The 248,651-nt window shown below is 35.5% G+C and overlaps 12 protein-coding genes across 15 annotated transcripts; 5 read left to right on the forward strand and 7 right to left on the reverse strand.

The window, feature by feature from the left end:
- The first annotated feature begins 6,776 nt into the window (after positions 1-6,776).
- LOC121412598 lies at positions 6,777-61,090 on the forward strand. Its single transcript, XM_041605382.1, has 7 exons — positions 6,777-7,008; positions 32,554-32,752; positions 42,056-42,215; positions 44,680-44,833; positions 47,730-47,881; positions 50,491-50,556; positions 57,297-61,090. Exons 1-7 carry the CDS (start codon positions 6,936-6,938, stop codon positions 57,468-57,470), a joined length of 978 nt encoding a protein of 325 aa, XP_041461316.1. The 5' UTR covers positions 6,777-6,935; the 3' UTR covers positions 57,471-61,090.
- On the reverse strand, positions 7,018-10,571 carry LOC121412586 (toll-like receptor 3). The gene has a single exon (XM_041605373.1). It carries the CDS (start codon positions 10,383-10,385, stop codon positions 7,752-7,754), a length of 2,634 nt encoding a protein of 877 aa, XP_041461307.1. The 5' UTR covers positions 10,386-10,571; the 3' UTR covers positions 7,018-7,751.
- Positions 61,091-70,953: 9,863 nt separating the features above from the next.
- On the reverse strand, positions 70,954-117,094 carry LOC121412610 (oral-facial-digital syndrome 1 protein homolog). Of its 3 annotated transcripts, none has more exons than XM_041605392.1 (24): positions 116,989-117,094; positions 114,887-115,006; positions 113,942-114,166; positions 113,113-113,181; positions 112,059-112,089; positions 111,687-111,791; positions 110,587-110,729; positions 109,781-109,870; positions 109,312-109,395; positions 108,078-108,184; positions 107,320-107,439; positions 106,915-106,988; positions 106,325-106,416; positions 105,824-105,969; positions 96,852-96,895; positions 86,558-86,721; positions 85,425-85,567; positions 84,102-84,345; positions 81,109-81,208; positions 79,931-80,296; positions 78,601-78,968; positions 77,829-78,059; positions 72,062-72,147; positions 70,954-71,638 (listed from the first exon to the last, which is right to left on the reverse strand). In XM_041605392.1, exons 2-24 carry the CDS (start codon positions 114,977-114,979, stop codon positions 71,590-71,592), a joined length of 3,174 nt encoding a protein of 1,057 aa, XP_041461326.1. In that variant the 5' UTR covers positions 114,980-115,006; positions 116,989-117,094; the 3' UTR covers positions 70,954-71,589. The 3 variants fall into 3 exon arrangements, with proteins under 3 accessions (XP_041461326.1, XP_041461339.1, XP_041461332.1); XM_041605405.1 differs by having other exon boundaries at positions 114,887-115,002; positions 116,989-117,089; XM_041605398.1 differs by having other exon boundaries at positions 114,887-115,007; positions 116,995-117,087.
- LOC121412634 (toll-like receptor 3) lies at positions 73,825-76,662 on the forward strand. The gene has a single exon (XM_041605415.1). It carries the CDS (start codon positions 73,845-73,847, stop codon positions 76,515-76,517), a length of 2,673 nt encoding a protein of 890 aa, XP_041461349.1. The 5' UTR covers positions 73,825-73,844; the 3' UTR covers positions 76,518-76,662.
- A 9,997-nt stretch (positions 117,095-127,091) lies between the features above and the next one.
- On the forward strand, positions 127,092-154,344 carry LOC121412645 (minichromosome maintenance domain-containing protein 2-like). The gene is made up of 22 exons (XM_041605425.1): positions 127,092-127,238; positions 135,364-135,530; positions 136,030-136,093; positions 136,648-136,706; positions 136,970-137,073; positions 139,430-139,531; positions 140,398-140,502; positions 141,247-141,314; positions 142,527-142,616; positions 143,556-143,653; positions 144,006-144,023; positions 144,251-144,317; positions 145,216-145,352; positions 146,441-146,600; positions 147,798-147,887; positions 148,464-148,612; positions 149,443-149,474; positions 150,121-150,271; positions 151,043-151,185; positions 151,793-151,902; positions 152,238-152,311; positions 152,791-154,344. The coding sequence occupies exons 2-22, from the start codon at positions 135,402-135,404 to the stop codon at positions 152,881-152,883; spliced, it is 2,043 nt and encodes a 680-aa protein (XP_041461359.1). The 5' UTR covers positions 127,092-127,238; positions 135,364-135,401; the 3' UTR covers positions 152,884-154,344.
- A 4,405-nt stretch (positions 154,345-158,749) lies between these two features.
- On the reverse strand, positions 158,750-166,602 carry LOC121412667 (ER membrane protein complex subunit 7-like). The gene is made up of 4 exons (XM_041605445.1): positions 166,312-166,602; positions 161,313-161,571; positions 160,312-160,392; positions 158,750-159,596 (listed from the first exon to the last, which is right to left on the reverse strand). Exons 1-4 carry the CDS (start codon positions 166,503-166,505, stop codon positions 159,459-159,461), a joined length of 672 nt encoding a protein of 223 aa, XP_041461379.1. The 5' UTR covers positions 166,506-166,602; the 3' UTR covers positions 158,750-159,458.
- Positions 166,603-166,845: 243 nt separating this feature from the next.
- On the forward strand, positions 166,846-170,744 carry LOC121412656 (major facilitator superfamily domain-containing protein 6-like). Its single transcript, XM_041605436.1, has 4 exons — positions 166,846-166,928; positions 167,340-167,423; positions 167,929-169,437; positions 169,848-170,744. Exons 1-4 carry the CDS (start codon positions 166,862-166,864, stop codon positions 170,030-170,032), a joined length of 1,845 nt encoding a protein of 614 aa, XP_041461370.1. The 5' UTR covers positions 166,846-166,861; the 3' UTR covers positions 170,033-170,744.
- An 11,145-nt stretch (positions 170,745-181,889) lies between these two features.
- Positions 181,890-184,654, reverse strand: LOC121406420 (5-hydroxytryptamine receptor-like). Its single transcript, XM_041597446.1, has 2 exons — positions 184,510-184,654; positions 181,890-183,783 (listed from the first exon to the last, which is right to left on the reverse strand). The coding sequence occupies exon 2, from the start codon at positions 183,768-183,770 to the stop codon at positions 182,442-182,444; it is 1,329 nt and encodes a 442-aa protein (XP_041453380.1). The 5' UTR covers positions 183,771-183,783; positions 184,510-184,654; the 3' UTR covers positions 181,890-182,441.
- Positions 184,655-190,073: 5,419 nt separating this feature from the next.
- Positions 190,074-195,313, reverse strand: LOC121430449 (monocarboxylate transporter 1-like). The gene is made up of 4 exons (XM_041627719.1): positions 195,222-195,313; positions 192,304-192,515; positions 191,604-191,744; positions 190,074-190,885 (listed from the first exon to the last, which is right to left on the reverse strand). Exons 2-4 carry the CDS (start codon positions 192,497-192,499, stop codon positions 190,074-190,076), a joined length of 1,149 nt encoding a protein of 382 aa, XP_041483653.1. The 5' UTR covers positions 192,500-192,515; positions 195,222-195,313.
- A 2,162-nt stretch (positions 195,314-197,475) lies between these two features.
- Positions 197,476-200,451, reverse strand: LOC121406421 (5-hydroxytryptamine receptor-like). Its single transcript, XM_041597447.1, has 2 exons — positions 199,884-200,451; positions 197,476-199,388 (listed from the first exon to the last, which is right to left on the reverse strand). Exons 1-2 carry the CDS (start codon positions 200,093-200,095, stop codon positions 198,047-198,049), a joined length of 1,554 nt encoding a protein of 517 aa, XP_041453381.1. The 5' UTR covers positions 200,096-200,451; the 3' UTR covers positions 197,476-198,046.
- A 9,420-nt stretch (positions 200,452-209,871) lies between these two features.
- On the reverse strand, positions 209,872-222,218 carry LOC121412687 (monocarboxylate transporter 1-like). Of its 2 annotated transcripts, none has more exons than XM_041605474.1 (4): positions 221,820-222,218; positions 220,264-220,404; positions 211,857-211,994; positions 209,872-210,659 (listed from the first exon to the last, which is right to left on the reverse strand). In XM_041605474.1, the coding sequence occupies exons 1-4, from the start codon at positions 222,013-222,015 to the stop codon at positions 210,517-210,519; spliced, it is 618 nt and encodes a 205-aa protein (XP_041461408.1). In that variant the 5' UTR covers positions 222,016-222,218; the 3' UTR covers positions 209,872-210,516. The 2 variants fall into 2 exon arrangements, with proteins under 2 accessions (XP_041461408.1, XP_041461402.1); XM_041605468.1 differs by having other exon boundaries at positions 211,857-212,795; positions 221,820-222,210.
- An 8,347-nt stretch (positions 222,219-230,565) lies between these two features.
- On the forward strand, positions 230,566-238,656 carry LOC121412678 (major facilitator superfamily domain-containing protein 6-like). The gene is made up of 4 exons (XM_041605458.1): positions 230,566-231,027; positions 232,595-232,669; positions 234,216-235,718; positions 236,461-238,656. The coding sequence occupies exons 1-4, from the start codon at positions 230,961-230,963 to the stop codon at positions 236,640-236,642; spliced, it is 1,827 nt and encodes a 608-aa protein (XP_041461392.1). The 5' UTR covers positions 230,566-230,960; the 3' UTR covers positions 236,643-238,656.
- The last annotated feature ends 9,995 nt before the right edge of the window (positions 238,657-248,651 follow it).

Below are 248,651 nucleotides of genomic sequence, written 5' to 3' on the forward strand. Positions count from 1 at the left end.
TTCGTTCCTCTCATCTTCATCGCCATGATGGATGAAACAGATGGGGGTGAATGAGTGGATCGCATCAGTGGTGGATGAAGAGATGAGGCCGGATTTAACCTCTTCGATAGAGGGTCATGCTAAGATGACTCTGTGAGAAACTTCAAAACATGAAATTTATTAAGAGAGAAGAAGTCAAAGTCAAACTAAAATGAACATGCATGTATTACATACGAAGAAATGTGTGGGAATTCGAGGAGGGGGTGAATTCTGAAAAAGGGGATCGCGGAGTTCAGATGACTACATGTATGTACTGTCAGTTATATACAAAGTTTTACTGCAAGGGAATCCCTTATGATCGTGATGATCGCGGTGAATGACTTACGAAGGCTGCATTACACTGTCACAATCGCAGCACATTCCGTGTTTGGACACCGTGAGAAAGTTCGAAAATCGTTGAAATGGCAGACAAACTTAACATTCCTTTGTCTTTAGTCAACATAAGAGTTCTACCAGACATTTCCTGGTCCAGCGAAGTCATATGAGTGGGATATATCCTTGTAGAGCCAGGCCTATATGTTTTTTTTAGTTATACCACGGACATCCATGTTCTTGTATAATGTCAGTTAATGTACAAGGACATCCATGTTCTTGTATAATGTCAGTTAATGTACATGTCACTGTGATCACTGTTCTTTTTACTTTCAGTTTCAGATTGACTAGATCAGGGGCTGCGTCAGGGTATTTTGATGAGGGGGGGGGGGGGACCTAAAGATGACTTCATTGTTTCTCTGCAGAATAATAGGTGTATACACTCTCCTTTTCATGCTCCTCTTCTTTTGTGTTCCTTTTCCCAATTATCTTTTTTTCTCTTTCTTTTTACTTCTTGAGAAACAAGTTGAATAGAGAGAGGGGGAGGGGGATGGATCAAGGCTTTATTTGGTCTACTCAAAATGCATATGAGGTCCCCCTTTTTACTATTCCAAAAATCATAGGGGTGGCGCCCCCCCATATGGTGTCGCTCTTTGACTAGTCTCTTATATCAAGGCCCTGTTGGCTGCTTTCCGAGCGAACATGGCGAAGCAAGGGACGACAGACTTAACTGATATTAATACCTCAGTCACATTTGCCTTACGGTGGCCGTTAAAACAGCCGTTTTAACATTCTTTTGTATTAGCTACCTATTTGGTTTGAATAAAAATAAATAAAACGTCTGCTTTCGACTCGCCCTACGTCCGCCGTAGGGGAAATGTGATTGAGTAAGGAATAATTCACAACCACCGTGTAGAAAAAAAGTTCCATGACAAAAAAAAGAGAAAGGGAAAAGAAACGGTGAAATATAATATTTTTAATTTCGTCGAAATCTATCACAACTTTTTTTTAAATACCAACATTTGAGCTTACTCTCGACTTTTTAGAAATATTATTACGTCATGTTGCACCCTTTCAAAATTGTTTGCTCATTACCCCCAATGATAGCTGTATGTGAAGTACCACCTTAAATCAGAAGTATATCAAGGCGAATACAAAATTGATGCACTCTTGACATTGACATTGTAATTTTGAGTTCTCAATTCATCTCGTGAATTAAATGATGTTCACAATCTCTCTGAGAATGATACCTAAAATAAGTTAATAATTATATGAAACCACATTGTGCAGTAAGAAAGAACAACAAGATAACGTTTAGTCAGAAGTCACATTTTTGTTATGATACAAATCTTTATACTGCTTTTGTGAGTAATATATTAAAGAAAAGTCACCGTTTACAGACAATGTCCTCGACATTTATTTGTGTTATCAACCTGTTATCATGAAACTCATGCAGACGGGTATAATGTCTATGTTACATCGATTAATGAGCATCCGTATTGATTAGATTGTAGGTCAGACATTAGCATGAGAAACATGGGGGAAAATAAACCATAATTACCGAATAAAAAACAAGGGAAAGTAAAAATGTCTTTCTGGATTCAACAATTTAGTTTAAGTAAAAAATAAAGATAAATACCAGTTGTGGTAACGACCTCAAAATAAGTTCGAACAGAATCCAATGAAATTACGGTTACACTTCGAGATTCCGAAAGTTCGTAATTCCGAAGGTTCTTTATTCCGAAGGTTCGTAATTTTTAAACACGTAAATTGCCTATACCTCGATGTTCGTTAAACCGAAAAAGTAAAAGGGTTCGTTAATCCGATCATTTGTGGCGTTATTCCGAAGGTTCGATAATCCGAAAACGAAATAAGGTTCGATAATCCGAAGGTTTGTTAGTCCGAAAACGAAATAAGATTCGTTGTTCCGAAGGTTCGTTAATCCGAAAGCGAAATAAGATTTGTTGTTCCGAAGGTTCGTTAGTCCGAAAACGAAATAAGGTTCATTAATCATTACGTTTTCGGACTAACGAACCTTCGGAATTATGAACCTCATTTCGTTTTCGGATTAACGAACCTTAGGAATTACGAACCTCACTTTGTTTTCGGACTAACGAACCTTCGGAATTACGAACCTCATTTCGTTTTCGGACTAACGAATGTATGCGGAAATTACCACCAAAGTTTTTGTATGTTTGAATAAAAAAATATGTTCCAAATAGCTCTGGAAGAAAATACGTATTTGGCCGAGTCGTTCATTTATCTCTTACCAAAGTAGCGTGCAATCACCATGTATAATTACGACAAACCTCATAACTTTGTCATAGTATTTCCGTGTCATTCGTATAACATAAGTCGCATTTGATCACAGAGAGGTTGGTGGGTAAACGACAGAAGACATGTCAAACATCAAATAAGATGATAAATGACTACCTGGGATGCTTCCAAACTTATGAAGAAATGGGAAGGAGGGGCTCAAGGAGTCTAGGGAAGGGTGGTGGTGGTGGTGTGTGTGTGGGGGGGGGGGGTAGTAATTTGGATCGGAAGGGGTAATGGATTTGGAGTATATAGGAGAGGTAGAGTCAATCAGATATTTAATAAAATTTAAATATGATTTCTACAATACAATGATAAAAAACCCACTTGTATTACCTTTTGGGGGGCAACAAATGCTGTAAGGGGGCACTGGTTCGTTCTCAAGTTTCGTTAAACCATTTCCAATTTCAAAGCAAATTTATTACAGATTTGATATACATATTCTAGTTCATTTGAATACGTGGACGTGTATGGTTTAATCATTCGTTTTTGCTTGAATTTAATCAACCATGTATAGTGTATGTACTTGACTCTGACCTTTCGCTATATGCTTCTATCCTGACAATCAGCAATGTGTTTTCGAACATCACCTCAGCTGTGTTAACCACAAGTAAGACAACACAAGGTTTGTTCTTTCGCTGATTAATCAGTTAGTTAGTTTATCTAATAATATGAACAGATTTAGGGCATGTTTTTCAACGGATCTTCACTGGCCTCTTTTAGTCCTATTGTCATGTTGTGGTCTGGATGTCTGTATCAATTACCTGGGAGACAGGAAAATCCTCCCAGCATGCCTTTCCGTCATGGTCAGGTCACGTGACTTGTGTATTTTATTTGTCATCAAATCAGAAGGAATCACGTATTTTCAAGAAAATTCCGCAAAACTCTTTATTGTTTACGTCTTTATTCTATCTATATTAATCAAAGTGATAATCATGATAAATCGTTTACCTTTTAAATAAGTAATGCTTCCATAATGATGCGCTTGAGATAGTGCTTGAAATATCTCTATGATGAAATATAAACTATTTATAAGCGATTTTGTCTTATTATCAGATTCAATCGATTTATTTGCAGGGGATTGTTTACAGACAAGAGAACAATACAATCGTATATCGCACTATCACAACGCTGTACGATTACTGTCAAAGAGTAAAGCGCCTATATGCCTGATATTATATTTCCTTTGAGAAGTTATCTCATCCTATACTGTCATCTTCTGAGTTAAGATGGCTGGGACCTACCACGGTTCTTCAAATCATCTTCACCAGGGAGTCCCATCCGGAGAAGGAATCAAGTGCATTGCTGGAATCGTTGACCCGGCCAGGGGATCGCATCTCAACGAGATGCTTCCTACATCAGAACTCTTTCTCCTCCCCCGCTTTGCTCCAACTCTTCCTCGTCGAATATACACCTCATCCTTCTCTATGTCTTCCCTTTTCTCGCCCGTCTTTCATGACTTATGGGGTGTTGCAAGAAAAAATGCAATCAATTTCAAGTTTATGATGCTAATTTATAATTATTGTAACTATACCAAATTGTTTTTTACCTCTTGATGCAAGAAGAATACCAGCAATCAAGTGCAAATTTGTAATGACTAGACTTATGATTGATTTAGAGACCTAACATTGACTTGACAATTGATTGTAATTTTCTTTTAACACCCCATAAGATGACTTTCTTTCATTACTCGTTCTCCACTCCTCCTCTCGCCCTCCCCATCACCATCCCTTCTTTACCTTCCACCCCTCTCCTCTATATTTCCTTCCCATTCATGTTGAGTGATAATATCAGATAGATTATTATAAACATGTGTGTGAAATTGTCAAAGGAATTTAAAAGAAAAACCTTTTAAAAGAACTCGGAAAACTCAAATGGTAAATGCAGATTCTATATATACAGAGAGGCTCATCGGTTGACCCTGTATTCTGTCAGATTCTCGTATTGTCACAATGAAGGGTACAATAATCATCAATTTTTCAGATCATAAGTCTTTGAAAATTTTTAAGACATTTGTGTTACTAAAAGAAGATGAATAAAAGGTTCTTTAATATTGTAATTCAAGAGCCTTTCTATAAAAGTGAGGTGAAATCTACGCATAGGCCTACTTTGCCGCTCTCAAATAAAAAGTTAATCTAACTTATTCATTGAAGTCAGTCATCATCTTCTTTCCTCGATTGCCCTTTAAATAATAACCAATTACCTTCCTATCGAGCCATCTACTCTTTATTTCATTCTTTCTGTTCAATTTTGTTTGGTAACATCAGAATTAAATGAAGACTATTAGTAGGTTACCTTTCATTTTACGGCAATGAATTAAATATAACTAAGCACAAAGAAGATTACCCTCTTACTGGTTTTGTTTGATTTTTTTCTATTCAATTTGGGTATCTTATCAGAGTTTAGGAGTAAGACACGAAGAAGATTGAAGGGGGCAACACACCCCATCCTCCTGGCGACGCTCTTTCATCAAAATTCATTATGCATGAAGAATGTGAGTGCTTGGCATTAAACTCATGGCAATGACCTAACCCATGCTGTGATCACAGTACCACGTCTTACCTTCTTCATGTTTCAAAATAAATAATATCACTAGGATAAACGAATCAACTTGACGTGTGCATTGAGTATCAGTTGCACAACATGCCGTGTGTCATGATTATGTGATGGAAAAGTCACGGAAATAATTTTATTTTACATCTCCATTGAAGACATGAAATTTATGTTCAAGATGTTTAAGTCAATGCCTTAAGCTGGCATTTATCTTTATTTTTTATATATTCACATGAATCAAACACATAACAAGCACAAACAGACCAAAACAGTATAAAAATGGATTAATTCTGCAAGAAGCTATATCCCTGGAACAAAATATATCCTGCATTTAAGTTACGAGTGGTGGCATGTGAGCGTTAATGGCAAATCTTTCTTGTCAACCCCAGAAAGCTAAAAGACTGTATAAAATGTATATTCATAATATGAAATAATGTAATGTGGTTTTCCTCACTCTTCGTTTTTGGACATTTTCTCGCTGGGTCGCTTAGCTCCCTCGCAATTCCGGAAAAGGTTTCAATCGTGAGGAGCATGAGAAGCAAATTCCTCCCAGTGACAATCTTTGCCCTGACTTTGCTCCCAACTGGAATGATGAGTTACACATACTAAACGTGTGAAGAATACTTCGATAACATTATATATTGTAGTGCTATGCAACTACTAATGTATCAACTGAAGTGCACATCAACTGCGATATTATGTTTCTTAAAATGTGTATTTACATTTAGGTAATCGATTTTTTTTTATGCTCTCCTTGATATGTACAAATACCAGACCCATTAAAAAAAAAATTCCATTAAAATTCATAAAAATCTGAATCCTAAAGTGAGAACCAAATGAACATTTCATAATTCACTTGTTCATGTATATATGGCACTTTGTTTTAAAACGTTGAACAAGAACCACCAGCATTGTTCACGATGTGATCTTCTGATCGTCTTTCTTTCGAAATAGCACGAATAAAAAATTACTACTATACCATAAAGGTATCGTGATGTTATCGCCCTTTTCTTTTGACATTATGAATGTGTTTCATATGACTTTACACAGGCAGTGGGGGGGGGGTCATAAAAAATAATAATTAGCGCCATAAGTACTTGATAATCATGATAATGTAAAGAGAATACTGGTTGTTGATGTCATATTTTCACATATTGTCTCATATTTTGAATCCAACGGTGAACTCATTAAATAAGAATTGCCAATGTTACGCCTGTACACTGCTGGCATTATGCTCCAAAAACTGGGTTAGTTCATGATCACATAATCCTGGTTATAATCCTTGCCAGTTTATGTCCAATTATGACCTTGACGTGTTGTACAATTTCACAAGAGGAGGGAGGATGGTACCCTGATTGTGCACACTTAACATCTATGATTCATGACAGTTTCGTGAACATGCACAAATAAAAGTTTTTAAACAATACCACAACAATAACGTTAGTCATACATGAGCAAGAATGGTAAAAAGTGCACAGCCCCTTGCCCCCCCCCATTTCGCAGCACCTTTATCATGTTTATACCTGCATCCTGTTAACTTTGAAAACAAACGAACAAGAATCAGCGGAACTGACAAGCTACCATCATAAGCAGAAGCAAGATCCTTTAATCATTAGTTGATTGCGAGAGAGCACCCGGTGACGTTGTGTTACACCAACTGGACTAATTGGAATTACACATTGTCTCTATACTTTGGTGGATCGTCTTGCTTAGCCATGTACAGTGCCGTGAATAAAGAAAGAACAGTGACCATTGTGGATAGCCCACCAGAACAACACACAGAATCAGGTAAACAAAAATAACAGAACAGAGTGAGAATGTCCACTCTTTGAGGTGTGAATTTTTAAAGTGAATTTTAAAGCGGAATTTTATCTCTCACTAGACATTTTCTTGAGACCATATCAGTGCGCATTGAGTGAATATTTCACTCCAAGTGCAATCATAAAGCACCAAACACGAATCATATCGACAATTTCGAATTTATATTAAGATCAATCTCAATTGCTATGGAAAACAATTATTCATATCGTTAGGGAGCTATACATGCGACACAGATCTCCTATGAGTTTTTGTTCGTTTTGGAAAAAATAATAATTTTAAACTATCAAAACGGATAACTTTTTGAGAATGATAACCATTACTGACCACATATGCTCTAGTCATAAGACCTGACGTATATAGAAATGAATAATTGCTGCTATGAACTGTAATTGTATGATACCAAAGAAAATAATTTGAACAACTCTCTCTCTCTGTTCCTTTTGTTGTGCAATTTGTACCGTACGCCACAATCGTTAGGACAATAATACTTTTGAATTTACTATAGTTTATATTACTTTATATTCAAATCTGATGTTAACTGACTAACGATTAAGCAATTTTAGAAATAAAAATCCACGATAAATTATGTGATTACAATGAAATTGGCTCAGCTACTGCCAGGGGTAATAACTCTGATCAATAGTGATGCCAAGTATCGAGCAAACTTTAGTATGCACGTACTATCTGCGCTATAATAATTACCAACTGTGCTACTCGTTGGGGATATTATCATTTGTCCTAAGATTAATGGTCAGCCTTTTGGACAGTTCATTCCAGAAATATTCATGTCCTCTTACATCATCTGTCCAGTTGATATACGGTCTGCCATCACTTAGATACAACCTCACCAAGAAAGGCATTTCATCATCTTGGATGTCTTCAAGGAATATCACCAGTACGAATTCAGTCAGAGTATCACTCACGTGATCCATGGCCGTACGAAACTTAAGAATGAACCAGTGGTCTCTCACAGCTGCTCTACTGAGTACGATGATGGTCTTGTAACTATGGGTCACCGCATGATCCACAGCATCTAAGTAATGCATACCAAGGACAAGGCCTTCGTCACCAAAGACGTTCCTCTGGAACTGTGGAAGGTGTTCTTCGAGAGCAGGTCGTAGATGATCACGAATCCACCCTTCGTCATCATCATAGAACATGATGTTCATGTCAAACTCGTAATCGTTATGGTCACGGGCATCTTGCATCTCTTTGTATCCGAAGATAGCTAGTTTCAGGAGAAAGATCTTGTATTTTAAATGCCATCGGTTATGAAAAACAACCACAACCAAAACAAGCACACCAACAACAGCAAGTGGAATCACGGAAACAAGGCCAGTCCTGATACTGCATAGTTCATCTGGATGAAAATGGAACAGGGTTTTTAAACGAACGGGCTTAAGAGATGCTGGCGAACAAACTGTATTATTTATATGATTAAGTTCGATGGACCCCTTTAACCAGTCAATCAGCCACTTAAGATCGCAGTTACAAACGATTGGATTCATTGATATATCAATTGTTGAAATAGAGGAAAAGATCGGCTTAAAAGTGCTTTGATTAAGGCGCGTTAATTTGTTGTTGGCCAAAGAGAGATTTGTAAGCTTCTTGTTGTTGATGAACATAACGTCATCCAAGAAGTTTATCAGGTTCCCTTCTAAGTTAATATCTGTTATTTGACCCAATACAGAAAGGAGATCACCACGGAGATGCTTGATGTTATTCCCTTTCAAGTTCACTTTCTGAAGCGATTCCAAGCCCACGAATAGTAGAGGGTGTATGCCAGTCATAGAGCACTCCTCTAGATTGAGCTCTATTAATCCAAAGAGTTCTCGAAATATCCCAGGTGTTAAATCATACCTAAAATCATTTCTACTCAGGTCCAAATAAGTCAGATTTAATAATCCATCGAAAAGAGACTCATCTACACCACCCCACAAGTTAGAATCGTAAATGCGAGAATCTCTCATGTTTAACTCAACAAGTGACTGTAAATGTTTAAAGGAGTCTCCTGGTGCCAGATGGGGATGGTCTAAAACACTATTAAGAAACAGGAATCTTAGAGTTGGGGTGTTAAATTCTAGAAAAGTTATACTACTTCCCCTCAAATCGAGATACTGAATGTTGTCAAGTCCCGATGTTGCCATAAATACAAAAAGGTATTTGTTCCATGCCATGTCCAGTGAGATTAAACTTTCTAAGCCACTAAATGCAGGTGCGAATATTGCTCTTAATTTATTATCTTGTAAGCTCAGGTGTGTTAAGTTCACTGTCCAGTTTTGGTTGAAAGGATTTAATTTCGTTACTTCGTTTCCGTCGATTGTCAACACTTTTAGTGCCCTCATACCGTCGAAAAACACCGGTTGGATTTCATCTATGAAGGGAATGTTATAACTGAAATCAAATTGTTCAATTTTTGTCAAATTAGAAAAGACTGAAAGATCGTGGCTGATTATGCTATTCCCGTTGAATTTCAGTACAGAGAGGGAAGAGTTGCGCAGTGGTTCGAATAAACCCTCTGGAAACTCACCTACAAAGCCATTCGAAATTGATAGCTCTTGGATGTTTGATTTTGAGATTCCTAGTATGATGTTAAGTAATGTTTCATTACGCAAATTGTATTGACCTAGCTTTAATGAACGAACTTGGAGTGATGCGATGTCGTCGGAGTCTACAAATTGTATTGGGTTGTTTGTTAGATCTAGGTGATCGGTGCGGCACGGGAATATGAAATATTCCATTGTAAGCCGTTGTATAAGATTACGACTCAAATTTACTTCTTTGACCGTGCCACAGGAACTTAAATTGATGAAGGAAAGTTTGTTACTTGACAGATTCACAAGACGTAGACGTGGGCTCCACTTCAGTGTGTCATTTGGGATAGATCTCAGGTTTAACCGCGACAAGTTTAGACTGAAAAGCTTTGGAGACTTCATAAAGACTCCTTTCACTGGAAGCACAACCAGACGCGTGTTATAGGAGAGATCCAGATATCTTAGATCCCTGATAGGGTGAAAGGCAGCGGGTTCTATCGATCGTAGATCGTTAAAATAGATGTACAAGTCTTTGATTAGAGGGTATTCTTCGAACGATGCATTTAAGAGCATGGTGATATTGTTGTAAGCCAGGTTAAGCACATAGATATCTTCTGGAAGATTTCGGGGAACCCTTTTAAGGCCTTTACCAATGCAAGCGACAGTCTTCGTCTGCAAGTTCTCATTGCATCCCTGAAGTGATCCTTTCATAGGAAAGGAAGATATCTTGACAGGATCTCTGTCATATCCAAATGAACATTGGACGGTGATTAATACAACCATCAAGGAGTATATCAAGCACCTTTCCATGATTTCAAAATTGCTTTGATAATATTGACTCTGAATATATAATTAGCTTACAAAATGAAGAAGCACGGAGTTCATCCTTTGATCAATCAGCCAGTGTCACAATGAGCCAAATCACTAAAAACTCTCGGATTCTCAACTGAAAAAAAAACAGAATGACATTATTGTTATTACACTTATTAAACTTACTCTTAAATGACAATAAGTACTTTGTTATGATGAAACTAAAGGTCGGTTGCATCCTGTGTAAGGATAATTACCCAGTTTTCATATTCACCCTCAAGAATCTGGAAACAAAAAGGGGAATATGATCTCTGTATCAAAGTCAATTATCAAAAATCTAATATGGCTCCTGATAACAATTAGGGTATAATCAGATTGATTTTAGTAGCTCTAGTCGATAATTGCTAATATTTCTTACTCCTTGAGAGTCATATCCCATAATAGTCAATTATAATATCCGGACTGGTATGAAAGTTTTTTATGTGATACGTTTTATTCGTCTTCTGTTTAGTTTCGGTAAGTGACATGAATTCTGAAATGCAACAGATATCCTCTGTACACTCTGGTCATATCAATGTTAAAAGGGACAATCTCTGTGCATTTTATGTTATGTTCATGTTATTAAGATAATTCATCATATACATATCATGAACCATAATATAATTGTTTGAACTAAAATCTAATTGAATGTAACATAGTTAACATAATTGCTATGATGTCAACATAAGCGCAAATGTATCAGGATCCTTCTCAATTTTTAAACAAAACAATATTATCTTCCTGCATGTAAAGGATAATATTGTGATAAATTTTACTCAAAATTGTAACGTCCACGGTACTAACAGATAAATAGTAAAGGATTGTATGACAGCGGCATTCAAATCATATCGAAAATGATAGATTGTGCCATCAATTTAACCAACAATGGAACCAAAAATTATTTGCTATTATCTCCAGACTTTCTTAATTATATTGTTCATTGGTCTTGTATGAAAGCAGATTTACGCAATCGATCAACATATTCTGAATGCAGTGCAAAATAATTCGATATACTGAATTAAGACTATCGTGAATGTTGCTCGGTGTTTAAACTCGCTTTGTAAACACTCCGGTCACTCCTAACAGCCCAGAGTATCACCGGGAAACACTTCTTCTTCCAGATTCACCATATCAGGTGTCCATCGAAGCTTACTAGCATCTAACCTATACCTGTTGTATTCACACTTATACGTTCGTGACAAGTTGGCGTCTCGTATTGGAAGATCCGAGATTCGAGCATCTTCTCTCTCAGCATCATCATACTCAGATGACCTTCTTATGTTGCTCCATGACTGTGTAACCATCTGAATCAGATCACCTTGACGGCTTAGTGGTATAACATTAATGCGAATCTCCGAGAGATTCTGGGTTCGATACCCCCTCCGTCGTCTTTTCCATCAGGAGCTACTGATTTTCGCTTTCTCTATGCCCGCAGACGTCGTTCAGGATATGTACGGTCTAGTGTTAGCCTATTGATCTCGATGTAAGGTTCAAGGTTCAATATCCGAGAACCCTCTCCATTCCAAATGTGTATTCTGGGTCCCGTAACACAATGGTTAGCGATTAATCGTATGCTTGATTTTCACGGTTGATTGTACATTGTAGTCAATGCAATTAATCGTAGAAAAATGTTCACGATCATTGCTAAGCTTTGTGTTATGAGCCCTAGGTTGTTTTTCGCACCGACTGATTATGTTCACATGCTGGTTTTCTCGGTAAAAGGTGATTGGAGTTGTAACTGGAAGTTTTGTGGCTCGACTTCTTTGGCTTCTCATTCTGTTTAAAAGAATCGGTGATACAGCAGTCCCATTATGACAAAATTATGTTCTTCTTTATATAGCTTTTCGATTTCATGCAGTTTTTGTGAATAAACTTCGCCAACATGGTTAAATTGCAAATGAAGGGTTGGTGGTGGAATTGTACCTTTTCTTCCACCATGGCAAATCCGTGTTAACCAATAGAATATCTGGCGAAGAATTTATTAGAATATTTGCGCTGGGAATCGAGCAAAGAAGACCTTCTTTGACCTTGTTTGTTTTTTTCTCTCTCATTATGTAAAGATAGTTCACAGTTAGAAAGCGGGCATTGTCAAATAGACAGAAGTCCGCGTCGCATGTTAGAACAAAATAGTGGATATCGTACAAGATGGTTTTAAAAGATGTAATCACGATGAAGTTTTAAACTGTGACTATCTTATTCAACATTGTTTCTTTTGAAATTTTAAGATTTGCGATTTCACCAGTATACAATGCTTGCATGAAGCATAGGAGATTTTCTGCGTTCATATCGATTTATAAATCGTACATAAATCTTGCTGCATAACGCGTCCGCAGATGGAAGGGGCACTTCAAAAGGGATGGATGCCTCTCACATCACGGGCGTGCACAGAAAAGGAGGAAAGGTTTGACTATAGTTTCGCGCCTTAAGAGAGAAAGCTCGGACAGAGTTCTCTCATGCATATACACATTGACAAATTCTATTTCTATTGGATGTCGCTGTTACGAGGTAGGGGCAACGGGCTGTAACGAGTAAATGCATGAGGCACCCATCTTTTGAAAAGGGGGTGATATCAAGCCGAAGCTAAAAAGTGTGTTCTTGAGCCATGTATATGCGCTGTATAGAACAAACAGGTAGCATCAGTGGCATTTTTTCCTTGACAGCTAGTATAAAGTAATCAGTGTCGCGTTTCATGCAACGTTCGTTAATTTTTAGTTTCTTCATTGACTAAATTTCACATTTCTACCCGAAAACTTACCTGCGTACAACCCCATTTATCTCTACAAGTCAATTTATTCAAATCAAGGTTTGGTATGTAGTTTAATAAGTCGTTTTAAAACATAAAAAGGAAATATACAAGGAAGTCGCATCCTAGTAGGGTTTCCTTGTCGTTTAAAAAAGAAAACATGGTAAAACATGATGAAATCCAATCCAAAGCGATATTCATACCAGAATAGCCGATTGCTTAAATGAAAATTCATAAATTCTGTAACATATCCCGAAAATAAATGATATAATATCTTTTCGATTGCATAATAACAATAATGATAAGGATAATAATACTAATAAAGTCATTATTTAGATAATACTTCTTTCATAGCAAATTATGTATTCCATCCATTTATAGAGCTCATTTCTTTCTGAGTTTTGGGAATCTGCATACACCTATTGCTTGCTTGCTGACATGAAGACAGCAATAAATCACATTGCCCTTTAAACCGTCCTGGATATTTGGTTGTACTTTTTGGCCGGTTCATGGATATTTTCCACATCGTTGCTCAAAATGTTACATCCCATGGGAAATACAAATATCATGTATCATCCATGCACGCCAGTCTTGTACATTGAAAATATACAACATGCATTACGTATAATGATATATAAAAGAGGACCTTTTAATTGTTGCAAATGAGATAATCATGAATGATCACAATTGGTAACGGATCATTTTGAGTTTACCCAGTCAATATGAACAGAGTTCCCTAAATTCAATATTCACGAAACACCAAATGAATGCAGGTAAGACCTCGTCATGCATATAGACCGTGTGTTCTGAGATAGAAAACCATGTTTTCAGGTATTGCCTGGGGTATAATGGTTGGGGCTATAGATGTTAGGTGGGAATAAAACAAATGCATGTGTTAGGTCTGTTATTCGGACTGGTAAAGTATGTGTCGAGGCCATATGGTGGATGATTTGGTCATCGTTCTGTTCTTCGCGAGGATAGTTAACTTGTTTTGTTACAAGAGTGGTGGTGGTTTGTTGGAGAAGTGATATCCCAAAATGCCTGATGCAATTTCTGTTCTGAACTTTTCGTCAACCATGCATTTCTCCGTAAAACCAGTGCATAGTGTATTTCGATGAGCCAATTAACACTCTGATAATCCTTTACAATGTAGCACCCGCAAGCTTATTATGCCGATCTCTCCTTGTGATTTGAAACTTCACCCCTCTTTAGTCATGTTAGTGGAACTTTTTGATGTTCAACAAGTGCAAACAAATTCCTTGAATAAGCCAATGCTGTAATGATATTATGTTAGCAACCGCGTGCTTATTTGCCTATTCGTTATCTTACTCTGATGTGAAACTACTGCTAACCGACAGACCTCTCTTGTCTAAATGATGTGGGTATGTAGGGTATGTACCCCATTGTTTATTCAGGTTTTGTGGCTTTTTTAGGTCCTTTTGTCTTGGCCGCAATGCTCCTGCCTCAATCAGCACCCTCGCTCCTTTCTCCTTTGACCCTCCACCTCTTTCTCTCAGCCCTCTCCCTCTCTTTTTATTTCTCACTTTCCCACTCTTTTTTTTATTAGAGTAAGTCGTTATTTACAATCTTACATAGAAAATACACCTCTCTTTTCTTTCTCTCTCTCTCAGTTCCATCATTCCCAAGCACATTCTCTTCACTCTCCTTGCTAGTATATGCATGTATAATGTACCTCCTTTTTCTTCTTATCCATTTATTAACTGGCGTTGTCAACCCAACACAGGCAAGAATTATTCCCTGCGGCGTGCCAACCGACGAGTGACAACTTATTTCCAATGGAAGATCTAATAATAAGATGATATTAAATACTACTACCTTCAAGGTCACTGGCATGGAAGGTCATAGATGTAACGGTCCACAGGGTCACGTGATTACCACATACAAGGTACTCTGTTTCAGGGAGCATCGTACTTTCAGAACGCCATGAATAGTCTTGTCATGGTGTATGTATAATGAAGGGCTATACCATAAAATCATAAATATTTTTTTACCCGGAAATAGCAAAGTGATACAAAATTTTGAATGTTAAAATTTCTCTGTCTCGTAAATCCACTCTGTCTGATACACATACCCACCCAACCCACACCCTCCCTTACACAATTATACACCAAACCCAACCCATCAACCACTTTAATAATAATAATAATAATAATTGTAAATTTATATTGCGCAATTTCTATTTGGATATACTCAACTGCGCATTACAATACATAACAGATAAGCAGAAAAACAATTATTAACAGGATACGCAAAAATTTAGTTCACTAAATTAATTGAAGAAAAATAAGTAAAGTTTAATTATTTCTACAAAATACATAATCAAAAACATGAAAAAGTGACTTCTTATTAAAAACTATCTTGAAAGAGGTGGGATTTCAGTTTGGTTTTAAATAAGTTGACAGAGGATGCATTTCTTATTGAGGAAGGGAGACTATTCCAGAGTTTGGGTGCAGCACTGATAAAGGCACGGTCACCTAGTGTGATCTTTGTTTTACATGTTGGGAGACTGAGGAGCATTGTGTCATGGGAACTACGAAGCCTGTAAGACTGGGTGGGTGATTTTAATTTAAGGAGTTCACTGAGATAGGTGGGGGCCATGTCATGTAGTATCTTATATGTTAGGAGCATTATTTTGAATTTGATTCGCTGACGTACTGGAAGCCAATGTAGATGGATGAGTAGGGGCCTTACATGGGAAAATTTGGGCGAATTACAAATGAGTCTGGCACATGCATTTTGAACACGCTGTAATTTGTTTATCTGAGAATCTGGTAAGCCAAAAAGTAGTCCATTACAATAATCCAACTTGCTTGTTACAAATGCATGGACCAGTGTATCAATACATGTGCTGCTTAAATATTTTCGGATATGACGTAAGTTGTAGAGATGATAAAAGGCAGTTTTGCATGTTTTGGATATGTGGGTTTCCATGTTTAGCTGCGAGTCAAACCAGACACCAAGGTTTTTTGCAACCATGGTCTGCTTTACTACAGTATTTCCAACTGTTATGCAATCTATATTTAGTTTAGACACTTGTCTAGGTGTTCCAATAATAAGAAACTCAGTTTTGCTATCATTGAGTTTCAACTTACTGCTCAACATCCATCTACGAAGTTCCTGTAGACAGTGTTCAAGAGACAAAACACAGGACTGTTCTTGTTCCCTGACTGGGCTGAAGGAAATGTATAATTGAGTGTCATCTGCATAACAGTGACAAGATATTTTTTCAGAGTATGCTTTGATAACCGAAAAAAGCCTACTAGAATAAAGGGAAAAAAGGAGAGGTCCGAGCCTGGACCCTTGGGGAATGCCCCATCTAACATCAAATTTCTTTGAGGTAATGTCACCAATTGATATTTGTTGCTGCCTATCGGAAAGGTAAGACTGCAACCAAGACAAAGCAGAGTCTGTTATCCCAAAATCAGTTTCCAATATTTCAGCAAGTATACTATGGTCAATAGTGTCGAATGCAGCACTAAGGTCTAATAGTACTAAAAAGGTAACTTTCTGTTGGTTCATAGCCATTAGTAAATCATTCTTGACTTTTAGTAGGGCTGTTTCTGTACTGTGACACTTCCTGTAAGCTGACTGTGTTAAGGGGAAGAGGTTGTTACGATCGAGATGTTCCTGAATTTGAGCGGTGACTGCCCCTTCAACCAACTTTGACACATATTGAAGGTTACTTATTGGCCTGAAGTTATTGAAGTTTACTTCTGAATTAGGTTTCTTTGGCACAGGCCTAACTAACGCTAGCTTCCAACCCGAATAACACTTGGCATCATGTAATGAGAGATTTATGATTTTCGTAAGCACAGGTAGTAAGGTATCTAGACACTCAACAACCAATCTTGTTGGCATTGGATCGAGGGAACATGATTTTTTGCTGAGGTTCATAACAATTTTCCTAACATCACTTAGTGATAGTAACTTAAAGCTCGAGAGTACGTGCTGGTTAGAAGCAGAAAAGCATCTCTGCAGCCCATCAACACCAATCTGCTCTTCATGTAACAATGATTCAATATCACAGTGAATTTTTACTACTTTTTGTTCAAAAAAGTCTCCTAGTCCATTAACAAAATCATAGTTGTCAACACTAGGAGGTATGACAAGATCACTCTTTGTCATGTTCAGTAAGGACTTTGTTATGCCAAAGAGTTTCTTTTGGTTTGAGCTATTATCAGTGATACAATCAGTGTAATACTTAGAACGGGCCTTATTCATTACGTATAATGTCCTATTTCTAGCTGTCTTAAAAGCATTAAGGTCAGAGACAGATTTGGATTTTCTCCATTTCCTTTCAGCCTTTCTTTTCTTCTTCTTTTCCATCCTTATATCATCAGTAAACCATGGAACTCTAGGACGACTATTAACACTCTTTAAGCACATAGGGGCATGTTTATCTAGGATAGACCGTAAGGTAGAATCATATGATGAGGCTAGGTCATCAAGAGAATCGGGTGGATTTAAACAAAGTTCAGATGAGGCAAGGTCATTATTAAGTGCATCTAATCTAACATTGGATAGCTTCCTATATGACACCTTATTCACTGGCAAAGGAGTTCTACAAACATTAAGGGTACAGAAAATGGACATATGATCAGACACCAAGGAGTCCGACCAAGGTGGCTCTAAAACAATGTCATCAGACTGTCGAGTAATGATCAAATCTAAGGTATGACCTGATACATGAGTAGCTACTTTAACATGTTGAACACATCCAAGAGATTCTAACAAATCTCGAAACAATCTTGAGTCATAATTATCAATAACATCAACATGAATGTTATAGTCCCCAGTCAAAATTATAGGAATGTTAGACATCAGGTGTGGTTGAATAAACTCGCTGAATTCAGATAAGAACGTAGAAATTGGGATGCGGTGATTCTCAGAGTATGGTGGTCTGTAGAGATTAACAATTCTGAGTTGGCATGAACCAAAGGTGATGTTATTTACAGCAAATTCAAATGACTTTGTTTCACCAGCCTTTACCTCATGAACATCGATGGTATCTTTGTAAAGGAGACCTGTTCCTCCCCCTCGACGACAAGCCCGTGGATGATGCAGGAAAGAAAGACTCCCCATGATACGCACTCATTCTAGACTCTCTTTATCTTTCTGTATCGTCTTTAAAAAAAAAACGTTGACGTAGTTGGCCAGTTTTGGTATTTTTTAAATCTATAATCGTTTATTGGGGGGAACATTGGGATGTGGGTCTACCTATTCATCTCCTACCCTTCATACCCCGGATCACTCCCCCCATCGTCCCCTCTTGTTTTCCAGAACCCAATGTTAACACTTGAGATGGGTCCCAGTAGCATGAAAAGTAGAATTGTCAAGAGACTATAAGAAGGGAGGGAGTACGTGTCTTATCACACACTGTGTCTTGTTTTCAGGCCGAGTATACACGCCATAACATCGTATTAAACACGATTTATGGCAAGAGTGCGTTCAACTGTCGGCTTGATGGGCTTTGGCAGGCTGGCAAGTGCCTGATACCTTTCGAAATCTAGGGCATGGATGGACCACCATTGTAAGCGATGCAGAAGCACTGATTTACCTCTAGCCTCTTAGTTTCATAAGCGTCTGTAATTTGGTTACAGAAATAGAATAGAATACATTTTACATGTACATGAATAAGAAAGTAAGACTTTCAAAATTTTAAAATGAATGAAACAAACCTTGTCAAACATATCAAAATAACTTTCTTATCTCACTCGTTTTTTTCTACCAATCGTTTCAGACAATCTTCTTTTTATGAATTTGTAGCCTTTCTATTACGATGTTAATTCATACTTTTTACGTATAAAGTTGCCCAATTTGCGGGTTTGTTGCTTTTTGAATTGAGTTGCTGCAGTTTATTTTCTATACTCATTCCCTCTTTTCTGTCTTTACTCACGTTTAATACGCAGACAGTTTAACGGCACTTATGATGCTTTAGTATGGTTGTCATGGTGATAATGCATTTTTTTTTTTTACTTCGGTCGTATATTCTTACGACCTAAAGTGGCAATAGTTTTTTTCTCCAACGAATAGTCACGGATGCGATATTGTCTGTATGTTAATCTTACAGCTCAATATACCGAAAGTTCATTTCTACGACAGTTTCGATATATTCCGAAAACATATATTCCTTATTCTGAATGTTAGTCTGAAAATGAATTAAGATTCGTATCGTCCATTAGTTTTCATACTGACAAACATTTTCTCGTTTTTGGAATAACAAGCCTTGTTTATAATGAACCTTCGGAATAGAAAATGTTCAGAAAAGCAAACCCTATTTCGTCTCCGGACCAACGAACATCTTGTTTTATGAAAAAATGAAAATGAAAATCCATAATTTATTCGAAAATAGACATGAAATGAAATTTGTTTTGCCCAATTGATCGTGAGCCCGGCAGCCGCTGTGCAGCGCCAGATCGACGAGGCTCTATCCCTTTAATCGTTGAACGCCAAACAGGGTAGCAACTCCCATCTTTTAACGTCGCGACCGGGGTTTGAACCCCCGACCTCCCGGTTGTGAGACGGACGGTCTACCAACTGAGCCAACACACCGGTCGCACTCAACGTGTTCCGGAATAACGAATCTTTTTGTTCAGTTCAGTTTGACATGTTTGATATCATGGCCTAGCGCTCATATATGGTTTAAATATAATAGTTTCTTGTTAATTATATATTATATAAATTATATAAAATCACACTCACAGGAACGCCCATGAATCGTTTTCTATATCTAGAGGCAACTTGGATCATTATGTTTGCACATTTTGTAGCCATGAGATTGTGGTCGTCTCAACACAAATTCGAATATACGTCAACTCACTGCACTTACACTGGTCTTGGTGCAGTGCACTTATTGATATAAAACGAGAGAGAGAAGCTATTAAAAGGCCTCTTCGTAAAAAGCATGAAATCGGCAATGGATCAAATTTTTACCCATTCCCGGGGCCCCCTCTTGAATTATTTATCCCTTCTCGACGTGCTTCGATTGGCTTTAGTGTGGGGGAAATTGTTGAATATTTCATGTCGATGTTTCCCATCGTCGAGAGAATGTCATTACCAATGTGTAGGAACATTAGTGGCAAGGGGAAGGAGAAGAGATGTATTGAAAGATGAATTGATATATGGCTTAGAAGGGTTTGAGTGCCGTGGCGCCGTGATAGCAAAACTGTATTATGGTCATCAGGAATCACACGGATTTTGCAAATAAAATTCTTCATATATTCTGACATAATATATTCTTATATGTCATGTATGTGTAGAATTTATCATGTTTAATATGCTGTGTCGCCGCATTTTTACACTTTTTCCACCCGCCTTCTGTCTGTCCTTCTCTCTCCCTCTCTCTCTGATCTTACCCTCGCATGAATTCATGTTGATAATCTAGCATCTTCTGACCCCCTTTCTCAACCTCACCAGCCAATGGCATTAGAGGCCATGTTTACCTTTTACTTCTCTCCTTGGGATTTCGCAGAAACTTGTATATTTTAAGAATCATCCAGCATGCCTCCTTGGCATTTCAAATTAAAAAATGTAGATGTAAAGGATTTATAGACCACTTTTAAAGAATACTTCAGGATAGGTTAAGCCTTTTATGACGGGAGGCCTTATAAGCCTTAAAAAGTGTTATAAAAAGCAACATCTTAATACTATGAACATCATTGCGTCATTTTCCTGAAATAAGAGACTAAATACATTTTCGTATATTACAGTTCGAAAGTCCAGACAGGCAAAAAGTAGAGAAAATGGAATCTCCGACGTTAATGAATATATTCGGAAATTTCAATCTTCTCTGAACACTCTCCAATGATTTAAAGTGGTAGAATGAACCAAATTTAAGGTAATCCCTTCACCTCCGATACAAAACAAGACCGATCATATCGGAGGAAAACTGAAATACGCCAAGGACGAAAATCTCGTCGGCTTTTACAGCCATTGCTGTATATACCGAGTCCTTTGTGAAATGATTTACGACTTATTATTCTTCATTAGGGTAAATATTGGAGACCATGGACGCAATATTCAATCAATCACAGGAATCTTACGTGAGATATAGATGAGAATTTATCTTCTTCTTTCGCTGACTCACAGTAGATAAAATCAGCACCTCTATGACGCAAAACGATATAAAAGTGGGTAACCGCGAAAAACTTTATCACGTTGCTAATTATTTTTTTGCAACATTTTCCTGCTAATTAATGAAGAGTGTTATGATATTCCAACAAAAGTAAAAAGGTTAATGTACAGGTATATATTCTCCACGATTATGACGTCATATCACATCTCTTATTTCTAATGTTGGTCATACTCCTCAACCGCGGATCGAATGAAAACCACGCCTTAGCTATATCCAGGCACGGCTATCGTCATACGTGGCTAGATTGATGATACATTCGTCTATTTGAATCGCAATAGATCTGTCCACCAAGGGTAGCTATCACTAATGATTTATATTTTCTCTTTACAGTCAACCGATAGCACGACGTTTTATCTGTTTAATATCAGTGATCTGTATTTATCCAATCTGCTCATATCTTTTCATTTTTCTTTGACTGCACATAATCATTCTTTCTATTTTAGTATGAATATGAATAGAAGCAGAAACATTAATTTCTATAAGGACAGTACAATTACAACAAAATTAATGACTAAAACAAAAACACAAATTTCTTACTGTCCCTACAAATTATTATTATTATTTTGTTAACAGTCTGACTTGAAATCTCCTCATTCTATACCCCTCTTCATCGACACCATCATCATCATTAACAAATACATGTACTTTCCTTAGTAGAAAATGGAATATGCTCGGATTCGACCACTAAAACCCCCGCACCATGTGCCCGGACGAGGTTTAAACCGCTTTTCTCAAAACCCTAATCCTGACCCGTTTCTCCTCCCACCTCCATCAATCGCTATAGGTGTGTGAGACGACAGACGAGGAAGACGTTACCATGGCAACGCGGAAGGGGAATTGGTCGGAATATTTGAGACTGTGTTCTCATCTTCAGATTTAGTATCGATCGAGATGCTATCGATCTAAAGAGATAGCTGAAAGCCAGAGGCCAACATGGGCATGCATGTCACGGTCTGGAATCTACTCTTCGCGGGATATTTTGTTACCACTCTCCGCCCGCCCGCTGCCCCGAAAATTTAATTAATCATATTTCAGATTGCATTTCATACTTCTGTTCATGTCAAATATGACAGTGGTCATCTTTTATCTGAGTGCATGGCATACACTTTAAATGAACATTCTTATGAAAGTTACCTGACTTTTAGTTTAATCATCCTTAAAACTTCTAGCTCAAATAACACAACGGTTTCTGATCAGTTGCGATTTATGACATCAACTTTGATTTGTTACTGAATGAAATGCGCCTTCAAGACTGATCTTGATGCCTTAACCTTTTTTCTATGATTAATCGAAAACATTTGTAACATAGCCCTGGTAATATTTTCTTCTTCTTCAATACTCATATGTTGCTGATAGAGTAAGATTATTATTAATATTATTATTTTATTGTTATGGTAATTTTCGCTATGGCATTATGGCGATTTTCATAAACTGCTCCCTAGTCATTATTTTGCGAGTAAACTTAGTCTATCTGATAAATCTCTGCAAAAAATTCATTAGAATATTGGATGCTGATAAATTCTAACCATGAATTTTAGTAAGAGAGCGAGTGTTTTTTTAACCACACTCAAGACCGTCTTATTCATACCATCCTGTATGTGTTTGGGTATCTTTATCAGTTCTGTATGCAAGGCCATTATTATCATAATGATACAGTATACATGCTAGTCAATGAGATAGATATGGAATGTCGGTATACATCCAAGAAACCCATCTACTTCCACCTCATCAATGCACAAGGTAATGACTGAATGTAAATAGAGCATGGAGTGTGCAGAGTCGGTTAATTACCGATGGGATCATGATCTTGTATATGTGTATATTGCCCCCTTGTTACACCGCGCCTTGGTGATATGAAACGATTGAAAAGGGTTCGATACTCGTCGTTAGCATACTATTGTATGCACTCAGATTCAGTCTCATTGGTGTGATTGAGGTACAATCATAAATTTGATCGATATAGGTTATGCATGATTGTGTGTCCGGACAATTTGTGTTTCCAGACAAATAAATCAATTATTTTAAGCAGCCATTGTGGAAAAAATAAAAATCTTATCTAAGTTTCATCAATTTTGAGGACAAGGTGTTTGGCAATATTATAGAGAACAAAACAGAAGTTGGTTACAACTATTCAATTCATATTTTTTGTCTAATCCAAAGACCCCCCAAAAAAGAAGGCTTCAAATTTTTGAAGTGTCCAGACACCCCACCCCCATCCTACTGTATGTCACTGCCCCCGTTGTATTCTCCAAAACGATATACCTCACACTTGTTTCTTTAAGAAGACTTTTGTAATATCGCGCGTAAGTATTAAGACGTGCTCATTTTGTCTTCTTACATTGTGATATTTCTCGGAAATAACCGCACCATGTGGGCGCCCTTTCAATTATTAATTGTCTGTTCAGAGCCAGGTTTTACCATAACCACTTTCCAGCTCAAAAAACATTAAAGTACACATACATGTTTATATACATATTTACCTCAATTCATAAAAATAGGGCATGGCCTATATTTAAGTAGCAAGTCAAACCATCACCAATACCATTGTTATTTTATGCATGATTGAAACTATGCTTGAATAGTAAGCTGGAAGAATTTTAGTTATTCTCTTATCTTTTGGAACGATAATGGGTCCAGCCCAAATGCTTTTCCCAGGAATATGATCGGTGAATGATTATAGCGGTTTATAGGCCCTGCATCGATACCGCCAGGTATATTTATACTGTATATCATGATAGCCCTGCCCAATAACTTAAGCAGTATCAGTAGCTGTTGATGTAGTTAATCTCTATGTATCAGTGCCTGCAAAGATTCTCCTTGGTGACCGAAATGAGAGCACGCTCAGCCGCCATTTTGAAATCTAGCCACTGTTCAGCAGATATGTTTTTTTTTCAGACGCGACGTCAACGTCTAAATATTTGATATTTGCAAGTCTACGATTTTTTCTTCTGCATATTGCATGACATTGTACAGAATACCCACGGTTTATCAAAAATGAATAATTCATCTTGGAAAAAAATAAAAAGTGGCAGAGCTACGGAAAATGGAATTCGCACGGCCGTGTGTCTTAACTCCCAAGACAGCTGCAATTACTTGAGTACACTTAACTCGGTATGCCACATAAGATTCACACTCCGATTTCTCACTTAGCATGATCTAGGGCAAATATTTGACTTTTCTTTGACACCATCTTTTAGGTGACTTGAGTGAGAGCAAGAGCAAGACTGGGTCCCTTTCTCGATTTCTCCTCTGATGAACCGTTTTTATCGTACTAGAAACGTAGCAGAGTGAAAATGAGAAGGAGCCACACTTATTTCTGCCGTTTTTTTTTCTCAAGAGAATGGGCTACATAACTCAATTGAAAATATAAAAGTGTTTCTTTAAACCGTGAAATATGGATTCTTAAGGTTATGTCTGGAAAATGTAAAATACCAGGGCGTTCTTGTTTTCTTTTGTTGCGTTGGCCTATGTTCCGATCTACCATAGATAGCTACTTTAAGTAAATTGTGTAAAATCGCAGAATGATTTTGTTTTTCTTTCAAACACTATATAATATAATATGAATACAATACAATTATACTGTGCATGGGCAATTACTATAAAATAATACCATAACAAAATCCAAGTTCTATTTAAATTTGAATTATGCAAACCTATCTTTATAGAAGTTTGTGTAAAATTTATTTGAAATTTTGACGTAGATGAGTTAATTCAATTTACACCGTTTATAATTCCTTTATCATTATGTGTTCAGATGTGAAGGGAGAGAGAGGGGGGGGGGTGAAGAGAGAAAATCATTTTTCGTCATATACTTGCATATTCGACGACGGGTAACTGATATCAAAATAACTGCGAGACCATCAGTGCATGATTATGTCAAAACATGACACTCCAGACATCAGCCGTGACTAGATCAGATTACATGCAGAAAATGGACACAAACGGCTGTGAAAATAACGTTTTAAATCAAATAATTTTCCTTCAATCTACTGAAAGGGTACAGTAAGGGATACCCTTAAAAAGATGCACATGTACATTTTTCAAAGAAAATAGTCCAAAATAGTAGGCATTTAATGCAAACTTATAGATATCATTATGAGAATATTTTGTGTGTTATATGCAATGAAGTGTATAGCTCTAAGAAACGACGATTAAGAATAATGACAGTGATCTTCTTTAAAGCAATTAATTATACAAGGGAAAATAGGAAAGTGTGTCTATAGGCCTATATATACATATCTATTTCACATGCTAAAATAGTTTTAGAGAAACTTCATTAATGGGCCCCTGACTATATGCTTCGGTTACCATTCCAATGTTGTTTTTTTTTTTCAAATAAGTTATCAGTGTTTTTGTTTATAATGCATTATATACTTTAATGAGAAAATATAAAACAATTTTCCCCTCTTCTGCACCTCATTCTCACGGGGCCTCATTTTTGCCTCGAGTAACACGTGACTCATGTTATCGCGTTATGACCACGTGAATAAACATGGCCCTCATTAGGGCGTATTATCATTATCAGAGTAGGACAGTGTACGTCCCTTGTGTGGACAATATTCTAATCATCTTAAAGGGGTGTTTTTCATTTTGTTTAATCATATTTTTTTATCAAGGTGGAGTGAAACTTTTTGTAGGTGGAAAATTTTTAAACGTAGGCCCATAAAGATATCCATATTCAATTAGCTCTATATCTAAATCAAGAATGTAATGTTGAAATTATGCGTCAATTTATTAACACTTGACCCGGCTACTGTTACTTAAGAAAAAAATACACGTCCAGTGCACACATTGTTTTTGTTTTAGATTGCAATTTCCCGTTATAGATTGTAGGCCTACTAAAATATTCCTATATGTTTAAAATGGGGTCACATTAATTCCAATGGAGATTTATCAATGAAACTTGAGCGGCAAGTGATGAAGCTTGACAGATTGTTCGGAACTAAATCCTTATTTCACAAATATCATAGAGTGATGAAGGAGATCACAGCCGGAAGAAACTAAATAATCTCAAGTTACCTTTTTACTCCATATAAAAAACAAAGAAAAAATATATTTAGCGAGTTGTTAATGCAATATTGAGATACATGGTCATCAATCACAGTGTGCTTTGTTCTCGAACACGTTCATTAATAAATAAACCCTTCCGAAACAGAATCCTATTTAAGTCTGCCAAACCCCATGCAGCTCCCTCTTCTTTCAGTGAGAGGCGCATTAATATTCACACTGCACGTTATATCCCAGTATTTGAACGCTTTAACGCGCATTTTTTTTATTGTCCCCCATTTCACATCTTCTGCCGAGGGCCAGCGGTCACAAATTGTGCTTTTTGCATGAAAGCGCGCGAGGAAAGGAAGTGGTATAAAACTCGGTGACACTCGGCGATGAATGTTAGCACGTCAAATAACGGGGGATATAATAGATGGCCCTAAGGTATGAAAAGATTGTGTTTCATTTTTGCAGACTGACGTTTTTTCGTGTTTGACAATGAAACGAGTGCCTTACCGAAAACGGCAGATGAGAAATTTACCGCTCTAAGACTCAGGATAAAGAGAAAGTATATCTTTCTCGTTTGAGAGGAGAAATCTCACTTCTCGCTGCATTTAGCATAATGTGAACGCCATCGCCATGCATTCTTTAGTATGAAGAGCGATTGGTAGAATGTGTTTCCCTTATTTACTCATTACCCAAATCGATGATTTATGAATAATTGTTGTACCCAATTGGATACATTTTTCAAAATATCACTTTGTATCTAAGATCATGCAATAGAATAAACGCTATCCTATGCAGATGTAGACCTACTATATAATAATAAAAAAAATCATGCAACAGTAATACAAAAAATATATTTAGGTGGTCGCTTTCTGTTCAATAAAATGAGTCTCAGTCGTCTTCGAATGTGCATTGTAGGAATTTTAACTTTCATAATTAAAATAAAATATTTTTGAAAATCCACTATGAAATGTATAATCGTTTTTTTATCTACTTAGCCAGCTACCTGAACTTTGTATGTTAAACTTAAATCAAAAGGAAGTATAGGCATAATCATTTTCAAATACCATTATTATTCTGTCGGTGATTGTCCATGCATGCCTTGAAATATTGTCTAGCCACGCGTCCGGCATTCGTTCGAATGGTCACTTCGTATTAATACTTAATCATGCCATTAGAAAATACGGCGTGGAAATCTGATAAGCTGGATATTTCAGCTATGGATCTTTCGTATTTGAGTTAATTACACATGAATCTCGAAAAATCAAATAAAATATTTGTTTCTTACGATCAGTGATGAAGCTGACAAATTTTGTTGGGAGACATATCTTTCATAATTAGCAAGTCGGCATGTGTTTATAACCTTTGTAAACTATTATGGTTGGCCCGTGGCGTCTTATATCATGTTTATGTTATGGTTTTTGAAAGGGTTTATCGTACATAGGATTTGTTGTGTGTGTGCCACACAACAAAAAATAATATGCAGTGATTATGTAATACCAGGGTGGATAACATGGATGAGAGATTCATGCCTAACTGTTTGGTGAATGGTTTTATTAGGTTACATATTCCCTTATAAATGCCATTTAAAGGGAGCTGGTCGAATAGAAAAAAGATTGAAAGATAGGAACTAACTATGAATAAATTATATTAGAGGAAGAGAGAGAGGTGAGAGAGGAGGGGGAGGGGGAGAGAAAATAGGAGCAACAGAAGAAAAAAAACGTTAATGGAATTTTTGTTAAGCTTTTACGTCTTGCTCTGAATACCATCAAATTTGGATACAAAATATTGTAAAAAGAAGTGTGCATTTTGATCCGAACAGGACGCCATCTCTGTGTGTAAAGATGAGAATAACGTCAGTTCTTATCTTATAAGAAACGCCGGGACAAAACAAACTGATCTTAACTCGTATTCTAAATTATGTTTAAGCTCTTCCCTTTTTCTCAAGAGCGGCAATGTCATGTTTTGGAACACGTTCGCGTTTTTGAAGCTGCACTCTCGAGACAGAAACTGTAAAGTCCCTGAAGCAATGTCTTATTCGTGTACATTCATTTCTTAGAGAGGCTTGATAGTCAAGGCCCCCGTCTTGCCCGGGGGACTTCATCTTATTCGAGACTACTTGGAGAGGTTACTAGCTAAAATTTCTCAGTAAGGCAAAAAAAAATGGGAATAGAAGGGATGAATATAAGACCTGAGAATTTCTAGCGCGAATGAAGTTGCTTTCAATGAACGCTCTGACTTAGATTTATGTTACCTCCTTAATTCAAGATTTTGCTAATGTTCTTCATTTATCAAATTGAAATGATTATTCATAATATCATCTTTATTCGGGGTTGGGGGGAAGGTGTGCTGGGTCGGGTAATACTCTTACACCAATAGGTCTTTTGATCAAGACATTCAATCAGTGATCATCGTTTAAGATCAGCGAACAAAAATGTTCCATAAAGCTCTCATACCATAAATAAGTGTTTTGAGCAAAGTGAATTAATCTTGTCACACTGATGTTCAGCATTGTGATGCATTATGACCAGCAAAATTCAACCCCCTTTTTAGCCTCGTCCATGCAGAATGGCAGCACATTACCAAATATTCTTGCCTTTTCGGCGTTTGAATTATGAATCATCGGGTTGAAACCAGGGTTGATTCACGGCTCGCGGAACATCAATTGACTTCCGGGTCACTGAATCGAACGCCTGATCGATTAGCAGAAGGTGATGATATTGACGAACGCACTTGTCTTTCAGAATGCGTATATGGTATAATTGCCATGCATTTGTGCAACCTAATGATGTGCTGGTATCCGACACCGCTGAAATGACTCACGTTAAAGGGAATTTTAGTTTGTATTACTTGATATATTTTTCGTTGACTGCAACAAAATTTGCATTAGTTTGATGATTATCAAGTTTAGATGTAAACCTGTAAATGTAAACATGTAAATGAGAGATTATATTTGCTCTCTTAAATGATTTTCACGTGTATGTTTGAATTTCTCAATCAGACAGTTAACCTTTCAGACATCTTGCATAATACACAATACACCTGTCACATAGAGAATTTGGTATTGATACCTCCATGTGGTAGTATAGTTCATTGTGGTTTATGTTTAATACGAAACACCGAGATCACAAAAGACGAAACGGGAGTACCATAATTCATATCACCAAAGATGGTCGTCTGTTTAAAAGATATCCAGCGCATTCAGAAAACGGGCGTATTGCTTAATCTCGTGAAATACGAGACTATCCACCATTAAGCGTGAATAATTACTGCAATAAACAGGACAAAGAGACTTATATTACCCGTGATAATCTGGAAGTGTATAATACAATAAAGTTCAATGACTCATTACTGAACATTGTGTATGGCAGATCATGGAATAGCTAGTAAAAGGGTTAATTGTTTTTTTTAATGGAATGCATGGGGCACCTCCGATTTTATTTGGTCTAGATCGAGAAATGTTAGGGGCAAAGCTGTGCGTAAGTTACGTACAACTTTACGCGCGACATTGATTGGCGACCATAGAGTTATATAAACCTACGTATTTAACTCTATGCTGGCGACCTATTCTTATGCTAAATTATCATTTTATACACCGAGTTTATATCTTGTTTTAAAATAGTGCGAGTGAGTTTATGAAGCACCCCCATACCCCGTTTTGAGATGCCGTACCCTCTTTGCAAAGAGGGTTCTATTTAGTAGTGCAACTTGTACTACTATAGGAGAGCAGACACTAAACGTTAAGGCGTGTTATTTCGACAAGATTGTATTCCACAAACTACTTTTTTGGGGTATTATTTTCTTTTATTTATTTGTTGATTCATTTTATTTTCATAATTCTATTTTTTCTATTTTTCTATTGTTAATTTATTCATATTTTATTTGTATTTTTTAAAATTTATATTACTATCTTTTTTTTGGGGGGGGGGTACGTATTTGGTCCGTTAACTTACGCCCAGTCCCCACACGAGACGCGGAATCGCTTTTGTAACCCTGAACATTAATGAAGTGTAATGTGATCCAGGTGCCGCTAGTATCAGTTCAAAATGCGAGACGAATCCATGTTTCATTGACGACAAAGAGGCAGACATGTCAGATTACGAAAACGTGACAATGTTATACCTCATTTCCCATCTTATAATAATTTGAAAACCATGTTAATAGTTACCTGTGTAGGCAGCTGCGTCTGCGGGATTAATATTTTTAGTGGGCTGTTTTGGATAAGGCGATCTATTTTTGAAATTGTAAGAATCAAACGAGCAGATCTACCCAAAAAATTAACAAGATAATCAAGTTACCGCTATACTGACAAAATATATCCACATCTTCATTAGATATCGATTTACATTATGTAGAATAATCACCACTCTCTCTCTCGCCCCCCCCCCCTTCTATCTTTTCCCCTCTCTCTTTTCTAAACCCCTTTCCTTTTCTCGATCTATGTATTTCCGCCTCTGATCTCCTCCCGCTTATTTTGCCTATAAGCATCTCTCTATCTATCCCTCACCCTCGATGGTAATACTTTAACTTCTTCACCTTCGTTTCCCCCCTCTTGTTCACCCCCACTTGTTATGATGCCTTTACTAGATAATTCTGAATCATATCTAATACCCCATCCCTTCTCATTTCTGTCTTCACTCATCATTCAAAATCTCTCTCCCTCCATGTAATGATAATCATATCTCATCTCTCATCTCATAAATGCTCTTACCCCCAACAAAATGACAAGTATTCCAAGGAATCATTAGGGGGATTCCTCGGGGGTATTATCCAACATCAACCTCAAACTCCGTCATGCTCATGAGAGAATGTTCTATCATCTTCGAGGTAGTCAGGCCGTTTGAAATGGGGAGAGAGAGTTGAGATGGTTGAGACGCTTTCTCCGAGCAACACGCTGACATAAACGCACACGCACTCACTACCAAACAACTACACCCATATCGCCGCACCACATCCCACAAACATAATTTGCTCACATTACTTTGACTTTGCAAATTTAAACACATTTGCCACTAGTTATGACGCTCGCCAAAAAAGTGTTTTGGGTGTGTATACCCCACACACACTCCTTCTCGCCTATGCTTAACATGGTTGAACCCACAGGGCATCATACATGGTTTGATCACCAAGGAAATTTCTCCTTCAGGATACCGTAGTTTAATGACCATAGTATTCTTCTTGGGTCCCAGAAATGATCTCAAACACATTAGGGACATTCCATGTTCAGTTTGTTACCTTAATAGGTTCATTTTGATGAAATCGAGGCTGAAATGTCAGCGTTATTAGCACTTGGAAAGGACGCCGAGATCAGTGAACTCCTGTTTGTTTGTGAAGGCTAGATGTAAAAAGAGATGGCCATTGCACCAGACATAAAGGAAAACAATAAAAATGATTCTGTCAGTCACATTAATGTATAATGATAACAATAATAACGCAGTCCTATAGCGCATATCATATGCGCTTCCAAAGGACTTGGATATTATTACTCTGGCTGTAGCTCAGCAGCCTTCTACAGCGCTCGGCATTTCAAGGAATAAAATTCCTGCCAAGTACCCATTCACCTCACCTGGGTTGAGTGCAGCACAATGTGGATGAATTTCTTGCTGAAGGAAATTACGCCATGGCTGGGATTCGAACCCACGACCCTCTGTTTCAAAGTCAGAAGACTAATCCAATGGGCCACAACGCTCCACGTATAGGTCGTGTATTGTGATGGCGATTTAAATGTTGCAGGGAAAATTAAAGACAAGAGCTATTGTGGCGATAGTTAGTGGTTAGTGATGGTAGTGAAGTTACTGACGGTGATGATGATGGTGATGCTAATGATGATGATGATGGGTTCGCTGAAAATTCTGTAAATGTCTTTAGTTGTTATTAGTGTCGTTGATGGTCATGATGATTGTTACAGTGATAGTTGTGTTCGGTGGTGGTAGTTGTGGTGGTGATGGTAGCAATGGTGATTATAATTTTCTTGGTATATGAAGAGAATTGAAGATGTAATCAATGTAAAGGGGGTTAGAGGATACAGGACCAACCTTGGCATGCTTTGATAAATCTGTTATGATTAAAATCGAAAATGATATATCTAAATACAATCATCCCCCAATCAGTTATAGTGATTCAGTTCGCTTTTCGCTTCCCAGGCACAGGTGACGCCAAACAAATAATAATATTCTGATATTGAGAACATATCGAATTATAAATTCACTTTTTCCTTCTTTTTTTAAATTCTCCAGTGAATTGCTGTGATTACGCGCTATGTCGATGTCTTCGGCGGGTCCCCTATGCGACCATCTTCGCTCTGATGGTCCTAGCCGGTGGGCTGGCGTTGATGACCTATGAGATACTACTTATCGATAGTACTGTAGAGGAAATGTTCGAAGGGACCCATCTCGACCCTAAGGTCTCCAAGCAACCAAGCAAGTTCTATCAAGGGTAAGATAAAATAGAGACTATATCATTTGTGAGTAATGTGTATAGGAGATCGATGGAAAACTTGTTCAATATCCCTTCCGTGATCTTTATATGTATAATGTGACAAGCTCCCCCCCAAAAACCTTCTCCATGTTTGAGTAGACCTTGTAAGGTGTCATCACCTGGGCTGGGCATGGCAAACAATTATAAAGACCATGACAATAAGGTTTTGAACTTGGTTAGAGTCCTAATTATAGTTCAGTCAAACTCTCAACGAAGCCTAGCTACAAACCCGAGAGGCTACTACTGGGTTTTAAAGGTGGCTGGTTCGGGGGCTGGTTAACGAATACATTTTCATATATCTTAACTACTTGATCCACCTTATATTGATCTCGTTTTGCGGATGTATATTTGAAGTAATAGCCAACTTGAAATGAAATTATAATACCAAATCTATTACATTTTTTGTCAAAAATAGGTTTTGGAGTCCTGCTTGCTTCGCTCACTCGTTAAATCAGAAATAATTGCTCCGTATCCAACACTTCAGCCCCTTATTCGCTAATAACATCTATCCTTTATATTTCTAGCTCAAAATTGGTTTGTCCCGGTCATTTATTGATCTTGTGGTATGGCCATAGACCTACTGCACCAAATTATTATTCCGTTTACTATGATGTAGACTGCATCGTCATCATAGATCTTTGATAACGTGTGTGGTTACTATGGCAGTGTGAACGCCTGCGTGTGGGATTTGGATGGGGAGAAATTATAGTGACACATGTTACATAGGTCATAATGAACAACTCAGAATTTTGTGGGCATGCAACTAATCTTTGATCTAAATTGGCAATGTGTTTCTCACGTGTTACCCGAGTTCACTGGATGATGACGAAAGTAGTTTATATAGTTCATTGTATGAATAATGGTAGGCTAATGTTGTAGAATAAGATTCCGTCATGTCTCCTATCCAATGAATAGTAATAGATGAGTTTTTAAGAGATAGGTAAGTTAAAAAAAACCTGTAGATTATTTGCACCCATTAAAGGCAAACCGACAGTAACATTTAGAATACTTTATTGGTGGGTTACATTTCAAAAGAAAGGTTAGCGATAACTTAAGAGCAAATCTTTGTTTATATTTTCTTTTCTATCATTTTAACCGATCTTGAAAGTGATTCCATGGACAGTGGGCACAAAGATAATTTATTTAAAAAGAGGGAGGACTATTTTTCTCTCAGATAACTCTTAAACAATTTTAAAATCACTCTACAACGACTGATTCTTAATGGCACATTTTAAGATACTCTACTAGACGTGGACAATGGATTCGAAATTCACTTTGTAATTTTTCTTCATTTCTTTTTTTAATAAGAGTAGTGTGTTATCATTGCCTTTGATACTCGAGCGCATCGTTGAAATCCCAAGTGCATTATGACGTCTGACTCTGAGTGATGGCGTTGTTTAGTATTGGGTAATTACCTTAAACAAAGACCAACCATAAATTGATTGATCAATCCATCAGCATAATTACTTAGTAGATGGGAAAGACAGTTCGACCTGCTCTTAAGCCATTTGGGGAATCTCTGTGTATATGTAAGGTCTTCCCGAGTTGACTGGGATAAATATCAATTATTGAAAAGCAGCTATAAGGGGTATGTAGAGGATTTGTTTCACCTTAAAATTAAAATGGTATAAATAGATTATGTGTGCGTGTAGAAGAGACATGAGAAATATGGTAATTGGAGGAGAGAGAGGGAGATGATTTCATGAACAAGTTTGAGGGGGACATGCACAATAATGTAAATGGACATCAAAACGACCAATGTGTGCAAATAGTAATAGATAAGGATAGACCAAGGGCGCTTCATAAAGCTGTTCGTAAGTTAAGAGCGACTTAATGAACGACTGATGAACCCTTTTTACGGGCTAATCATCACCAATGAACATTTGGTGTATTCCCAAGAAAGGGTGACAAGTCGTTCTGAAAAGTCGCTCGTAACTTATGGACAACTTTATGAAACACCCACTAGAAAGGTACACAACAAAAACTGTGGTGTTAACCGGTGTACATAGAGGACCACACCAGTTATTTTACACCGGTATTAAATTGGTGGTGTTATAGTTTTACACCTATAGGTGTTATTACAACACCATTGGTTGTTACATTTACACTCTTTGGTGTTATGTTCATTCTCTAGGGTGTTATTTTAACACCTAAGGGTGTGGTCCTCTATTAACACCAATTGGTGTCAGTTTTAACACCACAGTTTTTACAGTGTAAAATGGATAATATAAGTAAATGTAAATCGGTAGTTAAATAAATTGATAGATTGATTGATTAGAGATAGATATCGACATGATGGGGGTGGATGGGAAGGGCAGAGAGGGGGATCTATTGGAGAATGAGGGTAATGGATTGATGCAAGTGCTTAAAACAGACAGAGATATCGAGCCAGTGGTAAGCTATATTCTTTTAATCTTCAGTGGGGGGGTTGGTAATCATTCACTATCTAAAAATGTTGTCGCATGCTGATGCAGTTGAAAATGCATTACTATGGTGTTAGAACGAGTTCATGGAGAATTGATACTCCAAACTTTTAGAATTCCCATTCAGAGGTGATTTGAAATCACCCACTCTACCCTCATGCTGATATCAGCCAAACTTATAAACTGACAGTACGAATTCAAATGATTCTATTCGACCTGATTGTAAGACTACAGCATGAAACCTCAACAGTTTCAGTGTTGGTGATAGAGAGAGGGAGGTCCCCGTTCGTCTTCTATTACTGTTGATATTTTGATTCGTTACATCCACCCGTGGGGCTATTTTGAGTCAATCCCTTACCCCCAATTCCGACAGAAGGCTCTCATCAGGCTTGTTGGAGGGTGAAGACAACACCCCCTCTTTTCCCATGCCATCATGAAGTAGGATACATTAACCCCCTAACGTATAGGAATTGTAATTATGCCAGTTCATAGAACGTTATACTTTGTATGTCAACGATGGACCATTTTTTTCAGTCCATCAACTAAAAATTCTCTCTGTCAGTAATGTTTAATTTCTCTTCATTCGGCTGATGCCACCTTTCTTCTTTTCTTCCCATTCCGATAGATGAGTCTCCTGCTCAGTTTACATGCTTTTGATTGTTTCAGGACCTCGTTGTAGCTTTTTTTTTTAAATATAATTTTGTTCCTTTTTCTTCCGCTATCGATGCTTCTTCCATGCAGTACTCTCTTCAACATATAATGGTTTCACAATCTTCTATAGATAGTTGTGATTAATTCTATTCATCTTCCTTCCCCTATTAAAGCTGTAACCAGTTCCCTCTTCTCTTTATATGAATTCAGGATCTTTTATAGATAATTGTTCGGTCCTCCTTCTTCCCCTATCAATGCGTCGGCCAGTTCCGTCTTCACCTTATGATTTTACGATCTTAAAGTAAGGATTTTCTCAACTTTTTTTCTTTTCCTCCCCTTTCTTTGGCCAGTCTTCTCTTCAATTTAGATGTTTAAAGATCAAAAAGAGATTGATTTTGCTCCTCTGTTCTTCCTATATCGATGCTTCAGCCATGCAGCCCCCTCTTTATCTTATATGATTTAAGATCTTCAATAGGTTATGATTATTTTGATCTCTTTCTTCCCCTGTTGAAACTTCGGCCAATCCCCTCTTCTCCCTTAGATCTAGATATACGATTTGCTAGTCTTCTTCCCTATCCTCTTTACCTATAGACATGTTAGATGATTTAAGATTTTCTGTACACTTTGAATTCCAAGGATTTAAAATAAATCCAGATCGGCTGTGAATAGTGACTAGACGAATTTTGAATTTATTCTAAATCTAAAGGATTAACTTTTAAATCTCAAAGGATTAAAATTCACATCTTTTAGTTTTTGAATTTATTTTAAATCTTAAGGATTAAGTTTTAAATCTCAAAAGATTTAAATTCAAATCTTTAAGACTTATATCTAAATCAACAAGGTTTAAATCTAAATCTAAAATTCGACTGGTCACTATTCACAACCGATTTGGATTTATGTTGAATCCTTGGAATTTATAGTGTGTAGATAGCCAAGATTTTCTTCTATTTTCTATACTTCGGCCAGTACTTTACCTTAGTTTCAGGATCTTAGATAGTAATAACTTTTAGTCTATCGATTCTTCGGGCTAGTCCTCTCTTCACCTTCGATTTTCTTTTGTAGATAATGATTATGCTCCTCTTTTCTCCCATATCCATGCTATCGATGCTCCAGCCAGTCCCCTCTTCAGCATTAGATATCCTGTAGTTATGATTTGCTCGTCTTCCTATACCCCTATCAAATCTTCGACCAGTCCCTTCTTCAGCCTTAGATCTTCTGTAGATATGCTTCTTTTTCTTCTGTAATGTCTATGCTACTGATGCTTCGGCCAGTCCCCTTTTCACCCTATATAAATCTTGCTCGTCTACTTCTCCACCTACAGCAGTACTTTGGCCAGTTTATTCTTCACCCTGTAATCTTCTGTAGATAGTTATGATTTGCTCGTCTTCTTCTCCTCAAGAGATGGGAAGAGCGTTGACTGACAGCTCTCTCAGTATGGGTTTGGATTTGAGAAGGCAATCAAATTAACACGACCCACGTGGCAAATCGTATCAACGTATGCTGCTTTAAAGGTCCCTCGCCGTACGGTATCTCACGACTGATACGATTGGCATCCCCAACTTTATATTTTTTCACGCTTCTCTGTGTCCACACCTTTCAATATTGGCTTCCTTGTCTATTTTCGAAAAAGAAAATCGACATTAGGTGATTCGGGAGTTCTGCTGTCGTTCGAGTGTTTAACAGACCTGCTGTTATATATTCATCCGTATCGGTCGGATTGAGTTTCAGATAAAATGCTTCCTAACTCACTGATTAATCAAAATTAATTTTTAACGAAAATATAGATGTTTACAAAAACTACTAGTAACATGACTAAGGGGCTTCTGACGAAACCTCGCGATGTAAAGACCTGTAAATTTTAATGCGTGTTTCGACTGTTATAGCTTTAAGGTCCTCACTTATGAAACGAAAAGATGTTTATTCTCATTTGATTCTCTAAATGGGGCACAAGAGAGATCATGTATACTCATAGCTGGGTAATTTTGCATTGGCCAAAAGGGGAAAATGCCCCTATTGCCCAATTCGCATTGAACTACGGCAGATATAATGCTACTTCGTTTGTCCAGAATGTAGGACACAATAGTAGGCTAAGGTAAACGCTCGAATCTTAATATCCTAACCACGTGCTTGAACTCCCCTTAAACTGTAAACCGTCATCTTTGTTTTAGGGCATGAATGTTTGCCAATAATAACCTTCGTGCATGTCGCTATGCAAGGGATGAGAGGTGTGTTAATGAATACTCAACTTCGATTGTCTTGGCGGAAAAAAGGTGTTTGCTATTGGACACCCAACTTTGTGGAGAGTGTTATAAAATCGGGGTTTGGAAAGGAGGTATTCGATTTATGTAAAAAAAAAAAGGACCCGGATTTCGGAGAAGCGCTGCAGAATTCCCTAGGTACGATAAGTAATGAGATTTCCTTACGATAAAGCTGAATGAAATCAATCCTTTTGTACTCGTCTTTCTTATTTTTTTTCACTTGGTTCTCTAAAACACATCGCTCAAAAAGGAAAACGTAACCCGGTATCCCCTGATAGTTGTATTCGAAAGAAAAACGAAGTGAGAAATAAACACAGGATATAGCCTAATCTACATAATGTGCATGAAACTCAGCCTTCGAAGTCATTTACTTCACCACCAAAGAGATAAAAGATCTGGATTTGGGGGTAGAAGTCGGTAAATTCCCATGACACTGGATCCAATAGGCTCACCATTACCACGAACATGAACATCCATTAGTGTATATAAGAACCGTGAGGTCCAATACTCGCCTATATACTCGCGTGAGAACATTCATTCCATTTGCTGCCCTTTCCACATATTCCAGGCTGAAATTAACATACGGTCGATACGATGAAAGAAGGGAAAATATGGAGAACGCAGAGTTGAGTCACATAGCTGTTGGTTTTCCCTCATATTATTTCCCGCTCTTTTTTCCCGCGCTTTTTCCTCTTCAGCTGCAGCGGGCATTTAAATTGGAGCCATCGGAATTGCTTTAGGTGGGGCCCCCTTCGAGGGGTGCGGAATTGAAAACTACATTTTTAGTGGATGTTTGTGTGTTCAGTTTCACTCAAGAGATCGGAATGGCATTCTCTATTTTTTTTTAGAATCTCCATTCTTTCTTGAATTGCAGGCATGCAATGGGATGTCTCAACTTAAGCGAGAGAAAACGGAGAAAAATTCCATATGGGCAAGCTCGCTTCACGAATGAATCAATTTCAATCCTTGCATTTTTAACATGAACAAATCACCATGGATGATCTATACTGCAATATAACAATGATTACTTCTTAAAAGATTCCGAACACTATCTAAACATGATGGTCTAATATATATTGAGTTCTTTATCATTTTAACACTTTTGAATTGTGATTTGGTTATATGGTATGTGCTTGTTTTTATATATATATATATATATATATATATTGAGAGTATGTTTGTATCATGGGAATCGGGAATGAATCGTAAAATATAACAGTTTAATATCTTCATCTGATAGCGGACTACCTCAAATACGCATGGTGATATCATTCAAATTCCATGGGCCCATTGCTTGACATTTTAGTTTTAACTATGCTTCGAAGAAAAATAAAATTTTCCTCAAAATAAAAAATCAAATAAATCTAATTATGTGCTTACTTTGAATGCATTGACAAAAAGTAAGATATTCATCGGTGCATATAGGGGCGCCAGTACATGCATCTGAATAAACACCGATTTTTCCTTTGCTCCATATACTATAGTACCACATTGATAATGAAAACATGAGCAAAGTCGTCGTTAGCTTATAGTATACGTGTTGTAGCAATATCATTGTTTTGAAAAACTATGCAAAACTTGAAAATGAAAGAAAACTTGTTTCATTGTACGTCTAATTTTGATTGCCTTTTTGAATCTGTAAGTATATATAATAAGGTGATTTTGGCCTCTACCTAACTTCAACTTCGTAGTTACGTGAGTGAATCGTGTGAATTTATACCCGAGGCAGCGATGTTAATTTATCACCAAATCGGTTTGCAACATTGATTAGATATTCTCTTCGTCCGGTTTCTTTTTCTGATGCTTTTTGATACGTGCGTTTGAATGCAATTAAGGTGTTTTTGACATTTTGATATTAGCAACACAAATTATGAACATTATAGGGATGTATTTTCCACTGATTTACTGAAGCATGTGAATGCGACTGAATAGCTGAAAAAGTCCGCCATCTTGTCTTTATTGAGGTACCTGACAACCCGTTAATTATGCAAAGTGACAAAAGTGCCTGGGGAGACAGGATTTCCTGTCCGAATGCTGCTCTCTAATATCATGAGCCTAAATGTTCTAGAAACTGTCTTTGCGGTGCGATTTGAGATCCGGGGAAAGCTTTTGTGGGATTTATAGGAGTACAGAGTCTTTGAGAGGAGTGCTGGTGGGATGATGGTAACATTGTAGTAGCGAGGAAAGTAAAGGCAAAACAATCGAGACAAGCTGGGAAGGACAAAGGGACGACAATGCACCTACATGTACATGGGACTTTTTTTGTATGATTGGATATATTTATATTTCGTAATATACATGAAAATGTAAGAGAGGTATATGAGAATGGAGGGTGTGATTGGTGGATGCAAAGTTAAGAAGAGTTTGATAGTGAGAAAGAAGAACAGAGAAAAAATATAGAGAACGGCAGGATGCAAAAAACAAGAGGGAGAGGGAAAAAGAGAAAGGGGGGAGGGAGAGGAGATGATGTAACTTATCTTCGTGATGTCAAGAATTTAGCATGGCAACATAAACATCGCAAACGCAATCTACCCTTTTTAAAAGAGATATATTAGATGACATGAAAATGATGAAATAAAATCAAGATGGTCGTATTTGGCTTTTAGGAAAAGAGAAAAGAAAATGGATGAACTTTATGAATGAGAGGAAGTGTGAAATAGCTAAGGGTGCAGAGGTTAGGTGTTGGCGTAGAGATAAATGTGAAATTAATACCACCAGCATCAACTTCCAATGACACTTAAGTTTAGAGTGTAAAGTCCCTAGATCTTCCTGTAACGCATGACACCGAGCATTCTGCACAAGTCATTAAGCATATTGAATATTTCATCATCTGACATGAGTAAAATGCCGAACAATTTTTTATATTCAATATTGACGTCACATACGGTTAACTTTAATTTTCTGTATAGATACTTCTACAAATTTGTGTTTCATTATACATCATGATAATTATTTTTTTTGTAGAAAATCATGTCGTTTCTTCGTTGTTTCCTCACTGTAATATCACGTACAACATTTGCCTCTGCTCTTTTTCTGGACAGTTTAAGTCATTTTATATTTATAATTTCCTTAATTTTAGCATGTAAGGATGTAAAACATATTTTTTTTTCCTTTTTTCTGTATAGCCTATTTCTAACAAAACTCTTTGTGAAAATAAAGCAGTACATAAATAGAAACCATACAAGTATTTATCTCCAATACTTTGTGCACATCTTTCACATTTGATATTGTACAATATAAAGCTATACATTGCAGTAACACAAGGTGGATAAGATATATAAATATTTACCCTATTAGAATAAAACAATTGATTATAATTGAAGTTACGATTTTTTCATGACGCGTTGAAGCCATAATACTGATAAACTGGTGAACTCTACATGCTTGCATAAACTAACATCAAGGTTTCTCTCGTATATAGGCCTCGCCACTATTCTGCCGGGTTGACCGTAATGAATCGGTGTGGTATGAAATTAAGCGTGAGCTCATAAAATGTCATTCATATTTGTTCAGATCTCCCTGGTCAGACGAGCTGGTCTCATTGATGAGTTGATCCCTGACCTGTATATTTACTTTCCTGTCTAATGACCATTAGCATAGGGAGGCAAAATGTCAGATTGTGCGTCTGGGAATAAATTCGGCCAAAATACCGTGTCGCGGTCCATTCACTCGACCTTTATATTTTGTCGCACACGACTGTACCATGTGCGTGTCTCGTCCCAAAGTCAAATTTCGTCCCTTTTTACTATTTATCCATTGAAATGTCTTATTTGTATTTTTTGTTTATCTATCAATTTCAATTTTGTCATAAAACACAAATGCAACTAAAGTTGTACTCCTATTGATATTTATACAATGGGGGCGGGTGATGTTATTCAAAGCTTATATATTTTTTCTTTCAATTTATCATTCTATCCTCTTACTTTCAGAGTTGCAGTTCTATTCTGGGTCTTGATTGCGCTGGTGTCCCTCATAGGATGTTTCGGCCTGTTACTCCTAATCATGGCATGCATGACTGCGGGACCATCGAAAAAGAACGCGTGTGGCAAGCGAGCCATGAAGTGCGTTGGTCGTATCTCAACATCAGTGGTAAGCTCAAGTTGATTATGGTTTCAAAACAGAGGGACAGTGATAGGGTAATGGGAAAAATTATCCTTCTTGTTATTTTTCCTTTATGTAGATGACTTTAAAATTCTTCTACGTTTCAAAATTCATGATTTTGGTTTAGTTTGGTTTTATTCACAATAAAAAAATTGCATAAAAATAGGCTTATATACATTGCACTATCAAATGTATTATGTAATAACAATGAATGAAATACACAATAAGGAACTCATATCGTATGGATAACCCGTATTAGATTTGCTATGGAATTTAGAAATTGGTACTTTAAAAAGTTTGATATTTTGATATAGAATTTACTGCTAGACCTTTTTTTAAAAAAGAATTTACTATTTATACAATAAAATTCAGTTTGTGTGTGTAGGTTTGTACGAAGGTGTATTATTAAGATGTCATATACCGACTTTTTAACGTCCTCATCCGAAAGAGGTCACCCAAGGCGCGGATTAATTTGTAACTTTTACCTGCAGCTGGATGAAGGGTACGCGAAACAACGGCTATAGTTCATATCCACTTTATAAATTGATGTTCCACCGTGGCTTATACCGCAATTAAGATTCATGACTCTGATTCTCTATATTTTGTACGGTCGGGCAGTTTAAATAGTCATTATTCTTTGTTCTTGAACAAATTGAAAATAACAACTAAGGTCATGTGTGCATTAGTATATGAAACATGCAGCATCATGCACAAAGTCAATTTGATCCCGCCTTTTCCACAATGTTATTAGGTGGCCTTGGAGCCCTGCTCGCGCTGAGCTCCCCGTTTCATTCAAAATAATATCATCTCTATTTTTCAGACTCTCTATTGTTCGCCCATCACCTGGCAACCGTTAAAAACCAAGATCAATGCCAGACATGCTTTTAGTCGTGTTGTCATTCAGAGCAAGAAGGTTGTTGCTTTTGAGTAGTAAATGTATTTTCAGATCCCTTCTAGCTCTAATCAGACTCAATTCAACTCAATTAGCTAAGTGCAACTCGTAACAGTAAAGTTATAGGTCACACTCTGAATGATGTCATTCAATCGTTGTATTTGAAAGGCGTTGGGGGGGGGGCGCTTGTGTGTATCTTCCTTTTAAATCTTATGTTTGTGAATGCAATTAATGATATATTGTAAATCATTAATCCATGTCTTTTTTGCTTTTATCTTTAAAATGTTTAACATAACTCTCATAGAAAACAATTAGAATCCGTAAATACCCAATTCTCATGTAAATGCACCCAACCAGCCCCTCCATAAAATAATACAAAATTTACGATCTGTTGCACATAGTAAATGAAGTAATACACGAACTGCAATAAAAATGAAATCATGTCGAAAATATCTATCTCTCTCCTCTCCTCCTCACACTCCTTCTCCATCCCTTATTCTCTCTCTCTCTTTATCTTATAGCTTAGATCAGTATTATTTATTTACAAATTCATTAATCAGTGTGTGAAACACATTTTATATCATTTTGTTCTGTCTTGTTCGTTATTACTTCGTTTTTATTCTTTCTGAGCTCACTGTTTGAATCAAACAATCATGTTTGTATATATTACTATTCCATCTCTGCATGCATGCTTTGTAATATTATGCCACATGAAGTACTGCAAAGACTCACTTCAAACTACTTTCTCATACGAGTGTTCCTCCTTCGCATTTCCATGGCAACCTATATTGACATTAATAAAGAAAAATAAAACGTGACCGGTTCGTGTACCTTGTCTAAACATTCCTAGCATGTATGTTATGTGACATTATTACATATGGCCCGCCTGCATGATTTAGAATCATTAATTCTGACGAGTAAGGGTCGTGTATTCCAGTGAATCTAGGAACAGATCAAATATTTTCAGCAATATTTATATAGTCCAATTTTCATTCATTCCATCGGTTTTCTAACTCTTAATTTGTTAACTTTATAATATCTTCATAAGATATGAAAACATTTTAGCCCTCTCTCTTATTTACTAGATAAACATAAATTTGTATGGTTTCTTTTTATCACTTATGAATACGTTCGTTTAAAAAAATCTAAATTAAAGAGAAAAACCACTGTCCATCCACTTTCTTTCCAATCTCTACTTCCATGTGTACCCTCTCCCTCCTAATCTCTTTCTCTATACGATTTTATTTCTTGTATTCCTCTTTTGAAGGTCTGTTGAATTGCTTTCTATTCTCACTCTCACTTCTTGCCTCCCTCGTTTTCTCTGTCTTCCACCGTTTCCTCCTCATTTTTTCCCTCTTCTATCTTTTCCTTTCTGTTTCTCACTCCCTTTGCCTCTATTCCTCTTATTTTCCTTTTCTTCTCCGCGTCTCCCTGATTCATAATTATTTTATAGATTTGCTCCATTTTTCTTTATTTTACCTCACCCTTCTTTTTGTCTCTTTTTAAACTAAAACTCAGCGCCTAGCCTCCGATTCTTAATTCTCATATTTCCCCATCCAGATGATCATGATTTGTTATTTCCTGTGTGTTTGCTGGATGTTGGGATGTATCATCCTAGCCATGCCTCTCACCTTCATGTTGATGGTCCAATCCTACTGCAAGGTCCAGAACAATGTCTTCTTAGATACCACATGCATGGACCTTACTCAGTACGGTAAGATGATGATGATGATGACGATAGTGATGATAGCGTGATGATGGTGATGATGATGAAGATAATGGTGATGATGATGGTGATGATGATGGTGATGATAGTGATGATGATGGTGGTGATAGCGATGATGATGTTGATGATAGTGACGATGATGCTGATGGTAGTGATGATTAGGATGATGATAATGGTGATGATGATGGTGATGACAGTAATGATGATGGTGACGATAAAGATGATGGTGATGATAGTGATGATAGTGATGATGAGGATGATGATGATGAGGATTATAGTAATGATGATGGTGATGATGATGAAGATGATGGTGATGATAGTGCTGATGATGGTGATGATAGTGATGATAGTGATGATGATGGTGATGATGATGAAGATGATTGTGAAGATGATGGTGATGATAGTAATGATGATGGTCATAATAGTGATGGTGATAGTGATGATAGTGATGATGAGGATGATGATGATGGTGATGATGATGGTGATGGTGATGATAGTAATGATGATGGTAATGATGCTGAAGATGATGGTGATGATAGTAATGATGATGGTGATGATGATGATGATGGTGATGATAGTAATGATGGTGGTGGTGTTGATGATGATGATGATTATTGTGTGGGTGATGTTTATGATGACTTTTTTTTTGGGGGGGGGGAGTGGGTGAGCGCTAAGCAGTATCTCATAAATCCTGTTTTGTCAATTATCGCATAAGCAAACAAATGCAAAATCATTCGTGTCATTATTCTAGTAACACAAATGGAATCCTTGCACATGACATACAAAATAAAAAAGCGAAACATTATATCGTTGAACGAATACCATATGCAATATACTTAGAAACACCAAGTTCGATCGTCTGATTAGGCGCTCTACCGCTCACGCGTATCAAACACAATACCCAGTCGCTATAGCAACTCCCGCTTCTTTTCAAGGGATGACGTTCGTCCGCTTTTCATCCTGGAGTAGACTAGAAGTTTTCCGTAACGGTGTATAATGAAATTTCTTCCAAAAATCTGGTTCTGATATAGGAGAGTGTGTCAAGAACCTATTGATTGTATGTCTTTATTGAAATGTTTAAAGCGTTTCATTGGCAATAGAGCTGTGCGAACGCGGACATTATCATGATCACATAGTCGATTCATGTTCGATGTGGTTCAGGATGCTATAACCAGTTTTAGAACATGCACAAGGTAACTGGGTGTTACTGGTCATTTTTAAACTTTTAGCAAGTTTCAACTGATATGAATGCAATACATGCATACACTGTCCCCTCCTTAAAAACGACATCATTATTTTCTTGCATCAGTTGTGATCGTTGACACAATAATACAAAGGTGATACGTTAGGAAAAAATAATCCCTATTTCTACGCCTTTGTTTAAATCAATCAATGATTTGAAACTGAAGAGAAATATGTAAGAAAGTGTGATATTGCATTATGATCATTCTCTCTACATATACTCTTTTTTTTATGCGAAACAAGGAATAATTATAAAAAAAATTAAAGTATAAGTAGATGATTGAATTAATATCGTCCACAACGATTTCACTTGAATCATAGTTTCAACACAACCGTTTACATGGTTCTTCGGCACAGAACAGTAATGCCGATATAAAAGTATGATTATTAAAACTAATAAATGCCTGTTGGGAAAGACTATACGGGTAATATCAACTTCTTTCAAACAGAAATGTTCATAGCACCTGATTACACACTTTAGAATGGTTTGGATTCTAACACCATTAGTGAACCGTGTTTGACATAATGCCTCACCTGTTAAGCAATTTATCAGGTGACTAACACGTCACACATTTTGACATGCATTTACCTCACTTTGTCGGCTTTGATGGTATCAGGGGTGGATGTCAGAAAAGTTGGGGTTTATTGGCATAGCATTCTAATAAGAGAAAATCAGATTCCCATTTTCCTTCTCCATTTAAATTGTCCACCATTTTGGTTGCTATCTCCCAAACATTAATCTCCACTCTATAGCCGAGGCTATTCTAGATAATGAAAGTTCACCACAAAATAATCTTGGTCAGCCTGGTGAAATTCGTGATGAATTTAAAGCTGCCGAACTAATGTAAAACTAAATCTTAACACAAACTGACCTCTACAATTAATAATACACATAGTGTTTACAAGATAGACGTATAAATGCGTCACAATTTTGTTTGCTTATTATGAAATAGCTGTTTACTCGTTCTTTGATTTACCCCTTCATGTTCGGACAAGTCCACCCCAACAAAAAATAATTTGAATGAAAAGAGAAAAAAAAACAATCATAATACTGGAAATTTCATCAAAATCGGATGTAAAATAAGAAAGTTATGACATTTTAAAGTTTCGCTTAATTTTACAAAACAGTTATACGCACATCCTGATCGGTATGCAAATGAGGAGACTGATGATGTCATCCACTCACTATTTCTTTTGTATTTTATTATGTAAAATATATAATATTCGAATATACTCCTCATCAAGTGAAACAACGATTAATTCCTCCCTGAGTGTAAGGAATTAGCATTGTTTTATACTTTAAGGGTTCAGTCAAGTTGGTCTGTATATTTAAATCTGTAAAAAATGAAATATTGTCTAATTCAAACAATAAAAAAACGAAAGAAATGGTGAGTGGGGGACATCAACAGATTTGCATGCCACTGAAATGTGCATATCACTGTTTTGTGGAAAAATAAGCGAAACATTAAAATGTCATAACTTTCTTATTTTACATCCGATTTTGATGAAACTTTCGGTGTTATGCTAGTTTGATTTTTTCTCTATTTATTTAAATCAACATTTTTCTTGGGTGGACTTGAGCTTTTAATTGATCTTTTCAATTTACCTTTACTGCTTTTATTTTACTTGATTTTTTTTTTAGGTTTTGTTGAGGCCCCAAACAACACTGCGGTGGTGGTGACGACACCAGCTAACCCCATCAATCCAGTGATGCCTATAATGGCTGCCACAGAACCTCCTAAGGTCGTTCCAACAAGCATCTGCGGATCAGAATTGGAGAAGTTCTGTGATCATGTAAGTAACCCATTCCATTCTATACACTTTCCATCCTCTAAAGAAATATCTGGTTGTCTCTCATTGATCCCGTTGCATATAATATGCGTCCAATCAGAAATAATTTTAGATATTAAAAAATTGGTTGACTCTCACCAATAATTCGGTTGATTTTGGTCGTTCTTTCTGTCGGAGATAGCTTTCCAACATACTGATTATTTCAACAATTCCTTTGTAAGAATGGCTCTTATATATATCTCAGTTCATCTCACATAGAATTTCCTTCAGTTATCAAATGGAAGTTTAAATGTAAACCAACGGGATTTTTTTGTGTAATTCCTCTAATTTCAAAACAAAATGTATAAATATATTTATATTTTTTGACACATTTTTTGCTCTCAATCAATCCACTTGCATATATAATCTATGTATCTAAATTGACACCAGCATGTAACACGTCATCATGAAGAATTGTAAAGTAATATCTTCTCAACATACATTACTGATGAAATTGCAATGCCACAGCGCATGACTTTCTGTGAATTAGATACTGTTTGTGTTAAAGGAACCTATGGAAGCTTAAAAGTGCCACCGAGATGTTGAGATAATTATCTCATCATGTTGACATCTTGTAGAAGAGATGATGAGATGACAAGATCCCGGATCTCATCATGTTGACATCTTGTAGAAGAGATGATGAGATGACAAGATCCCGGATCTCATCATGTTGACATCTTGTAGAAGAGATGATGAGATGACAAGATCCCGGATCTCATCATGTCAACATCTTGTAGAAGAGATGATGAGATGACAAGATCCCGGATCTCATCATGTCAACATCTTTTAGAAGAGATGATGAGATGACAAGATCCCGGATCTCATCATGTCAACATCTTTTAGAAGAGATGATGAGATGACAAGATCTTGGATCTCGTCATGTCTACATCTTTAAGAAGAGATGTTGAGATGACAAGATCCCGGGATCTCGTCATGTCGTCATCTTTTAGTAGAGATGATGAGATGACAAGATCTCGGATCTCGTCATGTCGACATCTTGTAGAAGAGATGATTAGATGACATGATCATGGATCGAAGATCTTGTCATCTGACCATTTCTTCTAAAAGATGTCGACATGACGAGATCCGAGATCTTGTCATCTCATCATCTCTACTAAAAGATGACGACATGACGAGATCCCGGGATCTTGTCATCTCAACATCTCTTCTAAAAGATGTCAACATGATGAGATCCGAGATCTTGTCATCTTATCATCTCTTCTAAAAGATGTCAACATGATGAGATCCGAGATCTTGTCATCTTATCATCTCTTCTAAAAGATGTTGACATGATGAGATCCGGGATCTTGTCATCTCATCATCTCTTCTACAAGATGTCAACATGATGAGATCCGGGATCTTGTCATCTCATCATCTCTTCTTAAAGATGTTGACATGATGAGATCCAGGATCTTGTCATCTCATCATCTCTTCTTAATGATGTCGACATGATGAGATCTGGGATCTCGTCATCTTATCCTTTGCTATCAAGATGTCGACTTCCCGAGATAATTATCTCAACATCTCGGTGGCACTTTTAAGCTTCCATAGGAACCACGAATGGATTGGTGTATAGGATGGAATGGGATGAGAAAGGTGTTTTGAGCACGTTCCACCAGGGATGGAGTCTGGTATAGACTCTGCATCATGATGAGGGTGGTTAGAATAAAAAAACATTATCTCAGAGTATAAAGATTTAGGGCGAGGTAAAGGATGATGAGTTGGTAAATAGAAGAGATTGACTGTGTGTAATGATCGAGTGGTTCGCCACTTTCCGGGAAAAGTGAAAGTGCACCAAAAAGGAGTGGAAAATCACCCTCTCTTTCCAGAAAATACTCTAAATTAAATATCGATAATGTGCTGAGTCCAAAACAAGTGATCCATGACGTCACTCAGCATCGCACCTGACAAGCCTTACCAGGAGGAAAAAATTCTGACCAATAACCAAAGGGTCATCAAAACATTGTCGAGGGGGGGGGGTTGACGTACTTAGCCCCTCTTAAATACTTGAGTGACGTAGACTATAAAAAGTTTAGGAGAAAATTAATGATAATAATCTATATTTCATTTTTGGAATTATATTAGAGATAGTGATGGAGAGAAAAGACAAAACGAGGCGAAATTGAAAATGATAGAAGGCACTGACGTACAGATGGGGGGGGGGGCTTAAGGGCATGGACCCCACATATATTGACGACCAAGAAAAAGAAAAGGAAAAGGAATAGGGTGAAGTAAATTATGATCGTCAAAATCTATTACCAAATTGTATTTTTTAATTAAAAAAACATTTTGGGGCTCGCTCGCATCGTTTGATCTAGCTTTTTAAGAATTGCCCAGGGCTATGACATGTTTCGCCCCTTCAAAAATGTTGGGGTCATTTCGCTACTGATAGAAAGAGATAACATTTCAATTTCCCAAACAAAATGATGGGCATGTTTGTCTTCCGTAGCCTGAACTCGGCACGCTTTGCATGCATTATTTACTTCTTGACCTTAATGTCTTATTTGGCTGTTTTCTTGTTGAAAATGTATCCTGCTAATAAGCCTTCTATTGTATTTGTTTCTATTTTGTAGAACGAGGATATATCGTTAGCTGTGTACCTGACCGTCACCGCTGCTGTCATAGTGGTTCTAGCTCTGGTAAGTGAACTCTGACCTAGACTTTAACAAAGTGTTTAATTTGAACCATGGTTTCAATCGAAGATTCAATCTTCACGGCACCCAGATCTAACTAAGTTATTTTTGTGTGCTATTTATCAGAATTAATCATACTTAAATCAGAAAAAAAATATTGTAAGAAAATAATAAGACTAGATTTTATAATTTTCAAATTTAATGATGTTAATGGTAAATTATCCCAGAGGGTGAGCTGCAGCTGAGAAAGACCATTCAACATAGTCATAGGTTAATCGTGTTATGTTGATCTTTAGAAGATGCTCTTGTGATGACCTCAGACTACAAGCTGGTGTTGTATGACAAGATCTTGTAAATATTTTGGCGCCAATCCATTTACAGCTTTTCTATTAGGAGAAGGATTTCAAATTTCAGATCCGCTTGCGAATCGGCTACAATTGTTTTATTTTAGAAGAGGAGAAACATGGTGATGTTCAGAGGAGTATCTTGAACTTTGTCAATAGTGAAAGATAATATTGAAAAGAAAAATATTATTTATTAAGGGATATTAAAAAATAATAGCGGCAATATTAGTGAAGATTTTTTTAAACGTTGTTAAAATTACAACTTAATCTGATTGGCATATATTCTTCACATTTGGTTCAAAACATGCAAATTCTGAGAATCTCCATTGATAAATATGTACAGAATACCAAATACCATGAATACCTAAGTGCTATTTACCCCGTGTTTAAATCAAATTTTGTTGATTCATTTGGATGGCCGTTTCATCATCCATCCTTCCGAATAACATGCTGCCAACATGATGTTAATTGCCGAGGATGGATAAGGAAAACATTACAACAGTGCTCAGGAGAGCGCGCTGCGCTAAACCAATTTATTCATTTACTAATGAAAAATATGAGATACCTGCAGACGTATATGCATAGTGATATACTAGAAGGCTGATTTAGGAGTGACCTTTTCCCGACCCGTCTGGCCTTCGCATGAAGATAAACAAAAGACAGATGGAGAGATGGAGGATGAACGAAAACAATGGGAGAATGCATTATTAGGCGCAGTGGAGATTGGGATTATGTTCTCTGGATCAACATGTTAGAGTTTGAAAGATGTTGAGCTGTCCAATCTTTCACGCGGACAGCACAGGTGTGTAATGGGAGAGAGGAATTAGAGGGAGGAATTAATTTTAAGCAATTTAAATGTTAATAAAATAGAAATATATATGATATGACAAGAGAAAGAAAGAGGGAGTGGGCAAAGAGGAAGGGTATAGGGAGAGAGAGACAAAGATAGAGGGCAAAGAGAGAAGTGAAGACAGCATTACACAACAAGCGGATGTTCGGGAGGGAGACAGACAAAGAAAGTCAAATTCATCTACAAAATAAGAGAGAGAGAGAGGTGAGAATGCCGAGGAGTTTGGTAGAGAAGTAAAGTAAGACAGATGCGATCCCATGGTGCAATCAGAGGGAATTAGAAAGCAGACGACAGGGTGAATTTAAAAGAACTCAGTTGATATCTACTGATGATAGAGACGGACTGGGTCACCAATTAAGGCGCGAAATGAAGACAAGTGAAAAACACACATAACTCTCCGCGGTAAGACCCAACGTTCGCATGCAGATCTTTCGGACGCGGTTTCTTACATAGGTGAATAACGTAAGAAACGCATTCTAAATCAACATGACAAAATAATTATTGACGACAAAGTAATGATGTAAGACTTAAAAATGCATCGACTTTTGGTTCTCACATACTACTCCTATACGCTCATGACTTTAGGGTTCAGAATATAATTTACCATTGATGATGAATATAATTTGCAATAATGGTGGCGGTTACCATGGTAACATAATTCAACATCCACTGAAATAAATCCAATAGTGCGATGATTTCAAACAAAACTACCAGCTGATCGAATATTGATGTATGAATAATTTGTAATTATCTTAGGTCAAGTGACCAATGAATCTAGGACACACGAACACTAGATCTACCGCCTACTGTACTGAGCAATGTGGTTCGCTTTTATAAGTGCAAAGGTGCACTTACGTTGACCTTGAACTGCTAATCAATGGTAATAAGGTACATCTATGGCTTGAACGAACCGAATATAATAAGCGGGTCATTGAATAAGAGTCTTCCTTCTGCTGCCTTTCCTGACATAGAAAGTGGTCTTTGACCAACACCGCTAAGAGATTTAGATAACCTTTTCGGGTGTTCAGAACTCCTATCAATATTGGGCTGATGTAGAGATTCATTATTATTTAACAATTTTTAACCATAAATTTCCTTTAACCAATGATATTGCACTCTGTGGAAGATCTTCTAGGTGAACTTATTATTGGGTGACACCAACTGCACACAATCATTGAAAATTTCATTTTGAATTCTCATCATGCATGCCCATGAAATCGCATGCAATATCAAGTTGGTGGTTTCAATATTCTCAGTTTTAAGAAATTGCCTAAATTTACCATTGTCAAATAAAAAATGATTGGCGTTATGGAAGATCACTTTTGACAAGATATACGATGCTGTGAATGAATAGCATCGTGGTAAATACACAGGAAAATTGTTTACTATAATGCAATTCTCGATTCTCAGAAAGTGAGTTACTTACAGATTTTCTAAAATGGTATGGATTTGAGGCCGTTTAAAAAAATCTTTGATAGTGGGAATCATCCTGGACTTCGGGGGCCTTGGATGTTCTTAGGTCCATGGTTCTTTACATTGACAAAACAATGGCCAAAGGGTAAAATCACAAATAAAATGATGCACAAAATCATGTTTGTATTCTGCAGAAGGGGCATACAATCTGGTGTATCTCCGATACAATCCTCACGTAATGGAACAAGAGTTATGGCCATGGGAACGAGCCCGTTCTTCATTCTCGTTGGACAGCCACACGGACAGGTGCATGTGTGATGCGCGGGAAACTGTCGCCTGTTCATTGACATGTTTCTATTGTAGTATTGCATCGGTGCATATTGCATATCACCGATATGTCTTCATTCATGCATGCGTGGAGCTTTCATTGGGTCATATTTTGATCAAAATCATTGAAAATCGCGATACACGAAATTCATCCTATGTAGAAAAATGATGATGAACTTACGTGACCTAGACACTTAAATATATGTACTTATAATTTTAAACTGAGAAATTGAGATTAAATAATAAGAACCTTAAATTGGTTGTAAAAAGCAGTTTATCTAAAATTCGTATAAGTTCTTCAGATGCACTGTACACACATTATCTGTTCATAAATCATATTTAGGTGAAGTCTTTGACATCGTCTCCCTTCTCTTTATTTCTCTTTGTTTTGGTATTTTTGTCATAATAGAGAAGAAACTCTTCAACAATTAAGTTTTCCCCCTTTTTGGAATAGAAGTATGTCATTTTATATCGCTTTATCCTCCTAACCTGGGAAATCTCATGAAAAGGCATTACAAACAATGATGGAAGGACAAACTCAAAAGATCAGTCCATGTAATCCATTCCCTATTACATAGCTAATAAAATATTGACAATTTCTCCCTTTTCGAGACGAGGTCCCCACGATAGCCCCTGTGCATGGATGAAGATTAAGAAATGATAAGTTGTGTATCTAGTCTTTTTTCTCCAGCTTGTCCTTGCACAAGCAATCAGTCAGAATTGACTTCAGCTTGGCTTCGATGTTCGTTCAAAGGGGCCCAGGACAGGTCGACAGCAAAGAGAGCTGTTTAAGAAAGAACGAAAATCGATGTTTTCTAGGGATGGGCTGGAAAAATCTAAGGAATCAATCTGCAAAAGATTGCAAGTGTTATTGTGTAGAGGGCGTGTATTTTAATGACCTGTGATATAAAATATGTAATCAATTGTCAACTAAGCATTACTATATACTGTATGCAGTAAGTTACAATTATTTGTAAATAGTAACCGTATCTGTTTTTTATGTTATACTCAGATGTCACGAAGCAGGGCTTTGACAGATTGGTTTTACTCAAGGCATATTAATACAGATCTTAACTTTCACAAACTTAGTCACCTTTTTGATAAATCACCTTTTAAAAATGAAATTAAAAAGCAAAAGAATCATAACAATAAGCACAGGTTACCTGTTCTAAACGAAGATGATACAGGGAAAGAAAAATATATATATACAGCGCATCGCCCCTAAAAAAATATGCCTCTTGCAAAATAAAGATGCCTATAGGCCTAGATTTCACAAGAAAAGTATTCATTGGCCCGTATTCTGAAGTCGGGCTTAACTTAAACTCAGGTTTAAAGTTGTGGTTTAAGTATGGGAAGCCAAAAGTATCATTTTTTATTAAGTTGTATGTTTCTTATGTTTACTTTGCTCTTTCCTGATTCATCGATGGTGAAGACAATCATCTATTTATACTTCTTACACAATTATGAATGATTTGAGATCCGAATGGGCTGAAGTCTGATATCTCTACTGTTAGTGATTATGTAACAATTGGCTGTCCATACTTAAACCACAACTTTAAACCTGAATTTAAGTTAAACCCGACTTCAGAATACGGGCCATTTTGTCGAAAGCCCATGTAATCATTTTGTCTGTTACATCCAAGGAGATTCTAAGAAAGGTGTTGATCTCATTGGTCCATGATAATATTTTAGTGAACATTTAAACAGGATTCACTTCGTGCTGTGGACGAACTATATGATCTCCATATATAATCTCCCATATACCAACCATTTCAACGAAAATAAAATCTCCATGAATGCCCTCAAGCACGTCAGATGCAGAGGAGAAAACTTGTAATATTTCCCATTAGTTTTGCCTTGCTGTATACCCTGGTCGATCCCCATGAGAAAAACATTAGCTTATGGCTCTACCAGACGTCTGGCGTCATGCAAGAAGCAAGATATATCATTCCAAGTCTCTTTAAAAACATAACTCCTTGCAAGCTTTATAAATTTACAATGACCTTAATTAGGGATTCTGTATCTTTCTCGACATAGCGATGTTGGGAGGAGGATTAATCGGAGCGTTGAGATGGGGTGGAATTGATGAATTGCAAGATAGAAGAAAACAAAAAGGAGATGCAGAAAATGCACAAAAATGAAAATGAATGTATAAATGGAAGAAATAGTAAGTGATTAGGAAAGGAATTTAAATCCAGAGTATGTAATGAGAGAAGGGTTGTTGAGAAATGAAGAAAAAAAAAGAACAGAAAGAAGATTAAGAGATAAATACGAAACAAGTGAAAATGGAAGAAGATAGATTGCCCATAATGATTGATAATTAAACAGAAAAACTATTTATTGCTTTGGGTTTTCATGTATATAGACCTATAGTAAAAATGGGTAGAAAATACTTAGATCTCTCTCTCCATATCGTATTGAATGCACAAAAGAGAAGTCTATGTAAAACGCAAATTTTCTGATACACAGCATATCTGTCGAGTGAGACATGGACACGAGTCTATTGGACGCAGGTGACTCTACCATACAAATTAATAGAAATTGACAAGCTGAAGAAAAGGTCGTTTGGCTTCATTATATTTTTATTCCGGAATATTTCCTGTCGTTAGGTTTTAATTGCGGTAATGTATTCTGAAAAACTATATATATACGAAATATATACTGTATATAAAAAACAATGTCGATGGTCAAAGGACCCTTAGCGTTTATTATTCGTCATCCTTATCATATTTTCTTGGTTGTTAGCTTTTTATCATAACCATTAATCACTATACTGTTTTATATGATAAAAGCCATGACCTTCGCTCATTTTAGATTTATCTTTTTCACCGTAAGAGAGTAAAAGAACAAAAAAAAATCTTTCATAAAATTATTTCGTATGCTACACTGTACACCGAATAACAAACTGATTCATCTAGTAGTTGCAAACTTCATATAACTCCACATAGGATTTTTTTTCTTAATGAAAATAAACATTGTTATATACGAATTACGATATATAAATCTTCATAATATGACGATTGATATATCGTAATTCTATGGCTTCAAGGAGTACCCGAGCAGTTTGCTTTAACAAGGTGGATATTCGTAATAAGAGCAGAAATATTCCCAATCACCACGCCTTGGTTGGCTATTCATCGTTGCAGAGCACGTCTGGGTATTTAATGTGGCCGAGTTGATAGGATGGACAATATCCGTGACTATGCATACAATATTAGTAGACCGATCGACATACCTATGGGCTAAAAGAGCAAAAGACTGGTTTATCTCTTCCAGCCGTTGTATTGAATGATGGAGATGGAGATTTTATTAAATTGGATTTGAGAGATTTTTTTTTAAAAAAACGAGGCTATAAGAAACATCGAGTCACATAATGACTAACTAAACTTGCTCTATATTTATAGTATACAGGTATGAAATGTATTTAAAAAAAAGAAAGTATAGCCCCTCAGTAGCAGTGATGACACTTGCCTCTGCAACACTTCTCTGCATGCATTATTCTAGTAGATCCCGCCAAAATAAAATACTCTTGATCTTCAACAAGTTTGATTAGATGATATTAAGTTCTTTGAGGCAGTCATGGCAATGCTATCTGTTTTTTTTCTCCCATCCAGCACCCTCTCAATTCTTGAAAACAAAAACAAAACCCACCCCTGAGGATCGACTGGTATTTAGTGTTCAACCATATTTTTAGAATGTCTTCTTTTAATTGCGGGCATCGTAGGACGGAATAATAATATACTTCGTAATTCTTTATATCATCTAGATTACCTAAACTTTATATTTCTTTTAAATTTATTTTTCTTTTCTAGATCCATTTCTTGATGGCACTGGCGGCTAACCACACCTACATACGAATATTCCATAAGGACCTGCCTGGTAGAACCAAATACGGCGGCAACGACTACATCGGACATCGCTACAGCGACGCAGGCATGCCGCTTCAAGAACCGCTGAATATCCAGGACGAAAATACTCACTTCTGAGTCCAGCAACGCCGCTAGAGGGCCTTCTCCTTTTACTTTGAAATCTATTTTGTTGCTGATTTGATGACGAAAGACGCCTTGCTGCTTTGAGGTCTTGACTCCACGTTCAGTGATCTTGTGTCTTGGAAAGATCCCGTGAGGTTGTGGTGGTGACTTTTTTCTAAGTTTTTACGAAGACTGCCTTCAACGGCCTTTCTCTTAAAATATGATGAGTTCTGAAGAAGGCCGAGTTGCCGTTTTTAGAGAAAACAGGGGTGCTTTTTACTTCTAAAGAAGAAATTAATACGACATACAGGGTTTTGATGTGACATACGGGCAAGCTTTTATGATACAATTATGGTTAAGTTTGGAGCTGCTGTTGGTGTGATGTTGGGAAGAAGGTTCTTCGCTCGATTGCCTTTAGTTCTGGAAAAGGAAATGCATGGGTTAGCAAAGAAGAAACAAAGACGACAAGGGGAGAAAGAAAGGTCATGATGAAAAAACTGAGCGAGAAATTTTGATAGAAAGCTGCCGATAACCAGGAAAATCATGTACATTAAAAGGACTTTAATATTGCACGATGGATTATCCAATTTAGAAATTTTGCATACAATCTGAAAAATATCGACTCTTTCAATAAAGTGATAACATGACAAATTTATTAGTACAGATGAAGGCACAGGGTTGCGCCGCAAGGGGTTGGCAGGGGGCGACCCGCCTCTGGGATTTTCAATTGATTAAAAAGAAAAGAAAACAGATAAGCTAGATCATCGAGTATGAAGAAAGGATAGAAAAAGAAGGAAGAGTATTGAAAAGTGGGGATTGGGTATTATATACCCAAGTCTTCATTGAGAAAAAAAATGACGTTATATGCCTTCCTGTTCTCCCCCCCCTCCCCCCTCCCCCGGAGGCCCCTCCCCAAACAATGTGTGATGAAGTTTCTCTCAGCCCCTTCTGGATATGTGGGCATGGGGTAACATTTTTTACTGCCTATAAACTGACGGATCGCATCAGGTGCGCTGGCTGTACTCTGATGAAAAGTAAAATATTCCCAAATTGCCCAAGATTAATATAGACTGTATAGACCTACACTCTTAAAGGAAAACACGTAAAATGGTCATAGATTGAGCAGCTTAGTGGGACTGATAGATCTAGCCATGTCTGAAATGACTGCATCGAGTCAAAAAGTTTCAATTACGACGAGAGAAGAACCACTACTGCATGCATTTACCCAAACTAAACACGTTTTGTCGAGTCGTTTAAATAGTTTGCTTGAAGGGAGTTTTAGGTGGGACCATAGAGCAAGGGACCATTAAATAGAATGTTTTTATTTTCTAGCATGTGTGCTGTCCATATATAGTGGATTATGACAGATCTTCATAAAAATGCCGGTAGACAGATAGGACGGAAAATCCAGATAAAAATCGATCTCCGTGCTTGCTTAATCTTTAAACTCAGCATCTTGGCTGATCCAGTATGTTTTAATCGGAAATTTCCTCCCATTCACCTAGGCCTATTATTTGTCAAAAGCTATTACTATAATACGGACAGCATAATTTCACTCCTAATGTAAAGGGGGTTGTAATCTTATGGCCTTAATCATGATAATGTCTATTTCAAATTTAATATCCCGTCTTGCACAGTATTTTGTCCCGCATTATTCCATTGACATTAATATAGTTCAATCAATTTTTCTTCTTCTTTTTTTTTTTTTGGGGGGGGTCGGCTTAGACAAAATGCTGTCTTGAAGAGCATCATGTTTCAGCATTCGTACAACCTGTTTGAACCTGAGCTCCGTTGCATAAAATTCTGTATAGTTAAGCCACGGTGTATGTATAATTTCAAAGATACCATTATCGTTAGCTTAGATGCAATGAAACCCTGGTAATGATATTTGAACCCATATTGAGACAATCCATTGGTATTTAGAAAAAAAATAAGACGTGTATTTTAACATGTTGAAAAGATTATGGTGGGTAAGTCACATTAGTATAACGACGGGTACAGAAAAAATTCTTTGTATTTATGACTTTTTATGCGAGATTTCAGAGCATTAAAAGCTGGACTGTAGCAATGAAAATAATGATAAGAATACGACTTTGGACTTGATGATAGATAACTGGCCCAAAATGTGTATTGCCTGACAAAAGAGTACACTGAAACGAAAGTGACTTATCTATTATCATGATTATACAAGAAGAAGCGTATTTGAACGTTAAATTTGAATTGTATATCTTGGTTTGAAGTAAACTCATTATACCAGTAACATGGTATGAAAAATTATATTGATGTGAAAAATTTGTGAAGAGTTTAGCTTGATGTACATAATTTTATCCAAATTTTATTCAAGTTTGATAGTAGTTAGTAACTAGCTAAATCATGTGGAAAATACTATTGTAGTAACTTGTCGTTTTCTTAGAAAACAATGTTAGTTATTGATGAAAATTTATATTAAAGTTCAGTGTTGGAGACTTCTCATGTGATCATGTGTAGTTAGGGATTAGAATTCATCTAATGATGAGTAGTGATATTGTAAATAGCTTCTATACATGGACATTACGCATTACATAACATGTTATTTATTGTAGCTATTGCAGAAAAAAATGTATTGTACTGTATACTGGCTGACAAGTGCACATATTTGTATGAAAAGCGATTTAATGTTGTATTTCAATCAATGTTGTTTATGCAGCTCATATTGTCGATAATCTTGTTGAAATTGGCAATTTTACTTCTGTCACTGTCAGATTTTTTTTTATATATCTTTCTTTGTCTCGATTTCCCTTTTTTAGGAATCCAATAGAGATGGATTTGTTTTTATCGTGATGGAGATAATCATTACGAAATGATGCTTGCACAATCCAGGATTTTCAACATTCATAATAATTATGATAGTTTAACTTTTCATTGAATTGAAATAATCAGATTCGACCCTGTATTATCAACTGGCCTTGAGTGCCAATCAGCAAATTATGAGTGCTAATCATTCATTTTGATAGTGTATTAATACGATGGAAAACTTTGATGATACAGACAATATTATGGCTTACGTTTGGGGTGGGGAGATCAACAAGCAAACTAATTGCTGATTATACAGCATTACCTTAGAGAAGAGAATGGAGATAATGCCTTATCTGGATATTTTTTTGTGAATAGCTATATAAAAGATTCAAACCATTTCAGCACGTCTAAAGATCATGATGTATCATGTTAAATTATTGTGGTAATTATAATACTTGGTAAAAGATTTAATTAAGTTTTGATTCTAGCTCCTAATCTTAAACCGAAAATTAAAAGACCGATGGTCGTGGCGTTACTCCTATGTCATTTGTTCTATGCATTGTCAATGTAAACTATTCCAAGCTAACATCTTGTTTTTATGCCTTGTCAATGTAAGTGAATGTGACCTGGGCATTTTGAAATGTTGTAAACTTTTGTAAGTAGTAGTGTAAGTTTGGGTGTCATTTTAACAAGCTGTGAATAAAGCGATCCGCCATTCATTGCCATTATTTTCTTAACCACTTGGGGTTTTTAGCATTTGGAAATGTCACTTTTGCAGGAATTATCGACATTTAAAATTTACCTTTCATTTATAAATGGGAAGTGCACCCGAACGAAAATTTTGTTTGAATAAAAAGAGAAAGAATAAACAAGCATAACGTTGGAAATTTTATCAATAATCATTTGATGTAAAAGAAAGTTATGACGTTTAAAATTTCGCATGATTTGACAAAACAGTTATATTCACATCCCTTTCATAAGGGAAACCGATGACATTATCCACTCACTATTTCTTTTGTATTTTATGTGGAATATGAAATATATTTTTTCCTATCATTAAGATGTGGAACAAAGTTTGATTTGTAAAGGGACAAGTTTAATTACCTTTTTATGAATTGTGATTCAATGAAGAGTTTCCTTTATCGTCAAGTCTGTAAAAATGAGAACATTGTGTAATTCATCCATTAAATACAAGAAACAGTGAGTGTGTGACATCATGACTCTAATTTGCATAACTCTGCAGAAAACTGTTTTGAGGAAAATAAGTAAAGCTTTAAAATGTCATAACTTATTATTTCAGAAATATAGATCGAGGTCTTACAAAATTTCCCATTTATGATCAGTCATTGAAAGCTGAAAATGATCAGGTTTGTTCAACATTGGAAAGTTTAATTAAAAAGATGAATGTTGATCTTTTAGAAAATTGTTCATTTCACATTCTTCCCTGGGAAAATACAAGATAATTTACCCCCAAATAAATAACCAATAAGTTGAACGTTGAGAGGTTTCCTACTTTGAAATGATGAAATTAAAGTTTGTTGAATTTTCTAAGTAACATTTCTCCAGGTGACCTTCCAATTTCAATGGAGTTATTTAATTAGTTCTTCACAAAATTACTTAAGAAAGTGATATTCCCATATTATTAAATAAAGATTTGCCAAATGGCAACAATTTAGTATCCTTTCTGCTCAGATATATATCTATCAAACTAAGAAATATTGATAAGTGCAAAGTAATTCTGTGGTACACTGTGTTTTAGTCTTTTCTCAGTTCTAGAATTTTGATAGTCTCAGTGTAGCCTATATAAGTTTGTGGACCATGGGGTATAGGCAAATACTATTAGCTTTTAATGTAAAGGAACATAATTTGGTGAACAAAGTCACTCGTCTTTCGAAAGTTTAATATAACTGCAGGGAAACTATATTATATATGATAGGAAATATAGCGTTTTGAAGAATTAAAACTAAATAACATGAGGCTTTAACAAAAATTGCTTTTCTACTCTTTCAAATGCGTTTCACCCCTTTTTTCCAGTCAAGGTGCTTTTTTACATAACTATATCTTCATGAATATTATTTGTAAAAAAAATGTAAATACTTGGAATGTGCGCATATTATACTTGCCTATTCTGTTCTATTGAATTGTATTTATCTATATAGTTTATGAATACATTATTGATTCTTTAACAGTTTATTTGCTTTTTGAATTTCTTTTATTGTTATAAACTATGAAAATCAATAAATTTCAAAATATACAATTAGAGGATGTAAATTCCCCAAAAGAGTGTCTTGCGATCTATCCACTGCGATAGGTTTTCAGAGAAGAGCAGTGGTTTAACATTTAATGAAGTCGAGACGACAGTCACTGAGTCACTGTGTTACTGAAAACACCCCCCCAAAAAAAATTTTCTTTCATACAGATTGTAATTACGGTCAATATGCATGTTGATAATTAAAAAATATTTATCTTCTGCCATTGATAATCAACATGATCGGTCTTAAGCAGGACAAGGTAGTAAGAATACATTGGCCTGATATGTTTGATTTAAAAAGATAAAATCCTTTCAAAGTAAAAAAAAAGAAGCACATTGTGTAAGCCTGATGTCACTGTAACATAAAATTGTTTAAATTTTTCACTTATTTAACACTAAACAATAGTTGTTAGAGTGGCAGGCCCAAACAACGTGCTTAAAATTTTAAACATCTTTTTTACAGTGTATGGCATGGGCTCCTACGGAGACATTTCATTGATTTTCTCTATCTGAAATGGACACTGTAAAAGAAAAAAAAAGTTTGTATTAAGCTCGAGTTAATTCTTTTAGAACACTATAAACAAGGAGTTCTAATTTGGGTTAGGTTGTTTGGGAGTTATGTCAAATTATATTTGTTTAACAATCCAATGCAATATATATTTTGTTCACACAAAGGTTTAATGCTTGTTTGATATGTTTTGTCTATGATTTGTATTTAATATTGACTTTTTATTACATATTTTTCATTTCTATGCAATTTAGCTATGTTTAAAAGACAATTTTGTTTTACTCACATTTACAAATCATTTGTATCATGTATAATCATGTTATTCCCTTTTATTAAAGAAGATTAAAAATATAAAAATTTAGGTGATGAAAAGTGAAACCAAGTAGTTGATTTATATCCTCCAGTTGGGCATAACACTGGGAATATAATTATTGATGGTGTAAATAACATCATCTATCAACCTCCTTTGGTGATTATTGAAAATAGGCCTTTATGTTTAAGTCTTTCAGGGTATCAATATCAACTTGAAAACATTTTTAAAATATTGTTTTTAAAAAATGAAAAGAAGCAATGTGGTTTTCATAAGTAATTGTATTGTAGAGATGAACAATGTTAGGGTTTTAAGTGTGTTAACTATAAACCATTAAGGGGAAGGGGTAATGGGGAATTACTAATGCAAATATTACTCTAAGTCGTATTGAAATAAACATTGTCATAGCACTGGGAACCACTTAACAAAATATTGAAAATGTTTACATTTCATTTTGTTTCCCTTTTCACTTGAATGATGTACATTGCATTGACTTGTTTGACATTGATATCGTGTAATATTTGTTTGTGGACTGTGTCAAAATCTCTATGGTTGTAAATAAATCGTGATGTACGTACTTTGAAAAACAAGAAAACTATGACGTTCTGACTCATCATTCTGTTGTAAATATATCAATTCCTTGATCATAAACTTTCAAGAAAGGAAATATGCCTTGAAAAAATTCACTCTTCTATGATTGAAATGAAAGTAAAAACATTGTATACCTATTTTAGAGCAACCTATGTATCACCAGAGGCGGTGCAAGAGTATTTTGATGGGGGGGGGGGGCCATGGGATATAACAGTACCACCACAAAACCCAGAATTCTGCTTTCTTCCGTTTCCCTTTTGAATGAGCTGATTTATTTTCGTCTCTACTACTCGAAAAATCAAAGGGGGGGGGGGTCGCCCCCTCGCATTATAGTGTCACCTAAGCTCTGGTGTTTATATAGGAACTCCAAATGATCTAAGTGGTCACATTTTTACTACATATCCATAAATTCTTTTATAAACAGTGTCACATAATTTATTCAACACTGCTTGAATTTCATCTAAAGCTTCCTTAAGGGCACAATCTATTTCCATCATTTTCCCACTGAAACATACTCTCTTACCCCCCCCCTCCAAATTTATCAATTGCTACACTTTGTATCTTGGAAGGGTTCCATGGCATTTGCTGCGATGAAAAATCTGCATGTTACACCAAACATTGAACCTAACCTCAAAACTAAATAAGTCCTAATCCTTAGGCCTATCTTTACATTATTCTAAACCAAGACTCTAACGTTATGACCAAAGCAAATATTGCCAGAGCATGTCATATCATCCTTTGAAGAACATGAATCTTCACATGATTGAAGTAAGTTTGAAGACCTTAAAAACATATGCTAACATAAACAATTGGTGCAATATTTATTTTAAGTCCTTTTTTGTAGTAGGGTGGCTAAATCAGTAAATGGCATAGGGGAAGGCGGGGTAAGTTGAGCATAGGGGCAAGTTGAGCCACCAGCCCCAGGCCAATATTGAATGAGTCAGACATTGTGGTGATGTCATTTATTGATGACCCATAACATAACCCCTAACCCCACCACATTGTTTTCAACTTTGAAACAAAAAGTAGTTTTTAGAGGGAAAAATATGAATTTCAGCCAAAAAAGTAAAAAAGAGTGTCAAATAGATAAGTGCTTTATAAATACACACATCTTTAAATATAATAAAGACATGATAACAACATTATCAGTCCAGGTATGGATTCTCATTCTTCTCATAGTCTTTTATATGATGGATGCATAATAAATGTGCGGATACAAAATTATCGCACTAAGTTCGGACTGGGGTAAGTTGAGCCAAACAGCATGGGGCAAGTTGAGCCATGGTAATTCCAATGGTAATGTATCTTAAAAAAAAAAACCATACAAATCGATTGAAATGCTTGCTGAAAGGAGCAAATTTACATGACTGCTCTTTTCCTTTTAAAGGATGTTAGTATTTAAAGAGAATTAGCAAGTGAAAAAACTTTAAACAAAAAATTGACATGCTGGTTCTCCCCTCATACATTTTGTACATAGTTTTTGTGGCTCAACTTACCCCAGAAGGTGGCTCAAACTTACCCCATATATGGGGCAAGTTGAGCCATTTGACATCGTTTTTTTCAAAGGTCACGATGACTTTCAGTGTGGGGATAGAAAGTTATATAGAGGTGGAAAATATTTCAGAAAAATTAAATTTCAAGGCAAGGTACTTATTTCGACAAGATTATTAATCATATCAATTCTAACATGCAAAAAGCAAAAACTGTCACAACTTACCCCGCCTTCCCCTATTGTTGTCCTTGGATCCCCTATATACATGTACATAATCAAAGGAAGGTCATTTGTACTAAAGTGACTGGGTGGTTTAATATTTAATGAGATAAGCACCATCTTTGATGTCTTGACTCTTTTGAAATGTGTTTTTTCACTAGATCCACAAAAAACAACAATGCATCCACTAACAATGGGTATTTAACAGTTGGCCAAGTACATTGCATTCAAAGAAGAAATGCAACAAAAACATTCATAGGGTGTACCTTGGTGTGCTATTCTGGTCTATGCAATTTTTGCATCCTGCTATGTGAGGCATGTTTACATAATATCTTTCTTCGAAATCTGCCTATCATTATGAAAGAAATGGAAGGTCAATTGCCCATGAGGTAACTGCGAGCTGGTCTTTCATTAAATCCTTGATCACATCCTAAACTCTCATAAGGAGAGTGAAGTAAAGATCAGAGAGGACGAGAAGAGATGATGTTTGATGAGCCCTTGAACTTCTCTTATGTTGAAGCACCTGTTCTAGAGCCAAAGACTGTTCTATTAACTACCTGGGATCCTTCCGGACCACTGCCTATTTAACCCTCACCTGTCATCAGCTCCTCCAAAACAGGGACTTCCCCCATAATGGCTAGTCTCAATGTCAGACACTGTGTGGATGTTCAGTTTTGGGCTTGTTCTTTGTTGTCTTATACTCTTATTTTTCAATCATATTCTTCTATTCTCTTCTTGTTTTGCCTTCTCCCTTCTTTTCTTTCTCCTTTTTTCTTTAGTCATTTTGCATTTAATATTCTTTATTTTCATCTCAAGTCCTCTTATTTCACTTATATTATTATTTTTTCAATGCCATTGTAATTGTGTCCATCATTGTTTTTTCCATCATGAGATGCAGTAGTACTTAATTACTCATATCAAACGTCAGATTTATCACTTATTCCACCTGTAGAAATGATTGTTAAAGGTTATGCTTTCTTCTGTAAAAGGATGAGGAAACAGTCATTCATTCACATATTAAGTATTTTCTATGATCCACTATAGTGTGACAATTCTAAAACTTCACAATCACTTCATGAAGAGGCAGAAAAAATTCATCCTAACTTCGCAGGTTCACTGTCTAAAGCCCTACCAAGTGAAAGTCTTGTCATTAGACTAAGCATAGTTTGATCAGGTTGTTTGGTGTTGTGACGGTTGCCCTGCTTCTATTTCCGTCCCTCTCTCTAGTCTTATTTTCATTTGGACAGTCACTGTCATCACCTCTGATCATCAACAAGATGGAGCATGTTTTTTGCACTCTCCAAACTTCATTAAGTTACACTTCAAAAAAAACCCCTGTAATTGTAGCCTATGTTTGGATAAAAATGTTATTACAAGATAACATCATTTGGCAAGGATTTGATCCACAATGTCATACTCGTCCCAGGGGACCGTTTCATCAATATTTTTGTCCGACAAGTTGTCAGATCTGACATCTTTCCTTGATTCTGATTGGCTGAGAGGCACTGTTACTATATGGTAACTGTCGGATAAAATGGGACTTGTCGGATAAAACGTCCTGACAAGTCCTTTCATGAAACGCTCCCCAGGTAAGATATAAATTGGTACATTGTACAAAAAGTAAATATTAATGACTTTTTGACAAATGTTGCAATTGTGTGTTCAGTATGGATCAGCACTGATCTCTGAATATACTGGATAGCTCATTGGCCAACCATGTAGAGGGGGAGTGATAGGTCATTTCATTACTTGAAGACATATTTGCATTGTATTCATTTTATATTATTTTACTGATTGATTGCATTTATTCTTTTTCATTCAAAAATTAAATAAAGTTACAATGTAAGGCAAAACATAAAAATACAATATACAGACATGAAAAAAGGGAACCCAGTGGAAAGCAAAGCTTGTTAGTATAGGTGCCCTGCAATAAATAGTTAACTATAGTATAGCTTTGATCAATGAAATTCAAATCGTAAATTAAAAAGAATACTAATGGGGTCAAGCTTTTTATGCCTACTCACTATGTGACAATCAACCAAAAATAATATATCATACCTCTGGTGTATAAAACAAACCTGAGTGTAGAACAGACAAGCATTTGGACAAGACAAGATGAAAACTAAAAAAAGGGGGGGGGGGGAAGATACACACACACACAAACAAAACAGAACAAGACAGCAAAGAAACAAGAAACAGAACACACCAGAAAGACAAACAGGAAGATCAGAAAAGCAAAGAAGTAAACATGTAGGTGATAGGAAGAAAAAAAAGGAAATGTGAGAGCAGGAAAGAGAAGGGAGAAAGTAAGAAGAAAGAGGTGGAAGCTGCTTAGAAAGAAACATTGGAGATCTGAGGTTTATATCCAAGGATAAGAATTTTCTTTAACCCTCTACTGAAACTTAAATGTGTTGGTTTGTTACATAATGATTCTATAAGGGAGTTCCAAAGTTTGATACCTGTAAAAATAAATGTTTTATTCAGGATGGTTCTAGCTCTTGGGAGGATGAAAGACATTGATAAATTATGTTATGAAAAGGTTTTCATCACCTTCAATCTGTGCAGTTTATACCTGCAATTTTTCAATAAAATCTTTTCAATACAATTTGGAGAAAAAAGAGGAATAAAATAAACTTAAAAAAAGAATCTCAGAATGAAGTTGTAACTTAGCAGCCAGTGATTACAGGTCAATGCCATTAGCCAGTGAGATATTTACTATCCTGATCATTCTGAGATCAACAATGATAAAATCTAGCCATTCACTAAAAATATTTTATATGTCTTGAAAAGCAGTTTTTATGTACTGAAGAGACCATCCTGTCTAAAGAAAACAGAAATGAATAAATGAATGAATGAATGAATAAATAAACTAATCAGTGCATTCCAGAAAATTGTGAGACTCCAAAATTAATTGTTGTAAGGGCAATCAATTGCTTTTCACAAAGTATTGGATTTAATCTGTTGTAAGGATTATTTTGGTGATTTTATTCTGAGATGTACTCTCTCGTTTTTGGACGTCCAAGATTGTTTTTACCCGACTCTAAAAAGGCTTCAACCTAACTGACATATAGTATTTAAACATTTTTATTTTTTGCTATTTTAAAAACAAAATCTTCAGGGTAATAATATAATTGATGTGTGACATGAAATTAGGGCTTGGCCAGAGAAAAATTGTTCGCATGAAATAATAATTGAACAGCAAATGGTTTTAATAGTTTTGATTACATTACAGACCCAAGTGCATTAATTTCACAATAGCCATGGCAAGAATAGCCAGTTTAACAATAACAATATAAATGAATGAAGATTGGTTTTGGGGTCAATAAAGTATCTCATCTTAGACTTTACAGAACTTCATAAACTACATTTATTTGCAAACCCTTTTAGAGAACTCCCAAAAGGTCCTCAAAATAAATTACAGATGATTGTGAAGATTGTCTTTGTTCACAATTTGATTTATTCAATAAATACTGATTATTTACATTTCAAATACACAATATTGATATAAATATTTACAATTCAGTTGAGGTTCGCATTCTGCTCTATTATTGAATAAAAGGCAACATCCAGACATATTTAAAGAGGAAGCATATGGAACACTAACACACACAAATGTATATATGGGACTGTGATATACTTCTGGAAAGTAGGTCTATGACTTGTTGAATGCCAAGATACTTCAGTTGTCAACTTGTGCTGTTACATGTAGCTATATGTATTCATTGGTCTTGATTTCCTCAATAGAATCTCTCATGTTAATTTAGGTAGATTGGCTACAACCACTGGCAATAAACCGAGTATAACTACTTCACAGAAGCCATTCACAGTCTTTTATATAATTGTTTGCTTGCTCACATAATTCTTTTATATTGTCTAAATTTAGCGTTTTGTTTAATTGCATATTTTACTCTGCTGGTTGAAAATTTTTAATTGTTCATCTCTTCATTGCAATACTTATATTTTGTAGTTATAATCTGAAAAAATATTCAATAGATCACAAAAATATTCACTCTAATTAAATAATCATAGCCTGTATAAGCATGTTGAATGCAGGGGGGACAAGGGGCTGGAAAATTTGACAAGCCAAAAAAAAAAAGGTTATCATTCCAAAAGTAAGGTCATAACTCGTCCTTAAATACATGTTTATTTTCGATTTTGAATGATGTATTTCTTACCATCATAAAAGACCACAAATAGCAGGGGGGACATTTGATATTGTGTCCCCCTACTATTTTGAGTAGGGGGGACACGTCCCCCCTGTGATTTCCGCCCACGGTTGAATGCATAAGAAATGGTGCCCCCAGTAAAAATATTGAATACTAATATGTGACTAAAGGCGATTGCACACCTTATGCGACTCAATTTTGGAATAAAACGTAGTAGAATTTGATGCTTATATTCAGACTTGGAATATCTTACTGTGTAATGTTCGAAATCCTTGTATGAATACCAATGTTCAAATCTGTGACTATGCTATCATCCTTCTTAGAATAAAAGCAAATCTAATATCTAGTCGTAATGACATCATAGCACTCGTACGATTGGCTATGATTGGAAACTAATTTGGCCTTTACTCCAAAATAAAGGCTTGCAATCTTCCAAAATGGTTATATTAGTATTTTTCAATCAATACTAACCTCAAATAAAATGATATGTTCCATTCACATTTTCAGAAAAAGAGCAAAATGCGATTTGTTCCAAAATCAAATCGCAACAGTCGTAAGGTGAGCGGTAGCCTTTAGTTGACTCTATTTTAATCCTTAGTGGATTGAATGGCATTCTGATGAATATCTGGACTGCTTATCTAGGTAATTTTTTGTACCAGTTCTGAAACTGTCTTTCTTGCGTACATCACATTTTTCCTCACGATGTTTTAGTCCATTTAAAAAGACAAAATTAATTGCTTTTAGAAGTTTAGAAGATACAATAGTATTGATTGTACAACTGGTTCTATTGATTTATTCAACAGGATCTCTATACATAGCAATAATCAGTGTTCAGTTACATAAATAAAAGATAGAAAATTGGCCCTGTCTTACAAAAATTTTCAATTGATCCGATCAATCACAACTATGGACGGGTGTTTCATAAAGCTGTTTATAAGTTATGCACAACTTTTCGCATGACTGGTAGATCCCTTTGTAGCTGATTTAGCCCTAAAGGGCATGTTCCGTCATTCGTAAATCTGCAAGCAACTTTACAAAAGATTTTATGAACACCAACCAGGATTAATATAATGCATAAAAATTGCAATCATAAAGGAAATTTACCTATTATGCAGTTGGTCATTACACAAAATCACAATTTAGAATATGTCAGTCAGATAAAATGTTGTTTTCTTTTTTCACAAAAGACTGGGCAGAACCAGTTACATACAGGAGCATGTTTCACTGGCAAGAAATACAATCATAAACGTTGAGTAATAAAATATACCTTCATATATTTTGATAAGAAAATACCTCTTCCTAATTGGAGCTCGTTTATATAATTTTTCTGCTTCTCTTAAAACCTGACATAAGGATGGATTTCACTTTAAATATAAATCCATAGACACAAAGAGGGATTCAATCATTGTTTCATGTGTACAATTTCTCAATGCAAGAAATCTATCTACTCAAGTGTATTGATTAAATTCATAAGACTCACTTTGCTCGAGATTGAGCTGAATGACTGTTTAAAGACAGTTTCTTAATACTTTGTATGCCAAAAATTAATTAATGGGTGCCTCTGGAAATTATTTCTTGAATTTCTTGGAACGAAGATAACAAACATAATGGTTAAGGTACATGGCCAAAAACACCAAAATTCACAAGCAATTTGTGTCAAATTTGGCTATCCATACAACACCAATTCAAGCTACCGCTTATCTCAATACAAGTACTGGTCCAGTTAATTAAAAAGAAAGTTCTAAAATACATAACAAAACATAAAACAACTCTACAGGTTGTTTCTCTAGATGTCACATTGGATGAAGTGAAGAGGTGACAGTTACCAGTCTCCAAAAGGATCATCATCATTATCAGAAGCTTTGCCAACACTGTGCAAGAAGGAAACAAAGATATAATCACAACTGAACTTTTGCATTTAAAAAAGACATTTTAGAGAGCAAAAGTAATGGAAAGTAGCACTTTCCTCCCAACAAACAAGAACTTTAGCAGCAGAGACAAATGATATGAATTTGGCCCAAAACTTATAAAATAGTGCTATACATCATTAATGCAGTTCATTATTTCACTGCTATTGATGAAAGATGTATAATATGACAGATAATGACTAAGTAATTAAGCAAAGATGTCCTTCAAATCCATGCCTTCATAATTTGGGCGTATTAATTGTGGAATACATTCATCATATTCAAAAAGTTGAAATATACTGTACATGCACATTTTGAATTTTATTCGTTTTTTATGCACCAAGGATTTATGATAAACCAAGGTTATTTTGATGATTATTTTCTTACCTTGCTGGGTCTTCTACCTCTCCTTCCATCTCTTCTCCTGATATACTTCCTTCTGATTTATGACTGATTGATGGAGAATCTGATATCTGTAATGAGACCCCCCCAAAAAAGAAAAGCATGAATGAAAGAAATATATAAAGGAGAAAAAAACAAAGATATCAAAGAGATTTTATTTTAACATGAGAGAATGAAGGAAGTGTTATGGACAAGAGGAATGAATACCCCTGGCATTTTTTTCCTGCATTATGCAACAGTGATGTTGATTTTATGACGTTGAAATATCGAGTTTCTTAATTTATCGTCTGAATACACCATGTAATAATCCAAGGACTACTACCAGTTTCAAAGCTCTCATTTTTATATCACAAATTCAATATATCAAACATAAGAGTTTAAACCCAATAAAATAATTAGAAAATTTCTTTTTTTTCTCAAATAGTACAACAGGAGTAAAAATAATTGATATTTTCAATCAGCTCATCATATCCTCATCTTAAAGATATCTTAAGTTTTTATTCACACAAATTGGAAAGTAGGAAAATCCTAGAGAAATAAAAGTCCATTCAACCTTTACTGAGTCATTTACTCAAGATATTGCTGTATTAAGGAAGTGAAACAATAGAGCCTGGCAATTACAAGTTTATGATCAGGCTAGATATCATGGAAGGTTGACTGAAAAGAAGGAAAAATATTGTTTTTCTTAACACCAGCAAATCATTATGGGTTTAGAATCATTCCTCCAGTTCTTTAATGACTAATCAAAAGAATCTGAATTCATAAGAAGAAAAGTTTTAAAAAGTCATTAAAAATTATTTGATGTTATATATGGCATGATTGGGTTGCATCTTTGAATAAATATGAGAGCAATTAATCCTTACTTCAGGCACTATTCTTATTTTGGACACTCTGGTATCTAAACATGCTATAGTGAAGTTTGCATGCATACAAGCTCCACAAACTTGGACTTTTTGTTCCTTAGCCCGGACTTTTTCATTCAGTCTGCTATCATTATATTGAAATCAATAACTTCATTTGCAGAATACTACATGTACATGTATGACTTTCGCCAATTTACTGCTAATATGCTTGGATGCATAGGACTAGAAGCTGCTTGAAATAAAGATTTAAGTTGCATCTACACAAAATGACAATGTATCAGTTCTGTAGATGCATTCTCTGACAACTACAATGATGATTCAGATTATTCAGTGTTCAACAAAGCATCAATTTTGACAATCTTCAACCTGAGAAATTGATGGATGAGCCAAGATTTATGGTAATCTTGCAGCCATTTTAGAGTGAAAAGGACATACTGCTTCTGCAGTAAAGTAATGGCACAAATTTGTTTAAACTACAGTACTGACATGTCATTGCATTCATCTTTAACCACTGGAAAGCAATGTGGTGAACCCTTGTAAGTTGTTCTTACAGATAACCCTTAATGGAACAACTGCATACACTTGAGATCATTCTTAAAAGAACAGAACTTTTTGCTTGTGCAGTAATCACTAAATTTTGAAAGACAATTCTCAACAAACTAACTGCAGGTGGTCATTGCAGAAACAGATTTGGCAATTCTGAAACAAAAAGGAAATCCTGATATTTTACTTGTGACAACCTTCCTACTCAACTATCTGAAGGCCAGCATTCCTTACCAAGAGATTTGTTCATCCTTTAAAATTAGGCAGTTTTGTTTAATTGTGACATCTTCAAGATCATAATTATGAGCACTGTTGATACTACCAAAAGGGTTTCCACCTGTCTGTGGATACTGCTCTTTGCCATGTACATGCTTCTGGCTGTGTGGCCTGCAAAGAATGCATTAGGAAGTTCCAGCATTGAGTCAACCAGAGGATGCACCCTCAAGAATACAAGCCTTGGAACAAAAGCAATCTGCACTCACCTACATCTCAAATCTGTTCCTCAGAATCTTCCAAGCAACACAGTAATATTCGATATCTCCTTCAATATGATATCAACCTTGTTCAACAGTTCTTTTTTATATCTTCCTAGCATAGCTTCCTTGGGACTTGAACACAACGTTCTCTCAAAGATAGAGCATGGTGCCTTTGAGCCTCTGAGCCACCTCAGGAACTTAAGTCTAAATGGCAATAGATTGGTTTCTCTTCCATCAGGGTTGTTCAAAGCAAACCATTTCCTCTCTAGACTCATTCTTACAAGAAACAGATTGATTTATTTTCCTAATAATGCTCTACCTGAGTCTAAAAGCATATCAAAACTTGATGTAAGTGGGAATAAAATCTCGTTCATTGATTCATGTGACTTTGAACCACTGCAGAACTGCTCACTGGAAATCCTAAATCTAAAATCTAATGCCTTACATAGTCTTCAATTCAACATTTTCTCCTATTTGCATTCAGTGAGGTTGTTGCAGTTGACAGCAAACACTTTTAAAAACTTTACCCCCTCCATGGTGTTAGGGAGAACTAATATCACACATCTAGATGTAAGTGGTTGCAATATACAGCATATTATTCCATGGAATAAATCAAATGTCTCTCTGGAAAATTATGGTAAAATATCAGAACTAATTTTAAATAGTAACAAAATAAGATACATACCAGACTTTGCATTTTGGGGTTTCAGTCAGACAGAAATTGTTTTGCTCCACAATAGCCAAGTTTCTAAATTATCAAATAAATCATTCTGTGGATTAGATAAGTTAATTATTCTGGATTTGTCTTACAATCACCTGACAACTCTAAGCTGGAATACATTCTCTTGCATGGAAATATTATCAAAACTTAAGCTCAATAATAATCATATCACAAATGTATCCATCGATTTGGTATCAGGCCTATCCTCACTGTCTCACCTCAATTTGGCACATAATAGTATAAACGATATTGAAAGGAGCAATGTGACATTTCCTTCAGTAGAATATATAGACCTGTCTTTTAACAAATTCAAAGGGATAAGGAGGTTCTTAATGTGGAGTTTCCCAAATCTTAAGATTCTGAACATGTCTAACAATGGCATCACTAACCAGTACTCGCCACATTCCTTTCTCAACTTGAGACACCTCCAAGAACTCTATCTCGTCAATGAGAATCACCAAGATATCAATTATGCTTTTCGCTACCTGGTACATCTACTAGTTTTAGACTTATCATCTGCTCCATTAAGATTGTTTAACCTAGGTCAATTTACAAATACTTTATTGCTCAAAAGGTTAACCATGCATGACAATAGCCTGAGAAGTGCAGATATATACCATGCTGAAACTAACAGAACCCTCTTTTGGGGACTATCCTCTCTGGAGACCCTGGATCTTAGAAAAAATAAGCTTGATATGTTAGCACCCGGTACATTCAACCCTTTGACAAATCTCAAGATTCTTTACCTGTCAAAGTGTACTATAACGGTTCTGAGCTGTGGTGTCTTTGATAACCTCACTGCCCTTAGAACATTGGACCTCCGTGACAATGATATCATGAAGGTACCTGAGTCCCTGCTTCAAAGACAACATCATCTTGCTGTTCTGTTCTTAGGTAATAATAGACTTGAGTCAATTCCAAGAATACTGTTCAAGGAAACCACCTCTTTGCACAGTCTGTTCATTCAACAAAACAGAATTGCCATAATAGAGCCAATGACATCGTTTCCAACGAATACAACACTAAGAATACATGCTGCCGGGAACCCATTCTCCTGTACATGCCGCCTGAGTTGGTTTGTAAAATGGCTACGTTCGGACAATGCTGAACTCTGGCGTCCAAAGCAAACTCTCTGCTCACTAACATCCCTAGAAGCAGAGGTGAATTCCCCAATACTAACGTTTAACCCAGACAAATATTGTGGAATTGACATAGTGATGATCACATGTGTAACTCTTTCTGGTCTTCTGGTATTGGTGATTGGCTGGGTGGCTTACAAGCAACGATGGTGGCTAAACTACAAGTTATTCCTCCTAAAGCTGGCTATCTTTGGCTACGAGGAAATCAAACAAGAATTTGATGAACAGGAATATGAATACCAGCTAAACATTATGTATAACGAAGAAGACCAGGAATGGGTTGACCGCATCATGAAGCCAGTTCTGCAGGAAAGGTTTCCACATCTTCAGAAAGTGGCCTTCGGTGACAATGACCTTAACATTGGTATGTTCTACCTCAACGCACTTCACTATGTTGTTGATAACAGCTTCAAGACAGTCCTTTTGATTAGTTATAATTGTATAAATGATGCTTGGTTCTTGACCAAGGTGCGTATCGCCCTGGAGCAAATCAATGATACCAAACTGGATATGGTCATTCTGATTTTCCTTGAGGATATCCAAGATGAAGACCTTCCATACCTAGTCAGGTTGTTCCTTAGTAAGAACAAACCTTACATGCTCTGGACGGATGATGAGGATGGTCAGGAACTCTTCTGGGCTCAATTTGAGAAGAGCATAAGATCCAACAAGGCTATCAATAGTGTTATACCTGTTTAATCCAGTCGAAAGTTTGTAGGTGAGGAACAGACTGCTCCTACAGCAGGTGAAATAATTTACCCATTAATCTTAAAACATGTACGCTATTCAATTATTTCGAAATGAATCTTAAATATTGCTTGCTGATGCTGAAAATCTGCATTTCTTAACGCTACATAGCTATATTCTGTCCCCCCCCCCCCTCCTGATCTTAGTTGACATCAACATTTATCTCTGTATATATCTTATTCTAAATATGTTATTTTTTTCTTTGTATTGCTTTTCAATGAAAATCATTACTAATAATTCAAGAACAAAACTTTACCCTAAATACCTTAGTCAGTCCCATTAGAATACACTTGATCGCCGTTTTAGGAATCTAATTTTCATTTGACCCCATACAAAATGAGCCATGTTTGGCACTGTACCGTCTCTTGAAATGCTCGCTGTGATGCTTGCTATACACATATGTGGTGAATAAGGTCTCAAAATTAGCGAAAGACAAAACATCACAAAATTAGCTTTTCATATCACAGATTGTACCCCCAAGACTATACCAGATCATTTGACATAATTGTTATTAATACTGTGAACATACTGCTATTATTAGTAGATTGTAATTATATTGTTCTGGATTTACATGTTATTGATTCTATTCATTATACAACCTTTTGATTGTAGCCAGGCGTATAAAGCTCTTTTGCTTTGCTTGTTGTCTCCTTTATCTAATCATTACTTTACTTTGAATGTATCTTTCTTACTGAAAGTTGACTGAAATGCACAAATAAATGGAGAGGAAATAAAATAAATGAATTATCCAAGTTTCAAATAGAGAATTATAATCATCTTTAAAACAATCAATAGACTAAATATTTGGTTATTTGTTATCATTTTACCACCTTAACATGGTTTAAGTTCAAGATATTTGTAAAGAATTCACTATTGTGCCCTTTTCGTTCAACTGATTCACAAACTTTGATACTTTTACTTTTGTTGATACCACATGTATGTTAAAAATTTTGGTTGGATGTCAATACTCTGTCAAATTTCACAATACAAGGTGCCACAAATCATCAAATATTGAAATTTGTTGAAAGTGTTGAAAATTCTATTGCATTAAGAAAGGGCAAGAAGAAAGTTGTATAAGAAATAGAGACACTAATCTGAAATAAAATGAGTCTTGCTTTTTAGTTTCTGTTGAGGTATGTTTAGAATTATAGAATCTTCATTATGTAGAATTTTAATTGATCTTGATGTATATGATGAAAATTGTACAAATAAGTTTGTTTTGTTGAAGCAATAAAAATTATGAAACAGGCAGAATTTTCCTACCACTGTTGGCTCCTTTGTTGCTGGAGTAGCATCCTGCTGTTGCTTGCGTTGTTGCACCATCATCATGTAGCGTTGCATAACTGGGTCAATCTTTACACCATCCTCCTCCTCTTTCTCTTTCTTTTCTTCTTGTTCTTCCTTCTTTCCACTGTCTCCCAACTCATAAGTGTCATTCAGACCAGCTGAATTATCTTGCTTTGGCTCTTGAACACCATTGCTTGCACCTGCTGACTGCAAAGTCAAGAAGCAAGACAAAGAACCATTTTCCAAGTTTGCGTATGACACAATACATTAGAAGAAATTGCCTTTGCTTTACAACTGTGCTACAACCAGTCAATGAAGCTTGCCTTCAAAGCGGTTTATCACATTCTCGAGTAAAGTACAGCAAGATTTGAGGTAAAAGTTCACGAGATCATCATTAAAAACCTATGCAGGGCAATGTATGAGGTACCTAAGGAAACAATAAATGGAAGGTCAATATCAGGCAAAAACTTAATTTTTCATTATCAGGTGCTGCATTTCGCAACCTCCTGCCTAAATCTGCAACAATGGATAAGCTTTAACATGTTAGTGAATGGAGATTATCCAGGGCTCTTTTGAGCTTTTCAGGGGCTAAATTGCCCCGAGCCACAAATTTTTTTTATTCCCTGGTTAAAATAAGATACACTGACATCGACCACTAAAACCATGCAGTTGAGTTCCAAACGGATGGTTTGGCTAGATATGATTTTGAATTCACCCCTAATCAAAGTCCACGAGATGAATAAATTACCTCTTGTTTTTGAAGCTCCATGAGCATCTTCTGCTCCCTCTCCCTTGCTTCTTGCTCCTTTCGTCTCCTCTCCTCCTCCTTCTTTCTTCTCTTCTCTTCCCATGCTCTCTGCTCCTCTTCTTCTTCCTCAATCCTTCTCCTCCTCTCATCCTCATCAACCTCAGCTTTCCTGGTCTCCTCTCTCATCTTTTCTTCCTCATGTTGTCTCTTCATCTCCTCTTCCTTTCTAATTCTCTCCATTTCAACCCTCTTTTCTTCTTCCTCTTTTCTACGTCTTTTTTCTTCTTCTCTCTTCTGTTCATCATCACTTAAGGCCTGGGGCATGGAATGGTCACTGAGGTGGGGCAGGTTTCCTTCGTTTATTGCACCTACATAAGAAATTATAAAATAATCAATTTTTAATAATAATTCATAATCTATTTAGGTAAGTAGATTACAATTTGCAGATAGATTTAAGTTGTATTTTTCAAATTACCCATGAAAGGAGATGAAACAAAAATAAACATGATACATCTGCGTGAAACAGTATTTTTTTAAATTATAATTTTTTTTTTATGATTTAGAGGTGCTATTCAAAGCCAGACAGAAATTCCTGATTTTTCTTTAAAGTGAAAAATGGCTGACGTTTATAGCCAAAAGAAAGAAAGGATAAATAAAGTTTTATTTCTGTATTACAAGTTACTTTTCAAATTCATGTCTTTACTATCTTTTTTAAGGCAATGTATGATGGTCAATAATTATAAATATACAATCTTATTTTGACTATATGACTTACACACTGTACAGTATTTAATCTCAGAGGCACTAAAATTTCTACAAGCTCAGCTTATTTTTTAATGTCGCATTTCTCATATTTTCTACATCATGTGTAATTAAAGTATTGATTCTGCACATGTATCTAAGATTTACTGCCAATTTACTTCAAATTTTTAGGCACTAATATTTTGTCATGTTTTTATATTGTATTTTGTAATTGTTCATTTGACACGAGAGAAATAAAAACACTTGAACTGAAGTACATCATTATGGGTTTAGAATTACATTTCAATGACTAATCAAAAGGATCGTATGAATGTTTGCAAAAGTCATTAAAAACATTTGTTTTTTTTTAACTAGGGCATGAATAGGTTGCAATGCCCTAACTAGGGTCAGAAGATATAGTCTTTGAAGATTACATAATGAAAAAACAGTTAAAAAGAATTTAAATGCATTTTTTGCTTCCCTAAAAATACATTACATGAAAAATTCCTTAATTTCTGAAATTTAGGGCAAGTCGCATCTCTGACAATTACAACTTATAAAAAAAAGCCCCATAAAGCAATGAACTAACCTGTGGTAGCCCCAGGTGACATCCACATGGAATCATCTTTCAGATCAGGACCTCCAAGATCTGAAGTCTTCAACTTCAATGACATCGATGATGATGAGGATGAGGATGACGACCGAGTCCGCTTCTCAGACATCCTTCTATCAGTCCGATCAAGAGCTTGACCCATCTCCGTACTTCCAGTGCTAGATGGAAGTCTTGTTCTATCGTCGCTCGATCTATCCTTTTTAGATTTAGACTTGTGTGGACCAGAGTGTTTTCTGGGATGGTTGGAATGATGAGAGCTGTGAGCGGATTCTCCATAATCTTGTCTGCTGCCATCTGGTGGTAGATGTGAAGTTTGATCAGGAATTCTTGACATTTGCATATCTGGAAATTCAAAAATTTAAAACAAATTGATAATTACAATGATCATGTATATATCAAAATTTATATTTACATCTTAAGCAGAAAATCATTCCAGATGCAATTGTGTGAATTAGTCAGTGACCTGGATGAATGTTATCATAATGTAATAATAATGTTTTGCTTGCTATATTTGTTTATTTGTTATCTATTTATCTATTACTCCAAAATATTTTTCTGCTCTTCTTTTGCTCTTGTAATTTAATTATATCAACTTAATCTAATTTGTATTGCTTCTTTTCAGTGTTGCATTTATTGAAAGGGGCTCTGTATAAATGATGTTCTAACACTACACAATTCAAGAACTCTATTCTGTATTTCTGTGATCTCTGTCTTTGAAGAACCATTTGAGGGATCAATTTTAAATTTGATTCATGTAGGCACTTAGGAGTGACAATGATTACATTCAATTTGGGGATCATAAGGTCAAACATGATGGAGGTTTTTACAAATAAAACAACTGTTATTGTGATTACTTTACGTTCTAAACTGAATGCTGTGAGCATTGTGCAACAACAAAATAATTAATTTTCACTACTTTTTAATACCCAAATAGATTTTTAGGATTTTGCAGGTTTTCCAAACCCTAATTGCAAAATAAAACAAGAAAACTAAAACTTTTAACTGAAATATAGGGATGTTTCACTCATATATATATATATATAGCAAAGAAACAATATTTACCTGAGGATTTTTAAGAAAATTAGAGCATAGAGTGGTCAAAATTGTAATTGTTTCCTAAGAATTAAGAAAGAGTATTGAGATTTTGTTCCTACCTGTAGGTCTGGAAAACAATGGTTTAGCTCCTGGACTCTGGTAAGATCCTCCTATACCACTCATCCTATGCTGGAGATCCTGGTAGTTGTGTTCCAGATGCTGACAGAGAGACAGAGGAACAATGACAAATGAGATGGGAGAGGATTCATCAATACACACTAATGAACCCAAGGAAATGTTTGGGGATTAATTAGCATACCAGCCAACCTTGAGCAAAATGATTACTGGTAGTTGTCTTTACAGTACAATGTGGTTTGCATGCTTTATAAATGTACAGACAGTTATTAAAGCTACAATTCACATTCAAATTTTCAGTGTCTCATTGAAGGGTAGTCTGATAAATGAATAGCTTGTCTGATATTGATTAATTAGCATAAAAGCAGTTAGCGGCTTCTGTAGAATAGTTGAATCTTCATATTTTTGTTTCATAATATTACCAAGGACAAATACACAGCAAAGAATATATATATATTTTTTTAATTATTATGATGTCATCATCAAGTGATCTATGATCAAAATACTCCCATTCATGCAAGGTTCTTGAAGTACTAATTGATATCTCTGCACTCCCTTCCCCCTACCACTTCCCATCATCATCATCATCATCATCATCATCACTGTCACCACCACCACCACCATCATCCTCCTCCACATCATCATCATAAAAGAATACATTCTATGTTTTTCTGTTACCTCTGACTTGGGTCATGTAAGCATATTGAAAGGACAATGATCTGATTACATTTGGGGGCCATGAAATTAAAGATCACTGAGGTCATTATACAATTGTCCTTGTCATTATCATCGTCATTGTCATCTTCGTCATCATCCCAACAATCATTATCATCATCATCACCAGCAGCATCATCATCATATCATCATCAACAACATTACCAACCTCACTTTCATTACTGTTATAGTTATTCTCACCATCATGCCACCGCCATCAACATCATCATCATTTACAATCACCATCATCATCATCAACAACAACATTACCAACATCACTTTCAATACTGTTATAGTTATTCCCACCATCATGCCACCGCCATCAACATCATCATCATCATCATCATCATCATCATCGTCATCATCATCAAAGAATACATTCTTATGTCTTTCTATTTTCTCTAACTTTAAATAACCATCTGAAGGATCAATTAAAACTTGAGCCATGTAAGCATATTGAGAGGACAATGATCTGATAACATGTGGGGGTCATGGGATTAAAGATCACTGAGGTCCAGGGTTGGCGGATTTAAATCACATTGATTTAAATCGTGATTTAAATCGCGATTTCAATCACCATGATTTTTTTTAAAAATCATTGATTTAAATCACTTCCATTGAAAAATGTAAAAATCATGGACAAAGTATTTGTTCAATGCAGTTTTAATTTTTCAAGTCAACTGAAAAACTTTGAATTAACTTTATATCAACAAAAGATCAACAAAGTCTTCATATCTACTTAAAACAAATTAAAATCAAATCAATAAAATCAGGTAATTCCTTAAAAACTACAGATGTATGTTGTCAATAGGTACTCATTTTTTGTAAATTATGTCGAGTTTTTCTTCTGAAATTTTACATTCTTTGTCAGTTATTATTAGTCAATTTCTTTCTCAACAAAGTTTTCACATAATCCAAAGACTTTTCAGAGAGCAGTTTGTAAAAAAAAAATGTAATTTATAAAAGTCAATGAGAAAAGGTTTGTTGGCAGTTTTCCAGTTTTGATCCCTCGCCTACAGATGACTAGTCATGTAAAATAAAAAATGATACCTGCATGTAATCAACATATTTAACATGCCTCTTATTTCGTATTGTTACATTTATCATACATTTGATGTTTTAAATAACATAATTATAAAAATCACATTAACGTAATGTAGTACAGTCATAATTTGACTGTTGAGAAAAGCTTTCTCTTGTAAACCTTTTAAGTCACTGCAGCCCATTTTATGTTCAATTTCTGGAAATGAATCCAAATTTGATCACTTTTCCTGCCCGACATGGTACCTTCTTTGCCACCAAGCTTTTGTGTGCACATGTGAGACAATTTCCGCTGAGGAGTGCCTGGGGATTTTTCCTCTTGGATTTTTTAAATATTTGAATGAAAAATCCCAGAGGGGAATTTTCTCTACTCACTGGGAATTCCCTTTGGAATATTCCTTCATAGGCCTCTGTATGATAGAATTAAGTTCAGATACATGATTCCTCAAATTTATTTTTAATTGTCCATTTTAACTGGATTTTAATTACAAAATATGTGGTTAAGAACAATATTAGGGGTGAAATGTATAACATCAATATTGATGTCATTGTAAGAGTAAGGGGGGGGGGGATAATTACCCTTTTTTTTCGAAGGAACTTTTAAAAAATAAAAAAAATTAAAAAAAATCTGATTTAAATAAAAAAAAATCCGATTTTTTTTTATTTTTTAAAAAAAATAAAAAAATCGCCAACCCTGCTGAGGTCATTATACATTCGTCCTTGTCATTATCATTGTCATTGTCATCTTTGTCATCATCCCCACAACCATTTTCATCATCATTACCAGCATCATAATCATCATCATCAACAACATCATTACCAACATCACTTTCATTACTGTTATAGTTATTCTCACCATCATGCCACCGCCAATAACATCATCATTATACTCACCATCATCATCATCATCATCATTGTCATCATCGTCATCATCATCATCATTATCATCATCATCATCAACAACATCATCTTTACCAACATCACTTTATTTACTGTTATAGTTATTCTCACCATCATCATCATCATCATCACTGTCACCATCACCATCACGATTATCACTGCCATCATCATCATAATTAATGTCGTCGCATCACCATCATCATCACCATCATTGCAATCATCATTATCATCATCACCATCACCATCATTGTCATAACCATTGTCATCATCATCACCATCGTCATTATCACTATCACCATCATCATCACTATAAAGTACTCACCTCTGCTTCTCTCTCCAACTGTCTAAACCTTGCCTTGGTCTGCTCAATAAAAGCAATAGAGTCTCCACCCTGTGACTCGCTATCTTCCCCGCTGTTTGAATCGTCCAGTGGCAGTTGGTATCTGTTTGATTCAGCCAACAGAAGCTCAGGACCTAGTGTGTTACGATGAAGGGAGGTATCCATGTAGATGTCCTCGCCTAGAATCGTGTTGTGATTGGTGTTGTCTACAGCAAGCCCACGACTTCTGAATGAGCAAAAAGCACAATGAAAACATTTGTTATTGCTGGAAACCTGCAGTAAATTTCAAGCAAATTTGAGGTCCCAAATCAATCACACAATCATATATTTTATGATCATTTCAAAATTCCCGATTGATTGCTGGTTGCTTCTTGACACATTTAAAGTCTTGATATGCTATACTTCAAATTGGGGCTGTTATCGATAGCATCTTTATCGATAGTTTTGTCGATAATCGCTTGTTTTTTGCCACTAACGAGATCGATAATGTTTCTCTCATTGTCGATATTACCCACTATTATGTATTGACACAGTGATTTTCCACGATTTCATAGAATTCAAGGAAACAGCCTTTTGAAAGTGGCTATCCAAACGGAAAATCATGTAAAACATATAAAACAGAAATTACTCCAAAATCTCAATATAAAAATACAAATACTTATTAGTCACAAAACACGATCTCACCCCGCTTCGCTATAATCATGACAATGCAAACATCGTGACTGCACTCCACTCCATTTCGATCGAAACGAAAACATCACAAGCGCAAAGCTCAATTTTAGCAAAGTACCAACTAATGTACGCGTAGAAGGCAGCACACGGCCATGTGTTGCTGCCATCTACGTTCAAAGATGATATGATATCAAATGGCGGATAGGCGAAAGACGTTGACTGCTCAAAATGTCCAAAAAGCCCCAAAATTATCAATAAAACTTCATCAAACCGTAAAATAATACTAATAACGTGAAAGGTGAGGATGTATTTATGATATATATGTTTCTTAAAAGATGTTATGTACCGTAATCATTTACATCCGAAGAACGCGGATTTTAAAACATTCTTGGTACAGTGGCAGATAAAAAATGAGTATTGATTATGTTCTTATGTCGATAGTTATCGATATCGGTAGGATATTTTTAGCGCAATATTGACAGAGAATTTTCCTTAATATATTAATCAATTGCAAATTGGCAATCAATTTTGATGATATTTTTGGCAATACTACTCAGGCCTTTGTGAAACATCTACCACCCCCTCCTAAGCCCACACAAATATTTAAATGCTTCAATGGAGGCCCATCCGTACCTGTCTGCATGGAAAATATTGTTGTTAAGAGCCGTCTGAGTCTGACGAAGTGCCAATTTGAGATCAGCTAGCTGCCGCATGAGAGAAGACATCTCATTGGTCTGTTCTGATAGCCTATGACGTAGGTCCTTGTTTGCGTCCATCTGAAAAAAGCATGTTCTATCATTAAATAATAGTAATTCATGACATTCATAAGTAGATCATAACAATATATGAAGTGATTTAAAGAGAAATTCCAGTAGTTGCAGTAAACACTGATTTCATGAGAAAGTCTGTAAAACAAGGCTTAATTGTCAGTATATCATCGAGGATCTAGATCTGGTACAGTTACATTAACTGAACTTTGTGAAATCTTGAAATCTACGCTGAAAAATGTTCACACCGAAGAACTCCAACACAGATAAGCGCACGTGGGACAATGTATAATTATTGCTTAGGGCGTCGGGCCCGACGCCCTACCCGAATCCTGTGCTTATTTGCTGATTTCTCAGCAATTACACAATTTCTTCCAGAATCCTTTGGCACATGCGTTTTATTTATACAAACAGACACTTTGGTGGTCATTTCATTGGATTCTGTACGAACTCATTTTGATATCATTACCAAAACCAGCATTTACCTTTAAGGTAATTGTAATAAAGCTTCAGATTTATATGTTATTTTATTAAGAAAGGTTACAATGAATTAGTTGTAATGCCAAAGTGGATGTAGCAATATTACACACAATCGTTTAAACATCCCGACTAATTTCCAAAAACAATAATAAGGCCAATGGAATAATATTCTAATCCTTAAATCCGGCTAGATCCGCAACTGATTATCTAGAGATGCCATATGAAAGACGTTACAACTACTTGGACTATATATTTCTTTCCTCAAAGAAAATTTTGAATTTTCCTCTAAAAATCATCAGTATATTAAGACAAGGCATTAGCCATATTGTGTCTTACCAACTTTAAAAACTGACCTGAAATGATCTTTGGTCTCAGTCTGTGACCACTAACAGCAACATAGCATGAAGGTTCTGCCATTGCATCAACTGACTACAGACAGACCATTTCTAATACTATACCATTGGTCCATTTGGAACCAGTTTCCCTAGGGGTTGCTGTGGCATAAAACATGCTACTTACCTCTTCTTGTAATCTTGCATTCCACTGTGCCTCCATGTGTTGTATCGTTGCCTTTTCATGACTGAGCTGTTCTCTCGTCTGCTGCAGTTCATTCCTCAAGGCCTGTAGTTCTGGGCTCGGTCTAGACATCCTCTCACTCAGCTGCTTGATCAATTCTTCATGCCCTAGAAAAAAAAGAAAAATGTAGAGGTGTCATGGTGAATCATGAATTTTTTTCAGGAACTTACATATGCTCATAAAAGAAAAAATGGTGGACAATAAAGGTGAAATAAGATGTCCAGAAACTAAACTTTATTACCAAAGGCGCTTTACCATCATATAATCACATCCATTTGAATCAGAATAATGTGAGTCAGAACATTGTGAAGATTTGAATTCTATGATTTGTATTTTGTGATAAAACCATTGAATGCCAATGTAACTCATGATATATCTTTAATCAGGATTGCTTCAGGACTCAAAAAGCAATATCGGGTATAAAAGATAGAGAAAGCATCAAGTAAACCTTGGATTACCAGGGCTATCATCAAATCTAGAAAGGATCTAGCCCTATTTGAAAATGAAAATGATCTCCATTAAAAAAAAGGTTACCCGTTTATAGGCCTAAATAAGATGTAGTCACATCTTCCAAGTTCCAACTCTTCATTAAGAATCATTTTGGTGAAAAACTAAAATGAAATCATCATGATTTGAAGAACACTAACAAACTTTTCAATAACCTGCTTTAGGTATGTAAGTGTCATTGCATTGACAGTAGGTGCGCTCTACCCATATAATATATTTACTACTGCTACTATTCTTTGTTCACTTTTAAAGGTTAAGTCCACCTCAGAAAACATTGATTTAAATCAATAGAGGAAAATCAGACAAGAATAATGCTAAAAATTTCATCGAAATCAGATGTAAAATAAGAAAGTTTATGACATTTTAAAGTTTCGCTTATTATTCACAAAATAGTTATATTCACTATTTAGTCACATGCACTCTATGTCCCTCACTCACTATTTCTTTTGTTTTTTATTGATTGAATTATAAAATATTTCAAATTTTACAGATTTCACAATAAGGACCAACTTGACTAAACCATTAAACAATGGTAATTCCACATGTTCAGGGAGAAATAAAACTTTGTGATGATGATAAAATTAGAATATTTTGTATTTCATATAATAAAATATTAAAGAAATAGTGAGTGAGTGAGTGATGTCATCAGTTCCCTCATTTGCATACCGATCTGGATATGCTTATGGGTCAATCCATGTCAAATCAACCAATGCTTGTCACCCGACCCCCTTCGATTTTCTTTAAACTCGCACCAAATGTTCCCCCAAGTGTCTGACAGAAAAATCTGAAATATTTTGCCCCAAGGTCAAATGGTTGCTAAGATACGGCCTCCCTTAGCAACCAATGCGTGGACAAACAACCAAGTTTTAAAAAAATTGCTATTTTTGATTGACTGCTGCAACCAAGTTTGATGAGGTAGAGTGCTAATTTTCTGGAAATTGGAAGAACTTTTTAGTCTTAACATGCACAGTATATTACGGCACAGATCTGACCAGCCGTTATTGCGCACGAGGTCGCCGAAAAATGGTGTTAAGCTTCCAAGTCAGTGATTTCGGGTGCAATTTTGGAAGCTCATAATTTTCAAATTCAATTAGCTTAGAGCCCAATATTATGCATATTTGAAGACTATCACTTGCTCAACAGACCTACAAAAAATTGGCCCAAACGTGCGCGTCGTTTTCTTGTAGGGCGCCCTCAAAGTTGGATTTTTTCTAAAAGTTGCCAAGTTCAAGGTCACGGATCACCCCTCGTCCCATAGAGGAGCAGCACCAATTTCTGTTTTCTGATAGACAATTACCTATATTTTCATGGGATACTTACAATTTTTTGTGACCGAAATGTTAAATAGCTGGTTTACGCATTCGAAAATGGTCGTAAACACCCCCAAACCAATGTAAAATGATACATACAGTTTATCAGCACATTTCAAATTGCAATAAATCAGAAATGAAAAGCCAACAAATACTGGTATTGTCTGTAATGGTCTGTAATCTGTAACGGGTGTTGTGAATATGCTAATTTTAAGCATTTTCAGCTACTTTTAGATCAATTTCAAGGTCAAAAGATAAAGATGTGACTTTACGTATTATTTGGACATTAAAATACAACCTGGAAGAAACCTGATTTGTAATTATCAGCTTAAAATCATCATTTGTCTTAAAATGACACATAAGTGAAAGTCGGTGTAAACAACCTTAACGATAGGATATTGGTGGATTAAAGATTTTGGGTGAATTTCAGCCATCTCTTCAAGGTCATTGTGTTGTACAAAAAATGAATTAATAATAGATCATCCAAGTACTCATTATGGACTATCAATAGTGCAAATATCAACATGATCAGGCTTTTAGTCTGTGAGAAAATCAATTCTGAAATGTGTTGTAAAGCTCACGGGTGTTGTGAATATGCTAATTTAAGGCATTTTCAGCTATTTTTAGATCAATGTCAAGGTCAAAAGGTAGAGATTTTGCTTTGTTTGTTATTTGGATATTGAAATAGAACCTAAAAGGAACAAGATTGGCAATTATCAGCTTAAAATAATCATTTGTGTTGAAATGACACACAAGTGAAAGTGCGTGTAAATACAGTTTAGCGCCCTATAATCACGGAAAATCGACCTGATTTATTGTTTTTGATGATTTTCAGCTGTATTTTTAAAGGTCTTTGCCAAATAGTCAAACTATTTGTGATGCATATCCTTTTAGTACTAATTACAGACTACCATTACAGACAATACCAGTATTTGTTGGCTTTTCATTTCTGATTTATTGCAATTTGAAATGTGCTGATAAACTGTATGTATCAGTTTTACATTGGTTTGGGGGTGTTTACGACCATTTTCGAATGCGTAAACCAGCTATTTAACATTTCGGTCACAAAAAATTTTAAGTATCCCATGAAAATATAGGTAATTGTCTATCAGTATACAGAAATTGGTGTTGCTCCTCGATGGGACGAGGGGTGATCCGTGACCTTGAACTTGGCAACTTTTAGAAATAATCCAACTTTGAGGGCGCCCTACAAGAAAACGACGCGCACGTTTGGGCCAATTTTTTGTAGGTCTGTTGAGCAAGTGATAGTCTTCAAGTATGCATAATATTGGGCTCTAAGCTAATTGAATTTGGAAGTTATGAGCTTCCAAAAGTGCACCCAAACTCACTGACTTGGACGCTTAACACCATTTTCGGCGGCCTCGTGCGCAATAACGGCTGGTCAGATCTGTGCCGTAATATACTGTGCATGTTGGGACAAAAAAGTTCTTCCAATTTCCAGAAAATAAGCACTCTACCTTATCAAACTTGTTTGCAGCAGTCAATCAAAAATAGCAAATTTTTTTAAAACTTGGTTGTTTGTCCACGCATTGGTTGCTAAGGGAGGCCGTATCTTAGTAACCATTTGACCTTGGGGCAAAATATTTCAGATTTTTCCGTCAGACACTTGGGGGAATATTTGGTGCAAGTTTAAAGAAAATCGAAGAGGGTTGGGTGACAAATTGTCTGAAAATTGGTTGATTTGACGTGGATTGACCCTTATAGCTGTTTTGTGAAAATAAGCGAAACTTAAAACTGTCATAACTTTCTTACAATATTATACATCCGATTTTGATGAAATTGTCAGTGTTTTACTTCGATTTTTCTTTCTTTATTAGAATCAACTTTTTGCTGGAGTGGACTTGTCCTTTAAGCAAAAAAAAAAAAAAAAAAATCATGCTTGGTAATCTCATTTCCATTGTTCCACTTGCTGAATTTAAGTTTTGAAATTATTTCCAATCATAGAAAAGTTTGATATACTTAAGGAAATTAAGTTCTAATAAACTGTTAATTTAGAAAGTCATAAGTGACACTTAATTTCTTATCTATTTCTTTAATGCGCTGGTATCTGTAAAAAAAATATAAGAATCACCTGTGACCACCAGTAAAAAACAACAAAACACAAACTGTCATCATTCAGGCCTATATAACATCACTTTTTGTCAAAATCACAATTTTTTTTAACAATTTTTTTTTTTATATTGAGATACGTAAAATTGCAAAATAGGTTTTAAAAGTGTCCTTGACTATAACTAACCTCAAATCATGACAACATATGAATACTGTAAAGGAAACTCAATATGCATGTACATGTATGTATCCACTTGTTGAGCATCAAGATTAGACTTCTTCAAAATGCAAGGTAGTGTCAACACAAAGACGTCAGTAGGCTGCGTAACAATATATTAAGTTTCTATGGCAACACAAGGCTTTTCCACTGAGAAAAACGACCTCAAAATTTTCAAAGCAAAACAGCAAGTCTGTTATCTTTGTGGGAACAGTATATGGCCTAATGTATTTTAAGATATTACTATTGGAATCAGATAGAATTTAATAGTGTTATCTCACATTTAAGTATTCAAATTGTTTTTCTTTACAATGTATATTTCTTTATCTTTCTCATTTTCCCGAATTTAGCAATCACTGTAAATATATCATATAGCATTTTCACATCTGTAAAGCTATACATGTATTGATAATCTGATTACTTAATAAACTACTATACATCATATTTATTTATTAGTTAGATTAATGATCTTTTATTGTTATTATTCATCCTTCATTTACTTTTAAAACTTCATTTAACTATTTTTCATGATCTGGGTTGGGACTTGGGACTATAAACCTTTGGTTTTTATAACATTTTTTAAACATTAATCATTATAAAACAACAAAGAAAATATATTGTATGGTTGATAACATGAAAATATTGATGACAATTTGTAGTACAGATTTACAAAGTCTTAAAATTTCTATTTAAGTTTGTCATTTCACATCTACTTTAGATTAATGATAAATATACATCTCACTGTTAATAATAATAATAATAGTAAAAATAATAATAGGCATTTATATAGCGTCATCTACCTAGAAATATTCTATTCTGAGAAGCGTTGTTATTATTATTACCCGGGCTTTAGCTTGAGCTGCCTTTCAGCGCTCATGCATTCAAGGAATTAATTCTGCCGGGTACCCATTCATCTCACCTAGGTTGAGTGAAGGAAGGAAATTACACCATGGCTGGGATCCGAACCCACGACCCTCTGTTTCAAAGTCAGAAGACTAATCCACTGGGCCACAATGCTCCACTAAGCTACTTGACTGTTAAGCTACTTGACAAAATGTTGTTGGACAGAATGACAATTATACTAAAGAGTCGTGAAAGTAGACCATGTGGTGAGTGGACGAGTTGGCAGTAGACGAATTGGCAATCTAACTCTCTTACTTGGTCACTCATTGTATCCCAGTCTCTTTCAGTCTGCTCTTCTCCTCCCCTCTCTTTTTCCATCTCCCCCTTACCTCCCCTTTTGTCTCTTCAAGATCATATAAATACCACTATTGATCTATTGACACTGGGCTCTAAGCTGTGAGCCCTTGTACAAGCAACGCTGATCTGACATTTGACTTTCATAGATGCATCTATTTCAATCAACTCTTGAAGTCACTGAATAAAAGCATCACTTGTGGAAACAAACACACGAGTATTGGAAGTGAATCCAGCAAAATCTATACCCAGTGGTTTAAATGTAATTATCTTTGCAAAATGGTTCTTGTTGAAACTCAGCAATTAAGTACTCAAAGCATGGCCATCTGTCAAAAGACATTTTTTTCCAGCTACAGTGTACATGTATAATGAATAAACAAGTGTATGTGCATTATATTGGTGATTTTTGAGAGTACATGTACATCATTTTTACAGAGTTTCCAATATTTCATGATTACATACTTCAAATATGTAAGAACTTGCTAGATCTGGGGTCTGTAACATTAAGGTTTGTGATTATCAAGAGCGATGGCCAATCAAAAGGATTGTTGCATGCACATTTTGTTGAAAATTATACTAATGAACCAATCAGTGCTGTTCCTTCATATTTTCTATCCAGTGGAAACCTTTGCATGGCCGTATGCAGATTTTTTTTTAGTAGGGGGCCAAGATGTGTAAAATCTTTTTGAAGAAACTCAAAAGCAAGGGAGCGAAATAACTGAGCTTGTCAGTGAGGCACTTTTGCATTTTCTTAAGTGAAAATGAAGGATCTGTGCACACTCTTGTTGAATTTTGGGACTTTTTTATTTTCAGTTTGGTGTGAAAGTATTTACTACCGATACTTACCCAGGGATATTGTGATTTCTCAAGTTCAGCCAAAATAACATTACTACGCTGACATTTCTTGATCATTGACAGTTATCAATAGTGAATCGTTAAAGAGATGTTATGAAGGATTATTCTATATCAGAGAGCTAAAGCAGATTTAATTTTTTTTTACAGAAATATATGACACATGTATGTCATGTTGATAAAATTTAACTTACGGTATGCAGTCGAGAATGTAGGCAGCTTTAAGATGGATGTTTCTTTCTCATATGTGTGTGGTGTGAGATGATTCATTAAATGTTATTTCCTATTGTTCAGTTGCCAAGAAGGTAACTAATTCACATGAATCACTACGAATTAAGTTTTGAATAATTCATCAAGCATAGTATTTCTGCATTTTAAATGAAATTACGGTACCAACACATCTCAGTTAAATTGAACTTATTGCTCTCATCTATTTTTTGTATGTATTCAAAGACAAAATAAGGTTTTACTTTCCCTGCACCAAAAACGGGTTGGGTTTATTATCAAATTGAAAAGTATTGTCAACTGTGTTGACATCTCAATGCTTGATGGATGATCAACTTTATCTTCAGGTAATACATGTACATGCACTAACATAAATTAGCTTCTTGCAAAACTTTAGGTAATTCATCAGGTAAGATGATTAATATTTTTATAAGTACTTTCAATAATATTTAGTGCAAGACAGAAACCATTCAACATCTTTAAATAATCTCCTTTATTTTGTCTGAATTATCCTTCCTGTTCAAAAAGAAGAAGAGAAGTCAATGTCAATTGCTCTGTGTTCACATCAACTAATCAGCATATCAATCCAAGTATCGACTAGAACCAAATGATCCTAATCCTCATCCTAAAATTACAAATATCATTGTCAACAGAAAAAATAGTGCTGAGGGTGTTTCATAAAACTGTTTTGTAATTTTTGCTTGACTTTCCAGACTAGTGACCTTTTCTTATGCTAAATGATTTTTTTTTCTCTTGCTGTTGTTAACAAATTTTGACTGGATTAAAGATATTCCTTATTAAATTTTGACAAGTAATAAACTTTGCATTCAAATGCTTAACACAAATTTCAATCTGACCCCCCCCCCCCCACACACACACATTTCAACCTTGGTTGATGGTAATAAAACAATTTAGCTGAAAATCTGATTTAGCATCCAAGAACAAATTTACAAGACACATGCACCCTGAGCAATTGTTGCCAGAGTACGTCAAACAACTGGTTCTTTAATAGAATAAATCATACCTGACCGAGTAGGAATTTTAGTGTCTGTTATTTGATAAGGTCAAAGTGAACAAGTTATGCAAGCTAAAATCGTTGGAGTTTTGTTACCATGGTTACTAAATTCATAACAAATTACCCTTCCATCTTCATCATTGTGTCATATGAAAGAGGAGCTTGAGAAATCTAATAAATTGTGTTTGGATATATACATGCCGTACTCAATTATAACAACCTCTGTACACTGTACAGATGTATTTATTGCTTCTACAACCAGCAAATGCATAATTAAAGGACAAGTCCACCCCAACAAAAAGTTGATTTGAATAGAAAGAGAACAATCCAACAAGCATAACACTGAAAATTTCATCAAACTGAATGTAAAATAAGAAAGTTATGACATTTTAAAGTTTCGCTTAATTTCACAAAACAGTTATATGCACATCCTGGTTGGTATGCAAGTGAGGAGACTGATGACGCCATCCACTATTTCTTTTGCATTTTATTATATGAAATATTCTACTTTTTTCGTCATTGCCAAGTGCATTACATGTAACTATTACTTCCTCTCGAAACATGTGAAATTAGCATTTTTTTAGTCAAGTTGGTTCTTACTGTCAAATCTGTAAAAAATGAAATATTGTATAATCCAAACAATAAAAAACAAACGAAATAGTGAGGGACATCATTGACTGTCTAATTTGCATGTTACTGAGTAGTGCTTATCACTGTTTTGTGAAAAATAAGCGAAAATTTAAAATGTAATAGCTTTCTTATTTTATATCCGAATCCGATTTTTGATGAAATTTTCAGTGTTATGCTAGTTGATTTTCCTCTATTCAAATCAACAGTTTTCTGGGGTGAACTTGACCTTTAAAATTGGTCCAATGGTCAAACTATTCATTTGGACATGGCATGGCTATCTGACCTAGGTATTGTAAAAGTTGAAGTGATGTGCAGTGTGTCTACTCTTTGAAATGTCTAATAAGACAGTTTGGAATCCAAACTGAGCATCGTCTAGTACATTGTAAAGGTATTTATTTGTTTGTGTTTTTTAAACTAATTTTGATATCTTCCAAATTTACAGAAATGAATATAGTTGTGCTGCTGATAATTATGTAACAGGATGATGGTTATACTAGCATAACCAAGGGGGCACAAAATTAGCGTTCATGATGAAGAACTTTAACCACTTTAATAATCATTATTTATACACTATTTACTAATCATTTGCTTCTATGGGGTTCATTAAAAAAAAATCCAAGTGAGGCTAAATTATGAAATAGGTCCTTATCAGAATTTAGCAACTTGAACTACTTTGGAATCACAGATTTTCTTAGTTAAAAACAGTTTTTTCCAAGAGAATATTGTGCAGCACTTCCTCATGTATGTCACAATATCAGATCGTATCGCAGTAATTATGTAAAACTAAAACTCACTGTCTAATGTATATATTTTCCTATAATTCTGTGTACAAATATGACAATGTCAAATGACATTGAAGTTGTTGAATTCTTCAACAATCATTTGTCTGTCCATTAATACCACAACAATGTCAAATCTGATTTGGCTAAAAGCCCCTAATTCATTTAACCATGAAATAGGGTCCTTCAAATAGGCCATTAGTAACCCAGCATGTTCCAATGTAAAATGCTTTAACGTTCAGGTTAACAGTACTTTCAGCAGATTAGACATTAGCAATGAAAAATGCATCTACATATATGCACAAAAGGGATGGAAGTGATGTATTTTGTGTGATCCATGCTGATAAATTACCATGGTAACCACATCCACTGGAGTAGCTCCTTGACATTTGGACAGTGCATTCTAATTATGGATATTTACCAATAGATTGGGATTGAGGGTGGTGGTGTTGGTGGTGATGATGATGATGGTGATGATGATGATAATGATGATGATGACGATGGAGAAGAATAAAGTAAAAACTACATAAAATAGGATTCATACCTTTCTGTCATTACACACTCTATAAAAGTCTTAATGCTCTATAATTCACATTTACTTTGATGAAAATCAATGGATTCATCATTTGTTTGCATTGCATATCGTGACAAGCTACGTCTGACTGAAAATTATCTTTCTATCAGTGCTTTATTTACATTTTTCCACTAGTATAAACTACCATGACAACAATACTCAATTTAGCTAATCACCATCATCAACATCATCACCATCACCACCACCACCATCACCATTATCATAATCATTATCATCATAATCAACATCATTATCATCACCATCATCAACATAATCATTATCACCATAATCAAAATCAATATCATTATCATCACCTTCACCATCATTATCATCATTATCATCACCATCACCATCATATAACCATCATCGTCATCGTCGTCATCATCATCAACATCATCATATAACCATCATCATCACCACCATCACCATAATCATCATAATCAACATCATTATCATCAACATCATCATCATTATCATCACCACCACCACCATCATCATCTTTATCATACCAATTAAATACTTATTATAGCTCTACCTTCATCAACAATATCATTTTAAAAACCCCATAATTTACCACTGCAAAAAATCAGCAAAACCACTCCACTTACACCAAATTTGCAACAGCACAATCACTTCAATTGTTACCATATTTGTCAATACTTTCAACAAAATGGATTAAGAAACAACAGATATTTATTAACATGAAAATTAAATCATGAAGATGTAGGAAATATAACCAAAGTTAAATATATTTTTTCCATCATAACAGATCATTTTAAAGCAATAACATTGATAGACGAATTAAACAAAGCTTTATACTACAATCCCAATGATAAAGAGACAAAATCACATAAGACTTACTCTTCTGCTCTCCCTTGTACTCGCTTCCAAGCTCTGCGATACGCCTGCAACACCAACAAGAAAAGTAATGAGCAGAAAATTAGAAAATGAGACAGAATGGACACAGCATCAATTATGTACTAACCTATGTCAAGCGAAATGTATGAGTTTGTGGGAGAAGTGTGTGACGTACATACACAAGATTGTAAAACTGTGTGAATAGAAAGCATGCGAAGGTTTAATTTGACTGGAAGACAACAGACCAATTAGCACTGCACAAGGCTTATGAATATTCTGTCTAATTAAAGTATAATGAAAGTATTGATTTTCGATTGAGTCAGTAAATGAAAGAGTTATGTAATATAGTGTACAATGTCAAAACCATTCTCTTAAGATGTTTCCTCTCTCTTCCTGCCTCCCCTTTCACTCTACCTCATTTGTTATGTGCAATATTATCATAACATTTTTCATTGTTTGTATTTCTTGTTCTCTCTTCTGTACACTTTAGAGATAGGCCCTATATCACACTAGTCATTTAGTCATACATGTGTGCATCTAATTAATTTGAAATGAAAGAAGCTTACAAGATCAATACATACACAGGCACTATATTCCATTTAAAACATTTAAACTTTATTGTTTCTCATCTTTATAATCTATGTCACATTTTACCTACATACAATCTCTTTATACCAAATACAAGAATTGGATATTCCAGTTCATATCTGACATTTTACAGTATCCCCTTGCTGCCACCCCCCCACCCCCCCTTGCCATCCTTTCTACCTTTCTCATCTCTCTCTCTCTTATCTACCTTTATATATCTTTGTTTCTCCACTTGATTCTCTTTCTTTCAATCACCATCTCTACCCCTTTCTCTCTTTGCTGTCTTGCTTGCTCCCATCTCTCTTCCTCTCATCTGCATCCCTGTTCCTCCACTTCTTTTTTTCTCTCACTCAATCACTTTCTCTCCCCTTTTCCATGAATTCACACTCCATTCCCGTCAGTTCCTATCATCACTTCCCGCGTTTCAGCACACATGCACCAGAACAATTATTGATGTTTGATTCAATCTGTTCATACCCGTTTCCTATGTCAATTTTAATTTAAAATGTACATATTAGACGTTTGCTTGACTGTGTGCGATAAGAGAGAATGTCTGATTTTGAAGCTCAGCAGTACCTCATTCTTCCCCAATATTTGCATATTCTAACTCACTGAAGGCTTGTTCAGATATGGAGTGACGATTTGTAAACAAGGTCAATTATGGAATGAGAGGTGTAAAAAAAAGTTGCAGAAATAGGGGATATTTTCTCTTTTTGTGTCACAAGGCAGCAATCTTTGGACTAGTCAAATCGTTTCAATTTTTTTTACAATCTGTACAAAGTTGTAACTTGTACTCATTTTATGACATCATAATGAAATTATTACCGTAAGTCCAGAGTTGTTGTTTTAAAGAACTTAAAAAGTGAGGTAAATTGCCTCATCCTATAAATCTAAAACTGTACGAAAATTATATGGAGCTAGAACAATATCTCAAAATGAATTATATTTCATCTCTTATATTTCTGTCATTTTCTTTTTCAGTCCATTTTCATGTTTTTTTAAATTTGTTTTGAGGTTAATACACCCCCTTGTTTTCTTAGTTGTTGTACATGCATGTCTCCTATTTACAATAAAATTGTTACTGAAATGAATACTGATAACAGTTAATAACCATTAAATGTGCTGTTTCCTATAAACATAAATGAGTGCAAGACTAGGAGAAGATATATTTTAAACTTGTACAAAGCAAAAACATATACAGTAAAGCTGTCCTGTGATGGATTAGATCTCAAATGAGAGCAAGAGAACGTGAGCATTCTGAAATAAACCTCTTTCAAGCTTTCTCTTTCTCAATCAATATGAAAATTGTCAAAGAAGACAGGTGTTATATACCCGAAAAACAAACTCTCCTTAAAAGACACTTTCAATTCCAAATTTTTAAGGGTATAATTCAAGAGTTTTATTCCAAAAGAATCCATCCAGAGCATTTTTCTATAAATCAAAGTTTATTATTCACCACTTTCCCTCATCTGCTGCTATTTATTGTGATATCGGTGCTATCATCTTAGATTTCATTAACTAAAATTCTAGCAATTAATATCAATTTTTAAGATTTATCATAATATTAAATTCCATGGATTTAGCTCCCTTTGGAGCACATTTAAACATGTAAAACAAAGGAAATTCAAAATGAAACAGGTACAGTGTGGAATACATTTAATGTTTTCTGATGTTAATCTATTGAGAATTGAAAAAGGAAAAAATATCAAAATTTTTCTAATATTTTCTATTATGAAGAGTTGAATTTTCAACTTTTTATTCCAAAAGGAGCTAAATGAAAAAAAATCATAAAAATAATAAAACTCTATTATTTATATCAAACTTGCACTGATGATGTAGACACATCTGGCACAAAATTAACAAATCCTAAATGACTGCAGTGGATTTAGCTCTGTATGGAATATAACCTAATATTTTTAATTTGATATGGCACATTTCATTCCCTAAGTGTCAAGTACGGTACCTAATTAATCATCAAATAAATCACATATATATTTTTCTTTGCTTGCATTTTTTTAAAAACTGAATTAAATCATTAATTACATATTTACTGAAAGAAGGTTAATCTTCCTTTATTGTTATTAATTATAATAATAATAATACACAGAACATATATTGCGCAAATCACAATTATGAATAACGTCTCTATGCACTTCCAAAGGACTTCAAGGATATTATTACCCCAGCTGTAGCTTGGCAGCCGTAATTTCCAAGATTACAGCGCACCCACATTTCAAGGAATAAATTCCTACCAGGTAGGGGAAGGCGGGGTAAGTTGTGACAGTTTTTGCTTTTTGCATGTTAGAATTGATATGATTAATAATCTTGTCAAAATAAGTACCTTGCTTTGAAATTTCATTCTTCTGAAATATTTTCCACCTATATATAACTTTCTACCCCAACACTGAAAGTCATCGTGACCTTTGAAAAAACCGATGTCAAATGGCTCAACTTGCCCCATATATGGGGTAAGTTTGAGCCACCTTCTGGGGTAAGTTGAGCCACAAAAACTATGTACAAAATGTATGGGGGGAGAACCAGCATGTCAATGTTTTGTTTAAAGTCTTTTCACTTGCTAATTCTCTATAAATACTTAAACATCCTGTAAAAGGAAATGAGCAGTCATGTTAATTTGCTCCTTTCAGCCTGTATTTCAATCGATTTTTATGGTTTGTTTTTTTAAGATACATTACCACAGGAATTACCATGGCTCAACTTGCCCCATGCTGTTTGGCTCAACTTACCCCAGTCCGAACTTAGTGCAATAATTTTGTATCCACACATTTATTATGCATCCATCATATAAAAGACTATGACAAGAATGAAGATCCATACCTGGACTAATAATTTTGTTATCATGTCTTTATTATATTTAAAGACGTGGGTGTTTATGAAGCACTTATCTATTTCACACTCTTTTTTACTTTTTTGGCTGAAATTCACATTTTTCCCTCTAAAAAACTACTTTTTGTTTCAAAGTTGGAAACAATGTGGTGGGGTTAGGGGTTATGCTATGGGTCATCAATACATGACACCACCACAATGTCTGACTCATTCATTATTGGCCTGCAGCTGGTGGCTCAACTTGCCCCTATGCTCAACTTACATGTACCCCGCCTTCCCCTACCCATTGGCTGGGATTCGAACCCATGACACTCTGTTTCAAATCCAGAGACTAATCCACTTGGCCACAACACTCCGTTGTAGAATAAGGCTCAAAATGTACATTTATATACATTCAATTCAGCCATTCTCCATTACTTGAATTGGTGCAAACAAATAACTCTATAATGGCTTTACTATTTAATAAACATTGTTTGATAAAGAGCTAAAATTCAGTGTTTGATCAAGATTACAGACTGCTTGACATCATGTGATATTTGATAGACAGCAATCAATTACTGCAATTGTGATCTGCGCAAATGCTCATTGCTATTATTAAGTTGCATTAAATAGATTAAAATACCAAAGTGCCCTCCTGTTATAAATGAAACAAATTACCTATTCAGACAACACTAACAAATACAAGTACCCAAATGTACATTCTTTTAAAAAATATCTCATAAAATTACACATTAACATGATAACATCAATATTCAACAAGGCATAAGTGATGTTGTGTCTCGCCCACTTGTGAAAGTAACCAGAAATATTGTGATTTGCTAGGGCATGCAACAGAATTGTATCAAAAGTTCATTGTAAAATAACTGGGATGGGATAATATTTGTCAAGAGTCTTGCACATATACTTTAATCTTGATGTCAAAATGACCTTTGACAGTACCATGTGACCTCTGAACATAATAACATAGTACAGCTACAACGCGAGTATGGTGAAAAAGTGACTTACGGTTGCAGAGTTATATCATAACAATGACCTCAAAATGACCTTTGACCTTACCATGAGACCTCTGACTGTGCCATGATATACATCTACAACCAAAGTAAACTTTAACATAGACCTGAAAATGACCTTTGAACTTACCAAGTGACCTCTGACTGCAGCCTAACATGCAGGTCCCCCAAGTCCATCTATCATCCAAGTTTGGTTGAAAAGTGACTTACAGTTGCAGAGTTAGGTGTCATAAGAGAGTCTTGCATGTAAACTTTTACGTTGACCTGAAAATGACCTTTGACCTTACCATGTGACCTCCGACTGCACCTAACATGCAGGTCCCCTAACTACATCTACCATCCAAGTTTGGTTGAAAAGTGACTTACGTTTGTGGAGTTATGTGTCATAAGAGAGTCTTGCACATAAACTTTATCGTTGACCTGAAAATAACCTTTGACCTTACCATATGACCTCTAACTGCAGCACTCCATTCAGGCCTACACTCCATGCAGGTCTCCCAAGTCCATCTACCACCCAAGTTTTCATGAAAAGTGACTTATGGTTGCGGAGTTATATGTCATAAGAGAGTCTTGCACGTAAACTTTAACATTGACCTGAAAATGACCTTTGAACTTACCATGTTACCTCCTACTGCAGCATAACATGCAGATCCCCAAAGTACATCTATACAATCCAAGTTTGGTTGAAAAGTGACTTACGGTTACTGAGTTATTTGTCATAATGTTTGTGACGGACGGACGGATGACATTCGCAAATATTCTATTGCAAGTTTACAGTTGATTGATCACTTTAAACTTTAGCAAATAAGCTTGCACTCCTTGTTTCATGGAGCAGATTAGCAATCAATTGCAGATTTGCAATTAATTACACGGCATGCTTGATTTGGGGAATGAAAAAAGACTTGTAATTGATTGCAAGTTTCTTGCAACGCCCCATTAGTCTTGCCTTCCCCTCTGGTGGGCGAGACAAAAAAGTGCTTATAGAAATCAACACACACACATACAAAGAAAATAGGCAATCACTTTATTTTTCAATACCTAAACACAGGATATGAAATAATCTGGGGAAACATCAATCTATCAAGTTAGACTGTCAACCATTTATTCTAACTATGTATAAATTAATTCATTCATAAGTCCATCCACCTATGCCATCAATTCCTCCATCAATGTATAAACACATCACTTTATCCGACTTTTCCATTATTTCATCCATCAGTTAACCCAACACTCTCCACCTTTTCCACATGTCTAGCCTAGGCAAGCAGTACACAGCAGAGTAATACCTATTAAAGGCATGAAACATCAAAGGTCATGACCCAGTGACCTCTGATCTGACCCAGAGTGTACACCTATTCCATCAATTAATTCATCACACTATCCACTAATCATTATTACCCTCTATACATCAACTCAATCAATCCACCACTCTCTGCACCTATTCCATCAACTCATCCATCATTTTATTGAACCTCTCTATTCTACCATTAACCCTGTCTAGGCCGGGGTATTTTGGGAGTTCATATGGTTGGGGCGTCCAGGCCCCCTTGAGATCTCGGCTTTTGATCGCGCGGAAAATTTGCATGCAGGTTGTCTGGGACATAATTTACGAAATTGTATAGTAATTTATTTCATGCAAATCACTATTATGCTAGTATGCGGTATGCTCTTTGCGGTGTTGGAAATGTACATGAAAAAAAAATTGCGATATAAAATCAATTTCTTATGTAGTATATATAGTTTTTGCAATTTTTTTATGCATTTCTATGTTTTTTGGACCTCTTGATTTTCACTGTTTTTTCAATGAACTTTGTATAGGACTCTTGAGATTATACACGGCATAAAACAAATCCATTTAGACCAGCAAAACTAGAAATAATCATACATTCATGATTTTTGGTTGAAAACACAAATTGCATTGACTTTGCACACGAATCACATTTTTTAGCAATTTTTAGTCTGACATGCACTTACAAAATGTTGTGTAATTTCGAAACTGCGTACCCGGGCGTCGCAGAATTGATCTAAAAAAATGCGCAAAACTTGGAAGTAAAAAGTCAGCAGGTGGCACAGTAAACTAAAAAAATTGTGCAACGAAAATATCGTGCGAATTGTTGAGGGGGGCTTCTGAACCCCCATCCCCCCCTCCCGGCCTGGATAGGGTTAATGCATTGCCTAACTAACAAATTCCCTAGATTCAGGTTTCCGAGCTATCAAGCATCTTTTCCAATAAAATGACCATTCCATGTCCATGACCTATACAGTGCGTATAAAAAAAAAGTTTACACTTTGAAAAAGCCCTGGGAATTAAAAAATATACAACATATGGGTAATTTTTTCCACATATAATCTTGGGTTTGGGTCTCATCTATCTAATGCAAGTAAAAGTTTTGACAGAATGTTACACTTGAGTGAGCACTGTCCATTTTCGTAAAGCTTGCAGAAATCTGTTTGCGCAGAAATGCTCGTTTTCACGCTGTGTAAATGGGAAAGGGCGAAATCAAACTTACCCTGCGAAACATTTCTCATCCATTTCCCTTGCACTTTTAGTCAATTGAAATTAAACGGATACATTCAAGCATTTTGTAATGATTTTGCCACCCAAATTGAAATTTCAACACTAATTAAGCACAACCTTTACCCTTTTTGTACCAGCTGGATCTGAGGACATAACTGAATCTGAACAAAAGTTTATATCAGACCTCTTTAGCATTTTTTCACTAAGTTTTTACTAAGTCTATATCATCTAAAGTGGATTTACATTTCATTTTTTATTTAATACTTGTTTCTCCACACTTTTCCCAAGCTTGACAATGATTAACAAATGAAAATCAAGCCTATACCGTTTCAAGTAAATCACAGCTCAGTGTAAAGCAAATATCGTCACGATGGCCGCGGTGTGTGGGGGAGTGGGGTGGGGCACAATGCACTCTTCAAAGTGTTTTTGGCAAGGAAACAAGTTAAAAAGGTAAAACATATCATCAAATCAATTTTACTAGCTAAATTCAACGTGTTCTTCATGATTAAGGTCTACTTTTATTCGCATAACTATTTCAGAGTTCTGCGCAAATCATTTTTCACTAACTTTTTAAAAGTAAGTGGGGCTCACTCAGGCGAAAATATTTTTCAACAGTTATATCGTCATTTGCTTGAGTGGATCTGTACCAATCTTAAAATGTGGAAGAATCTTCAGGATATTACAAATATATAATTTTACAGGATTTTTACTAAGTGTAAACTTTTTTTTATCAATACAAGTGGAATGCCTCTGGCCGTCTCACCTGCATCACGCGGTTCAATATAGCAGCAGTGCTGACTTTGAATACTACTCTAACTCGCACAAGATGTTCAGTGATCCATGGTTACTCTTATGTCCACTTTTTATGAACTAGACCAATAAACTTACAGAGATATGATGGTTATTCAACAAAAAACCCCAACATGGCCAAAGTTCATTGACCTTACATGACCTTTGACCTTGATCATGTGACCTGAAACTCGAACAGGATGTTCAGTGATACTTGATTACTCTTATGTACAAGTTTCATGAATCAGATCCATAAACTTTCAAAGTTATGATGGTAATTCAACAGATACACCCAATTCGGCCAAAGTTCATTGACCTTTGACCTTGGTCATGTGACCTGAAACGCGCACAGGATGTTCAGTGATACTTGATTACTCTAATGTCCAAGTTTAATGAACTAGACCAATAAACTTTCAAAGTTATGACGGTAATTCAACAGATACCCCCGATTCGGCCAAAGTTCATTGACCCTAAATGACCTTTGACCTTAATCATGAGACCTGAAACTTGCACAAAATTTTCAGTGATGCTTGATTACTATTATGTCCAAGTGTCATGAATCAGATCCACAAACTTAAAGTTATGATGGGAATTCAACAGATATCCCCAATTCGGCCAAAGTTCATTGACCCTAAATGACCTTTGACCTTGGTCATGTGACGTGAAACTCATGCAGGATGTTCAGTGATACTTGATTAACCTTATGTCCAAGTTTCATGAACTAGGTCCATATATTTTCTAAGTTATGATGACATTTCAAAAACTTAACCTCAGGTTAAGATTTCGATGTTGAATCCTCCAACATGGTCTAAGTTCATTGACCCTAAATGACCTTTGACCTTGATCATGTGACATGAAACTCTAATAGGATGTTCAGTAATACTTGATTAACTTTATGGCCAAGTTTTATTAACTAAGTCTATATACTTTCTAAGTTATGACGTCATTTCAAAAACTTAACCTCAGGTTAAGATTTGATGTTGACGCCGCCGCCGTCGGAAAAGCGGCGCCTATAGTCTCACTTTGCTTCGCAGGTGAGACAAAAAACTCCACCACATCATCCTTCCATCTACCAACACTTTATTATTTATTAATTTTCTCATTCAATGTTACACCTCCCTATTATGCATTATATTCTATCTACATTACATGCTGATTAATCCATTCAGTCATCCACCCATCATACAAAAAAGAAACAAAGGATTATGGTAAATTGTTAAACTCACATTTTTGCATGTTCCAGATCTCGTTTGAGAATAGTGTTGTTCTCCTTCAGCGTAGGATAATCAATCATTGTTCTCATTCTCTCATGTAAAGCATCACTTCTATTTGCAGCTGATGCAGCTTCACCCTTTGCTTCCTTCAGAAGATTCTGTCAAGATAGAAGGAAAGGTTCCAAGGAATAAAATGAGAAATTTTCTAACAATCACATCTTTATAGAAAAATTCTTATTCTTAGTATTATACAAGAACATTTTTAATGTTCCATATTCAGTTCCAGTTGAAACAAAAAGAGATCGATCTCTCAGTTTTTATCTCTCTTGCTGTTATCAAATTACAACAAAATGTGCCGAGGAAACAAGGAGAGTAGACAAATATTTCATGCATGTGAAATACAAATTTCTAGCAAACGATTGGGCAGATTAAAAAAAGACAGACTTTTTTTTCAAATGCTGAAATGAAATCTCTAATGTTTTTAAACAGTAAACAAATAATTCATGAACTCACCTCTAATTCTAGAATATGATTTGTCTTTCCAAGTAGTTGCTCTTTAACTGATTTTAGGGTTTCCTTTTCATCAACCATACTTCTCTGTTCAGCTGAAAAAAACAAACAATTGAATTTAAACAGACACATTTACTTTTTGATTTATTTCAAGCAAAATTGTTTTCTATATAGAGTTTATTATACTTTTCCACCGACAGGATAAGTATTATAACATTTTACTTTGGATTGTGGAATAAAAAAATACAATAAAAAGCAATCATATTTTTATATCTAGACAATATGATATTACTTTTGGCCCTTTGTTCCATAACATGTCCAGAAAAAAGAAAATAGCTACACCACATAATTCTACTTTCCCATATAAATTGTATAGTTAAAAGCATCCATAAGAACAAACGAGGAATTTCATATCATAGCTTTATTATATACCAAAATGAATATTTATGTATTAATAATTTTGTTTAAATTCAAAATCAACAAAATATATTGAAGTCTACAAGTATATGATGTATATCCATTTTGGTCTGTTGCCATATGATGCTGTACAAATTATTTGTACATCTAAATTAGTATACATTCAAGAATTTTACCTCTGATTTTGGCTTCTCTCTGTTCAAGCTCATTCAATCTCTTGGCAAGTCTAGCCTCATAATCCAATTCAAACCTGCATACAACCATTGAAATATTATGGAACAATGTATTAATGGATTCAAATGAAAGGGTTCTTCGGGTTATTATTTCACAAAATAACAATTATAACATTCAATATTGAATTAAATTATGGTTTACTTAAAACTGTAATCTCTTTTTTTGCGTAAATTGATTACAATTAACATCACGCAGCATTGCTAGGAGTCCATACTTGAGCTAAGTCATGATTCACTGCATACAGATCAAAGGGTTCTCTTTCATGCAAATTTGTAAGACATATATGTATATTATTAATATCATAATAACATCTATGAAAGACTGGAATACTAAGCTTTCATACAAACCTTCTTGTCTCTTCCTTGAGTTTATTTTCATATGTTGTTTCTATGTTTGACACAGATGCTTCTCTTATTTTCAAGTTTTCCTCCAAGGCTTTCCTCTTGTCTTCTTCCATCTTTGCAGCCCTGCATAAAAATAAGGAAAGTAGTTTTACTCATTTTCTTGAAATACAGAATGAGCTCCTATATACAATGAATAAAGTTAGAGTAAAGAATATGATGACATCTCCAATGCCAAGTGTGTCAAAAATTACGAGAAAAAAAATATTCACAAAGCCACAATATATGGACAATTTTGTATCTTTTCAAGTAAAAAAAATGAAAAGAAAAGGTTTGATGAAAAAAGAAAAGAAAATCAGATGCCCTTCTTTATAAAAATCCAAGACTTTAAACCTATCAAAAAAACAGAGTCGGTGCCCCTCCATGGAAATCCACTCTTTTTATCAACATTGAAAATATATAAAAATAACAGCTAATGATTATACAGGGTTTTTCACAAGTGCTTGAAGGTGAATTAGAACTTTTACTCTGACCAAAATATACAATTACAAAATCACACTTTGCAGTGGACATCTTCCACTTCCTGGGGAATATTCCTTACCAAGCTGCTTCTCAGATAGCAATAGAAAATTCAAAACAAAAATCCTTTCCCTTTTCATTTAACACCCAAGTAGTTCATGACAGATTCAAACTAATGCTTAGTATGCATTTGGTTGCCACAGGAACAAAATAAAAAGGGTCTCATTTAAATTAGTTGTCCTTACCTTCTGTTAATCTCTGCTTCTCTTCTGAGATCCGCCTCTCGTTGTTTAATAGCCCTAAGCTCTTCAAGAAGGCTCTGTCTCTGGGCATATGTTTCCTTCTCAACTAACTGTACATGAAATCAAATCATTTGACATAAAGTAAATAAACATGATATCTGTGCATCACATCTGAACATATTTTAATCTAAACTAAATTTTAACAAGGTGGTTCAACCACGAGTCTTGCCTGATTTTGCAAACGATAAAATATGCAATATGATCTTCTGACCCTTAGATGACCTTTAACCTTGTCATCCTCAAGAACACATGTGTGGTAATACCCAAAGATCATTTGTACCAATTGATGCAGATATAAAGAAATGAGAGCAAACTGAACAAAAACTTGAAAAAAGCATGGACATGACCTCATCTCATTTGACATTTTGACCCCTAGATCCTCATTAACACACACTAGACATTACCCAAGTATCATTTGTACTAAGTGTAAACATGTAAACTGTAGAAATACAGAAATGAGATCAATTTGAGTAAAAACTTGACCTTTTGATCCTAAAATGGCATTTGACCCCATCATTCTCATAAGGGCACATGTCGTATTACCAAAGTATGAACATAATTGATGCAAAAAAAAAGGAAATGAGAGCAAGTTGAACAAGACCTTTAACACTTTCAAACAGACCAAGAAACTACTAGCACATGCACTAACAGACCAACAGGAAAAGTGATTACTAGGTCTCTGCGGAACTTCGTTCAGGCTATACAAAAAAATGGAAAAGGACATTTCAATCAAACATAAATCTTGTCCATAAAAGAAAAAATTAAAAGGGGATTAGGGGAAATATGATTCAAATTTCAATCCTATTCATGACCAGCCCCCCCCCCCAAAAAAAAAAATTGTAAGAAAATAGTATATTGCAAATAAAGAACAGCTGATAACTACAGACAGAGGTGCACGTCAGAGGTACATAGGATTATTTCTATCTGATCCTGGATATGCTCTATACAGGGGCAAATTTGTACACCTCTCTTGGAGGTTAAAAATTTACAATTTTTTTCTCTCTTCAAACCCAATGACAAGTGCAATCTCAACATATTTCTATAATATCAAATGGCCAAAGTTTTCTTTGCAATTAGTGCATGCAGAAAACAGCAATGTTTGAAAAAAAATATATATTTTGTTGTCAGGAATGTATTTGGGCTTAATAAAAAGAATAAGATAATAACTATCACATACCTCTTGATGTTTTTGTATCCTTTCCATCGTAGATTGTTCTCTTTCCCTAAGTGCATCTGACTTTGCTTGGTAGGTATTCTCAATCTATACGGAAAATGAAATAACCGATTTAAAGTTTTTTTTGAATTATTCTTTCATATATGATGCTGTCATGAAGAAAGAATAAATAAAAACTTTGGTTGAATACTTGTTTCAAAACTTAAGGTCAAGTAGTTTCAACCTGCACCGACAGACTTGTGGTAATAGAACAATGAATCATATTTTGAAACTACAATTCCGTCAAAACCTGTAGGCTAAAACTACATGTTATTAACTTACAAAACTTCAAGCGAAACTGTAAATTTTACTCAAGTTGTGTAACCTAAATTTCTGCGCTAACAAAAAGGAAGTATAGTAAGATGAAAAGAAAAGGCATTACTGAATCAATGATGAAACAAGCATTAACAAGAAGATTTATGAAGTTGCTCACCTCTCTTCTAGCACTTGCTATTTCTTTACGAGCTTTCTCTCTTTCCTCCAATTCAACACGTTTCAATGCACTTTCTTTGAACCTTGAGATCTGAAAGATGATAAGAAGCAGAGTAACCTTGAAAAATTCTCCTCTTCAAACAAATGTATCTTCAAGAATTCTTGTGGTAACCATAAAGTAAATAAAGGCATATGATATCAAACATTGTATTAAAAAGAGATTCTGTGAACTTTTCAAGAACATTTTTCAGTAATACTCCATAATTTGAGACTCTAAAAATAACACATTCACATTTTTGTTTTATTTTATTGATCGACTTCTCCACAATTAGGATAATCAATACCTTCATGTAACTGAAAATGATCTATAACCCATTACTAATCTACACATGAACCCCCCCCCCCCAAAAAAAAAAAAGAGAACTTTGCCATATACATGCACATATATATAATTGAGCAAAGAAGTTTTGTTTAAAAAAGAGGCAAAGATAAAATAATGAACAATATCAACAAGAGAAATTGAATCATCAAACTATTGAGACTAGAATGTGACAATACATTTAAAGAGTTTCAGATCAATATTTATTTTTCTGCTAATATTGGATATGAGTTTTAATAAAAAAGAAAGAATTAATGCTCCTTTCATAAAACATTATTACTGTTTTGAAAACAATAACTTTCTCTAACTTATTTTAAGATCAAACATTAAATCTTATTTACTGGATGCAAGCCAGAAATGTGTCAACATCGTATTGAAGAGAAAAGGTTGATTCATAAACTGCATAAGGTAGTAACAGTGATCTGTACCTCACGATTAATTTCTTCCCTAGATCTGATCTCCATCTCACGTTTGAGTTTGAGTAGCTTCTCTTGGATGGCATGTCTGTTTATAATTTCATCCTCTTCTGATCTCTGATTGTAAACATCATCAACGCTCTGCAATTTTCTCTCTGATGGTAAGCAAACAGAGGAATTTTATTAAAGGGGAAGTTCACCCTGAAGAAAACTTTGTTGTGAAAATAAAAATAGTAAAAAATAATGGTGAAGGTTTGAGGAAAATCCGTTGAAGAGTAAGAAAGTTATTAGAGTTCAAAGTTTTGGATTTTGTGATGTCATAAACGAGCAGCTGCCCCATGTGTTATGTAATATAAAATGTATGAATTTCAAATTTTGTATGGTTCCTGATGACTTAATTTTGTTTTCTTTTCATAATCGGGTATGAAATGATTTGTCTATTGATATACAAAAGTTACAGTGAAAACCATTTTCAATTTTCTGAGAAAATGACATTTCATTGATTTTTTACCATTCGCTATGTAGGAATGCTGCTCGCATATGACGTCACAAATCAAATAATTGAAATTCTAATAACTTTTTAATTATTTGATGAATTTTTATCAAACCTTCGGCAATATTTTTTATTATCTTTTCTGATATTTTTACAATAAACTTTTTGTAGGGGTGAACTTCCCCTTTAAGCGCACAATCACAAGATGGATTAATATGTTTCTTTATTTGAATGTAAACAAATTTTCATTCAAGTTTGAGAAAAAATATATGGGGAAAATTATGTTTTTCCTTTTTTTATCCAATTAAACAATAATAAAACTTTGAATGTAGGAAACAAAAACTTCTAGCCAGATATTTCAGTTTGAAGATTAATTCAGTAAAAATAATAAAATAATCGATCAGTTGATTTCTCTCTGGACTGTCTTGTCTTCGCAAATACCATACAGCATCCATCCTTTGTCTTATATTTTCATCTGCAAAGCATCTACCAATCAAAACAGAGATTTCAGCTTTTTGATCACAAAAATTTCTTCACTATAGAAACCTCTCAGGACATTTAACAGGTCTGTATTTGTCACTCTCTTAAAAAATACTCTTCTGTACAATAAAAGACTTGCCTAGGGAAGACTGGTGTATTGGGTGTGTATCAACCTGTATGCCTACATGCTCCTGTTTTCTTGCTTGACTAGCACTGAGCTCTGTCAATAATTGCCAAAGAAATCCTGTAAATTGAAAAACATACACAAAATACAATTAATTAATAATATATCACACCGAAGTACATATTTTAACATGAAAATATTGGTCCTTTATATTGGAATGTTGAAAGAAAACAAAAATCACAACAAACATACACCCCCTAGACATATAAATGAATGAAACAGAATGAAAAACAATAAAAGGAGCTGAAACACACTACAAATATTCTTTAACAGGATTGTTATTCAAGTTTTATATCCTACCTAATTCTTATCATAATAAAATCTTACCTTTTGAATCATAACTTGGTAGTTCAGCTGCCTACAAAAAGAAAGAAACAAAAGAGGTAATTTATTGTATTGAAAAAAATAATAATGAAGGAAATTTAAAAAATAGGGTAAAGTAAATCATTTCAAATGGAGAAGGTTATTCTCTTACACTGTTGGTTTCAGCAATTCTTACACTTCTGGTCTGCCCATGTTCTGTGATAAACTGGTCTTCATCAAGCAGTAAGACTTGCTTTCAGAAATTCAAAGCGATCAGCCCTGCTATCACAAATTCTCCAAAGGGAGCGAAGTGTCAAGATATCTAAACATAACCACATCAGACAATTGTACACATATAATTATAATTTTTCAAGAGCTCAGACCCTTCACCAAAGCACGCTAACAACAGAGTGCAGGTAGACTTTGTGTATTTAATGCTGATGAATTTCAGTGATTCTGTGGTCAGAGTCCAGTGTTTCTTAAACTCTAGGGCAGCACTAAACAAGTGAAGACTATTTTGGCCTGAACATTTCAGTAATTCAAAATTGTATGACTAAAAGCGAACCAATGATTTACTAAAAGGTGTACTAGATTCTCATTCCACCCACTCTATCTTATGAAATTTGTTCTTCAAAAACTCAAAATAATAATTCATTGCCTCATCAAACACGCTTTTAATACAGGTATTTCATTGTAGGGTATGTAGTTTTTCATGCTTAATGCCCACAATTAAACCTACTATCAGATTTTAAATGCTCACCAGAGTGTTAATCACTGACACAAAATACATTCAACTTTCAATTAAACTAACAAACAGATATCATCAAAACTATTACAAATAATGAGAGCTATGTACATGATTTAGCATGAAATGATCTAAATGAGTAGTGTCCAGTTTTGACTGACGCACATTCAAGATTATGCCGCACAATCAAAATGTAAATTATGAAAAGGTAATTATTTTCTTTTCAGAGGAAATGTTATGAAATTTTGAAACATTATATTGCAGCCACAAAAAAGACATATGCATGTTTAAAAAAACATTGAGAATAAAAAAGAATAGTCAAGCCATTCTTACCAACTTCTTATATAATCGAGAGCTTGGGGCAATCCTCAGAAGATCTAATAAATCTGGTAATGTGAACATCTTTATGGAAAGCATGAGAAAGGAGATAAAAAACAAATTGTAAAAATCTAATTAAGATTTGGAAGAGTATTCTAGACAGATCTCAATTAAAGAAAATATACTGTGTAAAGAAGATTCTGAAAAATATTCCAGACAAATTCAAATGAAAGAAAATTAAAGCCAACCTTCGCTGAATCGTGACAGGGCCGATACAAACTTCCTAGAGTTTATGACACAATTCTTCGCCACTAAGTCACTTCCGGCGAAGATCAGATGAGTCATTTCCTTGAAGAAAACTGAAGTGTGCAGTTGAGAATTTGGAAGTAGATAAAATTTGCCAAATTTCATTTGTATATTAAGACATAAGTTGAAATTTGTGGTATATTTCACCACTGCAGTTTAACTTTCATTCAATTGAAAATTACAGCTTTCTGCTATACAATGAAGCCTATCTAAAAGAAATGCCTCAAGAAGCATCACAATCAGGGTCAAGGACTGCAACTTAGATTTAAATTGTCAAACTACTGGAAATTAAATACTTATAATTGCCTTGAAATATAACTTGTATTGAAACAGTTCACACCTGAAATTTACATTATTCACACTTCAGCAAGTATTAATCAAATATCAATTGATGAGATATGTTTTGGGCAAATTTGCATTTGAAAGCAGAAAGCAACTGAAAATGAATACAAATTTTAGTCGTGGATAAATTTGGAAAGAACTAATAAGAATAAAATGGGAAAATCCTAAAAGCTTTATATACAGTCATAAAACACACCTTGTCATCTGTAGCACCACTTTCTGGCATAAAGACAGCGACAGAGTAATCATAGCCACATCGTCTCAGGTGGTCGACGACCAGGGAGTTGGCAGCTCTAAGCATGAGTGATGAGGAACCATCCAGGGAAGCCGTTACCACTGATGATGGGCTTGATGCAAACTTGACATGCTGTAAACCAGCACTCTGGCGAAGTTCTGTCACTAACTTGGTTCGTAGCTGGGACTATTTTTATTGAAGAATACAAAATGGAATAAATACACAAGTTAGTTACATGCTCAAGAATGAGAAAAGTGGTCCTCAGAGATCAAAAAAGGGTCAATGGATGATCTATTATCATCCACATATTTCTCTCATTAAATGCTCAATGAAAAAAAATGATAATGGTATTCAAGGAATTTAAGAAAGCATGTCATTGCATAGGGACAGTGATATCCTGTTTCAAAAAATCTTCTTTTTTTTCATTACTGAAAACTTATTCCAAAATGGAAATTCCGTTTTGTCATAGAAAATGCACACAGCAAAAACATAGGTTCAGATTAGCAAAGGTAAATTCATTGAATTTTCTCTTGAAAAAAAAAAAAAACATATCAGATTTTTTGTTTTGATTAAACCATTAAATGGAAAAGCACTGTCGTACCTACTTGTACATATACATATAATCCCTGAAGCATGTTTTTATACATGATTGCATTTCAACTTTGTTAACTTCCATTATTAACTCACATCTAGGATTTGGGCAGGGTGCTTTCAGCAGTCAACGTGTTAACATGTCTGTATATTCCATAATTCAACACATTAACATCATCACGAAACTGTATTTGTGACTTGTGATATTAATGTTTAGTTTATTTTCAAACTTTACTAGTTGTTGACCTAGTAAAAAATTCAACGAGGTTTAAAACATTGAAGCTGGAGGGATAGCCATAAAATGAAAGAAAATACCTTAAGTGATTCAACAAGACCCCTTTCTCTGAATGTATGGTAGAGCCTTGTTTTCAATTCCCCTGCTGACATTGGTTGTGTATCAGAATCCATGACTCAAATTCTTCAGCAATATTCTGTCTGTGTATCAGGACAATTATGAATAAAAACATAAAGTATCAATCAGTAGTGCTGTTTGGAACACTGCACTTTGTAAGCAGCTGATTCACAAAATTCTCAAACTAAGATGAAACATAACAGTCATATATACGAGTGCTTGCATTTGTCCACAAAAACGGTGAAATAGTACAGAGTTTCAGGCATATCAATCATATTAACAGTTTCAAAATCCAACCTTTCTCATACAAATGTCTGAATCATATGTAAAGTCAATTGGTGCAAAGACATGTCATAAGATATAGCCATAGGGGTTAAATTGCCAATTCAGAATCTCCTCCACTCACCACATGGTCTACCTTCATTTAGTCTGCCATTCCATCCATCAAAATTTTGTCTTACAACCATTTTGGTCCAATAATCACTTTATCTAATCACCAGTTTTTCTTTGACTATTACGTCTCATAATCAGTTGGTCCAATATTAATTCATTTTGCCCAAATAACACTTAGTTCAAATAGACCAAATGGTAAATGGACTAATGGCTATTGGACCAACTGGTTATTAGACGAAACGGTGAGTGGACGAAATGGCATTTAGAACATGTGGATAGTGGACAAACTGATGGTAGACCAAATGAGAGTAGATGAGTTGGAAATAGGATGAATTAGCAATAGACCAATTGAAATCCCCATAGGGCACCATTATTTTTTTTCAATCTCAAAATGAGTGGCCAATTTTTTCAAGAGAATAAGTTCAATTTTTTTTTCTGGCAACCTTGAAATACTAGTAGAATGCCCTTAATACAAACTGCCCGTTGTCTGCGCACATTCTTTTCTAATAAAAGAAGATACAAAATGACTACAAACTTTACACCTGAAATACATACAGATAATTCATTTAATAATCTGACTCAAAATGGTGGAAAAATAATGAATTTCAGGCGTTTCATGTGATGGCATCAAAATGCAGCTTTTCTCATCAAAACTCTGAATTGTGTGTTGGTGCGCAGACATGGGGCACAATTTTCTTGTTCAATCTGAAAATGATTGGCACTTCTTGGCAGAGGTTTTCAAAGAAAATTTCCTTCAAATTCTTATGAGATTTTTGGCACACTTACTCATATTATTGCAACAATATCAACTGAAAATTTTTGTAAAATATAAAAACAAATTCATGTTAAATCTTAACTTAAATAGAAAATTTTTTCAGGCGTTTCATGTGACGGCATCAAAATGCAGCTTTTCTCATCAAAACCCAGAATCGTGTGTTGGTGTGCAGTCATGGGGCCCTCCTTCATGATTACCGGTAGATGCCCAAAATAAAGTCTGTGTAGTACCCCTTGTCTTTGCATAAGCAATTCTGTGCAATAATTAAAGACCTGCAATGACCATAAACTTCACACTGAATGCACCTGGCTGCATTACGTAGACAGATATTAAAAAATCTGGGTCAAGACAAAATGATGGAGAAAAAAAATCGCAGCCTTTCTTTCTGATCTCATCAAATTCCCTGTGTGTATTAATATGGGAGCCAAAAGTAATAAAATAACTTGGAAGGGATGATTCGGGCTAAAAATATTTATATCTAAATAAATAAAGTAAAATTCACAGGGAAAAATGCTGAAAATTTCATCAAAATCGGATAACAAATTATTGAATTTTAATTTATACCCAGTGGCAGTGTGTTCGGACGATAAATTTTATAATTTGATAAAGTCATTTGGAAAAATTCACAAGCGAAGTTTCATCAAATTTTAGTACAAAATGTTAGGAAATATTATAGATAACAAAATAGAAGATTATTGCAACTATTGAATTCATATTGCAGTGTAAAATTCAAAGACAAAAAAGAAGACTTCAGACATTTAAGAAGTGTCCGGACGTCGACACCCGACCCCATCCATTCCAAGTTTTCCAACATTACACCGGCACCTGAGCTGAAATTGAAAATGTGTGAACAGTCGAGTCCACACTCCGGGCACACATTGACATTCGCCAACTTACAATAGAATTGCACAAATTTTGATCTGTCTCGGCTAGCTAACTTTGGGGTCAAAAAGTTGAACAGATTTAAATGTTCCAGCCTTTTCCACTGTCTTCTCCGATCCTTTCAAGCCTGCTAGTATGGTGGCCCTGAAGGGACATCGCATAAAGACCAAATCGCGGATATTCACGACGAAATTGGCGACGAAATTCACGACATCGTGAATTTCGTCGCCAATTTCGTCGCGAATTTCGTCGTGAATTTGAAATTCACGACGAAATTGGCGACGAAATTCGCGACATCGTGAATTTCGTCGCCAATTTCGTCGCGAATTATTCACGACGAAATTCACGACGTCGTGAATTTCGTCGCCAATTTCGTCGTGAATTTGTTTTGCTTGCCTGGGCGGTATGCGCGTTTCCGTTTTACACCCTGGCGAAGGCATTTTCCGGAAAAGTAGCCAAAAAGCGACTAGTGAAGAGTCTACGTCTACGTTTGTTTACATTATCAGCTGGGCGCGCGATCCAAAGTCCGCACCGAAGTTATCCGCAGAAATGCAGCTGAGCTTATACTTTCCAGGTTCAATACGAATGTTTGCCTTGATCATTTGCCTTGCCGATTTGCTGATGTCTGTCTTTCTCTCTATCTGTCTATATATCTATCTCTCAAATTCTATCTCTATCTATCTATGTAACTGCAGTATCTATCTATCTATCTAATAATCTTCTCTGTCTCTCTCATTCTTTATCTAACATCTATCTATCTCAAATTCTCTATCTCTATCTATCCATCCATCTGTCTGTCTTTCTCTATTTCTCTCTCTCTACCTACCTATGTAACTACAGTATCTATCTGTTAATTTGTCGCTCTTCTCTCTCATTCTTGATCTATCTGACATCTATCTATCTCTCAAATTCTCTATCTATCTCTGTATCCTTCTATCTATCCTATTTATCCATCTGTCTGTCTTTCTCTATTTCTCTCTATTTATCTATTTTTTAACTAGAGTATCTATCTATCTGTTAATTTGTTAATAATCTTCTCTGTTTCTCTCATTCTTTAATTATCTATTTAATATCTCTCTCTCTCTCTCTCTCTCTATCTATCTATCCATCTGTCTGTCTTTCTCTTATTCTCTCTATCTATATATATATATATCTATTTTTTAAACTTATCTATCTGTTAATTTGTTAATATTCTTTGTCTCTCTCCCTCTTTATCTATCTAACATCTATCTATCTCTCATCTATCTATCTATCTCTATCTATCCATCTGTGTCTTTCTCTATTTCTCTCTATCTATATATCTATGTATCTATCTGTTAATTTGTCCATCTTCTCTGTCTCTCTCATTCTTTATCTATCTAACATCTATCTATCTCTCATCTATCTATCTCTATCTATCCATCTGTCTGTCTTTCTCTATTTCTCTCTATCTATCTATATATCTATCTATCTATCTGTTAATTTGTCTATCTTCTCTGTCTCTCTCATTCTTTATCTATCTAACCTCTATCTATCTGTCTCTCAAATTCTCTATCTCTCTCCTTCTCTAGGCATCTGTCTGTCTTTTTACTCTCTTTCTCTTTGTCCGTCCATATTTCTATCTACAACATCTCTCTCTATCTATCTATCTATCTATCCTTCTCTCTCTCTCTTTCTCTCTCTCTCCCCCTCTCCCTCTATATATCGACCTCTCTGTCTCTCCCCCTCTCTCTATTTATCTATCTATCCATCCTTCTCTCTCTTTCTATCTATCTATCCACCTCTCTCTCTCTCTCTCTATTTCTATCTATCTATCTATCTGTCTATTTTGTCTCTATCTGTTTATCAGTCTTCTATATCTATCTTTCGGCAGCTTCTAAGTGTATCAATCCATCAAACTTCAATTTGTCTTTCCATTATTATCTGTTTATTTTTATTTTGTCTGTCTTTCTATTCATTTAGTTAATAATTTATTTTTAGAAAAAAAATATAAACAACGCGACTGCAAAAGCATGTTCGGATTTCACTCCTGTGCCGCTCTCTCTGTACATGAAGTGCCGAGGAACTCTGCGGTGGTGGACTCGCCTGTGTCGCACGCTGCATGCAACCAGCGACGTGTGTAGACTCTTCACTAGTCGCTTTTTGGCTACTTTTCCGGAAAATGCCTTCGCCAGGGTGTAAAACGGAAACGCGCGGGCGGTATGCGGCCGGGTTGAAACCAACTCGCCTGCTGCTAATTCGTCCACTCACAACAGGGTCTACATTCATTTAGTATAATCATGGACGTCCATGGTATAATGCAATTAAGTCTGTCACTTTTCGCCATTAAGTATAAAAAAATTATATCTCTATGCTTTTCGCCTAACCATGGTCCAATAACCATATGGTCCAGTCATCACTTCGTCTCATCACCAGTTCGTCTTTGACCATTTCGTCTCATAACTAGTTGGTCTAATATAGTTTTATTTTCCTTAATTTCGCCCAATTATCACTTGGCATTACTGGCTTGGCATTAGACCACTTGAAAATTAACCATTTAAAAGACAGAACGATGTCCACTGCTATCCATATGCATAGGCGGATCCAGGGGGACGAGGGGCCCGCCCCCCCCCCATTGGCGGAGCAAAAAAAGGAAAAAAAACGAAAAAAAGAGGGAAAAGAGAAAAGGAAAAGATCGAGACGAGTGAATAAAATAAGATGAGGGAAGACATGGAAATAAAAAGAATCTTTCATGTCACTATATGATTGTTTAGTTATATAGCTATCCTGCTTACGATTACAAAAATTGATTAAAAATTTCCATTCTTTATGTAGAAATGTCAAAAGTTTTTAGCTCGCCCTTCGCGTTCACATCAATTGTTTATTATATACCTATTCTGTTTAAGTTACAAAAAGTCCTTAGAATTCTCCTTTTTTTAGGTAAAAATGTAAAAAAAATCCAGATCGCGCATCGCGCTCACATTATTTGATTTTTAAAATATATAACGTCTTCGTGCTAACTGCATGCAGTCTTTAACATTTACCTTCAATTTCCACCAGTTCATTTCTGCTCGCGCTTCGCGTTCGTAATAATTATTTATATGCATGCACATATCTTTTTTAGGAAAACAAACATTGCAAAGAATGTTAAAATTTTAGGAAAATATACATAAGATTTCAAAAAAAAATAGCTCGCGTATCGCGCTCACATTATATAAATAAGGATATATTTTTATGTTGATTTGTAAGAATAAAGCTAAGAAGACCCCCTCTTCACAGAAACCAAAGATCATCTTCGAGCGGCCGATCGGGGAAAATATGACTGAAAAATGATACCCCCCCTATATGGCGAAGGCTATACACACGTACATGACTGCTCTCGCTGCTGGTCAAGGAACATATGAAACCACGCAGGGTCCAGGGTATTATATAACTCTCTACACGGTGGTGAGGGGTAGCCATGGGAACAGATTATAGGGATTAGGAACAGATTATAGGGTAGGGGATGCAATGTGCTAACCCAGGGAAAAGTGAAATGATGACAATATGCGAATGCATGGAGGCCTATACAAACACAATAGGCTGTGGATCCGCCCCTGGAACATAGGCAATGCGAGCGCGAGCAAAAATTTGATAGTGAGTGACATGAAAGATTCTTTTTATTTCCATGTCTTCCCCTCATCTTATTTTTTTCACTCGTCGTCCTCTTCTAGCTCTTTTCTCCTCTCTTTTAATTCCCTCTTTTTTTCTTTATTTCTTAATTCCTTCCCTTTTTCATGTTTTATTGCTCCGGCCCCCCCCCCCCCCCCCCCGGGGGGGGGGGGGAGGCGGGCCCCTCGGCCCCCCAGGATCCGCCTATATGGATAGCAGTGGACATCGTTCTGTCGTTTCAATGGTATACTTTCAATTGTCTAATGCCAACTCGTCTGCCATCATTTGGTCTACCATCAGTTCGTCCACGTCCACATGGTCTAACTGCCATTTCGTCTAATAACCAAGTTGGTCCAATTGCCATTTATTCCACGTGCCATTTGGTCTAATTGAAGTAAGTGTTAATTGGGCGAAATTAAGGAAAATAAAATTGATATTAGACCAACTATAGTTATGAGACGAAATGGTCAAAGACGAACTGGTGATAAGACGAAGTGATGACTGGACCAAATGGTTATTGGACCATGGTTGTTAGGCGAAAAGTTAATGGACAGAATTGCATTATACTAAATGAATGTAGACCCTGTTGTGAGTGGACGAATTAGCAGCAGGCGAGTTGGTTTCAACCCGGCCGCATGCGTATTTTTTTTTACACCACTGCTCCGCCAAAATCCCCAGAAATACGAATGAAACGACTCGCGGGCAAGTCTAATGTGTGCGCTCTATGAAAGCAAAGCTCTCGGAATTCCCGCGTGAGATGCCGGGGTGAGATGTGTATAAATTATCCAAAACCACCTGAAATCATCCCGTTACCACATTAAGGTTATGTTGATATTACGGAAAAAAGGTTCTAAAAACCATTTTAGTTTGTAACTGAACGATTTTGTATTGAAAATGAAGATGATGAAAAAGATATTGTCTATTTAAAGTTGTGGCGAATTGAATTTGCTGAAAGAAAGTGTGAGGGCACTTTATAGTATTTTTCCTACTAGTATATAGGCCTCACTAGCGTCCCTACGGGGGGGGGGGGTCAGGGGGCAGTCTGCCCCCCCCCTGACGCCGCCCATGCAAGGGACGTATCCCTGCCCCCCCCCCTCCCCTGACGAGCTCAGTGAAGCCCAGTTTTTTTGCTTGTCAATTTTTTTCTGGTGATACGAGATCCTATATTTGTGGTTGAAGACCTTTTTATTTTTTTTTATTTATGCTTGTCAAATTTTGTGGCGGACGAATTTGCACCCGGCCCCCAACCCCCAACCTTAAATACTATTCAGCGAATCACGTACAGAGTATACATTTGCAGCAATTTGTACGTAGTGCAGCTGTTGGACAAAGTTCAATCATGGAGCTAACTCTATATGGTTCAATAGTAGCTGTGATCTGAGAAAGATGAAAAGAGCCCGAAAAGAGAGAAGAATAGGGGTGGGGAGTGCGAAGGAATAGAAATAAAGGGTGAGAGCTAAGAGATACAAGGAGATTGATTTGGAAAAAAAATGATATTGTCAAAAAAATTAAGCAAGAGGGGTGGGGGATAAAAGAAGAGTCTACCCAAGCAGACTCATATCAGATGAACAAAACTAAAACGTTCATTGGACAACTAAATTTATGAAATTTTAATCACATGAAAATATGGGGAAATCACATGACAAATTGCCGATTTCATGAAGTAATGGATTCACCACGTTTCTTGTTTACAAATGTATTTATACTGCAAAAAATCATTATTTGACCAATCGCATTATTTTTTCAGAACTCGAATCATGTCTTACATAAATTTATTGTTATGCAGGCCTTCTTAAAATATAATGAACTCAAAATATATTTTTATACCTTTAATCACTCAATTATTATAAATATTGAATCATAAATTCATATACAAGGTTGTTAAATAGAACTATAAAGTCTGTAATAATGGAAACATGAAAAGCATATCTATCATATAGATATCCTGGAAAAAGTTTTGAGGAAATCAAAATTTCGGATTGTAGTAATGATTAATGAACTATGGTTAGTCGTGCACCTATGATGTCAGCAAGTTGGTAATCGCCTAGTGATATTCATTTCATTAAAATTCATAACATTCTTATTAGTTGTCAGATTCCAAACTTTTTGTCTTTTCTGTCAACCTGATTTTGCTTGTCACCGTTGAAAAAAAAAAGTTATTTTGGCGTAGACTTTCCTTTAAAAAAATTGAGAAAGAAAGAATTAACAGAGAGGTAGAGAGAAGATCTTATCTGCCAAATAAAAATAATAATGATAATGATTATAATAAGTAATGATCAAAATATGACTAATAGAGCGCATATCACTGCAGAAGCAGTCCCTATGTGCTTTGTAATTAACTAGAGAAAAGTATCAAGGTGTACTTATCAATAAATGCAGACCAAATTCATCGACAAAGTGATTGTGCCTAATTTAATGACAACAAAATAAAATGGGCAAAAAGCAAGAGGGCAATGCAGAGACCACTGTCGTCCAAATACAGAACGGAGAATGCTGGAGAGAGAGAGGTTGAGTGCTGAAGATCAGAGAGGTGAAAATTTTAGTCGACGAAAAAGAACCCTAGTTCTTTGTTTCATGCATCTGAATGTCTGGAGGTGCCATAACTGCGATAAGGTCCCTAAAAACTAAACGCTTTTAAAAAGCTTGAAATCATAAGGTTTGTTTTGTATGACTATTGAACGAAATCAAGGTGTGCACGACGAAACGTGTGTGGTCAACGTGTTAGACTCTCGCGCGAGCCGTTTCTGTGGGGTTTTTCAATATTTTGGCGGAGCAGTGGTGTAAAAAAAAAATACGCCGGCCGCATACCGCCCAGGCAAGCAAAACAAATTCACGACGAAATTGGCGACGAAATTCACGACGTCGTGAATTTTGTCGTGAATAATTCGCGACGAAATTGGCGACGAAATTCACGATGTCGCGAATTTCGTCGCCAATTTCGTCGTGAATTTCAAATTCACGACGAAATTCGCGACGAAATTGGCGACAAAATTCACGATGTCGTGAATTTCGTCGCCAATTTTGTCGTGAATATTCGCGATTTGGTCTATATGCGATGTCCCTTCAGGGCCACCATATGCTAGTGCTTATATTTCATCGCCACCTCGTCAGTCTTTGAAATTGAATACCCCGCGCTGATAATATAGCCAACGGTACCGTATGTCGCTGGCCGGCGCGGCTCGCTAGCTGCAGCCTAAACCACTGGCCTGGCCTATTGGAAAAATTGCCCTCTCTTCGGATCGGCAGCTCGGATATCAGCGCCGCAGTACGCCTGCGCCTGTGGAGCAGAAATGGTGGTAGAAATTGTCGACCAAATATATGGGCACAAACATTCCCTGACAATCTATTGCTAGTTACTAGCACGGGTGTTAGTGATTGGTGGGATTATTTAATTCTTGCAAAATAGATGATAGTAGAGGTTTACTAAACTTCACGGGAGGGGGGGGGGGGGGCACGGGCACACGCATAAAATTTTTCCCAAAAAAAATTGAAAGCGAGGGAGCGAAGCGACCAAGAATTGTCATTGTCTTTGTCATTTTGCAAGTTTATTTTTAATCCACTATTGCCAACTCGTCTACTATCATTGGTCTACCATCAGTTCGTCCACCTACCACATATGGTCTACTTTCATTTAGTCTAATGCCATTCCGTCTAACCAGATGGTCTAATAGCCATTTAGTCCATTATTTGGTCTAATTAAAGTGTGCAAAATGAAATGGATATTAATTAGCCCAACTGGGATGAGACGAAATGGTCATAGACGAAACGATGATCGAGCTAGACAAAGTGGACCACTGCCGGATCCAGGGGGTGGGGAACAGCCGGCCCGCGTGCCCCAAACAAAATTAAAATTTGTAATGTAAATTGTAAAAATGCAGTAAAAACATAGGTGTACGTGCCCCCCCCCCCTGAAACCCGCCGATGGATCATTTTCTTTTCTTTTTTTGTCAATTTTTTCAGGGACAAAATATGGTAAAGCCTTAATTTTTGGTTGGAAACCTTTTTTCTTTTCTTTTTTTTTTGCTTGTCAAATATTTCCTCGGAAAAATGTGCCCCCCCCCCTTTTTGGAAAATCCTGGATCTGGTTAATGGACCAATTTGTTAGATGAAATGTCGATGGACGGAATCAGTGGCAAGTTAGACTGAATGGAAGTAGACCAGAGACAAGTTGGCATTGGAACAAATATTAGACAAATTGGAAATAAAATCGAGTTAGCAGTATATGGCAATTTACCATTTTGCTAGGCCATTTTGCTTTTTGTAGCATTTTGTGCATATTTAAATGGTTAAATCAATTTGTGAAAATTGCGGACGTAATATGGCCATGATCTAGATAAATCTCCTGGTATTCAGGTTTTATTAGGTCCTCAATTTATTGGGGCTCCCTGACCCTCAAAAATATGTTCCTTTAAAAGTTAGACATTTACATGGTATACTGAGCTCCAGTGTTTCGAGCCTGTGCATGGCAGAAGAGCGAGGGGAAGAGGCACGCTCCGCCTACAAAAGAAAACAAAATCAGTGCATACCCGTCCCATGCAGGGTCATATATCCCCATTTATTTTGAATTTATCATGTAAAATTATATTCATCCAGATTTTGTCCACCAAGACTTGAAAAAAAAAAACCATTGACAATTGATTAAATGTGTAATCATTTCTGCAACTCATTCATTTTGTTTTCAAGCCAGAGATACACGCTGTGTACTAGAAAAAGGAAAGTGATCGAGAACTATATATATAGGCCAAAATATATTCTCTTTTCCGCTGAACGTTGGTTACACTCAATTGAGATGATAGCTAATAAAATATCGAAACTATGAATGATGATCCCGGATCTTTCCCACATTGTATCATGAACAAAAATTGATAAAATGTCATTTTCTCATTTAAAAAAAGGACATTCATTGTACCTTAAATCATTAGACAAATCATTTCACACCTGCCTCGAAACAAAAATCACCATGATTCTTTTTCAATCAAAATTTATGCATTTTATACTATATGTAACATTTGGGGAAGCCTGATCAGATTTGTGACGTCATATCTCTATGCGTCATATTCACAAATCATAGACTTTTAAAAAAAATTCTGATAACTTTCATAGTCTTTGTTGGATTTCCCCCGACCAACAGACCAATATTTTATTATTATAGGTTTTCCCGTCCAATTTCATCAGGGTTGCATTTAAATTAATGAAAGGACTTTCAAATTCGAAATATTTTGTCAATTTTTTCGTTCAAATTAATGGCCCAAAGTCGTCATTTAATTTCGCAACGACGAACTGATCGTTTAATTTCACCCAAAATACCATTTTCAATTTCATTAATCGGCACACATATTTGCACGTCCAAATTCAGATAACATGTTTCTGTGTTCATTTTTCTTCTATAACGTTAGACAATTTTTTTTCTCCAAACTTTACCCTACCTTTTTTCTAATCTTTCAGTTAGAATAATTTTATTCCATTATGTTTGATAAAGACGTAATTCATGTAACACTTATAGGATATAGGATATGGTTGTGAACGGTTATTCTTTTAGTGATTAATGAGTGGGTGCAGGGGCGGATCAAGGATTTCCAAAAAAGGGGGCATTTTCCCTAGGAATTTGACGAGCAAAACCGAAGGTTTTTAACCAAAGAATAAGGGACGGTCCACGATTTTTTTTAAATTGTGGCTCTCAAGGGGGGGGGACACGAGCCGGGTGTGCCACTCCCCCCCCTGGATCCGCCAGTGAGTGGGTGGATGACCTATGTCAATGGTAGGTATTTTTTTCATCATCTTGTTCTTTTTTTATTTCACATAATTGTAAATTATATCGTTGTGGGGAAGGGATGGTATTGACCACGATCTATAGTTATGAAAGTGGAAAAACGAGTTGTTGTTCCGATGATGGTTTTTCAGATGGATGATACATTTCAGTATAATGGTAAACATCAAATAAAGAAGTAAAACCCATTTCCATAATCATTCAAATGAAGTAAAAAAAAATAAAATAAAAACGAAAACACTGTCCATATCCTATAAGTGATCGCATATTAATGATTTTGAATTCCTAAACCTTCGCAAGGAGGGTACCGTTGCGAATTTGAAAACATCTCTTCGGCTATTTGAATTTGCTTGATCTTTATACTTGTTTAAATGAAATAACCATGAAATCGCGTGCCAATATGATTAAATCAAATAAAGTATTTGGGTATTTAAATGTTTATCTCATAGGTCATTCGAATTAGTTGCAAATTGAACTATTACATCATTAAATCGGTTCAAATTTTGACGAAATTGGACGGGAAAACCTATATTATTCTAGTCTTTTTGCAATAAACTTTTTGTCGGGGAGAACTTCTTTTTTAATCAAGTATTTTAAATGTATTTGTGCATGTAATTTTACCCCTTGCTAAATTATCGTTGTAAATTGTCCTCTTGTCAAATTGACAATCTTGAAAATACCCTCCGTACTATATAGTCTTCTATATTTTTTATTCAGTATATATACCGTATACCGGTATCGTATTCGTTACCGATAACACGACGCGACGAAAGAGGGGAGGCCGTCTGCTCGACTACTGCTAGTAAAAAAGACATCATATTTTTCGACTTTAGACTTGGCCTATACCGAATTTCGACACCGACATCATCTTAGCTAGCAACATTTTAAGGTATCTATGATAATGTTAAGTGTGTAATCTGAGTGTACCGTAGATGTTCAACTCAGACATGGGGACATGCTAGCCTTGGGCCGGGCCGGGCTCGGGAGAGATTTGCCCCGGGGACCCCGACACGTCTTCAGTATGGTAGTGGATCGTATTATTACCGAACACTTTTCATGAATTTGATCATATCAAACACATTATTCCAATAAAATTCACCAAACTTTCACCATAAATACACAAATACCTACAAAATATAAACATGCAGAAATTTTGCCGAAATTGTTTTTTATTTTTACGACATCAGCTTCCAATCGGACCCCTCTTCGCAAGTGAAATATTTTGGTCACTTGAAAAGGTATCGTATTATTACCGAACGTGTGTTTTCTATGGGAAAAGTTGGGAAAACAACAAAGTCACTGATGAGCAGTACGTGTTCGGGCTGCCGCAGTAAGGGAGAGATGTGCCATTGGCATTGCCAGAGTGAGAGTCTGAGGAGTACCGGTACCGTGCCGTACGAGTGAGGAGTAGGTCTAGTCACTTCACGGGCCGCAGCCCAGAAGGTATGATGGGGGGACCTAAAGCTACGCACTTTGTTTTCAAACAATAAAAACTGTCCCAATTTTAATATTTCAACAAATTATATTTCACTAATTTGTGGCAAACATTCTAAAGATCATTAACCAAGTAGAAAATATCACAAAACTCACTAGGCCTATACGAAAATCCCGTCGTGTTTATCGAACACCTCTTGATTTCGCCGCCCGATGTAGAAGGGGTCCTAAAGCTACGCACTCGATTTATCATGCAAAAAAATAGTATTTCCTGTGCCTCAATTTCTAAAATATATTCAAATTATTATAGGATAAAATGAAATTAAAGCGAATATAACTCCAAACTTCCTAACAGTTGTTGGTTTTCTCTGCATTTAGAATTAGAGATTTACTGCAGCCTCTGACTGTAGAAAAATTTAATAGGAATTGTTCATCACTCTGCAGTCACAGTTCCACACACAGAGTGCGCATTTGCCATTGAAAACTGCATGCGCGCGCGATGAGTGGTGCGCAGCTTTAGGACCCCCTACCATACATGTAGCTCAGCTCACAGCAGCACAGCCGGCCCGGTACGACTTTAACATTATACAAATAATGCATGCAGCCGAGTGCGTTAGTGGAAATGCAGAGCACACAAGGTTTCTTAAGACAAGTTTAGATACATGTAGGTGCCGCACTGCCACTGTGGCTGCACAAGCCGCTTCCGGCGAGTGCCCAGTGAGCACCATCTGAAGAAACTGAGAGCTCTTTCTTTCTCTGCATTTACTTTTATGAACAACAGAGCAAGTTCATTAACGTTATCTGTTTTATAAAATAGCAACACAGAAACAAATTAAAAAGTTACAGTACCGGGTAACAGACTACACTCTACAGTATTTCTTCCAGGATTTCTACCGCACTGGTTTCCTTGAGCGTGCAATGTCAATTTTCGTCACGCACCTTTTGCACTGCCGTGCATGTGCACAAAAAAAGTTGAATCTCATGTGACGCGTATTGGCCAATTTCGATGCTTGAAATAATACACCTATTTTATAAATTCTCCTATCTGTTGCCGTGTTAAATTGGCGGTATCAAAAACATAATTTGTACAAACACTCAAACTTCTTAAGAATAAAAATGACCTGCACAGGAAAGAATATTATGCTCTACAAAATTAAAACTTAAAAAGCCAGTACAGGCAGTAGAGTAGAGGCGCACGGTGACGGTGCCAAGAAAGAGGCAAAGATCAACTCAGGAGACTGTCTCCCATGAGAGAGATTATCTTCATCAGTCAGAGACTTTCATAAAGAATTAGGGTAACCAATTTCAGAGACAGTCTCCAGTTCGGGAGACCAATTTTCTTTGTTTACATTTGCTGCAAAAGGATTATCTTGGCGGAAAATAAATATGTGATAAGCAGATTCCTCATGAAAAATTACCCCTTTTCACCGTCTATGTTAAAAATTCACCGTCTTTTGTTTTGTTTTTATAAGGATTTTTGTTGTCATCCACACACAAAACAAATGGGCTTCTGACCTCAGGCTCAATGGGACAAAATTTTGGGTATAAAAAAATCATGCTTTTGTTGGTATTGTTTCTTTTGTTCTTTTGAGATTGTCTCCCATATTGGCCGTGCACCTCTACTGTACATCGTGTAAGTTAGACTGATACTTTTGTTATCATCCACACACAAAACAAATGGGCTTCTGACCTCAGGCTCAATGGGACAAAATTTTGGGTATAAAAAAAATCATGCTTTTGTTGGTATTGTTTCTTTTGTTCTTTTGAGATTGTCTCCCATATTGGCCGTGCACCTCTACTGTACATCGTGTAAGTTAGACTGATACTTTGTTTGACAATTCTTTGAGTTCCATATAATCGTCTCTGTAAAATGGATTATCATATTGATAATCCATTTTACAGAGATGATATTGTCACTCGGATATCCCTCAAAAAGTCGCCATCTTGAAAATATCGAGTTTTGCGAGATTTGACTTCCGGGTGTTATTAGATGAAACAGCAATTTTCTTTCTTTTTGAGCATGATTTAAAGTTCGAAAAGTTCTTTTGATGCTGAAAATACGAAACGGGTGAGCAATATTGTGTTTTTTAAAGTGATATTTTGTTTGCATAATTCATGAATATTATCAAACATGAAAAAAAATTGATAGAGAAATAAGAAGTGAACAAACCAGAAGTCTCAAAATTCTTTTGTCATTTTGGGTGGGGGTGCATATGTAACTCTTTTTGAAATTCCATATAACTTCTTAAAAAGTAGCAAAATGCAATAATTACAATACAATAATTAATACATGTATGTGATTATAAATAAAGAGGCTTTTGATAGGAGGAAATTATAATTTGAAAACCAATTTTTGGCATTACTCCTAGGTGTTTAAGATCGCATGCTCGATCTTTAATGAGAATCATAAGTCAGAAATTTGAATTCCAGTTCATCGTGATTTTGCCGTGAACCAGAATAGCCTGGTGGCTAAGTCGCTGCCCGGAAAGCAGTAGATAAGCAGGTTTGAATCCCACTGGTTTCAATTTTTTCTGACTTATGATTTTCATTAAAGATCGAGTATGCGATCTTAAACACGTAGGAGTAATGACGAAAATCTGTTTTCAAATAATATGTGATTAATTAATAAACAGTAATAACAATAACATGATTGACAAGCTGTTCTTACAGTAATTCAGTATCATTGTTTTTGATCAACACAAAGTAACAACTGTGATGTTTATATTGAGATTAATTAAAATAATTAATCATTAATTAATTGATAATAATACAAAAACAATAATATTAATAGCATGATTGACATAATTTCTATCAGTAATTCAGTATCATTGTTTCGATCAACACAGAGTAACAACTGTGATTCATGTTTATATTGATATTAATATTGATAACCATAATAACAACATGATTGACGTATAATTTTTATCAGTAGACATAGTTAAGTATTTTTTTTTACACAAAGTAACAACTGTGATATTGATGTTAATTACAATAATTGATTAATAAATAATAATTTATAACCACAATATTTTTCTAGCATGATTGATATAATTTCTATCAGTATTTCAGTATCATTATTTTTTATCAATACAAAGTAACAACTGTGATTCATGTTGGTATTGATGTTTATGTTAATTACAATAATTATCAATGAATGATAATAATAATAATGGCACCATTGATGTAATAATTTCTATCATGACTGTTTCTTGATCAACTGATATCATGGAAGGGACAAATTGCTTGACTTATAAATTTGAATTCAGTAATAATTGCTAGAATAATTATAGTTATATATTGAAATAGGAATAAAAGAAATTTTGTAATGTGTAATCACAGTAATCTTCACAATGCTTTCTATTTATGATTTGTTAAAATTATAATAATATTCAATAATCAATCAGTCTACTTTGTCTACTTTAATAGTCATCAACATAATAATAATAATTCATATATTATTATCATCATTATTATCATTATTATTATGATCACCACCATCATTCATTTCAATTTGCAGCACGACACCATGCATGCATCCATCATTCATACTTATTCCATATTAAGCAACATGAATAATTTCAAGAGCAAAATTATAGTGTCATAATAATTGTTATTATTGCTTGTGTTTTATCTTGCACTAGCTTTGAATCATTGATCACATTTGAATTAAATGCTCAATTCGCAGACCATTACAGCAATAGATCTAAATGTTCCAAAAGTACCAGTGAGCTTAAAAAAATAATTCCAATGATAAAACTTGTTTATGGTACATGTACATACTGTAATATTTCAATGTGAATCCAAGTTTCTGTGCCATTTAAAAATATGGCTTCCATGAACAAAACTGTATTCTATAGATATTTAGACACATTTAAACAAAACATCTCTTATGAAACAAAATTCTTGAATTTTACTTGTAGTTACTTTAGTTCTTTATACTTATTTCGCACAAATTCGACAAAATTATTTTCGAAAAAACAATTAAACTTTCATAATTAACAGAGCTAAAATCATAATAAAAAGTAAACAACGAATGAATCCCAATGTGTCTGAATACCCAGAATAAAAGGAAGACACTGATTCGATTTTCTTGCGCTATTCCGAATACCACTCAAGCACTCGACCGAAGTGTTGATCGGAATGAAGCCATAATCGATTTGCGTGTTAACGATATGCACTCGCCATTCACTGCAATGCAATTACCTACCCCCACCTGATTCGTTCGCACTGTCGCTCGTGCAACTGCAGCACCTAATGTTAGGTGGGTGGGCAGGAAATACATAAGGGCGACTGGTGACTTGCCCTCATGACTCCCAAATCGACCATCTTTTCAAAATTTCCCAATTATCTGCCTCAAACAATATTCAATAGAGTTTAGAAGTTCAATTTTCTACATACTGCAGAATAATGAGAAATGCATTTACAACATAATTGCACAAAAAGTAGTCTTTGAATTGAGAGATCAGATGGTCCTTAAGTTTCAGCAATTGTGGGGGCGTTGTCGTTTAGTGGTTACGACTCTCGTCTTTCAATCAGAGGGACTTGGGTTTGAATTCCAGCTATTGCATGTTTCCTTCAGCAAGAAATTTATCCACATTGTGCTGCACTCAACCCAGGTGAGGTGAATGGCTACATGTACCTGGCAAAATTAATGAATGCACTTGGCGCTGGAAGGCAGCTCAAGCTAATGCGGGGATAATAATAATAATAATGACAATGTGCCTCAGGATTGATTACTTCTAGATAGATGGCACGATATAAATGCCTATCATTATTAATTGTCTCAATGTGGAAAAAAACAGCCCCTAACATGAGGCGATTCCATTGTTGGATAAGGCAAATCCCTGAAAACCTAAATCACCCCAGGCCAGTTATTTAAGTATCTTAACATTTGTTTCTTGACCTCAATGGTTCCGAAAAAACAACAAATTATTTTATTTGATATTTAATTAAGTTTTCAAAGGCATATTGTATTTTGAAATCCAATTTTTTCCGTTATCAGTTTTGGCCCCAAAATAAGGAAACTATCAAAGAGAAATAAAAATGACTGCATGCGATGGCGAGCGAGTTTGCTTGAACTGGCATGCTGCGTATTTAATGATTTTCATTAAAGATCGAGCATGCGATCTTAAATGAGTAATGCCAAAAAATTTGTTTACAAATTATTACCTCCTATTAAAGCCTTTTTATTTATTTACTATCTATTGTCCACAGCAAATGAGTCAGAAAGAAGAGGATAGAGGGTATTCGTATTCCAGTTCATCGTGACTTTAATAGCCGTGAACCAGAATAGCCTGGTGGTTGAGTCGCTGCCTGGCAAGCAGTAGATGACAGGTTCAAATCCCACTGGTTCCAATTTTTTCTGACTTATGATTTTCATTAAAGATCGAGCATGCGATCTTAAACACGCAGGAGTAATGCTGAAAATTTGTTCACAAATTATTATTACCTCCTAGTAAAGCCTCTTTATTTATTTACCATTAAGGATTTTGTTATCGGGTACCGTAGCAAAGCCATGAGCTGGTGCGGCGAATCCGCAACGAGGGTTTGATGTAATGAAAGTAAAATTGATTTCCTAACCTGGATAGATACATGTACTGGATGTAGAAATAAGTCACTGTCACAATATTTACATGTAGCCTACATTTTAGGTATCGGTGCATCACTTTGGAGGGGTTGTCCATATTAGAACAAAACCTGCATAATGAAAATGAGCATGAATGAATGATCAGTCATATTTGCATGATGATTTAAAATGAGAGTATCTGCATGACTCAGAATCAGCATACAGTCAGGGAAGTGACCTTAATATGACCTTTATGTAACCTTGGCCATATTAAGACATTTCAACCCAAAGCAACAGTATGAATCACTTTCATTGCTTGTCTGCAGAGTCTGTCTAGTGACAGGATGCTATTATTAGTGTTATTGATCAAGGAGGTTGAACATGTATTACCCCCTTGATCAGACATGCCTTTCTCATAGTTTACAGATAGCAATTCTTATCAGTCTCTTCTGAATATTTATTATACATGTAGATCTCAAGTTCTTTAGATTTTCTGGTTTAAACTACAATAAGCCTACATGTCACTAGCATTTTGATGACAATTATTACTGCAATTTTACCAATTGGAAATAAAAGGAGGAACGGAATTGATTGTAATGTAAGTGTCATTATGAACAGTACAAATATATGAAACTACATGTAATTAGACAAATGAACAACTAGGAAGTAGGAAAATGTGAACTACATGTATAAACACTTTAAACACTTTTTTGTATTATTGGATATAGGCCTATGTAGAGTGGATACTCGGTTAAGCGATCTCTCATGCAAATTCTAATGTGAAAGACAAATGTGTATCATTTTATATAGATCCATAAGTTCTTTCCTACCCTGAAATTTGAAATTTTATAAAAGAGAGCAAGGTTTGCCAGCCCATTTTGAAATGAAGCATATCATATGAGAAGCAGATAATCTTTACTCCTTTTCAGGATAACAGTACCTTGAACAATTCTTTTTCAGGATACCGGTACCTTGAACAAATCAGAGTTTTCTGGTTTGTCCTTGAGTCCTAGCTAAATCCAACAGCAAGATAGCCAGAAACTGGTCATATAAAATAAAAACTTTAGTGGGTATTAACAATTTTTAATGAACTTAATGTCCATACAGGCATACATGTAATTCATTGTCCATTTGAATTATGTTTCACTTTTGATAGCAAAACCATGGACCTATTACAAACTGAGTCTGTGATGTGCAGACTATCTCTCTTACAGTGTAAGTGACTCATACATAACATGTTTACATGGATGTAAACTTCAGCACATGATGATGACAGTTCATCCTTTACATAAAGACCTTTGACCTACATACTGGCAAGAATGAGCTTTGAGTTCATGATAACACTCAGAGTATTTGGATATAGTGGTGGTGTGAGAGTGGATGACTGTATCTGAGAGAGATTTGGTAAAGTATTGTTCCTCTGCACATACAAGTACATGTTGTTTTGTTTATCTTTTAGTCAATGTGACTTCTAAAGAGATCGTGTATTCTTCTCAAATGTCTTTGATGTATACTATTTGTATTCCTTGCATAGATAACTTCTATGGGATTTGATAGGGTTTAACTGCATTTTTCAGAAATGTGCAATTTCATTATTTTGATTTGTTTGATCTGCTTGATACTGTATGATATACATGAACCCCCCATCACAATTCCCAACAGCATTGTTCTCAAGTTGATTTTTTTTGTTTTGGTGCTATGGAGGTTTATACAAGTCAACTTATCTCTTCATGATATCTTCCAGCTTACGTTACAAGGCCCTGATTCCTGAAGACTTATGATCATGGTAACTACCATGGAAACCTTTGATGATTATTAGATGCTAAGCCTGGTTACCATGGAAATTACCATCATTAATTTGAAGCCTTTTCAATGAAGCTGCTTTCATGCGTAACACATGGTTTTTCAGCATTTTCTTAATGATAGACATACATATGTACAATGTTCCAATTTTATATCTCTGATGCATACTATAATTTAATCGATTCTGTCTTGCATTAAATTGGAAATGCAGGTTGTTGATCGGCAGAGGCTGGAAAGAACTTTGTCTTGATGTTAGCTGCAGCAAGAATCCAGCAAGATAAACTAAACCTGAAGGAGAGTGCATTGTATTACCTTGATAAAACTGGTCAGCTAGCTTCAATTAAGAAGAAGTGTATTGAAATACAGCAGAGCAATGAAGTAAGGAAACTATTTCGTTCAAAATCTACCTGTGTAAAATCTAACCAAGGACCCCATTTCATAAAGACATACGATTATGATAAATGTGCAATGGTAACATTGATTTTGATTGGCTGCTAAGCCCTGTTCCCATGGTATTTATCATAATGGCAAAGTTACTGTCATTTTAGGTGCTTTATGAAATGGGGCCCCTAATGGGGATTGTTTAATACACTGTATTTCCACATAAGCTACTTGCTGATCTAAAAAGTATTTAAGATATATACATGTATATCAATGGTAATGCCATGTTCATGCACATTCGTTAACATATCCATGTAAAGAGAAAATGCTGCATTACCTTGCTCCTGTCAGTACTGTGTAAGGAACAAACCTCAAGAATTTTATTCATATTTCATAATTAAATTTAGATGAACAAAAAAGTATATTAAACAGTAAACAGTGCAATTAATTCAGATTAATTCTGTTGTCATTCAGTTTTTTTTTCTTATTTCAACAGAAACAAGTCCAGATTTACAGCTTCCTTATCAACATTGATATCCAAGAATTATGCCAGATTGATGGTAAGCATTGATTTAAATGTGAGGTTTCAAATTTTGTTGATGTAATGGACATTGCCGATTAATTATTAAATTTTCAAAATGATACTTCGATTGATTCTGACCAGTATAGTACGGTATTGATATCGTTTCCATTACTTTTAAATGAGATATCAGCACCTTATGTCTTCTCCCATAGTCTATATGAAGTAAACACCTTCATCTGCATCTTCAACTCTTAGAGTCCGAAGCTTAATTTTAGGTACAGTGTTTATGAAGCATTTGAAAAAAAAAAACCTTTGGTTTTATTTTCCATAGTGATACATGTAATATGATTTCACATCATTTCCAATCATTGGTAAAGTTGAAATGGGAGAGTTAAAGAAAAATCCATTCAAATCCATTGAGTATTTGCTAAAGTGCCTTTTCTTTGCAGCTACGAACTTCTTCACATTTGCTCCAATAATTATACATTCATTAACACATTTGAAAAAAAAAAGTAAAAATATTCTAAATATGTTTTTATTTTTCTCTGTTCATTAAAAGCATATCATGTTTTTTCCTCTTTCGTTTAATAGCGGAACTCGCAAACATGGTTACTTGCAAGCCATCAGATGCATACACATTATTTCAGGAAGTGAGTACATTATCAAAAGAGTGTTATAGAACTGTATTGTTTGTAAACTGAACCCAGTCACTGCAAAATACTGGTACATTGATTTTGTTTTCTGAATCTTCATTAGATATTAAAAGACTTAAATGTAGAAAAGAATGTTTGCACCCTACCTAGAACAGGCTGAAGTTCCCTTTAAATCTGTAGTAAGATTATGCTGAGTTATCAGTTGAACGTATCAATGGTATGTTCATGTTTATACATGTCCCCCCCCCCCCATATATCAGGTATGTTTTACCACATCACACACACTTGGAGTCATTCCAAAGAGCATCAAACCAACTCAAATCCACTGTAATCTCATGCTCAAAGGCCTACCTACACTCCCTAGGTAAGTTGCATTCACATGAGGGGGTGTTTGATAAAGAATTAAAGGTCAAGTCCACCCCAGAAAAATGCTGACTTGAATAAATAGAGAAAATCAAACTAGCATAGTGCTGAAAATTTCATCAAAATCGGATGTAAAATAAGAAAGTTATGACATTTTAAAGTTTTGCTTATTTTTCACAAAACAGTGATATGGACAACTAGGTGACTCGGTTGATGATGCCCATCACTCACTATTTCTTTTGTTTTTTATTGTTTGAATTATACAATATTTCATTTTTTATAGATATGACAATAAGGACCAACTTGACTGAACCATGTAGTATTAAACAATGCTAATTCCACATGTTCAGGAAGGAATTAATCGTTATATCAGTTGACAATGAGGAGAAATTAGAATATTTTATATTTCGTATAATAAAATACAAAAGAAATAGTGAGTGGATGATGTCAGTCTCCTCATTTGCATACCAGCCAGGATGTGCATATAACTGTTTTGTGAAATTAAGTGAAACTTTAAAATGTCATAACTTTCTTATTTTACATCCGATTTTTGTCTCACCTGCGAAGCAAAGTGAGACTATAGGCGCCGCTTTTCCGACGGCGGCGGCGGCGGCGGCGTCAACATCAAATCTTAACCTGAGGTTAAGTTTTTGAAATGACATCATAACTTAGAAAGTATATGGACCTAGTTCATGAAACTTGGCCATAAGGTTAATCAAGTATTACTGAACATCCTATTAGAGTTTCATGTCACATGACCAAGGTCAAAGGTCATTTAGGGTCAATGAACTTAGACCATGTTGGAGGAATCAACATCGAAATCTTAACCTGTGGTTAAGTTTTTGAAATGTCATCATAACTTAGAAAATATATGGACCTAGTTCATGAAACTTAGACATAAGGTTAATCAAGTATCACTGAACATCCTGCATGAGTTTCACGTCACATGACCAAGGTCAAAGGTCATTTAGGGTCAATGAACTTTGGCCGAATTGGGGATATCTGTTGAATTCCCATCATAACTTTGAAAGTTTATGGATCTGATTCATGAAACTTGGACATAATAGTAATCAAGCATCACTGAACATCCTGTGCACGTTTCAGGTCACATGACCAAGGTCAAAGGTCAATGAACTTTGGCCGAATTGGGTGTATCTGTTGAATTACCATCATAACTTTGAAAGTTTATGGATCTGATTCATGAAACTTGTACATAAGAGTAATCAAGTATCACTGAATATCCTGTTTGAGTTTCAGGTCACATGATCATGGTCAAAGGTCATGTAAGGTCAATGAACTTTGGCCATGTTGGGGTTTTTTGGTGAATAACCATCATATCTCTGTAAGTTTATTGGTCTAGTTCATAAAAAGTGGACATAAGAGTAACCATGTATCACTGAACATCTTGTGCGAGTTAGAGTAGTATTCAAAGTCAGCACTGCTGCTATATTGAACCGCGTGATGCAGGTGAGACGGCCAGAGGCATTCCACTTGTTATGAAATTTTCAGTGTTATGCTTGTTGAATTTTTCTCTTTTTATTCAAATCAACTTTTTGTTGGAGCGGATTTGTCCTTTAAGTATAACTCTAAATCACTAGTTATCAAATTCCCAGATGCATAACTGCACTGATCAGATCAGGCTAATGGGATGTATTGATTAATCCATGAGAATATACATTGAGTATTATGTACACATTGGTACTTTATAAGCATTACTTTTAGACTTGAAACAAATAAAACTCTATGCCCGCTTTGTTCGACTAGAGTCGCATACAGCAGACTGCCAAGTTCCAACTCAAGTCACATTTTATTCACACTACACACAGAGTGCATTAAGTCTCTTGTTCATACACACATACAAAAATAGGGATGTGTGCATCGCATTGTACTGTGTAATCAATTAAAAGCTATCATGAGCTGAATTAGCACAGTCCATGCAAAACCCCTTTGAAAATTATGTGGCACAGGAGTGATTCTGTCCATGGCGGGCAAAGAGTTAATAAGGCTTTTTTTTCTTGGTAACTCATGACACGTGTGATTAATGAATGAATTCAAAGGGATTTGATGTCATTTATTTCTGAATGTAGCTTGCAATTCCATGTATTGATAGGAACATTTTTTTTTATTTGTTTAAGCCTTGATCACTCTTTTCATTCATTCTTATTTAATACTCATCTTCAGTGTTTCCAGTACCTCTGCCCTTGAAATTAAAATCAACTATGGATATTTTTAGAAAGCTGTTATGGTTCTAGTAATGATATGATTGATATTTATCGGAAGGTGAAAAAATATTGTGTATCATTTTATGCTCAGCAAATTTTATAAGTGGTATTGAACTTTCCTATTAAAAAATGTAGCTTCATATTGCGACCAAGAGATTACTTTGCATCCAAGTTTGCATCCCGCTTTTACCAGTTTGTAGGCGTGGTGTGTAGTATGACTTCTCCTTTCAAATATACGTAAGTGTTTGCTTATTGTATATTACTTTCACATAAAGTATACATTTGTATGATACATGTTAAGTGTATAACTCACGTCAAAGATATTTTCTTATTCAAATGAAGAAGATAAATGCCAATGTGTAGATCTGGGCTCCATCTTACAACAAAGAGTTACAATTGATCCAATACCATCTTAACTCTATGGAAATCCATTAGTGTCATAATTTTTTCTACAGGAAATTTGCACAATAACCTTTGTAAACAAAGAGAAGCACAGTGAATTTTTAAGAAAACAATCATTGCATGAATATACAATCATAACTGGAAAATATTTTGAACAAACATGCAGAATAGATGTTGACGTTGCTGGCTATCCATAGTTGCGATTGATCAGATTAATTGCAACCCTTTGTAAGATGGGCCCCAGAAGAAATTTAGGGAATTGAAAATTTAAAAAATAGAAATTTTCCCTCAATAAAGACAATTAGCAGTGGCATTCTGATTTTTTTCTGTTTTTAACTTGATGATAAAATCTACTAGTAACGCTTCCTGCTGTATTTGGAAGTTCAAAATAGAAAAGAATGTTTGAAAAATCGTCTCCATGCAAGAATTGTGACTTATCTTAACACAAAAAAATTAGCCTTATCTGATAGGATGGCAGCCAACTAAACAAAATATCTTTGCATGCTGCTATTTATGTAAAATCCTTTCCTTTTAGATGACAGAAATGCAGTCTAGATGTATTTATATTATCAGAATGCGTATAATGAGATACTTTATTTAAATAAGCATGTCATATAGGGTTCTTACGGTATCTACTTGTTTTTTTTTCCTTCATTGCAAAAACATGCAAGTTAACTTGATATTTGTTTTGTTTTTGACAGTCGATGTGCCAAATATAGATGTCCAATTTCTGAATGCTATGGATCAGATGAAAACACATATGTTAGGTTGCACACTGCAGGAGCCAAAGAGACACAGACTGTTAGGTAATGCTATCAACCCTTTCATATCATTACATCTTCATACATTTAGAGTGAAAAGTCATCATGAGTTTTCTTCCACCTTTTGTACCTGTGAAATCAAAATATTTTTGTTCCAATGATGTATTGTTCCAATGATGTATTGAATATTTCTTCATTTTAATCAGTAGTGCATAATAATGAAAGGGAGAATTAAAGGAGTTCAGAGAGTTTCATAAGGATATTGATTGTTATTTCCCCTTGAATGAATTAATTACAATTTCAGACATGCATATTGATTGTTTTTTCCCCTTAAATTAATTAATTACAATTTCAGACATGCATATTGATTGTTATTTCCCCTTAGATTAAGTAATTACAATTTCAGACATGCATATTCAACCATTATGATGTTGCAACGTAATTGCTCCTGGATATCAGCTATTCACTGCAATATTAGTGGAATGAAAAAAAACGTTAATGAAAGCCCTTGAACTGATCAAAATTACATTTTCAGGATGAATTTATATCAGATTAAAAAATATTCAACGGTAGAATGTGAAGAATAAGGCTAGATACTTTGATTGTTATACCAGGAACATAATTATGCATTTCTGTGAAGTTGATGAGAGAATTTTACATTTTCTTTGTGCATGTGTTTTCTTGTGTTCCTTACCATTATTTACAATAAATTAAAAACGAGATATGCATAGTGCATAGTTATATAAGGATATTTAATTAAAGTTATCAAACTGTGTCATTTTATTGCAGGAATGATTTCCATTGCTTCTATTGTGGTACTCTCCTTGTTGAAGATGTGAATGGTAGAATCATTGGAGGTATGGCTCGCTAAGGAATTATCATATCTACATGTATCTTAAATTAGATCTGGGGAAAGCTAATGCTGTAATTCATTTATAATAAGGAATGATGGACAATTAATGCTGATTTTGTTCGAATAACAATATAGAAGCTAAAACTTAGCTACATAAATACCAGCAGTTTTTATTGGAGTTTGGTTGACCTCATTCTATTGAGAGCTCATTTACATAATTGGCAAGTATCCGGAAAAAAAAACACATCAAGGTCCTGTTTGACAAAGGGTTATGATTGATCCAATTGACTTCAACTATATGGGAATCAATCATGTTCATTTTTTTCCTACAGGAAAGTTTGCATAATTTTGTAAAAAAAAAAGAAAAGAGGAGCACAGCTGAATAGTAAGACAATGATGAATGTATATGCATCGTATCTAGAAAACATTTAAACATACATATGCATTTTAGATGTTGGTGTTGCTGGCCTTCCATAGTTATGATTGATCAGATCAATCACAAATCTTTTGAAGACGGGGCTCAGGTTAACAACTGTAGCCTCTTGAAATCATAAACCTCAAACTATCATGTGGATGGGATTGATAAAAGAGAGCTTCATCACCCACTGATTTAGATAGAAAGCTTTGTCAAGGGATGGTTCAAGCTGTGTTTATATCCATACAGGAAATAATCAATTGAATGCATGGTTGCTATAATGACTATGTTAGCTTAGAAATGCTGTGCATACATTGTGTGTTATTAGCTTTCCAAGACCTCAACCTTATGCCTTCCTGACTTCCTGTATGTTATTGTAATAATGATCTCATCGCAGGAAGCCAATGATTTCTGCTTTTAATATTTATTCATGCATTGCCATTGTTGCAATTTCTCATGAATTCACTGTAAGAGAGTACTGAAGTGTAACATCATAAAAACAACAGCTTTCGCATTTCACCCATATATCATATCTAATTGTTTAGATTCAGGCTAATCATACGTTGAAGTCACTGGGGCTAATTATGTACCCATGTGGTCTTATGAGCCTCATTGAACAGAGTTCTACCAAATCGGGTTTGTTGATATTTTATCATGCTTCTCTGATAAATGAGATAAAATGCAATGAAATGTTAAAAGAAATATATAAATATGACATCATCGCTTTGGTACTCCTGAAAGGTGGTTGGGCTGGATTTCCCTTTAGTAGTATCTTTTATTATTATTTATGTTTTACTTTAGAACGGCTCATTGTTAAGATGGTGTGCAAAGATGCATTTTATGAAGCTTCATGTCCACAGTATCATCAGTCTATAACAGTGTACATCAGAGGTGAGATATGATATTTTATAGTTAAAGTTACCCATAAACCCCATTTCACAAAAGATGTTTAAACTATGAGGGGAACAAAACCATGGACTATAAGATAGAGATTTCATGTATGATCGCAATTCATCCAGGCATGGATTTAGCACCCTTTGGCAAAAGCATGCATTCATTATTGGACCTTTCCCAGTTCATGCTGAAGTATGCACAATAATATACACAGAATCTGCATAGTCCATGGTTTTGTACCCCCAACTAATTTATTCTTTGTGAATTCCAGCTATTTACCATGGGATCCCAGTGGTACATGTGTTAAGTCTATGGGATTGACTAATACACATAACAGGTTCAGTAACTAATTTTAGAGATATTTATTATGCACATGAAGCACCTCCTTCCTTTGCTCAAACCTTTAAGATCAGTGCATTCTATTGAGGAGGTTTTGAAATTTGCCTTGTCATAGCCAAAAAGTCTAATGGACCTGTGTAGATGTCAGAGACTAAAAAAAAGATTTTCATTTTTCAGTGAGATGGAATATTTAAATTCACGTGTTTGCTTTCTGCCTGTTTGTGAAATTTGGTCTGATACTCACAAGAAAATAACACTTGGAAAAGTATTTGTAAAATGACATTGGAAAGATAATTTCACTAGCTTCTACTTTATCCCAAATAGAACTCTAAGCTTCGTATTTGATTCATTTTACTGTCAGAAGAATTAAGTAGAATACTATTTACTCACACAAAGAAATAACAACTATGAAAATAAAGAAAATGCGTGAACAGCATAGACTGAGTGTGAACAATATATAGATCCAACTTTATTTGTCACAAAGTTGTTGGCATTTTCTCATTAAGGTGTGGGCTAATTGATTTTTGTCCTATTCTATGATTGTGCCATGAATTTTTCATTGTTAGTCTTATCTTTTTGTGACCTTTGACCTTTTAGATGACCTGATTCCCTCAGTCTTCCTTGGTGGGTGTTTCAATGTGGTTGGAATACCTACAATAGAAAACTCTGGTTCAAAGATGTCACTTGCATTTGAGGTGGGTGTAACTCGCACAAATATATATTTGAGGACCACCTCTCCCCCCTCCCCCCACAAAAAAATAATGAATAAAAAATGAAATAAATGATTGAAATAAAACATATATTACAAATTAAAAATGGAAAAATATGCATGAATTGTAGTGTGTAAAAAAAAAGTATGAATTATTATGCAAAGCTGAAGACGAAGATAAGCCTGCTGATAGCCATTTTGTGCATGGTAAATCAAATGATAAAGTCATTGTTGATAACAATTTCTGTTGTGAAATGACTTGTTTAGCTGTTTGTTAATACATTGTGAAAGTCATATTTTTCCTTTGTCTCTTTCTTCACTCTGTGTTTCATTGACAGGCAAACAACATATTGCTGGTAAGTGAGCTTTGTCTTCTAAATTTCTGATGTTGGTTATAGAACAAAGTTGATTTCATTATATCAAATTTAAGCACCAAGTTATTATGAAAAGGGTGTATGATAAGATAGGATGGGTCTATATCAACAATTTTAATTTAGTTCTACAGTATCATTGATTAAATTATGATTAGCGTAATATTGAACCCTGTATGCAAACAATGATATCGTCATATATTTGTTGATAGATTGAAGAGCCAGCCAACGCACTGATGCCAAAGAATATCCCAGAGATTATCAATCAACTCTATACAGGTGTGTATGTGCTTCTATTCTATTGAAACTCGGCTCTATGAATATTCATTTGATAAATTTTCTCATTGACCATGCAATATGAAGTAATGATTTTAACAATTCTCATTATTTTACCTTCATATAATGTGAATGTATTATGATTGGGCATGCATTAATTGGTTATATTTTCATTTGTATCGCATTTTTCTGAATTTCTGACATGTCTGTCTAGATGTTATGAAAACTTTTGAATGATAGATAGTATACAAATAATGCACGTAAGTGCATGCATGCAGAGCCAAATAATGAACGATGTGTGAGAAGAGCCAATGGATATACCGCACCGAGGTCAGCAGGACCGAGTGCAGTATATCTATTTGGCAAGTCGAGCACAGAGTTCATTATTTAGGTCCTCTATGCATAAGAATGCGTGTATTGTTTGTTTTATACAACCCCCCCTCACCCATGTTTAATACTGAGTTGCCCCAAATGTTATATTTGATCTAAATTCTAGATAATTCCAGAACTCGCACTATATCCTGCACTCTGACATGAGAGTGCAGGATAGTGCCATTTGGATGCAATAGTGCACTTCGCTGCATATCATGTGATCCGATTTGAACCAATCACATTACAGAAAATTCTTGGGAGTTGTATAATAAATAACAATCCTTCCCGGTTCGCCTTCCTGTGTTGAAATAAATTACTCCTTGTCATGTGTGGGGGTATACTTTATGCCCAGTTTCTTCCAGTTTATGAATGGAACGTGTGTATAACTCAAATACATACAGAGAAATTTTATTGTCGACACGGACCATCATTCACAATTAGTTTATGCAAAATTTTTTCAGAAAGGATGGATGAACCTGATTGTTGATTTATGAGCAATTTGATATTTTACCCACATTTACCTTTACAGATCGTGTATCATCTCCATGGAGTTTCAGTTCAAGCATGGCATACTTGTTTGCTCCTGACATAGCACCACATGGAACCTTTCACAAACTCAAACTCCACCTTCTGCTAAGCCTCATGCAGACAACACAATGTGAAAAGGTGAGATATTTTTATTCATATTTGCTTGTTACTAAGTCATTCTACTATCAGTGAAGGTTTTTACCTAAGAAGAGTGATATTTTTGTGTATGTTGTAGTGTTGGAAGGGGGGGTGGAGTTTACTAGCTATTCTTTTTTTTTATTATTCAAGAATGAATTTCATAGCCATTATCATTGGGGATTTATGAGTGCCTTGAGAAGTAACAAATTATCATGCTGATATTAAGAATTTGCATGATTATTTAAGCTTCAATCATATTATACCCCTTTCATAAACCCATCCTCCAATTATCCGCCTGAGAGTAATGCGGACAATTCAATAAAAATTGCATTCACAAACTCTGAAAATAATCCGCACTATTTTTTTACGAGTGCCCGACCTGAAAAAGGCAGATAATTGTCACGGCAACTTCACATGCCCCCTCCGATGGGGTTGCGTTGCAAAAGGGTGACCTTGTGACCGCACCATGGCAATTATCCGCATTACTTTTGAAATGCGTTCATAAAGTCAAAATCTGGTCCCGATGCTGCTATTACCGGTATGCGGATAATAGCAGCATTGACATAATGCGGATAACTCTGGTCCTCCAATTTTACGACCAAATTATGCTGCTATTATCCGCATAATTTGGTTTATGAAAGGGGTATTAGAGACATCAAGATGATCTCTCAGTTATACCCCATACGGTTTTTAACTATATATTTATATTTTATTATTTAGTCATTTCAGTATTCTTATACAGTAAATAATATTTTGGTTTGTTTTAAATGATGTATTTATGTGTGTTATACCTGTTGGTTTATTCATATATGTATGTTTTATATCTATACTGTATTTGAATAAATAAACAAACAGAAACTGATTCATATCATCAACTTGAAACATTAAATAACTTTGGCAGGCTGTAGCATTCAGCATCAGTTTTAGCACAGTAGAATGAATGAATGAATTGATTGATTAATCAACAAATTAATGTACAACAAGCATCAAATTCATTGATTAATCAGTAAAATGAACAACATTGTAAACTTGAAAAATAAACACCATTTTTTGTAAATAATTGTCCATTACCTGTCATTCTCTATCAGATCCTAGATGTACTAGCTGTCGGCAAGGATACCCATATACTACATAGACTAATGATGCATGCAGCATCGTTAGTTAATCAGCAGGTAACACATGCTTCATCCACGCCCATATTTGGTCATATTCAAAAGGATCCACAGACTGGTACATGCATCATTGAAGGTAGGACTGGAAGATGATTCTTGTAACTGTTCATGAATTAAACATAACTTGAAAAACAACTGGACTATCTAATCATTCAGATATTGATTCCTATCTATACTTCATGTAACACTTTATTTTCATTAGTTTTCTTAAGTGCTTTTTACATATTTACTCATTGTAAAACACCATATATGCTAATATGTTTGCTATACTTTTAGAAAAATTTCAATTGGAAAGTATTTATGATTTTCTACATTACAGATTAATTATTAGAAATATAATTGTAGATTTTTAGATATTTGCTCTAACATAATAAACTTTGGTTCATATTTTTGTATTCAAGACCAGGTAAACACATGAGAGAGACATTCAGATATTCATTCAGATAATCATTCAGATATTGATTCCTATCTATACTTCATGTAACACTTTATTGTCATTAGTTTTCTTAAGTGCTTTTTTACATATTCACTCATTGTAAAACACCATATATGCTAATATGTTTGCTATACTTTTAGAAAAATTTCAATTGGAAAGTACTAATAATTTTCTTCATTACAGATTAATTATTAGAAATATAGTTGTAGAATTTTAGATCTTTGCTCTAACATAATAAACTTTGGTTCATATTTTTGTATTCAAGAGCAGGTAAACACATGAGAGAGACAGATATTAAGTGTTTTTTTTTTCATTTATGAACATATAATGCAATATTATCACTAGCGTATCCAGCACCAACTATGATAATGAAATGTATGGGCTTATGCACGAGCATGATAGAGTCACTGTTGTCCCCAGACAATTGGGACCCATGAAATGCTATGTAGGATCTGATGCTGGATACGTGCCTGATTATATTCCTGAAATATTTGAGATATAATGAATCATATAACTGAGACATTTTGTAATATATATACTGTTTCCAAAATGATTTTTTTTTCTAATTTGTAACCTCTGCACTGGTGTGTTCTAACACAATCGGAACAAATTGATTATGATTTATTGAAAGAAATAGATCAAAATAAAAAGTAACTTTAAAATGAAAGTTACATGTAAGTGAAACCAGTATGATACAATTTTGTGATTTGTGAATTATACTGGTCATATACATGTAACACATACATGTAACTGTATGCTAGGTGAATTATACTGAACACATACATGTAACAAACTAGAATTTTGATACAAATTTATTATATTTTTGTGCATGTCTAGCTGGCTCTGTAGTACTTGCACACCATGGAGTGTGTTTACTAGGTTGCTTGGATACATGGAAGAAAGATGCAAAGGAAAAACTGAGGGCAGGTAAACCTCTTAATATCAGAAGACAAATTATTTCTTTTTTATTATGTATCTGGGCTTATATTTCACATAATAGTAATCTTTTAGATTTTTCATTCAAATAAGTAAATGATACCCAAAGCATAATGAAAATTTCATCAAAATTAGATGGCATTTTAGTATTCTATTCAATTTTCCAGAATATAATTTTTTCTATCGAAATCATCCTGTTGTTGGGTCTGACATGACCTTTAATATCTATTTTCATATCATTGAGCTATCAAACCCAATACAATGGTGTATTGAATCATACAAAGAAACTTTTATAGTGTCATATGGTTTAAGATCATGAATTGATTAATAACCAATGTTGCACATATATATTATTGATTTATGTTTCGGTCACCCAAAATTTCACTCATTTAATTCAAGACAAAATTCACATTTTTATATTTTTAACAAAAATTAATCTTGTATGTGTGTGTATGTGTCATGAAATGACAAAAAGTCATTTAATTAGTCATGAAATTATAAAAAAAAATGTAACCATTGCAAAAAGCAATCAGCTTACGAAGTACATTATTCTCTGCTATACTCCAGCAACGGACAATAGGGTGATAACATTGACTGTCCCACGTACTGTAGATGCTGGTCCTCTACAGATACATACCTTACCTCTTCAATCAACTTTGTGGGCATATGCTAGTCCTGATGTAAGAAAGATGAAAGCAGATCTGTTTGTGGCACAGGTAAGAAATTTATCCATTTTGTGCTGTACTTAACCCAGGTGAGATAAATGGGTACAATGTTGGATTTAATCCGTGAATGTCTTAACGCCTTTATGGCAGCTAAGCCGCAGATCAGCTAATGATATGCTATTTATTGGGGGCATTAGAGTACACAGTAGGTGCATTCTATGAAACCTATTATTTTATTTCAAATACTATAGGCTAGTGAATAGATGTGGGCTGGTTTCATGAAACTGTCAGAGGGACAAGTTTGCTGACATACCATAGAAACACAAATTATGAGACATGTTTCTGTGAGGTGGCCAAATTAGATTTGTGATGAGTTGGAGAAATAGACCCTTATTTTATACCAAGCTATTAGAAATTATGCAATTTTTTGTGGGAATCTATGCAATTTGCCTGTCAATAATTCCCTTGGTGGATGAAATACAGTACTTTTATAACAGTCTTGAATCTTATGTACTTGTCATTATGCTTAATAATCATCTAGTTTATTGGTACATCCTTTGTTCTAAAAGTATTAATGTTGCTGTAATTTAACAGGTAAACAAACTTGTTCATCTTTAAAAAAAATATATATATAAATAAAATGGAGTGATATTGGGTTTTCACTTATTTATCCACAATGGGATTTGTCTTTATTACAGCTTCATATTTTTACTATTATGGTCAAGGAAAGGTTCTATTTTTTTTTGGAAGAAAATATGTCTTTTCATTCTATATATCTTAAGTTTGTTATATTTTTTTTCTCTAAATTCAGACTTGTTTTTGTTATGAAGATGGTCATATTTGAAATATTTAATTGATTGATTGTTGATTTTTTTTTTCAGGATATTGATGATAATTCCAAAAAGATTCCAGAGTAAGTTCTGCTGCTTCCTATTCAACTCTTCTGACAAAAAATTTGTTGAAATTACATATCTGGAAAAAATGTTAAACATTTACATAAAACTACTTTTTTGCTTATTATTTTTCTTTCAATTAATTATATGCAAAGGCTTTAGCATGGTATTAATTTGGTGTGACAACAATAAAAATTAGTTTGCCTCTTCTCTCTCTTATTTTCATTTATTTATTTTTTCCAATCAACTTCCATAGAGGCTTAGTATGGTATGAAATGTGTAATAACAATGGGTGTACAAGAAACTGATTAAATTTACCTGTATATTTTCCTTAATTTCAGTTATTTTTTCCAAAACTCCCTGCAGAGGATTCAGCATAGTAGTAATGTATGATAACAATACACAGACAAGACTTAAATTATTTTACACCCGTTACTTTCTTTTAATTTTTTCTTTCAATGAAATGTTTTTTTAAGAGTTGAACATGGTATTAATTTGTGATAACAATGAGCATGCAAGAAGCTAATTAATCAGTACCCATTTGCTACTTTTATTTTTTAAGTGAACTTTTTGCAGAGGCTTCAGTATGTTTATTGATCAGATACAAGACTCAGATAGTTCTTGCCCTGTATGTCACTGTAAATCTTTCGATGTATTTTTTTACAGAGGGTTCAGTATGGTAGTGATGTGTGATAACAATGAACAGACATGGGATGAATTCAAGGAAGCAAGTCTGATCCATCAAGCTTTGATTGGTGCTATGAATGCCACACAGGATCAACCACATCAAGTCATTTCAAATCAAGACTTTAGACAGGTAAACCCTACACTAATAATAATGATAATAGGCATTTATATAGCGCCATCTATCCAGAAATATTCTATTCCGAGGCGCGTTGTTATTATTATTACCCCGGCTATAGCTCGAGCTGCCTTTCAGCGCTCATGCATTCAAGGAATTAATCCTGCCGGGTACCCATTCACCTCACTTGGGTCGAGTGCAGCACAATGTGGATGAATTTCTTGCTGAAGGAAATTACGTCATGGCTGGGATTTGAACCCATGACCCTCTGTTTCAAAGTCAGAAGACTTATCCACTGGGCCACAACGCTCCTCACTCACACTCAGATGAATTTTTGTGTTTGAATGTAGCATCAAGTTGTTTCAAATGAAGATGGCTTTTTGTATTTGTACTAGGATGATTTTGTATTGTCCACCTGCTCTGCATAATTCAATGAATCATGATGACTTTGAAACGGCTCGGTACAACCATTGTTTTTTTTTTTTACTTTTGTAGAAAGCAATTTCATGTACTGTCTGCTGTATTTGTAGCTTTTGTTCAGGGAAAAGTACAATATAAAAAGATGCAATTTGTGATAAGTGTTGTCAAAAGTAAGGTCATTGTTTTTTTTTAAATAACCTCAACAATTACCATCAATAAATTTTTTTTCATCAATAGTTTATTTAGAGCCTTTTGGAAGCAAGATCACTAGGATTATTTTGATTTACGAGATTGTTCCTATTTTGTGTGCATTGTGTGTATCATAACCACATGATTTGAATTTAAAAATAATTTCGTCTCCTCTAGTTCATTACCCTTGCAAGCCAGCAGCCTGCAGAACTGACCAAAGCCGCCCAGCAGCTTATAAAGGGATACTTTGTGGGGAGTAGAAGGGTGCGATCATCTGGTGTGAGGGGTACACCATTCCCCCCTGCTGCTCTCAAGACCCTGTAAGTTTATTTTGACTATCTGTAATTGAACAAGTGTTCTATGTACATTGTACGTAATGGGCTAATGATCATAATTGTTGAATTCCTATTTGGAGAAATACTAGAGCAATGTTCAATTTTGTATACCTGATTGTGCAAAATTGTATTGATATGAACTTGGAAATAATGTGATATCTTGAACAAGCTCATGTGAATTATGGATTTAGCTGTTGATAGATTGGAGTAAGCAATGATCACTTACTTTTAAATTTGCTTATTACTTTTCCTATTATCTTGGTAGCTCTCGGGGCTATTAGTGATCAAAAATAAAAAAGACCAGTATTAAAAGTAGTTCCTATAGTTTTGTACAGAGGAAACTCACAAAAAGCTTCAAACAAGCTAAAAATATTCAGATGAAGTTAACTTTTATTAAATAACAACTGAACTCTCACATCCCTGTATCAGAGTCATAGATTTAGTGAATATAATGTTCAGGTTTTGTAATTTTGCATTTTCATCAATGCTTCAAACAAATCTTATCATGGTTGTGTACAGTTGAGTGACTATATATTCACAGGAATTAAGCAATGAAACATCATTCCGTCACATTTTCTCTTCTGTAAATCAGAACAAGTATGGCAGCTGCCCATGCTAAGCTGTGCCTCCGTAAAGATGTAACAGAGAATGATGCTACACTAGCCATTATGCTTTATGAGGAGTCAATCACTGCTAGATTTGGTAAGTCTACTCTCTACAACCATTGCAATGATTACTTTTCAAACATATTCTGAAGTGTTGTTGGCACCTTTTTCATGTTTTGCGGGGTTTACGGGTTTTTTGTGTGTGGGTAAGCACACACAAGATGTAACTTTGGGGAAAATATTCCTTCCCTTCAAGAGAAATTAGTTATAAAAAAAAATGAGAATGTGGATGAAAAAGATATAAATTCCTGTATTATCAAGAAAAAAAATGCACAGGTCAATATCTATATGGTTATGGTCAACTCTGATTATAATACACATTTTATGTGGGGTTATTAAAGATTATTAATTGAATTATTGTATTGATTTCAGGTTACTCAACCCTAAATGTACACCCCTGCCCACATTTCAGGGACAGCAACATTAGTAACTATCTAGGCTCAGAGGTAAGAATCATTCAGCTCTTGTTATGCAATGTAACTGTCCTCCATTTTTATTAATGATTCTGCTGTTGTTATTGATAATGTTGCGGCTTTTGTTTTTGTTGATGTTACTTTCATTATTGATAATGTTGCTGTTGATTTTGTTGATGATTCTGTTGTCACTGGCTGATGCGTCTGTTATTGTTAGGGTTAAATCTGTTTTTGCTGCTGATGTTCAAATTCATAATTAAATACAAATTTCATTTAACTCCTGGGCATCTAAGTAAATAGAAATATGAAATATGACCTTTAAGCAACACTATTGGTAATTTTGTATTAATGGCTTATTTCTCACCTTTGAAATGGAAATGTGTAAGATGTTTGCATTGCAATGTATCTGTAGTATCATCCTCAGTACAGATTTTTTAATTCCGAGCAAAAGCCAAAGTGGTATGACTATCTATAATTAAAAAGTTTCTTCTGTCAAATTGTTTTTTCTTCAGAATGACCTTCGTATGCAGCAGTTTCAGGAGCAGTTGCGAAGATTCTGTGCAAACCACGATCCCAACTTCAGTATTCATTCTCCAGAAGATTAACTTATCACATGGGATTAGAACATACAGGAAAGGAATTTAGACAATTGTAGATGGACCCTTTTTCCTAGTGATCAATCTTGATCTCATCAAATGGAATGCCAGGATTACAGTAGCCTTCTATTAAACATATTTTTGGAAACTTGTTTAATGAAACCAGGTCACTATAAACTTGACTGTCTTAATAGAAATCATCAAATTCTGATGCAGGATATAATTATATATATCATTAAAATCTTTATTTTTTGGTTTGTTTGATATTTGTCTGTATAAGATTTATTTAAGTCAACATTGTACAAATAGTTGTATAAATGCATTTGATTACAGATAAAAGTAATATTTGTGTTAATATTAATGATCCTATGATTACACACGAGCATTTATACATCAAATTTGTTCCAAAATGTTCTTTTATGCAACACATTGATTTTTCATGCTCTTCTTGAAAGAAATTTGAATGTTTGATATGGAAATTGAAAGTGTATTTACCTTTTTTCATTGACAGATTATATATTTATTAAGTTTTGTTTGTAAATATTCCATATTAGAGTTTTAAAAGGAATGTTCATTTTGAATTTATTTTTAAAGATATATATTTGAATAGTTTCATCAATATATGATTGTATTTTTAATCTGGATGTTTTTATGCAAGGTTGAACCTGAAGAAGTGTACGCTAAGCAGTAAAGCTTTCTAATTATTTTTGTTGACAAATATGCATATATTTATTAGAGTTTTATATAATAATATATACTCATTTATTTATTCATAAGAGATTTATCATTAAAAAGAAACTAGTGGGAAAGATACAATGCTTGAGTGTATATAGTAGACATTAGTGTAAAATCTCCAAATGAATAAGACATTGTAGTACATGTATTACATTTTTACAGCCTTTTTTCTGTTCAGAAGAGTGCTTTCTATATAATGTTTTCTATTTATTACAAATGGACAAGCATGCCAGGTGCATTGGTTATAGTCACATATTTTTTTTTTCTGGTTTAAAAAGCTATTTTTGCCTTCTTTATAATATAATCAGCTTAACTTGCCATATTTTGTATTGCGATTATTGCCTTTCATTGCCTTTGAGATATATGTAAATGTGTATGTATTAAGCATAGTTCTTTTTTATTGTGGTCCAAGACTGAGGTAGTTATGACCCTATGCAAATCCCAAATCAGTGACCAAACTATTCCCCATGGAAAATTCTTACTATAGTCCACCCAGAATATCTTGCACCTTTGATGCACATTTTTTTTTCATTGCAAACTCTATGTAATGGACAATGTTACCAAGATTCATGCAAAATAACATGATTTTTAGATGGAGGGCATTTATATGAAATAAGAACCCTTTTTTTAACATTTGACATCCATTTGTCTCCAGGTTCACTTTATAATAATAATAACGGCATATTTACCCAGGGTAGCCACTTCAGTTCCGAAAAGCATTCTACCAGCAGGCCCTGCTATTATTATTACCCCGGTTTTAGCACGGCTACCTTGATCAGGCGCTCAAGCACTCAAGGAATTTCTTCCTACCTACTTTATGTACTTTATGAGCTGTTCCAGTCATGATGATGGTTCATATTGATGTATTGTGGTCATATACATGGTCATAATGGATTGATGGCACATTTTTACATTATCTGAGGAAGCATTTCTTACTGTAATTTTTAATTATTATCTTTTGACTAAAGGGATGTTCTTTATTTAATTTATAAACAGTGGTTTCAACATGTGTTTTGTGATAGTTTGCAGGTCAATGGTTGAAAGATTAAACATTGTACATGTGTGCATTAGATTCCTGTAAAATTATAATTTTCATATATTGCAAGAGGTATTACCATTGTTAATAAATTATCTTTGGTTTGTAAAAAGCAGAAATCTTTTTTTGAATACCATTGTTTTTGCATATGGTTTTCTACAATGAAAAACATGTATACCCTTTTCAGACCTTAAGAACTGTATGCAAAAACCAATGGTATTCATAGATTGAAAAAATCGCTTTTTACAAACCAATGAAGATCATTTATCCAAATAGTAATACCTCTTGTAATGACATAGTCTTAACTAAATAAAATGTATAGGTCATGTGTTTGTGGGACACTGATCTTTTTTTTTCATGAAACCTGAAGTAGGCTCTGCTCTACCAATTCTTGCAAATAGCAGGACAAAATACCTTGAATTTTGTACAAGTCTATGATTCATGACTTTCAGAGTAATTTTTGTCACACATTACAATTGCCCATCTCGTGGAATGTTGTTTTCATCTACACTGTGACTAAATAAGTTTGGAGACTAATATAAAACTGAAAGTATAGTATTTCACAGTATTAAAACAGTCATTTTATGTACTTGGGAAGAAGGCAATGTTATTTATTCCCATTTATTTTATATTTTTGTTTTGTGCAATAAGAAGTTATAGGTCATGAAGCAAGCATGAATCCTGAAATGAACTTTGTTGACACTGTGTCAGTCTTTACCAAAATAAAATTTGTTCAGAATTAAAGAGTAAATATCTTAACGTATTTATGTGTCTCTTAAAACATTGGAACATTTGTACAGGTTGTTAGATTTTTAAAAATCTCAAATGAAGAGCTAGATTTCAGAGGCAATACATCCATATTTTTTGTTATCTCAGAAAAAGAAATTTGTTTTCCATTGACATCTATGTAGGAAAGCGATATAATAGGAGAAAGATTTTCAAAGTGGTGCTTTTCAGAATTTGGGTTATAATACTTGAATATTTGTGTGATATTGACATATCAGTTTTCATTAAAAATGGATTGTAGTACTCTCTGGAACTGAGCTCTTACAATAAGGACTGTATTAGAGAGATCAGTGGCAAACCGTGACCCGGAGGAGACAATGATTGGAGGGGCACTGTATTGTTTGTGAACAATGCTGTGCCCCTCCAATGCTTTGTCTCCTCCGGGTCACAGTCCGCCACTGAGAGAGATGGATAGTTACAGGTAGGGTTTCTAACTTTCTCAAATGTAGGAATGCATCCTGGGGCGCGTAACACCAAGGTCAGCGATAGGTTGCACGCTTGATTTTCAGGATATACTGTAGCCAATGCAATCAATTGTTTAAAAAAATGTTCTACAATCATTGCTAAGCTTTGTGGTACAGGCCCCAGATGTACTTATTTATATGGCTTTTTTTCTTGCATGCAAGTTAACAGAATACATATTCACAAAATAAACAGAATGAAAGATACAGGTACCTCTAATGGAAGTTGACCTTCCATAAGTCAAATATTTGCCTAAGTCAACCCATTTTTTTTCTACCAGATTATCAAAATCATGTATTATATTTAATTCTTCTAAAGAAAAGTCGAATTTCTTCTGAGAATAGATTTTGTGGTCCTAAAAGATTCAATAGGCAGAGATAACTGTATACACGTGCAAGATATATTGAACACTCATTCTTATCTTTGCCGCACTTTGTACATTCCAACACAAACCTTCCTATACATTTTCAAAATGTTATGAAATGAAATGTGAAAAGTAAAGGATGCATAACACGAACTGACTTTTACAGAGAAATGAATTGTATTTAATATCAAACAATCATATAAATGCAGAGTAATGATATATTACACACAATACTTGATACAATGATGTTTGCATATTGTCAGTAGATGACATGACGAAAGTTTTGTATTTTTTTCTTTTGATTACATAACTTGGAGCCTGCTTAATAAATATATATGTTCCTGGTTTGTGTAGATGGGTCTGATGTGTTCAATGTTATATAGTTGTGTACACGTAGTACATGTGTAAGTAGTTGGCTTGTAGTGTAATAAAACCAGCAAATGATTCGACAAATTGTGCACTGACAAATAACATGTATTGCTTTAAATATACTTAATAAATTACAGTCTTGACATAAGGAAACGACCTAAAACATCCGCAACTGGGTAGTGAGGTATACAACTATTCTAGACTGATCTTACCAGAAAATATCTTGCATTCTCAAATAAACTTATCACAGACATGTATACATATGATAAATTAAGAAATACCTTCCAAACAAATCCTATGTTGTACAAAACAAGACAATGATTGCACTTTGTATATCCTTTTTTTTCATGTCAAAATCAAATCTCTCAAACTTAGCTACTATACTTCCACATCAATGCATGGACAAATAGTTATTTAGAAGATAAAGTCTGGAATTCTCCAAGCAAATGCTTCGTAAATATTTCAAAGGTACTAAATATCTTTAAAATGCTAAACATAAATACTAGTCCCATGATAAAAAATCACTGTTTTTCAACATACATGTACATTCAGATTCATACAAATAAAAACCCATAATAAAATATTACTGTCATGAAGAACTTGTACACACAATCAATTGAAAAATGTAATGAAGGCATTGTCTTGTAACTTTGTGTTACGCAATTAGAAAGAGTACTTGTCCCTGCATACTTTAAATACTTCCACTTTATATGTAGCCTGCACTTCAGACAGTATTTGCATTAAAGGGCAAGTTTACCCCCCCCCCAAAGTATATTTTAATGAAAAGAGAAAATCAAAAGCATAATGCTGAAATCATCATGAGAATTGGATGTAAAATAAGAAATTTACATTTTTAAGTTTGGCGGAATATCACAAAACAGCTCTATGTACATCCAGGTCAATATGCACTTGAGGGAATCAATGACATCATTCACTCACTACATGTATTTTCTTCTGTATTTTATTGTATGAAATATGAAAAATCTTATTATTTTTCCCTGTTTTAATGCGGGACATTAATTCCTCCCTCAATATACATGTATGGCATTGCCATTGTTGAAACCTAAGGTGATGCATGAAGTTGCTTCCTCATTGTCACATCTGTGCAAATATTGAAATATTCATTGTGTTTTTCATACAATAAAATACAAATTTAATATCGAGCTAGTGACCTACTTTGCAAATTACCTTTTTTGTGAAAATAAGCAAAACTTGAAAATTTCATTAAAATGTAGCTTGGAATAAAATTCCTTCTTCAACCTAAAGAGTGACATCCCTATTAAAATTATAAAGGAAAAATATACAAATAACAAACTCCAGTTACATGTAGACTAGGTATCAACAAAGCCCAACCAGTTAGAACTGTAGCATTTAGCTCATATTCACATGTGCAGCAAAAAATTATATTTCCTACCCATCCAATTTGGCAATAATTTTGAACCAATCAAACTTCACAAATTGGGTGGACAGAATTCTTAAAAAGAATCATTTAGAGACAGTTTTGGGTTTTTTTTCACCGAGTAATGACTGGCATTTAGCATAATACTTTGCATCCAGTGACCATGTAAGAAGTTGATAATTATTCAGGAAAAGCATGGTTGTATTTGAATAAAATAGAAACTGCAATGCAAAGGAAAATACTGTACATTACTGAGCATGAATATTAAATACCTTTACAGATATTGTCGCATGCACCCGTCCTCTCTGCGCACTTCGATGCGAAAGTTAGTTTTGCAGAAAACGCATTTAAAGAAAAGCTTTTTAAAAACCAGCAATAAGTGCACCTACAAGGAGAGCATATTATTTACCATCTACCATTTACCATTATTTGTCATTCCAAAGTTTAGGTTCCAAAGTTTCATCCAGTAACTTTGTATTTTCTTGAACTTAATTATTTACGACACAGTGGGCATCGTAAAAGAGAGGACGGTTCGTGGAATAGATACAGTGCGCTCTTGCGCCTCGTGATTTCACCACGAACTGTCCGCTCTGTTACGATGCCCACTGTAGTGTAAATAATTCACTTCAAGAAAATATAAAGATACGGGAGGAAACTTTGGAATCTGAACTATCGAACGAAGACGCCGGTAAATAATTTGCTCTCCTTGTAAATGCACTTATTGCAGGTTTCAGAAAAGCTTTTCTTTAAATGCGTTTTCTGCCAAACTAACTTTCGCATCGAAGTGCGCAGAGAGGACGGTTTGTGGTGCATGCGACGATATCATTAAATGATTCATATCAGTTCCCCTTCTTACAAAGAGTTACAATAGGTACAAATCAATTCATATTGTGATCAATATAAAATCCCTATCTCTACACAAATTTAGTTCAATCACAAAAATGTTGATTTCAATCTGTTGAAAACCATTGTTAACTCTTAACGTGCCATTCACCGTAATCAGCGAGTGCCACTTTTTTTCAAAGAGGCTATACATGTATTTAATTGTTTTATTTATAAAAAAGGGAATCACTCCTGAGACAATAATGTTAAACCTCTTGACCATAAGCTAACCTCAACAATGGAATCACTCATGCATGCAATGCACTCCTGGAAATGCAATAGGCATTACAATAGCTGTAGCTGTATGACCATTGCACGAAAATGTGTTCATGGCACTCCAGTGGATGCACAGAGATGTGTTCATGGCATGTTAAGGGTTAAATGGGGCCCATGTGTATTATATGGTCTCCACAGGTACAGATTATTCCAGACAGGTGTCAATTGAGATTAAAATATCAATTTACTTGTGTTTCAACCAAGCCATCTGAATCTAAAAATACCATGAAATACAACATAATAACCTACTCTATGATGTAACAGGTAATAAAATGTTATTTCCTTTTAGCTTTAATAGCTTTGTCTTTGGATTTTTTCTGTGCCGATGATCCGCCACCGAAGAAACTTGTTGCCATTTCAGATAAATCTGGTAAATCTTGCTTCTGATTCATCAAATTCATGTTCTGCATTTCCTGCAAGTATTAGAATAAAATCATGTTGGCAATATTTTCATTGCAAAAGAGCTCCTTTTGGGGGATGGGAAGGGCTTAGTACTGAAGCGAAAAGGGTGTAAGAAATTCTGTGGAAAATTGGGTGGATACTTTGTTAAACTCTGATGTTGTTTTAATTAAGGAACCAGAAATATGAAGTTTTGGAAATTGACATTAAGATATGCAGCTGAATATTGCCATTCATAAAATACTCATGTGGCAACCTGAAAATAACACAGCATTCTATGAGGTAAAAATCGTGTGTCAACTTCCCATTAGTTGAATATTTTTCAATTGTTTGAAGCATGGGATCATTCTTTGAAGTTTGGACATGGCCTTTCATCTCAAATATTGTTTTTCCAGACAAAATACTCGAAAAAGTGAATTCATCAATTGTTCACAAAGTCATCCTGTCTTGCAGACATTACATTTTCTCAGACAATAAATTGTTCTGCTATGAATTCCACACATGAATCAAATGACAATAAACCCTACCCTAGACCTAAGTTACTTAACACTTCTTTAAGAAATAAAGTTTGAAGCAATTGTAACAGGAGCAAAATTTCAAATAAAACTGTTCTTTAAAATAAGCGATAGTGATCGATACTGAAGAATAAAATTTTACAATGACAAAAATCAAGAGGATTCTGGAAGAAAAAGAAGTAACCTGAACTTCCTAGATTTCTTGCTGACTTACCTTTTGTAGCTCTGGATCTTGTGTGTTGACTAGTTTGGGAAGTATGACAATGAATACAACAGGCAAGACCATCATAAGCACCTGGAGATAAAATGTTGGAAAGAATTAACATGAATATATCTCTTTGTTGTTTCCAGTGTAAATAAGTATTAAAGAAAAACAACTGTTAATAAAATGGAAAAGGATGTGTGACAATAATTGCAAACTATGATGAATAGTTCAGAACATATCTCAAATGAAATAAATCAATGACCAATCTATTTGAAAACCTACAGATGTATATCTCTCACACCCATTATTACCTTATCACATGCCATCAGTGATGGGTAAAGACATACAAACCCAACTTAGTTTAGACTACAAACTATGGAAATTAATTTATTTGATTTCAATTGTTGCAACAATCCAAATATAGAGTATCAATATTTGTAACATAAAATGAAGAGGAAAGTTGTGTTAATTACATGTATATGTACATTAGCACATTTTGTAGAAACAATTTGTAAAGAGGAAGTAAACTGAAGTGAAAAACTAATATTTTCTGACAGAAATAAAAAAACAAACCAAACATTCATATTGGGTCACTAGAAATAATCAGGGAATTATTTTCCCGGTATTGCATCACAATTTTCTCTACATTTTTTTTTTTACATAGGACTATACAGAGTGTAGTTGATAGCTTTCCTGTTATGACCAAAAATCCCTGATAATATTCAGCTGGATATTTAAGATTTAAGATTTATTTTGTTAATGGAAACACGATAATAGTGTCCTTTATATACCGTACATGAAAGGAAAGATCCTGGTGTCTAAGGTGTAAAAGGTTGCAAATAGCCCAAGTTTGAAATTTAAAACCCAATCTATATCAATATATCCTAAAAAATTGTGCACTTAGACAATAAGATTAAAAGACCTTAGAAGCATAACAGATCTCTTCACTGATTGCATGTTCCATGTGACAAGCCCCACATTTTAAAGGCCATGTTTTAGACAAAGCTTACCATAGGGTTTTTGAGTACATCAACTATCCTGAACTCTTCTCTCTTCTGGAAGTACCCAGCAAGACCCTTGCTCCTGAGCCTCAGTGGATAGGTAACCTGAATCACAGACTTGCTGTCAACATTGTTCACTCTCCTAGCTCTGATCTTACCCCTGGCTGAGATATCTATTCTTGTGGCTTCAAACATATACTTGGGGTGAGCAATCTCTACGACATAGGATCCAGTAGGTATGTCATGCACCTCAAATGTTCCATCCGATCTGTTAATGAGATTTTATTTATTTAACTTCAGGCAAAAGGAATACAGATACAGAGAATATTGAAAGACCATTACATGTAGACCAGTAGCCATGGAGAGTAGTTGGATAGCTCAACAAAATAGATGTTTTACAAACATACATACAGTGCTCAAAAGTTTGTGAACCCCATCAGAAAAAGAACATATTTAAATGTTTAAGTTAATCTTGTTTTGAATATCTAACTGTAAAGTCAGGTGATGAAAATTGCATTGCATTTATTAACGTTTGCTTCTCTGGGCTCACCAAACATTAGGTGGTTTCAGACCGCCTCGAAGTTCTTCAGTTCCAGGTATTCTCTGATCGGGAAATTTACCCTGATCAGAAAATACCAGGTATTTTGGTAATGTGAAAGCATACTACGCATAATTTCCCCGAAAGAAAATACCCGCTAAATAGTAGGTACTTGACGTAATTATGAGAACTTTCGCGGGGATTTTCCAAGGTCCCAGGTATTTTGGCAATGTGAAAGCAATTTACAGGAACTTTTAGCCCAGCGTGTCATTGGGTGCGGGAGTTGTGGGTGGCTGCTGGGCTAGTGATTTTGAATCTCGAGCCTTGCCTGCTTATCAGACTATACTGCGCATGCTCGTAACTTCAGGAACTTATCCCGAAGGGTATGTTTCGGGGCGGTGTGAATGCAGGAATAATTAAAGGACAAGTCCACCCCAACAAAAACTTGATTTGAATAAAAAGAGAAAAATTCAACAAGCACAACACTGAAAATTTCATCAAAATCGGATGTAAAATAAGAAAGTTATGGTATTTTAAAGTTTCGCTTATTTTCAACAAAATAGTTATATGAACGAGCCAGTTACATCCAAATGAGAGAGTTGATGACATCACTCACTAACTATTTCTTTTGTATTTTATTATATGAAATATGAAATATTTTGATTTTCTCGTCATTGTCATGTAAAATGAAGTTTCATTCCTCCCTAAACACGTGGAATTCCATTATTTTAACATTTTGTGCTTCAGGCAAGGAGGTCCTAATTGTCAAATTCGTAAAAATTGAAATATTGTATTGTATATAACTATTTTGTTGAAAATAAGCGAAACTTTGAAATGTCATAACTTTCTTATTTTACATCCGATTTTGATGAAATTTTCAGCATTAATGTGCTTGTCTGATTTTTCTCTATTGATTCAAATCAACATTTTTCTGAGATGGACTTGACCTTTAATGGGTATTTTTAGCCTAAAAAGTTCTCGTATTTAAATTTTTAACTGGGGATTCTTGTGATTGAGGCGGTTTGAAACCACCTATTGTAGTGTTGTTGTCTACATTCAACACTCAGCATGATAAGTGCATTTTGTGGTGGGATTCACTGACTTTTGAGCGTACATGTAACTCTACATGTACATAGAATCAAATGTTGTCATAACACATGAAAAAAGAAAAACACTGAAACAATTGAAGCAAGGGGAAGTATGGAAGAGTAAGAACAGAATTAGGATTAACACAATATCAGGCGAAAGAATACTCTCGCCAAATGGATTTACAAGCCCCCCCCCCCCATATAATATGCAATCATACATATATATTATTAGAGTGTCAGCATGACATCATTGTTTCAATTGAACTAACCAATGTTGTTACACCTACATAATACATATATGTATCTTTTTTGTAATTTCTGGAAGGCATCTTATGCGCTACATTTGAAGAAAAATGATAAAATAAGTAACCCCTTTCATGTCTTGTTTAAGCATGTGTGATCCCATTTATAAAACTTCAGTTATGAGCTACGATGAACAAAATAATTCATTGATCAGTGACCACTATATTGGATTCTGTTTTAATTTATTTTCAGATTGTTAGAAGTTAGAATTGTCATAAATAGTAATGTATGCACAAGAAATATATATTTTTCGTGCATTTTTGTAGAGATTGGCTGGTCAGAGGCGAGCTTCTGAAGAAGTGAGAGAAGACCAGTAAAAGTTACAGACGTGACACTAACTTAGCGACAGAAAGTACAATGTACAGTTGTAATAGTCTAAATCCTATATGTATCTTGTTTCTTTAGACTTTACTTTAAAAAACTTTTAAAAGGCACCCACTGATCCATCTGTGATTCCAATTTTTTTCCAATTCATGATTTATTAATCTTAATATTACATCCAGGCAGCCTGTCTAATTGCAAATCTGTAGCAGCTGTAAAAAGAGACATACAATGTGAATTATCTTTTATGATCAGTGCTACTTTGCTGTCGCCTAACAGTTGGATTCATTTTTTTCTCTCTTTCTTTTTCATGGAAAAAATTTGGAATTACCTGTGTCATTTTCAAGATTGTATGGAGTAGAGAGACACTGATATACTTACATAGTCTTTCAAAAGACCATTTTAGCCAACTAATTTTTAGAGGTCAGGGTGTTTCACACTTCCATGTCTCGTTGTGTGCCTTATAAAAGTCATCACTGCAATGACTGCATTGGTTAAAATCTTGCTAAGAGGATGCACGCTACTGTGTATTGATTTTCATCAATTTGATAATACTGCATGATACATACAATGTGCTGTGTTTGGCAGAACTAAGCATGGCTTAAATTCCCAATAACTCTATGTAAAACACCCGCTTGATTTCAATCATATCATTCGAAAAAATTCAAGCAAACATGCAGCTGAAAATGCAATAACGTGTTGCGCACTGCCGGTTTGCATGAACTTGGATTGCTAATTAAATTTAAATAATACTTAACCCATGATGAAAGTGAAGTGATCCACACAAAATTCAAATACCTTATCTATTTTCCACAGACATTTACTTTAGGCATAAAAACACTCTTAATTCTTCAGAACTTTTACAATCGTAACACCTAAAATACTCACAATTTCTGAAATTGTGGAAAAATTTGTCAACTTTTTTTTGAAGGTCAAAGTCACTGCCAAAAATAGATCCCAATTTGAGTATTGAAACCTTTATGGTTTTGCCATGTCTTTGGCAGCGAGTGGACCAGAAATCAGGACATTATGCTTCTAAGAGGACCCTTCATCATTCATCTCCCATTTTTGGGGATGATCCTTGACCTTGTAGAGTATGGACTGGTAAGATGTTCTGGGGCCCAAGTTTCCCAACCAAAGCTACATGTAGGACAAAAATTATATTTGGGCAAATAGTCTAATTCAATAAGCGTCACTCATTCAATGAACAAGGTTATGATATAACCTTGTTCTCAGTTATATCTCCATGTGTGGCAAAATAAAGGTGGCAATGTTTGGCTAATTTTCTCTTTTTGTTTGGGGCAAATGATTGATGTTTTTACACTGACAGTTTCCATTACACCTATTATTCATACAACTTGGCTCTTATTTAAATTTGATACTTTAAATCATTTTTTTCTTAATTAAAAATAGAGATCAAAAAATGAAAATTTTCTTGCCATATTACTTTCCACCAATAGAGGGCGTACACAAAAATATGCCCAAAATTCAAGTTTTTGAGCGCTCTGGTGAATACAAAAATTATTCCCAAGTTACTAATGAAAAATAAATTGCAACTGTATGAAAATTAGTAATTTTGGTCACAAAAGTGATATTTTAATGACTTTTTAAAGTGTGTGCTCTGGACAACATTGGCATACCATAGTCCTACCTGTAGATTCCCCACAGGCAGGGTAGTAGCAGTGAACAAGTGATAAGCGTTACTCATTTTACTACTATGACTTAAATCACTATTAACTTAAATGTAGGTTAGTTAGGCCAAGGCATTAGCCTATTCAGGAAATAACACTTTTATAGCTTGATTTTTCTGTGCGCGGTGACATGTAATGAACCCTGGTTTCGTGGTTTGAGTGGCTTGTTCCAACCGGATCAACATGATCAAGTGTATTGCCGTTGGTGAGCGTATGCATTCATTTAGTGTGCAGTTTTCTTTGTCTAACGGTTCGTGGGTTCATTCGTTCACCGGCCCAATACTGTTTTTTTTTTCTTTCTTTTTTGTCTGAGGGTGTGTGGTGTGGAGGGGAAAAAAAAACATTTATAACTATGTATCCAAGGAAGGAAGAAACGTAATCTGGTCTGTGTCGGGATGTATGTGCAATCATTTAAATTTATTCAATGCCCTGGAAGTCACATGCTCTTTTCTTTCTCTTTTTCTATCACACCCCCTCTCTCCCACCAGCCCCCACCCCTCTCCCTCTCCTCTTTCTTTTACTCTTCCCCTTTTTCATTCCTTCTCTCACTTTTATAACTTCCACCTCTCTTTTCTCAACTGCTTTTACTTTTTTTTCCTTTTACCCACTGTATTTCTTTATAATTTCATGCTTGTTTTAATATTTTGAATCGGGGTAATTATAGTAATGTATTGTATATGCTATTATGTTAATATAATCTATGTTATTTATGTATGCCCTGCTTGTTCTGTTACTCAGATATGTCCTGGGCATTCCTTTCTTCTATGTTTGTATATATTTTATATATTTTATTCCTTTGTTTGAACGATTTGAATGTCAATAAAGTGATGAATTACTAAGAAGGAATAAAAAAGAGAATGAAAGAATGGTGCCGAAAGAACATTAAGAAGGGGGTTTTGGAGAAGTATCTTTTTACAATTATTGGAGGGGACATGAGGAAGTCTTTCTGCCAAATCTAAAAATCTCAAAATCTATTTGACCATCTTTTCATTCATATAATTATAAACAATGACATGAAGTTAAGGCCAGGCAAAGGCTACGTATTCCGCAGTGGAGCTACAACTCACCTGACAAAGCCGACGAACTGGCCGCCGTCCACCAGCACCTTCGCCAGTGGCACCCAATCTGCGGGCTTGACTCCCGGTACAGAAACCTTTCCTTCGATCTTAAAAGTCGCCATTTGTTTTTCATCATCAGCCTCCTCTGATGAGCTATAGGACATACTCAGGAATAATATCACAAGAACAGTCCACTTATCCATTTTAATGTAAAAATCTAGGCCTATTTCAAATAGAGTTGACTTTCCGAATGAGACTTTGCCTCGTCTTATCTTCGCTTTGACCGACCAATCCACTTATGAGCAGGGGCGCTGGCTATCATGATAACATGAGAAAGGCGACGTGAAGAAAATTCAAAGCAAGCGAACTTGTTTTCATCAATGAGCTGACCACAACAGTTCTTTCCTTTTTTCAATTAATCGCATAATTGAACTTTTACAGATATTTTCTGTTCAAAAAGAAAGGAAAATGTGTTGCGTTTAGAATGATCCGTCCGGCCCCTGCGTTTCAACATTTTTTACCCCCTTACCTTAATATGGGATTGTCATCACGGTTCAAGATGGCTGCGCCCACGTTAATATACCGAAGAGGGGGTGCCTTGATTATTCCTTTCTTTATTTCGGCTCGTATGTATTTCGTCAGTGAAATCATTATAGATTTACTAGTACTAGAAATATAAGCCTAGCCAGAATCATATTTACCTTGGAATTTACCTTGGAAGTAGGCATAAACTTACACACAACTTATTTGCCCCTCTGTATCCAAACGTTGGTACCGGTACCTAGTTACTTGGCGTTGAGTTGCATGGGTAGAGCATGGACAATATATGGACATGGACATATATCAGTATATTAATTATATATGGACATGGACATATATCAGTATATTAATTTGTGAGTATTGGAAACAGAGCTGACTAATGAAATTCTATTGACTGATGTTCTGGTCATGTTCCATTTTGATTGTTGAATGATTGATACGGTACTTGAGAGGCATATAACATAGTCCTAGTAAAAAGTTAACTTTTTTCTTCACAGTAAAAAGACTACATTGGGAAAATGCTTTTAGACTGAATCAACAATTTATTCCCTTCAAGGCTGTGTTCTTCCTCCTATGGGCAGGTAATATGTAACTTTGTAACCAACTTTGCTCGAGAAGAAAATGATGCATCATACATTATTCAAGCAGTTTAATCTACAATAAATTACAAAACTGGCCCTACCTTTTACCCGGGCCTTTTACTTGTAAGTGTGTGGATCTTGTATTTTTCTCCCAGTCGCATATTACTTCATTAAAACAATTTTGAAATTTTCCGAATTTCATCATTTTGAGAAAATTTCATTTTTTTTTCAGAATCTAAATTCGTAAAGAATAATTTGATATAAATCATTTTTCTCTGACTTGATTAAAAAAAAATTGCACATAACCTGATATTATCTATCATGGAAGTTTTATAGATTTAGTTTAAGTTAAGAGGAAAAAAATGTGGATAAATGTTTACCACATGTAAATTTACAGACTGAATCTGTTGGGTGTTTTATGGAGATGATGATCAGGAGATGTTTTCTTTCAATTGGGCTGAATGCAATGGGCTCTAATTCATATTATATTTTCCTTTTCATTCAGGATTGGTGAGCCTTCTACCCTTTCTCCCTGTCTACATGTCATATCTTGGTCTGAATGCTATTCAAGTTGGTGTCGTAAGAGGCATCGAACCATTCATTGGGATGTTTTCATCTCCGCTGTGTGGAAGCTTGGCAGATAAATTCAGCATGCATCGGTTCATCATGGTTAGCAGTATCATAGCGACAGGGTTTGCGTATGGGAGTGGTGTTTTTGTGTCACTTATTGATACAAATCATGTAATGAATTGGACAAATATTTCTCATGTGCCACAGGAAGGATATATTGGAGAGCTTGGAAAGATAAAAGAAGAGCAACTAGAGATGGATACATCCTTGATTCAGATATGGAAGAGTTATAACTGTGGCTGTTGTCATCACTGCATGTCAAGTAATTGTAAAACTGATGAATTTTGGAAGATTGGTATTGATTTAACTTCAAGATCAGTTGCAGAAACAAAGTACAAAAGCCTCAACAATGAGTTAAGTCGTTCATTTGCATGTTGCCTTTGTAGCTGTAGATTAGAAAATGAAACATTCCAAGAAATGATAAAAGAATGTGTCACAGACTACAATAGACCTAAAGATGAATGTCATGAGATATGCAGTGATGCCAGTACGTTATCAAAAATGACAAATCATACTTCAATATCAAATTTATCTCAGTATCACAGGAGAGAAAGAACTGATACTCAAAGTCCAAAATTGGGGGCTCCAAATGATAAGGACCTAAGACTTGCATTCATTCTGATGCTGCTGATTGTTATCACTGGACAATTTGTGAGCAACCCGTTTACTCCGTTTTTAGATGCAGCTGCCATGGCACTTGTGAAAAAATGTAACGATCAAGGACAAAATGTAGAATATGGCCATCAAAGACTATGGGGTGGAATAGCCTGGGGTGTCATGGCTCCCCTGTCAGGGCTTGCTGTTGATAAATACTCCGCTGCCTATCCAGAGTCTTTCAACAAGTACCTTCCAGCTTTCATTTTCTTTTTTGTATTTGTACTATCGTCTGTCGTTCCTGCATTATTCATCAGCTTTCTTCGACACCGCCCACCTGAGTCACTTGCAAGTAATCTTGGCACCCTCATCCGAAGACCCAAGGTTCTTGTTTTCCTCTATGCTATTTTCATCACAGGAGTGTCTGTTGGTGTTATCAAGACCTATCTCTTCTTGTTCCTTGCTGAACTCTCTGGAAGCCACACCATCATGGGACTAACTCTGACCCTGACAAGTATGGCAGAAGTTCCTTTCATGTTCTTTGCTACTAAGCTTATTGAAAGACTCGGACACCGTGGAGTCTTTGTTCTGACCCTCTTCTGTTTTACTTTGAGGTTTGTTGGCTACTCTTTCTTGCAGAATCCATGGCTTGTTTTACCCATAGAACTCCTCCATGGAGTCACCTATGGCGCCCTTTGGCCAGCTTGTACCTCCTACATCAACCTCATCACTCCTGACAACATGCTCACTTCAATGCAGTCCATCACATTTGCAATCAGACTGGGTCTCGGTAAGCATTGGTTAAACTTTAAAGTCCCATTGAACCCCCTTCCTCCATTATTGTTGACACTTGAGAGGGAAGAAAAGAGTGGAATGGTTTTATATTGTAAGCCTAAAATTCAACTAACACAAAGCCCTGTCTAATACAATAGGCATTGACGGATGCTATTACTTCTTGGTTCATTAATGCCTTGGTATGGTTATAAACTGTCAATGATAGTTTTGTGCAGATTTAAAGTACTTCTAAAGAAATCAAAGATAGCACCCAATGTTACAACTGCACACTAGCAAGGAATGATTACACAGTTACATGCATTCAATAAGAATCTCTGAATTGCATGGTGTCATAAACTTAATAATTTGTTTGTAGTCTCCTGATATAATTTTCTGCACCTAATGCTTTTCTTGTCCAAATTGTAGGCAATGGTATTGGAGCATTGCTGGGTGGAGTTATCTACCACCAATATGGAGCTAGGAACCTATTCAGAGGAACTGCCGTCTTATGCATGCTAACTCTGATCTTCTATTGGCCAATGAGTGCTTACTTAGACAGACGGGATGAAAGAACTAGACGAGAGTATGCAGAAGCAAATGAACAAATATGACATTAATGGAGTTCAAAGGTCACTGTGTAGCTGTTGTGATGGGTTTAAAAGATTAGATGATTGGTAGTATAGCCAAGGGCAGGGCAAAGGGGCTGTTTAATTGCCAAGACTTGGAAGGGATTTAAACTCCAGTTACCTCCTGGGAAATTTCTGCAGTAAATGAAAACTTCACCAAATACAAAGTGTGCTCATGGGAGCATGCTCCTGTAAAATGAGATCGCATAATACATAATATTTGCTTACATGTAGGCACTGAAGTATTAGAATTCATAGTAAATTGTTTCTTGTGTTCACGGTTAAAAAACACTTCTTCCCCCCCCCCCTTCACTCTCTCCTTTTCTCTCTTCAAGTCACTTTTTCGGGCTCCATTTCTATCCAAAGTTCTTATGGACTACCATCTACATGGGTATATTTATTGGTAGGTTGGGGGAAATTGAGTATCCTTAGACTAGCAATAAAAAACTCATTCATATTAGAGTTAAGATTTAATTAGCTTCATGGTAAGTTATAATCCAATATGATTATCATAAAATTTGAGAAATACAATGTAGGCCTACTTTAAGCAGTGTCGTCTTTAAGTGCAGATTTTCAAGGGAGTTTACTTCACCCATGGTTTTCTTGTTGTACCGAATTTGCTAGAACCAACAAGATGTCGGTTGGACTTGGGTTTGCGTATTTAACAAATCAATCTTGAGGACAAGATAATACTTTTGTACTCTCTGAAAAAGAGTGCACTGTGCCTCTGTAGAGAACAGGTCTCTTACTGATTTAGGGGATTAATCCCGGGGGGGGCACTCAGTATATAATGCATAGTGGGTATGTGCCGCGGATCGGAGGGGACCCCCATTTTTACACTCAAATTTCCTACTAAGGCATAGCATTTTTGTCTTGAGAAAAAAACAAAACAAAGAAAGTCGCTCCGAAGCATATCATTTTCTTCTTATCGTGAAAAAAGAAGAAAGAAATCCGCTCCAGAGCTTCGCATATTTTCCGTTACGCCGTTCTGGTCACATTGATCTGCTGCAATGAGCCGCAATTTTGGTGAAAAGCGGCTGCAGAGCGCTGTCCGACTATCGCCTTTGCGCTAGCGCACCCGGCGCCGGGCTATAGCTGCATGCACGTATGCCCGTTCCATAGGGGTGCATATGCACTCACATGCAGGAGACCCGTTCCAAGGACCCCCGTTTCACAAACATTTGTAGTTCCTAAGCCCGTTCCGAGGACCCTCCTTTTTACAATTAGCCCGCTCGAAGGCCCCCGTTTTGTGTCTCGCCTGCGTCACATCCCTACTACTTTTTTTGGTCGAGTGCCCCCCCCCTCGGGTGATTAATAGAGAAAACTATAACTTCATGGTATGATTGCAGTATTATAAGTGTGTTTGATAGATTGTTGATTGAAGCTCAATGAGCCTTGCTGAAATATTGAAATACAAATATATTCATATACTATAGATTATTTCTGAAATACATTTGTATTGTTTTCTTATGAAACATCATGACTCACAATTATGATTGTCAGTGAAGCTTTTAAGTTGTCTTCTTTTTCTAGTAATAATATATTGCCTTTCCTGTTTTGTACCTTTATCTAATACATACCTAGTCTGGCAACTTTTAAGTGATTTATGTTGATTGATGACTTGCCGTGAGAGCCTTTTACATTATATTATGCTGTTTTCCTGTATTAAAACGCATACAGACCTACCTTATTTACCAAGTATCTTCTCAATTATCTGATTGAAATATGATTCACTAACAACTATAAAATTGCCGTATTAGTATGTGTGCAAATTCCAATATCAGACTTGCCTTTTGCCTTTGAAGAAATGCAATCATTGTAACATATTGATCAACAGGATAAAATATATATATTTAAATGATTTTTAAGATGGAAACAATGAATACAAATATATTATACTGTCGAGAAAGTAATAAGTCGCAAGTGTAGCATTGTATTTTTGACTTTATTGCTTTACTTATATGCATGTAATTGCAATTAGATGCGTCGTATAATCAGAAGTTGATGTGAGATCAAAGCTAATTGTGTATAGTAGATAGATCGAGAAATTGAGATTGAAAAAAGGAAAGATGCAAATGCTGAAAAAGAAGTTAAGGAAATTCGAACGGGGGTTGGAGAAGAAAAATAAATGAATATAATTAAAATGGAGAGTTTGAAAAGTGACAAATATGACAAAAGTAAAGAAATGCATAACATTACGATCGCTGCGGGAGAAAGAGATTAAGCAAATAAAAGGGACGGTCCGTGCTGAAAATATATGAAATAAATTGAGTAAAATTCACAGAGCAAAATGCTGAAAACTTCATCAAAATTGGATAACATATAGCGAAGTTATTGAATTGTAAAGTTATATGCACATCGTCATGAATATCCATTAGGTGGGCTGTTGATGTCGCATCCACACTTTCCCTTTTTATGTTATTACATGAAATCATAAATGTTTCATTTTTCATACATGTGTAAATGACGTGTCTCCATTATGATAAAATAACTTGCGGCAATAAATAACGAATGCACTCAGTTGTCAATCCAATTGATTTATTTCTTGGTAGAAAAATTTAGAATAAACCTAATTTCATATAATAAAATACTAAGGAACAAGTGGGGATATAACATCATCAGCCCACCTATTGATTATTCACAAAGACATGCCTAGAACTGTTTCAATGGAACAATGCAAATCTTTAAAATTTGATCACTTCGTTATTTGTTATCCGATTTTGATCAAATTTTCAGCTCTGAATTTTACTCTTTTTATTAAGATATAAATATTTCCAGCCTGGACCACCCCTTTAATGATTTTCCCCGAGAAATTGACACTCGTTTGCATCGCATGACGAAGCCATGAGGACACCTGCTTTGAAAGGGCCAGGGGTGTTGATCTCGGATAGGGGTGGGGCAATATGAACAAAATGACAAAAATTTACAATATTTTACTGAGGTGGACTTGACCTTTAAAGCTAGTTTCTACCTTTTTCCCATCCCAAAATCAATCACTGCAGACTCTGCCTGGACGATAATCCAAAACCGATCTGTCACCAACTTGAGGTCAAGCCGAAGCAAGGGCGCACGCGACAGAGATCACTGGGTAAGGTCGCACCCGATTGACGTACAGCCCTAAAACCTAATTTTCATTTCTTGCTAGTCAAATTCCAAATTTATAAGTCGTATCGCAAGTTGTTAGTCAGAGATGTAAAGTACAAGTTGAAATAGACGTCCTGATCGAATATTGATCCCTCACTTGCAACATTAAAACACCTTTTTCAAAATTGTAATACCAATTCTTAGGTATTCGCATTTGAGTTCCCAACTGTGAAGACAGTGTTCCTTGGTTGTTGGATACAATATATAGCCACATTATACTCATAGTATTTCTATAGGGCTTTCATATAAAGAAAATTTTACATTTTAGTACTGATCTTTGCTCAATAAGCGACTTATCAATCGGTTTTTGGCCGTGTGAAATATTTGCTTTTTGGTAATAAAAACATCAGTCTGCAACTATTATAACGAAGCCAGCAAATTCTGTGATAGGCCTTTCATGACAGAATGCCTTTAAATTAAATACCCCTTTCACATATAAATATAAATGTTAATCCTGATATACCTAGAAGACGGACATGTTGGTCAGTGGCGTACCATGGGTCACAGCATTGGCGGGGGGGTGCACCAGAAAAAAAATTGAGTCACTAAGTGAGCGCGCGAAGCGCGCCCAGGTGCTAGGTATACTGAACTATAGAGACATTTTAATGACAATGCCATTAAACGGATATGTCTCTCAATGGTCAAATAATGCGAGCGCGAAGCGTGAGCTTAAAATTTTTTATATTCAGACCTAAAAAGGGACATTATAATATATCTTTTGTAATCATGATACGTACCTGTCTCGCTAAATAATGCGAGCGCGAAGCGCGAGCTGAATTTTTGTAAATATTGACCCCCCCAAACAGGAAGATTTTAAGGACTATATTTTAGGAATCCATTAAGAGTATACACATCTCACCATAGTCATCTAATGCGAGTGCCAATAAGCGCTTGCTGATTTTTTTTATAATTACATCTATAAACATGTTACATGCACATAAAGCACTCGTAATCATGATAATATACTGTACCCATCTCACTAATCAAATCTTGCGAGCGCGAGCTGAAAATTTAGGAAATTCAGACCTGAAGAGGGGCATTTTAAGGAGTGTTTGTAGGAATTCACAAAGACCAATAAGTAGTTCACTAACCAAATGATGCGAGCGCGAATCGCGAGCTCAAATTTTTGATATACAGATTAGAAAGAGACATTTTAAGGGACTGATTCTAGGAATTCATGGAGATCAGACATATTTTGCCAATCCACTACTGCGAAAGTAAGCACGGACAGGAAATGTTTAAATTAAGACCTTAAAATGGGGCAATCACTTTAAGTAGTCACGAAAAAGAAGCATACTATATTGTACATAAAACAATAATATCTCGAAGTGCAAGGAAATATATTTGGCAGTTTGGTGTATATTGACTTGAAAGAGGTTTTAGTATAACAGGATTATATATCTCGGTAACCAGACAATGCGAGCACCAGGAACAATGAAGACATAGGCAAATTATATTTCATAAAGTTATGGAAAAAATTACATAATTATGGACAAAATAACATAATTATGATATGATATAACATAACAATGAACAATGTCTTCTTTCCCACTTCTTTCTCTTCCTTTCTCCCTCTTTTTCTCCTTTTCCCCGTTTTTGTTTTTGTCAGCCGATTGGGAGGGGGCACATGCCCCCCCCCCGTAGTTACGCCACTGATGTTGGTGATTTTATTTTCATAGAAAAGTATACACTGTGTATCGATAAAAAGTTTGCAATTGTAAGTCACTGATGGGAATTGAATGATATACATGGGGATAATTTTTCATATATTTTCTTGGGTTTGAGTCTCAACTATCAAATCAATTAAAGTAAAATTTTGAGAGAGTGTTACACTTGAGTGAGCACTGTCCATTTATGTATCCTGAACACATACAAAGTACAAATGCAACTGTTACGGATATTTATAATGAAAGGATGCCTGATCTAAATCTAAATCTAAATCTTACTTATGATACAAATGACTTATCAATATAAACACGTCTTCTTATTATATATTGCCTCAGGATTTAAAATGTAACAAATTAGAATCTTCAAATTTTTCAGCTCTACATTATAATATAAGGAGCTTGTGTAAAAATTTTGACATTTTCAATTGTTTCTCAACTCACTGAATGAAGAAATATCTGTCGTATAGGTTTATGCGAAACCTTTTTAACCGATCCACTTACTTCTCTTGTTCATTTGGATGATTATGCAATCGTTGTTAATAATAGAGTAAATAAACATGGTGGCGGCGTAGCTTTATATGTAAGAAATAATCTCCAATTTAAAGTAATTAATGATTTTACATGCATGACGGAAACAATTGAAAGCATTCTCATTAAAATTGAAATTGCATCAGGAAAAAATGTACTTGTTGGTGAAATTTATAGACCGCCTAACGGTAACATAACTGATTTTACAGACGTATTGCATTCTTTTTCTGATTCACCCTATTTTAGAACAAACATTGCTTTATAATGGGTGATTTTGATAACGATCTGCTTCACTACCACGAAAAGCCAGCTTGCCATAGGATTTTTTAGACACATCTCAAATTCTTTTACTCCTTGCATCACTACGCCAACTCGCATTTTTGGTGTTACTACGACGCTCATTGATAATGTTAAACATCCACGGTTATTTAGACATGAGTATAATAGTATCTGATCTAACATGCTTCCCTGTATTTGTTTCTTCTCCCCACATTTGTAATACTAAACAAAACTATTCAACATTTCGAGGTTCAAGAAGAATGTCAAAACAAAATACTAGACGTTTCATAGAATGCTTGTCTCAGGTTGACTGGTGCTAACCAAGCTTATGATGAATTTCTAAATATCATTCTACCTTTATTTGACCATTATTTTCCAGTAAGAACATTAGCCAAATCAAATTATAAAAAAGTACCACACTCTCCCTGGATCACACGGTCTCTATACTTAAATCAATAAACAAGAAAAATAAACTATACTATTAATATAAATCTACAGGCACAGATGACGCTAAATCTAAATATTCAATTTATAGAAATACCCTTACATCAGTGCTGAGACAAGCCAAAAGAAACTATTTTTTCTCTTTATTTGAAACTCATAAAAAAGATACAAGGTCAATCTGGAAAGTGATAAATCAAGTTTTTAAGAAGGAAGGATAAAAAAGAATATTAATAGGATCGTCGACCAAAACAAGGAAATTACAGATGATGCAGACATTGCCGAAGCATTCAATTCCTTTTTTGTAAACATTGGCCCAAATTTGGCTAATGCTATACCTAATAGTAACAAACCCTTTCATTCTTTTTTGCCAAACCGTAATCCTCGTACCATATTCTTTTCACCCGTTTCCGAGCACGAAATTATAGAAATAGTTAAAAATCTACCGGCGAAAAAAAGTTCTGGTTATAATGGTATTTCTTATGATTTTCTCATTAAACTTATTGATGAAATTGTGATGCCCTTGACGCACATATACAATCTTTCTCTAAAGTGTGGTATTGTCCCTAATAAAATGAAGGTTGTTAAAGTTATACGTATCCATAAAAAGGGTTCAGAGGATGAATTGGGTAACTATCGCCCTATTTCACTACTGACTACTTTCTCTAAGATTTTCGAAAAAAAAATATATTCTCGTACAATAAAATTTCTTACGAATTGTAATATTTTTATTAATTCACAATTTGGCTTTCGTAAAAAGCATTCAACAGTTCACGCAATAATGTTATCAATCGATAAATTTACCAAGGCAATTGATAAACAAACAGAAACAGAAACAAACAGATAACAAATCTCATGTTGCTGGTATTTTTCTGGACTTCTCCAAGGCCTTTGACACGATCAACCATGAAATAGTTGTATACAAGCTTTCTCATTATGGGATTCGTCGAAAGGCCTTGCTTGGAGTGGTTCAGAACTTACCTTATAAACAGAACTCAATTTGTAGTCATTAATAACTCCGATTCTGAAATACAGCAAATTTCATGTGGCGTGCCTCAGGGTTCCCTTTTGGGTCCATTGCTATTTATTTTATACATCATTTCTTCTTTTTGCAGATGACACGAGCTTATTTTTTACACACAGCAATCCTCAAATCCTTCTTAAAAAACTAAATGTTGAATTATGCTCTGTGTGTGATTGGATACAAGCTAATAAGTTATCCCTAAATTTTAAAAAGACACATATGATTTGTAGCAACTCATTACACACATTGCCAGGTCTTGTTTATATGAATTGTAACGTTTTAGAACAAATTGAATAAACAAAATTTCTTGGTATCTTTATTGATTGTAAATTATCATGGAAAGTACACATTGATCACCTTTGTAAATTGCTCTCAAGAAATGTTGGAGTCATTAATAAACTTAAACCTCATTTTCCGCATCACATTTTGAATCCATACTTAAAATTCAAAAAAGAGCCGTGAGGATAATTTCTTCTTACTTTCTGGCTCATACTAATCCGCTATTTTATTCAAACAAGTTATTGAAAGTAACCGATTTATATTATTATTTTGTTGGTATATTTATGTATCAACTAAATAAACGGGAATTACCAAGTGTATTCTCTGATTTGCTTGTTCAAAATCAAGCTTTTACAGGGCCTTCCTTTTGGAATAATTTAGACACCCCTATAATTCAGGCGCCCTCTTTATATTCTTTTAAATGTAGGCTGAAAATATTTCTTTTACAATCGTACGCTAGTGGATAAGCAAGCGCCTTGCTCGAGTGACTATCACGTATAACTCTTTATAATGTATTGATTATTTTCATTTTATTTATGTCGCTTCATTGCGTTAGTTTTTAATCCTTAATTATTTTCTTCTGGGAATCTATATTATGTCTACAAGCTTTGCTTTTTAATAGGTTCCTCATTTCACGTAATTGTATTCCTTGTTAAATACTACAACTATGTATTTTTTGTCATCATGTTTGCATAATTGTGTTCAAGATGTATGTTTTTGTGGAATGTGAAACAATAAATCAAATCAAATCAAAAGCTCACAGAAATCGCTTTGCGCAGAAATGTCATTTTCACGCTGTGTCAATCATGTCAAGTGAAAAAAGGCGAAAACTAATTAAACGTGTGGTATGTTTCTCATACATTTCTTTTGCATTTTTAGCGAACTGAAATAAAACAGATACATTTAAATATTTTGTAACAACTTTGCCACCCAAATTGTCATTTTAACCCTCGGTCAGCACCAGTGGCGTAGCTACGGGGGGGGCCTGGGGGGGCACGTGCCCCCCCTGAGATTTGGTGTGCCCCCCTGGTGCCCCCCCAGAAAAAAATTGGCAGAGCAAAAAAAAAAGGGAGAAAGAAGAAAGAAAAAGGAAAAGAAGAAGACAGAAGAAAAAAGAAGAGGAAAATAAGAGGAGAAAGACGAGTGAATGAAATAATGAGGGGATGACTTGCAATTACAAAAAATATTTTCATGTTACTATAAAAAAAATTTGCTGGCGCTTCGCGCCATAATTGCCTGTTCGATGGGATTCATATCTTGCTCAATAGGCTGATGTGGAGCAAGTTTTGAAGTCAATATGCAAAACATATTTTAGCTCGGACATCGAGCTTTCATTATTTTTTTTTTCATTTACAAATTTAAGTGCTCTGTAAAATGTCCGTTTTATGGTCTACATATCAGCATTTTAAGCTCACGCTGCGTGGTCACATTGTTTGATTTGCCAAGTTCATATTGTCTACGTGTATTCCATAATGTTCCATTAAACAAATGTATTCAGAATGCCCAGATTTTAGGTCTAAATTTAAAACATGCGCGATGGCGTGCATGTTCTTTATTTAAAATGTATTTAAATTATCCAGTTTTACATCAGAATATTTATTGTCTGCTCACGCTTCACGATCGCATTATTAATGATACCCAATTGACTATATCCTATTTATGACTTACAAAATACGAAGAGTGTCCCGCTTTTAGGTCTAAAATCTCAATTTTCTTCCTCTCGCGCTTCGCGCTCGCATCAATTGTTTAGTTACATACCTATCCCATTAATATACAAAAAGTGCTTAGAATGACCATTTTTTTAGGTCGGAATGCAAAAAAAATTGCTCGCGCTTCGCGCTCGCATTATTGAAATATATACCGTCTTCGTGGGTATCTGTAAGCAGTCCTTAACAGGTCCCTCTTCGATAATGCTAGAACAGTTGATAAAAATTTCTGTTCGCGCTTGGGGGTACATACGAATCTTGTTCAGGATCACACATAACATTGCCCAGAAAATTAAATTTCAGGAAAAAATACATTTAATAAAAAAAAAATCGCTCGCGCTTCGCGCTCGCACTTTTTATAAGGCTTATGAGATTATTTTATGTTTATGTTGTTTTATAAGAATAAAACTAACAAGTGACTGATATAGGTGAAGATAATTTTGGGCCCCGTCCCCTATTGGCGAAAGTCGGATCCGCCCTCGTGGACACATACACACACACACCGGAAAAATGTCCAGTGCCCCCCCTGAAAAAGCAAGGACCCCCCAGTGCCCCCCGGGAAAAAAATCCTAGCTACGCCACTGGTCAGCACAACCTTTACCTTTGTGCAAGCTGGGTCTGAGGATAATAATGAAGCAAAGCATTTGTATTACAGCGCCGTATGCATGTATCTGTCAAATACATTCAAAGGCGCATTTTTGGAGGAGCCATATCATGCAGCCAATCGCCTAGAAGGTCGCGCACACAACTGGATGACCCGCAGGTCACTCTTCCCGATATAACTGGTTGGGGGCTTGCAGGTGGACCACTACACCGGGGTTCCCCCTACTCTTATTCGAATAGTGCAGTGGGTTCTTAATTTAACGTGCAAAGGTGGTGACTCTCCTCTACTCGGGGCCTCCACTTAACGTCCTATCCGAGGGACGGAGTGTTTTCCACTGTAACATAGCCTGTATCTATGAAACAGGGGAGAGACATATACACACAACGCACCGGCTTCAGTCATCGGCTCGGGGTGGACTCGAACCCGCAATCTTTGGTTCGACTGGCAGACACTTGAACCGACTGAGCCAACTTCGCTCTCGAAGGACACAACTGCATGTAAACAAAAGTGTATTTCAAACTCCTGCATTCTTTCACGAAGTTTTATCATTTAAATAGTTGTTTCTCCACACTTTTCCCATAACAAGCTTGACAATGATCAACAAACCTAAAATCAAGCCTAAGCCATTTCATGCGAATCACAGCTCTGTGTAAGCAAATATCGTCCACGATGGCCTCGGTGTGTGGGAGAGTGGGCGCAATGGCACCCGAATGGCACTCTGTGAAGTGTTTTGGGCAAGCTAGAAACAAGCTTGGTAATATACCCCCTTTACACCAGACGAAGTTCCCGCTACGTTCTTGAAGTTCAGAAGAAACCCTGGGACGTGGCGCCAACTTTGTTTGAATTTCTCGAAAGATGTGAAATTGTCACGTGCGTGCTACGTCCGCATCAGACGTTAATGCGACGTTTATGCTGCGTGTATAGTGTGCCCACAAAGTTCATTCTGCGCGCAGAGCCGGTCCATGCTGCGTCGAAACGGTTCCCGCTACGTTCCGACTACTTCCAGCAGATTACGCGACCCGGTACGCGACTTTCTGTACCTTCGTCTATTTGGAGGTAGAGCCAACCGAGTTTACTTGGTGGCCGCCTAGTGGCAGTACAATAGACATGGACAGAGTTGTTGCCATGTTCTTTCGGTGTCCGCTACGTATGAAGCTGTTGGTAGGTCTTTACTGCGTCATTACTACGCTCGGTTTAGACGGCGCTTCCGCTACGCGGACTTTGGACATGTTCAAAGTCCACGTAGCGGAAAATTTGTTTTCGGAGATCATGCAGACTTTGCCACGTCAGTAACAGTTCTCTCTACGCTCTCAGTACGCTGCAGCAGTTCCCACTGCGTCATGGCAATTTTTCTTTGACGTAGCGAGAACTGCATGGACGTAGCGTTGGTGTATCTTTAAATCAATCTTCCTAGCTAACGTTCATGTGTTCTTCCTGATTAACGTCTACTTTTAGTCAAATATCTACTTCCAAGTTCTGCGAAAATCATTTTTCACGAACTATTCGAGAGTATGTGGTGCTCACTCAAGCGGAAAGATTTTTTTTTATACATTATCATCTGTACTGATGTTTAAATGTGGAAAAAGCTTCAGGATACCATAAATATATGATTTTACAGCATCATTTCAAAGTGAACACTTTTTTTATATACGCCTTGTAGAAGCGACCTCCATACATGCGATACGTGCTCAGTTCCATGGTCAGTGTAATGTAACTCATAATCACAGATATTAATAGTTCCCAAAACACTTGTGAATTTATGTTAGGTTCCTCATCAATCGAAAGCGAGTTTTCTTTCAGTGATGTCCAGAGTTTCAGCGACGCAGGTGTATGACAAGCCCTTTTCACATATTTCCTATTTTTTAATATAAAATATTAATGTTGAAAGGGCTTGTCATACATCCACGGATCTTAAAGGCCCTTACGTCACTGAACAAAATCAAACTCGCTTATTAAGCATGCCCATTAGAATTCCACGTCCAGGCACTTTATTTAAGACCTGAAGACTGTGGCGTACAGATGGGGGGGGGTGGGGGCTTGGGGGACTCTTACCCCACCCCCCCCCCCAAAAAAAAAAATAATAATAATAATAATAATAAAAAAAGAAAATAAAAAAAACACGAACATTAAGAAATAGAAAAGGAAAGATAGAAGGGTTAAATGTATTATTTGTTTGATATTATGTAAAAATCAATCACAAAATTTGATTTTGTAATAAAAATGTCGATATTTTGCTCATTCTTAACTTTTTAGAAATCTTACGCCATGCACCATAGTCGCCTCAAAATTGCTGCTTGAGGACATCCAGCTTATCTGGCAACAGGTTATCTTCTCCACAGTAACACATGCACGCAGTGCTGCACAGAAACAACCACTTTATGAATGGACATATATATAGGTGTGACTGTAAAATACAAAATATACCGTAATGAAATATCAATCTAACTTTGGAAATTTGTAACAAGTTGGCCGAGATATATCTTAGGAGGGTTCCATGACATTTGCTCCGGCGACAATATTACTCTGTAAATTCCAGACATTAGAGGAAATTACCAACTTATATGGTACCTATAGGGTAACACATTTCTTTAATTTCTTTTTTGGGGCGGGGGGAAGCGACCCCAAAGCGACACACTTAAGCATCCACTATCTCGATATAGAGTGTCTATAAAGCTGTTTCTCTAGATGACATTCATGCTATACCACGTACGACATAACCATATTAACGAAATCGATGTAAGCATGCAATTGGATCGGGTATGTCTTTAAGGCGACAACGAATGATGGCCAGCATCACCTTGCGGAACTCTGGCATTGTTCTGGCGTAAATCAAAGGGTTAACGCAACTATTAAATGTCAGCATCAAACCGGTCCAAGGGATACCAGGATCGCTTGGAGGAACAACAACGCTTACACCGAACGGGAGGAGGCAAATAAAGAAGGCTAAAACAACGATGGCAAGTCTTTTCGTTACAGTGACATTGATCTTGTTCAGTCGTGGCTGTGTCTTGTTTTCATGTGCTTTTCGCTTAAAGAATCGTCGATGCTTCTGATTGATTTTTGGTTCTTCATCAGGAGACCGCTTTGAAAGATCTCCAGGAATTTCAGGAGATGACTTATTTTGAAAATTGTCTGCATTGGCTGTTGCTATGTCACCCCCATTTGATTCATCCAGGCCTTTCTCTGTTGATTGTGATATTTCCGTGTTCAATGTCGAACAGCTTTGTTTGGTTGCATTGCAGGATGAGAGGTTGCTCTGTGCAGCCGAGGAAACTTCTGATGAGCTCATTTCTATTCCAACATTCTGAGAACCGGGTACGCCTGCATTTTTGAGCTGGTCCATCTTTTTACTTTGTTTGGTAACGAAGAGATAGATCCGAATGTAAATCACAACTATGGCAATGAATACAGGAATAATTACACCTGCCCCTGCTATCAGGCTATATAGGTCCGAGTTAGGAAGTGATGTATCCTGTGAGCATGTTTTGTACTTGTAAGAATATCCCAATCGACCCAACCCTGCAAAGTGAGGCACCAGGACCAAAAGAGCTGGGTAAACCCAAGCACTGAGTACCATCAAGCAGATGTTCCGACTTGTGTAGAGCTTCTGGAAGTTTCCCCTTAGCTTAGTCAGCAAGTACCAGCGATTATAGGCAATGAGAAACAACGTCATGACACTGGCTCCAAGACATATCAGAATCACGGCAGAACTGACAGCACAGATCCAATCAGGAAGAGGCCAACCGTCACGGCTTAGTATGGCAACAATATTGAAAGGGAGAGAGAGGCATGTTAGAAGGTCTGAGCAGCCCAGGTTGACGACAAACCAGTTGGTGGATGAACGGAGTTTACGAGAAAGAATGACGGCAGTGATGACAAGAGTGTTGCCGATGGATCCAACCAGAAAGACGATACAAAGGATGGTGGCTATAGCAATGCGTTGGTTGTAATCTTCAAACACGAATAGGTCTGAATCCCTACTCCCGTTCATGACTTGTGACTCGGTTTGGGTTGTTAAAGTGCTACCATCATTTAGTATGTCCTCATCCATCTTGCTTGGTATTCTTTAAAACAATGAGAGAAGTGCTTTATTCAAACATCTTCAACTCAGCATCTTTGTGAAATATGCGGTGGTAGTTGATTTATATTAACAATATTAAATAAATTCATTAAGCACCAATGTTTTGTAGTGCTATAACAAAAATTCATGATATAAGAATAATAAATGCATAATAAAATTGTATCATATTTAACAATGTTACAGAGCTATGATTGGTATGACATTCATATATCATGACAAGTATCTCAAACAATGTTAGTCATTCCTAAGATTAAATTAAAACTGAAAGAATTTGACATCATTTGGTCTTCGTTAGATTGATCCGAGTATCTATGATCATTCAATTTTTTCATTGCTGGAGCTTCCAAGCTTCTTTTGATGGTTGTATTGATTCTACCCTATTTTATTATAATGGAGGTTTATAGTAGACAAAATTCAATGTCTTTCAAACCTGAGAGATTTTTTTTACTCTATTCTTTTATTTATTAAATTTTAATTTGTTTACAAAGGTTAAGTTTGAAGTAAATTACTTGTTCGATCTCTACTTCTTACAGCAACCAGTAAAGGGTACTTTTCACTAAACAAGTTACAACTTTTAAAAACTACTGAAATCCTGGTAATGGATTAATAAAAAACAAATTAGTCAATAAAAATCACTATTTTCTTTTCATAAAACGGTTTTCAGTTCTCCTTCATGAAGGTTCAAGTAAATTTTACCCTGGGTACTTACATGATAATTAGCAGCTGGTTAACTCCTGTTCAAGATCTTTTAATAGTGGGAAGAGGTACATAAGCTATTCCCGTACTTGTTGCTAGTTCCTTATTTTTGCATTATCAAACATGACTTGTGCTACATGTATGTGCCGAGACGGGCAAGAGAGAATAAGAAAGGAAAACATATATATATATTTCCGCGACAAACACAGAAAGGGAAAACCCATTGCAAGACGCTCTATAATAGTAGTCAAAAGGCAAACAGATGATTTATTGAGCCAATCTACAAAGTATGAATAACAACCTTTGTATGTTGTCACTCTCCTATGTTGACAAAGTTTCTTATAAACGTAATACAGTGGTGTATCTAGGGGTTGCAAGGGGCACGCGCCCATTTTCAAATGCAAATATAACTTTATATCTTTAGCTGCAAGTTTGCATTTTGATACATTACTCTACATTGATTCTTACACACAGTTCTGAAATGTATATTTTTCTGTTTTTATTTTCAAAGCTGTTTATTAATTTGATAAAGGCAATACAAATTCTCTTCATTGATTTTTACAAGCAATCAATGAGATGTCCCCTTTTCGGTTAGGATATACACAATGATCAGCTCGCGCTTCGCGCTCGCATTACGCCGATGAGATACGTATTAAGAATTCCTGCAAAAGTCCTTAAAATTTTCTCCTTTCAGGTAAGTTCATCAAAAATTTTAGCTCATCCCTCGTGCTTGCATTAATGATTATACGCATCGTTGGATTGCTTCTCCCTAAAATGTCACAATTTCAGGTCTAAATATCAATAATTTTCAGCAAGCCCTTGGCGCTCGTATTAAGTGTTTAGATATATATCGTGTTAATGATTACAAAAAAGTGCTTAGAAAATTACTTCCTAAAAACATAATGACAAAAAATGCTCGTGCTCCTATCACTATGAATTCCAAAAAAAGAATCTCTTTTAAATTGTTCCTTTTCAGGTCTGACTATTCATAATTTTCTGCTCGCGCTTCGCACTCGCATTATATATATATATATATATATATATGTGTGTGTGTGTGGGGTGGGGGTGTGCAGTGTGTGTGTAAACGTCCCCACTCTGTAATGTTAAATATTCTTTCTAATTTCATGTGTATCATGTAGTCTTATATATAACTATTTAGTTATGATTTATTTTAATAATCAACTTGTTTTACATTTTTTTCATCATCTTTTGTTGTTTGCGTGAAAGTTTGATGTCAAACTTATTTGTACTTTTTCATATCTTAGGTTTTACGATTCATGAATCTTGTATTAGTTACGATGCATTTAGCGCTATTTAAAAACTGATTATAGTATAATTTTCATATGTAACCTAGAAGTAATGATCGTTTACTCAACCTGTTTTACAATTATTTTAATCATATTTTGCGTAAATGGTTTTCATGGCAAACTTATTTGTTTTTGTCTTTTTATATATTAAGTTTTACAATTCTTCGTGTAATTTTAGTGGTCTAGACTTAATTGATGTAGTTTGTAGATTTCTATAGGTGTTTTTCATAGATGTACATTGTTGTCAATTACTGATGTAAGGACCCCATTGGAAATAAGCCATCTCGGCTTTCATGGGCAATCCTGTCAAGGTATACACTTCTGTTCATATTTTCATGTACTTGTTCACAGTTACCTGACAAATAAAATCAATCAATCAATCAATCAATACACTTTGAAAGGAGCACGATTTCAGCACTCGCCCCAGGCGCCATTTTAGCACTAGGCCTAAGCGCCGTTTGTCCTCGATACGCCACTGGTACACCCTCGCATAAATCAATAGAGTGGGAAATGTTCATAATCATATAGAAGTTATAATTATATGAAATATGATTCGTGTTAAAAACTTGATTCAACTGCTCAGACAGAGCAGACAAACATAAGAAATATCTGCATGGCATATTAGAATGGGTGAGTTGTTTGCTTTAGAATGTTCTGCTATTTAATTCTTTCTAGTTCCTCTTTTGCTACGGTTGCATGATGTCTATCGACACAGACTGAGAGAAGAAAGCAAATATCTTTAAATAATTTTCGATGACAACTTTTGACAACTGAGGTATGAAACCAACGTCGTATAATGATATTAATGATGATAGTAATAATGATAATAACAATAACATTTACAATAATAGCTATTAATGATAATGAAGAAGAAATTAAGTTTATTCAAATAATTTTCGATGACAACTTTTTACAATTGAGGTGTAAAGATATTAGTGATAATAATAACTATAATAAAAATGAGGACAGGTCTGAATCTAGCTGCATGTATAGACAGTCGTGGTGTTGTTAGGGGGTGATGACAGTGGGTATAGCAGTGAAAATGTTAAGGAGACTGCACAGTAATATCGCCCTCTATATAAATGGAGGTTCAGTTCCTTGTATGTGAGTGAGAGTAGTGAATTAAATATAAGCATATAATTATAAGTAAATATCATAGAACTTGTATAGCGCATGTATCCACCTTGCTAGGTGCTCCTACCCCGGCTAAGATAGTCTACCGCTACCGATTCTGGTGCGCACAGCTTTTAATTACCATGATTATAGCGCTCTTATTAGCAACATTCAATTGCATATATGATATCTTTTCATTGGGCATACTTATTCACATATATAAAATGTTTATAAAATGTTTTAGTTCGTCCAGAATTTTATCCTGGGAATGCGTCTCCTGATTGCAATATTAGCAGTATGAATTATTTTCATTCAGGCAATAAGTGAAACAAAATAAAAGTAGGCCTATACCTGCATAAAATATATACAAACTGAGGAGTGTATAGTGTAAAAAGTTTATATTTAGGCTTTATTGAGCAATGAGTTGACAGTATATCCTTTATGATTTATTTTTAAATAATACAGTAAACGTATGTTGGCTAAATCAGTTGATATTTTATTCGATAATTTGATTTTTCCCATGAATATGAAGTCTGAGGAGTCTAAGGGAAAGAAGATATAAAACATATTGAATTTTGTCATATGCAATCTTCAGAACTAATACAGAATTTGTACGTTCCGGTTCCCAGACTGCATGGTTTTTGCAGAAAAGTTGACGAGGATCGATCGATTTTGAATCAAGTGAAATGTACAATAGTCAACCTTTTCTCAAGGAATTTGAGTGGTAAATTCTGTGTCTTTATGAATTTATTTCCGCCATTCTCAGAGATGAACATTTGAACTTCAAATTTCCATGGTTAACATGATTAAATTTATTGAAGAAAAATGTAAAATGACCACTATGATTTAACATGAAAAAGCACGAGCAAGGAAACACTCGGTATGGTAGAAATGCCACCGCATGGTCATAACATGATATCTAGGACTATATTATCAGGACTTAAAAATAATTTGCTCTCCGAAACCATCCTGCCATTTTATACATTTTGTTTTGCTAATGGAACATTATGGTGAAACCATATTTTTTCTAACCCCAATAAAGGGTACATATACACGTTTGATGTAAAGGGTGTAGGCCTAATCTTCAAGGTTCATGCCCATTTGCCAGCAGTGGATAAACCAAGCCTTCTCAGATCTGGCAACCGTCATCTTCATCCTCATTAAAGCCATTATGATGTTCGTCATTTGTCATCTGTGGGAGAGCGTCGTTTTAAAAAGGAATCAACGAAGATGAAATTAGAAAACACACCAAAACTAATCAAGAGAAAGGTCCGATGCGCTCTAAGAAATGACCTTATAAGAAAAGTTGAAAACCAAATTCATTAGCAATAAAAAAAATCTGCAAAAAAGTTTACGTTTACATATCTACCCATTATTGTTAAATGTAAATATGCATTGTTTGCCATATCTAAGTATGATCATGATGATCCGGCCATCTTATTTGATAAATAATAGTGTTTTCGATTTTGAGAACATATAACCCAAAATCTATTTGTCAACAGATTGTATTTGGGATAGACTTGATAACCTTGATAAAAAAAAATATATATATATATGAATGTATTCACCATGATCACAATTTCACATTATTAAAGAACTTAAATTCTCTGAAGACCCCTTGGTAAAGACACATGCCCTTCCATTTTGAAGAGCCTTTCTTTGAAACATCTAGTTTGTCATGTCACCAGACCAGAGTTTCAGTGAAATTATCCCATTGCAAGTTTCAATAAATTCAACATAAGTTAAACCTTAAAACAATTCATGGTTCGTCACTTATCAGTAATAATTTTGTATTTTTCATTTCATGATCTGCACAAATTTCGAAAAAAAAATCTCTAGGCAGGTCGAACCGCCTTGATCTCTAAAGTGCCTAGGCTTTTAATACTCTCTTACAAAATGGTCTTGAACGGTCTAGATTTTGTCCAGTTAACATTTTAAAGTAATTTCCCAGTAGACCTATTGGTCTTTTAATCAGGGGCACCAGTGAGGTAAAGTCTTGCTTCCACACGATTCGATAGAAGTAAAACAAAAAAGGGAAAACAGAACCCACCCCCCCCCCCAAGAAAAAAAGAGAGAGAGAGAGAAAGGGAAGAAAAGTATACAAAAGGAATTTGCAGGACTTCCTCCTAATATGCTGACGATGCTGAAAGGAGGTCCGAGTCTTTTCACTATTTAATACCCTGGGGTAATATAGCTTGAAAAAAAAGTCCCCCACCCTCGCCCATCAAAATATCATGGTGCCACCCTGACTTTTAATGACCATTTCCCGATCTTCAAGACCTTTAAATGTATAAGAAATTTTAATGTAAAATATCACATGAGTTTGTACGGTAGTTTTTTTTCAGTGTCGTTCCACAGAGACACTACAATTCTCCTGGTCTTAGAGACTGATTTGATATCTTGTTTTTAGGACAAGTCCACCCAACAAAAAGTTGATTTGAATAAAAAGAGAAAAATCCAACAAGCAAAACACTGAGTTCATCAAAATCGGATGTAAAATACGAAAGTTATGACCTTTTAAAGTTTCACTTAATTTCACAAAACAGTTATCTGCACATCCTGCTTGGTATGCAAATGAAGAGACTGATGACATTATCCACTCACTATTTCTTTTGTATTTCATTAAATGAAATATTCTAGTTTTCTCCTCATTGTCAAGTAAAATAATAATCCATTCCTCCCTGGACATGTGGAATTAGCATTGTTTAATACTATATGGTTCAGTCAAGTTGGTGCATATTGTCAAATCTGTAAAAAATGAAATATTGCATAATTCAAACAATGAAAAACTAAAGAAATAGTGAATGATGGACATCATCGACTGACTCATTTGCATGTCACTGAGTTGTGCATATCACTGTTTTGTGGAAAATAAGCAAAACTTTAAAATGCCATAACTTTCTTATTTTACATCTAATTTTGATGAAATTTTCAGCTTTATGTTAGTTTGATTTTTCTCTGTTTATTCAAAGCAGTGTTTTTCTGGGGTGGACTTGACCTTTTTAGTATACCCGCTCTGTATAATGAATGCACTTATTACCTGCTAGTGTTGCAGACAGAAGAAGTATTACTCCACTCGTCATGAAAGTGGTCGCCAATGCAAGAGGAAAGTTTTCCTTCTTTACTTTAATAGCTAAAGAAGCGTAAAAGGAAGAGGTTAAATGCCGAATCCTACGAAAAATGAACAGATTAGAAGGTGAACCAGCGATGAGCTAATAGGATGTGCCAGCAGCGCCATAGATGCTACTACTGTGTTGACTGAGAAAGCGTGAGGTGCTAGGTGAGGATGATTGTACAGGATTCCTAAGAGTAACAGTCGACTGGTGATGCCACCCAACGAACCAATCATGGGGAGATATACTGCTTCATTCTCATGGAGACCGACTGACATTCCATATGATGCAGAGAAAGTTGCCCAAATGGCGAAACATCCTTCAAGAATGATTTGACAAGGGATAAAGATAAAGGTGAAGACGAGTTCCTTTCTGAATAGACCCAAAGGTAAAATTGACAACACTTCTGCAATCAAGTTTTCTGCCGGATTGGATTTTTGAGATTCCGTGTCTTTTCGAATTCTACTTTCATCGCTGGTACCCTCGTCAGTACTGAGACTTTCAGTTCGAAGCTTGTTCTTTCGAAGATAGGTCTCGTCTTCTTGACCTTGCAATAGAGTCGATCCCTCGATATCATCCTCTCCGCGGTTGTGCCGTTTCTTCTTTTTGACTGTAGGTGACTGAGGTGCTCTAAAAGTGGCGCCAATCGCTGTTTGGTAGAAGAAGATACCACTTAAACAGAGCATGGCTCCCCTCATTCCGTATGCTTCCAGACACAGAGCAGTTGTATAAGGGAAAATGATACCTCCAATCTGTCCTCCCATTTGTGTAAAGGTTATGGCCATGCCATACTTCTCCCCAAAGTGTTCACGCAAAATAATTGTTGAACTCTGGCATAACGGTGACGAGAATAACCCTGAAAATTAAAAAGTAGAATATGACTGTAATGTCAAGCCATAAAATCTATCTATATTTTGTCAATGATAATTCTGACTTCATGGGGGGTACAATGTGCTTGAGGTGAGAAACTGGAAGATTATAATGAACAGGATCTCCCCCAACCAAATAATAAGACTGCCGTCATAGCATGTTGAAAGAAAAAAATCAAAAGGGTATAATGATCATGAAGTAGACAAACCACTAACTCGACATGTAGTGTATCAGTCATTTTATTCATATGTATTTCCCAAAGTTTTAATGTAATTTATATTATTTTTGCACTAATATACAATGATTTATTCCGAATTTCCGTTGCGGCTGTCAAAATAATTAGAGTACTTCTATTCCTAATCTCTAAACTGGTCAATTAGTGATTTAACACCGTTACTCTAAAGAAAGGCAAATATCTGATCTTGATGCATTCAGGGAAATGTTCAAATTGGCCACTGTTCTCGACTTAAGTTTCGTGTCTGATTTCAGACAATTCTTCTTCTCTCCTAATTAGTTGATGGCGCAAAATTATTCTTGCCAACCGATGTTTAGGGCCTTCGTATAGATTTATTTTGCATAGGACTTGTCGTCAAATCTTTGAAGTGTCCATAAATTATGTACTCGCATGAAGAAGCGTCCAAAACCGAATGCAAAACTACCATCAATTTAAAATCCGTTCAGCTAGATTCAGGACTAGGCAGTACCTGTAAAGAAGAATGAGCATCCCAGAGAGAGTGCTGACTGACAGAAGAAGGCCCCCATCATAGATACTCCTGATAAGAACCCGCCAATTGATGACACACAACGATGGCCAAACTTTGTCGCCATGTAATTACTCAGAGGACCTGCACAGATTTTCATAAAGAAAGTGCTGAAACTTTCAGATTCCGAATGTACTTTTTCCTCGACAGCATTGTGCTCAAAATTCGACGAATGTCTCTGACTTTGAGCATGTTTTGATATGAAAATAAAAAGAAAGTGAGTATTTGTGTCGTGCCATTGTAATGATTTATTTTCATTAAATTGCGAAACTGAAGACGAATGCCAAGACATTTATGTTCCACGATCCGGCCTTTGGAAAGAAGTTGGGTCAGTGATGTGACTTTTTACCAACATTATTTTATATACATGCAATCTAACCGGTTTTGGCAAATCCCGTGGCACTATAGGATTATGCTAGACTAGGGGCTGATCGAAAATTTTATTGGGAGGGGAACATCTAGAAATTTTATCGATTTCTTAAGATTCACCTCTTTGAAAATATGTACCTACATTCACCCAAAATGTCTGATTTACCATAATGTTTACAAAAATGACGTGAGTGAATATTTCTGATAAACAGAGGCTTACAATTTGCATGGGGCTAAAAGAGTATGCCTAGATTGTCCCAGATTGTCTACTTACATGCAATATAAAACAGCCCAAGCTGCATTGGAACAAGAAATCCAATCGTTGTGTAATCCATCTGAAACTGGAAGACCATGGCGGGAACGAGGACAGAAATAGCTTTCGTCATACCGGGGTAGATCATATGAACAACAAACTTTCCTAAAGCAATCACGTAGCGCCATTTCTCTGTCGTTTCTGAACTTTCCGCCATTTCGAACCAGAAATATCTGAGGGTCAATAAAATGACATTAAATGTTTCTAAGCGCTGCATACTATTACCCCGGCTTTAGCACGGCTACCCTGATCGGGCGCATCAAGCATTCAAGGAATTCCTTCCTACCGGGTACCCATTTACTACACCTGGGTCGAGAGTGGCAAATGTAGATAAACGTCTTGCCAAAGGACGCTACTGCTGTGATGGGATTTGAACCCCGGACCTTGTGGTTCACAGTCCGGAGACTTATCCACTGAGCCACAGCACTTCCACAAGATACAATGCATGGTTAAATTATCCCTTTTTGGAAAATATTGACATGTGAACACTGTTATATATATATCAAAGACTGAGGGTTGGCCTATTTTTCAAAATGTCCATTCTTTCTGAATTATCCCCTCGAAGTCGACTTGTGCAAGACATCAAAACAATGGATCGATATCTGGGGATGTTTCATCAATTATTTTTTTCTTCTTTTCTTTGTTTTTCTCCTTTTGTTCCTCTCTCTATTTCTCCTGTCTGTTGTTGTTGGTGTGTGTGTTTGTTCAGCTTTGGGGTCTGATGGGGGGGGGGGTTCATGGGGCGGGAGAATGCTCAATATACATTCATTCTTTCAATTTGCGTAGTTACGTCTTTTTTATCATTATTATTTGCTTTAGCTGCATGCATTGGTTGTTGAAATGTTATTTTTGCATGATTTCGGTTATGTCTCTGTTCTGATACAATTTTCCTGCTATGTTTATTACACTGTTATTTAATTTGTGTATTGCACTGCTGCAATTATCATTTTGTTTTATATTTTCTTAATTATGTATATATGAAATCTATGTGAATGAATAATAAAGATCAGTACAAAACACAAATTATTGTCCGACAAGTTGTCAGGTCTGACATCTATCCTCCATTAAGATTGGCTGAAAAGCACCGTTGCTATGGTAACTATCGACTGATAAGACAGGACTTGTCATATAAAACGTCAGAGAAGTTCATGAATCGATCCTCTGCTCATCTGATATTGTCATAATAATTATAGGCCTATCCTTAATATATGGAATTTCCAAAGCGTACTTACATCGAGACTGTATTCGACATGATAGCTGTTGATGTATAGGATCATAGCTCAATGGATAAACCATAACCCCTATTCAAAAGACCAATAATATATATTAAAACTCAGACCTTGAATAGAGTCCCAACAAATCACATTTTATCGGAGCTAGTGCGAATCGCCTATATTGGCCCCGTCAGAAATTTTTAACTAGGGTGCATGACGAGATTTCAAGCGGAGCGGCCGACCGAGAAAATTTGTATTTTGGGGGTGACGAAGCTTGTAGTCTAGGTTTTCCCATACAATTTTGTCGAAATTTCAACCGATTTAATGATGTAATAATTCAATTTGCAACTAATTTGACTGACCTATAAAATGAACTTAAATGGGCAAATACTTTATTCAATTTAATTTCATTGGCAAACGATTTCATGGTTATCTCATTTAAACATGTATAAAGAACGATCAAATTAAAATAGCTGAAGAAGTGTTTTCAAATTCGTACCGGTACCCTCCTTGCGAATGTTTAGGAATTCAAAATCATTAATATGCAATCAAGAATTTGGACAGTGTTTTCGTTGTTGTTGTTGTTTTACCTCTTTTGGATAATTATGGACATGGGCTTTACTTCTAAATTGGATGTTTACATATTTGCTGAAATGTATCATCCATCTGACAAACCATCATCGGAACAACTCATTGTTGTTTCACTTTCATAACTATAAACTGTGGTCAATACCATGTTTCTTATCTCTTCCCCAAAACGATATAACTTACAATTATGTGAAATAAAAAGAACAAGATGATGAAGAGAAAATACCTACCATTGGTACAGGTCATCCACCCACTCATTAGCAGATCCAGGGGGGTGGCACAACCGGCTCGTGCCCCCCCCCCCCCTTTGTGAGGCACAATAAAAAAAAGTTGTGGACAAAATACCCTTATTCTTTGTTTAAAATTTTTTTTCCTTCAAAATTCGGGAAAATGTACCCCCTGCCCTTTAGGAAATACTGGGTCTACCCCTGCACCGTGCACTCATCAATCACTAACGAACCGTTTACAACCATATCCTATTCTAATCATGTTCTTGTTTAGTTTCACACGTGCTAAATATTCTTCATTAGCCTTATTTTTCACTGGAATCATCATTCAAATTAGGATTTTTTTTAACGTGTGAAAGGGTAGTTGCTTTCATTTCGGGCTGTAAAATGGACTGATTTTTGTACAATCTGTTTCTGTCTGTCAGCCTCGAGCGCTCTTTGGGTTTAAGGTGGTTTTTGTATTTTTTTTCTTTTGGGGATGTCTTTTCTGGCCAACATAGCGGGAAGAATGACCAGTTATTCCCTGGCTATGCACCAATACCAACTTCTTTTGAATAACCGAGAAATTATCCAAACATAAAATTATTTTCAAAATAATTTATTTACCAAATTAACTATGTTTCCGTCATCCTGAAATTTCCCTACATATGGCTTAGGTTGTTAAGCTTAGGTTTATAATATACAGAAGAATCTTCGTCAAGGTGTTTGGTTACTTTGATTGGAAAATGTATTTTTTCGTGCACTCTTAGCGAAAAAAAGTGGATGCCAAAATCGGGAATGAAATTAGAAATGGCCACGGGTATTATACGATTTAAAAGAATAATTTGAGTATTAATAGCCGTACACCTACCTGATTTACCGTAGAAACACCATCCAACAACCAAAAAAAAATCCCGTGCATGTTTATAGTTCACTGGTTTCATGACGGAGGACAAACTTCTTTCTCATGACTATAGTTAGTTACGATTATGTATTTATAAAGTGTGGTATTATCTATAGCGACAGCGGGAGGAGAATTTGTTTTGTTCATGACGATATAAAACTTGAATAACAACTGTTCGACCCCTGTTCACTCATCCTGCAAGTCGGCCAAATAATGAAGTTCATATTTCTGATTCGGTTGTCTAAATTTTGTCTATAGGCCACATAGCAAAAAATGCCCATGGCATCTCTTTTAATAAGAGTAGGCCGACGGTACGAGGGATAATGAAGGAAGAAGTAATAATCATGATAAGGCAGTGGTATAAAAATGGCGGCTACACTTCGTAATTCCGAAGGTTCGTAATTCCGAAGGTTCTTTATTCCGAAGGTTCGTAATTCCAAAACACGTAAATTGCCTATACCTCGATGTTCGTTAATCCGAAAACGTAAAAGGGTTCGTTAATCCAAACATTTGTGGCGTTATTCCGAAGGTTCGTTATTCCGAAGACGAAATAAGGTTTGTTAATCATTACAATTTCGGACTAACGAACCTTCGGAATTACGAACCTCATTTCGTTTTCGGATTAACGAACCTTCGGAATAACGAACCTCACTTTGTTTTCGGGCTAACAAACCTTCGGAATTACGAACCTCATTTCGTTTCCGGACTTACGAACCTTCGGAATAACGAAGCTTCGGAATTACGAATGTATGCGAAAAATGGCGAGGTAAATGGTAGAAATACGTTGCTTTGTTTGCTTCAATTCTTTGGCTGAGTGCTTGATTGGAAAGAAAATGTCGAACCAATGAACCAGTTCGTTGTTACTTCATGGACAATTTTGGTCAAATGACCTTTCATTTCTTTCATTATGATAGGCAGATTTCAAAGCAAGATATCATGTAAGCATGCCTTACATAGCAGGATGAAGAAATCGACCAGGGCCCCGTCTTACACAGACTTACGAATGATGCAATCAATCGTAACGCTATGGAAATCCATCAGTGTCATAATTTTTCTATAGGATATTGGCACAATGTCCTTTGTAAACAAAGAGAAGCACAGTGGATTTTCAAGAAAACAATGAATGCATGAATATACACCATAGTTATAAAATATTTTGAACAAACACGCATGTTGTTGTTGCTGGCCGTCCATAGTTGCGATTGATCGGATCAATCGTAGCTCTTTGTAAGATGGGGGCCCAGGTATAATTAGCTAGAATAGCACACCAATGAACACTCTATGAATGTAAATTTGTTGCATTTCTCTTTGGATGCATTACTCCGTAGTAGCTCAATGATTACATGCTGTACGTGCCGTACTAGGCAAACTGTGAAATATCAGTCGTTCGTGGACGCATCATTTTTTGTGTGTTTTTTTGTTGGTATGTCTATACAGTACAAATTCAAAGCATACATTACAAATCGTCAAATTTTCATTTTTAAGCCGTTACTAGAATAATGCCGAGTTACTTTATTTAGAGTTTGGACTGGAAAATACTTTTTTTACTCATGAGAAATGAATATAGAATGTAGAATACTGAAATCAATTTTTTTTGCTTGTCAAATTTTTCGACCGGTTTTGCCTCCCCTATGGAAAATCCCAGGTACGCCATCTTTACTGATGTGTAAATGTGGAAAAAGCTTCAGGATACCATAAATATATGATTTTACAGCATCATTTCAAAGTGAACACATTTTTTTTATACGCCTTGTAGAAGCGACCTCCATACATGCCGTGCTCAGTTCCATGGTCAGTTTAATGTAACTCATAATCACAGATATTAATAGTTCCCAAAACACTTGTGAATTTATGTTAGGTTCCTCATCAATCGAAGGCGAGTTTTCGTTCAGTGATGTCCAGAGTTTCAGCGACGCAGGTGTATGACAAGCCCTTTTCACATATTTCCTATTTTTTAATATAAAATATTAATGTTGAAAGGGCTTGTCATACATCCGCGGATCTTAAAGGCCCTTACGTCACTGAACAAAATCAAACTCGCTTATTAAGCATGCCCATTAGAATTCCACGCCCAGGCACTTTATTTAAGACCTGAAGACTGTGGCGTACAGATGGGGGGGGGGGCTTGGGGACTCTTACCCCACCCCAAAAAAAATACAAAAAGAAAATAAAAAAGACACGAACAATAAGAAATAGAAAAGGAAAGAGAGAAGGGTTAAATGTATTATTTTGTTTAATATTATGTAAAAATCAATCACAAAATTTGATTTTTGTAATAAAAATGTCGATATTTTGCTCATTAACTTTTTAGAAATCTTACGTCATGCACCATAGTCGCCTCGAAATTGCTGCTCGAGGACATCTAGCTTATCTGGCAACAGGTTATCTTCTCCACAGTAACACATGCACGCAGTGCTGCACAGAAACAACCACTTTATGAATGGACATAATTTTATATAGGTGTGAGTCTGACTGTAAAATACAAAATATACCGTAATGAAATATCAATCTAACTTTGGAAATTTGTAACAAGTTGGCCGAGATATATCTTAGGAGGGTTCCATGACATTTGCTCCGGCGACAATATTACTCTGTAAATTCCAGACATTAGAGGAAATTACCAAATTATAGGGTACCTGTAGGGTAACACATTTCTTTAATTTCTTTTTTGGGGCGGGGGGAAGCGACCCCAAACCGACACACTTAAGCATCCACTATCTCGATAGAGTGTCTATAAAGCTCGTCTCTCTAGATGACATTAGTCATGCTATACCACGTACGACATAACCATATTAACGAAATCGATGTAAGCATGCAATTGGATCGGGTATGTCTTTAAGGCGACAACGAATGATGGCCAGCATCACCTTGCGGAACTCTGGCATTGTTCTGGCGTAAATCAAAGGGTTAACGCAACTATTAAATGTCAGCATCAAACCGGTCCAAGGGATACCAGGATCGCTTGGAGGAACAACAACGCTTACACCGAACGGGAGGAGGCAAATGAAGAAGGCTAAAACAACGATGGCAAGTCTTTTCGTTACAGTGACATTGATCTTGTTCAGTCGTGGCTGTGTCTTGTTTGCATGTGCTTTTCGCTTAAAGAATCGTCGATGCTTCTGATTGATTTTCGGTTCTTCATCAGGAGACCGCTTTGAAAGATCTTCAGGAATTTCAGGAGATGACTTATTTTGAAAATTGTCTGCATTGGCTGTTGCTATGTCATCCCCATTTGATTCATCCAGGCCTTTCTCTGTTGATTGTGATATTTCCGTGTTCAATGTCGAACAGCTTTGTTTGGTTGCATTGCAGGATGAGAGGTTGCTCTGTGCAGCCGAGGAAACTTCTGATGAGCTCATTTCTATTCCAACATTCTGAGAACCGGGTACGCCTGCATTTTTGAGCTGGTCCATCTTTTTACTTTGTTTGGTAACGAAGAGATAGATCCGAATGTAAACCACAACTATGGCACAGAATACAGGAATAATTAAACCCGCCCCTGCTATCAGGCTATATAGGTCCGAGTTAGGAAGTGATGTATCCTGTGAGCATGCTTTATAGTTGTAAGAATATCCCAGTCGACCCAATCCTGCAAAGTGAGGCACCAGGACCAAGAGAGCTGGGTAAACCCAAGCACTGAGTACCATCAAGCAGATGTTCCGACTTGTGTAGAGCTTCTGGAAGTTTCCCCTTAGCTTAGTCAGCAAGTACCAGCGATTATAGGCAATGAGAAACAACGTCATGACACTAGCCCCTAGACATATCAGAATCACGGCAGAATTGACGGCACAGATCCAACCAGGAAGAGGCCAACCGTCACGGCTTAGCATGGCGACAACATTAAAAGGTAAAGAGAGGCATGTTAGAAGGTCTGAGCAGCCCAGGTTGACGACGAACCAGTTGGTGGATGAACGGAGTTTACGAGAAAGAATGACGGCAGTGATGACAAGAGTGTTGCCGATGGATCCAACCACAAAGACGATACAAAGGATGGTGGCTATAGCAATGCGTTGGTTGTAATCTTCAAACACGAATAGGTCTGAATCCTTACTCCCGTTCATGACTTGTGACTCGGTTTGGGTTGTTAAAGTGCTACCTTCATTTAGTATGTCCTCATCCATCTTGATTGGTATTCTTTAAAACAATGAGAGAAGTGCTTTATTCAAACATCTTCAACTCAATTCATCTTTGTTACATATGCGGTGGTAGTTGATTTGTATTTAATAATATTGAAATTCATTACGCACCAGTGTTTCGTAGTGCTATAATAAAATTCATGATATAAGAATAATCAATACATAATAAAATTGTAACATCTTTAACATTAGAATAACAGAGCTACGATTGGTAAGACATTCATATATCATGACAAGTATCTCATAAACACTGTTAGTCATTCTCAAGGTTAAATTAAAAATGAAAGAATTTGACATCATTAATCCGAGTATCTATGATCATTCAAAATAATACAGCAGCCGGTACGTGGTACTTTTCATTAAACAAGTTACAACATTTAAAAGCTACTGAAATCCTGGTAATGGATTAATTAAAAACAAATTTTTCTTTTCATAAAACGGTTTTCAGTTCTCCTTCATGAAGGTTCAAATAATTTTTACTCTGGGTACTTACATGATAATTAGCAGCTGGCTAACTCCTGTTAAAGATCTTTTAATAGGGAAAGAGATACTAAGCACTTCCTTTACTTGTTGGTAGTTCCTTATTTTTGCATTATCATGACTTGTGCTACATGTACATGTATGTGCCGATACGGGCAAGAGAGAATAATAAAGGGATATATATATATTTCCGCGATACACGCAGAAAGGGAAAACCCATTGCATGACGCTCTATTGTAGTAGTCAAAGGGCCGGCAAACAAATTATTTATTGAGCCAATCGACAAAATATGAATAATAACCTTTGTGTGTTGTCACTCTCCCGTCATGCCCGTGTTGACAAAGTTTCTTATAAACATATATGCAATGGCGTATCTAGAGGTTGAAGGGGCACGTGCCCCGAGCGACACTTTCAGGGGGCGCAAAAGAGGGAAAAGGCGCAAATAAAGACAAGGAAAACAACAAATAAATAGAAAAGGCAAATGAATAAAGGCACAAAAAGGGAATAATACTGAAGGTGATTAAAGACCATTTTATATTACCATGGTAAAACTCAATTAGACAATGAATATGGCATGTCTTTACTCAGGGATGAATATTCGTGCCAACTTTTGGTTAGTGGTATACTTATTCCTTCAAGAATTCCAGCAAACAGTTCTTAAAATGTTCCATTTTCAAATGCAAATATCATAGCTTTTCATCTCGAGCTACAAGTTTGCATTCTTATACGTTACACTTCATTAATTCTTACACATGTTTTCTGGTTTGATATTCAAAGCTTTTATCACGCGCTGATTATGATAAGGGCAATACAAATCTTCTTCATTGATTTTACAAGCAATCATTGAGATGTTCCCTTTTCGGTAAGGGTATACAAAAAATCAGCTCGCGCTTCGCGCTCGCATTACACCGATGAGATACGTATCATCAATTCCTACAAAGTAATTTAAGTTTTCTCCTTTCAGTTAAGTTTATCAAAAATTTCAGCTCATCCCTTGTGCCTGCATTAATTGATTAGTTAGATACGCATCGTAGGATTACCTCTTCATAAAATGTCCCGATTTCAGGTCTAAATATCAATAATTTTCAGCTAGTGTTTAGATATGCATCATGTTAATGATTGCAAAAAGTGCTTAGAAATTTACGTCCTATGAACATAATAATGAAAAAAAATGCTCTCGCTCCTATCTCTATGAATTCCTAAAAAAGATCTCTGAAATTGTACCTTTTCAGGTATTTTCTGCTCGCGCTTCGCACTCGCATTATATATATATATATATATATATATATATATATATATATATATATATATATATATATATATATATATCCATTTCTTTACAATATTTATTTAAATATTGTAAAGAAATGGATGAATTGTTCTCTTCATCCATTTCTTTACAATATTTAAATAAAAAAGAGTTGCCAAAAGCTGTTGTACATGTATAGCTTTACATATATATATATATATATATATATATATATATATATATATATATGTGTGTGTGTGTGTAAAACACTTTGAAATGGGCGCGATTTTAGCACTTGCCCCAGGCGCCATTTTAGCGCTATCCCCAGGCGCCGTTTGTCCTCGATACGCCACTGGGTATATACACCCTCGCATAAATCAATAGAGTGGGAAACGTTCATAATCATATAGAAGTTATAATTATATGAAATATGATTCGTGTTAAAAACTTGATTCAACTGCTCAGACAGAGCAGACAAACATAAGAAATATCTGCATAGCATATTAGAATGGGTGAGTTGTTTGCTAGAAAGGTTCTGCTATTTAATTCTTTCTAGTTCCTCTTTTGCAACGGTTGCATGATGTCTATCGACACAGACTGAGAGAATAAAGCAAATCTCTTTAAATAATTTTCGATTACAAGTTTTGACAACTGAGGTATGAAAACAACGTCGTATAATGACATAAGTGATAATAATAATGATAATAATAACAATAATAAAAATGAGAACAGGTCTGAATCTAGCTGCATGTACAGACAATCATGGTGTTGTTAAGGGTGATGACAGTGGGTATAGCAGTGAAAAAGTTGGGGAGACTGCACTGTAATATCGACCTCTAAATGGAGCTAGCTCAGTTCCCTATATGTGAGGGAGAGTAGTGAATTTAAATATGAGCATATAATTATCATGATTATAGGGGCCCTTACTAGCAACGTTCAATTGTATATATACAGTGCGTCCCCCAAATAATCTATAGACTTTTGAAATGGCTGCCAAATTTGGGGGAAAGCACTTATTTGGAAGCCAATAAATTCAACTTCCAAATGACACTAAAAAGTTGGAAAACTTTTCATGCTTGAGCGAGCACTGCCAACTTTAAAACAAAGGGTATGAAAATTAGGCTGGGCCGGAAAACAGCCTTCCAATAATTATGTCAGTTTTTGAGAAGCAAATCCTTCGGAACTTGCAAAGTTAAGGGTATTGTGATAAATTAATGATCAACCGTGACCAGTTTTGGTTGTTTAAGCAAATTACATAATGCATGAGTGAACACAAATTACACTTTTTTGGACAGCATTTCAACTTTATCACGAGGATCTCAGCAATGTGTTCATGAGAGTCGTGAGAATAGGGGGTCAGATAGGACTTAAGTGGGAGAAGTAGGTTGATGGAATAGGGTCAACACATTTAGCCCCCCCCCTTGTTGCACCCACAAATGTAATAACACTTTACCCACAAATGTAATAACGCCCACAAATGTAATAACACTTTACCCACAAATGTGATAATTTTTGATCGCCCACAAATGTAATAACGACTTTACCCACAAATGTAACAAATTTGAAGGGATTTTTGGCGAATCCGTTCTAAACTAAAATCCTATAGTAATGCGTTCATATAGCACAAAAGTGCAACGTCTTTTTTCTTTTCAGACCGGGTTAATAAAACATCAAAGTACAAGTCCAAAGTCTTTCTTCCAGACCGGTTGTTTCAAAAATTATAATATAGATCCAAAGTCTTTTTTCCAGACCCGGTTGTTTAAAAAAATATAAAAGTCCAAAGTCTTTTTTTCCAGACCCGGTTGTTTAAAAAATTGTGATATAAGTCCAAAGTCTTTTTTTCCAGACCCGGTTGTTTCAAAAATTATAATATAAATCCAAAGTCTTTATTCCAGACCCGGTTGTTTCAAGAATTTTGATAAATCCAAAGTCTTTTTCCTGACCCAGTTATTTCAAAATTTATAATATAAGTCCAAACTAAGATACGATAATGATATTCCTGTGGAAAAAATGGGAATCGAGCTTAGTCTTTTCTCCAGACCCAGTTAATTAAAACTGGTAGAATTAATGTCTTTGTTGTTGTTTCAACTTATACAGTGTATATTGTGATATGCGCTAAGAGTAAATTGAGAATCAAGTGTAGTCTTTTCTCCAGACCCAGTTACCTGTTATTTAAACATTATGAATAACAGTTTAAAACAGTATAAAGACCCCATTATCTTATTAATGATGGATATATAGCGTAGTCTTTCAGCCCGATCATTTTTTTCTTTAAAAAAACGCTAATAGTAAGAATTTAAAAAATCAAAGTTTAAGACCAAACAAACCTTCAACCTAAGAACCCGTTTTAAAAGAGGTTTAGAGTGTTGTCTTTATTCCAGACCTAAAACAGTTACGAAAAAAAATCTTCTAACATAAGACCTTATATTCTTATTCTCGTGGAATAACACAAGTTTTAAAACGTACTCTTTCCTCCAGACCCGGCTATTAAAAAAAGTAACTGAAAAACTTCGAATCTAAGACCAAATTTCCAAAGTTTCACCCAGTAAAAATATGTCTTTTTTTAAATAATACTACTACCCCTACAAAACATTGTAATAACGCGTGGGTAAAGCAGACATCCTTTCTCCAGACTTGGTTACTATTTGAAAAATAAAATAGTTTTTACAAATATTCTGAAACGAATACCCAATAATCTAATTACTGTGGAACAACATGAAGACCGATTGTCGAAGATCGACTTTCCTCCAGACACAATTATTTCAGGAATAAAAAATCAATAAAACTCAACCCCAACAACGAATCTAAGAACCAACAATCCTCCAAATTAAGACCATGCATGTAGAAAAGCACACGTTTAGAGCATTGTCTTTATTCCAGACCCGGTGATTTAAAAATGATTTAAACAATCCTAGAAACAAAAGACTCATATTCTTATTCTTGTGGAATAACACGAGTATTATGCTTAGTCTTTCGTCTGGACCCGGTTATTTAAAAGATAAATAAATATTGAAAAAAAAATGACAGCTGAGACCAATCTTCAAAATTAAACCCACTTAAAATGCTTGGGCTTAGAGTGTTGTCTTTACCCCTCACCGACGTATATTATAACTTTTGAAACGACCGGGTCTGAAAAAAAGACTTTGGACTTGCATTATAATTTTTGAATTAACCGGGTCTGGAAAAAAGACTTTGGACGTATATTATAATTTTGAAACAACCGGGTCTGGTAAAAAGACTTTGGACGTATATTATAATTTTGAAAAACCGGGTCTGGAAAAAGACTTGGACTTGTACTGTAATATTTCATTAACCGGGTCTGGAAAAAAGACTTTGAACTTTTGTGCTATATGAACGCATTACTATAGGATATTAGTTTAGAACGAATTCGCCAAAAATCACTTCAAATTTATTACATTTGTAGGTAAAGTGCGTTATTACATTTGTGGGTAAAGTGTTATTACATTTGTGGGCGATCAAAAATTATTACATTTGTGGGTAAAGTGTTATTACATTTGTGGGCGTTATTACATTTGTGGGTAAAGTGTTATTACATTTGTGGGCGATTATTACATTTGTGGGTGTAACACCCCCCCCCCCCTCTCTCTCCCGCCTCCCCTCCTGTTGAGAGACTGATTGCTGTTGTCATGTACGCGTGAAGTCAGAGCAAGAATGTTGATTTAATGATAAATTCTGAATTGGGGCATCAAATTTCTCCTATCTTTAATAAAAAAAATTATCAATAAATCAACTCATTCTATGTGCAATGTGATTAATCAAATGTTCAGATTTTTTTCAATAAATCATTTCATAAATCATCATAATCAGTCAATTTCTTGGTAATCATTCAAGAAAAAAAAACTGACCATCAGCCACCGGTCACTTGGCAGTTAAGTTTTGAATAGGCTGCAATCAAGGAAGTAGGCAGACAGAGAGAGGGGGTGGGGAACCGGGGAAGTGGATGTATAGGGGGATGCGTATGACATTTAATTTGTTAAAGGACATAAAGCAGAGGAATGCCCTTTTAACCAAGTCTTACCATATCTCGCCCTCTTACTTGTAACGACCATCACATTACTCTGACTCTCACGAACACACTGCTGAGGTCCACAAGACGAATATGCTACACTAAAATTACAATTCCTCTTCACTCGGGCATTAAATTTCAATTTAGTAACTCATGAAATTTGCCTAAGAAACCAAAACTTATCTCTTTCATAAATCCTGGTCATCAATTTAGCATAAACCTTAGCTTTGTAATTTACAAAGGACTAACCTCTCAAAAAACTGTAAGGCTGATTGTCTCTCAGGAGGAGAGATGTGTGGGTGTGGGGGGAGAGGTGAAGGGAGGGTTGCTAAAACGTACTTTACCTTTTTTTAATCCTATCTTACTCACTATTCTGACTCTCATGAACACATTTGAGATTCACATGATAAAGTCAAAATGCATTAAAAATTGCCATTCATGGTCACTCATGCATTAAATTTCAATTTAATTACTCATGAAATTTTCTCAAACAACAAACTGATCACAATTGATCATTAATTTATCACAAACACTCAGAAACCCTTTGCCAGTTCCAAACAAATAAACCTGAAAGAAATTGGAAGGCTAATTCCGGCCCAACCCAATTTTCATAACCTTTGTTTCAGTTGGCATTGCTCGCTCAAGCATGAGTAGTTTTCTAACTTTTTGGGTATCAATTAAAATTTGACTTTATTGGCTTTCCACACATATATAGGTTTCCCCCCAAAGTAATTTTTTTTTGGCAGCCATTTCAAAAGTGTATATATATATTTTTTATATTTTTTTTTTGGGGGGCGCACTGTAGTATCTTTTCATTTGGGCATATTTTACTATTCACATGTATAACAAAATGTTTTAGTTCGTCCAGAATGCTATCATGGGAATGCGTCTCCTGATTGCAATATTAGCAGTATGAATTATTGTAATTCAGGAAAATATATTATTATAAGTGAAACATAATAAAAGTAGGCCTACCTGCATAAAATATATACAAACTGAGGAGTGTATACCGTAAAAGTTTTATATTTAGGCTTTATTGAACAATGAATTGACAGGATATCTTCAATGCTTTATTTCTTTATAATACAATACACGTTTGTTGGCTAAATCAGTCGATATTTTATTTGATGATTTGATTGTGCCCATAAAATATAGTGTATGAAGTCTGAGGGGTGTAAGGGAAAGAAGATATAAAACATATTGAAGTTTTTCATGTGCAATCTTCCGAACTACTATTTGTACGTTCCGGTTCCCAGAATGCATGGTTTTTGCAGAAAAGTTGACGAGGATCGATCGATTTTGAATCGAGTGAAATTTGAGGGGTAAATTCTGTGTCTTTAGGAATTAATTTCTGCCATTCTAAGAGATGAACATTCGAACTTCAAATTTTCATGGTTAACATGATGAAATTTATTGAAGAAAAATGTCAAATGACCACTATGATTTAAAATGAAAAAGCACGAGTAAGGAAACACTCGGTATGGCAGAAATGTCACCGCATGGTCATAACATGATATCTAGGACTATATTATCAGGACTTAAAAATAATTTGCTCTCCGAAACCATCCTGCCATTTTATACATTTTGCTTTGCTAATGGAATATTATGGTGAAACCATATTTTTTCTAACCCCAATAAAGGGTACCTAAACGCGTTTGATGTAAATGGTATAGGCCTAATCTTCAAGGTTCATGCCCATTTGCCGGACCATGATCATGCACTAAAAAAACTCTTAATTGAGTCCCTTTTCACGTTACTATAATCAAATTTCGGCTCACGCTTCGCGCTCGCAATGTTTAGTTGGATACCTATTCTTTTTCATGATTATAAAAATCTCCTCAGAATCTTCAGGTCTAAAAACATAAAATATCAAAGAATTTGAGCTCGCGTTTCGCGCTCGCATTATATTTAAGACCACATGAAAAACCTTATCTTGTTTATAAAAATAAAAACTAACATATACTTAAAACTTCAGTCTTTAGTTAGGACTACCCCCGAAAAAACCCAACAAAAAAATCAGATTATAGCGGCTAATCGAGAAAAATGTTGATGAAAATATTTTTCGCCCCCCCCCCCCCCATTGACGAAAGCTGGATCCGGCCCTACGAAAGCTCGATTTTTTTTTTCGCTCGCGCTTCACGCTCGCATCAGTTGTTTAGTTACATACCTATCCTGTTCATGATTACAAAAAGTGCTTAGAATTTCTATTCTTTCGGTATAAATGTCACAATTTTCAGCTCGCGCTCGCATTATTTGATTGTTTAAATATGTAACGTCTTCACGGCTAGTAGGGACCTTTTGATCAGTTCGAAACGTGTACCAAAAGTTTTTGCTCGCGCTTCGCACACGCAGTAATTATTTCGCTGCATGCACATCTTCAGGGTCACAAACAATGCCCAGAATGTTCGAATTTCAGGACAAAATACCTAGAACTTCAAAAAAATTAGCTCACGCTTCGCGCTCTCACTATATAAATCAGGATTATGATATTATTATTATATATATCTATGTTCATTTATAATAATAAAGCTAAGAAGTGACTATTAGCACCCCCGCTTCCCAGGTCCATAAGTAACCACGGTAAAATAATTGCATTAACATGATTTTACCATGGTTTGGAACGCACTTTTAACCACGGTAATTTTACCAATATAATTTCATTATTGTGAAACATTTGTGGTCTAGTCTGTTGAACTTGTAATCTATTACCATAACAAGTGGAGCTCCTCTGACAGTCTCACCTGCATTTCGCGATTCAATATAGCAGCAGCGCTGACTTTGAAAACTACAATAAAACAATTATCGGCAAAAAAACACCATTCATATAATGATACAATACTAAATTCATTTACTCTAAATGACATTTGACCTTGATCATGTGACCTAAAGCTTGTCAGTGATACTTGATTACCCATATGTCCACAATTCAAAAACTACATCCATAAACTTAGAAATTTATGACAACAATTTAATAATTACCTCCAACATGGCCAAACTTCATTACTTTTAATGACTTTTTACCTTGGTCATGTGACCTGATACTCGCTCAGGATGTACAGTGATACTTGAATACTCTAATGTGTAGGTTTTATGAACTAGACCACAACAATTTAAGAATTATGATGGTAATATCACAAATCCCCAAAATGACCAAAGTTCGCTGACCTTTGACCTTGGCCATGTGACCTGAAACTCGCACAGGATGTTTAGTTATACTTGCTTACTCTAATGTTCAGGTTTTATGAACCAGATAAACTTTCAAAGTTATGACGGTAATTTAAAAAATACCCCCAACTTGGCCAAAATTCATTTGACCCTAAATGACCCTTGACATTGGTCATGTGACTTGAAACTCAGGCAAGATGTCCAGTATTTTTTTGTGTTGCCATGGTTTTACAGCAAAAAAAAACCACCATGCTTTAACCGAATTAAAATCAAAGTCAAAGTATTGGTTAACAATTTCCGTTTAAATCAACACTATGATAATGTAATTTGAATATATAAGTTCTATTCATAGATCTAACATGATACATTTAATTAGTAAGTAGTAATTATACACAATCATAATCATCTTAAGGTCTCCATAAATAAAACTATTAGTATGGCACCCTTATTAGCAACAGTACTGGTTACCTGTAAATTTCAATTTTTTAAGCATCCATAATATCTATTTCTTGTAACGGTTAGTAAATTTTGTACCAATTTACTATTGTTAATGCTAAGGATAGTGACATAAACCTCCTCACGAAATATATCACTCATATGTACAATAAATTTACCAATTAGTTTTGTAAATATAGTGAATTTTGTAAGGACATTCATAGATAAGCCGATGCAAATAATATAAAATTGAATTTACTGTTTAAAAAAACATTGTCAAACTACTATGAATCATGGACCTATTGGTCCGTGATTGTATTAACATGTTAATTCAACCACGAATGATTTCACTATTTTATCTAATATAAGTAACCATGCACACGTGATATACACTCCCCCATAGGGACTTAAGATGCGGAATACCCCAAGGTTTTATCCTCGGGTCCCTTTTATTTACTTTGTATATAAATGATCTGTGCAATGTTTCTTCGAAATTGAAATTTATATCACTTGCAGATGATGCATCTATTTTTATGTCACATGAAAATAGTTGATATTCTACAAGTGCAATTTAATAATGAATTAAAAATGATGACTTCTTGCTTGACCAGTAATAAACTATAAATTAATATTTCTAAAACACAGTATATGGTTTTTACAAATAAAAAAAAACTGCAGGTTCAATTAGCAAATTTTAGTGTAGCAAAGGAATCGCATGTCAAATTTCTTGGTATCATAATAGATAGTAAATTGCTATGGAATCGTCACAATGATTTAATTTGTAAAAGATTTTCCGAACCGATTATGCAATTTTCCGATTACTGCTTTACGAAATTATGTATTGCGCACTTATTGCACCTTTTTTAAGTTATGGTATTCTTGCCTGGGGCAGTGCTTCACATCTGAATAGAATTTTCAAACTTCAAAAACGTGCAATAAGAATTGTAAACCATTCATCTTTTTATGCTCATGCAGCACCAGTTTTTAGGTCTCAGAGGATTCAAATTTTTTATGACTTGTGATTATGAAACCTGAAAAATGTTTATGTATAACTGTTATGAATATCTTTTACCCGAATCAATGTGTAATCATTTAGTTTTAAATCGTAATGTACATAATTATACAACCAGAGACAATAATGATTTTCATATACCTAAAGGACCAAATTATTCAAAAATTCATTTTTTTATAGGGGGCCATTAATTTAAAATACTATGTCTTTATCAAAGGAAATTAGGGATAGTTGCTCTCTTGATGTTTTCAGGAGGAATTATAAATACCAAGTCATCACTGTATACTTATTCTATTGTTTACTTAATTATTATTTTGATTGTTTTGTTTGTATGGGTGAGTTAGGTAATTCTTTGACATTCTCTGCTTATTTTTTTTATTAAATACTATGTTATTTTATTTGGGTCGGCGTATATAAGGTTAATTTCTTTTTGGCTGCTACCCTTTCACTATAAAAATACTTGATTTATGTCTCTGTTCGATTTATGTCATGTTTGTACTATCTACATTGTTGTTTTTATACTGAGAAAAGGAAATTGAATTGAATTGAACATTTACACATTTTGGTGTAATCCTTAATGTTCGTGCCAAGTCTAGGATTCGATCCATGATAAAAACATTTTCCCTGTTTTCTAAAGTTATAAACAGATGATAGCTATTGGCTAATGTATATGCAGCAGTGGATGAACCGAGCCTGGTCTGATCGGTCAACCATCATCTCCATCATTATTAAAGCCATTTTAACTTCCATGACGTTCATTATTTGTTCTCTGTGGAGGAGCGTCGTTTCAAGAAAGTATCAACGAAGAGGAAACCAGAAAACACTCCAAAATTTATCAAGAGAACGACCCCGGTCGCTATAAAGATGGTTTTGAAAGACCTGATGCGCTCAAAGAAGTTACCTAATAGACAAAAAAAGAAAACCAAATTATTTAGATATTCGGAAAATATTGAGGTTTCAAAGAGACTGGCATCTAACAAGTAATGGTTGAACATGTGGCATTTCCTTCAATATCTGTGTATAATCATAAAACTTTAGAGTTTGGGATATTTCACTGCCCAAATCTTTCTGTCAAAGAAATGCATTATGGATAGACTTGATTACTTTAAGAAAAAAAATACGATAATCACGTTTTACCCTCATTTTACAAAGCAAAAGAATCTGTAAACCACTGAAAGAAGGTCTATTAAAAGCCTTTCATTGAAACATATACAGTTTGTCGAAATCCCTCGATAAGTTTTCAATCAGTCGAATTTCATTTAAACTTCAAAGTGTTTCATGATTCGTCACTCGTCAGTAATTATTTTTTTGTAAACTTCTCATGCTCTGCACAGCGTCTTGAAAAATTCATCGTAATCTAAGTTGAGGAAAACTTTTCTTGATAGATCAAACAGCCTTGATCTATTATTACCGAGTCTTTCAATTATCTCTACACTCATTTGCAAATTATTTTTAGAGGTATTGTAGTTAGACAGATTCAGAGATCATAAATTAATCTCTCGTGATTTTTTCCAGAAATCATCTTTGATCGATTTCCCAGTAGCCTTATTGATCTTTTAATCATGGGCGGCACCTTAGGGGGACAGGGTACACACACTAAGAAAAATAGGTTCAACTTTGCACCTTTAAAGGTGAAGACCAGATGTCACACTGGGCGAGTGGAAGGTGCAACTACGCTCGAATACTCGCTCTGCACCTTTTCTCGCGAAGTTGCACCTTTTTTGCTCCCTTATATTTTAGTGTGTACCACCTAGATTATTTTTCAAGTACCAAAAAAGAGGGAAAACAAGACCCCCAAAAAGAGGGGCGGGGGAAAGGAAGAAGAGTTTACAAAAGGGGATCTGAAAAGATGGAACCCTCTTCCGTCTTAAAAATATCATGGCGCGCCACCCCTAATTACTGACAAATTCGCATAACATAGATTACAAAAAAATCTGCTTTAAAATACTGCATGATTTTTGTGGTGTGTGTCTTTTTTCAGTAACATTCAAGAGATAAACTGCATTCTCCAGGTCTTGAGACTGTTGGGATATCTTAATTTGTGGTCTTTCTGCATACAGCATCTCCGCTCTATTGGGTGCAATTTAAGCCTACATACCTGCAAGTGTTGCGGATGTAAGAAGTATTACTCCACTCGTCATGAAAGATGTCGCCATGGCAAGAGGAAAGTTTTCCTTCTTTACTTTCATAGCTAAATAAGCGTAGAGGGAAGAGGTTGAACCGTAAATTCCAAATCCTACGAAAAATGAACAGATTAGAAAGTGAACCAGCGATGAGCTAATAGGATGTGCCAGCAGCGCCATAGATGATACTCCTGTGTTGACTGAGAAAGCGTGAGGTGCTAGGTATGGATATTTGTACAGGATTCTTAAGAGTACCAGTCGACTGATGATGCCACCCAAAGAACCAATCATGGGGAGATATACTGCTTCATTCTCATGGAGACCGACTGACACTCCATACGATGAGGAGAAAGTGATCCAAATGGCGAAACATCCTTCAAGAATGATTTGACAAGGGATAAAAATAAATGTGAAGACGATTTCCTCTCTGAATAGACTCAAAGGTAAAATTGATGATAACACTTCTGCAATCGAGTTTCCTGTCGGATTGGATTTTTGAGATTCCGTGTCTTTTCGAATCCTACTTTCATCGCTTGTCCCCTCGTCAGTATTGAGACTTTCAGTTCGAAGTTTGTTCTTTCGAAGATAGGTCTCGTCTTCTTGATCTTGCAATAGAGTCGATCCCTCGTCACCATCCTCTCCGTAGTTATGTCGTTTCTTCTTTTTGACTGCAGGTGGCCGAGGTGCTCTAAAAGTGGCGCCAATCGCTGCTTGGTAGAATAAGATAGCACTTAAACAGAGCAGAGCTCCCCTCATACCGTATGCTTCCAGACACAGAGCAGCTGTATAAGGGAAAATGATACCTCCAATCTGTCCTCCCATTTGTGTAAAGGTTATGGCCATGCCATACTTTTCCCCAAAGTGTTCACGCAAAATAACAGTTGAACTTTGGCATAACGACGACGAGAATAACCCTGAAAATTAAAAAGTAGAATATGACTGTAATGGCAAGAGATAAGGGACGGCACTTGGGGAATTCAATAGGTTCACTCAGCCGTGACTGCTGAACAAAAGAAGTATGACGTAACAACACATTAGCATAACAATGAAGAGTTGAATAGGGGGAAATTAGCATAACAATGGGGGTGGATAGTCTGGAAAGATGGGAATTCAATAGGGATGATTAGCATAACAATAGCGAGTGCAGGAAGATCGGATGGCCATTGAATAGGGATAATTAGCATAACAGTAGCGAGCGCGGAAAGATCGGATGGCCATTAAATAGGGATAATTAGCATAACAGTAGCGAGTGCGGAAAAATCGGATGGCCATTGAATAGAGGATCATTTAAATAACAAATAAGCGCAGTGACGTTGTTATGTTACGTATCGGTTGGAAGCTACGAAAGCGTCTCCCTGGAAACGAATCAACAAACACAACGTTGAATGGAAGGATTAAAGAGTGTAGTTGTTGGAAAGTAGATGTTGGGAAAAATACTAACAATGTATAAATAATAAAGTGAAAAAAGAGGGAGAGGAGATTTATGTGAACGAATAAAGAGGAATTTTGACTTACCTGATCTGAGTATCTTCAGGTGAGCATGCATGTATTTCAGCAATCATATAAAATCTTGTCCATATTTACATTGTTATTTGTCCTCCAAAATTAGCAAAATTAGTATTATACCCGGGCATGTAGATCTGTATATTGTCCATATTTATAGTGTTATGGAACAATGGGTTTTCAATAGGTGGAGCAGGTGGAGCTCCACAGTGGGTTGCTCCACAATGACGCCATACCTAAAAACGGATATGATATCATCATGACTATGCAAAATGTCATTGTGACGTAATACCTATATATAGATATGACATCATCTAAATGATAATGAAGAGGGGGGATGTGTATCCCCCACCCTCCGCACATGAAGCAAGCTAGTGAGTGCTTGCATGATCATTCGAACGTAACGATGGGCCTATTGCACAACTTTTGAAAATATTGCATCTTGTTTGTACGTTCACACAGCAGCTAGTGTCCACAAGCACATTTGGGCCCTGTCTTTGAAGAGTTACGATTGATCCAATCAATCACAACTATGGACGGCGCCAGCAATGTCAACATCTGTTATGCATGTTTGTTCAAAATATTTTCTAACTATGTATATGCATGCATTCCTTGTTTTCTGTGAAATTTAATATGCTTCTCTTTGTTTACAACATATATTGTGCAAATTTCCCATAGAAAAAAATATGGTGGAAGGATTTGCATAGAGAGATACGATTGATTGGCTCAATCGTAACTATTTCTAAGACGGGGCCCTGATAAACATTATTGGGTATTCCCTCAAGCATGACGTCAATATTATGCCCACTCGATCGGTCGTGGGCAACGATATTGCACAACGCTGAATATTACATGGTAGGGTATTAAAGTGTGTCATTGAATATTCCAAACAAATAACGTCGTATACGAACAAAGTTGATTTTGAGCATTAAATCTTGACTTTGTATACTCTCAATGAAGTAGGGGAAGTGATATGATTTTCCACGCTCATGAAACCGATGCATGCTTGATCATTCGTGCATAACACAAAATCAATTCGACGTTGCACCATCCAAGAATGCATTGCGTAATCTGAGAAGTAAAGACGTCATGAATCCTTAGTAAGCTCCCAAATATTGAGAATCATCAGTATTGTCATAAATTCCTACACGAGGTCTGTATAACTCTTTAAACTATTGGTAGTAATAAAATATGTACTCCAATATCAAAGTCATTGGTTGTTCCTTGATTTAAAACAGATTTAACTTTGTCAATTCTATCAATATGATTCAAAGAAGTTCGAATCCTTTACGGATCTTGGGATTCGTTTAGTGGATTTACGGAATCGTTTAACGGAACTATGGATTCGTTTACGGATCTACGGATTCGTTTAGCGGATTTATACGGAATCGTTCAACGGAATTACGGATTCGTTTAACGGATCTACGGATTCCATTACGGATCTACGGATTCGTTTATGGATGTTAACTTCATTTATATTATAAGGATACGATTGATATCACTTTGCTTCAGTTCTGACCTAAACAGCATCGAGTCAACATGAACCCTCTTGATATGTCCAACCGGCGTTACGCATGTTCCCAATGCAATAGGACCTTTAGTCGGAAGTTTGATGTGCAGAGGCATGAACAAAAAGCTCACCCTGATACAGAAGATGAAGGCAAAATTAAATCTTCCTACGCTGAAGAAGGTACAAGTGAAGAAGGTACAAGTGAGGATGATTACTCCGAACCACCCTCTCAAACTCAGGGAGTTGAAGAATCTAGTGATTCAGAAAACGATGGAGAGGATGAATCGTCAATGTCAGAGACAGATAACATGGATGAAATTGAAGACAACCTTGCTTACCAAGTATGGTTAGAGCAGGCCATGACAGCCACCAAGGACCTGAGAGATGAAAAATATCAGAAATATATTTCAAAGGGAATGGAAGAAGAAGACGCTAAAGAAAAAGCACACGTGAAATTACTGTGGGCCGTCAAACGCATCTTTTTCGATCTTTACTCCCAGTTCTTGCAGCAGAACGTTAGCCTAGGAGAAGCTGACGTCAATCACGAGATCGTTTCTGATCTCAAGGAAAGACTAGAAAATGGCATGGAATTCCAGAAAGCCGTACAAAGAGTCTTAGCCAGGCATGGTCCACAATTTGATGGTTTATTCCAGTTTCAAGATGGAGGTGACGATGACGACGATGATGAAGAAACAGAGAGTGAAGATGGAGTCTACAACTAAAGGCACAGCACCACCTTGTCAACAAAATAAGCTAAGAACTTGAAGACGCCGTCAACATAAATGACAGATTGAACTCTATTATTTCCATCGTCAATATTCATACCAGCCATAGGTCTACATGGATTGTGTTACAGCGAAGATATAACAGTTAACAATTATTTTGTCTACACAATACGTACTTAGATCACTTTTACCTTTGTATCAAAATCTGCTTTGTGTATATGTCTGGAATTAAAATGGAATAAAAATGAATAATAATAACATGTATTGTACAGTGTTCTATGTTATCACCATGTGGGTGAATGGAGTTGACCTGAAGCTAGTGCCATCTATGTAATACAGTTTGTGTGAGTCAGAAAGCCAATAAAGAGAGACGTGTATGCGGGTCAAAATGAAAACTATGGAAGCATGAAGTAACCGATTGGAGCGAAGACGCAAGGATTAGTTTCTTACATTCTTCGCTTTGTTCGAAAAATCAAAAGTTTTTTTCGACCAAGACATCGCTAAGTAGTTTGCTTTCTACCATTTAGCAAAATAACCTATTGGAGCGAAGATACAAAGATTAGTTCTTGCATTTCTCGCTTTGTTAGAAAATCAAAGGTTGTTTTCGACCGTGGCATCTTGAATAGTTCGAATTCTTTCATCTATTATAATATAGATAGAAAAGAAGATGCAGTGAATAGTTCTCGTATTCTTTGCTTTCCTTTAACAAAATACCGATTGAAATAGATTGAAAAATCAAAAGTTTTATTCGACCAACTAGGTTTATATGTATAGTTCACTTTCTACCATTTAGCAAAGTAACCGATTGAAGCGAAGAAGGAAATATATCAATCTGTGTTAGTTTTTTTTATTACATTCATTTTCGATAAATTTGATAGAGATAAAATGGCTCGATCTTCAGAGGTATCATTTAGTTTCCGTGAAGTCGAGGCAACCTCGCCTGTTAACAGGGCTGCCCTTAGGCTACCAGGATTTTCTTCCTACGAGGCATTCTACAACTGTTGGATTTATTATCCTACCTTTATTGCGTCTATAATATACAACCTTATAAGAAATGGAGAAGATTATGAAGAACTGGAGAAAGTGCCAAAAATAAAAGGCAAAAAAAACGATGGAAGCGATGACAATTCAAGGGGTAGCAAAGGACGTGATTTGGGGAGACCGCGGAGACATGTTGGACCGATATGAAAAAGATTCCGTTCAGGGGATGGTGTCTATCGAGAATCGTTGCGTAGCGATACCGGGGTGTATCATCTCCAATCAGATTGGACATATCAAGAGAGTTCATGTTGACTCGATGCTGTTTAGGTCATAACTGAAGCAAAGTGATATCAATCGTATCCTTATAATATAAATGAAGTTAACATCCATAAACGAATCCGTAGATCCGTTAAACGAATCCGTAATTCCGTTGAACGATTCCGTATAAATCCGCTAAACGAATCCGTAGATCCGTAAACGAATCCATAGTTCCGTTAAACGATTCCGTAAATCCACTAAACGAATCCCAAGATCCGTAAAAGGATTCGAACTTCTTTGAATCATATTGATAGATTTGACAAAGTTAAATCTGTTTTAAATCAAGGAACAACCAATGACTTTGATATTGGAGTACATATTTTATTACTACCAATAGTTTAAAGAGTTATACAGACCTCGTGTAGGAATTTATGACAATACTGATGATTCTCAATATTTGGGAGCTTACTAAGGATTTATGACGTCTTTACTTCTCAGATTACGCAATGCATTCTTGGATGGTGCAACGTCGAATTGATTTTGTGTTATGCACGAATGATCAAGCATGCATCGGCTTCATGAGCGTGGAAAATCATATCACTTCCCCTACTTCATTGAGAGTATACAAAGTCAAGATTTAATGCTCAAAATCAACTTTGTTCGTATACGACGTTATTTGTTTGGAATATTCAATGACACACTTTAATACCCTACCATGTAATATTCAGCGTTGTGCAATATCGTTGCCCACGACCGATCGAGTGGGCATAATATTGACGTCATGCTTGAGGGAATACCCAATAATGTTTATCAGGGCCCCGTCTTAGAAATAGTTACGATTGAGCCAATCAATCGTATCTCTCTATGGAAATCCTTCCACCATATTTTTTTCTATGGGAAATTTGCACAATATATGTTGTAAACAAAGAGAAGCATATTAAATTTCACAGAAAACAAGGAATGCATGCATATACATAGTTAGAAAATATTTTGAACAAACATGCATAACAGATGTTGACATTGCTGGCGCCGTCCATAGTTGTGATTGATTGGATCAATCGTAACTCTTCAAAGACAGGGCCCAAATGTGCTTGTGGACACTAGCTGCTGTGTGAACGTACAAACAAGATGCAATATTTTCAAAAGTTGTGCAATAGGCCCATCGTTACGTTCGAATGATCATGCAAGCACTCACTAGCTTGCTTCATGTGCGGAGGGTGGGGGATACACATCCCCCCTCTTCATTATCATTTAGATGATGTCATATCTATATATAGGTATTACGTCACAATGACATTTTGCATAGTCATGATGATATCATATCCGTTTTTAGGTATGGCGTCATTGTGGAGCAACCCACTGTGGAGCTCCACCTGCTCCACCTATTGAAAACCCATTGTTCCATAACACTATAAATATGGACAATATACAGATCTACATGCCCGGGTATAATACTAATTTTGGAGGACAAATAACAATGTAAATATGGACAAGATTTTATATGATTGCTGAAATACATGCATGCTCACCTGAAGATACTCAGATCAGGTAAGTCAAAATTCCTCTTTATTCGTTCACATAAATCTCCTCTCCCTCTTTTTTCACTTTATTATTTATACATTGTTAGTATTTTTCCCAACATCTACTTTCCAACAACTACACTCTTTAATCCTTCCATTCAACGTTGTGTTTGTTGATTCGTTTCCAGGGAGACGCTTTCGTAGCTTCCAACCGATACGTAACATAACTACGTCACTGCGCTTATTTGTTATTTAAATGATCCTCTATTCAATGGCCATCCGATTTTTCCGCACTCGCTACTGTTATGCTAATTATCCCTATTTAATGGCCATCCGATCTTTCCGCGCTCGCTACTGTTATGCTAATTATCCCTATTCAATGGCCATCCGATCTTCCTGCACTCGCTATTGTTATGCTAATCATCCCTATTGAATTCCCATCTTTCCAGACTATCCACCCCCATTGTTATGCTAATTTCCCCCTATTCAACTCTTCATTGTTATGCTAATGTGTTGTTACGTCATACTTCTTTTGTTCAGCAGTCACGGCTGAGTGAACCTATTGAATTCCCCAAGTGCCGTCCCTTATCTCTATGGCAAGCAATAAAATCTATTCATGTTTTGTCAATGATAATTCTGACTTCATGGGTACAATGTGCTTGAGGTGAGAAACTGGAATATTATAATGAACAGGATCTTCCCCAAAACTGCCGTCATAGCATGTTGAAAGAAAAAATCAAAAGGATATAACTATCATGAAGTAGAAAAAAACTAACTCGACATATTGTCCCGAATTCACAAAGGTGGTTTTGAAAACCCACGGTTGAGTCCATGGTTTATGCAGATTTCTTGCATAAATTACGCTTAGTTTAGCGCTTATCGGGCGCGTATGTAAGAAATGTCCAATGCTGATGCGCGCTTTTGTCACAGTGCGCCAAATTGACGCCTGTAACCATGGTTAGATGCGCTATTTTATTCATGAATCCACTGTTTGAAGAGTGGACTCATGAATAAAAACAGTGGACTCATGAATAAGATAGCGTATTTAACCATGGTAACAGGCGTCAATTTGGCGCACTGTGACAAAAGCGCGCATCAGCATTGGACATTTCTTACATACGCGCCTGATACGCGCTAAATTAAGCGTAATTTATACAGGAAATCTACATAAACCATGGACTCAACCGTGGGTTTTCAAAACCACCTTTGTGAATTCGGGCCATTGTATCAGTCATTTTATTCATGTGTACTTCCCAAAGTTTTATGTAATTTATATTATTTTTTCACTACTTATATACAATAATTTATTCCGAAGTTCTATTGCGGCTGTCAAAATAATTAGAGTACTATAATCTCTAAACTGATAAATTAGTGATCTAACACCTTTAATCTAAAGTAGGGAAATATCTGATCTTCATGCATAAAGTAAAACATTCAAATATGCCACTGGTCTCGACTCAGAATTTCGTGTCCGATTCTGAACTCTTCTTCAGTTCTCCAAATCAGTTAATGGCGCAAAATTATTCTTGCCAATTGGTGTTCAGGGCCTTCGTATAGATTTACATGACATAGGACCTTGTCGTCAATCTTTGAAGTGTCCATATACTCCCCCCCCCCTCCCCCCAACTTTGTAGACCTGTAGAGGCGTCCAGAATCGGATACAAAACTACCATCAATTCAACATCCGGTGGGTGTTTCATGAAAGTTGTCAGCACTTACTAAACTGTCAGTGCTGACAATTTTAGTGAAATCCTTGGTATTGATTGGCTGAGAGGCACTGGCCTCTGACTGTTCCTATGGTAACTGTCAGAGAAAGACAACTTGTCAGTGCTGACAACTTTCATGAAACGGCCCCCGGTCACCTAGATTCAGGACTAGGCAGTACCTGTAAAGAAGAATGAGCATCCCAGAGAGAGTGCTGACTGACAGAAGAAGGCCCCCATCATAGATACTCCTGATAAGAACCCGCCAATTGATGACACACAACGATGGCCAAACTTTGTCGCTAAATAATTACTCAGAGGACCTGCACCGATTTTCATGGAGAAAGTTCAGAATCTTCATTTAAGAAGTGTTCAAACTGCGAAACATACTGTGTCCCGACTATAAAAATTCGAAATGACAATAATGATTTGCCATCGACAGCATTGTGCTCAAAATACGAGTGTCTCTGACTCTGAGCATGATTTGATATGAAAAGAAAAGGAAAACTTTGTATTTTGTGTCATACCAATTGTCATGATTTTTTTTCATTAAATTGCGAAACTGAAGACGAATGCCAAGACATTTATATGCCACGATCCGGCCCTTGAAAAAAAGTTGGGACATTGGTGTGACTTTTACCAACATTATTTTATACACATGGGCCCGTATTCTGATAGCAGGTTTAACTTAAACTCAGGTTTAAAGTTGTGGTTTAAGTATGGATAGCCAATTGTTACTCACTAACGGTAGGGAGATATCTATCATATTTCAGCTCATTTGGCTCTCAAATCATTCATAATTGTCTAGGAAGTCTTCACCATCAATGAATCAGGAAAGAGCACAGTAAACATTAGAAATGTACAACTTATTAAAAATAATTGATACTTTTGGCTTCCATACTTAAACCATAACTTTAAACCTGACTTCAGAATACGGACCATGCATGCTATCTAAACAGTCTTGGCAAATCCATGTGGCAAAATAGGCTTATATGCTAGCCAATAAAAATGTAACCCTTGGAACAAGTGGGCTTGTGTGGAAAGAGAAAAATCGAAGAATGAGATCAAAGAAAGTTTGAGCAAAATCGGACAAATGAGAAAGTTATGAGCATTTAAATGTTGCGATCACTAATATAACGATCCTCCTATTGGCAATGCGACAAACATGTGTGATGTCACATGTGAACAACTTTCCCTCTGATGGACTATAAAATACCCCAAATGTTCTTTTGCTCTTTCTTATGGTGATATACGCTTTATCCATAATATATTCTTTGAAAATCTGTATTACAAGCCCTCATATAGAAATGATTCATGATCTATTGGTAGATGTAATAAAAAAAGGCATTTAAAGTGAAATATATACAAAAGCAGTGGGAAAGTTGTTCACATGTGACATTACAGATCCTAATCGCATTGCCAATGGAGGATCTATATTACAATAATGATCTAAACTTTAAATGCTCATAACTTTCTTAGTATTCATTCAATTTTTCTCGAGCTTTCGTTGATCTGTTTCTTTGATTTTTCTATTTTCACACAAGCCATCTTGTTCCAAATGTTTCTTTTTCCTTTAAGAATTCATCGCTTTGAAATTATGACCTATATGCACCCAAAATGTCTGATTTACCATAATGTTTACAAAAATGACGGAAGTGAGTATTTCTGATAAAGAGAGGCTTAAAATTTGCATGGGGCTAAAAGAGTATGCCTAGATTGTCCCAGATTGTCTACTTACAGGCAATATAAAACAGCCCAAGCTGCATTGGAACAAGAAATCCAACCGTTGTGTAATTCATCTGAAACTGGAAGACCATGGCGGGAACGAGAACAGAAATAGCTTTCGTCATACCGGGGTAGATCATATGAACAACAAACTTTCCTAAAGCAATCACGTAGCGCCATTTCTCTGTCGTTTCTGAACTTTCCGCCATTTCGAAGCAGATATATCTGAGGGCGAATTAAAAAAAAAACATTTTCTTAGATAATAACAATGCATGGTTAAATCATTCCTTTCCGGAAAATATTGACCTGTGGACACTGTTATATAGATATCAAAGACTGAAGGTTGGCCTTTTTTTCCTCAAAATGGCGATCCTTTTGAATTACTCGCGTAGTCGACTTGTGTAAGACCTCAAAACAATGGATCGATATTTGGGAATGTTTCATCAATTATTGTCCGACAAGTTGTCAGGTTTGACAACTTTCCTCGATTAAGATTGGCTGAAAAGCACCGTTGCTATGGTAACTATCGACTGATAAGGCAGGACTTGTCATATAAAACGTCAGAGAAGTTCATGAATCGATCCTCTGCTCATCTGATATTGTCATAATAATTATAGGACTATCCTAAATATGGAATTTCCAAAGCGTACTTACATCGAGACTGCATTCGATATGATGGCTGTTGATGTATATAACCCCTATTCTAAAGACCAATACATATAATAGATAATAGAGTCCCAACAAAGCCACATTTTATTGGAGATAAGCGAATCGCCTATTGACCCCGTCAGAAATTTTTAACCAAGGTGCATGACGAGATTTCAAGCGGAGCGGCCGACCGAAAAAAAAATGTATTTTGGGGATCCTAAATATTTTAGGGATTTTTCACACGTTAATCTTGAATCATCATTCTGCCCTTTCACGCGGTAAAAAATCGTTAGTTGAATGATGATTCCAGTGAAAAATAAGGCTAAAAACGAATATTTAGCACATGTGAAACCAAACTAGAACATGATCAGATGATCAGTCACGATAACAATAGCAATTATAATTACAATGATGATTCAAGATTCACGTATGAAAAGGCCCATTGTAATAAATGATTGCGATTGTAATCGTTACCGTAATAGTGTTCGTGATTCTAATCATAATTATATGTTCTAGTTTGGCCCATTTCATACGTGCTAAATATTCTTCATTAGCCTTATTTTTCACTGGAATCATCATTCAAATTACCAAAAAAAAAATTACCGTGTGATAGGGTCGTTACTTTCATTTCGGGCAGTAAAGTGGACATGATTTTTGTACAATCTTTTTCTGTCTGTCAGCCTCGAGCGCTCTTTGGGTTTAAGGTGGTTTTTGTATTTTTTTTTCTTTTTGGGATGTCTTTTCTGGCCAACATAACGGGAAGAATGACCAGCTATTCCCTGGCTATGCACTAATACTAACTTCTTTTGAAAACCGAGAAATTATACAAACACATTTTTTAAATCATGTATTTACCAAATTAACTATGGACCCGTCATCCTGAAATTTCCCCATACATAGGGCTTATAAGCTTAGGTTTATAATACACAGAAGAATCTACCGAGAAAAGTGTCCCAATTAATGTTCTTCCTCAAGGTGTTGGGTTACTTTGATTGGAAAATGTGTATTTTTCGTGATCTCATAGCGAAATAAATGTGGATGCTGAAGAATGCTAAAATTGGGACTAAAATTAGAAATGGCTATACGGGTAAAATAAGATTTAAAATAATTATTTGAATATTAATAGACGTATACATCTACTTGATTTACCGTAGAAACCCCATCATACAAATAAAAAAAACTAAGATCGCCTGCATGTTAGTTCATTGGTTTCATGACGAAGAACAAACTTTTTTTCACAATGACTATATCCATGTATACTATAGTTAGTTGTGATTTTGTATTGATAAAGTGTGGTACTATCTGTATCGACAGCGGGGGAGAATCGGTTTTGTTCACGACGATACAAAAGCTTGAATGATATGTTCAACCCCTATTCACCCATCCTGCAAGTTAATATTTCTGATTCGGTTTTATCTATAATTGTATAGGCCACAAAGCAAACAATACCCGTGGCCTTTCTTGGTAAGAGTATAGGCCGGCAGTATATATTTATACGTGGTAAAAATGGAAGAGTAAAGGCAATGGTAAAAATGGCGGAGGTATATAGACATATATCTTTGTTCGCTTCACTTCTTTGGTTGAGTGCTTAATTGGGAAGAAAATGTCGAACCAATAGACCAGTTCGTATACGAACTGGTCTATTGGTTCGACATTTTCTTCCCAATTATACGAACTGGTCTATTGGTTCGACATTTTCTTCCCAATTAAGCACTCAACCAAAGAAGTGAAGCGAACAAAGATATAGTTACTTCATAGAAATTTTGATCAAATGACCTTTCATTATATGATTGGCAGATTTCAAAGCAAGATATTATGTTAGCATGCTTTACATAGCAGGATGAGGACTAGACCTGGGCCCTGTTGTACAAAGAGTTACATTGATCTGATCAATCGTAACTATATGGAAATCCATTAGTGTCATATTTTTTTCTACGAAAAAATTTGCACAATGTCCTTTTTATGCAAAGAGAAGCGCAGTGAATTTTCCAAAAAACAATGAATGCATGAATATACATCACAGCTAGAAAATATTTTTAACAAACATGCATAATAGATGTTGAAGTTGCTGGCCGTCCATAGTTGCGATTGATCGGATCAATCGTAACTCTTTGTACAACAGTGCCCAGGTATAACTAGCTAGAATAACACACCAATGAACCCTCTATGAATGTAAATTTTGTTCCATTTCTATTTGAATGCATTACTCCGTATAGTAGCTCCATGATTACATGCTGTACGTGCCGTACTGAGCAAACTGTGAAATATCAGTCGTTCGTGGACGCATCATTGTTTTTTTGTGGATGTGAATGAAGAACACAATTCAAAAGAATATTTGAATAATCAAGACATAAAAGTTGGTGCTCATCTCATTAAATGTTAAATCACCATGTCACTTAAGTACCAATGACCTTCCTCTGATCATGCGCAGAGTGGACGGAGGGGCCACCCGTATATAAATTATGATAATGAATGATAACTATCTATAGATAGGAAAATGCCATTTTACCACCGCCATTTTACCACTGCCTGTGCCATGACGGCCATTTTTACACTATGTATACTATTTGAATTATCAGTGAAAGTCACCTTGCAGAAGATAAACATGCATGGTTCTTGTCATAATGTCCTACTTTATGGTTGGTATATGTCTATACAGTATAAATCCAAAGCATAATTTATGCATACATTACAAATCGTCAAATTTTCATTATTTTTAAGCCGTTACTATAGGATAATGCCGAGTTACTTTATTTATAATTTGGACTGGAAAATACATTTTTTTACTCATGAGAAATGAATATGGAATACTAAAATTAATTTTCAACACTATAACAACGGTTACAATTTAGACGTAACTTAACAGAGAAATTTCGTCCAATTAACATACTAGAAAATTTCTCTAGCTGTTAGCTCGTTGTGTTGAGATAGAAGCACTATATATACATAGAGATTTTTTTTTTAAATGATGATACCACAGTGTGAACAAAAACGGTTCTCTCATACTACAATCATGGAGAGAACATGAAATTTTCTCTGAGCATTCCAAACCGCCTGCTAGAAGTAGATCAGGGCGTCAAGTCAATGAAGTCAAAGGGGTGTTAGAAGGGCACTCTGAGATGAAGGAGAGTGAATATACCCTCATTTATTTCTTTCCATAACATACAAACATCATACATTAATTTTAATCATAATATGGCTATGTGTTGTATGTTGGGCCCGCATATAGGTGGTATCGTATACAATTTTGCACGACAAGCACAGAAATGACTAATGGTATAAAACTTTGAAATAGATGTGCTACATGGGATTATTTGGTCAAAGGGAATCTTTATATAATACCAGTTACTTGAAAGAAAAAGAAATACCTGAGATTACTTCATTTACAAGTGATAAGCAATTATGTAACATAAAATGGCCGTTTTTGCATGGTGGTAGACGAGGGGAGCATAAATTTTTATTTCATTAAGAAATTAAATATGTAACATCACAGTCTGCCTAACTATGTAATAGTTTTGGGGCTCACTGGCTTATTCTTTAATCACAAGTGGGTCAAATTTGAACTTTTAAGTTTAAAGGATACCCAGTCGGTGGTCGGTTTTATCTTGACACATAATTTTGGTACGGACTCTAAACACGCAATGTTTAGGGCAAAAAGGACATCGATCCTTTATAAAACATTTTAATTTTGTTTTATCATTCCCCCAAATTTGACCCTTAACACGTAGCTTTCCTAGTGAAATAGATACCTTTTTTCATTATTTTTGTGTTTTTGACACCCTTTTCACGTTACGTACGTAACGACGTGCCCTATCTTGAAAAAGACATCCTTTTTACGTGTTTTTGTAAGTGGCCCCCGGGAGATAATGTTATTAGATAAATTTAACGAAAGAAAAAATTGTCCCAAAAAGCCCCAAATCATCTTTTAAAAAAATGGAAACCGAGAATAAAACAAAAGATTCACGAACAAGAGCAGAGCACCGGAATGTGTGGCCGCAAGACTGTTGCCAACACCGGGTGCCAACAGTGAGCTAAAGTCTCCAGTCTCGTATCCGAGGAGATGTGTTTGTGCGTTCTGAAGTGTAGAGGGCGGAATCCACAAGGACCAGTAGAGGCCCGCGAGTTTTTGAGTCGATTACATTATCTGGATTTGGATCATACATCTCTATGATCTGGATCTGGATGTAATACAGTGCAGGACCCATGGGTGTCGATCACGGGGGGATGGGGGGGATATATCCCCCCTAATATTTCAAGTGGGGGGGATGGCCTGTATTATCATCCCCCCCAATAATTTAGGGTAGAAAAATTATAATGATGATGAAAAATGAAAAGTTTGATCATGATGATTATAGTATGCCATCAATCAGTTTGTTTCCCTCGCAATTTGTGTATATTGTTATTAAATAAAAACATTCTTTGTCAAGACTATTAAACAGATGGGTGGAGGTTCAAGATGAAAAAGAATGAAATGTTTATATATCTGATAGTTTTTAACACATGATATAAAAGGACCCCAACGAAAATCAACTTTTGTTGATAGGGTGTTCAATCCCAACAGTGGTGAATAAATTAATTTAAATAAATCATTAACTCAAAAGGGTGGAAAAATAAACGGGAGTAAAAGGGTTGCAAGATAAATAAAGGAATGACGGTAAGCCCGATGGCGCACGAGAAGCCACACAGGTTGTAATTTGTGCTAGTTTTAATTGGTCCGAATCTGCATTTTATCATCATGCATTAAGAAGAATAAAGATATTGCCAGTCAGGTTAGATTTAAGAGAGAAGTTGTATACACATAGGCGTCGATCCTGGGTGGGGGGGGGGCAGGGGGTGATCGCCCCACCAATGAAAATATTGGGGGCAAACATATCGTTTTGCCCCCCCCCCCAATAATTCCGCATGTGCAACTAAAAAATAAAATAGGATTGTAATGCTACACTGAAATCAGCAAGCGAGATTGAGATACCAACTCGATTTTGATTTAAAATCGTGCTCAAAATGTCTGCTTTTCAGATTGGAATATAAAAATTTTCAGCTCGCGCTTCGCGCTCGCATCATGTACCAAAAACCCATACTTTTCATGATTATATAGGTGAATATAATGTCCCGTTTTCAATTCTAAACCTCAAAAGAACTTTGATTTTGCAATAATCTTTTGTTGGATATATATCTTCCATTAAAGTGTCCTTTTTTCCAGATCAAAATATCAAAATTTTCAGCTCGCGCTCGCATCTATTGTTCTTCTAGATACCCATCTTAATCATTGGTACCAAAAATGCTTAGAATATCAAGCTTTCAGGTCAGAATATAAAGAAATTTCAGCTCGCTCTCTAGTGAGATACATGCATCGACCCTCCTCATGAGTTACTACAAACAAACCTAAACAGGTACATTTTTCCTCGGCTGTTTTCATGACATACTAAAAAAAATTTAGCTCGCGCTTCGCGCTCGTATTGTTGGTGAAGGTGAGGTATGTGTCTCTTTCTCATATATATATATATATATATTGTGATCGAGCGCCTTTGGAACGTTGATTCATAATTTTGGCCCCCCATCTGAAAAATGGATCGACGCCCCTGTGTATACATCATGCTCAATAAACAGATCACTATGTACATGATCCAGTCAATTTTTGTCATTTTTTTCTTGGTATGAGTTTAGAATAGGCTTACTTGTAACACAAATTGAATTTTCAAAAAAAATTATACAAGTATAGTACACTACAACAATGAAGGAATTTCCAAGAACACCATGCATATCAACCACTCCCAAATGTCCTAACTTGTGATTTTAGTGGGGGTAATGTTGAAATATCCCCATCCACAAGAACATTTGTGTCAATCATCCCCCCCAACCAAGAATACCGATCGACACCCATGGCAGGACCGTTAGGTATAACGCACCGGGTTAGAGAGGGCGCAAATGAGTTTAGTAGAAACGTAGGTGGCTTTCCTCGATCTTGGCTTTAAACACCTCTGGCAATGTACTGCTGACAACTTCGTTAGTTGATTCCAGGCCAACGTTGTAATCACAAAAAAAGAATTTCTTAACTGCTCTTGAGAAACACTTGGAGTTATTTGTAACTTGTTTCTCTACCACATTAGTAGCATCAAAGTTTACAAATTTCTTAGCTTTGATATTACGTTATTACGTTTGGGTCTTGCTTTAATAAGAAATTTATCAACAGGAAGGGCAGGAACCAACCCCTCGACCACTTTGAAGTAGGATGTAAGTTTCAGGACTTGGCGTCTTGAGGCAAGAGTAGGCAGGTTGAGATTCTTTCTCATCTTGGTAATCGAACCTGGTTCTCGAGAGCTGTAGTCGCCACAGATGAACCGTACTGCTCTACGCTGTGTTTTCTCCAGACATTGAATGTCCTTCTGAAGATCCCAGACACATGCACCATATTCCAGGATAGATCTGACTAGTGCATGTATGCTGTGCGCTTGCAATTCTCTGGGCAGAAACTTAGGTTCCTTCTGAGTAAAGCAAGGACAGAGTTTGCCTTCCTCACAGCTTTGTTGATCTGGGGTGACCACTTCAGATTGTCGGCTAGTGTTACTCCAAGATATGAATGTTGAGATACATGTTTAAGGTGTAGAAGTATGAGGTTTTGGCATTTATACTCATAACTTGGCACTTGCCAGCATTGAACCTCATTCCCCAGGTGGATGCCCAGCTTTCTAATGCAGTAAGGTCCTGCTGCAGCTTATGATGGTCCCGTTGAGACTTAATCTGTCTATACAGCACACAGTCATCTGCGAATAAGCGAACCTGTGACTGGACGACTGTGGTCAGTAGTTGAGTTTCAGTATTACTGAAGGGTCTATATTGGGCATGTACATCTCTGACTGCCGCAATTTTCTCATGTTATAATTTCCAATATTTTCAACATATTTAACCAGGGGACAGCGCCAGGAGCTTGTGTATTATATGATAAAAAGGATGACGGTTTTTTTTTCTCAACTAATTAATGGGGTTATTAGGTTCATGTACCTCCACGTTCGCATGGGCGGAAATCCCGGGGGGCAGGGGGACGTGTCTCCCCTACCAGAAATAGTAGGGGACGCCCCCTTGTCTTTTTTTTTGCTTATCAAATTTTCCAGCCCCTGGTCCCCCCCCCACACCTTTGGAGACAGATTTCCGCCCATGCATGTTCATGTCCGCATGATCTGTATTTGTTTATGCTATCATGTGATCACTACCGACCCACTTTTTTTTTTACTCTTGTTTTGCTTTTTGTTTTTTAAATCTATTTTATTACCTAGTGATCAGGGTTGCCTCGACCCTGCCTATAGTGTTCGCACTGCCCCAACCCTTATGGCACCATCTCTAGTTACCCCTATCCATTTTCATCTGTTATGAATAAAATTTTAAAAATACCATCTATCATTTTTTTTACATTATACTTTGAAATGATTTTCTGTGAAAATTATACTGTGTTGTACGGAAAATTATTATTCATTCATTCATTAAGTTGTAAAGCAATTCAAAGCACTTATTTATCCCCTCTTAATCCCCTCGAGACGAAGGGCCCAAGACTTCAAAATTAATAAGGAGCATAACTTTTTTTGATGAACAAAAAAAAATCATATAAAAATAAGTCATTATATCAAAAGTGGGACTCCCCGGGGGACTCTCTAAATAATCATCATAAAGAGATACTAGAGGTAGGGAGACAGAAAGAAAGCCTTCACTATACGATTAATGGATCTATTTTCATCCACACTTAAAAAAAAGATTCACAAGAGTGGGACGCAATAACTGGCAAGTTTAGTCAAAGGCGTGGAATATGGTAAGTGTCTTGTGGGTAACTTGTCGACGTCACGTACAGTCTGGACAGTAGGGAAATCCCCCAGCTTTGTCCTGATTAGTCTATATCCCACACAGTATAAAATAATTTTTATATAAACAAGTATGATTATTCTTTCAGTTTGCAAATGCAGTGGTTATAAAACATACGAATAATTATTTATGAGCATTAAATAAATATTTGAAATGTAAGAGATTAATATTGTAATTTAATTTCGATATAACAGCTCGTAATCATCTTTGTCCAGAACAGCGCGTCTAGCATGCATACTCTCGGCTCGCTCCTAGACCTTTATCATGTCTCATTATAATGTGGGCATGACTGGTGACCTTCTCCCTGGGTTAGAACTTCTGCAGACGTGGACTTCCAGTTGACACCTCTTCTCTCGTTTGTTTCATATTACTCCAGCCAGCACAAGTCTGAAATAATTGTAACATGATAACGACAAAATTATGAGAATATAGACGTGCAATTTTTAATTTGCAGGTTGGACTTGGAGCATGGACGGTGTCGTCCGCGTCTCCGTCCAAAAAACGGCGCATGGACGGACTTCCCCCATGTTATGAGTTTCCCGTATCCGCAAGACCTATGTCCGCTCCGTCATCGATCAATCCGGCTGCTTTCAAGATGTTTAACAGATATTAAAGGACAAGGACATTCAGTAAGCCAGCCATCCTTTTAAAATACAGCATGGGTGTACCGACTCTGATCTATAAAACTGGTGGTGCAGCTGTAATTCCAGGCATTTCCGAAGCAGGTAAATAGTGATTGTTATCATGTAAATGATAGTGGAGTTTGGGTAATTATAAATAACCTCTCTGCATCTGAGGATGTCAGAAATTCTAAAGACGTAGGAGTATTCAAACTCAAACTTGAAAGTTTGGACATCAACACCCTTGTCTCCAAAGCACACTACCAAAATTAACTGTGTTTAGCGCTTGACCCCCTAAACCCAAACGTACGCAACAACCAGATGCTGGTGATTGTACGTCAATGGACAGATACAGAAAAATGATAATCCCTAGTCACAGATGGAGCTCTCTGGGTTAGTCAATCTTGTTGTAGCTGTCACACACTTGTACACAGTACAGTCGTGCAGCTCTTGCTACCCTACACCAAAAGCTTCGGTCTCTGTTATGTTGGTTGTTCAGCTGAACTCCGTTGGCTTCACTCACCAAATACAGAGACCGAAGTTCTAGCGCGATCTGTACAGGGGACTGAATGGCCATATGTTTATGTACTTAAGATTGGATAAAACAGGGAAGTGAATTTGCACGACAGCCGAGGTAAGTCACTGTTTTTGTTCCTTTTAACTTGATTTTTCTCCAGTTTTGGGCAATTAATTAATAATGCCAAGAGGGAATATTAATTTGCATTTTGGATCCGTTAATTTTCGAAATTTGTAGTCATTAAAGACAAAAATTGAAGAGCCCCGACGGGGGGATTTTACGTTGCAAGTCCCCTAATGGTTGCAGCACGATAGCGAGCCGTCTGTGTATGTGGAGAAATTAAAAAATAATAAAATGTTAAAAAACTCCTCGAAACAGACGGCTGCCAGCTGTCTTTTGCTACCCCTACTGCAATTGCACTGCGCTGCCAGTATTGAAATGTCAGTGCAATTGTCATTCCTATTCATTTTAGGCATTCGTAGTTCATCTGAATTTCAGGGTGAAATTGAAATAGGGGCTTATGTTTATACCTCTTGAGTCTTGACCTAGATAGAAAGGAGTTCAACATTGTTGTATATTGATGGGGTACATTGAGTAAGAAGATTTACAATGTGTTCATTGAATAAAAATATTTGAACCATCTATGTGTGCATTTCAATCAGATACTAGGTCTTTTTTTATTTAGGACTTCTGCAGGTCTCTAACATTGTATGCAATATACTTGCAATTGATTGGCAAAATAGCATTGAATGTTTGAAATCATAAAATGGAAATTATAAAGCTGTCTCACGTAGTAGTTCTTGATAAACAATGCACCCTATTCCGTGTTGATTTATGGCCTGAATTTAAGTCCATATTTGCTTTGTAACATGATATTTTAGTAACAGAACATGCTATTTATTCCTCTTTTGTGATTGACCTGTATGAGGAAGATTGCAATTAATATTATTAACATGTTCTTGTAGATATTGCTTACTCCTCTGCTTATAACCCTTGTTGTGTGGCTGAACTACTTCGCTCTGCCGTACCTTTATTTCATAAGAAGGAGATGACGATGTATTATCAAACATGTTTTTTTTATGTATGTCCTGATGATATAATGACTTGTCCGTTCTTTTAAAGATAATTAAAAAAAATGTTGTTTTTCTTTCACAGCGAGCAAGCTGGAAAAACCAAAGGTGAACAGATTGTTCCTGCCTTTCAAAGCTGTTTACTTTTGGCTGTGGTCAGGTGAGTTGAGTTGAATTTTTAATGTACCACAGTACTTGGAATTCAGTCCATACACAGGGGTCCCCCCCCCCCCGAAATTCCTTTAATTTCACCTTTTTTAATGCAAAAATGCCCGCATGACAACCTGGTTCACTTCTCTCCCTGGTTTTCAAGTGTATTTTAAAATATTATGCATATTGCCCCGCCCCCACCCCAGAAAAAATTCCTGCATATGGCCATGATCCATTGTACATCATACAGATATTGCCTACCTAGAGTTTGAATATTAAATTTCCTCTCCCCGACGGAGTAATATTTTTTCCAAGGGATAATATTTTGCTGAAGCACACAGCGCTGTGGGAAAATATTCTCCCGAGGGAAAAATATAGCTTCGGAGGGGAGTTGAAAAGGGGAGTTGATATGTTATTTATTAAAAAGTTTGACCAGGCGGTATCTGTTATATAGTCTATGTTGATTCGCCATCAGAGATTGCATTCATCATCCATCTGTCTGATTAAGCCAAGATTCTCGCTGCAGCTCTGATCCATTTACATAATAATAGAAAAATGTTTGAAAAGTACATCAAGCGCGTTCTTTGTGCAATCGACACGTTAACACTAGCGCGTACATACTTAGTGAATATAACGCCGCGATTGACAATACAACGCAGTTATATTCAATGATGTGACGTCATTGCGATCCTCGCAGCTATGGTCACGTGACGGCGCATTGACCTATCACTGATTCAAATCTATGTAACCTATGCAATATAACTATTTGTTGTTACATCTGGTGTGTCACCTGCAAAGTACACAGAATTCCAATATGTTAGAAAATCTATCTATTTCATACAAACTTACAGCTTGAATAAACAGGAAATTCACCCTGAAGAAAAGTTTGTTGCAGAAAAAGTAATAAGATATATTGGTGAAGGTCTGAGGAAAATCTGTTAAAGATTAAGAAAGTTATAAGAATATTAAGTTTTGATTTATGATGTCATAAATGAGCAGCTGCCCAAATATGAAAATGCATTAATTTCATTTTTTTAATGGTTCCAGATTATTTATTTTTATTTTCATGATCGGGTGTGAGATGATTTGTCTATTGATATATGAAAGGTACAGTAAAAACATTTACAATTTTCAGAGAAAATTACATTTCATTGATTTTAACCATTTGCTAACAGGAATGCTGCTTGCATATGACATCACAAATCAAATAATTGAAATTCTGATAACTTATTCATTCTTTTGTGGATTTTTCTCAAACGTTCGGCAATATTTTTTTGCTGTTTTTACAATAAAGTTTTTTTAGGATGAACTGTCCCCTTTAATGATTTTTTTTGGGTGAGTTTTTGGAAAATTTTGTGTTCTCTTTAATTTTAAAAACCTTTGTAATGGAGAACCAGCTAGAATGTAGACTCTAATAAGCTTGAATTTTGTAGTAATTTTTGTTGTTGTAATTGAAATATAGATTTCATTTGACATCTGTGATTCAATACCCTTTATAAATTTACCATATTTTTTATACAAACTAATAATATTTTGTTTTCTCTTGTTACCCTTAGGTAGTGCATGTATCCTGCCTTTCTTCCCAGTCTACATGACATATGTGGGACTCAGCACCATCCAGACAGGTCTCATCCAAGGTTTGGTCCCATTTGTAGGGAGTGTTGCAGGACCATTCTGGGGAAGTCTTGCTGACAAATCAGGCAAGCACAAGACTATCATGCTCAGCAGTATGATAGTATCAACCGTCATCTACGGAAGTTTGGTTTTTCTACCTCTCTTGAATCATGACAAGGCTGAAGTGGCCTGGACAAATATCACCAATGCTACAGATCGAGACTTTATTCCGTTGGAGGTTGTAAACAGTGTGGAGTTCTTGCTGGACACGAGAGACTCTGATGGTTTTGTTCACAATAACAGGGATTGTCATGAGGTTGACAATAGTTTAAAGGTTAATTCAGGGCATTGTTTTCAAATGATATTTTTCAGCAATGATACAGGTACCGGTATTCAAAATAATAGGACAGATAATGATTTAGATGTGAAAGAGTGCAACATTTGTCTATTGTGCAATGATATCAAAGTGGAATTTTTCAAAAAGAGTCATAGTTTAAGTGATAAGTGTCGGAAAATCTATACCATAGCTGTTTCAAAGTGCTCTTTAGTGTGTAGCACATCTAGTAGTGATCATAGCTTGCATCTATCAAGAACTATTAAGCTAGGAATCATTTATCAGGATGAGCCAGTTTCTTTCAATTCACAACCATTCAACAAGAATACCACTGCCATGTTTGCCACCATGATGGCAATGGTCTTCACTGGTCGTTTCTTCAAGAGTCCTATCGTACCGATCCTAGATTCTACCACGATGATGCTTGTCAAGGAGCTCAAGGAAGTTGGCATTGAGGCGGACTATGGGAGACAGAGGCTATGGGGTGCTGTTGCCTGGGGCACTGTGTCCCCCCTAGCGGGATTCCTCATAGATGTCTATGCTGCCAATGTTCCTTCATTCAATCAATACCTTCCAGGATTCTGCATGTATGTCCTTGTCTACTTCCTGGCCTTTGCCACTGCCACCTGCATCAAGGTACCAAGGCATAACCCTCCTGCACGATCCGTCTCCAGGAATATATGTGCAATCCTCTGTAAAGCCAACATCTTAGTCTTCTTAATCGCTATTGGAGTCACTGGAATATCTGTTGGGTTACTTACTACATACCTCTTTCTTTTCATTGCTGAGCTCTCAGGATCACATACATTGATGGGTCTAACTTTAACCCTGACCTGCGTGTCTGAAGTCCCATTCATGTACTTTGCCACCAAGCTCATTGAAAAGCTCGGTCATCGTGGTGTTATAACACTCACGCTCTTCTGTTACGCTCTCCGCTTTGGTGGTTATTCTCTCCTTCAAAATCCGTGGCTGGTGCTTCCCATAGAGCTGCTTCATGGCGTAACTTTTGGTGCCCTGTGGCCTACAATTACATCCTACTGCATCCTGATGGCTCCTGAGGGGATGGCAACAACTATGCAAACTTTGGCTACTTCTGCCAAAAGTGGAATTGGTAAGTGACCAAAGTTTTAGACATTACCCTGTCATATGCTCACTGCCTAAAGAAAGAAAATAGAACTTACTAGAAGCCATTGATTTTAAATGACAAGAACAGTATATCACTTTTGTGTGATTTATACAGAGTTTTCATCTTTTGAAATTTTGTTTTATTCCTAACTGCACCAGTTTATTTGCCTTTCCATACTCGTAAAATTTAAGCCAAAGAATGTCATCATTATTTTCTTTCTGGCCCTGCCCTTCTTTCTCAATCTTTTTTGTAGGGGATTCTTTCTCAATCATTGTTTGCACATTTTTCTTTCTCCCCCCCCCCCCTAATGTGTAATAACACATTTACACATATTCTTCTTTTCCTTCTCTTCATCCTTGAGTTTACTTCTGTCTGCTTGCATTTATATACATTTTTAACACCATTCTACCTCGTATTTGGGGCCATCATCTTCTTTCTCATCTAACCTTTATTTTCTTTTACTCATTAATCGTATCTTTATTTTCATCAACATTCTTTCTTCTTTTACTTCTTTTTTTCCTTGTCTTCTCCCGCTCTTCTACCTCTTTGTCAATCTTTTTATTGTGTGTTTACATTCCACCTTGTTGACCACTCCCTTTTCCTTTCCCTTCCCTTCTAGTTCTCAGCTTCATAAAAACCTTATTACATGTATTTAGAAATGTTGGTCCTTTCAAGACAAAAAGAGTATGAAGGTTAACCAATCCCATGAACTATTTCTCATTTCCAGGAATGGGAATAGGAACAATAGGCGGGGGTGTCATCTACCATGTCTATGGAGCTAGAAACTTGTTCAGAGGGGCGGCCATCTTGTGCCTGGCAACCATGATCTTTTACTGGCCAATCAGCTTCTGCCTTGACAGACGGGAGGCACGGGTAAATCGTCAGATACAGTATGAAGAAATCTCCTGAATTAATCGCCATGGAATCAAGTCACTTATGTCATATAATTGAACAATCATTGGCCTGGGTTTATAAACATATAGAACCAGGGCAATGATCCATTGACTTCAATGGGGTATTCATTTGGTCATATCTCGGGTCATCTTGAACCAATTCCTGCTAAATTTTTGGTGTGGATGTTCGTCATGATCGTGCTCCTCTGAGAAATGAAATTAAAAAAAAAGACCTGATGAGATTGCAAGACATTTGCATATTTATATTGACGTGCAATGAAAATTCCATCATTACTATTTTCAACGAAAAACTTTAAAAAGAATTATTTTGAAATGATTAAGTTTCTCTAAAATTTGAAATCGGAACAGCTAAAAATCTTTCAGGCTATTGCAAAATACATTATGTCACAGATAAAACAAAACCAAGAATTACCAATGTTTTATCTTCGCTCATCCACATTAAGATAAAAATGATAAACATTTATGAGCGTGTTTTAGGGATGAAGTGTAAGGTATTAACAATATAGGCCATGCACTAGGCACGTCGTGCGAGTGCTTTTGCATAATATTGTGAATACCCGAGATACTTGCATCATCATTAATATCACAAATTTTGAAAATAGTAAGCAGTGTTACTTGCTAGTGGAAAGATTAGTTGACATGAATCCAACTAAATTTTCTAGGATTGCACAGACAAAGAGGTCATATCTGCTTTATATTATGACATCACAGGCATAGTGCATTAATATCCTTTCCATAGGCTTTTCTTTTGACACACTGGGGAGAATGATGCACCCAAAATGGAGAAATGACCTATCGAAGTCAAATTTCCAAACTTATTTAAATGGTTCTATGCATTTCTGCAGGGTAAAAGTCTTAAAATAAGTTTTTTTATCTTATCTAGCTTTTTATATAAACAATATATAAAACACAGAAATTCCACCATATTGGACATTTAAGGATTTAATAGATTATATTGTATTTAAGCTGGCACTTGTAATATTTATGCGTTATATCATTAATTCCATTGCCATTGTAAAGAATTTTGGAGTTACAAACTTCTGGATTACAGATAGTCTCAGTTTTCTTATTTCAATTTTTACTGTATTTCAAACATTCATACTGTAGATTCATAGATTAAATTCATTTCATTAAAGTCATTTTCATCATTTTATTAAGTGATCCTGGACAATTAGAGCAATAGGCAGCAATGAGAAAAATTTGATTCAAGCTTGTTTACCATCTCAAATATTGTTTTTTCATCTCACAATAAATGTCAAACTATTGTACAGTACATGTATATTTTATTCTAAAGTACCAGTACTTAATGGTAAATTATTGTTGTGTTGATTCATAATCAAATACTGTAAAAGGGTTTAGGTTTTTTTTTATAAAAATAATTTTGAATAACAAATGCACCATTTCAGTAGCTTATCACAGTAGATTATAACTTACCATTTACATGCTTTATGAAACAGGTCCAAGGTAGCATTTACAGTTTGATAGCTGGCCTGGAACATGCACGTACTACTCATAAAGAAACACATGAATTGCAGAAGCCAATATCTCATCACTAATACTTTGTTTATGATTTGTTTTTTAATGACTGTATTGAATTAATTTTAATTGATTTTGAATATGCAGCAGAAGTAACAGTTATTTGAATGGAAGATTTGCTACTCTAGAATCTTAACAAAAATTACAAGGTCTACAATAGACAATTTGCGATCATGATAACAGATGCAATTTGATATTATGTTTTCTATATTTGCTCAGGGTATCCATAATAGAGGCTGGGAAACAACACAATGTGGTTACGTATTAATACAAGCAATCTACTTGATGAAGTGTTTATTTATGAATATGGATGTTGTCATTAATCTGTTGGTGAAAATATACGACTACCAAAGACAATAGTAGTATGGAAAACTAATTGGGTTTTTAGATGGAAGTGTGTTTTAATTACAATATAAATAACAATTATGTGGACTGTCATTATATTTATTCAAGGAATCCAACCCGGATAGCAAGTTGTTTTAAAACAAAAAAGTAATATGAGTACTTAGTAGATACATGTTGGTGATAGTTGGAACAAGATCCAAAAATATAGAGATTCAGATGGGTTTTCATAAAGCTGTTTGTAAGTTAGAGCGACTTTAAGAATGACCGGTGAACCTTTCTTGAGCGTTAAATAATCACCAATGAATATTTAATGAATATCATTTACGACAAGAAAGGATCACCAGTCATTATTAAAGTCACTTTAACTTACCAACAGCTTCATGAACCACCCCCCCCAGGAATATTGAAGTTGTTATCTGTATACCTTTGTGATTTTAAATTGTCCGTATACATGTAGGTAATATCATTGTGATGTAAGGTAGGGACAACTCCACCATTTGCTTCAATACACTAAATGACTTAATGTTCTCATTTTCAAAATTCATTACAAGGTGGACACCACATGGACTTTTTGAAATAGACCCATCCTCTGATCTGAAAATACCCTAAATAAGTATTTTTCATGTTTTTTCCACCCTAAATATAAATGCCTGAGGGATTTCATTTTCATGATATGGTGCAATACCCTTTTCACATATCCAGGGTAGCCAGTATTCCTTATTTCCTGATCTTGGCAACTTTGATTCCCTTTTCACTCTATGTGCTTATTTATCGCCCAGTCACGAAAAAAAAAATCAATTTTTACATGATTTTGCGGACGAGCATGACGTCTACCTTGTTATGACAGTGCCCCCCCCCCTCTCTGCCCATTTTCAGGCTTCTTTCACACAAATCACTTTATTACCAAGATCTGATTTCCCTTGCAGTTTACTTTCATTGGTCATGAATTTTTTTCCTATCTCAGGCATCTCCTGTTTGTTATTTATTAGGTCAAAGTTTATGAAGTGGAAAAAAAGGGAAACCTTAATTTTTCAGGGCATTATCTACTATGTTTCAAAATCTTGATATTCAGAGTGTATTTGGTTATATAATTTATGCTTTTCATAATGCATGTGTGCAAGTTGCACTCTTTTTATGAACATCACTCATACACATTAATCCTGAGAGATCGGTCGACGATAGTGTACTCAACACCATGAAATAATCACACCATTTCACTTTCAGACTGATTGCAAATGTCATTCAAACGTGACAGCTTTCCTAGAATCTTCTGTATAATTCTTCTGATTAATCCTCATTCTTCCAATGTGATTCTTGACTTAAATCTTTCTTTTTTCAATTTTCATTTATGGCCAGTGTTATTATGTATTCTTGACCCACAAGCCTCACATGATGAATCTTGGTGGGGGATGTATTATGAAACACAAATAATTTTTCAATACTTTAAACTTGAGGCCTTATAGTAAATGCTAATACATTTAATATATTTCATTAATAAAATAAATGTTGGTGAAAAAAAATTATTTCCCATGTTGTTGGAAAACTTTGCACCTTTGTGCAGTCTAATTACTTGATTGTTTTCTATATATTTTAGTCTGGAATCAGTTTGTAATTTAAGAGGTTATTTTCAAGGACAGTCCACGAGGCAGAGTGTTACGTACGTTTGTCTGCGAATGCATCAAAAATTTTCTGCTTTAATCACCCAATGTTCAATGTAAACTAAAATAAACTAGAAAACACCATTCATTTTTACCACACTGAAGTCGTCCGTTTACCTTTTGGGCATGTTTTGAAACTGAAAGCAAGGTTTAGAATACCTGGTTAAAAGCAGATTTATTTTTTTGATGTAGACAAATCCTCGGCCTTGTGGGAAGACTGTTCCAATTGACTAATACACACTATCTCTCTCGATCTCCTTTTAGTGACACAACGTTTGCTCCTGTGACAATTGCTCTGGTCTTAATATCTCAGAGGCGTAGGGTTAGAGTTAGAAATGTAAATAAGGATTAGGGCTTATTTAGGAGCATTTGTCGCCAGAGCAAATGTCTTGCAACCCTCCTATCTCTCATCAATTTCTTCTCTTATTTTATACTGGTACTATGGGGCACCTAACAAATTTCATCAATTGATTGTGGGGCTGGTTTGTACCAGTTGATTGCACTGATTATTGTGTACGATCAATCATAGAAGGTGATCCCACGATCAATTGTTAGAGTCATGTTACAAAGCCAGGGTGCCCCCATAGAATCAAGTAGATTTGGCCGGAATGAAAGGAATATTGTTCGACCACCAGTTGGTCATTTAAATCTACTTCGAACACCGTTCGAAAATACCCCCCAAATGTTTTGAACATGACCAAAACCTTTGGGACGGCCATAAGAAATGACAAAAATATTTTGAATGCACTCAGAATATTTAGAATACGCCTAGAATGTCCAAGAATGTAGTACGATTTATCAATCTGACTCCATTGTGGTTCATTTTGACCAGTGTATGATGATTCACCTGGTCAATTGACTGAATTTCAAATCCAGTTCGATGAATTCATAAGTTCCTCCTAAAAATTTCTAGATTAAAAAAAAAAAAATTCATTCCAGCTTCTGCTTGATTCCTGCTGATTCTGAATAAGTGTGATGGGGGCTTCATGGGCTTTTGATTCTTTGTTATACTTGACCCTGTTATAAAACTGACAAATGAAATCGATCACTCCTGCCATACCCCACATACATATACTAAATAAATTCAACATTCTATTTGGCTTGCATTTTTTAATTAAAAAAATTGTTGTGAAGATAAAAGCAGCAAAAGATGCATCTATTAAGCAAATTAAAGTGACGCTTTTCACTATGTCAATTAGAGGAGATCCAAGTGAACTCAAAATTAGTTCATAAGTTTGGATTCAAATTCAAAAGTGCTGTGAACAATGATGCAATACATTTACATACAATTTCACATTTCAGATCATGAACTGTTAACAAGAGGAAACATGTACATAATGTAATTTTCATAACAAAAGATTGACTGTAAATAATATTTAAAAAAAGGCTGCATGTATCAACATGAAGAGCCCTTTCTCTTTAGTGGGTGCCAATGGCAAAGGCTTCAAAGTAAACAAATTTCATTTCTTAGAGTAGAGTGGTTACATATATATACAGTATTAACCACTGCTAGCTTGAGGTCTTTCCACGGTTTTAAAACTATGGGTATGATTAAACCATTAAAATGAATACTTAAATTTGCAGTTACAAAAATGTTTTCATTTTGCTTGAAATTGATTTAAAATGCTTGTGAATCCCCTGGGGCCTCATTTCACAAAACTTCTGAAGTCAATTTCATCCTTTGAAATGTGTGTCAAATTAATGAAATTTACTTATATGCATTGTCAAGAAATTAAACTTGTTACTGTTTCAAGTATCTGTAGAAGACCCCTGACTAACTGTAGTCAAGCAGCATCTCATAATCTGAAATATGCTGACATAATTCCAGAATAAATCAGTCCTTTTCTTAAACAAACATAAAAGATTTGTATTAATTTAGTGGCACCCTGAAATTCAAAATGTTTCGAGTCATCACATCTATCCATATTTTTATCATACATAAATTAATACTGAATATATCAAATGATATTTAAACTAAATCTCCCAAATAACATGATGTTGCTAATACTTCATGTAACAATGTTCACATTGTCTAGAAATAATTTTTACCTATCAGAGAATAAAAACTTATAAACAGAAATAATCAAATACTCTGCACTTAAGACAGCACTAAATACACTAAATATAACAATGCATGTCTCGACAAATTGTTTAAAACATAATATTTGACATTTCAAAAGTAAGAAAGTCAATTGCTCATTGCTTGCTCAAAACTATTAAGATGGAAAGTCAATGTCAAGGTTGAATGCAAGAAATAGTAATATATACTGTCACTAATGTTGATAGTTTAAGAATCAGTAAAATTCTGGTTTTTTAAGGGATTTCAAATATAAAATAGGAAACAGAAGATTTGTGATTGCTTATAAACAACAATATAAAGTAGTTCAATTTAAAATTAGACTCTAAAGAAGAAAGTAAGTTGTCAGCATTACCCTATTAAAGTCATTGATCTTTTTCATGGAATATTACCACTGATATTAACTATGCCATTAATATTAATAACAACAAGTGGAATGCCTCTGGCCGTCTCACCTGCATCACGCGGTTCAATATAGCAGCAGTGCTGACTTTGATAACTACTCTAACTCGCACAAGATGTTCAGTGATACATGGTTACTCTTATGTCCACTTTTTATGAACTAGACCAATAAACTTACAGAGATATGATGGTTATTCAACACAAAACCCCAACATGGCCAAAGTTCATTGACCTTACATGACCTTTGACCTTGATCATGTGACCTGAAACTCGCACAGGATGTTCAGTGATACTTGATTACTCTTATGTACAAGTTTCATGAATCAGATCCATATATTTTAAAGTTATGATGGTAATTCAACAGATACACCCAATTCGGCCAAAGTTCATTGACCTTTGACCTTGGTCATGTGACCTGAAATGCGCACAGGATGTTCAGTGATACTTGATTACTCTAATGTCCAAGTTTAACGAACTAGACCAATAAACTTTCAAAGTTATGATGGTAATTCAACAGATACCCCCGATTCGGCCAAAGTTCATTGACCCTAAATGACCTTTGACCTTAATCATGAGACCTGAAACTTGCACAAAATGTTCAGTGATGCTTGATTACTATTATGTCCAAGTTTCATGAATCAGATCCATAAATATTCAAAGTTATGATGGGAATTCAACAGATACCCCCGATTCGGCCAAAGTTCATTGACCCTAAATGACCTTTGACCTTGGTCATGTGACGTGAAACTCATGCAGGATGTTCAGTGATACTTGATTAACCTTATGTCCAAGTTTCATGAACTAGGTCCATATATTTTCTAAGTTATGATGACATTTCAAAAACTTAACCTCAGGTTAAGATTTTGATGTTGATTCCTCCAACATGGTCTAAGTTCATTGACCCTAAATGACCTTTGACCTTGGTCATGTGACATGAAACTCTAATAGGATGTTCAGTAATACTTGATTAACCTTATGGCCAAGTTTCATGAACTAGGTCCATATACTTTCTAAGTTATGATGTCATTTCAAAAACTTAACCTCAGGTTAAGATTTGATGTTGACGCCGCCGCCGTCGGAAAAGCGGCGCCTATAGTCTCACTTTGCTTCGCAGGTGAGACAATAAAACTCCTGATGTGATGGAAATCTTATCAATAGTAACTCAAATGTAACAGATCCTGACCAATACTCCAACATTCATAGACAATTATAATTACCCCCTTTTTTGTTACTTTAGTAGGAAAAACTTTTACAAACCAACAACAACAACAATACAAAATTTTAACAAATTAGCATCGGATGGCATACAAATATCGCCCTCAATGGAGCTTATAATGAATACATCGACTTACATCGAAGATTGAATACGTACCAACACAAACATAACCTCTACATAAAATAGTACATTATCAAAATAATTTGCAAAAATTTAAGCTGTCATTTTCAATCAAATCTTGACTACATCAGATATCCCTCTTTTGCTGCATCCAATTGGCAGGTTTTTCATTTTGACAGCAAGAAATTGTTCACTTTCAAGAATATGAATTATCCCCTTACTGTCCAAGACAAATAAAAATGCTATCATGAGGTAAAACGTTTATTCATTTGTTTAAAGTAACATATTGATATAACTATGGCAAGAAGAAAACCAGCCTCTCAAGAAGAAAATACAAGGAAAAAATAATGAGTTACCAATTAAACTATAAAAGTAAAAAATTAGTAAACACAGCATTTTGATGCCACCAAGGAAACATGTTTGCACTTCTGAGAGAAAAAAAAGATACACATAGATGTCCATGAATCTGTTTAAAAGCAAAATTGTGATAATATACCAACAAAATACCATTATAATTAAGTACTGTCGGGGCATCTTACTTCCAACCTTTTATGTTTGTTACAAAGAAGAATAGACAATTAGTTAATTGCTTGAGATATTGACCAACAAGAATGCACTTAGACTTAGAATATGACAATCTTGATGTGAAATTATAATAACTGACTTGTGATGTTGTTTTGAAAACCACTTCATCCCTCAAGCAGATAAATAGTCTTGTTTGGTAAAAATAAATGTTACAAGGTGTTGTTTTGTACTAAAGTTGCTCACATATCCTCAAACCACTTTCACATCAATAAAAGAAATAAGCTGTCCAATTCAAACAAATGTTGACTATAAAACTGAATTATTTTACATTGCAATATTTCATTTCTTGTAAGATGTTATTCCAAAGATTTCTGGATATCCATACACAGACATTTTGTCATACAGCAATCTTAGTTTTCAGTTGAAATCCATCAAGGTGCTTAAATCCACAACATTATTTTTTATCAATAAAAAAACTGAAGTGTTTAATGAACCACACTTTAGAAAATCTAATAAAGAGAAGAATTGAATACAACTACTACTTACATACCATTTTTACTAAAATGAAATTGAATTTCATTCATCATTCTTTCCATTATCCCATTTTACAGTCTTGCTGGGGGGGGGGAGGACTTAAGTTTTCAAGAGGGAAAATCCAGTGTTGAAATTTAGTGTAAATGCTATATAATTTCAGCATAAATTTCTGATGAAAATCAAAACCTACGGTAACCTTTCCCATCTTAGATATCCCTAGTACACAGTATAAATCAGTCCACTTTTAGCAAATTTGAACATGAATCAAACTTGGAATTAATAAATAATAATATTTATATACATGTACATATACATCACATTTCAAGGTTTTGTACTACAATCAACAAGGTACTGTAGTAAAGAATACACTTCAGGAAATCATGTAACTATCATTCCCCCATTCTTTAAAAAGTCAACAAAAACATGGATACATTTGGCTTTAGGATCTGGGACTGTTTCACAAAGCAATTTGTAAGTTATGCACATTAGCGTATTTTAGCACTTCGCAGACACTTTTTACAACGCACCAATGGACAGATTAGAGGTCATTGTCGAAAGTCGGTGGACCGGATCAACACATCGTCTAGAGATACGGATCGGACGAAAATTGCAAATATGCCGTTTGTCCAGAGTCCAGTACAACACTGCTTTTTTGATTCACCGATTTTCAACAAGGGCTGTTATATTATGAAGGGCTTTTGACAATAGATTATCAGCTTAAAGGGATCGTTTAACTTTGTGAGCAGTTGATTTAAAAAAATTCTCAAACTGAGACGAAACATGTGTATGAGTGCCTGTATTTTTCCTCAAAAACCCTGAAACAGACCACAATATAAGATGAAAAACTCTAATTTAGATACAAAGTAGCACTTTATAGCTTGATTTTGAGAACCGTCTAGTAGATGGGTTCCAGCTTATGACCAGTTTTCTCCAATTCAAAAAGTCTGTTGGCTATGTTGACTGCTTTCTGCTGTGTGTATCTCCTATACACACACTATTATAGGCTGCACTGTACATTCAGTTTATACCGTGTACACACTGTATATAGGTCATGCTGTGTTCTGTTGTACAGAATCGCTCTATACACACAGTCATTGAAACCAACTCCCAATTATTTTCAAACTTTGGTTTACATCTCCAAGGTTTTAAAATTGATCCTGTAGATATAATACTTTGAAACTTTTGGGATGGTATTTTCACACTATAAGCCTACTGTTTAGCCCATTTTCAAGAACCAAAATGAGAATTTTTTTAAATCAGAACAAAGTGAAATGATCACTTTAACAGAAAGTGTCTGCAAAGTGATTGCTAAAATGCCCCATTAGGCACAACGTTAGACATTTTGTGATTGATGAGATCAACCCTATTTTAACAAGGTTGAAAATAATGTCCATCTAATTTACATAAATCCGATTTCAAGGTCTCGATTCATAAAGACTAGTTATAATAACAAATGCATGATTTCTACAACACATTTACTATCAGCCAGTCAGATTGAATGATTTCAGTAGCTTTTAACTGTCATTGCAGTTTTGTTCTTATAACAAGTTTTAAGAAACAGTCCCCAGGTCTAACTGATAGGAATCAAAATGATTAAGAATCTTATTCAGCACCCAACAAAGAGTCACTATTGCTTTGTGTTTGAAGCAATGCATAACTTACAAACAACTTTATGAAACACCAAACGGTTAGTCCATATGATTATTCGTATCCATCACTGAAACACTAAAAGAAAATGAAGTTAATTTCAAATCAATTCTTATTACCAGTAAAACCTACACAAACTTTTCTCTTCTGCATTCAGATACTTTCAATACTACCCTTGACATTTATTCAGCATATTGATAGTGATATTCAGCAATCAGCATAGTGATATTCATGATTTGGTTTCATTTTCCTGTGCAACAATGGACAAATTGAAGAGTGAAGAGGTTTTTTTGTACACCACCACAAAACGTGCAGTACTTAGACAGGCAAACCTAAATGTAATTGACTATAACACAGAAACCATAAAAAGAAGTGTTCTGACATGACATTAGAGATGTTTTTTTACATTAAACTATTCCGCGGTTCATTTCAAAATCAAGTCGCTGTATTTAATTGAAACCATACAATAAATAGATAAGTGAATTATTATAAAAGCTTAAGGAAATTGAAAAATAAAGCAAGCATTCTCGCAACTCATTTATTTTTCTTAAATTTCTTTGAAGAGTTGAGGAACCCTTTGTATTTACATTATTTGCAGAGAACCAAGATAGATGGCTTGAGGCCTACGTATAATAAAGTGTGTAAAAGGAGACATCCTCATCTACAGGAAGTAAACTTCACAAATGAAATCAAACAACCATAAAGTACTCATACATATTATGTCTTTAGACAGGGATTTTCCATTTGATGAAATACCATTTTGTTCAAAGAACTCATGAATCCTGTTTAGCATTGGCAAGGACAAAAATTTAGTTTTACATCTTTGTTATGCATGACCCTGCCCCCCCCAAAAAAAAAAATAATGATGATGTTAATAATAATCAACATGTACCTACCAAAATGCCTCCAAAGAATATGTGAATATGTAACAAATAAATCTTGCCACAATGATCATTCTAATCTTTCTCTCTTTCTCTTAAACGGAAGTAGGTAGTTTTTGTTATACTTCAAATGTTAAGTTGTGACATGAAAGTCGTTTTTCCTATATGCTTTTTACTTGTAATACTCTTCCTTTTTCAAGCTAAAATTCACATTGCCTTTATTTTTTTATGTTTTTAATTATTATGGTATATGAAAAATCAAAACACAAAAGAAAGCAATTAAAAATATCAATGATAAGTACACACATCCATTGGTATAAGAACTTGAAATACATATCATTATGGTTAACAGATTATTTCTGTCATAAAAATGATTATATTCAATGAATCAATTTAGAATTAAGCAAGTTGTTGGTGTGATTATTATATCACATTAAAAATTACTTCAGCCACTAAACAAATTGCAATGACTGAGTAAATCAATCTGAAATGTATATATACAAATAAGTTAGAAAAATGCACAACAAATGCAAAGAGAAAATCAGTCTTAGTCCTTTCAAAATGTACACAAGTTTTATAACATATACAAAATTGCAATTAATAAATAAAAAGGAATAAATGGCTTGTCACCAGGATCCAAGATAAATTCATCAATATTTAAAGGGGAAGTTCACCCTAAAGAAAACTTTGTTGTAAAAATAGCAAAAAAATTGGTAAAAAATATTGGTGAAGGTTTCAGGAAAATCCGTTAAAAAGTAAGAACGTTATTAGAGTTCAAAGTTTTGGATTTGTGACGTCATAGACGAGCAGCTGCCCCATGTGTTATGTAATATAAAATGCATGAATTTCAAATTTTGTATGGTTCCTGATGACTTAATTTTGTCTTCTACTCATGATCGGGTGTGAAATGATTTGTCTATTGATATACAAAAGGTACAGTGAAAACCATTTTCAATTTTCTGAGAAAATGACATTTATTTGATTTTTTACCATTCGCTATGTATGAATGCTGCTCGCATATGACATCACAAATCAAATTATTGAAATTCTAATAACTTTTTAA

The sequence above is a fragment of the Lytechinus variegatus genome, chromosome 1 (assembly GCF_018143015.1).
Source record: "Lytechinus variegatus isolate NC3 chromosome 1, Lvar_3.0, whole genome shotgun sequence".
Classification (NCBI taxonomy): domain Eukaryota; kingdom Metazoa; phylum Echinodermata; class Echinoidea; order Temnopleuroida; family Toxopneustidae; genus Lytechinus; species Lytechinus variegatus.

Bases quoted from the DNA above. Each gene is read 5' to 3' on its own strand.
- LOC121406421 (XM_041597447.1), bottom strand. From the start codon at position 200,095: ATGCAATGGGTTTTCCCTTTCTGCGTGTATCGCGGAAATATATATATA. The intron at 199,389-199,883 runs GTAAGTACCCAG...ATTGTTTTAAAG, and splicing joins AGCCAGCTGCTAATTATCAT to AATACCAATCAAGATGGATG.
- LOC121430449 (XM_041627719.1), bottom strand. From the start codon at position 192,499: ATGGCGGAAAGTTCAGAAACGACAGAGAAATGGCGCTACGTGATTGCT. The intron at 191,745-192,303 runs GTAAGTAGACAA...AAATCTGTGCAG, and splicing joins TGGGCTGTTTTATATTGCAT to GTCCTCTGAGTAATTACATG. The intron at 190,886-191,603 runs GTACTGCCTAGT...TTTAATTTTCAG, and splicing joins ATGCTCATTCTTCTTTACAG to GGTTATTCTCGTCACCGTTA.
- LOC121412586 (XM_041605373.1), bottom strand. From the start codon at position 10,385: ATGGAAAGGTGCTTGATATACTCCTTGATGGTTGTATTAATCACCGTC.
- LOC121412645 (XM_041605425.1), top strand. From the start codon at position 135,402: ATGTTAGCTGCAGCAAGAATCCAGCAAGATAAACTAAACCTGAAGGAG. The intron at 141,315-142,526 runs GTATGGCTCGCT...GTTTTACTTTAG, and splicing joins GAATGGTAGAATCATTGGAG to AACGGCTCATTGTTAAGATG. The intron at 144,318-145,215 runs GTGTGTATGTGC...TTACCTTTACAG, and splicing joins TATCAATCAACTCTATACAG to ATCGTGTATCATCTCCATGG.
- LOC121412598 (XM_041605382.1), top strand. From the start codon at position 6,936: ATGTACAGTGCCGTGAATAAAGAAAGAACAGTGACCATTGTGGATAGC. The intron at 42,216-44,679 runs GTAAGCTCAAGT...TTCCCCATCCAG, and splicing joins GTCGTATCTCAACATCAGTG to ATGATCATGATTTGTTATTT. The intron at 50,557-57,296 runs GTAAGTGAACTC...TTTCTTTTCTAG, and splicing joins TCATAGTGGTTCTAGCTCTG to ATCCATTTCTTGATGGCACT.
- LOC121412678 (XM_041605458.1), top strand. From the start codon at position 230,961: ATGGGTGTACCGACTCTGATCTATAAAACTGGTGGTGCAGCTGTAATT. The intron at 231,028-232,594 runs GTAAATAGTGAT...TTTCTTTCACAG, and splicing joins TCCAGGCATTTCCGAAGCAG to CGAGCAAGCTGGAAAAACCA. The intron at 235,719-236,460 runs GTAAGTGACCAA...TCTCATTTCCAG, and splicing joins TTCTGCCAAAAGTGGAATTG to GAATGGGAATAGGAACAATA.
- LOC121412667 (XM_041605445.1), bottom strand. From the start codon at position 166,505: ATGGATAAGTGGACTGTTCTTGTGATATTATTCCTGAGTATGTCCTAT. The intron at 161,572-166,311 runs GTGAGTTGTAGC...TCTCATTAACAG, and splicing joins CAGTTCGTCGGCTTTGTCAG to ATCGGATGGAACATTTGAGG. The intron at 159,597-160,311 runs GTAAGTCAGCAA...TAATACTTGCAG, and splicing joins AAGATCCAGAGCTACAAAAG to GAAATGCAGAACATGAATTT.
- LOC121412634 (XM_041605415.1), top strand. From the start codon at position 73,845: ATGTACATGCTTCTGGCTGTGTGGCCTGCAAAGAATGCATTAGGAAGT.
- LOC121412610 (XM_041605392.1), bottom strand. From the start codon at position 114,979: ATGGATTCTGATACACAACCAATGTCAGCAGGGGAATTGAAAACAAGG. The intron at 114,167-114,886 runs GTATTTTCTTTC...CAATAAAAATAG, and splicing joins GTCTTGTTGAATCACTTAAG to TCCCAGCTACGAACCAAGTT. The intron at 106,417-106,914 runs GTAAAATTCTTG...TGTTTTTTTCAG, and splicing joins GAGAGAAGCCAAAATCAGAG to CTGAACAGAGAAGTATGGTT.
- LOC121406420 (XM_041597446.1), bottom strand. From the start codon at position 183,770: ATGGATGAGGACATACTAAATGATGGTAGCACTTTAACAACCCAAACC.
- LOC121412656 (XM_041605436.1), top strand. From the start codon at position 166,862: ATGGCTGCGCCCACGTTAATATACCGAAGAGGGGGTGCCTTGATTATT. The intron at 166,929-167,339 runs GTATGTATTTCG...TTTTCTTCACAG, and splicing joins TCCTTTCTTTATTTCGGCTC to TAAAAAGACTACATTGGGAA. The intron at 167,424-167,928 runs GTAATATGTAAC...CTTTTCATTCAG, and splicing joins GTTCTTCCTCCTATGGGCAG to GATTGGTGAGCCTTCTACCC.
- LOC121412687 (XM_041605468.1), bottom strand. From the start codon at position 222,015: ATGGCGGAAAGTTCAGAAACGACAGAGAAATGGCGCTACGTGATTGCT. The intron at 220,405-221,819 runs GTAAGTAGACAA...AAATCGGTGCAG, and splicing joins TGGGCTGTTTTATATTGCCT to GTCCTCTGAGTAATTATTTA. The intron at 210,660-211,856 runs GTATGTAGGCTT...TTTGTCTATTAG, and splicing joins TACATCCGCAACACTTGCAG to GTAACTTCTTTGAGCGCATC.